The sequence below is a fragment of the Hyaena hyaena genome, unplaced genomic scaffold (genome assembly GCF_003009895.1).
Source record: "Hyaena hyaena isolate Hyena2069 unplaced genomic scaffold, ASM300989v1 scaffold_53, whole genome shotgun sequence".
NCBI lineage: Eukaryota > Metazoa > Chordata > Mammalia > Carnivora > Hyaenidae > Hyaena > Hyaena hyaena.
Window position 1 is genome coordinate 841,627 of NW_024080686.1, and position 226,070 is coordinate 1,067,696.

At 45.3% G+C, this 226,070-nt stretch overlaps 1 protein-coding gene and 1 long non-coding RNA gene across 2 annotated transcripts; one reads left to right on the forward strand and one right to left on the reverse strand.

The window, feature by feature from the left end:
* Positions 1-14,685: 14,685 nt before the first annotated feature.
* MBOAT2 (membrane bound O-acyltransferase domain containing 2) lies at positions 14,686-140,539 on the reverse strand. The gene is made up of 13 exons (XM_039231017.1): positions 140,465-140,539; positions 87,390-87,535; positions 81,350-81,427; positions 50,932-51,027; positions 38,808-38,863; positions 36,952-37,006; positions 31,366-31,546; positions 26,497-26,689; positions 26,042-26,145; positions 22,174-22,238; positions 20,285-20,417; positions 18,073-18,224; positions 14,686-16,401 (listed from the first exon to the last, which is right to left on the reverse strand). The coding sequence occupies exons 1-13, from the start codon at positions 140,537-140,539 to the stop codon at positions 16,176-16,178; spliced, it is 1,560 nt and encodes a 519-aa protein (XP_039086948.1). The 3' UTR covers positions 14,686-16,175.
* A 3,797-nt stretch (positions 140,540-144,336) lies between these two features.
* LOC120231160 lies at positions 144,337-160,892 on the forward strand. Its single transcript, XR_005528274.1, has 2 exons — positions 144,337-144,502; positions 160,600-160,892. It is a non-coding gene; the product is annotated as an uncharacterized LOC120231160 (long non-coding RNA).
* Positions 160,893-226,070: the final 65,178 nt, after the last annotated feature.

Genomic DNA, 226,070 nt, shown 5'->3' on the forward strand with positions numbered 1-226,070 from the left:
TAACTGTTACAAAACAGAACTGAAATGCCTTCTCCTCCGGGTTTTCTTTCAAGCCTCTCTCTCTCTTTCCACTTTCCTTGGTCTTTTTGCGGTTTTTACAGCTTGCCCAAATCTTTCTGGCAACCCATCCAAAGACTTTCCTGCTTCAGCAGAAACACTTCAATCACTCCAAGAGTCTGGCTTCTCTACGTGTCATGTGCTATTATGTGGAAGGAAAACTATGAGGTATCTTTCCATCCCTCCCCACCCTCCCCATCAACACTGTAATTTTAATCACCCTTCCATCTTTTTTAACAGTTTCAGCATATCGGGATGAGGATCCCAGCAGCCCAATCTCTTTACATGGCTTCCATTCCCTTGTAAATCAGACTTTCCACAGAAATCTTAAGGAGTTATATCCACTATGTTGCTTTTAAAACTGCCCTCCTCTGGGGTGCCTGGGTATCTCAGGCAGTTAAGTGTCTGACTCTTGGTTTTAGCTCAGGTCATGATCTCTCAGTTTGTGAGTTCAAGCCCCACGTCTCAGCCCTGCGCTGACAGCTACGGAGCCTGCTTGGGATTCTGTCTCCCTCTCTCTCTCTGCCCCTCCCTCCCCCACCCCCTGTCCTGCTCTCAAAATAAATAAACAAACATTTAAAACTGCTTTTCAAGGGCACCTGTGTGGCTCAGTCGGTTAAGCATCCAACTGCGGCTCAGGTCATGATCTCACAGTCTGTGGGTTCGAGCCCCACATCAGGCTCTGTGCTGACAGCTCAGAGCCTGGAGCCTCCTTTGGATTCTGTGTCTTCCTCTCTCTCTACCCCTCCCTTGCTTGCACTTTATCTCTCTCTCTCAAAAATAAACAAACATTTAAAAAATTAACTGCTTTCCTTTGATTATAAAAGGAGCATGTGTTTGTTATCAAGAATTTGGAAGATACAGGGGTGCCTGGGTGGCTCAGTCGGTTGAGCGTCCGACTTCGGCTCAGGTCAGATCTCGCAGATCGTGGGTTCGAGCCCCGCATCGGGCTCTATGCTGACAGCTCAGAGCCTGGAGCCTGTTTCAGATTCTGTGTCTCCCTCTCTCCCTGCCCCTCCCCCACTCATGCTCTATCTCTATCTGTCTCAAAATAAAAATAAACTATAAAAAAAAATTAAAAAAAAAAAAAGAATTTGGAAGATACAAAAACTGAAGAGGTAGCTTCCCTAATCTCACCACAGAGAATTCTTTAACTTTTTAAATAGATTTGAAACAAAAACTTTATTGACCAAAGTTATTACCTGTTTTTTTTTTATTATTTTGAGAGAGAGAAAGAGAGAGAGAGCACGCATGCAAGCAGGGGAGGGGCAGAGAGAGAGGGAGACAGAGAATCCCAAGCAGGCTCCACGCTGTCAGCGCAGAGCCCAGCATGAGTCTCGACCCCACGAACCATGAAATCATGACCAGAGCCGGAATCAAGAGTTGGATGCTCAACAGACTGAGCCACCCAGGCGCCCCAACCAAAGGCATTCCTTGAAACATCCATGACTGAAAAGGAGAGGGGTGACAGGGATGCTCTTGATGTATCATTGCTTTTTGCCTTAATTAATGATGGTGTTGCCAGCTTCTAGTCTCTTTGCCAGCTTCCTCCCTGACCAGTTTAATTAGTATGTTCCTTCTACATTCACACAGACACACACACACACACAACATACACACACACACACACACACACGACACACAGACACACACACACAGAAGGAGGTCTCCTTCACCAGAGTTCACGCCAGAAGGAAAAGGAATACACTAAGCACAGTATTAAGAAAAGGAACAGGAGGCAGTACTGAGGAGCAAATGTAAAACCCGATGTCTAGATGGAATAGGGAGAGAGGGAGAGACAGACAGACAGGGACAGAGCCGGAGGAAAGAAAGTTATAACAGAGTTAATTATCCGTTCATATGAAAAAGACTTTGAGCTTTAGTTGTTTGCAGTGCAACTAAAGTCAAACGAGAAAATTAACAACTGAAGAAACAGCAGATGTTGGCGAGGATGCAGAGAAAGGGGAATCCTTGTGCACGGCTGGTGGGAATGCAAACTCGTGCAGCCACTCTGGAAAACGGTATGGATGTTCCTCAAACAATTAAAAACAGAGCTACCCTACAGCCCAGCAATTGCACTACTAGATATTTATACAAAGGATGCAAAAATGCTGATTCGAAGGGGCACATGCGCCCCGATGTTTACAGCAGCACGATCAACAATAGCCTAATTATGGAAAGAGTCCAAATCATCGACTGATGCGTGGATTACGAAGATGCGGTATATATATTCGATGGACTATTACTTGGTGGTCAGAAAAATGAGATCTCGCCATTTGCAACAACGTGCATGGAACTAGACTGTATTATGCTAAGCGAAGTGAGTCCGTCTGAGAAAGACAAGTACCTTATGATTTCACTCAGCTGGGCAATTTAAGAAACCAAACAGATGAAAGAGGGGAAGGGAAGGAGAAATAAGATAAAAAGAGAGAGGGAGGCAAGCCATACGAGACTCTTAAATACTGAGAACACACTGAGGGTTTCCGGAGAGGTGTTGGGTAGGGGGTGGGCTGAACGGGCAGTGGCCATTACAGAGGGCTCTTCTGGGATGAGCACTGGGTGTTACCTGTAAGTGACGAAGCACTAAAGTCTACTCCTGAAATCATTATTACACTATACTCTGTGTTAACTAACTTGGATTTAAATAACATTTAAAAATGATAAAAAAAAAATAAAGCCAAACCAGGCTACGAGCAGGGCACATTTTCATGTTACCAATCTAATGAGTTTGCTTAAAGGAACAACAGAAAGAAAAAAAGAGAGGATTCAAGGATGTAGTTAATCTGCAGATCAAATAAGCTACATGTTCACTGAAACCCACTCTAAGCCATGAAAACAGAAAAGAAGTCGTCAAGTTACATTTAAAAATGTACTTGAAGCAGTAAGAGAGCGAATCACCTGTACTTGTATTCTCTACTGGTGCACAGTCTTTTCCTGAAAGTAATTTTCCTCCAGGAGCGCAGGTAGGCCATAAACAGGTACAATTAATCAAAACTTTTATTAACTTTTATCAAGAATAACAGAAAAGTAGACAATAGAATGATTCAAAATACATCCAATATAAGGAAATGGCCCACATGACTATCATCTGACTTCCTGAATCAGTTTGCTTAAAGAGAAACTGACTAATAATAAAGAAATAGAATTCCATTCCAATAATCATGTGCTCCTGACATTTTATTCCATTAGCAATTTTGACCCGTAAATCACAATGTGAGTAGGTATTTTTAGTATACGATGGTGGTGCTTTCTGGTGGAAATTCCTGTACAAATGGCTAAACAATCCAAGCTTCCAGCTCCCACAGCGACTGCACGGAAGTTGCTTTTGTCTAGAAGACAGCATTTCAAGGTGTTTATGTTTGCCAAATCATCTCTGTTTTCATCAGTGTTGAATGAGGAAACCCTGCCGTCCCCGTGCAGCTCTGTGCGGCCTCTCTTCCACGCCCTCGCTGCTCCCCAAACCTGCACTGTCCTGGGATTTACAGCACATTGTTGGCAAAATACTCTCTGTTTCCTCGATTGCTTCCCTCCAACATTTGCTCTAACGAAAACCCCGATCTCTCCTGAGGCCATGCCTCTCCCTGCAGACATCTTAAGTGTTAGCCGGCTTCCCTCTCATCACTGGCCCTGGAGGTGAGGAAGGTGCCCTCCATCCTCCTCATTACCACGTGCAAAAAATGGTTTCTGCTTCCTTCCTAAAACACTAGAGTTTAGACGCCCGTGCCACCCCTCCTTGCCTGGGTCACTCCCGGCCGGAAAAAATTAGAACCTGGTTATTGTCACTCTCTCCAACACATGATCCTTGATGGTTTCAATTTCCTCACGGAAGAGCTTCCCAACGCGCTGGCTTCCCAAGTCCCTGACTGCCTTCCAGCAAAGGCCTGGTCTGCCATTCTAAGTCGGGCCACCAGGGGGCGGGTGTCAGCCCTCGCTATCCACCAGAAGTTTCCATCTCAAACACTGCTCTCCACCACCTCTCAGGCTTCCATCTCACTCCCCCAGGTGGACAGGTCACATCTGTTCTGGCACGACCGGGCACACATTCCATGACCTTAGCCCACGTTCCTTCTTCTTTCCCTTACCTTGCTTACACTCCGGTCTGTCATTGGTACCGGAGTTTCGCTACAGTTAAAGTACTGTCCCCAAAGCACAGGGATTCTGATGACTCCTGTGTTGTGTGAACCAGAAAAAAAAATTATAGCATTGGTAACTCTATGTGCTAAATCACTGAGATACGTATACACACACACACACACACACACACACACACACACACAGATGTGTGTATATATGTGTGTATATATACGTATGTATATATATATGTGTGTGTGTAGATGTATGTATATATATATAAACTTTTTATTTTAGAATAGTTTTTTCAAGTTTTTATTTATTTAAGTAATCTCTACCCCCAACATGGGGCTCAAATTCAGGACCCTGAGATCAAGAGTCTCACAGTCATCCAACTGAGCCAGCCAGGCACCCGTATTTTAGAGCAGGTTTAGATTTACAGAAAACGTCGTGAAGACAGTACAGAGTCCCCACGTGCCCCAGATACTTCCCCAGCTGTTAACATCTTGTGTTAGTATGGGACATGCGGCACAACGATGAACCAGCGGTGACACATTATTATTAACTACAGCCCACACTTGACTCAGATTTCCTCAGCCTTTCTTTCATCCTAAGGTCCTTTTCTGTCCCGGAAGCCCATGCAGGATACATGACATTTTGTTGTCATGTCTCCTTAGGCTGTCTTGACTGGGACAATTTCTTAGACCTTTCTTAGTTTTGATGACCTTGACAGCTTAGAGGAGTAGCGGTCAGGTATTTCTTAGGATGTCTCTCCGCTGTGATGTGCCCGCTGTTTTTCTCTTGAATAAATTTTGACCGGAGAGAACTGCCTCTTTGACCCGGTGTAGATTGTCCACTTACAAGTTTACACGTCTAAGGACGGAAAGAACATTTCTAATCTAGCACGACAAGGCCGGAAGGCTGGCTTCAGGCCGGCCCCGGCTCTTGCCTCGGCCCGCAGAGAAGCAGCTCCTGTTTGAATGCTTAGGACTCATCATTCTGCCTGGCACATAATATCAGCTCAGTGAACATTTCCTGACTAGTGACAGGAAGGCTGTATCCTGATGATGAAACCAGAGTTACCCAGGCAGGACAGGTCGGGGCGATGTGGTAGGAAGGGGAATTCTGGGTAAAGGGAACAGCACGTACAAAGGCTAGGAGGCAGGAGAGAGAGACTGGAGGAAGAATAATTATTCAACATGGCTGGAGCGTAACAGAGGTGAGGGTCTTAGTCCGATGAGGCTTTTAGCGAAGTCCCGTAGACCGGGTGGCTTATGAGCAACAGAAACTTCTCATACTTCTGTAGGTTGGAAGTTTCAGATCAGGATGCCGGTGTGGTCAAGCTCTGGTGAGACGCCCTCCTGCACAGCAGTCTGCGACCTGTCACTGTGTCCTCCAGGACGGAAGGGGCCAAGGAGCTCTCTGTGTCTCTTTAATAAGGGCTCTGACCCCATTTTGAGGGTCCACCCTCATGAGCTAAGCACCTGCCCAAGGCCCCACCTCCTAACACCATCACCTCGGGGGTTAGGATTTCAACATAAATTTTACGGGGGGCACATTGAGTCCATGGCAGATTGTGCGTATCGGGAGGGGCGTCAATCGGGAGAGAGAAGCACAGGGAAGGGCAAGCAGGGGGCGGATGGGAGAATTTACGCCAGACGTGAGAGTTTGCATTTACCATTCAGGGTTTGGGGAACCGTTTCACTTTTGAAGAAAATAAAACACGTGTTGATGTTAGAAAGCCGACCCGAGGCTGCACTTTGGAGACCGGATGGGAGGAAGCCGTGCCTGGAAGGGCAAGACAAGCTTGGCCGCCAACTAGGTGGGAAACTGGGAGTCGGGGGCCCCGGAGAGTCAACTGCGCAAGAGGCAGGACACGCGGGGGCGCCTGGGTGGCTTAGTCGGTTAAGCGCCCGACTTTCGCTCAGGTCATGATCTCGCGGTTCGTGGGTTCGAGCCCCGCGTCGGGCTCTGTGCTGACTGCCAGCTCAGGGCCTGGAGCCTGTTTCAGTCTGTGACTCCCTCTCTCTCTGACTCTCCCCTGCTCACGCTGTCTCTCTCTCTCTCTCTCCCCTAGAAACAAATAAAAAAATATTAAAAAAAAAAAAAAGAGGCAGGACACGCGGAAGCTGCTGGCATGTGGCGGAGGGTAAGGCAGCCCACCGGCTGTGCATGAGTTTCTGACTTGGGTAATCGGGGAAATGTTCATGACGGTTAAGGGGTCCGGTGTTATCAGGGGAATCACAAGTTTGGGGTGATGAAGCCAGATGATGGATCTGGACGTCCTAAATTTGAGGTGCCTGTGATTTTTAGGTGGGAGTTGTGGATATATTGGCCACACGCAGGAGAAGGGGGAAGGGAAAGGAAGTTAGGAGACAGGCCCGCACAGGAGGTGGGACAGGCACTGGGGAGCTGGAGGGAACAAGGGTGTGAAGGGGGGCGGGGTGTAGGGCGTGGGATCTCGGCAGGCGGCGATCATCCAGAGGCGGAAGCAAGAGAGGACAGAAGGTGCAGAAGATCTTGGGGCGCCCGGGGGGCTCACTGGGTTAAGCGTCTGACTCTTGGTCTCGGCTCAGGTCACGATCTCACGGTTCATGAGGTCAAGCCCTGCGCTGGGCTCTGCGCTGACAGTGTGGAGCCTGCTTCGGGCTCTCCTTCTCTCTCTCTTTCACAATAAATAAACTTTAAAAAAAAAACGCAAGAGAAGATCTCAAGAAGAGAGTGGTCAACAGAGCCAAATGCTGCAAAGATCACGTGATCCCAAACTGGAAAACTAACCACCACATTCGGCAACAGAGATCAAAAATGACCCTTGTACCCTGTCCAGCAGAGCGCGGGGAACGAGTAAGGAGACAGGCCCTGTGCTGACCGCTCTTTCAAGCTTCACTGTAAAGGCTGTGGGTTATAGGGTGGTTTTCCAGCACTTGTGGGGTTTTGTCTCGGGGGAGGCGGGGAGCAGCTCCATCCTGAGGCGATGTGTTTGTAACATTCTTCCCGAGTGCGGGTGACTCAGGAATCTAAGAGGTGTGGAGGGACAAACAGGAACTCAGCTTTCTTGAGGGACCGGTGGCCCCACTGGCCAGCTGGTGGGGCCTCGTCTCCTCAGGAGCCCTCCGTCTCCAGGTGGCGGGCAGCGCCTTCCCCACGGATGGTGGGAAGAGCTGGCACTTAAGCTCCCTCTCTCACAGCACTCTCTTACCCACCCCCGCCCCCCACGAAAAGAATGGCAGCCGGTGAATGGCATCCCTCTCCTGGACAGTGCGCCCCCCTCTGGCCTGGCCAGCAGATCGGGCCTGCCCCCTGCTGGTGGGGGACTCCCAGTCCCCGCTAATGGATGCCATCGGAATTGTTCTGGAAGATGTGACCCCCGAAAATAACACAAGCACAAAACAAAGCGTACTTGAAAAAGAAATGTAGTAAGAACACAGGGAAGAGCTCACCAGCGAAGAGAACAGTGTATTTTAACGGCACTCACAGTCCGAGCTGACATCTGGCTGGAGCAGCAAGCCGTGCCAGCCACCACCACCGTCCTGCCGCAGACACCTAGGAAAGCTACACAAAATAGAACACAAGCATTTTTAAAATAGATTTTTTATGTTTATATTATTTTTGAGAGAGACAGAGACAGCGAGAGAGGGGGACGGGAAGAGAGAGAGGGAGAGCCAGAATCCCAAGCTGACTCCACGATGCCAGCACAGAGCCCGATGCGGGGCTCGAACTCACAAGGCCGTGAGACGGTGACCTGAGTGGAAACCAGGAGCCGGACGCCTAACTGACGGAGCCCCCCCGCCTCCAGGCACCCCCAACGTCAAAATGTTAAGGCCACATAGCCAAGTTTACAAGAAATAAGGCTCATAATAAAAAGAGGCTCATACTGATAATAGTTGGTCTTCTGAAGGAGGGAGAAGAGAAAGGTAGGTTGGCCTTATGTGCAATGTGCTTTTTATTTAAAACAAACAAAACAAAAAGGTTGGAGCACCTGGGTGGCTCAGTCATTTAAGCGTCTGACTCTTAATTTCAGCTCAGATCATGATTTCATGGTTCATGAGTTTGAGCCCCACATCAGACTCTGACTCTGCAGCCAAAATCATGGAGCCTGCTTGGGATTTTCTCTCTCTCTGCTCCCAGCCCCACTTGCACTGTCTCTCAAAATAAATACATTTTAAAAAAATCTCTAAAGGAAAATTTTGAACTGAGTGTGGCAAAGCAAAAACATGTGTTCAGTGTGAGCAGTGGGCACACAAGAGTCCATTACTGTGTTCTGCATATGCTTGAAATATTCCATAAAGTCTAATTTTTTTATTTTTACTATTTATTTTTTTTAATGTTTTTTATTTATTTCTGAGAGACAGAGAGACAGCGTGAGCAGGGGAGGGTCAGAGAGAAAGGGAGACACAGAATCCGAAACAGGCTCCAGGCTCTGAGCTGGCAGTCAGCACAGAGTCCAGCGCAGGGCTCGAACCCACGAACGGTGAGATCATGAGCTGAGCCGAAGTCGGATGCTTAACCGACTGAGCCACCCAGGCGCCCCTAATTTTTTTTTAATTGTCTAAACTCCATGTTTTCCTCTTATTCCTTTTTCTAATTGGAGGAAGAGAAGTTAGTGTTGGATAGTTGGCAAATGGTGGATTTAATCAGGTCTGTTGTCGTCTCTGGGTGCGTAATGCTAGAAAATTCCCCACATAACACTTTTTTACTTCCTCTAGTTAACTCCCCTCCCACATCATTCCCCGCCGGTAAAACACTTCCTCCCAAGCCCGTGCCAGCTCCTGTGCACAGCTGTCATACCCTTCCCACACCCCCAACCCCCACGATCCCCAAGAGCCCTTTGCGCATGCCTGTAACAAAGGTCTTACTGTACTATATGGTCATCATTTATTAGCCTCTTGAAGCCCAGGGCCGTGGTCTATTTTCCAGTTGCCCCACATGTAGTAGGAACTCCTTATTCATGGAATGACTAGTTCAAAGAAAAAATATGAAACACGTTCTTACAATATTCATCTATATACAACAGGTGGCCTTCCGCGGGCTTTCCTTCCTGCGAAGCGCGTTAGGTCACCGAGCCGCTGTGTTTGGGAGGATGTGCTGAGCTGGCCGGCAGCTCCAGGTGTGGTGTCCCTACCGCTCACGGTCAAGGCCCAATGTCCGTGCAGCCCTGGGTCTCAAAAGGGCGTCGTTACACCTGCATCACAGTCTCAGGCCTTCCCAGTGAGAAAGTACCAGGACGGGACTTACTTGGGCACGTCCAGCCTGGCATCTCCGTGCGATGGTACAAGCTAACGGAAGATGTTTTCCCCACGGTGGCTCATGACAGCAGCAAGAGCCTCTGGAAGCACATTCCAGTTTCCCAGGGTTTGAATTCAGGTGCTCTACGTCAGACCCCATGTACTCACTTAAGGGGTTCGTTTTGTGTTTTGAAGTAAGCCCCAATGTGCGGCTTGAACTCACAAGCTTGAGGTCAAGAGTCGCATGCTCTACTGAGCCAGGCAGGCGCCCCTAACTTAGGGTTCTTTAATTGCCTTCTGAAGTATTTGTGCAACTAGGTTAAGTATTTTTCTTTAGTTTTTTTAATGCTTTCTATTTATTTTTGAAGGAGAGAGAGAGACAGAGCATAGTGGGGGAAGGGCCGAGAGAGAGAGAGGGAGACACAGAATCAGAAGCAGGATCCAGGCTCTGAGCTGTCAGCACAGAGCCCTATGCGGAGCTTGAACTCATGGACCTTGAACTCAGACTGTGAGATCATGACCTGAGCCGAAGTCAGATGCTTAACCAAGTGAGCCACCAGGTGTCCCAAATATTTTTCTTTTCAAATTTTTATTTAAATTATAGTTAGTTAACATACAAGTGCACTATGGGTTTCAGGAGTAGAATTCAGTGATTCATCACTTACATACAACACCCAGGGCTTACCCCAACAAGCCCCCCCACTTAATGCCCATCACCCATGTAGCCTCCCCCCCACCTCCCTCCAGCAACTGTGCTTGTTCTCTCCATCCCTAAGAATCTCTCATGGTTTGTTTCCCTCTCTCTTTTCTTCTCCCCCCTCCCATATGTTAATCTGTTTTGTTTCTTAAATTCCACATGAGTGAAATCATATGGTATTTGTCTTTCTCTGACTTATTTCACTTAGCATGATGCACTGCAGCTCCATCCGTGTCCTTGCAATGTTTTAAATCATTTTTAAACAGTTAAAAAGTTAATGACTCCTTAGAAGATAATCATCATGTTGAAGAATCTTCCAGTTAAAGAAAGACCATTCTCTCCCCTGAGGTATTCACTTCTATAGATGGAATTTAACGCCTCTGAAATTAGCAAACATGCACACACACATACTTTTAAACTACTGTTTAATCATGTTTTAAAGACACACAAATTAGAAAAAAACATTTATACGTAAGTTAAAAACATCTGTAAAACCCAGCAATAAGCCAGCAGCATAGCGCTGAGGACACAGACTGGAAAGGAGGGGCCATGAAAGTATCATGTCGCAGTGTAACTGACACAGAGGAAGTTCAGGTTGAGAACCGTACAACGAGAACTAATTTAGGGACCTGTTGAAAAATAACCCTTCTTTAAAAAAATATTTTGGAAAAATAAAAACAAAAAAGCACAGAATGCCACATTCTAGTCTCACCCGGGGAAGGCAGACGAGCACTGCAAACACCGGCTGTTGGAGCTGGGCCCCCTCCTCACGTTTGGGCGACAATGTCCGACTACTCGTAGGCACGGGTCAAGACACAACTCTTAAAGGGAGGCAGGAATGAACTCATACGGGCTCCCTCTGCACGTACGAGGCTTTCTCTTCTTCCACCTGAATTATCTTTCCGGTCATTCCTACTGCTTTATGTGGTGCCCCTCTGGTTCGGAGAGATGGTCATGCGTAGGTGACAGCAAGTCAGGAGCAAGGGTACTTTGTTGACAAATCTGCATATACAGAAGCAGAAATACCTAAAATTGGGAAAGAGGCATATTTTGAAGTCCTGTCAAACTCTTCACGTGTCCTTTAGCGGCGAAGGACAAAAACGGGATATCACCAAATTAATCTCTTGGAGAAGTTACTCCAAATAGAGGCGGGTCAGGATACAGATAGTTAGGGCTCGAGTAAAAGGTAGCCAGTCACTCTTTCCACTTCAAACACGTTAGTTAAGAAAATGGTTATCATTCTGTTGATTCTGTTAATGTTGCTCTGTATCTTTTGGGTTTTCGTTTTATTTCCATTTCTTTTTGCAGCAGCAAAATCTGGTAAAACATGAGTGAAGAGATTGCTGTGCGTCACCTGGTAAGCTTTAGACAGTGATTTTGCGCGGATCTTTATATTCTCGTATCTAGAACATCTAGTCTTGGGGTCATTTTGTTTTGGTTTTGCTTTATGAAGAGGTTTTCTAAAAGAAGCCAGGTATAGTTAATTTTAAAGGCAAGACAAATTAGTCGGCATAAAAATGTGTCTTCAGGCTCCATTCCCGAAAATCTTCCCAATCGCTAACCCACAGAGCTTGTCAGTTGCTTACTGGGATTTCCATGTTAAAAATCTACTAAAATAAATATTATTTTAAAACATATAAAAACATTAATAAGCAGCCCACCGATTAAAATGTAACTGGCTGCATCTTTTATACAATGAGAGCCTCAAAAAGCAGCTTAGTCATTGATTGTAAGGGCATTCCTATAAAATACCAACATGGAAAGTTTCATTGTAAATTTTCTTCTGTAATGAGAGTTATTATAAATAGATGTAACTACATGGTGCTGCAGAAACACACTGGAGAGACCCTCTGCACTCAGATCTTTCAAAGCCAAATTTCAGGTGCAATTTAGCCAATCTTTTCCTTTAGCATGAGAAGCATGCACGGATACAAGCCCACTTTTACGAGGACAGCTGCGGAAAGAACTTTCTGCATCTAAGGTACTTGTATAAATGATCAGCCATTCATTAAAGGTACACTTGGTTCAGAGGAAGAGTTTAATAAGGTACTTGAGGGCAGTTGAGATTACATTTCACAGTGTTACATAGAATTCCGCACCTATGTTAAATCTGATGTACTCAATTTCAGCCAAGATCGGCTGCTAGTGGCTGAACGAAACTCCATCAAATGCCAGCTGAGATGTAAAACTCTGGACAAATCCTCCGTTCACAATACCAGGCACCATTCTGAAACAGCTGTTCTCTCAAGTAATTTTTTCTTTCAGTTTTAACAGAGAACCCTTAACACCCATTAACTAATGATTTTGAAGTTTGTAAGGAAACAAAAAAGTATAAGCGTCCAGAGTGGTTTGTGAATATACAACCTAAAATTTTACAAGGTATTAATTTTAAATAGGAAAGATTTTTTTTTTCCCTAAACGTAATCTAGTCCTTGACTAACAGTATAAGTTTTGTCATTATTTTAACGGCCAAGTTTTACCGTAATGTCTTCCGTAGTTTAAAAGATGTACCTAAATTAGGTGTGCTTTAACTCTCTTCGAATGAAATAATATTTGACAAGTTACAGAGTGGTAAACCCTGTCCAGGAAACTCAGTGGTTTGCACTAACATTTTCTAGGATAGATCACCTTCAATTTCACAGGAGCAAACAAGCAGAGAAAGCAAAAGGAAAATCTGTTTCTTTCAAGAGACTATTTCATGACCAAGGATTCATTTGAAGGGCTGTATTCAGTAGAAAGGGTATGCTGCCACGCCTTCTGGTTTAATGGATTGAAAGGTTTTCCTCAGTTGCCAAGAAAACCTTTGGAAAAGTCAGGGCTTTGAGCTCAAGTGATAAAAGTAGATGACCGTGACAATAGTTGAGGCTGTGAATCTGCCTTTGTCTGTGACTCTTACAGATCTTGCTAATGGCTTCCATTCATCACAAACACAGACTGGTCACAAACTTTTAGAACTGATCCTTTAATTTCTAATTAAGGAACTTTCATCAAGAGGACAGGCAACTCGCGCAAATCCTGAGGCTCCTTACGAACACAGCCAGAAGAACATCCCAATCTCCTCCAGGACAATCAGCGGTTCAATGTGTGTTACCTTCACTTTTTAGAACAAAGAACCATTCTTTGTAAGGCAGATCTTCCTGAAAACTGGTATCTGTGGAAATTCTCTATATGAATGTCACACACGGCAAGGGTCAGTAACAAATATCCTTCTTAACCAAAAGCGTGGTGGTGGCGTAAGTGGTGGCTGAACGTTGCTGAAGCCCAACAAACCTTCCTCCACTATGCTGGACGTGCAGAAGCTGCATACATTTCCCCAATTGCCCTGAGTTCCAATAAAAATGCTTATTTTTAAAACTGAGAATAAGCTCCTTGTCAAATGGTGATCGCAGACATACATCAAAATAACTGTTACTATTTCAGGAAAATGAAATTGAGGGAAGAATAGCATTTTTGTTCCCCTTTTTTTTTTTTCCCTGAGTAGTAAGATAATGACGTTCACCGATCAACTCTGGAGTAGTTTCATGACAACTGGAGAGTGGAGGAATAATACAAATACACACTGAATCTTATTGTGTGGATTCAAAAAGAAGCAAGCACACAGTACAATGAATCCCTTTACACTTAGCCATAGTACAGATATACCAGTTTTCACTTCTTCTACCATAAGTAGGAGTATTAATCCTTACAACACTCCAAGTAGCTATAGTCGTTTCACATGGCACAGAGTGTTTCTTCTTGAGAAGAAAAGTCAAGTTGAGAATTATATTTCTTTAGTTCTTCTAGATTACATACTTAGGATAATTGCTACAAAATTAGAGAAAAGCTCTCCTAAAACTATTTCATACAAAAAACCAAAAGCTAGCTGATCCAAAGGGATGAAGACCAGTCAAACTGTGGCGATAAGGGGTCGTCTTCCAAGTGACTGGAAAATTATTTAATCACCTTGTTTCCTGGGTGGCAACACTGTGAGTACATTCACTGAGCAAGAAACAGGTAATAGTGATTTTAGGTTTACAGGCTGAGAAAGGACATAGGTGATAAAAATAAATAGTTATTATTTCGTAATGGCATCTAGATGGGCTGAAAAAAAGCTTTATTAAGCTTTCTTCTTTTCACTTATGACATGCCTAGACTTGCCCTTTAAACTCTGAATTTGTTTACTTTTTAAAAATAGTGATCAGATTCTCTGCAGCATTAATTAGACCGAGGAGACCTTTGGGGGGCAGATATTTTCCATGATTATTCTTTTCCATCATCTCACATTACACAGCTAGCTTAACTTCAATGCATGGGAAAATAGAGAAAATTTATTTAGCTATCAGTCCTTCCCTGGTAAGTAACAGAGCATGGCTAACCTCAGGAGGTGGAAAAATTTTACCTTTAGAAAAATAACCACATTTTCTATAAACAAAGACCAAGATATTTCTAAAGTTCTAGAAAGATACACGGATATTTTTGCTGACTGAGACCTCCACAGTTCCAAGTACATTTGCTGTTCCTCTTTAAATGAAATACTACACAGCTCAAGCCACGGAGTTGTTCTGCTTTAACTTCATTTGCAGATTTACTAATGACAAAAATAAAAGACTCACCATTGTTAGACAATTTGTATTTCATTAAAAATATAAGGCAGAAAGGAAATATACTGTTTGAATAAAGGTGAAGTCAGAGGCTGTGCTCCACCCCCCACCCCATGATCCCATGATTCACTGTCTGTGGCCGAAGCCCTAGGGTGGCCTCACATCCCCAACTCCACTTTCAGCTCACCGCGCCCGTCACCAGACTGTGGGATTAAAGGAGACATCTAGTAACTCAGGGTGAGATTAATTATGGGGAAAATGGCCTAGAATATAAAAGCACACTTTTCTACTTACAGAATCTAAAACTTATTAAAAGGAGTTAAGAGCAATATTTTTTTAACGTAAGAATTTAAGAGTGTGGAAACTAACTTATTTAATTCTCTAAAAATGTAGGCCAGACCCGAGGACTCTAAGCTTTCATCTCCCAATATGAAGTAAGCTGTCAAGGATCAGAAAGTGATAGATGGACAGTAACCCTACTCAGCGATTTCTCTTCCGTGACCCTCACACAATCCACCACTATTATTTTCATCATCCCTCTAAACTCTATATAATTTATGCTCGAGAAATTTCATTTAGAAGTCTACCATATTAAAAAGTTATGACACTTTGATGTCTTACATAATCGCAACGAGCTCAGATAAGTAACGGTGAGAAACTCATCTGTGGGCACGCGGCACCCTCACCGGGCGCACGTGCCTCGTCCCAGCAGGCTCTGCGCCAGGCCTGGTGGGGCTTCCCTCACTCACGCCTTCCTTCGTCATCTTCTCTCGCCTTGTTTTCTGTGTGTGTGTGTGTTTAAGAAAATATGCTTAAAATATCCCATTACCAACCTTTAATTATGTTGAAGAAATTCTTCCTTGACGGGCTCTGACTGACACAAAGTAAGTAAATTCTCCAGGAGAATATGCTACCTATAATTTGGCATCCGGTCCTGTGTGCGGTTTCACTTCGTACTGCAGTCGTTTGAGATACTTTAAGAAAACCCTTCCAATACTGAGATGTTTATTGCATTTTTAAAGTATCCACATCTTCCATATCCTGTTGCAAAATTCCCCCAGAATTCCTTTACAGCACATAACATCAAATATTGAAATGGCGTTCTCACAATATTACACTCGAAAATACCATTTGGGAACAATATTTCAGGAAATAGAGGGTTTAAGGCAAGACATTCATTGGGAAAAGTTAATTTCTCTCCGTCACCCAGATTAACACAATGACCTGCCCACCTCTCCGGTGCCTGGGGATGCGCAACATACATTCAGCAACGGGGCACACACATGGCCGTGTGGACGTATGCCGAGGTCCTGAGAGCCCATTGAAATAATGGAAATATTTTTATATAAGGCGTGGCCCACAGGGACATGGCCTGGGAGGGGTCATTCACTCCATTTCCAATCCGCTATACAGGACACTCCCCACCTAGATCTGTCTGATTTCCCCCCACTTAATCTCTTTTCAAACAAACACGAATCCCTTGAAAAGGTGCTAAGAGTGGTTTTTGTTAACATAGAAAAAATAGCCGTCGGCAGGTTCTCCCCTTCACTGTTTTAATGATGAATGTCTAGAGGCTATTTCTTGATTCTGATTGCAAACATTGTTTGTTGTGGAAAAGCTATTCTGTCCCAAGGCATTTTCTCTTTCATCAGACTTTTTGGATCGCGCCAGCTGAGCATTTTCCTGTGTATTCTTTCCTCTTTGAGTTTTTTTCACCGGCAGCAACAATAATACTAAGATACCAGCAATGTGCAGGCAGTAATACCAGGAGCTAGAAGAGAAAGGACAGAGTTCGCTTTATTAAATTTTGATCACTGACCCTCAGCAACTGCACACTCGCCAAAATGTCCTCTGCCCCACGTAGGATGTGTGCATTCACTACATGGCTCGTGCATGCCTGTCCCGCCCCGGGCCTGCGCCATGAGGTGACGCTCTAAGGCATATGCTGATGGGTATTCAGAAGGCGGCATACGAGCCCAGACCACTCACATTACATTCCTTTCTAAGGGTCATAAGTCCGTGGCTACACAGAACAAAACTAAAAAGGTACTTATTAGCTGCAGTGACCTGAGAATAATCTCGCAAATCCACAGAATCGAATACTGAGTGAGCAGAGAGAAGGCAGAGATAATGAAGACCTTAATGCTCTGGCCTCCTCTGCTGATGACCATCCCGGATGAAGTGCCAAGTACTCCAGAGATGCTTGTATAATAGATAATACTACCTCTTGGTGGCCACTGTCATATCTAACAAAGGAAAGTCACATTATTAAGAATATTATTAGAGGCATCACTCCTGAAATTAAGTATAAATCAAATGTGACTGAGGCCGCTTTTATAGCTGAAGTTCAAGTGATCATGAACAGAGAACCTGGGATAGAAAATCTAACAGCTCAATCACATTGAAGAACGAGTAATCATTTTGTGAAAAGGGGAAATTTTAGTGGAGTTCCTTAATGTCTTTCTGTGTCGCCATATTCCATTCAACAATTTGTGACCACGCACTTTGTGCTGTTTCTAAACAGTGGGGTGACGAGGACTTTATGAAACACAATGTGTCTGATCTCAAGGATCTCGCTACCACGGCGAGACGGAATTTGGTGGGTGAGGGAGAGAATAAAGTGATAAAACCTGGAATTTACGACAAGAATTTCTATAATACAAAGACAAAGCACCCATGAAACAAAGAGTAAGAAGGGAACGATTTCATGAAATACAAGTAATTTATTTCCTTTTGACTAAGGCAATGAAAAGAATGAACAATCCCTTGGAAGGAACAAGCTACATTTTAAAACTGCTCTGTCATATTTTCCATTGTTCATCTTGTGTCAAGTTCTCCCATCCTCTCCTTTTTGGAGTTAACCGTCTGACGGCCCCAACTCTCGGGGCACAGACTCGACCAATACTTACTCATGATTACCAGAAGATCTATTTTGCGTTCACTCCCAGAATATCCCGAGAGACACATAGCCTTGGCTTTAACTTATAAGCTCCTACGCCTTGAGCCCAGAGCAGGGGTGAGCAACTCTAGCCCATGGGCCACATCCAGCCGGATGTTGCTTCTTTTAGTTACTCAAGTACAACTGACCCAGAGCGTTATATTAGCCTCAGGTGTACGACATAACGATTCGATATACATGCACATTGTGAAACAATTCCCACGGGAAGTCCAGATACTACCCAAGGGTAAAAAGAACAGCTACGCTTTCTAGTTAAACCTCTGGGAGATCTAAGGCAGTGGCTGTCCAGCTGATACTTCTCTAAGTCATATTCGTCTGAGGGTTAAGTGGTGTGAATCATTCCATAAAAACCTTGGGGCTGCTTGGTTTAAGATGAAAAAGGTAACCACAGAAAGTCAGGCTACAGCATGATTTTTTTACGCCACCCAATAGCAAAGAGCTTGCTCTTAAAAAGAAAGGTATTCCCACTGGTGTGACACTTACCTGTAAAACATGAATGATGGTTTTACAGATAGAAGTACAAATGGCACAACTGTGTAACTTATTGCTATTTGAGTCACTATCCACGTTATAACATCATACAATAATTTAAGCTGGGGAGGTTTGATGAAATAATGTCTAAAGTTATTTCTCATCTGAAATAAAGAAACAAAAATATTTGCTTTATCTTCAGCGTTGCTTAGAAAATTACACTGACTACATCCACTGCTTCAAGAACGTGGACTGGCTGACATTCTCGCGTGTCGCTGCTGGGAGTCTAAGACGGTGCTGTCATTACGGGACAAGTTGGTTCGGCAAAAACGAATACATGTATCTACGAAAACATGGAGAGAACACAGTGTGGGAACGGGGGTCAGAGGCACAGAGGGGCTCTTTGCCACTCTTCCGTACAGCTGTGGTTGTATTAACACTAAAAATTTCCCCCAAAGTTGAAAGTAACACTGCCTAGAGCTCTTTAAGTCATATTTGGTAAATAGTATATACGTAAAGTTCGGTCTGTCTTCAGTGTTTTCTACTACGACGAAATGAGACATCCTTCCTCTTCCTGAAGCCCTGGGTCTGTGAAACACAGTGGAGATCGACCACTGAGCTCAGGCCAGACATGCTTAGAATAAATGGCAATGACACACATTCCCTAAAGAGCTGTTTCCTAATAATCACCATTTACACTTTTTTTTAGCTTCCAGAAGAGTCAAAACATTTCAGTTTTGAAGTATGCACACTTAAGCAAACATTAGTTCTTCTTTTCTATCATCGTGTTCCCTGCTTTTCTTGTCTAGTATGTTCAGAGGTGAAACACGGCCCTGCCAGGATACCACCGAGTTTCTCAGAAGCCACCTGGCGTGTGGTTGGTGGCTCTCCCCACAGGGAGGCCGTGGTTCGTAGTGGCCAGAACGAATCCCAACACCTTCCACGTGGTGCCTGGCTCCCCGCTGCAGCAGCACCCCCCCACCCGCCCCCCCGCCGTCTCCCCTTCCATCACCAGCAGCAAATCAATTCTCCTGCAGCACGGCCTCCCACATGTCATGCGCCCCCTGGAAGACCTTCCCCGACTCCCGGGGCTGCAGACGGAATGAGGGCTGGGCCCCTCCCACTCTGTTCAGGTTCTTCCACTGCTGCCCTCCTCCCTCTGCCCCTGCACGCCCTTTCCCTTCCGGAACTATCCACTATCTAGGTATGCGTGAAGTCTGTGCTTCAACCAGATTTGCCTTTCATCTCCAAACACACTGGGCACTTCCAAATGTGGTTTTGCTAACGTCATTTCCACGCCTACAATGTCATGTTCACCCCACCACACTTCACTCACTTTTAACATAACCTTCACCTTGCAAAGCCCTAATACAACCACACTTCCCTAACGAGGCCACCGCAGGTCAACCCAGCCAAAGGGATTTCTTTCACCTCTAAACAACTGTGTTCCTTACTACCCGTGATGCCCAGGGACCCATCACATGTGCCTCGTGCTGCACATGCACACATATGTATGTACGTACACCGTAGGCCCTGTTAGACCACGAACGACTAGAAGGTAGAGGCCTTAGTTAACACCTCTCTCAGGTGTCCCTCGTATGCCCCTCCCCGCACGGCACCTGAAAACCGACCAAATCTCTGCTGCTTTGTTACGTGAAGCCTCCTCCCCTGTGGAACAAGCACTGTTCTGGTCACGTCACTTTCGAGGACTCACACTGAACTGTCCTCCTTCTTTGCCCACCCATGTCGCCAACCCGATTTCTCAACTGCATCCCAAAATATGACTCCAGGTTCCAGTCAAGCCCACGCTCTGAAGAACTGTGTCCCGCCTCTCACGCTAGCACCCGCCACCCCAGGATGGCTCACCCGCCCTGTCACCCTCTTCACGCCCACCCCCCACCTAAAGGAAGGCTCATTGGTGAGAGCTTTCAGGGAACCTTCGTGCAATAAACCCGTCTTTATTTAACTTGGGTTTTAACTCTTGTTCAGAAAACCATGTGAAGACAACAAACACTTTGAGGGCTCCCTACCCCGACGTGCAAGTCTCCTCCTCGGGTACAGAGCCCGCAGGAGCGCTCAGCAAACACGCCAGGCGCCCTCCTTGCTTCTAGCCAGAGCTCCGCGCCCACACTAATGAGGCCTTGGGGAGAGGGTGTCCCCGGCCTCCTCCCCCCACTCACATGCCCCCCACTCCCAAGTATGACGTGGAGTCCTAGATACTCACGGCTCGCGCTGCCAGGGTCATCACCACTCCCGTGAGAAATGTCAGGTAATATCCTGGGTACACCCCGTGCCAGATGGCGGACAGAACGAACGTCTGGATAGTCGGACTCACAGTGGCCCGTTCGTAACACACCCTGGAAATGGCGAACACAGCAGCGAGCCAAGACGGGTGAGTGGTTAGGGTTTTCACAGCCCACAGCGACCGTACTTTCCTTACCCAATGGGACTCAGGGCAAGCAGGCAAACAAGCACAACTCAACATCGGCAACAACTTGACCTGGGACCTCAGGGAGGTGAAGGCTATTAAATATGCCTAGTGATCTAGGAACATAAATTTGATCTTCATCTTTTTATGGTACATGTAATAGCTACAATGAACTCTGGTGCCTAAAAATCTATACTGTTTAGCAAAAAATTCAATATTAAACATTTTATTTTACACTATTTCGTGATTTCCTTTACCAGCTTTTATTTAATTAAGGACTTTCAGCTGACCCAATAACACTTCTTTCTGACAAGTCTGGTTGTGCATAGTCTAAAATTTCCCTGTAACAGGTAGAGAACTCAGATGAAAATAAGATTTTCTAAAGGTGTCAAAATTTTTTATGCTTTTCTTTTTTTTAAGTAATCTCTACTCCCGACGTGGGCCTTGAACTCATGACACGAGATCAGGAGTCATATGCTCTACTGACTGAGCTGGCCAGGTGCCCCCAAAAGTTATCAATTTTTAAAATACAACAACAGGGGCACATGGGGGGCTCCGTCGGTTAAACGTCCAACTTCAGCTCAGGTTATGATCTCACAGTTCGTGAGTTCGAGCCCCGCATGGGGCTCTGTGCTGACAGCTCAGAGCCTAGAGCCTGTTTCAGATTCTGTGTCTCCCTCTCTCTCTGCCTCTCCCCTACTTACACTGTCTCTCTCTCTCAAAAATAAATAAACACTTTAAAAAATAATAAAATAAAATACAACAGCATCAATAAAAAATGCATAATAAATTAGCTCAGAAAGCAGGCAGCCACTGGGGAGACTGCAAAGCACCACAGAGTGACAATGTCGTACAGTGGGCGCCTCAAGGCAGGAAGATATGCAACTTGCCTAAAATAAAGGACACTCCCAAAACCGGCTGCTTTTACCCAGAACGGTGCTCAGAGCCACGCTGTCACAGGGGTGACGCTTCATAAACTCGAGACGCAGCAACGCATCCCACTGTGAACAGGGCGACACAGGGGCTGCGAGTTTCTGTGCCACCTCCCAACTTTGACAAACGTCGCTCCACGTGGGCTGCCCATGGCTCCCCCCAACCACATGACAGATTCCTCCTCACGGATCCTGGCGCCGGCACGCCCCCCCACGCCCCTGGTCCCCTCACGGCCCCCGGTCTGCCTCTCCACTCTCCCCACTACAGGGAGCCCCATGCGTAGGTGACGCTGCCGTGTCGGTAACGAGGCCGTGCGCTCCTGGACCACAGACGCTGTGTCTTTCTGTCTCTCTCATCTCTGTATCCTGTGCCTGACACACTGGAAGTCTGTCGAACTGAAATCCTCTTGCCACTGGCACTGTTCTGGACAATCTAGTGGCTGTGTGGTTGGTTACTCTGTCTTATTTACCCAAAGCTCCAGTGAGCAGAGCAGGAGGGCACTGGCGACCCGGACAGGTGCCTGGGAAGGCGGCCGAGCGGCCCCTGACAGAAGCATTCACCGCTGAGGCCACAAACGCTCTCAGATCTGGTAGACTCTTGCTTTGGACGCTGTTAACAGTGTCTCCTGGTTAACACCAAGGTCCGTGTCACTCAACACACCATTATTTAACCAAGAATCTGAACTCAGTGAAGCTCAACCTCAAGTATCAGATGCCACAGCACAGCTAAAGACTGTTCTGGAAGGAACATACCTTTTGAGCCAAAGAGCTGTCTGAATATTCCAATTATCCAGAAACATCTTGAAACTTGTTGACATCTGAAAAACAAAAGAACCTTTTTCTTTGGCCAACAAAATAATGAAGCTTTAAATATGAGCAATAACATTTTATTGTGCTGAAAGTAAATTATTCGACACTGACGGCCGTGTGCTGATTTCTTTCCTTAATATTGCTTTTCCAATACAGTAACATGCTTGTATAAATGAAATGTGCTCCTCAGAGAGGCCGACTACGAGAGAAGTGGATTATCCCCATTTCCTCCTATGTGGTAACATTTACCGGGGTTGTCATGGAATTATCCCCAAGACATTCCTGATACGTAAATGGCCGTTCCGTGATGCATTCCTTGGACCGTTCCGTGATCCTTCTGTGATGCATTCACCAGGGACTGGACGTCCCATCAAGCCACAGCCCCTCCATCCCTTCACCTCCACGCCTCCTCAGCCACCATCTACGTCTGCTCGGAACCTTGGCCTCCCCCGGAACTCCCATCTTCCCACGTTCCCAGCCTCCCCGCTTGAGCCTCTCCCAATCAGAGCTTTCCCCTGACCTCAGAAGGACCCTCTGATCTCCCACCTCTACTTCTTCCCTAAGTAACGGTCTCCTCCTTGAGTCTCCGCTTCCTTCTCACCATTTCTACTGGTCCATTATTTACTACTCTCATCAGAATCCTTGATCCATCTGTTACTTCTTCCTTCTAATTCATCCACTTATCAAAATCCGAATCCCAGATCAACCACACTTTCCATCTTCTCTACTCGTAACCCATGAAGCCAAGTGCAGAATATCACATGACACTCGAGATTTCTGTCCTAAATCCATATTTTTTTTTTAATTTGAGAGAGAGCGCCCACATGCATGTGTACACAAGCCTGCATGTGAGTGGGGAAAGGGGAGACAGAGAGAAAACCCTAAGCAGCCTCCACACCCAGCATGGAGCCTGACGCAGGGCTTGATTCCATGAACCGTAAGATCATGACCTGAGCTGAAACCAAAAGTCAAGTCACTTAACTGACTGAGCCACGCAGGAGCCCCTGAATCTCTCTGTTTTAATGCAAAATTAAACAAAACTCTCTCCTTCAATCACCCGTTCCCCTCAGCTATGGCCTTAGCTCCACTCTCCTTCCCTGTACAGGTAATAAACGCCTAAGAGTTGTATCATCTGGCTTTTGTAGCTATTCCCTCCCGCAAAAGTTACCAAAATATTCTCTCAACTCCCACGTTGTTATAGCTGATGGGGCTTCAGAGTCCCACTCTACTACCCACATCTCAGCGGTCTGCGGCACTGATCGCCCTCCCTCCTTCCGAGAAACTAGCTCCTTCTTGCTTACGTTTTCTTTAAAAATTTTTTTGAATGTTTATTTTTGAGAGGGAGAGAGAGAGAGAGAGAGAGAGAGCGAGCACACAGGCAAGGGAGGGGCAGAGCAAGGGAGAGAGAGGATCTGAGGCAGGCTTGACACCGACAGCCCAGAGTGGGGCTTGAACTCAGGAACCGCAAGATCACGACCTGAGCCGAAGTCAGATGCTTAACAGACTGAGCCACCCAGGCGCCCCTTCTTTACTTTTTCTTATACCATGCATTCTCACCAAGACCGAAATTGCCCCCAAGAAGATGAAAACTGGTTCTCGGGGGCAAAAAAGGCTTACTTGTTTTATGTCTAAGAGCGTATGTGTACATATAGTAGTTCAACAGATACACAGTATACATAGCATTAAAGTTCAGGGGGGGTTGATTAGGAAAAACACGTCTCAAAATCTCCTTAGGGTGCAAATAATGAACAGAAAGTTAGAAACACGGCCATACACTCATTGCTCAATTTCCACAATTATGGTTGTCCTTTCCCCTTCCCCATTTTTATTTCTGACATCGTTAGGAAAATTTCAAAGCAAGTGCCAGACATCTTATTTCACCTGTAAATAGTTCAGAATTTATTGGATTTTTGAAAAAACCAAGATCAGCCCTAACAAAACTACATATTACTCCTTAATATCATCCAATACTCATTTTGTGTTCAAATAGCCCAACTGGGCTGTTTTCCAGCTGGTCTGTTCCATCAGGGAGCAGACAAGGCGCAGCCGGCGTGCCAGGCTCCAGTCTCTTCGAATCTGTAACAGCGCCTCCCTGCCCCCACTGCTCTGCTGTCATTTATTTGTGGGGAAAATAAACCCTACATTTGTCTTGTAGGGTTTCCCACTTCTGGATCTGGTATTTAAATTATTTCTCTAAACTGTACACTCCCTCTAAATTTAGAAAGACCCAGCGACCCGACCAGGTTTAACGGTCTTGACAGAGGACTGAGAGACGGTGCTGTGTCTCCTACGCCATCACCTCCACAGGCGCTTAGTGACCGACGTCCCACCTTCAGTGACACTGAGGCTCAGCGGTGGGTCCAGCCTGACCCTTGACCCGTTCGTTACCAAGTTGTCTGTCACCCTTCCCCCTAGGTTTTCCTAACTTCTACCGCTGGAATAATTCTCTCAGGCTTGCAAAGCAATGTCCGCTCTTGGTTTTCCTCCCCTTTCTCTGGCTCCACCTCCTGACCTGCCTTCCTCCACCCTGCCACCCCGCCTATAGGCTCAGGCCCTCCTTGGGGGTTCGCACCCCTTCTCGGTCTCTCGCTGCTCTCTCATGGCCACTTTCTCCAAACCTGCAATGCTACACGCACCTGGTTCCCCGTTAGGATCTCCCAGCTCAGATGCTGTGGCTCGGGTCTCATCATTTATCTGTCGGCCGGACAACTCAGTTAAGTCTGAAATCTGAGCACACAGTATCTTTCCCTTCAGACCTGTGGCTGTTCTTGGCTCCTTCTCCCAGGGAAAGGCACTGCCTTAAAACTGGTTTAGGCCAGATATCTGGTCCCAGTTTATAACTCATTCTCCCCTGCTGATGCCAACATATCCCTGAGTTCTGCTGACTCTCTGGAACAGCCTTCCAAGGTGTGTGTTTGTTTAATTTTTTTTAACGTTTATTTATTTTTGAGACAGAGACAGAGCATGAGGAGGGGAGGGGCAGAGAGAGAGGGAGACACAGAATCCAAAACAGGCTCCAGGCTCTGAGCTGTCAGCAGAGCCTGACATGGGGCTTGAACTCACAGACCGGGAGATCATGACCTGAGCCAAAGTCAGACGCTTCACCGACTGAGCCACCAGGTGCCCCAAAGGTGTTTAGGTCTCTCCAGCCGCACTGTCCCTACTCTGGTTGAGGCCAGCATCACTCCGGATGAACACAACACCCTCCGAACAGACCATTCTGTCCCACAAGGGCAACGCATTGTGCCCAATGTGGCCAGACCCTTCTAAAGCGCGGCTGTGATCACTTCACCTGCTTGCACAAAAGCCAACCACCATACTCCACTGCTCCTGTAAGAGCTCCACACTCTTAATAATGGCCTCTGAAACTGTCCCAGCCTGACCTCCTTCTCAGCTACTCTTCCTTCTACTTGGGCATACCCGGCAGCCTCCTCCTTTTCATTTAGGACTCAGCTTAAGACAGTCTTTCCTTCAGGAACCCCTCCCTCCCCGAGCTACCTCATCTGAATTGGCTCTTATCTTGTAGCCCACACACACCTTATATCCCTCTGACCACCACCCACCCTTCTGTAGCACCCTTAGATTAAAACCCCAGGATCACAGGGCCCAGATCACACCAATCTTACCTGCTAGATCCCCAGTGGCTGGGGCACATGACTGACAACCAACAAACATTGGCTGAATGGAAAAATAAGTATTATTATTAAAGAGCCTTCAACACCACTCTTGGGACATCACATCATGACCTATAAAAGCAAAGTGTGGTATGTAAAGTATCGTATGGTAACTAATCTGTTAATGGTTTACTAACCTCTATTTGCTGAATTCTCAAATTGGAGATTAAGTCCCAACGAGCTGTTCCATTTTCATCATATCCTCTGAAACCAAAGCCTGCGGCATTATTAATAGCATCCGCTGCAATAAACAAAGTGAAAAAGAAAGTATGAAAAACCTATGTAACAATCTACCATGTTCTCTCAGAAGGTATATGTTATCATAAACTAGTATCTTTTATTCTTAAAGAGTAGAAGTAGATTTATTCTCATTTTTATCTGATATGATAATACACTGGGCCTTGATCCCGTTTTTAGGCTATCCTAACAGTTTGTATTTAGGATACGAGCTGTAAGGTTTCCTTCGACTAGAGGACTAAATTTTCTCCCTGGTCTTTAACTTTATATCCTCAAGAGGGCACTCTGCCGGCTGGCTACAGGGTAAGACGCACGTCAGCACATGAACAGTGAGGTCTCCCTGCATGTCACTTACCTAATGTCCAGGCGAAATAGTACTTGGGTCTGGCAGCCAAAAGAGATATGTAAAGATAGATGACTTTTGTTGGCCATGAAGCTGTAGCTTGAAAATTCTCATCGATGTTATACTCCACAGGTAAGGTGTTAGAGATGGTCAAGTGAAACAGTAAGGAAAGTCCGCAGACTAAGAGCTTCTGAGTAACGGCCACCTGGCAGGACCAGACCAGACTTCATAAACTTAATCCGTAACCCTTTTCGTCTGCTCTACCCACCACTGCCGGACTGGTCTTCCCTGAGGCAACATTAACTCTAGAACTCTCCCAGTGAAAAATCATCAGCTACGCTGTGCTTGGCATTTGACATCTTCACGGACTCCCAGTAGGAACATGTCCAGCCTTCTCTCTAACTAACACCTCCAGACTATGGCTCAAATCACACTGGAAACATCAATTTGTATTTTCAAAGCTTTCGGTTAAAAAAAAAAAATCTGAAAGCAAACACAGGAGCATAGGTGTGAGCACACAAAAATATTCTCATTAAAAACTTTTGGAGGTGGATTCTATATTTTATACATACACACACAGCTTACTACTCCATTGTGCTTTTCCGTCTACCTCCCAAATGCTATGCATTTCATGGACATTATTTTTACAATAAACAACTCATGCATCTCTCTTTTTTTTTTAATTTTTTAACGTTTATTTATCATTGAGAGACAGGGAGAGCAGAACATGATCATGGGAGGGGCAGAGAGAAAGGCGGAGACAGAGACTCCGAAGCAGGTTCCAGGCTCTGAGCTGTCAGCACAGAGTCCGACGTGGGGCTTGAACTCACAAACCGGGAGACCGTGACCTGAGCTGAAGCCGGATGTTCAACTGACTGAGCACTCAGGCACATGCATCTCTTTAAATCTGAAAGTTCTTGGAGGTAATTTTGTTCACAGACAATAAAAGCAAAAGAACCACACACCCAAGAAAACAGAAAAGATCCGCATAGAAGACTCTAATGGGGAAAGAAGAAGCCATTCTTTACTAGATGCCAGGAAGGTGAAATCACCGTGAAAGAACCCAGCTCGTGGTGTCTGTGGTTACTGGCAGGCCGGAACACTTCAATCCGCCTTGTATAGGGAGGTGACGGCCCCTGCCGAGGGGGGGAAGCCGGAGGCGGGAAGGAAGGGCTGTATCCAGGTCACCGGAGGTACCGACATACTTGCACTTTGAGTGTCCTGCGCAGTAACCGAGTAATACTCAAACGAACTAGCCTGCAAACGAACATCCCTATGTGAGCGCGGTCTGGCAGAGCGCCAGAAGAAAGGGCTCAGAGGCAAGAGCCAGAGCACACGCCGGACTCCCTGCACTGCTGAAAAAGCATCACCGGTTCTCGGGCGGCCTTGGGAGGAGGTACTGAGCGTCCAAGGACGCCTCGCGGTAGCTCTTACCCTCCTTTTCCTCCAGGTCTTTGAAAGCTTTCTCTAGGACGCAAAGCTTTCCGTCTCTCTACCTGGTCCTCCCCTCTCCCCAAAATATCTAACCTATACGTCTGAGAAGAGATTTAAAACAGGTAATTAGAGAGAAATTATAATTACAAACGAGGTGAGATGAAACAAATGGCCTGACACGTTAACCTAAAAAGTGGCTGCGTCATCTCAGGGACACAGTGAGAAAGGCTGTGGCCTTCAGACTACATACACCTTCCAGGTCTCAGCGGAAAAACAAAAATTCAAGCAGCGTACATCTGATCGCAACCAGGGGCTGGCACACTCGCCAAGGAGAATCCCCCGGACGGCTGAGGCAAAGCGAGATGAGGGGGCCCGGGGGGCGGGGCGGGGGCCGGGGGCCCGGAGTCCCCCTGCTCAATAAGGTGACCCCTTCCAGCAGGGGGCCGACACCGGCTCCCAGAGAAGCTGAAGCGGACAGGGTCAGGCTTCGGGGCACAGGTCAGGGTGGGCGTCGGGGTAAGTGGCGGGCTGGACATGGGGAGACCACGGAGAGCGCGTCCTGAAGCCCTCGGCCCCCCTGCCCGGGCGGCTCAGCTCCACAAACCAGCGTCAGGTCTGTATCTACCTCGCGAGGCAGCAGAAGGCTGGCGGGGCCCGCGCTGAGAAACAAGCCGCCTCACAGAGAGCCCTAGAGGCCAGGCGGGGGCGGACGGGCGCTCCCCGGGGCCGCCCTCCCCTTCGCACACGTTTACCGGGCGCGCTGCAGTCTCGCTACAGGCCGCCCCTCACGGCCCGCCTCGCAGCTGAGGGGAGCCACGGGGTCCACGTGCCGTGAGCACAAGTAACGTGGACAGCCCCCGGGCCGGCCTGAACCGCGCACACGAGGGCGGCACCCTGAGGGTGGCAGAGCCGGGGGGGAGCTTGGATTCCCCCCCCCGCGGGGCCGCCACGTTATCCACAGACTCCCGACACCAGATGCCCTGTGAGAGAAAGAGGAACTTCTACCTTTTTAAGCTGCTGTTGTTTTGGGCCCTGTTCTAGCACCCGCTCCTGTATCTTGTCTACATAAAGACGGTTGGGAGGTCCCAGCAACAGGGCCACTGGCTACCTGACCGCCCTACTTGGGATCCTAAGAGTCTACACACACCACTGATGCATAAAGAGCTTGCGAACGCCTTTGAGTGATCTGTAAATAACTACCACTTCCAACTGTAAGTTTTATACACATGCCATTTCAATTAAAAATATATTAAGGCAGGGGCGCCTGGGTGGCTTAGTCGGTTAAGCGTCCGACTTTCGCTTAGGTCATGATCTCGCAGTTCGTGGGCTCGAGCCCCGCGTCAGGCTCTGTGCTGACTGCCAGCTCAGAGCCTGGAGCCCGTTTCAGAGTCTGTGTCTCCCTCTCTCTCTGACCCTCTGCTGCTCACGCTGTCTCTCTCTCTCTCTCTCCTAGAAATAAATAAAAATTAAAAAAAAATTAAAAAAATATATATGTATTAAGGCAGTGACATAATACATGAAGAGCATATGCCATTGCCCACGACCTCCGATTTGATATCTATAACCCAAAAGAGGTAAGTGACATTTTGTAAGAGTGAATCCCATAAAAACTCAGAGTAGGGTGACAGAAGTGATACATAAATTTGTATTGTTCTTTGTTGGTTTTGATTTACCACTACTCACATGTCTGAAGCACTTGAAAATTTTCTAATATTTTATAAAATTATGTCCAGCTGTCTTGATTACTAGCTTTTAACATTCTTTCTACAACTCCAGGATAAAGTTCGGGGACATCAGAGCTATCTATAACGGTCCGTACTTTCTCCTATGGCAACGAGACTGCGGAGTGGCCAAGTGGGCAGCCTAGAAACACCACCGAGTCAACGGAAGAGAGCTGAGTCTGCTCAACTTTAATTCTGAAGTTCAGTCCCATCTGATACATTTATCAGTCAATATTTAACCAGTAGTAGAAAGTAGGAAGACAAAAGCACCTTTTTGGTATAAAACACGATGAGTCACATGACAGAAAAGAGATAAAATAAGAGCTTTTGTGAATGGGTGCACATTTCCTCATTCACGCTTCATTCTACAGAAACTTAGAAAGGAGAGTGATGCTTTGCTCCAAGCCCCACATTCAGAAAAAATCATACTGGCTCCCATTTTTGTCTCACAGGATTTTTGACTGGACTATTTCTCATGGGACTTTTAGACTCTACCAGATCAAGGGCGCCTGGGTGGCTCCACTGGTTAAGCGTCTAACTCTGGCTCAGGTCATGATCTCACAGTTCGTGGGTTCGGGCCCTGCGTCATACTCTGTGCTGACAGCTCAGAGCCTGGAGCCTGCTTTGCATTCTGTGTCTCCCTCTCTCTCTGCTCCTCCCTGGTTTGTGCTCTCTGTTCTCAAAATAAATAAATAATAAACAAATAAACAAACATAAATAAATAAATGTTAAAAAAATTAAAGAAAAAAAAAAGATTCTACCGGATCAAATCCAGAAATTCAGCCACACAAAGCCTCAGAGCCTTTCTTGATAAAGGAGCATCCATCCCAGAAGCTCAGAGGAAATAAAGCTTGGGCGGTGCTGTGAGTCAATTTCGCACGGACTTGGTAGTCGGACTGCCTGGGTGTGAACTCCAGCTCTCCTACAGCCAGCGGGGAGTCCTGGTCAGATTGCGTGGGCCTGGTTTCCTCACCCTGTCAGTGGTGAGGGCAGTGGCACGTACCTTGTGCTGTGAGGCCTGAGACAGTAACTGTGAAGCATCCTCGGCAGGGCCTGGTGCATGGGAAATGCTATCAAAGTGTTAGCTACTGTTAACTTTCTTTTTTAAAGTTTCTTTATCTATTTGGCGAAAGAGAGGGACAGAGGGAGGGGGAGAGAGAGAACAGAGAGCCTGACTCGGGGCTCGAACTCATGAGGCGTGAGATCATGATCTGAGCTAAAATCAAGAGTCAGAGGTATAGCCGACTGAACCACCCAGGCGCCCCATTATTAACTTTTTTATTGTGCGGATCAGGAAACGTTTTATGGAAAAGGTGGTATTTGACATAGGCTTTTAAAGAGAAGTATGTTTTCAAGTAGCGATGATCAGGAAGAGGGGAGGGAAGCAGGGGAGGAAGAGGACACCGAGTGAGCTGGAACAAAGCATGCAGGGAAGGGAAAGGCCTGGGTCAGTGCCAGGCAGACGGCTCTGCTGTAAAACATTCCCTAAGCTATAAAGCATCCTTCCCACCAAGGAACTCAGCATGGCTTCTGACCCTCAATCTTGTCCTCTATCATGACTACTAGACATCATTACTGGGCACAGTGTGAAGGGTCATTTACCTTAAAAAAATGTCTTTAAAAAACAGATGGGTAAGTTCCAAACCTGAAAACGTTAGTTATCTGTACACAAACACTACTACTCGATATGTGCTACCAAGGCTCCAGATAAACCTCAGGACCTTACATTTGGAGACGGCTCTGCTCTCTCATACTGCACTTCTTTTCCGTTTTCGCCTGACTGTGCCAGGTGGTGGGATCTGCCTTCGATGAAAGTGATGTAGTCTTTGTAGGAGCAGAGTGGGCCCGCCAGGATGCCCATGAAGTTGCAGTTGTAGCTTAAGTACTCCAGGAGGCTCGGCATGCGTCTGCAAGGAAAGGCACGCGGCTCGTGAGGTGGGACGGGAGCTTTCAGAAAATCTGACAGGAACCATCGCCCTCTTCCGTGCTGCCCTCACCCCTTCCAAAATAAAACAAGCTTTAATTTTCAAATGCATTCCCACAAGGAGACTTTTTTTAATGTTTATTTATTTTTGAGAGAGAGAAAGAGAGAGTGAGCAGAGGGAGAGGCAGAGAGAGAGAGAGAGAGGGGAACAGAGGATCCCAAGTGGGTCCCGTGCTGACAGCAGACAGCCCAAGGCGGGGCTCAAACTCATGAACCGGGAGATCATGACCTGAGCCAAAGTTGACTGACAGAGCCCCCCAGGAGCCCCCAAACAATGAGAATTGAAAAGATCAGGACGCAGTGATGCTCAATGGTATTTCTGGATAAGGGAGTCACTACAACCAGTCTCTACTTAACTCCTTCGTTACAAAACAAACCCAAGACGGACAAGACATGGCGTAAGACATCGTCCCTTGCCAGCTGCCAGCCACACACCAGACCATTCACACACTGACCCTGTGCCCACACGCTCCAGGCTCTAGAGCTACTGCGGTGAGCAAAACAGAGAAACATTCCGCGTTCACCCAGCAGACGCAAAACACAGATAATTTAAAAATAGGTATAAAATATTTTCAGAGATGCTAAGTACTGCAAAGAGAAAGGGTTCTTCTATTATTATTACTATTACTATTACGTAAACAAGTCAAAGAAGGCCTGTCTCACCAGACAACATGTGCGCAGAGGCCGGGAGGAAGTGAGACAGGGAGTCGCGTGAGCCTCTGGGACAAGGATTCCGGGCAGAGGGAACAAGGCGCGCTGAGCCCCTGAGAGGGGGGCGCACCCACAGCGGGGAGGCTGGTGTTGCTGGAAAGGGCAGAGCCAGGGAGAGAGACGGGAGAGAGGCCCGAGAGGCCCGAGGTGGGTCACATAGGGCCTGCCTGATAAGGCGTGGTAGGAACTCTCCGACTTTATTCTGAATGTGATGAAAAACTACAAGGAAGTTTTTAAAAGCCCTATGCTTCCAAAGAACCCCTATAGCCCCTGAGGGTGGGCGGGACAGGGGTGGAGGCCAGAAGACCAGCGACAGAGGCTGGGAGGCAGCATCTCCGTATATTTATGGCAGGACAGCCTCAGGGTTTGCTGATACACTGGAAGCGGGCGCGAGAAAGGAATGAGGGATGCCTTGCCACGTTTCTCCTTCAAGTGCTCTGAGGTCTGTCCAAACGGCACATGGCATCTAAAGTTTACAGAGCATTCTAGTTCTTACTGCAGATAACCAGGTAAAAAATATATGCACTATCATACAGGTGACTCAGCAATCTACATTTTATTGCTTTTGTTTTTTTTTTAAGGTTATTTATTTTGAGAGAAAAAGACAGCACGTGCACACACGTAGGGGAGAGGGAGGGAATTCCAAGCAGTTTCTGAGCCGTCAGCGCAGAGCCTGACGCAGGGCTCGAACTTACGAACCATGAGATCGTGACCTGAGCCAAAACCAAGAGTCGGAGACTCAACCTACTGAGCCACCCAGACATCTCCCTATTGACTTTCTAAAAGCAGCTCCATTTATCAAGTCTGCCGTCCACTGACAATCATAAACTATCATAAATAAAAGAACAGCTGGGGCACGTGGGTAGCTCAGTCACTTAAGCGTCCAACTCTTGATTTCAGCTCAGGTCATGACCTCATGGTTCGTGAGCTCAAGTCCCACATTGGGCTCTGTGCTGGCAGTGCTGAGCCTCCTTGGGATTCTCTCTCTCTGCCTTTCTCCTGATTATGCTTGTTCTTTCTCTCAAAATAAACTGTAAAAAAAAAAAAAAAAGAGATTTTAAAAGAAGAGCTACACCTGGGGACTGGAAGCAGGTTTCTGGAAGACGTTACCATCCTTCCTTCCTCTCTAATGTGAGAAGTGGTTTCCTTAAAAAGCACAAACACTCCTTGTGGCCAAGAGAAGTCGATGGAACCTCTCTCATATGTGTCTTTATAAAAGACAATAAAAAAGAAAACTGTGCTTCCCGCCCATCCGACACTAGCTAGAACACCACGGAGCCAAACTCTCTTTTAGATTTTTCCAGAATTATTTTTCTACACTTAAAATGGTTTTGAGCTTTATGTGTTTTCTGTTGAAGGCTCAAAATTGAAAAGAGAAACATGTTGCTGGCAGATTTCCTCTCGCATCTTTCCTGTGATGCGGAAACAATGCGTTCTCACTGCCTCAAACAAGGGTGCGCGCACTGCGGTCATAAAGTGGTGGACTTCCTGGGCTCCTACAACACGGCTCCATTTCTACACTGAGTGTTTCAAGCCCCAAAACAATATCATGTTATCAAGACACAACTCAGTCCTCCCAAGTCAAACTATGTATCACAACTGGCAAGGACAGGAGATAATCATGCCTGGCTTAATCGTCATAAAAATATGACAAGTCATTTTACGTCCTAAGTAGAGAGTTATAATATTTGCTCTTTCATATGAGAAACAGAACTGTACTACTTCCTTTATGACATGAAATGACGGAATCACATTTCATTCCACAGGGATTTATTTGGGGTCAACCCCAGGTGTCTGAGGTTCGAGCTTCGCAGCCCCAGCGTGACAGCCTTTCCTGGACAGTAGCTCTGTGTGGCAGGGGCTGCCCAGCGCACTGGAGGGTGTTTAGCGGCACCCTGGCCTCCACCTGCCACATGTCAGCAGCATCACCCCTGGGACAACGAAAACTGTCTCCAGACCCTGTCCGATCTCCCCAGGCGGGGCACAGAAGCACCGCCAGTGGTGAGCTGCCATCCAGGCAATGAGATATAATGATAAATGAGCCCAAGTTCTGTCTGCATAGAGCTTTTTCGTTAAGGGGGTAGAAAGAGAAAAGAATCTGTAACAAGAAAAAAAATCTATAACATCAGACAGTGATCTATATTGTGAAGAAAAACAAAGGAGGGCCAAGGGACAGAGAGTGACGGCAGGGACTGGGGGGGGGGGGTTCTCACAAGGAGCTGTGTGCAGAGCTCCTGGCGCCTGACTGTGTTAGCCTCCCCCAGTTAACTCCATGGGAGCCGCTGTGGGGGCTCCTCAGAAGAGGGGATAATTTAACCCAACACACGTTACAAAGACGGCTGGCTGCTGAGTGCAAAGCAGACTGTGGAGGGAAAAGAGAGAGAACTGAGCCCCGCTGGGGAGGCTGCTCCAGTAGCCCGAGGAGAGAGCGAGGTCGGGCTGGGGCGATCTCAGGGGGGCTGGTGAGAAGCCAGTCTGACCGGGGACGGTCAGATGTCATGGTCAGAAGAGAAACAGGTCTCCGAGACAGAGTGAGCTTGCCGGTGCAGTGGATCCGCAGCGAGACGCCGGCTCTGCCTGAGGTCTGCCGTCGGCACCAGTGATTTGGTCCTGCCGCTACCTGACGGCGAGCGGGCTGGGGAGAGGGACGGGGGGCGGAAATCGGGAATTCCGTTTGGACGCGTCCTATCTGAGACGCCTGCTCAGACCCGTGCCAGGAGGCTGAAACGGCAGACGGCGTGAGGCTGGAGCTCAGGGGGAGGCGCCGCCGTGGGAAGGCCGTTACGAGACTTCAAACGGGCGGCACGTGGCCCCCAGAGACGCTGGAGACGCCCCAGGATGGGCCTCGGAGCCCACGAGCCTTCCGTGGTGAGCCTCAGAGGCGGACTCGGCCAAGACGACAGAAGGAAACAGCCAGAGAGGCGGGAGAACACAGGAGGGAGGCCCCTGGGAGGAATGTAGTTCAAGGACTGACGGACGGGCTGGGTCGGATGGCGCTGGCAGGCTGACAGTTACATCCGGCGAGGTTCAGGCCACCTGGAAAAACGCCATCAGCCCAGTGGTGGGGACACGCCTGAGTGTGCTGGGCCGAGGAGAGCACGCGGGGCGGGGAAGGGGAGGCGGCGTGACAACTCTCTCACAGAGGCTTGCTCTACAAGGCCGCAGAGTCGCGCGGCGGCAGCTCGAAGGGAGAGTGCGGTGACGCTGCTTCTGCTCTCAGCCGGTGGGAGAAGACAGGGAGAGACGATGAGTGACCGCGCACGGGCCGGGGTGAGAAACATAATCCCGGAGTCAAAGAGGAGAAGGGAGAAGTTGACCTTGGAATGGATTATGGGCAGCGCTGGGAAGGGACAGAAAGTGGAGCATTCTGTTACACACACGGGTGGTTTGGCAGCTTTAGTGGTTGCAGAATGAAGTGACTGCTACCGCCGTGACCTGGGCGAAGGGCGCGGGCGTCTGAGGAAGGAGAGCGCACAGGCTCGCGGGAGCGGCCGGGAGACACACCCCCGCCACGGGCCGCGCTCAGGTGCTGATGTTAAACGTGGGGCCACACGCTCCACACAAGTCCAGTCACCAAGGATGAATGCTTTCCCCCTCTGCTCTCTTCCACTGTCTGGGCAGGCAGAGAGTCAAATTTAATAGGGTTTGGGGGTTTGCTAGGGAGGTGTGTGGGAGGGCAAGGCGGAAATGGGAGCTGAGAGGTCGTCGGAATGGGCCAAGGGCTCCTAACGATCACAGAGCCCAGATCCAAGTGACCGCTCAGCAACTGTCTATCAAGTGCATGTTTACTGATACGTAAATACTGACTACTGAGATATCAAAATAGAATCATTTTAAAGATGGGGAAAATTTAAGAAGATTCCCAAGACGAGCTGCCAAGAGTGAACCCTCAGGGTAGGGTCTATCCACCATCACAAACTCAACCTCACTCTTGGGACAGCCAGGCATCTGGTAGTCCTCCATCTACAGAAAGCAAGGGGCTTCCTAGGAATTTTTTCTTTAGGTAAAATGAGGATTCTATCTCTAATTATAGTAAGATAGACCCTTTCCAAGAAATTAAGCTATTCCTTAGTCAACAGAGTACTATAAAAAATGAAATAGAAACCTACCCAGAATGAATTCCGCAAATAATATTGAGAATATTTTACTGGTTCTTCGTTATTTCAAAACATGGCGTCTGTGTGCTATAGCAACATATCTTTTTTTTTTTTTTTTATAACAACATATCTTAACCCTGCACCTGCTACTGAGTTATTGGCCTATAAATGGAAGTGGCGATCATCACTCATTACTCTGTGGCAGACACGAAGACTGTATGATCTTCCTGTCTGCAGGCAACTCAGAAAGCCATAGGACAGAAAATCTGGTGACACCTTCATGGTACACAGGAGGCACATACTACATGATGATATATCTCAGGTGCTATGGGAGCCTGAGAAGGGACACGTAGCCTAACTTAGCAAGACTTGGTGGCAGGGAGGTGTGCGGAGGGAGGAAGGTTTGATTTTCACAAAGTCAGTACCTCTAGGAGACGAGTCAGTCTGAGCCACGAGAGTCAAGTATATTCCAGGTAGAGACAGTGTGAACCAGGGCAGGACACCATTAGAGGGCACGTACCTTACAGCTAGACCCCTCTGTGATGACGTCAGTTCTTCATCCTTTCGAAACATCCCTGAGAAATAAAAACAGGTACTTTTGTCAATTATGATTTTCCCTAAGAATGGCACTCCCCCCCCATTCACACTTCTACCATTTTCTCAGTGGAAATTCATGCTATCATCCAATTTGGGTATAATTGGTTCCTTTCTTTCTCACTGTCACATTGGTTCAATCACATCAAAGGACCACCATGTAAGCTGACTCGTCTAGTCTGTATAAAATAAATACCAAGCATCAGGGCACAAATCTCACTCTTCTCTAGAGTAATTATTATTAACTTACCAATTTCAGGGGTGGTATATGTAAGTGCTGAATCGCTGGATTCTACTCCTCAAGGTAAGTCAAGTCTACACTGTATGTTAACTAACTGGAGAATAAAAAAAAATTCCAAAATGCTAGCGTATTTTATAATGAACACTATGACTTTCAAAGGGGGGCATTAAGGGGCACCTAGGTGGCTCAGTCAGTTAAGCGTCCGACTTCAGCTCAGGTCATGATCTTACAATGTGTGGGTTCAAGCCCCACGTCAGGCTCTGTGCTGACAGCTCGGAGCCTGGAGCCTGCTTCTGATTCTACGTCTGTCTCTTTCTCAACTCTGCTTATGCTTTCTGTCTCTCTCTCAAAAATAAATAAATAAACATTAACAAAAAGGGGGGGGCATTCCAATGTTTCTATTATTAGATGATTTAAAAGATTAACATCAGTATTACAAATGAGCAGCTCAACATAAAGCAAGGAATGATTTCCTTCCCTCTCTATGACTCTAACGAATGAAACCATACGCATATACCATCTGTATCCATTTTTTACCTTCTCTCCCCAAAGAGGAGGCTATGACTTATGATTACACATCAACTTAATGGACTCTAAGCCCGATTTAAAGACCAAAGGAGAAATAAATTAAGATGCAAATAATATACTTAAAAAATATCTGTAGGTCTTTTTTTTTTTTTTAATGTTTTATTTATTTCTAGGAGAGAGAGAGAGAGAGAGACAGCGTGAGCAGGGGAGGGTCAGAGAGAGAGTGAGTCACAGACTGAAACAGGCTCCAGGCTCTGAGCTGGCAGTCAGCCCAGAGCCCGACGCGGGGCCCGAACCCACGGACAGCGAGATCATGACCTAAGCGAAAGTCAGACGCTTAACCGACTAAGCCACCCAGGCGCCCCTATCTGTAGGTCTTCCTTAGCAGATGGTACAGGATGGGTAATCCAGGCAGTGGAGCTAAAACCCCACGTAACAAGCTCTGCGGGCCACTATGAATGACCAGTCTGGCTGGGGATGCCCCTCCAGTGCGTGAGGAAACCAAAGTCTAACGCATGACTCACAGCCCAGAGTGTGAGCATTTCCTACGGCAAGGTGTCCATTCACTGAAGGCAGAAAATATGGATACATACATATTTCTGCTAAAAACAGATGTAATTGTGAATGTGTGTATTATGCATATAAGAGATCAGGGACGAGGGGAAAAGCATCCAAATACTAATAAAAATGTAACAGAGATGAAGCAGGGACTGACAAAACTTGATTTAGACCAAATATCTATTTCTTTTATACTGTATGTTGCCACTGATGCTGGTCGTAAGAGGGGACCCCACTCTTACTGTTTTTGTCACTAAATCAAATGTGGAATTAAGATAAAAAAACTGCAAAAAAATAAAATAAATAAATAAACACACTTTAATGAACCTACGCAGAGCTGAATACTCCTCTCTCTTACCTCCTCTAACACAGAAAGTTAGGGTCTTATCTCAGGTGAAGGTATATTTGATTAGGATTTCTTTCGGTGATGAAAAATTAAATTTCTAAATTCTTACCATCATGAATTTCGTAAGCCAAACTAGTGATCTTCTGGGTAATTATCATCATTGGGCTGTAAGAGAATAAAAAATAAGTATTTAAAAGCAGGAACTTAAAATATATACTAATATATATATAAATTATATAAAGCATATAAATTAGTATTAGTATTAGTATATAAAATATATACTAATGATATATGCAAAAACAGTTTATTCTGCTTATACAATGCAAAATCCTGACACTTTTTAACAACAACAACAAAAAGACCCTCAGGGATTTACCAGAGAGAATCCGGGGCTGCTGTGTTTGGGGAAGGCAGAGGGCTAAAGGAGCTAGGGCTTCTCTCTTGCTTTAAAGGCAGGCAGGCAGGGAGGGAGGGAGGCAGGCAGGGAGGGAGGGAAGAAAAGGGAAAGAGGCAGGCAAAGAGAGAGAAAGACAGAGAGAGAAAAGAAAGGAGAAAGGGAGGAAGGAAGGAAGGGAGAGAGGAAGGGAGGAAGGAAGAGAGGGAGGGAGGGAGGAAGGAAGAGAGGGAAGAAAAGGGAAAGAGGCAGGCAGAGAGAGAGAAAGAGAGAGAAAAGAAAGGAGAAAGGGAGGAAGGAAGAAAGGGAGGGAGGGAGGGAGGAAGGAAGAGAGGCAGGGAGGGAGGGAGGGAAGAAAAGAGAAAAACACATGCTCATCGCCAGGAGACCCTGCCTGAGCAGGGGTGAGGAGGGGTGAGCAGCTCCACTCGCCTCCTCCCTCCCGCACCAGGCCGAGGGGCAGAGGGAGGAGCGCGCACGCAGCCGTCAGGCGTGGCCCTGGCTTCCCCGATCTTGACTTTTCAACATACCATGCTGCTGCTTCTGCCTCGGCTGACTTAAAGTGACTTAAAGGTGAAATAGGTGGAAAATTAAAGGCTGGGTGAGAAACGCAGAACAAAACGGGAGAGACGGGGGGGGGGGAGGAAGAAGCAGGACAAGGCCCCCCCACCGGCCTCGGGCCCAGGAGAGCCGCCCCAGACACAGCGCCTGATGCGCACCTTATAGACGGCGTTAAGTCATATTACAACTTAGAAGATGGCAATAGTTTCCTCCCTATTTTGTAATCTCTAGTTGAATGGATAACTTGGAAAGGAAGAACAAATAAATCCACGTTAAGAAAACCACCGGGATCCATCTTTACCGTTTATCACATTCGGTTACCGATACTCGTATCAAAGAACAGTTCATCACAAGGTATTTATTTAGATTTTTGGAATTCCACTAAAGCCAGGACACTGCGTCCTGCCGAGACGCAGAGGGTGAGCTCGGGCTCCGAGTAGGTGCGGCCAAGGCAAGGCCTTCGGGAAGGTCAGCCCCGTAGCCCACACGCCGCAGGAGGCGGCTCGACTCGGCTGCGGGGACACAGTGCCTTCCCCCCTGTCCCCATGTCTCGGAGCAGGAGAGCGGGCAGTGTGGACTCTACCCATGGCCAAACGAGGGCGTCCTTCAACACAGAAAGAAAGGAGGCTGCCGGGAGGGGTGAGGAGATGCAGGGTCAGGCCCTGAGCACTCACAGCGCGTGCTCCTCACTGAACAGCAAGGTTCAGAAAGGAAAGGAAAGGAAAGCCGGTCATGTGGCAGGTGCTCCCAAACTCCAAGTGCAGGAGGGAGGAGATTCCCTCCAAAGGCCGCTCTTCTGTGTGGCCACTCACTCTCCAGAAATGACCCCTCAGCCAACCTCTCCCCTGGGGCAGCTCTGAACACCCAGCTGCCCATTTAGCTTTCGGGATGTTTTACGTGCCTCTAAGGATTGCAAAAATAATGATTTCACTTCCTTGGGGGGAAAAGAATCATTTTTCTCACCCTGTCTGAGTTCTCTTCGTAGTTCAGCTCACCGAAGAATTAAACAAGACTCTTCAGTTCTAAATGCTAATTCCCATGTCACCTCCAGTCATAATGAAAACAACTGATAAAATGATTATTTATCAACTCAGTGATGGGGGGGGGGTGCCTGGATGGTTCAGCTGGCTAAGCATCTGACTCTTGAACTCAGCTCAGGTCTCGATCTCAGGGTCGTGAGTTCAAGCCCCACGTTGGGCTCCATGCTGGGTGTGAAGCTTACTTAAAAAAAAAAAAATCAACTCACTGACAATCTGTTAGGTACGTATATGTAAGATATTTTGAAAATGTACAAGCGTGCTCTGTGAGCACATGCCTACCTTGTGCCCCGGGCCACCAGGCATCCCTGTAAATGCCATCCGCTGTGCAGGCTGCAGGATGGCCCATGCACAGGAGCCAGGCCAGGAGATCGGGCGGCTGGGCCCGAGAATCCTGTCCCTCACAGAGACGGAAAGAGGGCGGGGAGCAGACGTGAATGCTCCAGAATCTTTCCACATGATGCTCCCTCCACTTAGACTGCTCTTCCTGGAACTGGCTTTGCAAGGACAGCTGAGGGGTCACTTAGCCCAAGAGGCCCGGGGACAGCTCCGCCTCGGGCGCCTCTGCCACAATGCCCACACTCGCCCTTCACTTAATCTCCGCTTCTTGTTTTCCTGCTTTGAAACACGTTCACGTTCGTGGCTGTCTCATTGTTTTAAACTCTGTCTTTCCTCTCTGGAAAGTCCACGAGGTGAGGAACCAACAGTCTTTTTCACCACGGAACACACAGTGGCTTGCACATGATGTGTGCTAAGTAAATGTTTTAAAAACACCAAATTGGGGCGCCTGGGTGGCTCAGTCGGTTAAGCATCCGACTTCGGCTCAGGTCATGATCTCACGGTTCGTGGGTTCAAGCCCCACGTCGGGCTCTATGCTGACAGCTCAGAGCCTAGAGCCTGTTTCAGATTCTGTATCTCCCTCTCTCTCTGACTCTCCCCTGCTCACACTCTCTCTCTCTCAGAAATAAATAAAAAATAAAACATATAAACATAAATAAATAAATAAAACATAAAAAAATAAAAAATAAATAAAAACACCAAATAAATGGACTCCTCTAAGCGTCCGGTCAAGATCTCTCACTCCTTCTACAGGTTGATCGGCCTCCCTCCCGCCTGTCCATTCTCATCTGTGCTTGAAAGCTTTTACCATACTGTTTTGTCATATTTCGTTTGCTTTCCTGTCACCACAAAAACCCCAGGCTACTGAACACCAGCAACGCTGCCGTATTTATCCCGGCACCTCTGGCACTAGACTACACACGGGCTCAAAGGACTGACTGGTTTGCAAAAACATCTCAACCTTTTTGTTCCCTTTATTGGTGATCGTTAGCCCTGAATATTCCCTTTGGTTTTAAATCGGTGGCAGTTCCAGTGCCTCTGGTCCAACCTGTCATGGGATGGGGTCAGGGGTGGTGAATGTGAAAGTAAAATGCTAGAAGGCAGAATTACCACAGAGAGACTCAAAGGAGTTAGGTTATAAATGAAAGTAAGCCAGTAGCACAGTGAAAGTTTGGCAAAGCATGAATAGAGCACTGAGAGCGGAGAAAAGTGAACCAGAGGGGGAAATGGACAGACGAGGCCAGCACAGGCCACGTGCCCCATTGGAGGCCGACCAGAGCGGGACCAACCTCACCTCGTTACAGCAGAAGCCAGTGTGCGGAGGAAACACCTGTGCACTGTCCTCACAGCGCACCTGCAGTGGGTCTGCTGCAGAGCGCGCTCTGTTCACAAACAGCTGTTTCACTCACTCACCCGTTATTTCACTTACACCTTTACCGACATTTTAACCAACTTGTTGACTTCGCATCTACTAGAGTCTCCAAAAGCTAATCACTTCCAGGGTTATAGAAATTCTGAGATCACCTGATGAGAATCAGAAAGACCCTCTGAGGGGTGCCTGGGGGGCTCAGGTCACGATCTCATGGTTCGTGGGTTCGAGAACCACATCGGGCTCTGCTGACAGCTCGGAGCCTGGAGCCTGCTTCGGATTCTATCTCTCCCTTTCTATCCCTCCCCCGCTTGTACTCTGTCTCTCAAAAATAATAAACGTTAAAAAATTTTTTAAAATATATAAAAAGATTTCAAAAAAGACCCTCTGGCTCCCCTGTGGCAGTCAGGGATGGAGGAGGGCGGGGGTGTATGGCCTCAGGATCTCCAACTGGTGAGCTCAGGGCCGCGGACAGAGGTACCTGTACCTTCTACGTGACGACATCACTGTATTTAGGTGAAACTACACATATTTACTCCCCCTGCCACTCTGCTAGGAATGCGCAGGAATATGGAATATAACTTTTCAGAGTAAATACTTCCAACTGACGAGGCACTTTCAGGTAATATTAAAAAAAAAAGCCTATCTGCTATAAAGAACTAAAAATTCTACAGGTCTTGAAATTTAAAAAACCAAAAGGATACAAAAATTTAAAAGACATTTACATACACGTTTCTTGTCTCTACAGATAACAACAGGATTTAGTTCTATCAGACAGTACAATTCAACTGTAGTTCAGCATTATTAGAAACTGATGCTGAAAAGAACAATGCTTCCTTAATTGTGCATTATCTCCAGGAGACACTATCTCTAGCGCCATCTGCATACTCGGATGTGACCAAGCAACAGCAAGCACCTGTCAGGTCAAAGGTCAGTTTGCGCTGGGAGCAAATCAGCTGACAGCAGGGCCCACCAGTCACCTCCCCAGGGTAGTCATCTCTTCCCTCCACAAACAGCAAAACCCACTGAGGCCACAATGAACCCCACGTACCGAATGCCAAAGAACATGCAGTGAGTCGTAATGGAGAAGGCCATGGGCTCTGAGCCACGTTCATTCACTCACTTTACTCCCTCATTCAGAAACAGGTATTTAACAAGCACCTGTAAGACACCAGCTGCTGGAGACCCAACCGTGCACAAGGTGAAGTTCTCGGTGCCGCAGACGTCACCGTGTATCGGACAGAGAGAGATACTGAAGGAATCAACAGGTGAACGCATCGTTGCCAAGTGCTGAGCGCAGGTGCCGAGCGGGGCGCAGGGAGGAGGCAGGGCCAGGACTCGGGGAGACCTGGCTTACTCTCAAGGTGACATTTCCAGTGAGAACAAGGCAGAGAGCAGCCTGCAGAGGTCAGAATGTTCAGGAAGGAGGAAAGCAGTTCATCAGCCGTCAGGGAGAAGCGTGGCTAGCACGTGGGGAGACAGGGGGCCACTGGGGGCATGAGAGCGAGTGCAGAGGGAGGAGGGGGACAGGAGGAGCAGCGGTCACGGTCATATCCAGCAGGCTTCTGGAGCTGAGTGACCCATGCATGGGAGGGTTTTCTGCACGGAAGTAACTGGGTGTTAAATGGGTGTTTCTGGCTCCGGGCTGAAAAGACTGAGGAGGGGCGCCTGGGGGCTCAGTCGGATGAGTGTCAAACTCGGTTTAGGTCATGATCTCACAGTTCTTGAGTTCAAGCCCCATGTCAGGCTCTGCACTGACAGCTTGGAGCCTGCCTGGGATTCTCTCTCTCTCTCTCTCTCTCTCTCTCTGCCCTTCCCCTGCTCACGCTCTCTCTCTCTCAAAATAAATAAACTTAAAAAAAAAAAAACACCAGCTTGTTAAAAAAAGACTGAGGAGCCGCAGGGGGATAAGTGGGCGGGAGAAGGTGGTGGCTCAGACCAGGGTGACAGCGTGCATGGCCTGATGTGGAGCCCGGCCATCATCTAACAGTAAAGACGACAGGATCCGCCGATGGTCTGACAATAGCACAACCCAGTGCTGCCAAGGGTTCTGACCGGGGCAGCCACCAGAAGGACGGGGACAAGTGAGACAGGCCACAGGAGGGCCGGCGGGGCTTCCAGAGTCCGTCTGAGGTGCGTCCAGTGTGAAACCAGGTGGAGATGCGGGCAGCGAATGGGCGGCTAGACACGGGTCGGAGAAGTGCGCTTACATCCTGCCCCCACTACAGATCAGCTGTGGGAGACTGGGAAGCTGCTTCCCCCTCCAAGTTATTATCTAAAAAGCAGAGAAAATAGGGACACGGGGTGGATTGCATAAAGCAGCAGCAAGACAAATACCTCGAACAGTATCTGAGACACTGCACATGTTCGATGAAACCCCCTCTAATAAATGCTGGAGTTAACTACTAAAGCACAAGGCACGGGGCGCCTGGGTGGCTCAGTCGGTTAGGCCTCCGACTTCGGCTCAGGTCATGACCTCATGGTTCCTGGGTTCGAGCCCCGCGTCGGGCTCTGTGCTGACAGGTAGCTCGGAGCCTGGAGCCTGCTTCGGATTCTGTGTCTCCCTCTCTCTCTGACCCTCCCCTGTTCACATTGTCTCCCTCTCTCTCTCAGAAATAAAAAAAAAAAAAAAAGAAAAAAAAGAGCACAAGGCACTGAAGGGCACAGTAACTGGCTGTAGATTGCCGCCTCTGAAGAGGCTTTCTCACCAAAACAGGAGACGCACAGGGATGGGAAGAACTATGTTGAAAAGTGTCCTGAGCCCAACAAGACATCTGAAGAAATGTGTGCAGAGATGAGAGAGAATTCAAACCCAGGGGAAAACCTCAAATTGGAGTCCTGTCACCTGGGCTGGTAAGATTGCGGCGGTGGCTGTGCGCCGACGGCCGGCCGGGAAGGGTGTCCTGAGCACAGGGAAGAGACTGGGCAAAAACGCAAACATACAGTCAGAAGAGCAGGGCCCTGGGCATCAGACGACTGAGGAAGAGAGTGGGACGGGGCTGAGGGGCAGCCGGGCACACACCGTGAGGGCTTGGAGCCCCTAGAAAACCAAAGGCTTCTGAAAAATCTCCTTAAAGCACGCTGCTCTGTGAAGGGACGTTAAGAGCAGGGAAGGCCTGGGGAGGCTGCAAACCAGACAAATGAAGCCGTAGCGCTGCCTGTTCACTGTTGGTAACTGGGCCTACGGCAGGAGCAGCTGGACAAGTGTCTCCTCTATACAAATGTAGGTCAAGGTGTGGGAGACGCTGCCGCAGGACGCAACGGGATCAATGGGACACTAAAGTTTAGCGGCTGAATAATTTACGTCCATCCCACTTACAACACAGTTACTGGGCACAGAGTGAAGGAGGGAGATGAGAGCCAGGGGTCTTCTAGAGCTCAGCATGCAGCAGAGAGAGTCTACGATTAGACTCCACTTAATCGAGGCTTTCTAGGAGTACACATGACAATTGTACCCGTAGCTCTTAGACCATACGGTCTGTCCCTTATGCTGGATGGACTGCCACCTACGGAAGTATTTAGCACCTCACAAAATGTATAGCATGTGCTCAGTAAATCACAGCTGAACAAACACATGGGAGTAAGTAGCAGTAAATGTTTGCTGAGCATCTGATGCTATGTGGTTAGCTCTCAAACAGCCTTAATTTGAATGGAAAATTATGTCCTGGACATCTCGTTTGGTGGATGCACCAAGGTACCCTTCAAAAGCGAACACACTCCAAACAGAACTCACTGCCTTCCTGCCAAAGTGTGTTCTTACTTCCATCTACAAGTTCTTTATCTACACAGAAGGGAAGCATTTACCTTTCTCAGTACCACTTACTTCATAATCGAGAAGGGCTTTCCCCACGGATCTATCATCGCACGTCCATTCTGTACCTTTATTTCTCGGATCCATGGGTCTACTCCTCTCCTCTGGCTTCACTGTTGTCTACTCACGCTACAAACAGGAGTGTATTTTACACTGAAATTGCTACACTCAAGCACTTACACTTCTAGAGAAAGTTTTCCATTCATCTAATTTCCCTCAAAGCCTCACCTTGAACTGCATTACACCTACAGACTAACTTAAGAGGAATTGCCATTTTTACAATATTGAATTTTACCATCTGAATAACAAGATATTTCTCCAGTTAGTGTTCTTTTATATCCTACGGTAAAGTGTTATAGTTTTCTACACAGAGGTCCTCTGCATTTCTTCCTATATGTATTCTTATATAGCCACTCTCATGGTTTTTACTGCTTGGGAAACTAGGATCCTTTATTATATTTGCTAACTGGTTATTGCTGATCTAAAAGGAAGCTGTTTAATTATTTTATACTTCTCTTCTATTTTCTGAGGCTCCCATGAAAGCCAAGACTTCAGAAGTTTTCAACCATTCTCCAAAAAGAAACTTCTAGGAAGAAGCGAGTCCCTTTTATTGAATCAACATTTCGAATCGATCTTGAACTCCTGTCCAACCACAACCACACAGGCACTCACATTCACGTACATGTGCCATATCGGTTTCCCATGCCGCGGGCAAGAAGGACAGTCCCGAACAGAAGAGCTCCCACATGTTTCCTCCACAGGAGCCTGGTTTCACTCCCTGTGCTGCCAGCTTCAAGCCAACGGCAGCACTTGGGACAAAGGATGGTCACTTCATTCAACTCTACCTTCTTCAGATGTGCAACATTGTGGATATTTACCCTAATTAGGATCAAGTTAGGATCTTTTCTGCCCCTGTTATATAACACAATGAAGACTTCTAAATGGCTAAATATTCATTAAGGGGAAAGTCTGCCTCTAGATGGCTTCTTTTCTGTCCTGAGTCCAATGCAAAAAGAAAGAGAGTCCTTCAACTTCGTTCTCCCAGATGGCCTCCTTCAGCTCATTTGTCTCTGCCTAATCTTTATCAGTTTACTAATGATGACCGAATGTTTCCTCCTAATGGATAAAAATTACACATTAAACTGGGAGTTTTATTATCAGTTTTATAACCATATTTAAAATGCCATGTTGTTTTTCTTCCACATACTTAAACATTTTTAAATTGTATTTAAGTATTTAAATGAAATTTTAGGGGCGCCTGGGTGGCTCAGTTGGTTAAGCGTCTGACTGCGGGTCAGGTCATGGTCTCACGGTTTCTGAGTTCCAGCCCCGCGTCACTCTGTGCTGACAGCTCAGAGCCTGGAGCTGCTTCGGATTCTGTGTCTCCCTCTCTCTCTCTGCCCCGCCCCTGTCCGTGCTCTGTCTCTCTCTCAAAAATGAATAAACATTAAAAAAAATTCTTTTAAAAATGAAATTTGACATTTCAGCAAAATAAAGCCACGTCATAGAAAGCTATTTTTAAACATGCATTTTGCGCTTACTGCAAACTGCCCTCCCATCTGTGGACCGCACAGGCAGTCTTCCCTGTCTGCGTGAGCAGCAGCGGCAGGATGCTGGCTCTGCCTTTGCTCTCCAACAGCCCCTCCATCAACGTAATCAAGAAAATTCCAGGGGCGCCTGCGTGGCCCAGTCGGTTAAGCTTCCGACTTCGGCTCAGGTCATGATCTCACGGTTTGTGAGTTTGAGCCCCATGTCGGGCTCTGTGCTGACAGCTCAGAGCCTGGAGCCTGTTCGGATTCTCTCTCTCCCTCTCTCTCTGCTCCTCCCCTACTTGTGCTCTGTCTGTCCTGTCTCTCTCAAAAATAAAAATTAAAAAAAAAAGAGGATTCCAGAGATACTGAAGGAGGCGAAGCCCTAAGAAAGAAACTTCCCTAAACGACTGTGTGAAGCAAAGGCTCCTCCTTCTGTGGACTGTCAACGTGACTGAGAAATAAACATCTATTATGTTAAGCCACTGAAATTATGACATTTTAACAGCTGTTAGCCTTTCTCCAGCTAGAGAGCAACACGTTTAGAGTATCAGGTTAGAGAAATAAGAAAGGTGATGACGAGATCAACCAAAGGAGCAGCTGTGAGGGCCCAGGAAACCCTGCGTCATGCAAATCTGCACTCACATGAACCGCATGGATGAACTCAATTTAGCTATGTTAGACCGCTTTTTAAACCTGGCAGCTTATGGGGCACCTGGGGGGCTCAGTCGGTTAAGTGTCCAACTTCTGCTCAGGTCATGATCTCACGGTTCGTGGGTTCGAGCCCCGCGTTGGGCTCTGTGCTGACAGCTCAGAGCCTGGAGCCTGCTTTGGATTCTGTGTCTCCATCTCTCTCTGACCCTCCCCTGCTCACACTGTCTCTCTCTCTCTCTCTCAGAAATAAATAAAACATTTAAAAAAATAAAAAAAAAAGAATAAATCTGGCAGTTTAAAAACATAAGCAGTATTTGTTAAGTGAAGCGTCATGTGGAGTCCTCAAATAGAAACTAGAGTAGAGCAGTTGTGGTTGAAGTGAGACTAGAGGGCACGGCGTCACCTGCTTAGTGTCCCTGGAACGTGGCTGCAGGGTCCTAGCACTCAGGAAGGCCCTTTGAAAATTCATGATTTTACAGTATTAACTTCTAGTGGCTAATGTTAACATTTCTGTTATCTACATGCGTAAACTGAATTAGTCAAGAGTATTCTTTTTGTTTCTATTTCATACTATATGCTTAATTCATTCTTCACTGTACCACAAGCACTGAAGCTCTGAATTTTTTTTTTAATGTTTATTTTCAAGGGGAGGGGCAGAGAGAGAAGGAGACACAGAGAAGGAGATCAGAAGCAGGCTTCAGGCTCCATGCTGTCAGCACAGAGCCCGATGTGGGGCTTGAACCCACAAACCATGAGATCATGACCTGAGCTGAAGCAGGACGCTTAACCAACTGAGCCACCCGGGCGCCCACTAAAGCTCTGAATTAATCTTAGCAAAGCTTTGCCCACATTGCTCAGGTTTTCTACACTGTTTGCAATTTTCCCCCATTTTTCTCATTGTATTTTTTACTTTCCTCTTAACTGAGGTATTATTATTGATCGAGAAAGTATTTATTTAATGTCACTATGTGCTAAACACTACAGATACGCTGACGAATAAGACCAGTAGGGTAACTGTTCCCAGGAAGATTAAACTGTCTAAATGACCATGACTCTTGTAAACATTCACAACTAGTTCCTCCTTTCATTATGCCCAGATGACAACGTGTGACTGGACTTACACCTTCAAGTTCATAGAGATTTTCAGTGCCCCAACAGACTTCCTGATTCTGTCCGTTAGCTCTTTCTATTCAACAGTATCTATTATTTATAAGCTAGACCGTCAGCATCTATTCGTTGCTTCTGAACTCCAGGTATATTTCTCTATTCTACCCAATAGATCGTGAATTTAACTAGTTTGTAAAGTGTGTTTAATCAGTTTGTATTGGCTTTTTGTTCTTTTGCATGCAATCTCCTTTCATCAAAATCTATTTTTTAAAATCTGTTTTAAAAAAGTAAAATCTGGGGTGGCTGGGTGGCTCAGTTGGTTAAGCATCCAACTTCAGCTCAGGCCATGATCTCACAGTTTGTGGGTTCGAGCCCCACGTTGGGCTCTGGGCTCACAGCTCAGGGCCTGGAGCCTGCTTCAGATTCTGTGTCTCCCCTCTCTCTGCCCTTCCCATGCTCATGCTCTGTCTCTCTCTGTATCTCAGTAATAAATGTTAAAAAAAAATTTTTTTTAAAAAAGTACAATCTACTTGAATCCCATTAAGGAGAAAAAGAAAATTTCAGTTTCTAAAATTCTCTTGTTTCATAGCAGTAATTTTTCTCTAAGCTCATACAACTTTGGTCCATTTCTAATGCTGAATAACTTTTGTTCAGAGATGACATGACTTTCTTTATTTTTTCTACTCTGCTCATCCTTAGCAAAGGTCCCTTTATATAAAGGTGGTGAGCAAGACAGCCCTTAAGGACCCAGACTACGCTTACGCTGGAAGAGATACTCTGTGTGTTACAGGATGAAGAGCACCAGGGAGGGACGACATGCCCTCTGAAGGAACAAAAAAGCCAGAAGTTGTTTCCACTACTGGGCTGAATGCTAGACATATGAATGTAGAACATTCCACAAGAGGAAAATGCATACAACTCAAATACATATTCCAATGTCTTCTCTAGAAAAGTCAGAGGACGGGCTCAGCCGAGGAGTGTTGAGAAGCAGAAGTGACCAGATCTTACAGAGAAGTCGGTGAATGACCGTAAGAAAGTGGTTCGCTCAGGAGATCACAGAGAGAGAGAGAGAGAGAGAGTCAAGGATTCAGGCTGAAGGGGGCTGGTTTTCAACAGTTAACAGCTGATTGAAGAAATTTCTGTAAAATTAGAAAATGCCTCCAAGATCAGAATGCCACACGACAAATTCAATTGCTACACATTTAGAAATTTTACGTAAGTCGATTTAAAAGGACCGGTTATTTCTGTGACTTATACAGCACTTACAAAAGACCACTTTACCAAAGGAGAACGTCTCAACTCTTAGACAATTTTTCAACTAAAATATTTGTCGACAGCGTTTCATCAGAACTACTAAATGCAGCCACACGCTGTCCCTCTACCAATGTGACAGCAGATAAAACAGGCTACTGAATCAAAGTTTTACTCTTACCCTGAAAAATCAGCAGAATATTGTCCATAATCAAAGATATAGACTCTAGTAATTTGGCACACTGTGAGGTATCCCAAAGCAAACAGAAAACAATATCTGGAAAACAAAAACAAACCAGATTAGTGAAATTTAAAGATTCATTTTGTTAAAGAATACATTTTAAAATATTTTATTAACCATTGGGTATGGTTCAAAAATTAAATATTTCTAGAACTATTCCACAAACAGCTTTCTTCAATAAGTTGTAAAAATTCTTTACCAGTATCTAGTTACTTGACCTTTGTAACAACTTCAATGGCAAATCCACTTAGTCAATGCTTTCATTAATTTTTTTCCTTCTGGAAGACCTCCATAAACCAAATTATATATTTGAAACTCATGTTCACAAATATAAAACTGTGAGTATTGGTGTTTATTTATTCTTCCTTTTTAGAAAACCACAATTTTGCACTAAAATACTTGGCTAAATCATACATTAAACAAATTCTTGCTTTTAACAGTTTAAAAATCATATGTCCTTAGTGTGGGATAAGGTAGCATTTATTCCCATATTGTAGGCATAAACACTTAGTGATTTTCACATCTCCAGGTACTTGAGACAGTTACAATACTTAAACACATAGTATGGAAAATAATTTACATATCAACAGAAGAGAACAGAAACAGATTCTGGAACACTTAACATTACAGAGGATAAAGGCTGCGGCCTGGGCCGCCTGGACCTCCGCTCAGGTCATGATCTCACAAATTTGTGAGTTCCAGCCCTGCGCTGGGCTCTGTGCTGACAACTCAGACCCTGGAGCCTGTTTCAGATTCTGTGTCTCCTTCTCTCTCTGCCCCTCCCCGACTTGGACTCCTTTTCTCTCTGTCTCTCAAAAATAAATAAATGTAAAAAATAAAAAAGGCTGCAATGCAAATTACCAGGGATGGATTATCGTCTAAATAGTTAACAAGATAATTCCAGATGAACTAAAGAATTACTGTACAGCATTAAGGGGCGCCTGGGTGGCTCAGTCAGTTAAGCATCCAACTTCAGCTCAGGTCATGATCTTGCAGTCCGTGGGATCGAGCCCCAAGTTGGGCTCTGTGTTGACAGCTAGGGGCCCGTAGCCTGTTTCAGAGTCTGTGTCTCCCCACCCCCCCATGCAAACTCTCTCTCGCTCTCAAAAATAAAAATTAAAAAAAAAAAAAAAAGAATTAAAAGAATTGCTGTACAACATTAAAACCAGAACACACAGGAAACGTGGATAAATATTCAAATGTTCTCAATCTGGGGACAGACTTTGTAAAACATTAATAATATAGAAGAAATCAATAGGGTAAAAACCAATATATTCAGCTAATAAGTTTCTTGTGTAGGCAATTTAGGTAGTTTTATGAAAGAGATCTTTTAAGCTTCAGACAAACAGGTAATTTTGACCTATTTGAATTATTCCTGAGGTGGGGGGGGGGGAAGGAGGAGAGCTTCCTGATTGAAATGTTTTACAAAGCTAAGATACTCCCGACAGCTGTTTCTGACAAAATAGCACCCATGCGTACTGACACACAGAGTTCTCAAATCAAACATAAAATAATTTCTAAAACTCATGTGGCTGATTGACATCTGGCTACAGTCTCTCTCATTTCATAGGGTCTCCTACAACCTGACCTTTTGCCGCCCCTCCCCCTCCCCATTAAGAACAAGAGTCTATTTCTCTATCCACTTTGAACCTGTGTTGACCTTCAACTCCTCTGACCAGTGGATTAAGGCAGGAGTAACACGGTGCTAGTTCCAAGGATGTCCATAGTTAGCCTGGTCCTTTCTACCCCCTGCCTTTTGGAAGCTGGCTGTCAGGAAAGAAGGGTGACTATGCAGAGATCACCACATGCAGAAGCTCTGGAGGACGAGACACCACGTTGGGGGGGAGAGACAGACTCCGTGTCGTGAGATATGTGAGCGACGAAGCTGATGCCCTAGCAAAGAGATGATCTATCCCGTTGAGCCTTTCCGGAATTCCTGACCCACAAAACCACTGGCAGAATAATATACTTGCTTGCTCTAGGCCACTGCAGTTTGGTGGGGGGGTGTCAGCGGAAGAGAAACCGGGGTGCCCCCGTAATGAAACCTGGAGCACACAGCACTGGCTTCGGGGCGGGCGGCAGGGCAAGCAGCAAAGGCCTTGGGAGGCTGCAGGTGAGGACGGAGGGCGGGGGGAGCGGTCACGGGAGCCGCAGAAGCCGCGCAGCGCCGCGGCTCACTCTGACGTGGAAGATACAAAACACACCTTCCAGGAGTGCTGACTGCTCCCTTTCCGGGGCAGACGACAAAGTACGGGTACAGAGCAATAACAACGACAAGTGTTCAAGTTTTTAGCAAAATTTAAGAAAAAACAGAACAGAAAGGGCTCAGGACGGTCTCTCCAGTCACAAAATATTCCTCAAGCAATCACAGTGATGACGAGTCAAGAATACTCTTTTACGACGCCTCAGGGAGACGTAAGGGCACATCTTTAGAGAACCTCTCAGAAAAAAAAACAAGTTTCCACAAATCTCAAGGTTATGCCTCTTAGACCCTCCGCTGGGCAAGAACGTTTTGAAGAACCTGAAGGGGGCTGTCCCACAGCATTTCAGACCAAAGAGAGAGGAGACTGTCTGAAAGGGCTCTGTGGGTGTGGCTTCTGTCTAATGCAGGAGATTGATTGATTGATTTTAATGTTTTATTTATTTTTGAGAGAGACAGAGACAGTGCGAGCAGGGGAGGGTCAGAGAGAGGGAGACACAGAATCTGAAACAGGCTCCAGGCTCTGAACTATTGGCACAGAGCCTGACGCCGGGCTCGAACCCACAGACCGTGAGATCATGACCTGAGCCAAAGTCAGACGCTTAACTGACTGAGCCACCCAGGCACCGCTAATGCAGGAGATTTATAACTGGACACCCAGGAAGCCCACATCAGTTTTTAAGACAGTTGTACGAGACTGGACTCAAAGGGAGAAACGGTTCAAAATGAAGAGATCTTTATGTCCCCAGTTATTTACTGGTAGGTAGTGGGCTGAGAAAGCTATTCAACTGCAACAGCTGGCTACTTCTTGTATAAAAAGGAAGGGCAGCTCAGGGTGTGGATAAAGAGCCACAGAGACCAACTCACAGGGACTAGATGGGGGTACCACTCAAGGAAGAGGTGACAGGTGTCCATCTGGATCCCACGGTTACTATGGACCAGAGACTGCTAAGCGACTTGCGTGCCTCTCCTTTTTTTAACAGAAGGATCTACTACAAGTGTCCTACCACTGTTCGCCATCGTGTGCTGGGTGCTGGGTGGAGGGGTGCACAGACTGGCCCCGTTAGTGCACTGGTCCTCACACGCACAAGAGCTGTACTTGAGGAACCACACTGAAGAAGCCTCATCCACAGCAAACCTGGCTCAGATGACAAGATGGGGGTGTCAAGCTTGAGGGCCATAAGGAGGTGATGCCCTGGGGGTCCTGAGAGGAAGTGAGAATACTTTTTATGCAGGATGTGTTGTAAACTGTGCAGACCAGAGTACGGATCGCTGCCCCCAGTAAACACCCTTCAACACATGCAGCTCTGAACAGTACAAGCTGGAATATAATTCTCTTCCCTAGAATCTGGGTAGGACTTACTAACTTGGTTTACCCCAAGGAATATAATGGAAATGACTTCCGGAAACATCGAGGCCCAGTCATGAGAAGTCTTGCAGCGTCCCCCATTTCATTCTTGAAATGCTTGTTCTTAGCACGCGCGGAGCCCAGTCATCATGTGTCAGCAGATGGAGCCCACATGGAGAGGTAACTTGTCAGTCAACAATCCCAGCTGATCTCCTGGCCCACAGCCAACATTGGCTGCCGGCCGTGGAAGGGAACCACTTTGGATGTCAAGTGGTCAAGCTTTCAAATGACGGCAGCTCCAGCCAAAAGTTAGTAGCAACCATGCAAGAATCCAAGCAAAAACTGTTCAGCCGATCCTAGCCAACACAAAGAACCATGAAAAATAATAACAGGGGCGCCCGGGGGGCTCAGTCGGTTAAGTATCCGACTCTTGATCTCATGGTTATGAGATTAAGCCCCACACTGAGCTCTGTGTTGACAGTGGGGAGCCAGCTTGGGATCTCTCTCTCTCTGCCCCTCCCCGACTTGTGCGTGCACGCTCTCTCTCACACTCTCTCTCTCAAAAATAAACAAACATTTTTAAAAAGCCTTTAAAAAAATCTATCAAAAACAAAAAAAATAAGTATTCTGTTGGTCTGAGACACTATGGATTCCTGAGGGAAAGGATATGGAAGTTTCTGAAGTGGGAAGGAACCGTGTATGTGTTACTATAGATTAACTTAATTTTAGACTTATTTTGAAAATCCCAATAACATAATGTCCATTCTTCTCAAACTAATCTCTAAATTTAACATCATAATCCCAACAAATATCCTAACAATATTCGGGTGGGACCCAACCAGCTGACTTTCAAGGTCTTCTGGAAAACTAAGTAAACACACAATGAGGAGGACTTGCCTGATCCCAGCAGATGGTCACAGTGATTTATGATGTAGCATTGTCTCATAAATAGATCAAAAGATTAACCAAACAGAGAAGTTCAAAAACAGACTTATCCAACTAGAAGTTTGTTTATGACTATAAAGCTGGCATCAGAAATGAGTGGGAGAAGGATGAATGAGGTAAAAGAGGTTAGAAAGTTAGCTCTCCTCTCAGAAATAAAAATAGAATAGTTTCCTGGTTCACACTACACACACATACAAAAAGCCAGATTATGAACAGATCTCCATGTAAAAAAACAGGGTAATAAAAAAGTACCAAAATAAAAATATAAAGGAATGTCCCTAAAATCCTGGAATAGGGAAACCTTGATAAGCATAACAAAAATCATAAATGCTATGAAGATAAAATCTGACAAATACTACATAAACACTGGAAATTTCTATAGGACAGACGACAGAAAATTAAATAAGCAACAGAAATTGTTTACTACATACAGCAGGTTAATGTCTTTAATAAATAAAAAAAATTCCACATAGCAACAAGGATTAAGAAATCAAATGAAAATGGATGAGACTGTGAAATTACAGAGTTAAAAATAATTATAAAGCCAGTCCATTGAGAAAAATAAATGGGGGGGCGCCTGGCTGGCTCAGCTGGAGGAGCATGCAACTCTGAATCTCAAGGTCATGGGTTCAAGTCCCATGATAGGTAGAGAGATTACTAAAAAGAAATAAACTTTAAAAAAAAGAAACGTGATTCAAGATAAGGAATGATCAGGAAGTCAGAGGAATAATCCAGAAATGTATATTAGAGTAACTCTTGTCCAACATCACTGCCAAAAGTTTAAAAATAGGCAATATCCAGTTTGGGTGAGGAAACAAGCATCCTTACATGTAGTTGGTGGGAACAAAATTTTAAACAGCCCTTTTTTTCGGCCAGTGATTTTGCAGTATACATCAGAATCTGGGCATGCTCTCTGAACTACCAATTTCACTTTCTGGAGTCTATCCAAAAAATAAAAATACTTACATATATTCACAAGGATATACACATAGGTATTCACTAAAGTACTATCATAAGTAACATAAAATTTATACTGCACGTAAATACAGAAAAATAGAAAACCACTGAAATGTCTCCAATATAATATTAGTTAAAGTAAATGGAAATAATAAAATAGAAAACACTATGGAATTCAGTACTAGTAATTAAAAAGACATCTACACAAATGTGTGTATATAAACACATACTGATAATATGGGAAAAGTTCTAGAACAAAACTCTAGGCTGATTAACTCCATGTGCATTTTCATCTCCACTGTCCCCTGCTCTCCTCTACTAGAAAGGCCAAAAGACTAACTGCCCAGTTCCCGGGCTCTCCGGCAGCTGGAGTGGCAGCACACACAGATCTCATCTGTGCAGAAGTCTGCTGAGGCTGCTGGGAAAGACTGAGGTCTGTGCTGTGCAACATGGTGGCCATGGCAGCTCAGAAAAGCTGTTAGTTCAAGGATTTTCGTAAACTGGTTGTTAAACACAGCCATTATTAAAAATTAAGTGATAGGAACATAAAACTAAATAAACAGGGGCGCCTGGGTGGCTCAGTCAGTTAAGTGTCCGACTTCGGCTCAGGTCACGATCTCACGGTTTGTGGGTTCGAGCCCTGCATCGGGCTCTGTGCTGACAGCTCAGAGCCTGGAGCCTGCTTCAGATTCTGTGTCTCCCTCTCTCTCTGCCCCTCTCCCACTCACGCTCTGTCTCTGTCTCTCAAAAACTGAATAAACATCAAAAAAAAATTTTTAACTAAATAAACAGTATTACAAAGGCATTAAATATTCAAAACGCATCACTTCTCAATTCCTTCTTATCATTTGCTATTTTCTGTGCTCCTGAGGCTACTTACATCTCCTGCATCTGCATGACAAAAATACCATATAATGGTGAGTTACTGAGCACTTCTTCCCAGTCCCACATTCAAAGACTCCAAGTTAGTCACTGTAAAGCTACCATGGTGAAACATTTACACTATAAAAACTGGCAAATGCTATAAACCTTCCTGATCATTTAAACCAAGGATCAACAAGCTAAAAGGCTGTAGACCAAACCTGGCTCACTGCCTGGTGCTGTAAATAAAATTTTGTATTTGGCCACACCCATGCCCACTTGTTTCTGTGTGTCTAGGGCTGCTTTTGCCCTGTAACAGCACAGCTAAACAGCTGTACAGCAACTGTGATGGCCCCTAAAGCCTAAACTACTTACGGTCAAGTTTACTGACCAAATTAGAATTAAAATTCTGAACAAAATGACAGGGTAGGATGAAGGAAATGCACATTACTCTTTTAGGAGGATGCCAGGACTATAGCCATCATATTGTGAATAACAAAGAGACAAATACCCTTCCATTCTGCAAAGCCTATCACTCAAGGCAGCAAAAGAAGTTGGTCACACATGGACAGATGAGTGAAGTTCCAATATACATCTTCACGGTCTTGTTTTCATCTTATTCGTTAATATAAACAGAAGTATCAAGCAACATTCATGTTAGAACTACATTCGTTTGCCCATGAAATAAGCGACTTCTTTACTGAGCTGGTCGGTAACCAAACATTTATAGTCTGGTTATGTCCTATTGTGGTTGAACTGCAGCCCGAGGTGAGCTGTAAGGGTTCGGCGAAAATCAATGAAAGCATTCTATAAGAATCAATTGGCTCTATGGAATTTACAATAAAGAGTACTGCAAATTTTATTGTTATTTGTAAATTAAGAACTACATATCCACTATATTAGTAACATTTATAGTAAACTTATTATTTGTAAATTATGAACTACATATCCATTATATTAGTAACACTTAGTAACACTTATAATAAACTTGTGTGTGTATATTTACGCATCTCGTTTCCCCAGAAAGCCAGCTCGCTGCTAGCATTTCCTAGCGAGCCACTGCCCGGCCACATGTGGTCACGGAGCACTTGAAACGTGGCTGGTCTAAATGCAGATGCTCTGTGGCTGTGCAGAGATATACTCTGCTTTTTGAGGCCTTAAAAAAGGAATTCAGACACATTGTTAATCATTTTTACATGGACTATATTTTGAAACAATGGTATTTTGGATATATAGATTAAAATAAATCACTAAAATTAATACATTTTTTACTTTTTAAACTGTGAGTATTAACGGTCATACCACCCTGAAGGCGCCCGATCTTGTCTAAACTGTATTGGAAAATTTAGAATTACTCCTGTGGCTCACAATGTTTTTTTTTTTTCTTTTTTTTGGTATAAAAATTTTTTAGTGTTTATTTATTTTTTGAGAGAGAAACAGCACAAGTGGGAGACAGGCAGAGAGAGGGAGACACAGAATCCAAAGCAGGCTCCAGGCTCCAAGCCATCAGCACAGAGCCTGACGTGGGGCTCAAGACCACGAACGGTGAGATCATGACCTGAGCCGAAGTCGGTGCTCAACTGACTGAGCCACCCAGGCACCCCGCTATGTATTCCTAACGTACGGTAATAGATACCTTTCCTGAAAACAGAAAAGGGGACAGACACAGCTGGTGTGGCTTTTCACACTTTTGAATTCCCTCTGCCTAGAAAACGGGTGTGATGGAGGTGGCACCAACCTTCCTGTGTCCAGGGAGGTGGCAATCAGGCTAAGACAGGAAAGAACAAAAGAAAGGGGCTTCTTCAAGGGCTCGCGGGGCTGCTGCATTGATTCTGAATAACCTAATATCCTGAAAGAATCCTAGGTGGTGAATTCTTTTTCCGTATTATCTGCAATTGAAATGCATTCCTAACTGATGGAAAAGCACAGTGAACTTCTGTTGTTTTCTTCTGAGTCAGATCACACAGGGCAAAGTATGGGGACAAGCCTTTGGCTTTGCACACTCGCACGGCAGCAGAGGAAAGCAGACACACAGGCCAATACGTGTGTGCACGGTATTGTCCTAAGTGCTATGCTCAAGGTAAGAATTTCACTGAGTGTCTTCAAACAAAAACATACACGCAAATACACACCAGACAGAACCGATCTAGATGTAAATGAGGTACTGCTACCTGTGTGATGGTAAGCGAGTTACATTACTTCTGACCCCTTCTCCTCTCCCTCATAAAAGGCAGACACAGGGACTCTAACTCAATTGACTGCGACCCTGTCTTCCCTGCTGGTTTACGGGTAGGCACAAGACTTAGGTCTGGTCAGTGAAACCTGACATGGAGCTTTTGGGAAAGGCTTTTCTCCTTTATCAAGTATGACACTTGCTACTGTTACATCTGTAAGGGCTGCAGCCACCTTTTACCTATGAAAGCAGCTAGCTGAAGGACAGACAGATCAATACGCCAGGAAGGCAGAATAAAAAAAGTAGAACAAACAGTAGAACTTTCTGATGCCCTCATTAAGGCTGAGTTGCTGAATTAATCAAAAAGAGCTGCCTTGCCTCACGACTTCTTGCCCTGAGCTGTAAATCTTTCTATACACCAGGAGTTGGGATTTCTGCTCTGTGCAGCCCAAAACATCCTGATACAATTATTACTCGTATCAAAATTAAATCAAGCACATTTGGAGACTTCTAGAATATTTTCTTCATTTTAGAAATATAACTGTTAAATTACTGCCTCGTTTCAAAAAGAGAAACCACATCTAAAATATCTCATCATTTAGGTATCAGATACAGAGTGGAGACTGTTCAGGAAAAACACAGAGCTCAGGGACTCTGGGATTAAGGAACCAGAAATGCTGAGGGGAAATGAGAAAGAATTCTTCCGAAACGAGGAAAAGAGGTAACGTCGTCACCAAAAGGCTCAAGATGCTACTTGGAATAAAGACAAAAATCTAACAAATGAGTAACTGTTTTACTGTGCTAAAATCAAATTAAACCGTTCACTTTCCAAGATGCGGGAGCCCAGACGACCTGAAGCTTAGTTTTGGGAAAGGCTCACACATCTGAATACTAATTTACCATCTTCTTATTCTGCCTCCTCCTCTGCTTATACTTAGTCTTGAAAATATACTTTCAGGTGCTTACACCGAGCTGTGAAACCTCGAAACTTTGCTCGTCTCTTTCAAACACACTGTTGGCTAAGCTGTCGCCTTTGAGTTTCTATGTAATTTTGGAGACAGCTTTAAAAACACAGGCAACACTATAAGACAAGAACCATATGAGCAAGCAAGGGCTTGGAAAGTATACACAGAAGGGGAGGGCAGAATAAGGAGAAAGCCCGTATTCTGATGTGCAAGTCTTGCATAAGGTTAGTCACATGGATCAATGAATAGAACAGTCTAGAAATAAAGCCACAGGTACAGGGTGGATTGCAATCCAATACAGAGGAGGTGGTATTCACAGTTAACAATGCTGGGGCAAGTGGATCTACAGACAGAAAAATGTTAATCTCAACTTTCAATTCATAACACACACAAAAATTAACTCAGAATGGATCAGTGATCTAAGCCTAAACAATAAAACTATAAAACTTCTACAAGATAATGTTCATAATCTTAGGGCAGATGAGGATTTCTTAGAAAAGACACAAAGAGCTCTAAACTATGAAACAAAAATTTGACAAACAGATTTCATCGAAATTGCAAAGTTCTGTTCTTTGAAAATCACCACTATGGTAACACTGATCATGACGAGCAGGGAGTAATGTACGGAGGTGTGGAATCACCATATTCTATACCTGAAATGAATGTAACACTGCATGTTAACTGTACTGGAATTAAAACTAAAAGCTTAATAAAAAATATCACTAAGAAAATGAAAAGGCAGGTCACGGGTCAGGAGAAAATACTCCTAATTCATAAAACTGACAGAAGACTTATATCCAAATATAAAAAGAATGAATTACAAAATGATAATAAAGTTCAAGTCCAGAGATCTGAACAGACACATCCCAACAGAAGGTGCACAACTAGCCAGTAAACGTAAGAAAGATGTATCACATCATCAGTCACGAGGAATCCAGATTAAAATCACAGAGACATCACCACACACCCATTAGAATGACTGAAACTTCAAAGAATGACAAAGCCATTGGTGAGGCTTTAAAGCAACAGGTGCAGTTAGCACTGGGGGCAGGTGTGTGTGTGTGTGTGTGTGTGAGAGAGAGAGAGAGAGAGAGAGAGAGAGAGAGAGAGAAACAGAGAGAGAGATACAGAGAGAGAGAGAGAGAGAGAACTCCTATTCCCACTCTGGAAGCATTTGGCAGCTCCTAGATAATTACATACACTTTTACCCTGGGCCCCAGAAATTCCTCCTGCTGCACAACATGCAGGAGAAACGAAAACATACATCCATGAAAAGACTTGTACTAAAATGTTTTAGAAGTTTTAACCGTAACAGCCCCAATTTTGAAACACCCCGAATGTCCATTAATAAACGGGAGAAAGGATACATCAATTGTAGTGCACGGACTCTGTACAATAGAAACCCACTCAGCAATAAAAGGACCAATCTGTTAGGCTGTAATCTGATTTTTTTTTCCTTAAAAAATTATAGTATCTAAGGATCACTTTTGTTTCCATCATGGAATCCTTAATAATTTTTTTCTTTCAATCTGGTGTTCCTTTTTACTTCTAAAAGATAAATTATAATTGTTACACTTTGGGGCGCCTGGGTAGCTCAGTTGGTAAAGCATCCGAGTCTTGATTTCAGCTCATGTCATGATCTCACAATCGTGAGATCAAGCTCCACATCAGGCTCTGCACTGAGCACGGAGCCTATTTGGGACTCTCTCTCCCTCTCTGTCCCTCCCCTACTTGTCCTCTCTCTCTCTCTCAAAATAAATAAACATTGTAAAAATAGTAATTGCTATACTTTGCATCTTTAAATGCAATTAAAAGTCATTAAAACATATATACCATGTAATACTTAATATTGAGTCATATCATAAGATTGTATTTTACTATAGCTTATATAAGAAAATTATACAGTGGGGCCTCAGTGGCTCTGTTGGTTAAGCGTCTGACTGGCTCAGGTCATGATCTCATAGTTCATGAGTTCAAGACCCACATCAGTCTCATGCAGAAAACTCAGAGCCTGGAGCCTGCTTTATATATGTATATACAAAACAAAAACATGTACATACAATTGTATCTGTATACACAAATACATGCATATACATGTACATACCCATATACACACTGATATATTCTAACACAATACTCCCATGATTATAAATACATATTTTAATATATAAATATATTTTAAGTTCACCTTAAATAAAATCCTAATTAAGATATTCACAGAGTCCGACTTTCTATTAAAAAATAAAGTACAGGGGTGCCTGGTTGGCTCAGTCGGTTAACCGTCTGACTCTTGATTTTGGCTCAGGTCATGATCTCATGGGTGAGCCCCGTGTCAGGCTCTGTGCAGACAGCGTGGAGACTACTTGGGATTCTCTCTCTCCTTCTCTCTGCCCCACACGCATGCTTCTCTCTCTCAAAAATAAATACAAATAAACACTTAAAAATTAACAAATAAAGTTACAAAATGAGTTTCCTGCTGGTAAATTTCTGTGGCTTCTTCCATAAATGTCTTACAGTGTGCTTTGTCTCAGATTCTAATTCTTATTAAAATTAAGTAACAAAAGTTTTTTAAAAAGGACAGGGAGGAATTTTACAACATTAAGCGGAGTTTAAAAAGGGGGGGGGGGTGCAGACACAAAAGCTTACTTACTATACAGTTCCATGTATACAGAAGGGTACAGCAGGGAAAATGCATCTCTAGAGCCAGAAAACAGATCACTAGCTGCAGGAACAGAGCCAGACTGATCACACAGGGAGAGGAAGAAACTTTGGGGATGAGTAAAATGCTCTCCAACTTGATTTGGATGGTAGTTACAGTTTATACATTTGTCCAAACTCACTGAACTGGTGGTTTTGTCTTACATAAGTTATATCTAAAGTTGATTGAAAAGTTTTTTGGAAATAAAAACATTTTATACAATCTCCTTTGCATAGTCCGTCTCATCCTGGGGGCACAGGGCTTGGTTCTCTTCTCCGATTACTTATTTCCAAGAGATGTCCGCTGCCCCCTAATTTTATATGCCCTTTGTGTACTGACGGCTCCCAGATTCTCAGTTTCCAGCCTGGATACGCCTCCTTCTCTCCAAACTCCAATAACCAACAAGCTACCTAACATCTCTGGGTGTTACCTAGCAAGTATCTGGAACTCAACACGTCCCAAGTAGAAGTCCTGACCCCACCAACACTACCTTTTCCCTAGTTTTCTTGATCACTCTAACTGACAACATCTCTCAGCTTTGCCCAAAAAACTGAAGTCATTTTTGATATGTCTTTATGAGTCACATCCCACATCCCAAATCTCCAAATCCATCTTCATAGCGAACATCAGGATGACTCATATCCATGCTCAAACCTATCTACAAAATATACAAATTGGGGCACCTGGGTGGCTCAGGTGGTTAAAGCGTCTGACTCTTGATTTTGGCTCTGGTCATGATCTCACAGTTCATGAGATCGAGCCCCATATCAGGCTCTGTGCTGACCTGCTTGGGATTCTCTCTCTCGCCCTCTCTCTCTCTGCATCTCCCCTGTTCTGCTCACTCTCTCTCTCTCTAAATAAAAATAAACAGACACACACACACACACACACACACACACACGACTGAGTAATGCCCACTGGGAGCGGGTCTGTGCCTGGACTGCTAAAATAGCATCCTACCTAGTTTTCTCCCCCACCCCCTCCCTCATCTGTCATAAACACCGCATCCAGAGTGCCCAAGACTCCCCAGTAGCTAACCCATCACGCCTCAAAGAGAGTCCACTTTTCTTCGAGAACTTCCGTTGATCAAGGAGCTAATTTAAAAAAAAAAAAATTTAACCCTCTTTTCTTTGGTTCTACCAGATGGATGACATGAATGACATACATTTACATAGACTTTTATTTTGATTACAACCAAGGGATAAGAATTATTAAAGACTCACAACATTAGCACATGACTGAGCTTCAAGAAGCCTGGCAACATTCAAAGCCCTCGTCACATGTGCCCGGGCGGATCACGGAATCCAGCAATTCAGGGGAAGGACAAGTTAGTTACCATCAGTACCCACCGTCTTAAGTTGGTCATGATTTTCATCGGTGCTATTTTCACATTCATTAATTTGGTGAGCTAGGGCTCAATTTCGCTTTAAAAATAATTCTGTTCTTACATAATCGCGTGTGGCGAGACCACCCTTGGTCCATGTGGCACCTCTCCCTCCGTCTCTCCTCGGCAGAGCTGGCCAGAACACAAAGCTGACAGCAGCGAGCTCAGGGCAAAACTGCTCGTGGGTCACAAAAGCCTTTAAGTCAAGGAGCAAGTTTTCAACAAACAGGTATCTCAAACCTGACCTGTACTCTGCTTGTCGGCTTCTCACCCTGAAGCTCGAGGGACAGCACTGTAATTCTGCAGACAGACTCAGTCTGAACAAACACCTGTAAGTAAATAATTCTCCAAACCTAGGTCTCAAATCCATTTCTCTCAAAATCTATCTGAAAATTCCTATCCACAATTGCATACTTCCATTTCTGGAATACACCATTTCAAATTAAATAATCAAAACTACAATTTGCCCAATCTGGCTAGGCTTTTTATTTCTTCCCTCGTTCGATAGCAATAAACATATAAGCCAAGAACTAAAAATTAAATATTGGGAGGGAGCATTAGATTTAACCCAAAAGATGGCACTGGTAAGAAATATAGACTGAAAAGTACTCAATAAAAAATTTATAGGAGCTTAAAAACTGACTTTGGTAACAGGTAAACAGAAGAATGGTACAGCACATGCAAAATTAACTAACCAGAACACAATTTCCTAAAATACTCAATATGTATACATGTAAAATTTTCCCCTAAAACCACAACAGCCCTGTAAATACACTGTAAATTATTAGGCATAGTAAGAATCTATTCACCGAGGAGTGAATAAAATGAATGAAACAAACTGAATGTTCTATTTCTGAGTATGTTTCAAACAAGATCTTAAGTCAAATAAAATCGGCAGAGACTTGGAAAGATCACTGCTTAAAAATTATTCATATTTCTTATTTTAAAAATGTACCATTAATCAAGTTTTTCCATTTGCATTTAGTGGTTTATAAGCAAAAGGCAGCCTGAAGAATTATTTTTCTGTGCGACGGGATCTGAAAGTGGCCCAGTAACGCACGCTGATAATTCCCAGGGCAACACCCCAAATGGAGCTCGCCCCTTCCTTCGTCCCTATTTATAAGAAAGTCATACACGTGAGGAGCCTCAGCGGCAAGGGTACGACATGGCTCCCGACGACAGAGCCGCGTGCGGCCCCAGGGGCCCCTGGCCAGGGAAGGACAGCGGCCCTCACAGCACCGTCCTCTCCGCAGGTGCCTCAGGCTTCGGTCTCTGGCGCCTCGGGTTCTGCACCTCTGACTACAGCCCTGGCACTTCACTGCCGTTTCAGTGGAGTTGTGGGTAAATGTGTGTGTTTAATCTGCTATGAACAACTGGCAGTCTCGAAATGTGTCTTAAACCCATCAACAAAACGTCAGGTTTCTAAAATCTATTTGAGAATTTCCTGAGTTTTATTCTAAGACTCCAAATGCAAGGGACCCTTAATAAACGTGACACTGCTCTCCTGACTGCGTGTGCAGTAACGCCTGCTAAGGTACACTGTTTCCGCTGAAGTATTACAATTAACAGTTTAATACATCCTCCACTAACCCACAGGTGATAAATCAACTATGGAGCCATGTGGTTTCTCCAAACCAAGTTTAAAAGTTCCTTCCACTATGGGGCGCCTGGGGGGCGCAGTCGGTTAAGCATCTGACTCGATTTCGGCTCAGGTCTTGATCTCACGGTTGGGGAGACTGAGCCCTGCGTGAGGGGCTGTGCTGACGGTGCAGAGCCTCCCTGGGATTCTCTCTCTCTCCTTGCTCTCTGCCCCTTGCCTGCTCTCTCAAAATAAATAAATATTAAAAAAAGAAAAAAGCTCCTTCTGCTATTACACTTATAAGCACACCCTCTTAACGACACACAACAGCCATTCTTCACATTTTAAGATCATGTGTCTTACGTTTTCCTAGAGTTGGTTGTTAAAGACATCATTTGACTCAATACACTTGCCTTTTATTGAGGGACAGGAAGAACAGAAAGCTACAGCTTCCCCAGTTCACAAACCTGCTGTCAAGTCAGGGATGCTGTCACAATGTCTGCCAGCTGACGGTGACAGCACCGGGCTTTGTAGGATTAGCTCTAAATGCCAGGCCTCCCATCTCGGGAGGTCCATGGGGCTCCATTCAGAAGAGCTGTGCCACCCTTTGTAAAACGAGTCTCTCGGATATCCACATCCTTCACTACACCGAGCTCCTTGGGGACCTCGGCATCCAACTCCCTCGGTGCGTAGCACCAAGCGTGACAAAGGGAAGGCGTTCTGTACGGTTCTGACATGTGCGACACGTGCCCTTGAGCGAACGGTACCAAGAAGGTGAATATGGGGCACAAGAGAATTGGTATGAAAAGACCACCACAGGCCGGAGAGGGGACCGAAGGCTCCCAGGGTGACAGTGTGGACACAGGCCCCCAACACAGAACAAGAGTAACACAGAGGCCAAGGCGCTTCCCAGCTAAGCTGAGTGTGCAGAGCCAAGAGTCAGCACACCATGCGGTGGCCCGAACAACACCTACCTAGCAAAACCCGGGGGAAACAGCAGGAAATAAGCTAATAAAGTAACCCTAATAAGGTAACACAGGGTTCGAAGTATTCTGGAGGGCACGAATTTCCTAAATGAATATTTTGGTTATTTTCCTGTGGGGATTCACAGCAGCAACATTGATTTGAGCAACAAATGTAACAGGATGAAACTGTTATTCAGATCATAATTAAGACTGATTGATGTATATGACGGATTATAAGAGAAAGGTCTGGAAGTCACATGAATAGTTCAGCAGCATGAGAAAATAACCCCCCGGCTAAGGTAGAGAATGTGAAAGAAAGTGCTAAGGATTTCCAAGGAAAAGTAAAAAGCAAAACAAATCTCCAACTTTTTATAACATATGATCCATAGAAACTAAGGAGGAAAGGTCAAGTTTTCCAATTAGGGTGTCTCAAGAAAACACAGAAGCTGGTTCTGAAGTAAAAAGGGACACCAGCAGGCTGGATCTCTTACTGGCTGTGACTTGAGACAAGTTTGAAGGAAGCCCCAGTCTTCTCTTATTTATGAACAACGTCCCCCCTGGATGATTTCATTTCATTCTAAGGCTTGAGATCCTTTACCCTGATCAGCAGGCTTGTCCGACTGCTAACCGGACGCTGCATCTCACGCGGCCTCTCCTACGACCCCTGCTTCCCTCCATCTCCTAAATAACACCACCCGGCCAGTGTCTCAAGCCACCAGAAGCCAATTCCTCCCTTTTCTTCATGCCCCACAGCCAATCCTCAATCTGGTCCCTAGTCCTGCCTCTAAACTGCCCCCTACGTGCCTGCCTCTCTCTCCACCGGACCCTCCTGGACCAGCGTGTCTTGTCTGGTGTGGTTTCCCAGTCCCTCTGACCGCTACCCCTGCTACACACGCGTACCCCCTAACCACCCCAGCTACACAGCTTGGGAGCCATGTCCCCGGGATGGGCTCCCACTGCACCCACAACTACAGTCGACCCAGCCTCCCCCTCTGACTTCGTCGCACACCACTCGTGACCTTGCTCACCAGGCCCCAGCCAGACTGGGCCTCTTTCGGGTCTCCAACCACACAGAGCGCTCCTGACAGCCAGGTGCGGGCCGCTCCCCTCTGCTCACGGCTCTCTCCCTGGTTCACACGCAGCATCAGCTCTCAGCTCTCTCCGGTGGCACCCATATTATTTCATTCCTCTCTCTCTCTGCAATAATTTCACTTCCGTATTTGTTTACCTGCCTGTTGTCTGCCTCCTCCTCCCCCATTTGCCATGAACTCCAGGATGGCAGGCACATCCCGGGACTTTGTCTAGAGCAGACTACGCGCAAGCAGGTCCGTGGATGCTGAGTGTACTTGCTGACTGTGGCCCCATACTCCCAATTTTTAAGTTGGGTTGTCTTAGCATTGAGTGGTACAAGCTCTTTATATACTCTGGATGCAATTCCTGAATCACATCTGTGCTTTGCAGATGTCTCCCAGTGGCTTGCCTGTTTATTGTTTTAGAAGTGTCTTTTGAAAAGAAAAAGGTTTTCATTCTGATGAAGGATAATTAGTGAATTTTCTGTGTGGGCCATTCTTTTGGTGTCACATCTAAGAAGTCTTGGCCTAACCCAAAGTCATAAAGAGCTCCCATATTTTCTTCTAAAGTTTTATAGTTTCAGATATCACTCTCAAGTCTCTGATACACTGAGTGACTTTTTATGTGTGGTGGAGGGAAAGGTCCAGGCCTACCTCCTCACACTTCAATTGTCCCAGCACCACGTGTGGCAAAGACCATCTTCTCCCAACTGAATGGCCATGGTGCCTTTGCTGAAAATCAATTGACCATAAGTATAAAAAAGGTGTGTTTCTAGACTCTCAGTTTTGTTTTGTTTTAATTTTTTAATGTTTTTATTTATTTCTGAGAGAGAAAGCATAATCAAGGGAGAGTCAGAGAAAGAAGGAGACACAGAATCCAAACAGGCTCTAGGCTCTGAACTAGCTGTCAGCACAGAGCCCGATGCGGGGCTCGAACCCACAAACCGGGAGATCATGACCTGAGCCAAAGTCAGACGCTTAACTGACTGAGTCACCCAGGTGCCCCTAGACTCTCAATTTTGACTTATATGCCCATTCTTATACCATTTTCACAGCATCTTTATGACTCTACCATAGTGTAGAGTCAATTTTCGTTGTTTTTCCAAAAAAATTTTTTCTTATTCAAGGTCCTTTGTATTTTCATATAAATTTTATGATCATCCTGTCAATTTTTTAAAATAATTTTTAAATGTTTATTTATTTTGTAAGAGACAGAGCATGAGTGGGGGAAGGGCAGACAGAGAGAGAGAGACAGACAGAGACAGAGAGAGAGAGAGAGAGAGAGAAGACACAGAATCTGAAGCAGGCTCCAGGCTCTGAGCTGTCAGCACAGAGCCCAATGTGGAACTCAAACTCAGGAACAGCGAGATCATGACCTGAGCTGAAGTCAGATGCTCAGACTTGTCAGTTTCTATTTAAAAAAGCTTTCTGAAATTTTTGTGAGATTGCATTAAATCTGTCCATCAGTTTGAGAAGAACCACCCTCTTCACAGTGGAAGTCTTCCATCCCATGAATATGAAATACCTTTCCATTTATTATTTATTTGTTTATTTTGAGTAAGCTCTCTGCCCAACATGGGGCTTGAACTCACAACCCCAAGACCAAGAGTCGCAGCCAGGTGCTCCCATTTAATCTCCTTTAATTTCTCTCAGAGATGGTCTATAGTTTTCAAGTGTCATTGCAGCTCTTTTATTAAATTTATTCCAAAATAAAATATTTTATTCTTTTTGACGGTACTGTGAACAGAATTGTTTCTGCATGTTCCTTTTGGACTATTTGGTATACGTGGTGTTGCCCTCCAGGACTCAGAAGTGGTTTGATTTTCTTCAGTATGTTTTATATCGGTGCTACAGACCGCCTAGTACCTACTAATCCACCTCTAAGGTGCCGGATGCTCTGGCCATCGCAAATCACTGTGTGGCACATCTAGTAAGTTTTTCCTTTCAGTTATTAACTTTCCAACTCGGTTCTGTTTGGTTCGGATTAACACTTGCTATCCCGTTAGTGACAGTCCCTATTTGTTGACTCATGGTCATCATATACACCTTCCTTTACGTCTCTGAACACATCCATAATAGCTGCTTTGAAGTCTTTGGTAAATGTAACATCTGGAACTATTTAGAGACAGTTTCATTTCACTGCCTTTCCCCTATTTGTCCTAAGTTTGTGTTTAAAACTGGCCATATTCAATAATACAGTAACTCAATTTTGATTGCCTTTTTTTTCCTTGAGCATTGCTGTCATGCCATTTTTGTTTTTTTCACTAGGCCTTAATCAGCTGAATCTTTCTCGCCCATGGCAGGTAGCGGCTGATGTCTCTGCTCAGTTTTTCACTGGTTTTATTTCTCAGCCTCGCTCTAGGGGCCACCCCTGTGTCCGCACAGCTCAGTGGTCAGCCAGGGCTTACTAGGAACTTGTGCTCAAATACCTTCAGCCAGCAAGGCACTGCCTCTGCCTGCGGATCTCCATGTGGGTTAAAGACCCCGTGCAGCAGTCTATACCTGTGAAGTTGGCCTCAGCTTTACTCCCACACAGGCCCTCCCGGGCCTCCCTTGGATGCAGCCTCCAGGCAGCCAGGGTTGCATGGAAATCTTCTCTTTTTTAATTAAAAAAATTTTTTTAATGTTTTATTTATTTTTGAGAGAGAGATAGAGACAGCATGAGCAGGGGAGGGTGAGAGAGAGAGAGAGGGAGACACAGAATCTGAAGCAGGCTCCAGGCTCTGAGCTGTCAGCACAGAGCCCGACGCGGGGCTCAAACCCACGAACCACGAGATCATGACCTGAGCTGAAGTCGGACACTTAACCGAATGAGCCACCCAGGTGCCCCATGGGAATCTTCTCAAGTCCCCTGACGGCTCTCTCATTTCCAGGATCTCTCCAGTCAATGCACCCCCACAGCCGCAGGAGAGCAGGGCTGGAGGTGTAGCCGCTGCGAGGGGCTTCTGCCCTCCCCTCCAAATCAAGTCCGCTGCCTCTGGCCAGCCTGCCCCAGCGGAACTGCCTTGCCAAGGAGCGAGGAGTGGCGGGAACCTCAGGCAGGAACAGCAGATTCTCCCTATTCTTACTCCAAGGTTAGCAGTTTCTTTCAATGGAGAAATGCTTCTCAACTGTTGTTTGCTTTGGTCAATTTCCAGAGCCCTAAAATGGTTTTGATAAGTTTGTTCCGTTTTCTAACTGTTTGAGGGAGAAAAAAATTTGCCAACCTCTTTGTTCCTCGACAGCTGGAAGCTCTCTCAGGTGGGACGGGTTTGGGGAGGCTCGCACAGAAATGCTGTATGTGCGGGAGGTAAATCAAGTCACAGACCCAGACGAGAAGAAACTTCCCCATAGCTGGCGAAGTCTTCATGCCAAGAGGAGGCGCCAGACCTCCCTAAGGACAGTGACCTGAGCTCCGTGCACAGGAAAGTATCCCGAGGTCTAAGACAAGACAAGAACTGTAAAACTCCAAAAGCCCACCTGCTTTACCCGCAGAGGGCAGCCACGCCCACGCAAGATTCAGAGGCACAGACAGCTAGGATGCTGCTGCCTCCCGAGGGTAGAGTAACCACCTCTTCAGGGTCCCCACTTTACGGACACCAGATGTGGTGTCTACTGAACAGAACACATGCTTGCGTCCTTCCTAGAGACTCGCAGGTACTCTAATGTTCCTTAAGAGAACCCCACTGTCCCTGGGCATCCGGGCTTGCTGGGCCATCTCCCCACTCTTCCGACCAGGTGTTCTCTCTGCCGGAACAAAGAGATCTCACTGCGTTACAAACACAATGCAAGTCGTGAGAGGTTTCGTGTGTTCTTTTACAGAGCCTCATTCATGAGAAATCGGAAAGGAGCTTAGCTGTATTCACCAGACCAGACACAAATAGTGACACTGGTGTAGGAAGGCACTCGGTTCTTTCCTGTTCTCCCTCTGCTGACAGAAGACTGAAATGAACCAAACGACCCGCTATTGTTCAGCTTGTTTTATAAAATCCAACTTTTGCTCCCACACCTGGTTCAGTAACATACTCAAGTCACTTAATTATTCTCAAAGTTGACTCAAATGTACAAGTAAAACTGGGTTTTGGCTGCTGGCATTAAGCAAGATTCTTTCATCTTTCAAAACATAGATTTTTATATTTGGGAGCGCCTGGGTGGTTCAGTCGGTTGAGTGTCTGGCTCTTGATTTTGGCTCAGGTCACGATCTCACGGCTCATGGTGGATCAGGCCCTGAGTCGAGCTCTGTGCTGACAGCGCAGAGCCTGCTTGGGATCCTCTCTCCCACCCTCTCTCTGCCCCCCTCCCTCACTCACACTCTCTCTCTCAAAAATAAATAAATATTTTTTAAAAAGATTTGAGACCTTCGTATTCTAGTTCAAAATGTTATCTGCTTAGCAGTCCCCAACTCAGCTTGTCCTAGTAAGTCGTGATTATGCACAAACTTAAAGCTCTCAATAACATCAAGAACTACCTCTGGCAAACAATGTAATGACAGAATCTTGGGGGCAACTGAGAAAGACAATGATCCACCAAAAAACATCCAGATTTCAGTCTGTTCTCGTTGCTACCACAACCAGGACTCTGCAAAGAAGAATGTTTGGAAAAGGCTTCACATCACCCGCCCCCCCAGTCCCCTTGGGCCTCCACCAAGCAGATCAGAGGCCTGTCACTCTCTGTCCATCGGGGGCTGCATTTTAATATAGGGTCCTGACCTTCCTTCCCCTTCCCACAACACAAAAGACCACTCATCTTTTTTCTATTACACTTTAGGGTGAAACAATTTGTAGAAGGAAAGCAGGAAAAGAAAAAAAAAAAGTGATTCAATTAATTCTTCAAAGCTCTTAAAAGCAAAAGAAGGACTGTGAATTACAGTTCTCCATAATCCATATTTTGGCTCGGAATACCTAAGACCCCAAGTGGGGACCGGAAGAAGGCAGCACGAGAGCCGAGCCAAAGCTGAGCGGGTCAGGGCTTCTCAGAAAAGGGACCCTGGGAGGAGACGTGCACTGAGCCTGCCCTCTGGTTGCAGGGGTGAGGAAACGGTCAGCTCGTGTGCAGAGCCCATTTGGCTGTGCTCAAGTACACATTCCCATCCCTGGTCTCTGGAGAGATTCTGAGGTTACAAAGGCGAATGCGGCTCAGTCCCTGTCCTCCTAGGTTCCAAGTCTCGCATGGGAGGCAGACACTGGCTACCACATGCCCGCCTCCCACCCCGCACCCCTTGCCCAGGGGCTCTGCAAACTGCATCTCCCTGAATCTGATGCTCCTGCATGCTCACATTTCAGCATCTCTAAAGCCAAGGACGCCCTCCCAACCGACAGCATGCCATCTTCTTTAGTGGTGCTTAAAATAATGCTGTAATGGCATCTTACAGTCAGTGAAATACAGTATAGCTCATTTAATCTCTGCCACAGTCCTAGGAGGTAGGAATTACTGTTGCTCCTAATGCACGAATGAGGAAAGTGAGGGTAGAGGGGCTAAGTAACCCCGACAGCGTGACCAAGCTCCTGAGCGGGTGAGGGTGGTGGGGGTGTGGCTCCACAGCCAGGACCTCGACCACAGATCCGCATGGCACGGCACGATATGCGACATCACAGGGGCCATTCAAGATCAAGGGGGACTAATTCTGGCAGGAAGGGGGAAGAGGAAAAGGGGAAAGGGCTTCAGCCCAGAGGTCACACGCCACCAGACCAGCAGGAACGCCTGGGGCGGCGGGGGCTCCCTGCACACGCAAAGGAACCGGGCGAAGTACGGCACAGCATGTGCTTGAGCTACAAACGGCTCATCAAGGCTGGGCCCGTCCGGGTCGGGGAGCGGGAGCTGGAACCGAGAGTGCACAGAAAGGCAGGGCAAAGGCACCGAGGCGCTGCCGGGCGGAAGGGAGCCACAGTCAGGCAGAGGGTTAAGAGGACCGTCGGGACAGCAGAGCACAGGCCAGGGCAGAGGGCGGGGCCGCCAGCCATGACCGTCCAGGTACGAGGCTGCTGCAGAGCGGGACGGACTTGAGCATCGGGAGGGGAGGGAGGGCAGCTAACCAGTGCTTACTACACAGCAGGCGCCGTTTCAAATGCCTCGCAGATATCTCACTCCTACAAGCCAATGGGAACCAAAGCACAAGAGTTCCTAGTGACGGCCATGCGTGGCGGGGCCGAGGAAGCAGCAAGCATCCCCGATCAGCCCGGCTGCTGGGCTACAAGCCGGGGCCAGGGAGAGAGGCTGCGGGGAGGGAGGGGCCTGGTGGTAACATGGACTGGGTGCGGAAAGGCACGGGACAAGGGAAGGGCCGGCACCCTTCTCTATCGGGGGGGTGGGGTGGGGAAGATACCTGCAGACAGCCAGCTCACGCCTCCTCCTCCTCCCTCTTCCCACTTCTAAACACCTCACCCCGCATCGGTGAGGATTATCTCCCAAGAATTATCTTTATGTCCATCTCAGAACTTTTATTTATTAAAGTTTATTTATTTTGAGAGAGAGAGAGAGAGAGAGAGGAGAGAAGGCGAAAGCAGGGAGAGAATCCCAAGCAGGCTCCATGTTGCCAGCACAGAGCCCAACACAGGGCTCGAACCCACAAACAGTGAGACATGACCTGAGCCAAAATCAAGAGTCAGACACTTAACTGACTGAGCCACTCAAGCTCCCCTCAGGACTTTTAATTATGAACTTATGTTATCTGCTAAGTGTGAGAAGGCAGAGATCAGGTGAGTGAACTTAAAGGTCACTAAAATTTAGGCTAATGTGAAAAGAATGGGAAAGGACACTGAAAACATCAATTAAAATTATTTGCAAGAGGGGCGCCTGGGTGGCTTAGTCGGTTAAGCTTCCGACTTTCGCTTAGGTCATGATCTCTCGGTTTGTGGGTTCGAGCCCCGCACCGGGCTCTGTGCTGACAGCCAGCTCAGAGCCTGGAGCCTATTTCAGTCTGTGACTCCCTCTGTCTCTGACCCTCCCCTGCTCACGCTGTCTCTCTCTCTCTCCTAGAAATAAATAAAAAATAAATAAAATAAAATAAAAAAATAAAATAAAATAAAATTATTTGCAAGAAAACTGAAGACTGAAGTGAAATAAGAGCCCCCACGTGGCCCTCTCTCAGAACACACGGCTGCCCAAGTGCAGTGGAGATCGGTGTCACCCCAGCCCGGACGTGTGCCTGGGGGCGTATGCGGTGACACTCAGGTAGTGAGAGTGACAGAGACAATGAACAACAGAAGCGAGGTCAGGAAGACACCAACTGGGAGAACCGGGGACAGTGGAGTGGACACAGCATTGCCTCCAGGATTGTTCTAGACTCTCAGTGCAGGTCTCTGTGGCCCCTCTGCACACCGAGCAGGTGGCCAGGGGTGGACGGATCCAGGGGGAGCACAGAGACAGAAGGCCGTGCTCCCTGAGGGCTCCATCAGCAGCAGGGCAGCTCTGAGAGCAGGTGTAGGCCAGGCGTGAGCCGCACACCTGCGCCGCCTCACGTGCCATGGTAGAGTTCTAGAGCAGCACTCCCCCTCTTGTGGTCTCAGGATCCTTTTTACTCAAAAATTATTGAGGAAACCAAAGAAGCATAACTCACATAAATAGCAGCCACTGATATTTACCATGCTAGGCTAAAACTGAGAATTAAAAAAAAATTTTTTTAATGTTTATTCATTTTTGAGAGAGAGACACAGACTGTGAGTAGGGGAAGGGGTAGAGAGAGAGGGAGGCACAGAATTGGAAGCAGGCTCCAGGCTCTGAGCTGTCAGCACAGAGCCCGATACAGGGCTTGAACTCACAAACTGTGAGATCATGGCCTGAGCCAAAGTTGGAGGCTCAGCCGACTGAGCCACCCAGGCGCCCCAACTAATCACTAGAGTTTTAAAAGGAAACTGTTCCAACAATATGAATTCTATACAAGATTTTCCAAAACTAAGAAAAAGGCAAATAGTGCCTCGCCCATCCCCATATTGTCTTCTTCCCAAGACAAGTCATGCTAAGGGCACATTTTCTGGAATACCCACAATTTCAAGGCTAGCAAAAGATAAGGAAGATCTCATCTCTTTCTGATCTTCATTAAATTTTATTTTTTTAATTTTTAAAAAAATGTTGATTTATTTTCAGAGAGTGAGCGAGCATGAGCAGGGGAGGGTGAGAGAGAGAGAGAGAAAGAGAGAATCCCATATTACAGAGCCCGATGCGGAACTTGAACTCATGAACCATGAGATCATGACTGAGCTGAAATCAAGAGTCAGATGCTTAACTGACTGAGCCATCCAGGTGCCCCTTCATTAAGGTTAAGCAAAAGCTCAACTTTCACTGTGAAAAATAGATGCCCATCACCTTTGATTACCCTCTATCTTTCCATAATTGCTCTAAAATGAATTATTTAATAAGCTAGCAACAAGTAGGAGGTCAGTACTTTTCGCCACACAAATTAATTATCCCAGAGTATTTTAAAATTCTATTTTTTGTCACATTAAAACAGCATTTTAAAATCTGTATTTATTATATACTTTAATAAAGCCATTCACAATACAATGTTTGTTATTCTACCAAAAAACAACTAGGATTTTTATGCTGTCTGCTAAACAGGTGAACGTTTTTTGTCTAAGTTACACACACACACACACACACACACACACACACACACACACAAAACCAAACCCAAAAAACCTTTAGAACTGGCTTTGTGAGTGTGTTCTAGTGTGTTTGCTTTCTGGAACCTCCGTTTCATGGTCTGCACATAAGTAACACACTCTCCCAAACCCTGTTGGGGCACTTAAATGGGATATTTGTAAAAAGCACTCCACAAGTCACTGGCACCTGGTAGCCACTCCGTCATTCGAACACCAAAGTCAGGTTCCAAAGGTTTGATTAAGTCATATTGCTTCTAACACCGTGAGGACAAAACTCACACATGTCAACAGGTGTACTAGAACAGGCCACAGGTAGTTTCCTCACTTAGCAAGCCCTGGTTTTCCGAAACTACTTCCCCATTTCTTACCTAAAAGTTAAAAAACAATCCAGTCACAAAAGCTTTGATTCTCATGGAACTTCAACAAGGACCACACACTTTATGTATGTCGCATGTGTTATGACACATAACTGAATGCATTTGCTCAACATTCAAATAAGACAGTTATGTGAGTTTTTAATGTTTATTTCAACACTCGGGCAAGGGTTAAGATCTTAATGTAAAAGTAGTTTCTGGAAGTACCCAAAACCAGAAGATGGGTCCTTATACTTCGCCAATGAAAAGCACTCTTATTTTTAATTATTATGATTATCTACTTATTTTTTATAATACATGAATTGTTATTTTTAAAACAAGAAGAATATATTCACCTCACTGGATCCAAAACTTTCTTTTGTTTTTGAGCTGATTAATATGGAATAAGATACTAATCTGACATTTTAGACAGATCTGAGGTGGTAGAACCTCACTGAACAAGAAATCTGTGCACATGTGTGTTTACTCTAGCACATTCCGATGAACAGCAGCGCCCCAAGTAACGCCTTTATCTACTAAGGGATGTGTGTTAGTCTCATTAGCATCCCTACATTAACGTAAAACCCTTACTTTGTATAAAAACCCTGTGCAAGCCTAAGACAAAAAAGCTTCCCTTACTGGCTCAAGGATGACTGAATCACCTTAACAGACACATCCAGTTTACGATGAGAAATAAAATTTGGCCTTCAAATACCTCCGAAAGAGACCCTATAATGGGCTGAATGGTATAAAGGAGTCTGAGTCATGCTCTTTCCTGAGTGCAGGATTTTATGGAATGGTGCCTTGTCAAGATTTTTCAGAAATCCGACAGAACCTGGACATCCTGTACCTATCACCAAGAAATAACTTTTCCTCCTTGTGAGAACTGAGAATATTTAAGATCCTCAGACCCTAAGCACAACATGCACAAGGCCACTGCACCTTTCTGGATAAAGTATCTGCATCTTTGCTCTAAGTGAGAGTAACAAACACACAAACCTCTCCCTTTGCTGGGGACCCTGCCTGTTGGCTCTCATTACTTTTTCTCAGTCACTTCAGGGTATTTCTTTTTTAATAATGTGTCCTCATGATCATGCTGCTTAGAAGTAACATAATGCAGAAGTAAAACCTTGGGCCCCAGGTGGAATCAGACACACCTAGTTCTAATCCCAGATCCATCACTTGCTAACCTGTTTCCCTGGGAAATAGGTCACACTCCCTCCAAAGCCTTACGTGCCCATGCGTGTGCTTTGCACAGCGACTGACACACAATAATTAATGAAGCATCACTTACTATAAACATAAGGTAACATAAAGAGTCGATTTTAGAATTACTTACGGTCTTACAACTGAAATTCAACTTCTAGCCCAGCAATACCACAAGAGCCTATATCTTTATCCCAAACCACTACAAGGCTTCCAAACATGGTCCACAGAGAACATAGAAGAAAACATCTAAGAGTCCAGTTTCCTTCCTGCCACATTGTATTCCCTCTCATGGGAGGATAAGATTGTCCTCAGCGAAGTTAATATTTTCCCCAGAGTCCCTGCTGAGCCACGAACCACTGCTAATTAACTTCATGAGGACAAATTTTCAAGTGACTTGAGGCTTCTGCCTGCCAGATGGCGTTTCCGAGATCATCACTCCTTCCTCGCAGAGGTCAGCCAGCCCCTAACGACACTCTTCTCTAGGAATCGGCCCTGCAGGGGTCGGGTCAGTGCTGGCGGGGAACAGGTGGAAAGGACCCTGCACGAGCCGCTCTTCAGGGTCCTCCTGGATTGAGACAAAGGCCAGACCAGCTACACCTGCCTCCTCTCTCCCTAAGCCCAGCCCAACCCCCAGGGCCACTGCTCTGCAAGAGCCTAAGGGGCAGAAGAACACGGAGGAAGGGCAGGAAGCAGGAACGGGGCTGTAAGTCAAGCCACGGAGCGGCCGCTCAGGGCCTACAGCAGGAATGAATATAATCTGTTTGGAAATACGAAACCAAAAACAGATTAAAATTTAAAAAACCTCAAAGCAAGAGTCACAAAATACTTATTCAACTGAACAGAAAAGATAACCTCACCTACCGAGAGCTTCTATCATCTACATGCGCAAAAATGGGATCAAAAAATAAGTGAAAGATCCCTACCGAGTTCACTTTCTGGGAAGACGACGGGATGAATTACAGTGCACGGCACTGGGTGTGATGGCACTGAGCGCTTACAGCAAGCTCTGACATGGTATCAGGAAGAAAAAGCCCCAGCAAAACACCGTAACTAAGAACGACCTCTGAGGGCAGCTCACCCAGAACTGGAGCGCCTCTTCCTCCCGGCCCAGCCCTGTGTGCAAACCAGAGCTGACCGGGGCGCCCAGGGTATGAGGGAGGCAGACTCTTTAGTGAGTCACTGGTTTAATCCCGCTTAGACCCAGAAAGGTTAAGTGACTTGGCCAAGGTCCTAAATCAAAGAGTCTGAATCCAGACCCATATACACACGGCTCCAAACCAGGGCTCATCCAGTCAACCACTAGGGCCCCTCGGGGGAAGAGTTTGAATTTGATCCCTGCTCATGACCCAGCCTGCCGTTCAATGTCACCATCCATCAAGGAGGCATCTGAGGAAACTCTCTGTCAATGCTTCTCCAGTCCTAAAAATGCACTTTAGCACAATTTCTACTTAGCACCAAATATCTGTACTGTTTCCGACTGCTTTATTCTACTGAACATACAGTAAATGGGTGACGCACCCACAGTCTGGGTGTGACTAGTTTCCAGCCGCTCCCTCCTTCGTGCTTCCCCACGCCTGAGTACGTTCTTCTTTTCTAACGCTCAGCGCGGGGGGGACTGGGGGTGGGGCGGCAAGCGTCTGGCTGCGACAGAGCGCGTCCGCGTACGCAGCACCGGATCCCAGCACCAGCCACCACGTGTCCGCTGCGTGACTCACTGCCTTAACGTCTCCAACCCAACAGTGCGTTTCAGAGGGGAAGGGCCGCATCTCCGTGATCCGAAAGTTTCTGGAAACACTGAGGCAAACGACAAATGTTGGTTCACATTGGTGGGGGAGGGGCGGGGCGATAAAATGGTAAACTTAAAACTACTTTCCTACATCTCTTACGATATAACCCCGTCCACACCCTGGCAACCCACCAGACAGGTACGATTTCATTGTATATGTCTACACTTTCTACATTTTTTTCTCTAGGTCACTTGTTCTGTTGAAAGTTCCTTGCCAAGTTACAATGAAAATACTGCAGCTTAACTTCTCGAGGTTGACGGCTTCTCTCCTCTTCCTGTTGTCACCATCCCACGTTTCTGCTGTTTGTATTTAAATAACGGCAGTCCCTTTGTGCTGTGTTCCAGAAGTCTGAGAATTTTCAGAACTCAAAACAAGTTTTCCCATAGAAAAGTTAGAAAACAAAAACCGAACATGAAGGGCGCTGAGGTTCCCACGCCCGTCCACAAAGGCTCATTTAGCACATCAGGGCCGCACAGAGCCCGGCCACACGGCCGCCTGCTCCGGGAAAATGCCTTCCAGGCTCCAGGCGGGTCTGCCCGAAACACATTTCTACTCCCTTTCCTCTTCCATGGCTTACACCCACTCCCCCATTCCCATCTACTGGGCTTCCCTCCTCCCATGCCGTGCCCCCTGGGAGCAGAGGTGGAAGGGAAGTCCAGCACCCATGTCCAGGTTCAAGAATGAGGTCTGGGACTTTGCGGCAAGCAGGACGGGAGACAGAGCCACTACGCTGGCAGCCCCGAGGTGGAGCGCAGAGCTCTGCAGGAGGCAGAGGCTGTGGCCTAAGAGCAAGAGCTCAGGGGAGACTAGCGGGAAAGGGCTTGCTGTCACACAGAAGTCATGGGATCACTCACTCACTCATTCATTTTTTCATTCATTCATTCATTCAATAAATGCTTCCTGAGAACCTACAACCTCCTAGGTGCCACGCTGTATTCAGAAAACAAAACAGACACCACGCGTCTGCTGTTTTGCCTCCCGAGGGACATCTGAAAATATCTGGGAACATTCACAGTTGCCCCACCTCGAGGGGGGAGGTGCTACCAGCACCTAGTGGGTGGGGCCTGGGGTGCCGTGCACGGCCCCCACGTCAGGACGGCCCCCATGTCAGCTCTATCCAGCCCGAGATGGCGGCAGTGCCAGGGCTGCCTGCTTTAAGTAATTCAGGACAGCTCTCCTGGAGAAAATTATCACCATTTAGAAGGATTCTTAATAGAACAGAACAGAATTGTGATCTCTTCTCTTACAGCGAAAGACGCATTGATATGTATAAAGAGGTGACACTTACTTGTGCATGTTCTCCACTCCTATTATGATCATGATACAGTAGGAAATTCCACTTTGTACGAGAAAGTGTAAGGCATACCTATAAAAATAAGAGCACTGTTAGAAGAAGGACTCCCATTCGCAAGCATCAAGCTAAACCCATTTAGGCTACAAAGTGCTTCTGTTTAACACAGAACATCTGCAGATAAAAAATAAGGAGTGTGGGGCGCCTGTGTGGCTCAGTTGGTTAAGTGTCCAACTTCGGCTCAGGTCATGATCTCACGGTTTGTGGGTTCGAGCCCCACGTCGGGCTCTGTACTGACAGCCGGCTCTGAGCCTGGAGCCTGTTTCAGATCATCCTGTATGTCCCTCTCTCTCTGACCCTCCCCTGCTCACACTGTCTCTCTCTCTCTCTCTTTCAGAAATAAATTTTTAAAAAATAAATAAAAAGTAAAAAAAAAATAAGGAGTGTAACTTCCATGGCCTAAAATTCTGTGAACAGCTTAGAAGGGAGTCCCATATCCCAAGGCCCAGGAGAGCTGGGACAATTAAACGAAACCCCATAACGGCGCACTCAGTGCCCTGGCATTCGCTTCTCCTAGCTACATGAAAGCACTGAGGGTTATGTGGCTCAAGGATTACTGCTTTTTCCATAACTCAAGGCACAATGACGAAAAGGTAATAAATCTGGATTTCAGAACAGCCCTGACAGAACATTAGTTATTTGTTTCCCAAATACCTAAAACTCCTTCTCACAAAGCAACAAAAACTACCAAATGGTGGCATTTACTAAAAACCAGGGACACCCAAAACTATTTATTCTGAAAACACGATGGCTCCAATCAAATAATCTTCTAATCCTTAATCTGCAGTCATCTATCCGTAAGAACATTCTGGCTAACAGGACACTGAATTTCCTAGTGTTCTAATGTAGAAATCCACCCCTGAATGAGAAAACTAACTTATCCACTCATTTCACAAAATTCAGGCACAACAGGATGAAGATCTCTGGTTTTAAACTCAATCTAAGCCATCCCTGAGATGACACATCTGTGGGCACACACACGAACTTACCATTTTCTTTCCCCATCGATGGTGTGAATAATATATGAAAATTTTTTTCATATTCTTGTACACTATAAATTGTACAATATAAATAAGATCTTAACCTGTGATTAAAATTATTTTTTAACCTAATCATTATGGAGTAACAGGCATCTCCAATGTGGAAAAGTTACTTAAATTTTTGAATAAATCTTTCCATAGGTATATTATAAGAAGTAGGCTCCAAGGCAGGGGCACGGAAGAAACTTATTTTACCCACTGTACAGAGTATACTTGTCTGTCTGTCTCCATCTAAAACACACACACACACACACACACCCCTACACACACACAAGAAAATGGCACTGGCCTGGAATACTACTCTAACTAGGAAGTCGTAAGAAAGCAGAACACATGAACATAAACTGAAAGAGAAGGAAGCTTAAAACACGATTAAAACACACACTTTTCTGATTAGTTACCCATGGATTAATGACTCGCTAACAGATCTAATGTGGAAATGCTGAAGGGGACGGCCAGGTATGTTAAGGGCTTTATTAACTGAAATTAGAACTCAGCAAAGGCATTCATCTTGGGGCGCCTGGGAGGTTCTGTCGGTTGAGCGTCTGACTCCTTCAGCTCGGGTTATGATCTTAGGGCTCATGGGTTCGGGCCCCACATCAGGCTCTGTGCTGACAGTGTAAGCCTGCTTGGGATTCTCTCTCTTCTCTCTCTGTCCTCCCCTGCTCTCTCAAAATACATAAACGTAAAAAAAAAAAAAAAAAAGACACTTGTCTTAAAAAATTTTTTTTGAGGACTCTTGGGGATATATTTTTTTTCTATTTCTATGAGTAAGTTTCCTTGGAACGTGAGGAATATACAATAACTTTAGAAGCTAAGGGTTTTATTTCTCAAACAGCGCCAGTCCTTATATCGCCTTCGGATGCCCCTCCCCTGGCATCACTGTTCAGATAACGTGCTTGGCAATCTTTGGGGGTGCAACAAACCCTCTGCCAGCCTCCCGCTGTACAGGCTTTTATTACTGTGACAGTTCAGGTTTATCCGTATGAAGCAGATCTGCCATTCACCTCTGTTCCACCTACTTCCAGACCTCCACCACAAGCATCGAGTTGCTTTTCTACTCGTGTATACAGCACTGGGGAGGGAGTTTCTTCATACGCCCCCACGTGTTCTCCTTAGTAGACTGAGCATAATAAATACCAAGTAGCCACTTAGTATTTTTCAGGCTTAAGAGACAGTCCATGAAAGGTATTGACTGGGGAATCTGGCACACGATATGCACTCAACTATGAAGTATTAGTAGTAAAGCAGAAATTTAAGACAGGAGGTATCTTAAAAGTCTATTATAATCCAACCTTCATCATTCTAGAGCTGAGGAAACTATGTCCTAAAGTCACATACCTAGCTAGCACCCTAACTGATGTTAAAACTCAAGTTGTTTCTTCCTGGGCAACTCTCCCACGGGCTGGCTCTTCAAGGGGCGGGGAGGGAGGGAACCCAAAGACTGGGCTTCGCAGCCTCTCAAGCAGCCCGAGGACTTAGAAAACAAAGGGATCCTTTATCTCAAGCCTTCAGTTTGTTTTTATTTATTTTTTTCAGTTTGTTTTTAGATTTCACATCTTACTCATTTTGAATTTCAAATCACACACTGGTATAAATTTTATTTTTAGCAAAGAAGAACACAATTTTAAAAAAGGTTGAGAAACACCTTTCCCTATTGTTCAACTGATCTGTACGTAGCGTGTGTACTACTATCTGACAGGCACTAGGGCACTAGGAACACAGCCAGGAATTCCTGGGCACTAAGAATACAGACTCAATGGGACACCGCCTCTGTCTGCAGAGAGCTTCCAGTATAGAGAGGAAGACAGAAAAACAACAGACTATGTTGTTGAAAAAAAAACAAAACAAAACATGCTATGTGATAAATACTGAAAAAAGAGATTAGATAAACCTAAACTTTCCAATATGGATGATGGTAATGACAGATGACAACAATGATAATGCCCTTGGACCCTGGGTGATTCTCCAGGTTCACAATGAGCCGGCTACTGTGCTGATTAGCTCCTCTCTGTAGTTATTACACCTTTGGGGTCTCATGATAATCATGGATCCCCTTTCACAAATAAGGAAAGGAAGCCAAAAGGGTTTGAATAACATGTCCAAAGTAACAGGGCTCCCAGGCAGAATCCGGGTGTGACTTGGGAGTCTAAGCTTTATTCCACTGCCCTCTGCGGTTATCAGAGATGGCTAAATAAAGTATAAGCAAATTCTCAGTTAAAAGAAATTTGTAGTTGATGGTTTAAAAAAAAAAAAGCTGAGACAAAGCAGAAATAGGTAAAATGATCAATAATATTTACAAAGGACTAACATATGACTTCCAAAAGGTAAGTTGTCAAAATCAATAGCAGCTATGAGACTGCTGAGCCTAAAAACACAGAGTGTTGAACTGCGAATTGAAAGGATACTCTACTCCTCTCACATTCCAATTAGCAAATAGTTATTTGAACCAGTTGCAGAGATGTACCAAAAAATTCTCTTGGGGCGCCAGGGTGGCTCAGTCGGTTAGGCATCCAACTCTTGATATTGGTTCAGGTCATGATCTCATGGTTCTGAGATCGAGCCCTACATCAGGCTCTGCACTGACTGCATGGACCCTGCTTGGGATTCTCTCTCTCCCTCTCTCTCTCTGCCCCTCCCCTTTTCACTCTCTCTCTCTCAAAATAAATAAAAAAGCTAAAAACATTTTTCCCATAGAAAGAAATATAAAACATTTCTCCTTCAAGAAAAAAAGAGACAGTATTTCATGTGTAACTTGAAATACTGAAGAGTATAAATAAAGTCAGGCTCCTCGCGGCCCAGTATGTGAAGCATGTGAGAAGGGCTCGCGACAAGAAAGTACCTGCTCAGCGCAGGCCTCTAATGGAAGACAGCATACTTCCCTCTGCAACGCTGTGTCTTGTGCCCCAAAACATACTACTTACGTGCCAATTTTCTACTCTGTTCACACTGACCACAACATGAATGGTGTCCTTGGACCTGACCGCTCCAAACTACAAGCCTTCCCCAACCCCTCTCTAAAATGCATCACACAAGTACTGAAGCATCTACGGGTGAAATACGTAGGCTGGGATATAATTTTAATTAATCCAAAAAAACAAGTTGGGGAATAAATGAGAATAGAGGAATTTTAAAAAACTGCCGAAGCCGGGTAAGGGGTATACAAGGGCTCATTATTCTCTGTGCATCTGCATTTGAAAAGGTTGACAATATAAGTTTAAAATAAAATATATGTATATACTACCCCCACGGCATGATGTAAGAGAGGTTTAAATCAACCCCCCTGAGAACCTAGAGAAATGGTGAGGATACACATTTGATGGCATCGAGGAAGTGGAAAGGGCCGCAGGTGGGACCACAGAGACCACTCTATACCTCCGCACTAGGTACCCCTGGCAGTGCCCGGCGGAGGACTGGCCACACGGCCAGATGGCAGAGACTGACAAACGATCCCTGCCCGATTTTTCATTAGTTTCTAGGAAACATTTGCAATTGCCAGAGGCAAAAATCAGATTAAGAGATGCCAGCGTATTCGAACCCTCACAAGAATGAGACTCGGCATCCCAGCACAAACCCAGGGGCGTTATCAGAGCGCCACAGATTCTGCCCCCGGCCACGGAGAGCGCAGAGCACACCGCCAGTGAGTGCGGCGTGGCCTCGAAGGGAACCTCCGTTCCCCAAAAAGAGCCTGCGGAAGAGAGAGCCTGCGAGGCCTCAGCTGTGAGCGCGTTAACTGGACGGCAAGCGAGCGAGCAGCGTAAAGCTCTCACTTAAAAAAGAAGATTCGGGGGGCGCCTGGGTGGCTTAGTTGGTTGAGCGTCCGACTTTCGCTTAGGTCATGATCTCGCGGTTCGTGGGTTCGAGCCCCGCGTCGGGCTCTGTGATGACTGCCAGCTCAGAGCCTGGAGCCTGTTTCAGTCTGTGACTCCCTCCCTCTCTGACCCTCCCCTGCTCACGCTGTCTCTCTCTCTCTCTCCTAGAAATAAATAAAAATATTTAAAAAAAAAAAAAAGATTTGGAAGAAACCACAAAGAAGCCCTTCCACGGAGAGTCTCTGCAACCTCGCCAACACTGTGTCTCTTCTCCCGATCTCCTCCATCACACGACCAGTCACCTGCGACCCACAGGAAGCCTGGTGTTTCTGTATTTAAGGCTCTCGGGGGAGCCCTGAGAGCTCGGAAGGGAGCCCACGGAAGGGAACACACACACCTGAAAGTGCAGAAGTCACAGCTTTCCATCAGAAAGAACTCTTCTCACCAAACACAAACACAAAGCCTCTTTTTACTAAGGGCAGAATCTAAAATATGGTAATAGAGTTCTATCGTTGGGCTTTACCGGACTCTTCAAAGCCACTTGTGCAGAAAGAAAAAACTAGTTTAAATGGTTTATTTGTCTTGGCATAAAAGATGTGCAGAATAGGTGAAAAGAACTACTCATGGTAGAAAAATGTGTCTGTATGTCTTCCTTCGTCTGTCCGATGTCATACATTATGAATAGTAAACTGCCCTCCGAGCCCAAACTGCAGAGACAGAGCCCCTTCTTTACTCTGATTTTAATTTCTATTAAACTGAAAAATATAAAACCTGACCTGCACAATGTAAGAACAAAACCCCGCATAATGGATCTTTGTACACACTCAATTCGCAAAGCTGTCCAAAGTCTTCATTTAAATATAATCAAAATAGGGGCACCTGGGTGGCTTAGTCGGTTAAGCGTCCGACTTTCGCTTAGGTCATGATCTCGCGGTTCGTGGGTTTGAGCCCCGCGTCGGGCTCTGTGCTGACTGCCAGCTCAGAGCCTGGAGCCTGTTTCAGAGTCTGTCACTCCCATTCTCTGACCCTCCCCTGCTCATGCTGTCTCTCTCTCCTAGAAATAAATAAAAACATTTAAAAAAATAAATAAAATAAATAAATAAATATAATAAAATAATGACTTACCATCCAAAGCAAAAAAGTGCAAGATAAAGGCCCAAAAGGGTAGCAACGACATGTCTTATAAAACAGCTAGTTTTGCTTGAACGGAGGTAAGTTCGAAACCAAATGGCGGCTAGCAAGGCGAAGAGCTGGCACACGACAAAGTTGACCTGAAAGGAAAAATTAAAATTTCACATTAGCAAAACAGACGTGAATCCTTCCTCTGACATCACATTTAAAGTGTCAGGCCCCAAACAGCAAGGCTATATAAAATTCAGATCTTCGAAAGTTTACAAAAGAAATGAAACCAAAAACAAGAACCGGGGCCTTCTGAGAAAGGACAGCCTCAAGTGCAAAGAGATGGGCTGGTGCGCGTGGCCTGTGCTACAGGGCCAGGTGGCATCTGGTGTGGAAAGGCCTGGGGTTGGGCAGTGGGAGGCACCTGAAGAATCTGGAAGATGTGGGGGTGCAGACACAGAAATAGCACAGGGTGCACCCTGTGGTTTAAGGGAAAGAGAATCTTGGCTTTGACACAGGCAAGTTTGTCTACATATCCACTGGGTCAAGACTGGGTCAAGGTCCCTGAGGGTCTGGTGGAGCCCTGCAGTCCAGAGCCAGCACTGAGAATGCTAGGGACTAAGTACCTCTGCCCTGGGGGAACTCAGGGATGGGTTAAGAAGGCGAATGGATGGATGGGAACAGAGAAAGGGGCCTTCAGGAAGCAACGAGACAAACACTGACTCTCAAGTCCACCAATGTCAGTTTTTCATTTGCTTCGTAACTCACAGTGACGCGGCTCTTGACAGTGAGAATGAAGCCCAGGTGGCAACAGCATCTCGTCACACTCCGGCCCTGGCAAAACGGGGCCGAAAGGCTAAGAAGAAGAATCTCTTACGGTTATTTAAAGACTCAAGAAAAAAAAATCTCCGTTTTTTTCAAAGGAAAGATATTCTCAGAGACTTAGTTAAGGAAAATAGGTCTTAAAACCCAAACAAAAGAAAAAAACCCATTTGACATTAGGAACTTGCAAAAAACATGAAACAACAAGGAAATCACTGTTCCGGGGCCCTCGACCAGGAACAAATCACACTGTCTACATGTAGACACTGCCGTAGATCCACAGAGATGTCTCTGCCTAAAGACACAGACAACTATGTGCTCTTTCTTGCACTACAAGGAGAGAAACAGTTGAACATTGTTGTACTTTGTCTAAGAGACCATTGTTCTTTGAAACAGTTAAACTCGATACAAGCCAGCAGTCATTGCAACAGGTTCTAAGCATCTTTTCCCTCCTAAAAGGTTCTAAGCATAATTTCTTAATTAACCAAAAAGTAAATACATCAGAAAAATGAATATTTTTGTGGGTGCCTGGGTGGCTCATTTCCTTCCAACTTCAGGTCAGGTCATGATCTCATGGTTCGTGAGTTCGAGCCCTGCATCAGGATCACTGCTGTCAGTTCAAAGCCTGCTTTGGACCCTCTGCCTCCCTCTCTTCTCTCTCAAAAATAAACATTGGGGTGCCTCGGTGGCTCAGTCAGTTGGGTGTCCAACTTTGGCTCAGGTCATGATCTTGTAGTTTCTGAGTTCAAGCTCTGCATCAGGCTCTGTGCTGACAGCTCAGAGCCTGGAGTCTGCTTCCGATTCTGCGTCTCCCTCTCTCTCTGCCTCTCCCCTGCTCACTCTCTGTCTCTCTTGCTCTCAAAAATAAATAAACCTTAAAAATAAATAAATAAACATAAAAAAAGAAAATATTTTTGATATAAATAACTAGTCATATCTGCAAAGCTTCTCACAGTTTAAAATTTTTCTTTCAAACATCCTTTAATTCAGCAAAAATTTATAGAGCATCTACTATGGGCAAAGCATAGGAAAATCAAGAAGTGTGCAACTCCCAGTGCTAGCCCTGGATAAGTGTAGAATGTAATGACAAAAGCAAACAGGTATACAAGGAACTTCAACTCGATCATTAAAGCATCTTTTTAAAAGCTATATATAAAGTGCTTTAAGAACACCCCACCAACCAACGGAAGGCACAGGAAGGGATGAATGTCACCAGGCAGGTGACATGCGTTCTTAATCACAGCTGATATGCACAGCCACGTGAGCCACTGGTCCCTGTGGCCCTACCTCCTCCTCGCTCCCCTCCCTTTCTCTTCTCATTTGTGTCTAATGTAAAAGAAAGAATCATAATTATCACAGAAGCATCCAAGAGCCACTGGCATACAGTGTTTGTAAATATCTTTTGTATCTTTGTAAATATCCATTTCAACACTGTCTTCTTACAGATGAAGAAAATGAGAGCAGATCTCACTCCAGACACTGAATCAAAATCTATGGGGGTAAACCCAAAAGTTGATATAAAAAACAAAACAAAACAAAACAAAACAAGAAAACAACCCACAGGTCCTGACAATCCTCAAGGTGTAAGAACCAATTGTGTTGGGAAATAGGAAAAGGGCATTTTAAACAAACAAACAAAAACAATGTGAAGAAACCAGTGAGAAATGAAAAGGGAAATGGGCACGATGTGGAATGCTCAGAGAGGGGGTCGGAATGGGGGTGGGTTTGGGAAGCGAGGGCTTTGCGTGTCATGCTGAGGCATTTATGGGTGAGCCCATGAGTACTAAAAAAAAAAAAAAAAACAGTGAAAATTTTTAAAATAAAAAAGTGCTGTGGTCCATCCTCTGCTCCTGCAAAGGCAGAACAGAATCCGGATAGGAGGCTGCTGCTGGAGTCTCCTGAGAGAGGAGCCCTGCACAGGCGGGGACATGGAGGGGAGAGGACCGACTCAAAGGACGCTCAGGCCAGAGGTGTGTCAGGTCTGGTCACTAGATGAAGGGATGAGAGAATGCGAAGGGCCACGGGTCATTAATAAAGTATAACATGGGTAAGACAGGACAATGGGGGGGGCAGAGCAGAAAGCCACACTGTACAGATACGGAGACTAAGTCTCAGTGCTTAGGTGACCTGTCTGAAATAATACAGCTTAAGAATAATTCATAAATCAGGGGCGCCTGGGTGGCTTAGTTGGTTAAGCTTCCGACTTTCGCTTAGGTCATGATCTCGCGGTTCGTGGGTTCGAGCCCCGCGTCGGGCTCTGTGCTGACTGCCAGCTCAGAGCCTGGAGCCTGTTTCAGAGTCTGTGACTCCCTCTCTCTCTGACCCTCCCCTACTCATGCTGTCTCTCTCCTAGAAATAAATAAAACATTAAAAAAAAAAAATTTAAAAAAAAAGAATAATTCATAAATCATCCACTAATGGCCAGGATAACTGCGCAGGAGACGAAAGGATGCAAGAAATGTGTCCTGCTCCAGAAGAACCAAAAGAGTGAGTCCCAGACAGAACCAGAGTACAGTTTCAGCGCGAAGGCTCAGACCCGGGAGAAGCTAGAGCCAGAGCACTCCCCCCTGGACCTCGGGGAAGCTTCCCCGGACCAAGGCACAGCCAGTGCTTGAGGCTGGTAACTGGGCCGGGAAGGGTAAGGAACTGGATGGCCAGACAACGGCCGGAAGTCTGGGAGGAGGGAATAGCATAATGCAGATGAAGACAAGACACTGTAGGACATTGAGACTAAGTACTTTACATAGAAAATCCTAGATTACATACATACCCAGGCGTTCAAATAACTGTCTTGAAAGGTCTTAAAGGTAAAACTTTCCCAAACTGAAACCATATCTTAGTCATCCCTTCATGGGTGGGAGAGGGCTGGGGAAGCCAATGGTAACTAGAAAGGGAGAGACAGCAAGACAGAAGGACACAGCTACAATGTCTGAAGATCCACCATGCACTGGGCACTTGAACCTGATTATGTCATTTAATCCCTAGAGCAGGGTGCCGTTTTCCATTTTACTCTACCAACTCAAGGTCATTTATATTATATAACAGGTGGTACCCCACACTCAAAATCCAAGTCTGAGGGGTTCTAGGATGTACAATGGCTGCCTCTCTACTTCCAGAGAAAGTCTGAAGGTCAAGCTTGATTGCCACAGGCAAGACTTTTAGACACAATGCTATCTGCCAAATACTGCCATCCTATTTAATAAAACATCAACGTCACTTCCCATAGCTAATAAACACAATGAAAAAGATGCCATGTGGAGTTCGCAACCATCTGTGTTGACTTGTTACAGATCAACCCTTTACACAAGCCTTCTTCTAGATGGAAAGAGAGCTAGACCAAAAAGACTTCATGTTCTGTTTTCAAAACTATTTTGTTGAAAATATATACACATGACCTGATGTGGCCTCAAAGAAACCGCCCCTAGTAATTTGGGAGTGGGGGGAGGGAGGGTAGGCAGGAGACAGGAAGGGAAAAGGAAGCAAAGATGGGTAATCTTAGCTGATTTAAGACTTACTGGTAACATACCTCCCTGCATACAAAAGAAGCCTTCTTTGAAAAGTTGCATAAAAACAGTCCTTATAAAAGCAATAGCTGTAGACCTATCCAAGGATGCTCTTTAAGGACTGTGTTTTACACGAGCTGGTGACAGAAATATTTTCTTTAACGCCAAATGGCGTGGCTTGATCTCACAATGAAGTTAGTGTCTAGGTGTTCAAGTTGAAAGTCTACTGCTCAATTGTGCCACTCCAATGTAACAGCAACATGATTAACTTATTTCTTAAGGACATTCAAAGCAATGCTTAATATCTCAAAATAAATGTGGGAACACACTCAGGGAGAAGGGTCTGAGACGGTGACACAGGAGGCTCCTGAACATGCCTCTTCCGGACACACCACCACTGAGAATCTACAGCTACACCCAGAGTGATGTACAACTGTGTGAGGTACTGGATGGTAACTAATTTACAATGGTCATCATTTCACAGTATGTCTACATACCAAATCATTATGTTGTACACCTTAAACTCCTACAATCTCCTATGTGCTCATATCTCAATAAAACTGGGGAGAAAAGCATTTAGGTAATTTAAAAGCTGTTTCAAAGATACAGGCGTTATGATTATACCATATAAAGATTTTTAAACTATATATGGCAAAATGGAAAAAAAAATCAAAAGATTAAAGGAAAAGTGGGAAAATATTTGCAGAACACAGGATGGAAAAAGAAGAATCACTTACTTAATATACAAAGGACTTTTACATATCCACAAGAAAACTGAACTACTCAACAGAAAAATTAAGCAAAAAGCATCAACATTTACAAATGTCCATGTCCAGTAAAGATCTGAAAACTTTTCTCAACCGCAGGGAAAGCCAGGCCAGTGAAGGCAGCCAGGGAGGCACGGAGCCCTGGGCACAGTGGAGGGACCCGGCAAGCGGGCACTCGTCACCGCTGGCACGTCATAAGCGGCTGTGGCTCCTGAAAGGAGGTTCGAAAGCTGTCACCAAAACTGAAAATGTACTGCTCTTTCCTCGGAAACCCACAGCGTGATCCCTGGTGAAGAGGCACAGACACACCACGGGCTGCAGAGATAGGAGGGTCCCCAGAGCATTGTTCAAACACACGTGAACCGTGTCCATCTACACGGGCTGCTTGGTGAACACATGGTGTGTCCCCATCTATAGAAAGGAAGCATTTCCCATCTAGAGAAAGCAAGCTGCATCATTCAGTTAACATAACTGGGGGAAAGGACTCCTCTTGGGGAAAAACTGAAGCCACACCCATTTCATTCACTCCGTTGGGAACATGGGACTGCATTCCCAGTGCGGGCCAGGGGTGCACCTGCCCCACCGTCCTAGGCCCCCGCCAAGGCCACAGACTGCTCCCGGTGGGGGGTGGGGGGAGCAGGTAGCAGGAAAATGAAGGCAGGCTTTCGTTTTAGGACACGGGGACGGGCCTGCAGAGCCCGCCACACACTCAGACCGGAAGGCTCTCCCACCTTCTCCCAGGCGCCTGGGCTTTCTGTCCCAATACTTGCCCAGGGAGGTCTCCTCTAGCTGCTCGCTGGCAGCTGCTCCTCGGGGACCCAAAGTGACACAGCCATTCTAAGCCACTTCCAATTCTCTACTTCATCCTCACACAAACCCCCTAAGATGGGCTCTACGGTCTGTCTCAGGGAGGAAGAAACCAAGAAACCCATGTACTGCCCTCTACGTTTAAAAACAAATTCGCAGGCTCCTGGGTGGCTCCGTGGGATGTATGTGTCTGACTCTTGGTTTCCACCCAGGTCATGATCTTGCGGGTTCCTGAGTTGGAGCCCTGCGCCAGGCCCTGCATCGCCAGGGCGGAGCCTGCTTGGGGGTCTCTCTCTCTCCCTCTCCTCTCTGCCTCTCCCCTGCTCACTCGCTCTCTCCAAATAAATGAATAAACGTTAAAAAAAAATTCCTGAATGAATTAATGCTCAACTGCGTCGATCATCAATGCTTTTCACCTACGTCTGCTCTCCTCTGCTTGTGAGCACAGAAGAGTGCATTTCCCGACCCCCTGCCATGACTAACTAGCCACGGCCAGTGAGTTGTGAGCACAGTGATGAGTGTCACTTCTTAATTACCACAACAAAAACCCTCAGAGTTGTCTTTCCGTCTACAATGTTCCAGAAATGATGAGCAAAGCCACCCTGCCAACTCTTAATTAGACAAGTAGTGAGACAGACCTTTGTTGTTCTAAGCCTGTGCAATTTAGAGATGGTTTGTCACCACATCTACTTTATCCTGACTGCTAGGGTTACTAAAACTGTGTACGTCCTAGACAAGAATTTAAGAGATTATATAAGCTTATTATGCAACATAAATAACATAATTTTACATAATAAACAGATTTACTACACAAAAATTAGAAACTTCTACATAACAAAAGAATACTAAAATAAGTGTCATCAGTAACAACCAGGAAGAAAAAAAAACACGCACATGAGATACATAACAATGGGTTTTAATGCTCAAAATATAGAGGCGCCTGGGTGGCTCAGTCTGTTAAGCATCTGACTTTGGCTCAGGTCATGGTTTCATGGTCTATGGGTTCAAGGCTTGCATCTGCTCTGTGCTGACAGCTTGGAGCCTGGAGCCTGCTTCGAATTCTGTCTCCCTCTTTCTGCCCCCTCCCTGGCTCATACTCTGTCTCTCTCTCTCTCAAAAATAAATATTAAAAAAATTTTTTTTAAAGTTCAAAATGTACAAAGAACTAAAAGTCAATAGGAAAATAAACATAATTAAAAATTAGAAAAAGAAATAAACCATTCTCAGAAAGAAACTAAAAGTTAAGTTGGATTTTTTAAATGTGGTTAAAAGAACTGCATAGATCTCTTTTTGATCTCAGTTCTGATGTGGAAGGTCACCACAATATCCTAGTAAGTGAGAAGCACAGGCTGCAGAACAGGAGAAAACTCCAAACTATGTATGTATGCATTCATTCATTATATATATATTTACTGTATGTTTACTATATATATATTTATTGACATTAGCTATATGTATTTATTTACTGTACTAATTATGCACCCACGATGTGCCAGACATCAGCATGGTGTCCACGTAATCTACTAATGAACATCACACTTAACTAACTGTAGGTGCTCAACAAACACCAGCGGTGCTCTGGGCACTGGCCACGTGACTCACAGGCCCCCTTAACATAGCATGGGGACCACCTGGCGGAAGCAGGCACTTGACCTCCAGAGCCAGTGCTCCTCACCGCACGCTGCTCCGCTTCCCTGTGCAAGTGCACAGAACTCGACCCAAACTGTTAGACGAGTTAGCGCGGAGAAGGCGGTAACGGAGAAGAACTGGTCGTGAAACACGCAGGCTGCCGATGCTGCACGCACGATGAGGCTGCCTGTGCCAACCCCTCTCTCTGATCCTATTCCCCCCACGTCCCCCGGGCAAGAATACGCTACTGGCCTTAAGTGGTAGCGCTCTCGGGAGTATTTTCCTACTTTTACCATCTGTGTAATTTACATATTATATTGCTTTGGACGTTTTAAGTTTTATAAAATGGTGAAAGACTCAGAGGAGCTGCATTTTTCTTGCACTTATGATCACACTACAGATGGGGCGCCTGGGTGGCTCAGTCAGTTGGGCATCCGACTTCCTGTTTTCAGCTCAGGTCATGATCTCACAGTTTGTGGGTTCAAGCCCCATGCTGGGCTCTGTGCTGACGGTATGGAGCCTGCTTGGGATTCTCTCTCCCTCTCTCTCTCTCTGTCCCTTCCTGCTCGAGCTCTCCTTCTCTCTCAAAATAAATAAACTTAAAAAAAAAGATTACGCTATCGACATTCTGGTTCCACTGCCCCATATTCTTCATGATAGCGTTACTGTCAGCCTTGTAACTTTTGCCGAGCTAATAGATGTAAAATGTTATCTCACTGTCTCATTTGGCTTTCCCCAGATTACTAGTAATCAGTAAAAACAAAATAGCATTTTTCATGGTTACTGGACATTCATTCCTTCTTTATATCCTTTGCTCATTTTTAAAATTGGGCTGTCTTCTCATTGATTGTTTTAAAGAATCATATATTTCAAGCTGATCCTTGCACCTAACTTTTCTTGGCCTATGGCTTCCCTTTTATCTTTGTTTACGGTGTCTTTTTCAATAGAAATTTTCTTTATGATTTGTGTGATCTTCAGTTTTGGGTTTTGTTTTTTTTTTTTTTTTAGTATGGCTGACACACAATGTTCTGTTAGTTTTAGGTGTACAAACGGATTCCACAATTTTATATGTTACGCTATATTCACATGTGCAGATACCATCTGTCACCATATACTGTTACTACAATTTCACTATTACATTCCCTAAGCTGTGCCCTTCATTCCTGTCACTTATTCATTCCATAACTGGAAGCCTGTATCCCCTACTCCCCTTCACCCACTTTGCCCACCCTCCCCCCATCTTTAGTTTTCTCTGCTACACACACAACTGTATTTGTTATATGAATACACGCATCTATCCCCTTGTGGAGTCAATATTTTTAAAAAACAGAAAATAAGTTCAAGTGTGATTGTATCACTGAATTAGATCAAACCCAGAATTCTGAATTTTCTACTGAAAAGCATTGAAACATTTATCTCTGTCTACCTCCTACAAATATCTTTGTGCTCCCAGCACTAACATTTTCTGATTCTATATAATAAATGTGATCACATTTCACAAAACTTAAGGTATCCTTACAATGTTAATGTGAGATAAATGTTCTCTACTTCAAAGAAAACAGCATGGAAGATTAGGAATCTGGATTAGGAATCCAGACCTCTTGGCTCTGTTTTATGCTTTTTCATTTAGTTCCAAAGTTGAACCTGATCATACCCTTTCCCCAGTTTTACAAAGGGTTTCTACACTTTAACTAATGTGTAGCTAAGGAAGTGGTAGGCTTTAAATTTCCTCCCTTTCCTAGAACATAAGGAAGGAATTTCAGAGGTATTTAAAATGCATGTCAAGGGGCACCTGGGTGGCTCAGTTGGTTAAGCATCCTACTCTCTTGATTCTGGCTTAGGTTATGATCTCACAGTTGGTGAGTTCGAGCCTCGCATCGGGTTCTGCACTGACAGTGAGAAGCCTGCTTGGGATTCTCTTTCTCTCTCTCTCTCTCTCTGCACCACCCCCCCACTTGTGTGCTCACTTGGCACGCGCTCTCTCTCTCAAAATAAACTTTAAAAAATATTTTTAAAAAGTAAAATGATATGTATGTCAAGTTACACTTATCATCATTAAATTTTCTGAACAGATCTGTGCTGTCCAAGAGATCACCAGATCTGTGCCTATGAGCACTTACACTGTCTACTGAAACTCGAGATCTCAAATACTCAGCAGACTTCAATGACATAGTATAAAAAAAGGGTGTAAAACACCTCATTACTAATTTTGTCTGTTTTTGAGAGAGAGAGAGAGAGAGAGAGAGAGAATTTTAAGCAGGCTCCACACAGCATGGAGCCCAACGCGGGCCTCAATCCCACAACCCTGGAATCATGACCTGAGCTGAAATCGAGGGTCAGATGCTCAACTGACTGAGCCACCCAGGTGCCCCTCAGTAATAATTTTTATATTGACTGCATATTGAAATATTTTTTAACACATTGATTAAATATGTTATGAGCGTTAATTTCACCTGTTCCTTTTTACTTTTTTAAAGTGTCTACTAGAAATTTTTAAATTATCCGTACGGTTGGCATTTGTGGTTTTGTGTATTTAAATGCACAGCCTCTGGCAAATCTGCTTCACTGCACTTTTTTATTTTAATTCCAGTAGTTAGCATACAGCGTGATACCCGTTTCAGGTGTGCAACACAGTGATTCAATGATTCTATACATTGCTCAGTACCCATCCCGATAAGGGTTCTCTCAGTCGCCTTCACCTATTTCACCCGCCCCTCCCTCCCCACCTCCCCTCTAGTGACCACCAGTGTGCTCTCTGTAGTCAAGGGTCTGTTTTTCGGTTTGTACTTTGTTCATTTGTTTTGTTTCTTCAATTCCACATATGAGTAAAATCATATGGTATCTTTCTCTAACTTTGAAATAAATAATAAAAAACCTTAAGTTTAGACTGAAAAAACCTAAACCTCAAGGCAATTTGAGAGGCATACAGTCCTCACCATATTAACAGAAGTGGCCCAAAATACCAACCACTACCTCCGTATCTCTTGCCAGCGGAATACAAAATATGTTTTGATGTTACTTTTCTATAGTCTAAGTGGCTTCCGGTAGCACCTTTACATCCTCAGCCGGTGGCTTACGCAGTGAGCAGCCGGCCTCAGGAGGCCCGCACGGCGGGGAGGGAGGCTCACGGCTGGGGCCTGGCACCAAGGCCCTCGAGGCCCCGCAGACAGAACTGCCTTTAGCACCTTCAGCACTGTGCTCACACCCACCCATGTGAGAGCGGATGTGTCAGCCCCACCCAGATGGCCACTTGGAAATGGATTCTTGGATAATGGCCCTGGAATTTGTACTCCCCTAATCTAAAACCAGGGCCTTGAATTTTTTTTTTTTTTTAATTTGTCCCCAGGCCAAACTTGTGCACAGCTATGTTAGGGAAACGTGTCCTCATCTGACAATCTCAAATTCAAGTAGATATGATGGGCCCCAAAGGCAAGGCAAAAAAACCTACTTTTTAAATCTTTAGGAAATAATACAAATTAAACCCATATAAAATACCATCTAGGGGCGCCTGGGTGGCTCAGTTGGGAAAGCATCCGACTCTGGCTCAGGTCGTGATCTCATGGTTCATGGGTTTGAGCCCCGCATCAGGCTCTGTGCTGACAGCTCAGAGCCTGGAGCCTGTTTCAGATTCTGTGTCTCCCTCTCTCTCTGCCCCTCCCCCACTAGTGCTCTGTCTCTCTCTCAAAAATAAACATTAAAAAAAATTTTTTTAATACAACTAGACGCCCACTAGATTGCCAAAATTTTAAGAATGACAATACCAAGCATGGACTACAATGCAGACAATGGGACCTCACACACATTAACTACTGCCATCACACAACTCAGCTGGAAAACAGCCTGGCATTTTGTAACGGGACTAGAAATATTCCCATCCTATAACTCAGCCACTTTGCTACTCAGTGGCATAATATGGGGACCAGGAGACATGTACAAGAATATTCAAAACATGGGGCGCCTGGGTGGCTTAGTCGGTTAAGCGTCCGACTTTCGCTTGGGTCATGATCTCGCGGTTCGTGGGTTCGAGCCCCGCGTCGGGCTCTGTGCTGACTGCCAGCTCAGAGCCTGGAGCCTGTTTCAGCCTGTGACTCCCTCTCTCTCTGACCCTCCCCTGCTCACGCTGTCTGTCTCTCTCTCTCCCCTAAAAATAAATAAAACATTAAAAAAAAAAAATTAAAAAAAAAAAAAAAGAATATTCAAAACACCATTGTTCATAATAGCCAGATACTAAAAACCCAATGCCCATTAACAGGAAAATGGCTACATATACTGTGGTATATTCATACAATAGGAGGCTACACAGAACAATGAAAATGAAAGAATTATAGATTTTTTTCACAACATATGGATTAAACTCAACACGCGATTTTGTTTGAAAGAAGCCACACATCTTTTGAACTCATTCAGAGGAATACAGACAACATAAAACACATATTCGCAGAAAGTTCTCCCAAACAAGCAATGAACCGTATTGTTCTGGGGAAGCCTGCGTGAGTGCTAACACTATGAAGAGAATGAAACGATTATCACTGAAGCCATGAAAGTGATCACTACTGAGGAAGAGGAAGGGATCTGGATACCATGAGGGAGGAACGGGAAGGTAATATTCTATTTCTTGCCCACGGTGGTTACAAAGGTAACAATTTTTAATTTTTTTGTGAAATTTTACCCATTAGCTATGGTAGCATCAGGAGCTATAACAAGCAGACACACAAAAACGAGGTTCACGGAACAGTCCACAGTGGACGTTCCTGGCTGGTGGACAGGGTGACGCGGGGGTCCCTGCCCCCTGCATTCTGGGCTGCCATCCTCCAGAACCTCACTGGTGCTTCGTCCAGCCATGGGAAAGGAAATAAGAGAGGACGGAAAAGGCACCCTTGTTTCTTCAGAGCCCCAGCCTGAAAATGGGACACAGATCGCTGAGGGCAGAGCGGGTACCGGAGCCCCACGGCAGCACAGGGCCGCCTGGGCCCCGGGGCCGGGCTGTGTGCCAGGACAGGGCCACCCACCTCTGCTGGAGCCGGCAGTCTCCACCACCCTGTCGTCACGTCTCATCTACTCTCCTACGTGGACAGGACATTTCACAATTAAAAAAGTAAAATGCTGTATCTGCCCAAGTAGTCGTGAGTCTGCCCCAAGAAATAAACTCAAATTGTCATTTTACATACTGATTTCATTAGGAGGCCAAGGCATGAAACTGACAGTCAGCATTAAAATGTTATGCATATGTCTCTGCCCTACGTTTATTATGAATGTTTACACCTATAAAAGTCTTAATATTAGAAGTGTCCTTGGGGCACCTGGGTGGCTCAATCGGTTAAGCGCCCGACTTCGGCTCAGGTCATGATCTCATGGTTCATGGGTTCGAGCCCCGTGTCGGGCTCTGTGCTGACAGCTCAGAGCCTGGAGCCTGCTTCTGATTCTGATTCTGTGTTATCCTCTCTCTCTGCCCCTCCCTTGCTCGCATTCTGTCTCTCTCTCTGTCTCAAAAATAAATAAACATTTTAAAAAATTAAAAAAAAAAAAAAAAAAAAGAAGTGTCCTAACAGACCAGTCAGTCCAGCCCTCAGTCCACACAGCGTTTCCCTCAGAAGCTGCCTGTGGAGGGTCAGTCATCCACCTCCTGCTTCCAGAGACATGACGCTTGCTACTTCACAGGCCAAGCGGCTCCACTGTGGGAAACCACTAAATTTTCCAAAATTCTTCCTGACAGAGACCTGAACTCTTCCCCTGAGAAGTCCTCCTTGCCGTCTATCCACCTGGCCTCTGTCCCCACCCAGGCCAAGTCAAGTGGCCCTCTGTGGCCCCGCAACACCTACACACACTCAGCGTGCGCGTCTATGGTGAGCACTTCCCCACGCACACCTCTGCACTTCTCAGAGGGGCACGGAATCTGGTCCACGGCACACGAGCTTTTTTTTTTTTTTTTTTTTTTTTTTTTACAAAATAAGCCTAGCTCTCTTTCCGAAAGGATAACTCCTTTGATGATGTGCAAACTTCTTTCCACAGCAAGCCACGGCAGCTCACCAAATGCTATTTACAGAACAGCATTCCACATTTTTGACCAACTTTGTCCAGTTCATGTATTGACTACTCAAATAAAGACAGGTATTTCTCTGCCTTTGATACAACAACTTCTGAATCCTACAACACCAATATACAGCTTTCTTAACACAATTACACACTTTGTTAACTATATTTTAGATGACAAAAAAGTTTTTAGGAATTTATTACTTGCTCTGACTCCCACCAGGAACGTTATAAATCATAAAAAAGAATTCCAAATAAAAAGTTCTAAGGAAATATAAGTGGGAAAAAGAAAAAGACTGAAAAGCATAAAGTTTAACTCAGTTAAATATTTTCTTTGGAAAACAAGTTAAGAAGAGAGTTCAGTGCTCATTTCTAATGTATCCATGCTCAGGGAGTGGGGAAACAGAACTTCCTATACACTCTGAACACTAAAGGCTTCTTTTTAAGTTTATCTATTTTGAGAGAGAGAGCACAGAGAGGGAGAGAGAGAGGGAGAGGGAGAGGGAGAGGGAGAGAGAGAGAGGGAGAGAGGGGGAGAGGGAGAGAGGGAGAGGGAGGGGAAAGGGGGAGAGGGGAAAAGAGGGGAGGGGAAAGGGGGAGAGGGAGGGAGAGAGAGTATCTCAAGCAGGCTCTGTGCTGTCAGTACCAAGCCCCATATGGGGCTTGAACCCACAAACCATGAGATCATGACCTAAGCCAAAATCAAAAGCCACACACTTAACCAACTAAGCCACCCAGGCACCCAACACTAATGGCTTTTTTAAATGATTTATTGATTTTTGAGAGACTGAGAGAGACAGCATGAGTGGGGGAGGGGAGCAGCAGAGAGAGAGAGAGAGAGAGACACACAGAATCTGAAGAAGGCTCCAGGCTCCGAGCTGTCAGCAGAGAGCCTGACACAGGGCTCAAACTCACGAACCATGAGATCATGACCTGAGCCAAAGTCAGATGCTTAACCAATTGAGCCACCCAGGCATCCAACACTACTGTCTTTTAAATATTCAAATTAAAGTCAAGAACTACATAATATCTCTATAGTAAAGACATATACAACACCTCAAAATAAACTTTATATATATATATATATGTACATATATATAGTTAATGTTTTTTAAACTTATTTTTGATAGAGTACAAGTGGGGGGGGGTGGCAGAGACAGAGGGAGAGAGGACCTGAAGCAGACACTGACAGTGTCAGCGAGCTTGATGTGGCGCTTACACAGACAAACCATGCGATCATAACCCGAGTCAAAGTCAGACACTCATCCAAATGAGACACCCAGGTGGTCCTCAAAACAAACTTTAATAGATTGTTCTTTTTCTCTGTAAACCTTAGTTAATAATCTTATTAATCCTAAATATTAAACACCATTCCTGCTCACAAATCTTTGTTCTCAGGTTGAAAACCATCACATAAACCCAATTTCCCAAAAGTCTATTAGAAAACATAAAAACAAAACGTGATGGCTTTTTGTGTAGCATCAGGTAAGCAAGCATCAGGTCCAATGTCACTTGGCAGAATATATCCCTGTACAAATAAATTAAGAGGAGAGAAGAATTCAATACAGGCCCGGGGGCAAAGACCATCACCCTCCCTATCTCATAACACCTACGGGTTTCTAACGACTAGGGGAACAGGAGCAGAAAAACAACCGCCCAACAGAAGTCGCAGCTTGAGATTTAAATGTCACCCTGAGCACACCAATACAGTTCCCATTCGTAGCATGGGTGGTCTTAATGCTCTGGGAGTTCTGAAAGCTCAGCAGAGCATCAGAACCCAAGGAGAGCAAGGGTAGGAAGATGATAAAGCAAAAGAGAGTCAAGTACTCAACAGGCTGGAGTCCAAGGGCTGCTAACTAGCAGCAGGCTCTGGGACGATGTGCTTAATCACTCTCAACTTCAGCTTCAAGACCCCCTTCATACAGACAAATAGCAACCAGCTAGAAAGATCTAATGGAAGAAAAAAACCCACATACATCCAGAAACATTAAGTCACTAAAAATAACCTTAAAAAGAAATGGACAATATCTACATGAAGCAAATTTTAAAACGCCATATATAGGAAGAGATCCAAAAACCCCTTGACTAGAAAGGGCAGCCATTCCCAGAGAGAAAGAACCCAGGATCATAAAAAATGTTCATCGCTCCCCACGTCAATCAGTAAATTTAAGTCCCACACAATATAAATGTCAACAGACTTTTTGGAAGAGAAAAAGTTGATCTTAAAATTAATACAGAAATACAAACAAGTGAAATAGCCAGGAAATTTATAATGAGAGTGGACTCCCCCTATCAGAAACGAAAGCAAATTTAAAAGCTAGAATGAAGACCAGGTAAAGAGGCAGATCAATGAAACAGAAACGGAAGTCTAGACACAGATTCAGACACATCACGGGCACGCAGAACATGATAAAGGTACATTTTAAAGTGTTTGAAGCAAAACCAATAAAAAAATAGATGCAATTCCCGTACATAAATATAAAAATTTCCCTAACTGCCAAAATCTATCAGTAAAATAAAAAGATAAACAACAAACTCTAAAGGAATACTTACAAATCATACCATAAAGAGCTACTTTCCTCAATATATATAAAGCTCCTATAAATCGATAATAAAAAAAGAACGAAATAGAAACACACACACACACACACACACACACAGTCAGTTCTCATTCATATGAAAAGATGCCCAAACTCTAAAAGAAGATAAATGGAAATTAAAATCAGAATAAAGTAACATGTCACCTACCTATCTAACTGGGTAAAATAAACTTCTAGAGCACTCTGTACTGTCACACGTATAAGGAAACGTTGCCGGTGGCAGCGTATGCTAACGGAACGCTGATGGAGAACAATTTGGCAATGTGGAAGAGGATATATTTAATATTATGTATGTGTATGCAGCATTCTATAATAGGAAAAGTTGGAAAAGACAGAGACTGGTTAAAAGCATGGTACATTAAGTCAATAAAATGCTAACCAGCCATCAAAAAGAATGAGGCAGCCCCGTAAGTACTGAGATGAAATGATCTAGATTTCCTACAGCAGCAGACCTTTTTCCCTGCCAAGAAAACCCTGATTTGGTTCAGTTGCCAGACAGTCGCTCGCTTCCAGAAAAGCTAGACCCCTTCCTAGTGCCATGGGCGGGGGTGGGGGACAGGGGCTGGTCTCAGGCAACCACCGCCAACAACGAACGCGGGCATGTACATGCGCTGCAGTTCTGGCCCACGAGAAGTGAAGCTGAGGAGTGTTGGGAAAGTCTTCCTCACACGGAAAAACGGACACGACAGAGATATACGGGCCTTGCCCAGGGCCTCTGCAATATACACGAGGCCCACTGAACGGGACCGGCGCCTGGAAGTTAGCCGGGACACTGCCCGAGAGAAAGAAATGGGACAGCGGAAGAGAAAGACCAAAGAAGCAGGCTTTGATACCATCATTAAGCTGCTGAATTAATGGCTCCTGGAAACCTGCGCTCCCAGGGCTTTCACAAGGTCACAGATGTCCCCAGGGGATACTTCCGGAAGGTAACAGTGCTTGCCCTCCAGGGTAGAAGACAGGGGTAAAGGGAGGCTGTTCTCATCCTGTATCCCTGTCTACCTTCTTATTTTGCACCATGGGCACTTATTATCTACCCCCAAATAATTACATTTTTAAAAAGTGATACATGCTTGTTTTCAAATTTCCAAACAAAAAAACTGAGCGCCAAGATTCAAGATCGTAATGATCTCTCCCAATATCGCCTCGGCGTCGCTCGTTTTGTCCCACAAATATCACATCATGGCAGCCAGGTCTTAAAGGATATAAGCGTTTTCAAACAGGATTAGGTCACTGCTACAGGCAAACAACCCTTCATCAAGCATAAAGTAAAGTAAACTTCACCTCTGTCAGAACCAACTTTGGCAAGGTAATAGAAAACTCTTTAGCTGGAGAACTACAACCTCCTCATAAAGAGTAAAAATGAATTCAACCCCAAAATTTGGAAAATTGGTTTTCAGAAACCACCATAAAAATCTACGGGTTACCCGATAATAACATTCTTGGGGCACCTGTGGGGCTCAGTCGGTTGAGCGTCTGACTTCAGCTCAGGCCATGATCTCAGGGGTCACTGAGTTTGGGCCCCACATCGGGCTCTATGCTAACAGCTCAGAGCCTGGAGCTGCTTCAGATCCTGTGTCTCCATCTTTCTATGTCCCTCCCCTATTCACACTATGTCTCTCTCTCTCTCAAAAATAAACGTTAAAAAAAATTTTTTTTTAAAAAGAACAATATTCTTCACAAAACTCAAATTGGACATGTGAAGTGAACTCTTTACTGTACCCTCTTGTGTCTCATCATTTTGCCAAACCTACCCCTTCCCTCTCGGGGCCTCGTCTTAATAGGATCACTTCCACCCAGCTCCTCAACTAGAACCATGGAACATTTACTCATACTCTGGAGCTCCCAAAACACTTTTTAAATCATGTCTACACAGGGGCAGCTGGGTGGCTCAGTGGTTTAAGCGTCCGACTTGGGCTCAGGTCATGATCTCGCAGTTCTTAAGTTCGAGCTCTGCATCGGGCCCTGTGCTGACAGCTCGGAGCCTGGAACCTGCTTCAGATTCTGTGTCTCTCTCTCTCTGCTCCTCCCCTGCTCACGCTCTGTCTCTCTCTCTCTCTCTCTCTCTCTCTCTCCCTCAAAAATAAGCACTAAATCAATCCTATACAGCACTTGTCACTTGTCTGACTTTCCTGGAGACTGTGAGCTTCTTAAGGCTTGAGAATAAATTCTGTTCATCTCTGCAATGCCCCCGTCCCTGAGTGGAGTGTCTGGATCCATTTGTGCTTCTAATTCACTGAAAGAAAAAGTCGGGGGTGGGGGGGAGTCATGCCTTAGAGTTTGCTTAAAATCGAGGAGAGAAGACTATTAAGAACGTAACAGCTCATATTTACCTTCCATCCTTCTAGGGGCTTAAAGCTCTTAATAGTAAATGCTACCATGAGAAACTTAAAACCAGAAATTTAAAAACAAATCCAGAAGCATAAAGATGAATTCTACTCCACATCCAACAAACACTGTTCGGGTACAATGAACAGCACAGACGTGGTACTTCCTGCACTCACAAAATCTATAGGCATCACGAAGACAGACAGATGAACAACAGTGACGGTTGAAGACTGATGTCAAGAGAACACAAAGTCGAGGGACTTCCGTGGCGTGCCTCTCAGGACTCTAGCCTGTCTCCTGAATTACAGGGCAACCGCCTGAATTATCCGGCGTCTCCCACGTAACACACCCAGCGGGCTTGGCCAGCAGAGCGCCCTGCTCTACGGGGACAGGCACACACCCAGGTACCACATTCTCTCCTCCTCCTGCCCGGACAAGGGCACACAGAACTGTAAGGCAAGAGCCAGACCTCCCACACCCTCCTGCTCCACAGTGAAATCCAACATCATTAAAAACAGCCAGACTCCCAGGGGGTTATTAACTGACAGGTCCCGGAGCGTATTCTCAGATCAGCCACAGAAACCGAAAAGCAGTAAGCCTTTGCGAATGTACAGAAGCAGGAAGCAAGTGACTGAATCAAGACCTCGCAGAGGTTAAAAGTACTTGTCTCCTACTGACCAGGTTAATGTGAGCTTAGGTCCTTTAAGTTCACTCTTAACCATTGATGTAAAACTCCCGGTAACTAATTAAAAGGAATTTATTTATATTTGCCTCTGAAATTAAAAGGTGCTGGATTAATGCATCCACAGCTGCTAAATTACAAAGCTCAAGTAAAGGCAATCTGCTGAAACAAACTTAATCCAGATAAAAATAAATAAACTCCCCCCCCACACACACATCCCAAAATATCACATGAGCACAGACACAAAGCAAGGGTTAGTCTGCTTAACATCCACAGCACTTGTCAAACCTATTCTGACAAATGACTAACAAGCTGCTCATCCCTGAATAGGAGAAAGGCAGATAAATACAAGAACAAGGAACTATTGCCCCTTTTAGGAAGAGAGTTTAGAGAGTGTGTATCTGTGTATCTGTGTGTGTGTGTACCTTAGTATCTGGCTCTGCTATGGTCACAAGGAATACCAGCAAATCAGAATACTTACAACAGGAAAGAGTAAGAGGAGTCTAAATTCACAACAACCAGATAAACAAATCATACTGTAGCCTACAATAGGATATTACTTAGCAAAATAAAAGAATAAACTGTTATGATAAAACATGGATAAATCTCAAAATAATTGAGTGAGAAAAGTAAAAAAAAAAAAAAAAAAAGACAACTTTGTCCGGTACAATTCTACTTATATAAATTTGTGGAACAGGCAAACCATTCTATGATGACTAAAAGCAGATCAGTGGGTGCCTGGGGCTGCAGGGCAGGGGGAAGCAACAGACAGGTGTCACTTTGGGGCACTTCAGGGGGGATGGACACGTGCATTATTCTTTATTGTGGTGACTCGTTATGGATGGGTACTTATGTCAAAACATCCAATTTTACATGTTAAATATGTATAGTTTACTGTGTGTCAATTATACCTCTAAAAGGCTGTTTGAAAAATTTTGAATAGGGGTGCCTTGGTGGCTCAGCTGGTTAACCGTCTGACTCTCGGTTTCAGCTCAGGTCATGGTCTCCTGGGTTCAAGCCCCACATCGGGCTCTGCGCTGGGATTTTCTCTCTCTTCCTTTCTCTCTGACCCTCCTGTACACTCTCTCTCACTCCATCTTTCAAAATAAATAAACTTAAAAAAAATAAAAATTTTTAAATAAAAATCAATTCACATTGGCCATCTTGTGGGTTTAAGTGAGAACGTGACGGTGCAACTGAGATTACCTTTCCTTCCGGAAGGCTCTTTCACTTCACTCATATATCATGCTTGTGGACTAGCGGCTGACAGCAACTGCGGAACAAATACAGACAGGGAACACCTACAGGCTTGTATTTCCTCCCTGTTCATCACCGTCACGGCTTAAAAATCTAGACACATTTTTGTGAAAATTCTTCCAGTTTCTCTCAGAGAGTCTCTGTGACTCACTAAATGTCTGGTCTTCAGAAAGAATGCAGCTTAAAGCTCATCCAGTCCAACCTCCTCAGTTTATAAAGAAGTAAACTGAAGATTCTGGCCTCCCTTAGGGAGTTCACCTCCATGTCGCTGTCACTTTAGTTTGAACCTCCCCACTAGGATTCTGCCTCATTTAATCAACTGCCCACTACACCACCTCACCTCGATATCTAATAACTATCTAAAACCTACTGTGGTCCAATTGGGAACTCTTGACTCCCCCCAACCACCAACTTATCCCCAAATTGACACATCTCAGTCAATGCACCATCACAAAATCAGATGCTCAACCAGAAGCCTAGCAACAAACCCCTGGCGACTACTTACTTCTTCCCTTTCACACTGAATCCATTCCTAAATCCTTCCAGCTCTCTCTCCAAGTTATACCAGCCAGGCATGCCCTAGCCTCCATCTCCGCTGCCATCCACGCCGCTCGCCTGGACACCTACAAGGTCCCCTTATTTCCTCTCTTGCCTCTACAGGTCAGCCCCCACCCGCAGCCAGTCATGTGACCACATCCATCCCCAGCTTCAAAATAAATTAGGAGACTGCCCACCATAGTTCAGATACGCCTTTACTCTGCCCTCAAGGAACCAGGCCGCTTTCTCTAGCCCCATCTACCACTATTTCTCTCACTGACTATCTCTAAGCCATGCTGATCTCCAACACAGCAAACTCATTTCCACCTCAAGGCCAAAGTCCCCGACCCAAACCCTATACCTGGAACGCACAAAACACAGATACTTCACCATTGACATCACCTTCCAAAGCTTCGTGGACTTCACAAGCTAAAGTAGCATCCCCAGTTAGTTATGATCATAGATCTCATTTTATTCGCTTTAGAGTACTTTATCACTAAAATTATCTCCTAAATTTGTTGGCTTATATATATCTGCTAATAAAATTTACTTATTAATGTATTCATTCCTGCTATCAGAAGCATTAGCCCAACTAAGAATAGTGATCCTTTCCCAATTTAACCTGAAAGTACTCATATCCAGGGACCTACATACCACTGGGTAAAAAGCACCCACCCTTAAAAAAAAAAAGTCAATTTCAATGCTCCTATTAATTTTACACGGCTTCAAGAAATTATGCAAAAAAACTCCCTAGTTCTCTTGGGCTGCCTCATTAGCATCAGATTTCACCTCAATACAGTATCAGCTTACACATATGTTGATTTGATTTTCAAATTATACTGCCAACCACCAAAATCAGTATACTTTTCAGTACGGGTCATGTCAATATTAAAAGTATTAACTTTTAAGGATTAGCTTGAGCTCTCACACACTGCCCTTGGAATACTTAGCCATTAAGCACTTATATAATGCGTTATCCAAATGAGCCAATATAAGCATTTTTAATTTCTCACTTTTTTTTTAGAACTTTTAAAGGTTTCAGACATTGTAATAAAATAAAAATCACAAGTGATCATTATGTCTCCCAACATCATACACTGTAAATTATTCTATAGTAAATCTTAAAAATAATCACCAGAAAGGGGCACCTGCATGGCTCAGTCACTTGAACGTCCAACTTCGGCTCAGGTAATGATCTTGTGGTTCATGGGTTAGAGCCCCGCTTAGGGCTCTGCTGACAGCTCAGAGCCTGGAGCCTGCTTCAGATTCTGTCTCCCTCTCTCTCTGCCCGCCACCCCCCCCCCCATGCTCTCACTCTTGCTCTCTCTCTCAAAAATAAACATCGAAAAATTTTAAAAATAATCCCCAGAATGTATATTTCATGAGAATAGGGATTTTGTCTATTTTGTTGACTGTATCCCTTAGCATCTAATCCTGGTATATGACCAGCACTGAACAAATACATGTTGTTAAATACTTGCACACTACTCACATTTGGTTTTATCATATTCAGATCACCAAATCATACCAAATGTATGTATAAACTTATTCCTATTGCTTGATACAATTTTAATATTAAGCATGCACTGAAAAGTAACCCTTGATGTAATCACAACAAAAATTGACTTCTGAATTATGTGGTGACGTCTGGCGAACTGATCACAAAGACTGACATCTATCCTCATCACACAGGGTACGCAGAGGAGGCAAGACTCCACACAGTAGTGGTACTCTGACTCCGGCACCAAACTCCTCACACGAGTTTCCACTCGGGGTAGGGAGGAAACACAGCTGGAAGACCATCTGTACATCCCAAATTATCAAATATTTACACCAGCTCCGAGGTGAACGTTAAGCAGCTCCACACAGCTGATAAGGAAAGTCAACATAATTAAGCAGTCAAAGGCAGCAATTATGAATCATAGAAAAGTTGCTCAGTTTCGAGGTGTGTCACTAGTAATTTATTATTAATGAAAGTTAAAATAGTCCATCGAGGTTGCGAACAATTTACTTTAATAAAGGTTTTCCCCAAAACATTGCTCTTGCCCTCACATTTCTAAGAAAACAGCATCAGAGATGTGATGAGTTTGCTGGGAACTGTACATGGCACACTGTACGGAAATGGGAACGTGTCTCATATGAATGTCACTAGCATATCACGGCAGGCTGACAACTGTGGATCTAAAGAAAGCAGCACATCACTACCTAATAAACTATAAATACAAACCCTTGCTCCATCCATAGCCAAGTAACCTCTGGCATTTCTAGCCTCTTTATGTCATGTTTTTTAAAAGGAAAATCAGAATAACCTCCATCTATATTTGTGCATTGCGAAATTTACAAAGAAAGACATACAGGCAGTACACACACTTCCGATCCTTTACCGGACGTGGTCGGCCTGCCTGGCCAGCTGAACCAAGGCACAGCAGGTTCAGACCCTGCTAGGGGAGCTCCACTTATGGGAAGCGTCTGGAATAGGCAAATTCACAGAAACAGAAAGTAGAATCGTAGTCAGCAGGGGCTGGGGGGGTGGGGTGGGGGAGATGGACAGTTGTTAATAGGTATACAGTTCCCATCTCACGAGATGAGGACATTCTGGAGATCTGCTGCACAACGATGTGAATATACTTCTCACTACTGAACCACGCAGTTAAACGTGATTAAGGTCATGTATTTTATATGTTTACACAGGCTATATGTCATAATTTTTAAATTTTTAAAGTTATTTTAAGAAACAATCAAGAGCTTCATTAAAAGACAACATAAAGAAAACGAAAAATCACACTACAAACTGGAAGAAGATACTTTACAACACATATGATGGATAAAGAATTCAAATCCAAAACAGAGACAGAACCTCTAAAAACATCTGGAAAAAGACTACGCAGTTTTTAAAAAGTCAAAAGCATGAGAATTTCACAAAAGAGAAATACAAGTGGTCAGAAGCTAAAAATACTAATTTTATTATGTTCAGAAAAAAATAAAAATAAAATCACAAAATATATTTTTATACCCAAAAGAATAGCCAAAATGTATCAATCTGCTAATACTATGCACTAGGTCCTGGTGAGGATGTGGAACAGGAGAATTTTAATACACTGTTGGTGGGAGGATTATATTGGTATAACCACTTTGGAAAACAGTCTGGCATCATTTAATAAAGTTGAAGATACATTCCCTGTGACCATTAATTCTACCTTAGGAAGATAAACCTCAGAGAAACTCTTGCATGTGGGACAAGCAGACACCAACAGGAACTTCCCTACAGCCTTATTTATAAATAGTAAACAACTGGACACTGCCCAAATGGCCCTGGTCAGAAGAACACAAGTAAGTTATAGCAGATTCACACTGGACAGAAGTAGAAACAGTTGCAGCTACAGTTATCAAAAGAAATATATCTGACAAACACACCTGGATTTTAAAGCAAGACTCAGAAGAAAACACACAGTATGAATCATTTAAATAAAGATCAAAAGTCAAAACTGAGCAAAACCAAACCCCAGGCTGTTTAAAGATACATACACTTATGATTAATGCTATGAAAAGGAAATGATAAACCCCAAATTCGAGGAGGCACTCCTCCCTTGAATGAGCTCTGAGGGGGCACCAGGGAGCTTGAAAAGGTCTCCCTAAAACCTGAAGTGTGGGCAAGGATTTCAAAATCAACTCCCCAGGAAAAGGGAGGATACGCTCGGACAAAAGGCTCTAAAAAGAAGTGAAGAACTTTGGGGGATGGAAGGGAGGAGAGAAGTAGAAATCCCCCAATATTATTAACTTTATTTTCTAAGTAATAACAAACCAACTTCTATATAGCAACTTAAACTTGACATCATCTGTAGCAGTAGTCAAATTTCCTGTAATTTTAACATGTTTACCGACAAATGTCAGTTTTAACTTTTAAAATTCCGATTACGGCACCGAACAGTATGAATCCTGCAGCCTCCCGGGAGTCAGGCTTACAGAGAGACACATGGGGGCAGCGAGCCCGTCCCCGCCCCTGCGGTCACCGGCGGCAGGCAGAGCCGAGCAGGGAAAGCAGGAGAGGCTCCCGCAGGCGGACACGCTGGCGAGGAGCTGGGCGGCCGGCAGCTACGCGAGGGCGCAGTTGCTCAGGGCCCCCCGCTCCTGACCCGCATCCCTCTTTAAAGAAGAAATGTAACACGCTGGCCGACTGTCTTTGAGGTTCCAAACAGAGGGACACAGTTCCTCAGGGAGAAAACTAAAATTTCCAATTTCTTTTCCTGATAGCGTCTAACATCCAAATCAAACTGTGAGCCCTCCACTGCTCAACCAGCTGTATGAGCGGGGACCGGAGCCGCTGATGCCGACCGGGAGGTCACCTGCTTCCTTCTTTCTGTTCACAGTGCCCTCAGAAAGGATGTACTTGTTTGATTTTAATTTTTCTCATCATTCTAATCAAATTACCACAGGCTGTTTATTCTGTCAAGCCAAATTCTCAGTCTGAACGCACAATGGAATTCTTTAACTGAATCCTGAGCCCTCCACGTATTCTGAGCTCCAGACTCACAGCCAAGGGTCTACTCCACATTTCTCCTTCAAAGTCTTAGCAGGCCTCTCACACTCCACACGGCCAAAGGAGAACCCTTCATGCCCGTCCCTCCCACGCTCCAAAGCCGCTCTCTCCCCTCCTCCCATCATTTGCCCGGACGCTCAGGCCACAAACCGAGGAGCAGGCGTTCTCCCCACTCTCCTCTGCAGTCAGGGCCTTCGGGATCCCTGAGCACGCAGGCACCGCCGGCCACGCCCCCAGCATGCCGAGGGCCCGCCCCCAGTTCAATACAGGCCCCGCCCCCCCAGCCCACCACCAGCCCCACCGCCCCGCACAGGCCGGCCCACCGCCAGCACACAGCACCCCTGCAGCCCACCCTCATGACGCATGGGCTGCTCAGAATGACTTCTTCCGATGAATATAATGGGATCAGAGGGGTAAAAAAGAAAATTCAGCGAAGAACCCGGACAAACACTGACTGCTCTGGTGATCAAAATTACACCAAAGGTGGTAAGTCAAGTTGAAAGTAGGCACTCTTGGTAAGAAGTGATGAAAACGACACTGCACCTCCATGCTCTTCCAAACACCCACAAGCCCAGACTGACCAATCATGAGGAAGACATCAGACAAGCGCCACATGAGCATGCTACAAAATTTCCAACACTCCTCAAAGCTGTCAGGTCATCCAAACCACAGAAACTGTCCCCGTCTAGAGGGATGTAAGGAAACATGACAACTAAATGTAACACGGGAAACCCTACATAGGATCCTGGATCACAAAAGGAACTCCTTATGAACTGAGTATCTGTATCCCACCCCCCCCCCAAACTAATACCTTGAAACTCTGTCCCCTAATGTGATGGAATCTGGAGATGGAGCCTTTGGAGGTAGTGAGGTATAGAAGAGGCCCTCATGATGGGATTGGTGCCTTTATCAGAAGAGATCTCAGAGAGAGAGAGAAAGAGAGAGAGTTCTTTCACCTCCCATTCTGTACCCCTCCCCTCACAAAACACACATGCACCAGGAAAGGCCATGTAAACACACAGCAAAATGGCAGCCATCTGCCAGCCAGGAAGAGAGGCCTCAACCAGAACCCCACGAGGCTGGCACTCTGACCTCAAACTTTTGACTCCAGAAGAGTTAAAACGTTGTTTAAAACATTCAGTCTATGGTATTTTGTTATGGCAGCCCAAGGTAATACAGACCTTAAGTAAAAACGAAGGAAATCCAAATAAAGCATGGAATTTACTTAATAATAATGTACCAATATTGGTTCATTAGTTGTGATAAAGGTTCATACTAATATATTACCAGCAGGAAAAAGTAGATGTGAGTTATATGGGAACTTTCTGTACTATCTTCACAACTCTCTATAAATTTAAAACTGTCCTAAAATAAAAAGTTTATTTAAGAAAAAAAAATTCAAATAGCTTCCTATCCTATTTAGATTATAGCCATATTCCTGCCAATCTCTTTCAACTTGTCACCTACCACTCTGGTCTAACAAGTTCACTTTCATGAGGGTTAGTTACCTGGGATATGGGTTACATAGTGTATATGCATTTGTGAAAACAGATCAAACTATACACTTGGATCTGTGCATTTCACTGTATGTAAGTTATATTCAATAAACTTTTTTTAAAAACACATGATTGACAAAATGAGAAATTTGATAACATAAAACTACCCCTGAACTTGGCAGGTTAAAGCAGTAATAACATTTCTTTTGCTCTTGAATCTGCAATTTGAGCAGAGCTGGACAGGGAGAGCTCATCCCTGCTCTGCCTGGCATCAGCCAAGGACTGTGATTATCTAAAGGTTCACTCACGCCAGATCCTTGGTGTCTGTCTCTGAGACCTCAGCTGGGGCCGTGGGTTAACACACCTACACCTGGCTTCTCTCTGTGCTCTTGGCTTCCTCACAACATGGTAGCTCAGTTCCGTGGACAAGCACTCTGAGCACAAGAGAAACAAAGACAGAAACAGAACCACACATCCTGAAGGAAGCTGCAGCCTTTTAGTGACCTAATCCTGGAAGTCACATAGCAACACTTTAGTATATTGTTAGCTGGAGCAGTAATAAACCTGTCCGGGTTCAAGGGGAAAGGAACTAAATTCCATCCTTGACAGGAAGTGATAAGTGCTGGAAACAGTGCTGTGACCATTTTTGGAAACTAAAAATTACCACAGATTGAAATATAAAGTTAAAGGAAGGCTCCAAAAGACAAAGATAGTAAGAGAGAATATCTAGATTTGAATCATCCAAGATGTCAATATTTAACCAATAAGAGTTCCAGAAAGGAAAACAAAAAACAAAGAGAGAGGGAAGAAGTTATCTACAAAACAATTTCAGAGAATTTTCCCAGAGTAAAAGAATACGAGTCCTTGGGGCACCTGCGTGGTTCAGTCGGCTGAGCAACTGACTTTGGTTCAGGTCATCATGATCTGTGGTCTATGAGTTCAAGCCCTGTGTCAGGCTCTATGCTGACAGCTCAGAGCCTGGAGCCTGCTTCAGATTCTGTGTCTCCCTTTCTCTCTGCCCCTCCCCTGCTCATGGCCTATCTGTCTTGTTCTCTCTCAAAAAGAAATAAACACTAAAAAAATATTTTTAAAAAAGAATATGAGTCTTCAAACTGAAAGAACTTATCAAGAATCCACACTGAGATCATGTGACATTTAAGAACATCAAGAAAAGCAGAAAACCCTACAAATCTCCAAGGGAAAAAAAATCAGGTCAACTACACAGTTAAGAGAACCAGACTAGGGGCGCCTGGGTGGCTTAGTCGGTTAAGCGTCCGACTTTCGCTTAGGTCATGATCTCACAGTTCGTGGGTTCGAGCCCCGCATCGGGCTCTGTGCTGACTGCCAGCTCAGAGCCTGGAGCCAGTTTCAGAGTCCGTGACTCCCTCTCTCTCTGACCCTCCCCTGCTCACGCTGCCTCTCTCTCTCTCCTAGAAATAAATTTAAAAAAAAAAAAAAACATTAAAAAAAATTTTTTTTAAATTAAGAAAAAAAGAAGAGAGAACCAGACTAGCATCAGACTTCTCATCGGCAATATTGTGTGCTGCAAAATACCAGCACAATTCCTTAAGAGTTAGAAGGGAAAGTTATTTTCAGCCTAAAGTCCTATGAAGATATATTTAAACATGTAAAGCCTCAGAAAGCTGCCCTTCCATGTGCTCTCTCTTAGGAAGTCAGTTGGAAATGTGCTTCAGGGAAATAAAAGTCTAAACCAAGAAAGATGCCATAAGATTAAAGAAATAATGACTGTGGCTCATCTACGTGGTCAAAAGAAGCTTCGGAATAACAACTGTGCAGCAGGCCAATAGAGCCATCAACCCAGATTGCAGGCAGCAGGCAGAAGTTTCCAGAAGACAATTCTCCAAGGAAAGTAAAATAAATTCTCAAAGTGCAGGTGTTACTCCTAAGGATCTGGAATTCAAAATTTAAGTTAGCAACATACTTTGCAAATGTCTACAATGGGCAGGTATTATTAATTTCAATTTAAAAAGTATATAAAAATGTTTTTAAATCATCAATTTAAAGGACAGAAAGCTATTAAGAAAAAAAGGTTTTTAATTTTAAATTTTAAATTGACTTTCTCTGCCTAAAATTAAGTCTTTGAAAGTTTTTTTCCTCCTAAAAGTGAAATAATGACCATTAATATCTTACACTCCCCAACTGACAAAACAAAGGAATCTTCCATTTAGCTGCCAATGAAAATGTCCAGTTTTTAATGGTCCCATCCTGTGTCCTAGAAGAAGTAATTTACAAAACATACACGATTCTAAAAAAGTGAAGTTTTATTGCTTTCTAGCTGGTATATCCACACAAAAGCCATTTCCATCATATACTTTGGCTCATCTCAGAAGTAACCACCTGTCAAAAGGAGAACCACTCAGTACAACTGCCCCCGGATCCAGGTTCTCCGCCCCACAGCGCCAGCTGGGGGGGGCGGAGGGGGCAGACAGTGCACCGACACCTCCCAACACACGTGAGCTTGGAGCTTGGAGCAAGGGAGCGACCAGAGACTTGAGAAGGGACCAGCAGCTGCGCTCGGCACGGAGGGGCACTCACTAAGGGGACAGAAGCTATTTCACACAACTGGCCTGTATTCTGAAAGGATCATCAGGAATAATCATTTGGTGAGCATCTACAATGCACGAAGGTGTCTTAATAGCCTCCACGAGACGGGAATAATAACCTCAGTGACCTGGAAAATACTTACAAATAGCCCCATTCTAAAAATGAGGAAATGGAAGCTCAGAAACTTCAAGTCATCTGCCAAAGTCAGAGCCTCAGGGTCAGATTCGAACCTGGGGCCAAAACCAAAGATCACACTCAGTCCACTCCCTCCCCCAATTTGCATATGACTCATTTACCACAGTTTGGGGAAAGAATGATGAAAAAAATCAACATTTTCCAATATACAAAGGCTAATTCTGGACTATGAGATTTAAGCTGCCAGTAGGTTCTTGGCCTCGTGACCCAGGGGCCAGGGCTCAGGTGAAACCCCCTCCCCCGGTAAAAGCAGGAGGTATCCCTGCCCAGGGCCATCAGGATCTCAAAGCCACAGCTGGTTTTGAGACTCCGGCTTGACTGCCAGATGACATTTTAGGTGCAAGTGACATCAGGACTGGAAATGAGCAGGGGAGCTCCCGGGGGACAAGGATCGCCTCTGCCCAAGTTATCATGGGTAACAGTCCCCACACCGGGGGGGGGGGGGGGGCCAGCATCAGTACAGCTTTTGCCTTGTCCCCACACACATTCAGTACAGTATGTGACAAGGTTGACGGGCTGCAGAAACTTCCAATAGAAGCAACACTGAGGACAACAAGGAGCTGAGAGACTCAAGGATGCCAACGGAGCAGGCAGACGGGATTAACGACCATCTATTAATGACGTCTACGCTGACCAGAACTTCCTGTCTTGTGAAGTTTTATCACCATATGTACATTTTTCCACACAGTGTTTACTGACTGTTCATGTTAATGAGATGTATCCATAAAAGACTTCACTGTAATTTTTCACTGTTGATTTCTCCTACTTTGTCTTTACTTTTTATCTAGAAAACGTATTCTATGGGTACCTGGGTGGCTCAGTCGGTTAAGCATCCAACTTTGGCTCAGGTCATGATCTCACGGTTTGTGGGTTCGAGCCCGGCGTCGGGCTCTGTGCTGACAGCCAGCTCAGAGCCTAAAGCCTGCTTCAGACTGTGTTTCCCTTTCTCTCTGACCCTCCCCTGCTCACGCTGTCTCTCTCTCTCTCAAAAATAAATAAAACATTAAAAATTTAAAAAAAAAGAAAGAAAACATATTCTAACATAAATATTTGTAATTATCCATCACTCTGCAGGAACTTAACTTCTTTACCACTATCTATTAATGAGAAGAAAGGAAACACAATAAAGTCTAGGTAAGATGAAAAATTCAGGGCCTGTGTTATTTTGCTTAGCTGGGCTCTTTGATGAAATGGAAATTGTTTTAACTACTATTGTTAAAACCCATATATATACGTATATATACATATATATGTATGTGTGTCCACTTTCTTGGTGTTTTCTTTTTCCTCTCTCCTCCCTAGTTTAAAAAGAAATTAAAGCAGATTCCTTTTTTTTTTTTCCAGACTCCAAAACCAGGTGCTCTCACTATGCCACTGTTCTGAAATGAATATCCAGTCACTGCCGGCCACAAACTAGCACGGACCTGTCTAGCACTAGAGATTCAAGAGCTAATGAACAGTTCTTCCACCAGGAGCTAGTCTAGTAAATAAACAGAAGAAAAGAGAAAGGGAGAAGAGAAGAGAAGAGAAGAGAAGAGAAGAGAAGAGAAGAGAAGAGAAGAGAAGAGAAGAGAGGAGAGGAGAGGAGAGGAGAGGAGAGGAGAGGAGAGGAGAGGAGAAAAGAAGGTTCCAGGCCAGTATGACAACAGCTGTAGGTAATGATATACGTGCATATACACACTATATACACATGGGTGTGAGGACAGTAATAACGGCTAATAGTTACTCAGCACTTACTATGTTCCAAACTCTACACAGAGAAAAGATCGGATGAAAGTCCTCACCACAATATACCCTCCTTGTTAGGGGGACCCTCAGTTCCCTGGGTGTCCTCTGTTTCTCCTAGTAATGCCCGGCCTGCCCCCCTCCTTCCCAGCTGGGGGGGAGCGATTTCACTCAAGCTTCTGGGCTGAAAGCCAGCCTACAACCTGCTTCACTCTGTGGGAAGTTTACTGGGGAAGCAGTGCTTCTGCTGAAGGGAACCTGCAGACACCTGGCTCTGCCTGCGTGGGGGGAGCCGAGTGGACCCCGAGCAGCAGAGCCCTGGGGGCCTCCACGCGGCAGCACATCTAGGTCACGGCCTCCAATCCAGCTTCCGCAGCAGGGCTGACAGTCTAACCCCCTTCCATCTGACTCTTACATCTCTCTCAATCCCTCTCTCTCAAAATCTCTTCCTTTCTCTCTCTCTCTCCCCTGCCCTCCCTCAATATCTATCTGTCTTTCTCTCTCTCTCGGCCAGGTCTAAATTTGACAGGATTTGACTAAATCCTCAAACTCCAACAATACCATCGTCTCTTTCACATACAAGGGCTTGTCCCATTTAGAGGCTAAAGGACTAGTTGCAGGTTTCCAACCTAAAAAGCAGCACTATGGCCATTTTACACCACTGCCTCTTAGCAAGGAAAATATATGTTTCTGAACTGGTAACGCAGTAACCTTAAAGTAGAATGACAAAAAGGAAACAGAAGGCTAAGAAAGGTCATCTGTTCTATTGTTTGCTGCTGATAAATTATATTCAGTTAGCTTTAGGAAACGAAATCTTAAAAATACATATAATTATCAGGTTCATAGTTCATTAGCACAATAGACAAATATTTACCGAGCACCTGCTACGTATGTGCCAGGCCCTGCCCCAGGTACTAGTGAAAAAAAAAAACAAAAAACCCTGCTGTCATGGGGATTACATAGTGAGAAAAACACACAATAAACAAATGAATATATAATGTCAAAACGTGTAAAATAATGTAAGGTCAGTATTTTTACAAATACGACAGAACGAAGGAAATGTCAGGAGGTTTTATTTTCAGATGGGGAGATCGGAGAAGGCCCCCTTTAGAAGGCCTTGAGCAGAAAGCTACTTTAAACGAGGGGGTAAGCCATACAGACATTTGAGCAGGAATATCAAGTGCAAAGGCCCAGAGGTGGGAACATGTTTCAAATATTCAAATTCAAAGAACAGTGAGAAGGCCAGTGTAGATGAAACCAAAAGGCGGAAAAATCCATAGGAAACGAGGTTAGAGAGGCTGGCGGGGCCCAACCACGGCAGGACTGGGGATTCTAGTCTGAGGCAGAAGAGAGGTCCCCACCGGGCTCCGAGCAGGGACGGGGCCTAGGACTCGCACTAACTGTCCATCTCCACCTGCTTTGCGTTCTCTCCAGCGCGGTCACAGCGTCTGCCGCTTCTCCGTGTACAGGCAGAGGCGCAGGGCGGAGTGGAGTCTCCTACTACTCTCAGAAACATGAGGAAGGACTCACTAAAAGGACGAGGGAAAAATGCAGTGTCTGCTCCATTAACCGTGACTCCTGAGTAGAGGGGGCTCAGGGTGACACTGAGCACAAGGCAGGAAACTACCCTTACCCAGCGTCCCTCACCCATGCCACCCAGGCCACACGTGGTGCGGTGCTTTCTCGTGTTAACTCAACACCACACAAGCCGGAAGGAGAAACCAGCCTGGAAGGAGAACGTGTAAGCAAATGCCATGGATACGGTCAGCCTAACACCGAAATTCTAGACATGCTTTTGAGTAGCTGATTCAAGAACAAAGAAACAAAAGAACCACTGGTAGACTTCCAAATAGTTTGGAGCCTTAAAAGATTGGGGCGCCTGGGTGCCTTAGTCGGTTAAGCGTCCGACTTTCGCTTGGGTCATGATCTCGCGGTTCGTGGGTTCGAGCCCCGCGTCGGGCTCTGGGCTGACTGCCGGCTCAGAGCCTGGAGCCTGTTTCAGTCTGTGACTCCCTCTCTCTCTGACCCTCCCCTGCTCATGCTGTCTCTCTCTCTCCTAGAAGTAAATTAAAAAAAAAAAAAAAAAAAAAAGATAATTTAGTACTGTTTCCCTAAAATTTTAAACAGTACCATCCTAAACTTATATGCACTGCTATGTGACATGTGACAAAGGCCTACAGAGGTAAGCACACATGCGCCTCAGAGGGATGCAAGAGATCTAGTCCCCACACCAAAGAGCTGGGTCTAGGCGGGGAAAGAACCCCTAACACACAGTGCGCAGAAGTCCACCTCAGTGACAGCCAGCGGCAAGGGCTACAAGGAGGCCACATGCCACGTGTGGTAAGGCGCATTCTCAGTCCCTTGAACCAAGTGATAAAGGCCAGGGGGGCGGGGCACACGTCCGCGGTTGTGAGCACTCACCCAAGCAGGGGAGCACTGACCGGACGTACGACATTCACCTCCAGAAGAACAAGACAAGGCAGCTTCTAAACGGTGTAAGTATGAAGACATATTAAAAAGTGAACACATGATTAAAAATATTAAAGAACAGGGGCGCCCGGGTGGCACAGTCGGCTGAGCATCTGACTTTGGCTCAGATCATGATCCCACAGTCCGTGAGTTCAAGCCCCGCTTCGGGTTCTGTGCTGACAGCTCGGAGCCTGGAGCCTGCTTAGGATTCTGTGTCTCCCTCTGTCTGCTCTGTTTGTCTCTCCCTCAAAATAATAAATAAACATTAAAAAAAATATATATATATATATTAAAGGAGAGGAGGGCCTGGGTGGCTCAGTTGGTTGAGCCTCCCCAACCAGACTCTCGATTTTGGCTCAGGTCATGATCTCACAGCTCCTGCCAAGTCGGCCCCTGCGCTGACAGTGTGGGACCTGCTTGGGATTCTTTCTCCCTCTCTCTGCCCCACCCCCACTCACGCTCTGTCTCTCTCAAAATAAATAAATAAAGTTTAAAAAAAATTAAAGGAGAAAATAAGCTGTGATAATTAAGAGAAAGGAAAAGTTCTCATAATTGTTTTCAAGAAAAAGAGTAATTTTGCCTATTATCTCAGACCCAAGACACCTCTTATTCTAAGGAGATAAGTATCTGTACCAAATGTACAACACGTAAGGAAATTTACTGCAAAAGAATAACAAAAAATTATCTACAACCTGAAGAAAAATTAAACTATATACATACAAATGTTGGAACACTATTTAGGTTCCAGAAAGCAATTTAATAAAATTGGAAATGACTCTCAAAATGCTAAGAATAAAAGGTTACAAAAATATAAGTCTAGTATGCACCAAATTTTATTAAAATACATGTGTACACACACACACACAAGTTAGCAAAACTGTTTCTGAATTGAAGAATAATGGGTGATATTTCAATTTTCATCTTTATAGTCTATATTTTATAAATTTTACATAATGAATTATGTATTACATTTATTTTTTTTTTAATGTTTTTATTTATTTCTAGGAGAGAGAGAGAGAGAGACAGCGTGAGCAGGGGAGGGTCAGAGAGAGAGGGAATCACAGACTCTGAAACAGGCTCCAGGTTCTGAGCTGGCAGTCAGCACAGAGCCCGACGCGGGGCTCGAACCCACGAACCGCGAGATCATGACCCAAGCAAAAGTCGGACGCTTAACCGACTAAGCCACCCAGGCGCCCCTATGTATTACATTTTAAATCAGATAAACAACAAATACACAAACTAAATTCAGTTCCCTAGTAGAGTACATAATACGTCATTGGTAAAAACACAAAGGAACTTAAAAATGCACACATTATCAAACATATTTATAGGTAATATAAGAAGCATCAGCTCCCAAAGAGCTAAAAAAAAAAAAAAAAAAAAAATTAAATACCTATTTCCACCCACTTCTCAAGTTACAGATGAACTGAAGTGTGGTTCTGTCCTGTAACCCAGCCCAGGGACACTGGTCCACTTTGGTTTGGGTCTTGGCCTGTTAAAGGTCAAAAGACCTGATGCCTATTTCCTGGTCATTTCTAGCATCCTTCAATTTCCCATTTACCTCAATTTCACCTCATGAGAGAGCCTGATCTATCATTATTTCTGATCAGCAAAGTAACACCGATTATACAAACAGTGCATGGCGTTCACGTTTATTCTTCACGATGACTGTTAACTTGCAAATATACATAGGCAAGCACTGTACATTTAACATGGAATAAATTCACCTTACAGGATTTATATATTACTATGTATCAGGTAAAACAGAAGTACATGTTTCTTATCACAAGAGTAAAATGTTGTTATAATGAATGAGTATGAAAACTATTAGCTATCTAGTTCCATTTAAGTCATGAAAAATGACCTTTTCTTAATAAAAATGCTCTACTTGGGAATTCTACACGTCTTGTGAGGATGAATTAAATACAGAATTATCAACTTTGCCATCTCAATTTCACAAGCAGGAAAAACTCAAAGCTCACACACAGTAATAACCATAATGAATCATACCTACACAATAAAACTATATCAGGACTATGAAAAAAAGGAAGGTGTGAAAAAGAACTGGGGTATCCAAAACATGTTTTGTTCTAATTAAACCTGAAGTCAACAGTCTTCATAAGAATGTATAAGAAAAGAATTCCTATTGTTTTGAATCTGCAGAGGGAAACAAATGTTTGCAGAAATAATTAGAAGACATTGTCAATCATTTTCAGGAGTTGAAGACAAATTCTTGAGATTTGCCTGGATAATATTCAGCATTAACTCAATGTTGATCTTAACCATTCAGCCATGAGACATTTGACCAAAAATGTGATTTGACTGCCCCCCATTTAAACGCAATCTTAGATGACACATCTCCAGCATTTCATCCACCTTCTTCAGGTATGCTCTTTTTTTTCACACCTAAACACACAATCGGCCAGCTGTGTACAATGAGTCCACTGAGTCTAAACAAGTGACATTCAGGGCATGCCCAGTGGTGTCTATCATTAGCTCAAATGAATCATTTATGAGAACATGCTCCATTACTCAATCATAATTTTTTAAATTTTTAATAATATTTTATCCATTTTTAAGAGAGAGAGAGAGAAAGAGAGAGAGGGAGAGAGAGAGAGAGAGAGCAAAGACAGTGCGTGAGCGGGAGAGGAGCAGAGAGGGAGGGAGACAAAGAATCAGAAGCAGGCTCCAGGCTCTGAGCTGTCAGCACAAAGCCAAACATGGGGCTCGAACTCACAAACTGCGAGACCATGACCTGAGCCAAAGTAGGATGCTTAACCAACTGAACCACCCAAGCACCCCAATCAGTAATTTTTTTAGTATATTTTAGTAAATAATAGAGGCAAAAAGCAATACACCTTCAAACAAGTATGCCAACAATGCAATACTCTAAAAAGGGCAACACAGGAAAATGTGGAACTTCCCAGAGAGCTAGAAGGGTTCACACGTGAACCCATGAATTCCATAGAAAAGTCAGGGCTATTGATACCTAATTTACTAGGATGCGGGTGTTCATAAGTCAGCCACGTAAAGAACGAATGGAATGCCTCCAATGACCTAAAAGGTGACCCTGAAGAAATGGGCTTCTTCAGACCATTTCTGGACTACTTCAGAAAGTTGGTGGGCCCCAGGATGACAAAGTTTCTCACAACTACAGCTATCCAGCAATGGAACTCACTGCCCAAATGAAGGGAGCAAGCTTCCACCACGGAAGCGTTCTACCAGAAGCCAGACGGCCCCCCCACCAGAGACCAGCGAAGATCCGATTTCACACAAGCAGCGCTCCCCAAAGGCGCAAGGGAGCCGATTATTCTTGGGGTGCTTGCTAGAGCGAGGCTCAAGCAACTCACAAGGCTTCATGGCAGAGGCCCAGCTGGACCCTGGGCTGACTCCTAGACCTATGATCCTAACCACCAGAATCTTGATGCCTGAGGCATGTTTGCTTTTCTTTTTTTTTTTTTTTTAATTTTTTTTAACGTTTTTACTTTATTATTGAGAGACGGAGCATGAGCATGGGAGGGGCAGAGAGAGGGAGACACAGACTCTGAAGCAGGCTCCAGGCTCCGAGCTGTCAGCACAGAGCCCAACATGGGGCTTGAACCCACGACCTGTGAGATCATGACCTGAGCCGAAGTTAGACACTCAACCCACAGAGTCACCCAGGCGCCCCTGCACGTTTGCTTTTCAAATAGCCCTGCCATCAGACCCCGCCCACCTGCGCTCTGATCTCCGCCCTCCAAGGCCTTGCACAAAGCCTGGCCAGCAACCGAAGAGCTCGGTCTGCCCTGCTTTCCTCTGCGAAGTGTCCTCACCCGCAGGCCGCACAGTCTCTCTGGGATGCCAGGAAAATTCATCCTTCAAGATTCGGTCTCAAACGTTACCTCACATGACCAATCCAACCCCGAGTTATGGTTGTTTTTCCCTGGACGATTCCAGAGTGTGATGGAGCCCGTCCCACTCTCCCACAGCAACCGAAGCACAGCAGGACAGGGCTGCCCACGTAGGGGCTACTTACCAGCCCCCCACAGCTCCTTGCTGTGACCTGCGGCCACGTGACAAAGCTCTAGCAGAAGGAAGGTGAGTCACAGTGACGTGTATGAGCCACTCAGGGCCGACAACTGCCACCACGTGGGGTTCTCTCCCCTTCTTTCCTGCTGGAAAGGTTGGAGGACTGGAACGTTCTGAGTTCTCAAAGTATGGTCACCGGGGCGGTGGCAGGAGCAGCGCCTGTGAACCCACCACACGTGTCAAGTATTAGGCCCCAACCCAGCGCCCCCGGATGAGGCGCCCTGGTCGCGGGGCCCAGCCATCTATGTCTGTGGCAGGGGAGTCCCGGGCCATGTCAAGCCGAAGGACCACTGTCCTGGGCAAAGAAGCCTCAAACAGGCTACTAACAGAGCACCAGGAGAAGAACGAGTTAGAAGAAACATAGGTTTTTGTAGGACCAGGCAGCGCACAACTCCCCACCATCAGGACCTTCTGCATCACACTGCTTCATTAGAAAAATAAACCACGATCTTTACATCACTGACCTACCGCTGGGACTCCCTGCTGTAGCGGCCTTATCCAAGCTAATCCCAACATCTCTCCTCTGACATGCACTTGCGTGCTGGAAAGATCCTTCCGTTTTTCCATCCAGATGGCCAACAGACACATGAAATGATGCTCAGCGTCACTCATCATCAGGGAAATACAAATCAAAACCACACTGAGATACCACCTCACGCCGGTCAGCGTGGCTAAAATGAGCAAATCAGGAGACTCTAGATGCTGGCGAGGATGTGGAGAAGCGAGCACCCTCCTACACTGCTGGTGGGAATGTAAACTGGCGCAGCCGCTCTGGAAAACAGCGTGGAGGTTCCTCAGGAAATGAACAATAGAATCCCCCTATGACCCAGTAATAGCACTGCTAGGGATTTACCCGAGGGACACAGGAGTGCTGATGCATAGGGGCACATGCACCCCAATGTTCACAGCAGCACTCTCAACAATAGCCAAAACATGGAAAGAGCCTCAGTGTCCATCAACGGACGGACAGATCAAGAAGATGTGGTTTATCTATACGATGGAATACCACGTGGCAATGAGAAAGAATGAAATCATGTCATTTGCAGCAACGTGGATGGAACTGGAGAGTATTATGCTGAGTGAAATAAGTCAGGCAGAGAAGGACAGATACCATGTTTTCACTCATCTGTGGATCTTGAGAAACTTAACAGAGGACCATGGGGAAGGGGAAGGGGTAAAAAAAAAAAGTTACAGAGAGGGAGGGAGGCAAACCATAGGAGACTCTTAAATACTGAGAACAAACTGAGGGTTGATGGGGGTGGAGGAGAGGGGAAAATGGGTGATGGGCATGGAGGAGGGCACTTGTGGGGATGAGCACTGGGTGTTATATGAAAACCAACTTGACAATAAACTATAATAAAAATTATATTTAAAAAAGTATTTGTCCGTCTTCTCTCCCTGCTACACGAGAAGCTCAAGAGCCAGAACCAGCTCTGACCATCTTCACATCGGGGACCGAATAAACCCCCTCCTATATGTACTACATATTCAGCAAACCATGCTATGTACTCACCCCTGACTCTCTTTACTACCAAAATGGTAATTCCTAACATCTCAAGTGATACCATAACCCAGTAACTTTCCTTTTATAAAAATGTTCTAGAGGCTCCTGGGTGGTGGCTCAGTCAGTTGGGCACCCAACTCTCGATTTCGGCTGGGGTCATGGTCTCACGATTTGGGAGTCTGAGCGCCGCGTCAAGCACACACTGACAGTGCGGAACCTGCTTGGGATTCTCTCTTTCTCCCCTCCCACTCTGTTCTCTCTCTCGAAATAAATCAAATAAACTTAAAAAATTCTTTATTACAAAAAATGTTCTAAAAGTACCACCATTCATTGCAGACAACAACCCTGCAACTATTTCCAAATTTCCACGATCATTCTCAGAATGATGCCAATTTGTCAAAGGTCTGTCTTCTACAAGATTACTGCCTAGTTTACTTCATTCCCAGTTCCCGAGACGGCTCTGGAGTTTGCCCACGGTCCACCCTCTCGGGACATGACTTATGTGACTTTCGCCTCACCCTGCTGCACGCTGCTGTCCAACACAGAGATGGCCAATTTACCTCCTAACCCATGTCACCAACCTGGCCAAGGCACACTGACCTATGGGGCCTTTCTTCAATTTACAAGAGCTTAGACTTCAATATCATACATTTACCAAATCTAGAATTAGGGACAAAATAGGGAAATGCAGTTTACTAGTTTCACTATTTTCCCAGAGGTCCTTGCTTTCCATCAAATCAATACAGAAAGGAAAATAATCCAAGACCAGCCTTGGGCACTATTCCAATGTATTTTGTCTTTGCCAAAATGGTCCCAACACCCTCTTGTCTTTAATATTCTGAGGATTTTTTTTTAAATAGACTGAAGTGTTGGCTACCAAAGTTACTTGATAAATCACATCCTATGTGGTAAACTCTGAGTCTGTGCCAAACACCTTCTTGGAACAGCATATTTCTCCATTAATCTCCATTTCCTATACTTTACAAAAGAAACCTCTTTAGAATGGAATCCTTCCAATCCATAGCGAAAATTGTAACAGATACGCAGTTTGACAACAGCCACAATTCTCTTCACTTCTGACTGGCTTATTAGAGTTTCCATTCAAATCTAATGGAAGCCTGAAGCTCACTGTCATGATGCCAAATATACCAAGACTTTCCCTTACTATGTGACTTTAAAAATACTTTACAAGAACAAAAGGAAATGGCACTCTGGTCTGACACTGAGGGAGAGGCCCAGGAGCCAGCTCAGGCAGGGGTATCGTCTTGGACTAAGGACCCCTGACCCATCTGCAAAGATACAAAGTGCTAGTAAGGGTAGCTTCCCCTTGCCCTCTACCTTCATCCACTCGGCTCTCCTCAGACACCAAAAGTCTTCGTCATTTCTATTCTTGGTAAGCAGCTAACATGAGCAGCTGCGCCAGTCCTGGTATTAGAAACGGCACGCTGACACTCACAGCGAAGCGTACTGTAGATTACACTCCAACTCCACAGCCTAAATAGCTATCACAAGACAAAATATTCTGGTCAAAATTCAATGTACGCTCCAAAAACACTGAAAACCTGATAGGGGCTTATAAAGCAACCAAGACCTTTCCAAGTATTACTTTATTCTCTACTAGCTAGATATTTTTTTGAAATGTCACACCCCATAAAACAGCCTTGACAACTTAGATCAAGTAATAGTGATAATGCTGGATCTTTAACAGGAATAAAATGACAGTAGTGTGAGATCCCAACGTTCCCACCGTAAAGTGATATGAACTTTCAAGATCACTTCCAAGATGTGACCCACTCCAAACGAAAGGAACTAGCCACGTAAAATTTAATTTGAAATTCTGTTGGCCAATTTAAGGATGAAATTAACAAGTGATGAAATGTAAGAATTACATCTTCAACTACTGCCTGGCCGAGTTTGCAAGCCTTCTCTAGTCCTGACTGCCTGCCAACAGTTATTATCTGGTCTGTTATAGTTATTACACTATCCTAGGGCAATATACTTCAGAGTGGACTGACCACCATCAACTATAATAGAAACTGCTACCTACTTCTGAATGGCCAATAAGCTAAATCTATCCTACACATGCTGCTTGAGCTCAAAAAAAGAAAACTTCAGAGAATTTTAGCCAAAATTTTAAAAAAATCATATCTTCACAAAAGAATCTAGCATTCCAGCTTCCCTTGAAAAAATAAATCAGCTTTGGTGGGGCGCCTGGATGGCTCAGTCAGTTAAGCATCCGACTTTAGCTCAGGTCATGATCTCACGGTTCGTGAGTCTGAGCCCCGCGTCGGGCTCTGTGCTGACAGCTCAGAGCCTGGAGCTTGTTTGGGATTCTGTGTCTCCCTCTGCCCCTCCCCTGCTCACGCTTGCTCACTCGCGCGCTCTCTCTCACTCTCTCTCAAAAGATAAATAAACATTAAAAAAATTTTAAAAAGGAAAAAAAAATTACTGACTGCCTGCAAGACGAGTGGTTTTGAAACTAGTGGTTTTGCAAAACAGGCAGCGTTCCTCTCCATTTGGTTTTAACAAAGTAAGTATCACCTAAATGCCTTTTGTGTGCGTAGATCTACCTCAGATTTAGAGTCAAAAAGAAAAGGATTCAGAATTTTTTGTTTGTATGAGCAAGGTACTCTTTAATACACGTGTAACCAAGTAACTAAATAGATCTAAAACCAGACACTATCTGGAAGTCTGACTTTCCACAGACACCTAGTTTGGCACAGAAATCCTCTAGAAACTAAGAAAGTTGCTAAGGTATGACGGATGAACACAGAAAGCACGCTGCATTTCGGTGCCCTGTCTAGGCAGGAGAAGGCACCTGGCTGGCAGCTGGGGGTCCCCCACACTTCCCCTCTCCAAAAGGACACTGGCTGCCCAGGGAGGATCCAGTGAGAACACCTGCTGCTGATGGAAAGCCAGGCTTCCCGGAATTGGCTGCAGGGCGGGTGGGGGTGGGAAAGGGAGCCAAAGGAGCCTTCTGGAAGGCCCAAGAGAAAGGGGAGAGGGCGTGGCACCACAGGCAGCAGCCCTTTGTTCTTTATGAATGACGACAATTATGCACTCTTTCTTTCTTTCGAATCTCTTGATCACAGTGCTGATAAAGCTTCTCTCTTCAATCACCCCTCATCCCCCTCATCACCAGGCACTGCAGTCACTTAGCTGAGAACACTGGCACCTCTCCTGGTTGTCTTCATTTCCCTCTGAATCCTCATCCCAGTCCCCCAAACTTCTTGGGTGCTTTACAAGTCTCCTTTTAAGTCCCCACTAGAAGACAATAAAGTGGCCCAAAGGTTGACGTAGCCTCCTTGGGACTGGCCATCTGCTGTGCCGTCCCGGTCCCGGTCAGCCTCCCGACCCAGGCCTGTGACGCTCAAGGCCGCGCACCTGCTAAGAGGCACCACAGGCCCGCAGGAGGAGACCAAGTCCCAGGGGGACCTGAACCCCCTCCGGGGAGCTAAGCCCGCTGGGCTGCAGACACAAGGAAGCGCCTTGTCCGTGGAGAGGCCACCACTGACCTCTGGTCTCACGATCGGCCCCGGAGCCAGGGAGGGTGTGAGTGGTAAGGACAGTGGTGAAAAGGTGAAAAAGTGAAGCGGTGGCAGGAAAAAGAGCCCTGAGAGCCGGGGCGCAACTGCACAGGCCCCACCGCCCCCTCACTCAGCATCCGGCCCGGGTGACCCCCTCGGCCAGGGCCCTGCGCCCCTGCCTGCTCAGCTGCTCGTGCCAGCGGAGGCCGTGAGCCAGTGCTAAAATCACAGCAGCAGCCCGCAGCCGCTCTCTCCGGGGCGCCCCGCGCGTCTTGCGCACCGTCGGGCGCTGGACACTCAGGGCAAAGTGCGCGGCTGAAAACACACGGACAGACAGACTGACCAGCCTCAGGGAAGGGCGGAACTCTCCTGCAGCACCCTGTCCTCTGAGCCCTGGAAAAGTATGTCAGTAGTTATTCACACCCAACCCTGAGCTTCCCTTCCTCAATGCCAACCACACCCCCGGGGGCAGGGCCCCCCAGCTGCCCCGTCTGACCGCCCAGGGCACTGCTGCTTACAACAGATCAGTGAATGTTAAGACCACGCAGCTAGTAAGTGACCATCACTGGTGCCAGTCTGTGCTTTTCACCACACCAGTTCCCCTTCCTCCAGGCACTGCCTAAGCCGACGCTGGTCCTCAGCATGAAGGATACAAGCATGAGTAAGAGGAGGCCCCTATTCTTTTTTTTTTTTTTTTAAATATTTTTATTTATTTCTAGGAGAGAGAGAGAGAGACAGCATGAGCAGGAGAGGGTCAGAGAAAGAGGGAGATACAGACTCTGAAATAGGCTCCAGGCCCTGAGCTGGCAGTCAGCACAGAGCCCGACGCGGGGCTCGAACCCATGAACCGTGAGATCATGACCTAAGCGAAAGTCGGACGCTTAACCGACTAAGCCACCCAGGCGCCCCACCCCCTATTCTTTTTTTAATTTTAATTTTTTTAATGTTTATTTTTGAGAGAGTAAGAGCGTGAGCGGAGGAGGGGCAGAGAGAGAGAGGGAGACACAGAATCCAAAGAAGCCCCCAGGCTCCGAGCTCTCAGCACAGAGTCTGATGGGGGGCTCAAACCCAGGAACCACCAGATCATGATCTGAGCCAAAGCTGGATGTTTAACCAACTGAGGCGCCCAGGTGCCCTGGGGTGGCTTCTGTTCTAAGGCAATTGACAGCCCAGCAGGGAGAAGTGTAAAATTAGCAGATAAAATAATTTTTTATCTACAGGTGCTATCAGAGCAAGTTAAAGCAGGAGGGGGCATGAGGCAGTGGCTTGGGAGGCCTCATCAACAAGCGGGGGCGGGCTATCCTACCACTGCTTTCCACAGTTGGAACTCACATTTGAGAAGCAGCCAGTGGCGGGGGAAAGACCCAAAGACGCGCTCATCAACGCCTTCCTAAGAAAGAAAGATCTGGATGAGAATGGGCTTTTGCTCTGCAGACAGGAGAGGCGGGTGGGAGTCCAGAGCCAAGGAGGGAGGTTGAGCGGGGTGACTTCAGGCAGAGGGAACAGCTCAGTCAAAGGCAGGGAGTTAAAAGCCAGGAGAAAGCACAGAGGGAGCGGGGCAGTGTTAGTAACTGAGTACACAGGCACTTGGAGCAGCAGGAGACCAGGATTCAAATTCCAGATCTAAAGTCTACATGCACGGCCTTTGGCAACATACCACTCTGGCCTGGGGGGGTGGGCGGGGAGGTTCCAAATAATAAAAAGGGGTCGGCACCACACTGCAGAGGTGCTAAGCCTATCCTTCAGGGGCCAACGGTTGGCAAAGGCAAGCAGGTGGTAGGAACCGGGAGGAGCACCGCCTCTTACAGGGAGGCCTCCCATTGAGGCAAGGGCCCGAGCTCAGACTCCTGACACCGTACGCGGGAAGTTATACACAGTCACTGGGGATAAATGACAGAACTGAAAGGACACGCGTACATCACTCAACAAAAAACCTGTCCCATTTCAGGGCCACGCCGCCTAGAGCACATTATGAAATTTATTTCTCCAAATCTTGTGATCATATTGCCAGCAGCACCATAAACTGCTTTCTATTTAGAGCTTACATGTTAAGTGATTAAATACAAACACTCGAAAAAGTACATCACAGGGCACCTGGGTGGCTCAGTCGGTTAAGCACCTAAACTCCTGGTTTCGGCTGAGGTCAGGATCTCACAGTTTTGTGGAGTCAAGCCCCACGTCCGACTCGGCACTGGCAGTGTAGAGCCTGCTTGGGATTCTCTCTCTCTTCCTCTCTCTCTGCCCTTCCCCAACTTGTGCTGTCTCTGTCTCTCTCAAAATAAACGCACAAACTTTAAAAGTAAAAAATATGGCACATTTTTTTATAACCCTTTAGTAAAATGGAGAGCCTTACAAAGCTCTTTAACTGAGGGTGGTGAGGGTCGGGGGTAAGGAGGAGCCTGGTCACAAACACAGGTTCCCTGGCCCTCCTTCGGGAGGTCTGGGGAGACGCTGAACACAGATTTGCGACAACAATCTCACATGACTTCTGATACAAGTGGTCTCAAAGCCACACCTTACAAAGTGCTGCGGCAGGCAAGTGTGGACACTGTGGGGAGTCAGGCAGGGGACTCACCGATGGGGAGAGCATTTCTCAAAGTTTGCTGCCAGTTGTGGCTATAAGCATGGGAGGCAGAAGCCTGATGACGGTGGCTGTTAAGAGTGAATAGGAATTGGGCAAACAGAAACACCAAGAATCAACTATTCTTTCAAAACGCTGGACTGAGAAGGGAGAGAATGAGGATGTGCACTTAGGGGTGCGACCAACAGTTTTTACCTGTAAGGAAACTGAGTAATACTTTACAACACTTACTAGTTTTCGTGTTGTTCTGGATATTTCAATCCCCTCAAGGTCCTCCTGCGTCTCCAACACATCAACTCGCCCTCAGAAGGGGATCCCGGCTGGAGACAGAGGATGGGAAGGACGAGGGGGTGTTCCTCCCTTCCATCCCCCTCCTTCAAGCTCCCCGCAGCAGGGAGCGGCCCTGAGGGCTCCCCCATGGGGTTCTCTGCTTCCTTCCGCTTGCCTCTCCAGGCCTAGCTTGCCTCTCCAGGCCTAGCGGGGCTGGTACTGGGGGACTGTGCTATCCCTTGCTGATTTCCCTAAACCTGCGCTGATCTTAGTAAATAAATAGTTCTTAAGGTCTCGCTGGGTACCTAGTTCGGTCTGGCTCCCACCAGACCCCGAACGATACATACATCACCGAGGAGGATAAATGCCAGAACAGCACCAAATCCAAAACACTTCTGTGGTTCAAGTAAGAAATCAGTCACAGTGAGATGGGATTCAGAAACAGACTTACAGACACGGTGTCTTGGACGCAGAACTGGAAGAAGGGTCAGGATTTTGACAGCAGAGGAATTAGAAGGGGCATGTCATGGGCACCCCGTCATGTCTCCTGAATCCTGACCCTCCCTTTTCACACATCACCTGTCCCTCCCTCTTCTCCATGCCCTACGTACTGACCAAAGCATGACTTCAGTCTTCACCCATGTCATTCGTAAAAATCTTTCAGCCATCTTCTGAGGACTGTGTTTATTTTATTTTAAAATGAAATAAAACTGTGTGTGTTTTATTTTGAAGAAATCTTGTCAGTTTCTATTGTGTGGACTCCCGCCTGGTAGCTGACTGCAGGCAAAGGCTGCGTGTGATTGTTTTGATTATTTCCCTGGAAAGTCAGCCCTGACGGACCACAATACGCAGAGACGAGGGTCATGTGTACCTACCAAGGTAGCACCAAACACAGGAAGTCTTAAAGCAGGGGACAAAGAACTCCTGGAGCAGTAAGAAGCAGAAAAACCACTTCTGATTCCAGATTCAAAACTAGATTTTAATCCTAATTTAATCACTGTGTGGGCATATGACTGAACCTGAACCTCCTATTTCCCTTCCTGAAAAGAAAGGCCTAAAGATTACAAACGGAATACATGTGAACGGATGTTAGCTTACACAGGCATCATAATTCGTGGAGGAAAGGTGTGGCAAACGTGTAGCAGGAGCCAGGCACCTGACACACATAATGCGTGTTCGGTATTGTTACTTATTTTACATCTTACAGATGAAGAAACTGGGGCTTGAAGAAAAACATGGTAATTTGCCAACAGCACGGGGCTGGCAGGGGCTGGCTGTCCCTGGTCATGCCTTTCTCACCGCTCCACCACACGAGCGCTTCCCATAGAGAAAGGGACAGAAAACCGGGAAACCAAGGTGAACTGCAATCTGCAACACGTGCGGCACTTTGCTTGGCTGCTTCAGATGAAACAGAAAGGCGATTTCGATGCTTACTGGTGAAAACTTCTTCAAAATGTATTAGTCCATCCTCCTCCCTTGAGTTCTCATTTACATTCCCTCCAACTCCGTCCAAAAAGCATTTGGGGCGGCTTCCTCAGTTAATGAAACAAACGCAGAATCATGGAATTTTAAAACTAAGCACAACACACGTTTCACACAGAAGGAAACTCGTTTATGTTAAGTGACATATCTAAAATTAGTTAACTGACAGGGCCTAAAATACAGATTCAAGATTCCTAGTCCCATATGCCTTCCTTATTAAAAGGAATCTTCCACAGCAGATTGTCTCAGTATTTTCTGGGTTCTCGTGATGAAGACTGATGCTCATTACGGGTGTAAAAGTAGACAGGACAGACAAATTAGTTAAATATTTATGTCCTAAACCTAAAGCATTCAAATGGCGGCTTTAAAATAAAATTAGCCCCTGATGTGCTTGTTTCACTGCCATTCACCTTCTTCCTCTGAAAACTCATATTCTTAAAAAGGCTCAATACTGAAAACTCCACTGATTTCTTCACCTATAAAATGGGGCTCACCACAGCGCAGAACCCTAGGAGGATTAAATAAGTTAATGTTTTAAACTACTCTTTCCCTGAACTTATTCCTTCATTTCATTGGTTGCCTACATCGTACAGGGTGGAGAATATACAGAAAAGGTCAATCATCAAACAGACCCAGGGGCACCTGGGGGGGCTCAGTCAGTTGAGAATCTGACTTCAGCTCCGGTCATGATCTCGCAATTTGTGAGTCTGAGCCCTGCATCGGGCTCTGTGTTGACAGCTCGGAACCTGGAGCCTGCTTCGGATTCTGCATCTCCTTCTCTCTGTCTCTCCCCTCTTGCACTCTGTCTCTCTCTCAAAAATAAAAACGTTTTTAAAAAAGTAAAAGAAAATATTAAAAAACAAAACAGACCGACCAAAAAGGAAACAGGATTTTATAAACCTCCACACTTCTTTCTCTTATACACACACACACACACACACACACACACACACGGTTTTCCCCTATTCCAACCACTACCACCAGCACTTCAGTGTTTGGGAAGTTCTTTATCTCCATTCTCTCCTCTGAAAACCTACTGGCAACCCACATCTACAACAGTGATGTTAAGGCTTTAAATTAAAATTGACCTTTTACTCAAATGCTTAATACCATATATGTATATGACACACATATAATATAAATACACATAACACATATATAACGTATATATATACATACAGCTAAAATACATCAGATCTTGAATCTCATCTGACTTCACAGGGTACTGAGAGGCTCAATTAAATAATACAACAGCTGTGGAAAGAGGCCTGTAAGCTGTAAGGCATTACCCACCGCGCTTACTGCCTAACTTTGCGGATTAGCCGCCATTAGGTCATCCCCCGCCCATGCTTTTCTCTCTCCTCCAAACCTTTCAAAATATCTTGCGCCTCCTTCTCGCCTTCTCCCCGCCCAAACAGTTCAGTCCATCATCTCTGAAAGAGTAATCCTGTCCCCAAACAGGACTGTCTTGATGAGGCCCACTGGCTGCCAGGGAGCCCAACCCGGATACCACTGTCGCTAGGGAAATTTACTCAAATTTCACGGTGTTACAGCCTCATGGGAAATAAGGACAGAAGATGGTCAACGGGGAAAGGAGTAAAGAGAGAGAGGAGAGAGAGGGCAGGAGAGCAGTCTCAGTCTGGTAACTCAGAGAGGTAAATCAGACGTAACAGAATATATATATGAGGAGATTAACACACACACACACACTCTAAAACACAGGTTGATTTGGGACATGTAATTATTCTCTCTTGCTTGTTACTCCTCGCTTTGGGGTCTTTTAAAAATTCACCACACCAGCAACTAATCCAGAACATAATTATATTCAATGACATCTGGCGCCTTCCCCACATCCTATGTGCAGACCCTTGAAACCCCCTCTCCCTGTCTATCCCCTTCATGGTACCCACCCAGTAAAGTCCCCTGCAACGCAAGGCCTAGAAAGGTGAGACCGCACAGGCTTACAGCATCATTTACCCTCACTTCCTGGCGGAATGAGTATTTTCAGTTAAATTTAAGGCACACTTGGGGCACCTGGGGGGCTCAGGCAGTTGAGCGTCCAACTTCAGCTCAGGTCATGATCTCACGGTTTGGGAGGTCAAGCCCCGCGTCGGGCTCTGTGCTGCTCTTTTCCCTGCTTTGGATTCTGTGTCTCCCTCTCTCTCTGCTCCTCCCTACTAGTTCTCTCTCACGCATGCACTCTCAAAAATAAATAAACATTAAAAAAAATTTTTTTAATTTAAGGCACACTAAACAACTACTATGGTTACCTCAAGGTCACTGCAATTCTCAGGAAAGATTAAACAGCCCAAGAGTCTAAGACAAGATCTGCTCCTTTTCCTTGTCTGCCTTTTCCTTGTCTTACTACAAAATAGTTCTCTTTTCTTTCTTAACTTACCTTGCAATGTACATTTGCATATTCCATACAGGCCAGTATTTTCTATCATTTCATAAATTCTACACTCACTCTAGTACAACAGCTAGACTAGTTCTCTGGCCCTAAGGTTCTTTTTTTCCTCTGACACTAAACAACTGCTTTTATAATTTCCTAAATTTTCAAAACATTGTTAATTAGCACATACCAAATTAACATACTAACAAGTTATATTTTTACACTTTTCATTTCCTGATTTGTCTTTTTCCGGTTGAATCACACTATTTGATTACAAGTAGTTCTTAGGCTTCTTCTCAACTTGGACTCAATTATTTACATGTTACAAATATTAACTATTTCAAAATAATGATTAAATGACTCTTTATTCATTCAATTTACAATAAGAGTTTGTAGTTATATCAAGAGTTTTATCGGCAAAAAAGTCAATTCTTCACTGCCCCAAAGAAAGAGTTTATCATCATCATGAAAGTTAAGACATGTGTGGTTAGTAATCCAATCTTAAGATTTGGGAAACAATTCAAAATACAATGGCTGCAAAAATTCAGAGCAGTCCCAAGAGAATGAAGGTTGTCCAAGATACCAAATCAAGACCTACACAGATAATAAAGAAGGAAAGTCGAAATCTCAAGCCTTGTCATCTTTCCTTGAGTCTCCTGTTAATTTCAGTACCGAAAAGAACTTGCTCTGGATTGCTGAAATGTTTAAATGAGTTCATTAATATCAAATCACTTTAAAAAGTTATATGCATTATAAAAATTAAAAGAGGGGTGCCTGGGTGGCTCAATCGGTTTGGGCATCTGACTGTTGACTTCAGCTCAGGTCACGATCTCACAGTTTGTGGGTTCGAGCCCCACATCAGGCTCCATGCTGGCAGTGAGTAGACTGCTTGGGATTCTCTCTCTCTCTCTGCCCCTACCCTGCTCATGTGCTCTGTCTTCCTCTTTCTCTCAAAAATAAATAAACTTAGGGGCGCCTGGGTGGCTCAGTCAGTTAAGCGTCCGACTTCGGCTCAGGTCATGATCTCACGGTTCGTGGGTTCGAGCCCCGCATCGGGCTCTGTGCTGACAGCTAGCTCAGAGCCTGGAGCCTGTTTCAAATTCTGTATCTCCCTCTCTCTCTGACCCTCCCCTGTTCGCACTCTCTCTCAGAAATAAAATATTTTTAAAAAATTTTTTAAATTAATTAATTAATTAAACTAAAAAAAAGATATTAGCATAGGGGCGCCTGATTGGCTCAGTTGGTTAAGTTTCCAACTCCTGATTTCAGCTCAGGTCATGATCTCACAGTTAGTGGGATCAAGCCCCACACGTTACGCACTGACAGCTGCTTAAGGCTGCTTGAAATTCTCTCTCCCTCTCTCTCTGCCCCTCCCCTGCTCGCACAAATGCACAAGGGCTCGCTCGGTCTCTAAAAACTAAACATTTTTTTAAAAAATAAAAGGTGTTAGCATAGCAAAAAATATATATATTTCATCATGGTAAGCAGAGAAAGAAAGAACACACCTGTTCCCTAAAATTAATGAAAGGCTACACGGTGACAGATGCTAAGGACACTTATCTGGTGAGCACTGTGTAATGTACAGAACTGTCCAATCACTATGCTGTATACCTAAAACTGATATAATACTATAAATCAACTACACTAATTTAAAAACAAAGTTCGAGGCCTATCTCCCTTGCTCCTCCTCATCAAAACAAATGTTAAACAGATACCTACCCCGCATTCACTGATACCCTGGCAACAACCTACTTAAGTCACGGGTGTAAAAACGCTAAAAGGTCATACAGTGTAGTTCAGTTTGGAAAAGTGAGAATCCTCCACAGGGCTGAGAAGATTAAAAAAAAAAAAAACAACAACCCTAAGTTCTGATAAGTGTAGATAAGTGTATTAATAAACAGAGAAAACTACTTTTTTACAGCACATGATTAATTTCACCGCTGGTAACTTTTATTAACATGACCTATACAACTGCTGCTCAAGATTTGTGGGCGATGCGGATTTTACCATGAACCAAAAATTACAACTAAAACAGAAGTAAGGGATTCAGATGTGAATGGAGGTAGAATTTTTTCATATACTTGGACACACTTCAGCCTTAAAAAAAAGAAAAAACAAAACAGTAAAGCACAAAGTAAGTTAATGTTCTAAGGTCAGGCACAGGGATGGTGTCCCATCTGGCTGCTATGAAACCTAGTCTGGACACAGAGGAATCCTGCCTTGTCAATGAAATCCCTGATGACACCGAATGACAGCAACACACTCAAGAAAACGAAGTGAACCAGGATCCTTGTAAAGCCCAAACGCTTCTAGATCCAGTGCACCTGAAATAATTGTAAGCGCCAAGTGTCAGTTAATCTAGCCGGGAGCTAGAGCAATTATGTGTCTCCCCCCCCCCCACTTCCCCAACAACGACCCTAAATGTCACAATCCTAAATGTCACTGCGAGAAAATACTTCCAAACTTTTTCTGAATAAAAATGGCGCTGCTTCCCCATCACACTACTGTTTATTTCTCAACAACCCTTGGGCCTTCCACACAAACTCAACTGGCCTCGTTGAAATACCTCCCTTCCCCAAACAGTGTCATGTGGGTTTTTTCTTTTTTTTGAGGAGTGTGGGAGAGACGGGTAGGGTGGCTTCTTCCAACCACAAGGTTGCAACTTTCTCAGCTAGAAATCCTGGGATTATCACCTGACTTTGACTTTGCTTCATAACCCCTGCCTTCCCCGCAAACTGTTGCCTCTCGGTGAAATAAGCCACACTCCAATGCAAACTGTCCCAAGGCGCGGGTCGCTGGCCTCCCCCACGCCACGCTCGCGCGTCTAGTGCGCTCTCCGCCGAGGTCCATCCATCCTGCTTCCCCGTGGGGCATTCGGTGCCACGCGCGCCGGGCACAGACACCGAAGCACAGCCTTTCTACACCGTCTACACCCGTGCCCACACGCACTGCAAGCGGCTTCGGGACTCCGGATCGCCGAGCGCCCGGCGCACACACGACCCGGCTCGGGGCGCTGCTGTGGCGGGCAGCAGGGCCAAGCATGCACGCGCGCACGTCGGTGCCCGGAGCCCCCCCACCCCCACCCCCGCCCCGGGCTGCACGGGCACGGCCGGGATGGGGGCTGGGTGGGCACGCCGGGGAGGGGCTGCTGGCGCGAGATGGCGTGCGGACAACAACAGGCGGGCCGCCCCCTCCCCTCAAGGGGCGGCCCCCGCCGCAGCCCGTGCCAGGGGTCCCGGCTCCCGCGCCGAGGGCACACGGCCGGGGAGGGGGCGGCGAGGGCGCGACGCCAGCGGGGCCGCCTCGGGTACCTGGTCGATGGGCAGCTGCACGGCGTTGCTGAGGGGCTGCAGCAGGGTGGAGCCCGTGGTGCTGGTGGTGGCCATGGCCGGCCTGGCGCTCCGCCCGCCGCGCTCCGGCCGCCCGCGCCGCTCGCCCGCGCGCCGTGCCGGGCGACGCCGAGGATGGGGATGCAGCCGGCGCGCCTGCCCCCTGGCCGCCCGCGGTGTGAGCGGCGCGGGGCGGGGCCAGGGAGGGGCCGGGGGCGGCGACCGGCTCGGCCCTCCCCCGATGCCCCCGCCCGCGCCCGCGTGCCCGCGCGCCCGCCCGCCCGCGCCCCCGGCCGCCCGCCCGCGCCCGCTCCCGCGCCCGCCCCGCCCCCTGACTTCCAGCAGCTTCCAGCGCCCCCTCCCCACCTCGCGCGCCCTCGCGCCAGACAGCCCCGCCGCCCAATCGCGGTGCGGCGCCTCGACGCCCGCAGCCAATCAGAGGGCGCTGGCCGCGCCGCGCCCCGCCCCTACCTCAGGCCTCCGCGAGGGGCCGAGGGGCGGCGGCGGCCGACGGCCGCTCGCAGGCCGCCCAACGCGGGGCGGACGTGGCGGGGTTTCGCCCTGTCACCTTTCCTTCGTCCTTCCCGACAGTCGGCGGACAGCCACCCTTCTCTTGGAGGAACCGTGGAAACAAAGGGGAACGGGGTGGCCGCCAGACAAAGGGAACGACGTGAGGGTCGTCGTTGAGCCCGGGCTGGGGGGCGTTGGGGACCAAACCAGGAGGCTCGGAAGAGGGGGGCAACAAACCAAGAAAGTGACCTGGATAAGATGTCCCTTTGTCTTCAGGATTGCGGTGGACAAGCCCGAACTTGAAGCCATTTCCAGTTGTGTGTGCCCCTCTGGCACCCCCACCCCCACCCCGAGCCCGGGGGGGGGGGGTCCCTCGGGGGCGAGAGACCCCGGTGCAGGTGGACGCGGCCGCGCCCCAACCCGGGCCGGAGACCGTCTCCCCTGAACTGCTCGCTGTTGGTGGCCAGCTCGCTGTCCGAGCATCTCTGCACCCCTCGGTCACCTTCTCCCGCGTCTCCACGGGTGTGCTGTTGCCACCCGGTGTGTGTGGTGGTTTGTGCGGGCTGTGTGTATATCGAGTCTGTTTGCCCAGACTTAATTTTTTTTTTTAATTTTTTAAGAACCATTTGAGTTCCTTGGAAATGCAAGTGTCCACTTCTGTTTAAAAGACTTTTTCCCAAAGGACTGATGGTGAATATCAGGAAAACTCAAAATGCAACGGTCTGAAATTTTTGGTAGAAACAGCTCAACCGCAGGTTAAACGCTGCTGTGAATGCTTTAAAGGCCCCAACAAACCACGTGATAAAAGTACGATTACCTCCCCTCCCCCCCAAAGAAGGAGTCACAGAGAAGTCTGGTAAATGACCAGAAGCGCACAGCTAATAGGTAGCAGAGAAAGGGTTGAGAGCCAAGTATTAGACCTTTACAGTTTATCTCTTAAACACTAGGCCCTCTTCTTCCCCGCACTTGAACCCAGTCCGGAAAGTCTCCTCGGCTATCAGGTGTCCCCTTTACTAGATTCCTGCTGGGGAGCCTTGGGTGCTCAGACAGCACAGATACAAACACCCTGAGTCTGTAAATTCCCTGGACCTCGGTGTCTGGAAAGGAGGCAGCCGAGTTGCTAGGTCCAATCTCTTGCTGCCTGTCTTTGGTTGTTGGATTAATTTAATCGTAACCAAACTGATTAAAGGACAGAAGGAAATGCCAGGGCCTTCATTCTGCCTGGGGTAGTGGTGTTCCCAGTGGGAGTTGTAATCGGTTAGAGAACAAACCTGATCAATGGGCTGCTCATTAAAACATATTACACCAATAATCTGGAGCTCTCTATTAATCTCATGTTAGGAAAGTTATTCTTTCCCTTCTCTCCACTGTGGGGAATCGTAGAGAAAGCGCACAGGTGTCTGAGCATAAAACTGAAGGCAAAATTGAAATACCATTTAAAAACCTTAAAAGGTGGGTGTTGGTAACATATTGCAACCTATATAAAGTAGCATAAAGATACAGTCTCAGGTCTAGAACAAATAATGTCTACAAAAAAAAAAAAGTTTCCTTAGACTGACTTTTTTATCTCAGTAGAACATGAATGATAACACCTCTACTTGGGGGTCAAATATCTGAAATAGGCAGGATTTTAGCCATCTGAAAATTTGACTGTGTCAGAGTTGTAAAGCTATAGGTAAAATATAGTGTAATGTTAATACTTAGGTGGAAGTCAGCCCTAGGTTTTCAGTGTCTCTGCCTTTGATTTGCTGCAAACATCTTGAGCTACTCAACCTTTCTAAGCCTCAGTTTCCTCTTGTATAAAAATGACCATTATAATAGCACCAAAACCATGGGTTATAAGGTTAGAAAGCTTATGTAAATGATGAGCTCAGAGCTGTGCTTGGTATATGGTAAAACTTTAAAAAATATATTAATTACCATCCAAGAAATGTAATTCTGAAAATGGTAACTACCTTTCTTATATTAAAAATACTACATCTTCATGTTTTTAGTGAAGAAATTGAGGCCTGTGTTTTGAGCTAATAATTCAGTGGTGATCGCAGAAGTTTGATTGATGCAGGCCTCCTGTCCAGTATCTGCTAATTAGACTAAAAGCTATTAAACTCTGATGAAAGGGGAAAGAATTGAACTAATAATATATAATGCCTCACTCTCCTACCTCAGATAGCATCCATCCTATAAAAGTAAGCCTCACTATCTTAATTCTTTTTTTTTAATATTTTTATTTATTTCTAGGAGAGAGAGAGAGAGAGAGCGTGAGCAGGGAGGGTCAGAGAGAGTGGGAGTCACAGACTGAAACAGGCTCCAGGCTCTGAGCCGGCAGTCAGCACAGAGCCCGAAGCGGGGCCCGAACCCACGAACCGCGAGATCATGACCTAAGCGAAAGTCGGACACTTAACCGACTAAGCCACCCAGGCGCCCCAGAAACTAAATAATTTCATGGGCGCCTTCTTCCTCTAAGATTATACGATTCCCAAGAATGTCTAGATTTTTTTCTGTCTTCCTGAGCCTACATCCAGTCTAGGTTTATTTGACTAAGAGATGTAAACAAAACTATTACTCATCAACTTGAGAATTGCATTTGCTTTCCACTTGCCCTGCTGGTTTTGGAATGAAGTCTCATTTATTTTATCTGTAGTCAAGTTTCTTCTTCAAAAGGTCCGTGATTGTCAGGGGCCTGTGATGACTTCTGTGTCATATCTCTGCACCTAGGGGAAGTGTTCTATTTCCCTCATGGGGTAATGGCTTTTTCACCTTTAGATGAATGAGTCAAACCTCAATAAAAAGAAGACACCCTTACAGTTTATTTACCGTAAGAACGCCATCTGAAACTCTTTGGTGTCAGTGTGCAAACTCTCAGGCTTCCTCATGTTTGTGTAATGGCATTTGTGTCCGAATGATGAAACGTGTTAAATGTAAGTCACAATACCCCACCCGAGATTTTATCATAATTACCATTACCACTAGTAACATTTACTGCGTCTACTTCATACGCCGTGTAAGAAGGCCTCATTTTCTCAGTTCTGCCTAATATTTCAGGTTATTTCTGTTTCCCTATAATTACAAAAAGAGTTCCCTTCCTTGGAAATGGTGATATCTCACCGCTCTTCTAAAGAGTCTAGTCTGACTCGTGGAGAGGAGTTATACCCCCTCTTCTGTTGCCAGCTAGGCAACAAAGAGAAAGCCTTCACTCCAGCCCACCACGTTCTGTGTGGTCCCCCAGAGGCCTAACACTTTGAGCAAATTTCCCTCTTCGTGGGTAAATGTGTCAAAGAACATATTGTGTTGTAGGTATTTTCTGCTCCAACCCTTCCTCCATTACTGTCATTTTTCAGATGCTGGGTTTTGCTTCACAGATTATAATTCTGATGCAAGAGCCCTTAGCAGTAAAGAACTAGGAATGAGCATCATCTCTACTATGAAGTCAATGGTTGTTACCACATCTAACCTAGTTCCCTTGCCAAAGAACTTGCCCTCCCGTACAGATGACTTCCGGTTAAACATGAGGTACGTGGTAAGGAATGCCTTGTAATCAGATAATGGTCTGGTTTCGATTTCATCAAATTATCTTTTAATTTATTTTCCACTTGAAAGCTGAGAGTTATTCTCTCTTATTTGCGTTTTTATATGTAAATTCTGATCTGGGTTTTAAATCCTGTATGCCACAAGACAATTCCTATTAAAATCACAACACATTAAAATTAAGCTGGAAATCTGGGGCACCTGGCTGGCTCAGCTGGTAGGGCATGTGACTCTTGATCTCGGGGTTGTGAGTTTGAGCCCCACCTTGGACACAGAGCTGACCTAAAAAATAATTGAGTTATAATTGGCAAGCTATTTTTTAAAAATCAAGTGGAAATCTATAACGAGATACCAAGTATTTCCAAGGTAGCTTAAACCGATTGTACTATTAGATTTATAAATAATGAGTTGACACTTCCAAAATGAGAATGCAGAGCAGGTGAAAATACCACCATTGGAAGCTCCTTTCTTAGAGTCTTCATCTGAAATATTATCCCTAATTTGGGGAAGACATCAGGAGGGTAGAGTTATCGAATGTACTGGGGAAAGAAGTTGGTCACTAGAACCAAATTTCCTGAGTTTGAAGCCTACTTGCTACGTGTTTGATTTGGGTAGGTAATTGACCTCCTGGGGCCTCAGTCTTCCCATCTATAAACTGGGAATTATATATATATATATATTTTTTAAAGGGGAGGGCACCTGGGTGGCTCAGTCAGTTAAGCGTCTGACTTCAACTCAGGTCATGATCTCACAGTCCGTGAGTTTGAGCCCCGCATCAGGCTCTGGGCTGACAGCTCAGAGCCTGGAGCCTGTTTCAGATTCTGTCTCTCTCTCTCTCTCTCTCTCTCTCTCTTCTCCTCCTCCTCCTCCCCCCCTGCTCATGCTCTGTCTCTCTCTCAAAAATTAAATAAGTAAATAAATAAATAAAAATAAAAATATTTTAAAAATAAATAAAATGGGAATAATAATGATTTGTGCTATTCAAACCACCTGACACTTGTCACACTGTAAGCTCTCAGTAAACATTAGCCATCATCGCCTCCATCATCATTATCACCACTGTTATTATAGGAGTCGCAGGTCTCTAAGTAAATGGTCAGATTTACCATGGGAACCATAGACCAAGTAGAGGAAGTGTATATTAGCACAAAAAGTTAATTTAGTCGCTTATCTCTCCAAATTGACAGGGAAAACCAAACCACCAAGGACTAAAATTCGAAGTATAAAGAGAACATAAATTTGAGAACATTAATTTTTTTTGTTTTTTTTTTAAGTTTTTATTTAAATGACAGTTCGTTAAGGGACACCTGGGTGGCTCGGTTGGCTGAGTGTCTGACTCTTGATTTCAACCTCAAGTCAAGATCCCAGGGTCATGGGATTGAGTCCTACATCAGGCTCCACACTCAGTGTGGCTTTGGGATTCTGTCTCTGTCTCTCTTCCTCTGCCCTTCCCCTGCTTCAGTGCGTGCATCTGAGTTCTATCTAAAAAAAATTCCAGTATAGTTAACATACAGTCATGTTGGAACTAATATGAACTCATATTAGTGTACTCATCACAAGTGCACTTCTCAATCCCCATCACTTATTTAACCCATTCCCATACTCACTTTCTCTCTGGCAATCATCAGTTTGTTGTCTATATGCAAGAGTTTTTCTTGGCTTGCTTCTCTCTGTTTCTTTTTCCCCTTTGCTTATTTGTTTTGTGTGTCTTAAATTCCACATATGAGTAAAATCATATGGTATTTGTCTTTCTCTTTCTCTGACTAACTTATTTTGCTTAGCATAATACTCCGTAGCTCCATCCATGTCATTGTAAGTGGCAAGATTTCATTCTTTTTTATGGCTGAGTATTATTCCATTTTTTATGGCTGTGTATGATTCCATTATTCCTTTTCTTTATCCATTCATCAACTGACAGATACTTGGGCTGTTCCATATTTGGTTATTGTAGATAACGCTACTATAAATAGCAGGGTGCATGTATCCCTTCTAATCAGTGTTTTCATATTCTTTGGATAAATATCCAGTAGGGCAATTACTGCAAGGTAGGGTAGTTCTATTTTTAACTTTTTGAGGAAACTCCATACTGTTTTCCACAGTGGCTGGCTGCACCAGTTTGCATTCTCACTAATAGTTCGAGAGAGTTCCCCTTTCTCCACATCCTTACCAATGCCTGTTGTTTCTTGTGTTGTTGATTTTAGCCATTCTGACAGGTGTGAGGTGATCCTCATTGCAGTTTTGATGCATTTTCCTGATAATCAGTGATGTTGAACATCTTTTTATGAGTCTGTTGGCCATCTGTATGTCTTCTTCAGAAAAATATCTGTTCATGTCTTCTGCCCATGTTTTTAATTGGATTACTCATCTTTTGCGTGTTGAGCTTTATAAGTTCTTTATGTATTTTGGATATTAACACCTTATCAGAAATATCATTTGCAAATATCTTCTCCATTCCATAGGTTGTCTTTTAGTTTTGTTGATTATTTCCATTGCTGTGCAGAAGCTTTTTATTTTGATGTAGTCCCAATAGTTTATTTTTGCTTTTGTTTCCCTTGCCTCAGGAGACGTATCTAGAAAGAAATTGCTATGGCTGATGTCAAAGAAGTTACTGCCTGTGTTCTCTAGGATTTTTATGGTTTTAGGTCTCACATTTGGGTCTTTATCCATTTTGAATTTATTTTTGTGTATGATGTAAGAAAGTGGTCCAGTTTCATTCTTTTGCATATTGCTGTCTAGTTTTCCCAACACCATTTGTTGAAGACACAGTCTTTGTTTCATTGGATAGTCTTTCCTACTTTGGTGAAGATTAATTGACCACGTAATTGTAGGTTCATTCCTGGAGTCTCTATTTTGTTCCATTGATCTCTTTGTCTATTTTTGTGCCAGTACCATATTGTTTTGATCACTACAGCTTTGTAATATAACTTGAATTGTGATGCCCCCTACTTCTTTTTATTCTTTTTCAAGGTTGCTTTAACTATTGGGGGTCTTTTATGGTCCCATACAAATTTTAGGATTGTTGAGAACATTAAATGACTAATCACAGTCCTGGCCTACCTCACCTGAAAGCATTTATAGAGGTTTATATTCACAGAAATTGATAAGAGGACCAGTGTTAAACCTTATCTTCTTCACAAATGTTGTAATATACTGTTGAAAATTAGATCATTTTGTTTTTTAACCATCAGTATCTATTCCAAGCCTTTACAACCTACACAGTAGAAAATATGAAGACAAAGACAAACAGTAATTAATACAAGGATTTCATGGAAAACTAAGCAGATGAATGTATAATTTATAGTTTGGAGTATTATTTTGCAAGACATTTAAAAATTATTACCCTGAGTGATTATTTTGAAAATTCCAGGTACCAGTAGACTTCATCCTTCTGTACAGTATTTTTTAAAATACCATCTCTCTGAATCCACAAATACTTATCTCTTTTTTTTTTTTTTTTTTTGGTCCCCATCCAACTGGTAACCAATGAAATGATCTTATATTATTCTAGGACAGGAGCCAGGAACTTGATCTTATTGCATAAAGCTACTCTGTTCCTCTTCATGCAAAATATATTCAGCCTCTGGTCCCTAGATACTTATCTGAGAGAGCACTTAAAATTGTTCCCTATGGAGTTGCTTGAGTGTCACTAGGAAATGAATTAAAAGAAAAAGAAAACCAACTCAGATATATCTGATACAACCCAACAAGTCAGTGTGTTTCAGTGGCTTAACTAGAATCACTCAGGACTCTCGTTTAAAATCCAGGTTTCTGGACAATATGAAACACATGAAGAATCAGAATTTGAAGAAGAAACAGGAGAAGTAGAAAGAGAGAGGGGGCAAAGGGGGGTGGATTTAAAAGCTAGGGCCCTTGTATCTGTATTTTCCCAGTGTCCATGGGTGATTCCTAGGACACTGAAGTTTAAGAATCGTTGCACTAGGGTCTTATTTTGTTGACAACCTCATTTTAATTAAGCAAATACAGAAACAAGACACAGATGTTGACTCTTATACCAAAACGAGTAACTTAGGTTTTATTATCTTTCAGATCTACAAATAATCAACCCATAACCGTTTTTTCTATGTCAAAATAACTAGATCCACTAGTTATCTAGTTAATTAGTTATAATACTAAATTAGTAATGATAACTATGAAAACTAACATTATTAGATTCCTTCTGTTGTTTAAATGAAATCAAAATGAAGTACTCTCGAACCCCAGGGTGGCTCAGTCGGTTAAGTGTTGGACCCCTGATTTGGGGTCAGGTCATGATGTCACAGTTTGTGAGTTTGAGCCTCACATCAGGCTCTGTGTTGACAGCATGGGGCCTGCTTGGGATTTTCTCTCCCTCTCTCTTGGCCCTTCCCCTTCTCGCATGCTTGTGAGCACGTGCGCGCTCTCTCTCTCTCTCTCAAAATAAATAAATAAACATAAAAAAGTGAAATGCTCTGAGTAAATCCTTGATTATATACGTATAATCTTTTATGTTTCTGATAACTGTGGTTTCCTACGAATATCAGAAATCTGCCAATTTTGAGACCTGCATTTGAAAGCCAATACTGGCCAATATACCATTCAAATGATAGAATCTTTGGACCAGGAAGGGAATTAGGGAGGAAAGGGAATACATTTACCACAGTGTTCAGTTTTAAGAGGCTCATTTAGATCAAGACCTGTAAATAATATTCATATCTAAAGTCTTTGCCAAGGTATGGTATATCTGAGGACTTCTATGGAGAGAAAGCAATTATAGAAAAATATTAACAAGATCATCCAGGGAGAAAATGAAAAAAGAACCAGTTAAGAGGTCTTAGAACAATGCAGGCTTTTTTTTTTTTTTTTGAATTTCACTTCACGTATGTGTACATAAATGGCACTAGATGAACAAGTTAAAAATCAAACAGTAATATAAGACTTTAAGGAGAAAGGAAGGTCCCATCCTGCTTATTCCCACTCTTGACTTTTGCTTCCCATAGTCAACATTTGCAATTCTTTAAACTCTTCTAGGGGTGCCTGAGTGGCTCAGTTAAGCATCTGACTTTGACTCAGGTTCGTGGGTTGGAGCCCCACATCGGGTTCTGCACTGACAGCTCAGAGGCGGGAGCCTGCTTCAGATTCTGTGTCTTCCTTGCTCTCTGCCCCTCCTCTGCTCACGCTCTGTCTCTGTCTTTCAAAACTGAATAAATGTTAAAAAAAAATTTTTTTAATATTTTTATTTATTTCTAGGAGAGAGAGAGAGAGAGACAGCGTGAGCAGGGGAGGGTCAGAGAGAGAGGGAGTCACAGACTGAAACAGGCTCCAGGCTCTGAGCCGGCAGTCAGCACAGAGCCCGACGCGGGGCCCGAACCCACGAACCGCGAGATCATGACCTAAGCGAAAGTCGGACACTTAACCGACTAAGCCACCCAGGCGCCCCAAAAAATTTTTTAAACTATTCTATTGTCCTCTGAATTTATTTTTTTTAGGCTTATTTATTTATTTTGAGAAAGAGAGAGAGGCAGAGAGAGAGAGAGAGAGAATCCCAAGCGGGTTCTGTGCTGATAGCACAGACCTTGATGCGGGGCTCGATCTCATGAACCATGAAATCATGACCTGAGCTGTAATCAAGAGTTAGATGCTTAACCAACTGAGCCACCCCAGGCGCCCCAGAAATTACTTTTTTAAAAAAAGGTTTACACTGCTATCTCAAGTCTTTCTCATTTTAAACATTGTACGTTGGCCACTTTATTATGGATGATGAGAGTACAGCTCTTCTCCCACCCTTCCTTCAACCCTATCCTCCCAAAATAATTATATCACTACTGTGGGTTAAATAAATATTCAGACTTTCTGTTATTATAACTTCCCTCATAAATACTGTTCAAAGATGAGTCACATAGTATACTACAATTATGTTTCCATTTCACTACTACTTTGTATTTATCCTGGAGCTAACATTCACTTTCTTTTTCTTCATTCAGTTTTCTGTGTAACCGTCACTAATTCCTCTCCAAATCTTAGCACACGGCTCTAAAACACCCATCAACATGGCTGAAAGCATGGGGGAAGCTATCAGTTTTATGCTTCCCCAGATGTTCTGGAATCTACATTATCCTGCTCCATTCTGGACTGGCTGCTTTCTGAACTCTAAAGCAAGCCTTCAGCATAGGGTTTTCCTCTGGTGTCATGGAAAGACTTCTCTCACTCTTCTTCCATATTGGAACACCCGGAAGTACCCACCCAGGAACACCACTCAGTCAAACCACTGGGCCATACCATTGGCAATAATCCAACTGCCACTGACACATGCTATTTGATACTTACGATTCTAGGGACCGTATAGTACATGCCTTCTCAGCGAGGGCAATATTGCCCCAAAAGGGGCAAAAGTTGTTTGGGGAGGGAATGGGTAGGACAAAAACACCTATTCTTTTAAAATACAAATAGGCATATACATATATATACAGCACATAAATGGATATACAATATATCTGTAGTGTTAAAATTTCATAGGTGGTTGTGATGTGGGGGAAATGTCTCAAAAGGCCCCTCAGGGGAGCAATCATAAAAAAGACAAAAGGTTGAGGGACACTGAGACACTACGGCCACAGATACCACAGCACGTCTGGTACCCCGTGTAGCAGCTACGTCGGCCGTCTCCGCCTTCCAAGCCCCTCACTGGTGGGTGTGCTTGTTGGGACCATTTTAAAACACAGCACTGTTGCTGCAAGGGAACCTGGGAAATGCGGCTTTAGCTTTGGAGTATTTAAAGCAGAGGAAGGTGCTTAGGAAGCGTGCACCCATCTGTAACATCTGCCAAAGCTGGGTCTGCAGTTTTAGGTTGAAGCCTTTTTGCACTTAGAATTTCAAAGGCATTGCTCCATTTTATTATTGTATTATAAGCTCCAATGATGCTGATTCTTTGTACGTGACCTGTTTTTTTTTTTTTTTTTCCATTCTTTTTCTTTATCTGGAAGCTTTGGGGATATTCCTTTTTTTTTTTTTTTAAGTTTATTTATTTGGAGAGAGAGAGAAAGCACACATAGGGGAGGGGCGAGAGGGGGGGTGGTATCTCAAGCAGCCTCGGTGCTGACACCATGGAGCCCAGTGTGGAGCTCAGTCTCACAAGAGATCATGACCTGAGCCAAACTCAAGAGTAGAGCGCTTAACCAACTGAGCCATGCAGGAGCCCCTGGATATTCTTTTTAACACTCTGAAGTTGTAGCGCTGTGTCTTGGGGATCTTTTCTATTTCTCATCCTGGGTATTTTGGGGGCCCATTCATTTCTAGAAACACATGACCTTGAATTCAGGGAAATTCTCTAACACCGTTGATAATTTCTCTGCTTCATTATCTCTGTTCTCTCCTTATGGAAGTCTTACTTGTAAGCTATTGGACTTCCTGAATTGATCCTCTCCTTGAATGTTCTTCTATTTTCCAGCTCTTTGTCTTATATAACACTTTCTCAACTTTATCTTCCTAATTCACTCGTTTCATTCCTTCAAATATTCTTCATTAAATCGGTGACAAAAGTTATATGCATTTACCTCACTGAAAATTCTTGCAATGAATGAAAGTAACAAAATGAGGTAATAATGAAATCTATTTTACACAAGAGAAATTTCATGTTGCAAGAAAAGGAATTTGTACAACAAAAGAAAATAGTCCCTCCCAAACACATGGGCAAAGATGACACGCCCCACAACTAGTTCCTTGTGTTCCACAGTTTACATAATCGTGAATCAACCACTTATGAAATGTAAGTGAGAACATTAAGAAATAAGAGACCCACCTCATGTTCCTGATTTTCACAGTATCAGCACTCAACTCATAATGGCATCTTTATTGACCCTAAAGATTCAATGTTTCCAAAGTAAAAAGCAAACTTAATTCTTAAAGCCTGCTGAGTAGGTGTTACTGAAAGAGTGGATTTCATGAAATGTACAAGGAGAATCTGACTCAACATAGGAAAAGAGTATGACTAAGAACATCAAATAAATATCACTAAGAGTAATGCTTACACATATTAAAGTATTGGTATGAACTGTGTTTTAATTGAATTTAGTGTCCATGAAATTAGCCAGTTTGACATATCATAGGACATGGCACCATATCAAAACACATGAATTCACCCATCAGCAGTTTCCACACCTACTTCCAAACCTAGCACACCTAATCCCAAATTAATATTTGTACAGTTGGAATAGTTGTTAAGAATTATAGTTTATTTAGAAAAAGAAAACAGAAACAAACATACACTCATCTTTGTAATTTAAAATACTTCAAATTATGCATGAACGGGGGCGTCTGGTTGGCTCAGTCAGTTAAGTGTCCGACTTCAGCTCAGGTCATGATCTCACGGTTTGTGGGCTCGAGCCCCGTGTCGGGCTCTGTGCTGACAGCTCAGAGCCTGAATCCTGTTTCAGATTCTGTGTCTTCCTCTCTCTCTGACCCTCCCCTGCTCATGCTATCTCTCTCTCTCTCTCTCAGAAATAAATAAAAAACATTAAAATTAAAAAAAAACAAATTACACATGAACAATGTTCAGATTTACGTTCTGAGAAAGTTTACTTTTTCCTAAGTTATATTTATGAGTCAAGGCTTTCTTACAAAGATAATTCTTAAGTATATGAATTAGACAAACTTACAGTAGCATTTCCAAAGCTTGATTTGTTCCTACGGATATGTGAAAGTATAAACCTATTCTGAATTCAGATATTTGTCAAGATTTGAGGTGTCGACATTTTGTCAGGCAAACAATTTAGTGGAAAAAAAATTGATCTTCCTCTTAAAATGGATGGCCTATAATAGTAAGGCCCTAGACTTTGGGGTTGAAATACATCTTAGAGGTCTAGAGAAGACACATGCTTTATTCAAAAGGACAAGGGTAAGTTATAAACTCATCAGTGTGTTGAAAATCCATTACTTTTAGAGAAACCAATACTGCTCTGCAGATGCGGGCACTGGGTTATAACATGGACATGAATTTCACACAATATTACTTCTTCCCCTTCAATCGTATTCCTGTAGAAGGGGAAATACATCTTTGACCTTAGGCAGTGGTCTCATTTGATGATTTGTGTAATATATTTGAATATATATATGTGGTATATATATTATATACCAAGCATTTCTTCCCCAAAGTATCATATTCACAAAGTAAATAATTATATTTAAAGAAGTAACAATGATAGAGTGAAATGAACCATCACTCTTTACTGCCGGCAAGGTAGAAGTTCTGCACAATATTTTCACCGCTAGCCATTTTGGCATCTGTAAGAGCTGTGGCATGAGATAAAATTCCTGTCAACCTTCAAAAAGTACAATGGTAGTGGGCGCCTAGGTGGCTCAGTCGGTTGCGTATCTGACTCTTAATTTGGGCTCAGGTCATGATCCCAGGGTCGTGGGATCACAACCACCCAGTGTGGAGCCTGCTTGAGATTCTCTTTCTCTATCTCTCTGCCCGTCTCCCATACTTGTGTCCATGCATGCCCTCTCTCTCTCTCTCTCTCTCTAACAAAGAAATAAATACATTAAATAGAATTTTTAAATGTACAATGAAAACAGCAGGTCATTTGTAGAAAGTTTGTTCCCTGTTCCCAATATAAGGTCGATTAACCAATATAAAGCACAAACACAGTAATATAGGGGAAGAAAACAAAGTCTCGGGGTGATACAGAATATTCAGGACAATATTTCCTCTGAGATCATAACTACTCTCATTTAGTACAATACACCCAACTGGAGAATTAAATAAATCTGGTTCAACCTGAATGGATAAGCAAAACTAGCATGAATGGCCCCAGTATTAGACGTTTTAAGAACCCCACTTTTGCCTTTAAAACTTCCACAGATGACAAAATCAAGATGAAACCAATTCATGGATACAACTGGGCACTAACTGAGGGTTTTTTGAATATTTAAAACTTCGTATGAAGCACGGGAAATAAATACATATTAGTTATTATAGTTATACATTCTTCAGTATCAGCCACTATTTATTTATTCATTTATTCACAAAATCTTTGTGTTCACTGAAGAGATAATAGAGGCACGTCTAACAGTGTTTCCATGGACTGCAAACCTTCTTTACTATGTGTCTGACCTCAGTGCACACACGCCTTCCACGCACTTGTCATACCCACTATGGGAGCTTTAACAATTGGAAAGCATGACACTCAACATAAATTTGCATCAGATGCAATTTTGTTTCTGCATATAAATAAAACCTAAAGTATACTTTGATACTGTGTCGATGGATGGAAATATTTTCAAAACCAGCTGATACCTTTTGAAATTCTAATATCATGGGAGATTGGTTAGATATGAAACAGGCAAAGATCAGATTAACAGAGAGAACTTACTTCAATCAATAAAAGAGAAGGACTCTTTTTTAGGCCCATTATTTTAATCTTTCAGTAACAAAAGTGTATTTGAATGAGACTTCTTAGAGCTTCAGTCTGAAACCTGAGCAAATTTTGGCCCTGAGTGAGAGAAAGAAGACAGAATTTCTAGGGGCTTTTGCTCAAGATCATTCGCATCAGTAATAAAGTAAGAAATGCAAAATTATTAAATCAACGTCAAACTGCTGAGGGCATCAGACGCGCTTAATCACCTCCACTATCGTACAAGTGTGTTTTATTAACCATGGGGAAGCTGGGTAGAATGTGGAAACGTATAAAACCAACTGCGGAGAAAGATCATTCAGGGAAATCCACTTTCTTAGTGCTTCAGTCCACAATCATTGCAGTGTTCATGGTAAAGAAAAAAAGTCATCAAAATGAAACAAGTAGAAGGATCTATAGATGGTCAACAAAAGTGTCCAAAATGTCGCTTTGAAGATTTTGAACTCCCCAAATTATTACATTTTTAAAAGTTTATTTATTTATCCTGAGAGAGACAGAGCCAGTGTGAGTGGGGAAGGGATGGGAGAGAGAAGGAGAGAAAGAATCCCAAGCAGGCACCACACTGCCAGCACAGAGCCCCACTTGGGGTTCAAACTTACAAACCATGACATCATACCTGAGCCAAACCAAGAGTTGGGTGCTTAACTGACTGAGCCATCCAGGTGCCCCATTGCATTGCTTTTAACAGCTGCAGCTTGATACGCTATAAAGCACTTTTTTAATACATAGAGACTCATATTTTTAAACAGTTTTTTAATGTTTATTTATTTTTGAGAGAGAGAATGAGAGCACAGTCACGGAGGAGCAGAGAAAGGGGGAGAGAGAGAATCCCAGGCAGGCCCTGGACCTGTCAGCACAGAGCCCTATGTGGGGCTCAAACTCACGAACTGTGAGACCATGCATGACTTGAACCAAAATCAAGTTTTTTTGTGTGTGTGTTGAAAATTTTATTAACATTCAGTTTAAAATCTTTACACCTGTGGCATGCCAAGATCTAGAAGCTTCTTAAAGAAGTTACCCATTAGGGTGTGGTCCTTGGTTTAGAAGTCATGGGGCCTTGGTAATCTTTTGTTAATTGGTTTAAGAATTCACAATCTTCCGCCAGGGCTGGTAATACTGTACCGCTTTCTTCTCCCTCACAAAAATGATTCTCGATAATGTTCAAAGCAGTTAGGGCAACCTGTGGGTTCTCATGAAGTTGCAAAGCCTCAATTTTATCAACGCCACCAATTTCTTCTATCAGGAGACACATGTTTTCCTTCTCTGAAAGTTTCTCTGCTGCCTTGAGGATAAGAGAGATAACATCAAGGATTATGATAACAATTTTGGGATCTTGGATGGTAAGCAGATTCACCAGACTGAGCCACCCAGGTGCCTCTAGAAACTCGTATTTTAACTCTTTATTTTTTTTACATGCTACTCCTAGAATATAAAGTTGTTCCAACATAAAGCAAAAAATTTTAACCAGTAGCTTTGAAACAGCAAAAGCCACCTATAGTCCTCCAACTAAACAAATGGGAAAATGGAGACACAGAGATGTACATTAATTTGCCCAAGTTCACACAGCAATTGAGTGGCAGAGCAGGGGTGTGAAGCCGAATCCTCCCAGCCAGAGCCCTTTCCAGACGACACAGGGCATCTACACTGTGCCAATGTTCTGTCGAGGACATGGGGCTTTCAAAGAGCGTGCTGAGGACTTCACATGTACTTGAGAACACGAAATACAGTCTTCCACACCCAAATCAGCCTGAAGCAACTGAGGAATAATACCAGGCCCTACGTGAGGATTAAAAAAACAATAACAAAAAGGGCACCTGGGTGGCTCAGTTGGTTAAGTGTCTGCCTCTTGATTTCAACTCAGGTCATGATCTCATGATTCCTAAGATCAAGCCCCACAGTGGGCTCTGTGTTGACAGTGTGGAGCCTGCTTGGGGTTCTCTTCTCTCTCTCTCTCTCTCTCTCTCTCTCTCACTATCTCTCTTTGTGTCCCTCCCCTGCTTGCACTTTATCAAAATAAATAAATAAACTTTAAAAACCCAATAACAAAACAGTAAAGTGCTATAGGTGTTCAGAGATGGGAAGGGATAGTTTAGGTTTGAAGATGGAGAAATAGTTTCATGGATTCTGTCTCAGAACAGAACTATTTATTAACTTTTTATTTGGATATAATTTCAACTTGAAAATAATTACAAATATAAAAATTGCATCAGGCACACTTGTGTACCCTTTTCTCAGACTCAGATTCACCTGTTGCTAATTTTTTTTATCCCATTTGCTCTATCATTTGTGCTGTTTTTATTTCTTCCTTCCTTCCACAATGAACATTCCATTGATCAAAATAAGTTACAAGGTCAGCCCTGTTTCACTCCACCCCTTGATGGAAGGAGCAGCCAGGAATGGGAAGAAGTATTGGTAGCTATCTTTTCCATCAACCTTCTTTTTCCTTTTCAGTTTCTAGAAGTAAATTCATTGTTTCTGAAACCCAATATGGAAAGAAAGAAATGAAGGGTTTCGGGTAGCTGACTAGGAAAGGCTTATGTGACTGGTACTTGAACAATGTCCTAAATGAGTGATCAGAGCTTCTTTTCCCATGCATCGAATCAGAGTTTTGTTTATGACCGGTGAGGGGGGAATATATTCAGAAGTTTTGGGAACACTTTGTACAAGTATCTTGATTTAAAGAATTTCAGCTTAAGTAAGATTGGAAATCTGGAAAAGTTCCAAGCCAGATACATAATAATGATTTGCTAAAGTGATTCTTCAGAAGGAAAGCTTAGAAATCAAAGGTTGGTGGGCAGAAAGTGGGGAGCCATAGAAGAGGATTGGATTACTCTTTTCTGATTCTTTTTAACACTGTTTTCCATTTTCATTAAGGGCACAATGATGTCACCACCACCAAAGACAGATTTGCACGTCAACATAAATAAAACTGTGATTACGGTGGCAAATGACAAAAATGCTTCTCCTGACCATCCAGTTCTTTATTGGGCACACATCAAACACTGTTCTATGGACCAGGGAGAGGAAGATAATCGTCTCTGCCCATCAGGAGCTTCACAGGGAGGGACATAGAGGCTGAAGGATTGTTATGACACAAAGTGCAGAATAGACACCTGCCAGAGATACGACCCATCCAGCAATGTTTGGATGCTGTTCAGTAAAGATGTAGGACTATCACTTTAAATAGAAACATCACAGACTAAATGATCCTTTTGATCCTACAAAAAAAAAAATGGCAGCAGAATGTATGTGTACAGTCTATCATACGTATTATGTTTATCTTGGTTTCATTTTAATTTTCACCTTTTTAACAAAGACTTTCAAACATTCACAGAAGTAGAGAGAAGAGTGTGATGCATATCTGTCACTCGGCTTCAACAATTACCAACATGGATCAAATCCTCTTTCATCTATACAGCCCATGCCCCAGTCCCTGGGTAGAGAACTTCAAAGCAAATCCCAGACATTATGTTATTTAATCTGTAAATACTTCTGCTTGTATCTCTAAAAGATACACACATAAAAGTAGTAAGAATAGAAATTTGATATCATCTAACACCAGCCAGTGTTCAAATTTCCTTGATTGTCCTATAAAAGTCTTTTGTCATTTTCGTTTGTTTGAATCAAGAGATAGTCAAGGTGCAGGTTACATTTGATTAAGATCTCTTACGTTTCTTTTAATGTATAAAAATCCTCCCTCTCTCTTTTCTGATTTCTTTCTCTATTCTTCTTATTATTTTGTTGTTGTTGAGGAAACTGGGTCATCCATTCTGTAGAATTTTTCAGTCTGGATTTGGCCAGTTGTGTCCCTGTGGTGAGTTTAATACACTCTTCTATCCTCTGTCTTTCCCTCCAACCGGTATCTACATCTAGAGCCTCAATCAGATTCTGGCTGGATTCTTCCGACAAGAATTTTCTATAGGCGGTAATGTGTATCTCCTACTGCATGGCATCAGGAAACGTCCAATATGGGGGTATTTCTTTCTTGGTGACGTTAAAACTGCTCAGTGGATTCAGGTGTTAATGGCCTGACCCTTTCTTTACGATGCTTCCCCGCTGGCCCTTGAGTTAATAGTTTAAACAGCTGTGATTTATTTTTAGTGCTATGCTTTGATAATTTGATGACATCAGATCTTTCATATTCTGTAACCACAAGCTAAATTCTAGCCCCAAAATACACACATGTAACACAGCACAGAAGGAAAAGCAGAGAATCTTCATCTCCGTTTTTTTGGTATCTAGCCAACTACTCTCTAATAAATACACCACTCTTGGGTTTCGTTTGCCTCCTCTGTAAAATGAGGGAGCGGCTGGGCGATTAAGTTATGTTCTAACTGAAATTCTGTGGTTGCGACTTCCCCAGATTCTCACAGGAATGATACTGGTTCTAGAAGCATTTGGCCTCTGCGCATGTGTGTACAGGTCCCACCCACCGCCCTGTCTAAATAGCTTCAAGGGTAAGAAGTCTACAGTCAGAAGTTTTATTGTCCCTGTTGACCCATGACTAAAATTTTGGTCCGCAAGCCGCTGAGGCTGCAGTAATAGTTCTGCAAGTTCTGAGTGGTAAGACCAGTATTACTACTCTTCAGGCAGAGGGTAAAAACAACGCTACCAGTGAATCAAGCTTTATGGGGCTTTTCTGAAGGATATTTGACTTTTTTTTTTATTATTGTTTCTAGGAGAGAGAGAGAGAGAGAGACAACGTGAGCAGGGGAGGGTCAGAGAGAGAGAGAGACACAGACTCTGAAACAGGCTCCAGGCTCTGAGCTGGCAGTCAGCACAGAGCCCGACGCGGGGCTCGAACCCACGAACCGTGAGATCATGACCTAAGCGAAAGTAGGACACTTAACCGATTAAGCCACCCAGGCGCCCCAAGAATATTTGACATTTAAGTCAACTATGTGTTTCAGAGATTTTACAAGAAAACAGTCTTGGGTTGTGCTTGGTCACCGAGAAACCTATCAGCTGACTCTGAGTTTTGCGTGGCAGTAACTGCAATATTATTAACCTCTTTAGATGCCTGAATTTTTCACTCGTGACAGTTACCTTACTTCAAAGACTATTGCTGTACGGCCTGTATTTGGTGAGATATAAACAGAAGGATGCATTTTATTTACCTTATACACATATGACTTGCTGTACAAGTGTATTTACAATATATACCAGATAACCTGCACTACCCTCAAGTAGTGATTCAACACATTGAGACAAGAGAAACTGTAAATCAGGGCTTTCAGTTAAAATTAAAACCAAGGGCCCTTGGTTGGCTCAGTCGGTTAACCATCCGACCTCAGCTCAGGTCATGATCTCGCGGTTCATGAGTTGGGCTCTGTGCTGACAGCTCAGAGCCTGGAGCCTTATTCGGATTCTGTGTTTCCCTCTCTCTCTGCTCCTCCCCCGCTCACATTCTCTGTGTGTGTGCCTCTCTCTCTCAAAAATAAATAAACATTTAAACAAATTTTTTAAAAAGACAAAAAAAAACCCAAACGTTTTTTGGAAAGGCAGCTAGATTTCTACTATCTAAGGAATGCCTGGGTTTAGAAACTGAGTCTCAAAATACCCACCCCTGTCCCATAAGATGTGTCTGCATTAAGCCAGATGAACAGTTGCTCACCTTTTATGAACCAGGACGCCCCTTGGAATCAGTCGAGTGTCCCAGTGACAGCCAGCAACACATCCCTTTGTTTCATTTTGCAGATCCAGACTTCCTGAGAAGATGTGAATTTACAAAATCTCGGGCTGAGAACTTTCTTTTTGTCATCTAGAAAGCAGATTATATTTCATGTTTCGCTCTGATCATCAGAAGCAGAACGAGAAAGATGTTCATGCAGAGGCGTGAGGTTCAGGGAAAAGTCTGGATCCTTTTGGTGAACTGCCCCAGATGTAAACATGTTTTGGCGAATGCTTTATCGCTTAATATGTAAGTTGTTCTTTTGAAACATTTGTAGTTAATTGCATGTTAAAGAAAATAAACCAGTCTGAAGTGAGAATTTACCTTCCACTCAATCTAGCAAAACATGCCTTCAGCCAACGTGAATTTCTTTCTTTCTTTTTTTTCCTGACGTTTGCTCACAAGGAAGAATACCTACTGGAAACGACACTCTTGATTAAGGCTTTTGGTTGAGCAGGATTTTAGCTGATACTGTGATGGAAGACAGAATTCTTGAAAGGCTGAGCCACAGAGTCCTCATTTGGCTGAAAGGGGTCCAAGGCTATTTCCTAAAATGGGATATCATGTGAGATGACGCTTGACACGTTGGTGTAGAGTAGTCCGTCACCCACCCAGTGACACTGTGATGGGGGGTGGGCCGGGCCGAGGTTTGCAGAGCACCGTGAAAGAGAAGGCGCATACTTATTGCACTCTTAGCATTGAACCCAGAGTTTAAGAATAAGGACTCTTAGGCACCTGGGTGGTTCAATCAGCTGAGAGTCCGACTCTTGATTTCGGCTCAGGGTGGGATCCCAGGGTCGTGGGATTGGGCCCCAAGTCAGGCTCTGCGCTGAGTGTGGAGTCTGCTTGAGATTCTCCCTCTCTCTCTCTCTCCCTCTGCCCCTCTTCTGCCCGCTCTCTCTCTCTCTAAAATAAAATTAGGAAAGAATAAGAAGAAACTCTTAAGAAGGTGTTCTGATGTTTTGGGGAAGCAAAGGAAGGAAGACAAATCTGTATATATGAATTTATACTTATATTCTGTCTTCTGTTCACGAAAAACCAGAGCTGGATAGTAGTTAAAGCAGTAAAAACTTTTTCTTCAGGACTCTCAAAGTAAAAGAAAGATCTCAGTACAGAACCGGGGTCAGTTCTGAATACAGCAGAGGCGAGTGGGAATTTCTGGTGAAGTGGAAGGGTAAGGGTCAGCGGGTGGAAATTCACTGACCCCCAGGGAGGGGACAGGATTACAGCGACACTGACCTAGCAGGGCTCTTGCCAAGATAGGAGGACACAGAGACAAACACAGAAGCCAGATATTCGAGGCCTCTTCGAAAAGTTTAGGGGAACCCAGTAGAGTTTGGTCAAGGAAGAACATCCTTGTCACCCCTTCCAAAATGGACGTGGTGCAGACTGCCTTAAAAATTACCACCATAGTAAAATGATTCACGTAACAAAAATAAGATGACCAAGTATAAACAAGGGAAGATAAGGAAGAATTAGAATAGAAATCTTGGACTGAGGGGATGACCACAGACAAGCAAGAAAATAGCCCTGAGTTTCTCGGGGATGAAGAGGGAGACAAAACGTATTTTTCACAGCCTTAGAAGATGAAACATTCCAGTTCATCATGCAGCCAGCACTTTTCGGCTCTGGAATCTGAGAGAAATTTCTCCAGTGGGTGGGGTCATGAGTGGCACACGGACAATGAGCTCCCAGTACTTCACAAAGAACGCACAGAAGTTCTATTTATGGCTGTTTCTTATGTGGCCTTTCGATAAAGGCTGAGACATAACACAGTTTTCTTCAGTGACAGAGGTGCCGAGGAGACAGGGCTGAGTCCGTGCTTTCTAGAGGCCGGATCTGACACAGGGAGAAGACGTGGAGAATCTTGAGGAACAAGGCCCTTCCAAATAACCTTTGTCTCTGCTTTTGTCTGGATAATTCTTAACCCGGGTCTCTCACTGTTAGGCAAGGAACGGACAACCATGACTGTAACCTGAGGGGAGATCTAAATGCCCCAGGGACTAGGCGTGAGGTGGCTTTTGTGACCACCAAGGAGCCTGTGTCATAGTCTTACCAAACCGGAGGCGGTGTGGAGATGGACCACAGGACACAGGCAGGTATTGTAGTCCTACAGATGTTTTATTTTCCAGTTTTGGCTTTTTCTACTGGAACAGTTGAAGGTTGATTTTACATCCGAGTTGATCCAAACTGAATATCCCTGGAGGTTATTTCCAATTTTTCCATCATTATGTAAAGCGTGTCTTTCCAAACCTTCCTTTCTGTCTCTGATGCTAGTCTTTCCACAAAGCGGTTTCGTGGGCTACGCTTAAATTGTGCTTTTCCTCCATAACACACCCCAAACTATCTGTTTTGTTGTTATTAAGAATCGCACAAAAAGCTCATCGGAAAAAATATTCAACATGATGTATTTTGAAGAGATGTTTGGTGATCAACAAAGTTTTATGCGCGGTGGGAGCCCTTGGGGCTTTACCTCGTTGACGTGACTTCCTTCCTCTTACGTCCTTCCATACAAGACCCACTTAGACTGTGCTGTCCCATGTGACAGCCATTATCCATGGGTGGCCACGTAAATGTAAGTTAGCTAAACCCAAGTAGGCCGCCTGGGTGGCTCAGTCAGTTGAGCATCTTACTCTTGATTTCGGCTCAGGTCGAGATCCCAGGGTCGTGGGATCGAGCCCCGGGTCAGGCTCCATGTTGGCAGTGCAGAACATGCTTGGGACTCTCTTTCCCTGTCCCTCCCCAATGTAGCACATGCTCTCTCTCCCTCTCTCTCTCCCTCTGACCCCTCCTCCACTCACATACTCTCTCTCCCTAAAATTAAAAAAAAAAAAAAAAATAGGGGCTCCTGGGTGGCTCAGTCAGTTAAGCGTCTGACTTCAGCTCAGGTCATGATCTCATAGTCCATGAGTTCAAGTCCCACATCGAGCTCTGTGCTGACAGCTCGGAGCCTGGAGCTTGCTTCAGATTCTGTGTCTCCCTCTCTCTTTGCCCCTCTCCTAGTCATGATCTGTCTCAAAAACAAATAAAAACAAATAAATTTTAAAAATTTTTAATAGAAATAATAATAACTAAAACTAAATAAAGTTAAAAATTCAGCTCCACTAAAAATTCAGTGGCACTATCTACACATTCAAAGTGCTCAGTAGCCATGTGTGGCTAGTGGCTGGAGTGTGGGACCTAGCAGAGAGAGAGAGAAAAAGAGCATTTTCCTCATCACAAAAAATTCCACTGGACTGTACTGCTCCAAGAAATAAAATGTATGGGCTGTTGGTACAAGAAATCCTATCTGTAAAGTCATAGCTAAGTGGATTAATGGAATTAGTGATCACCAGAATGTGCCTGAGACCCAAAGAGAAAGGAGCTTGGTCTAACAAATAAAAACATGATTAAAACAGTAGTTATTTGGGGCTAGAGGTGGAAGTCATGTGTATTAATTATAAGGATTGTAACCCTAAAGATCAAGGTCTGGGAGAAGGACAACCATCTGACCAGAATGGAGTGTGACAGGAAATGCCCAGAAGGGGAAAATTGGTGGAACTTTCTATTTATTGCTCACACACAAAAAAATTGTTTTGCAGTCCAATCATTCCAGAAAGTGTGGGTTACACGAAGTCAGAAGGATTCATTTTCAGGACTTTTCTGAGTCTTCGGCATCCTAATAGCTCTAAGGTTTGTGCAGCGTTCCCCAGTTTTATTTGAATTTGGGATCTTTTTCTAAAGTGAGTCACGTTCTGGGGAAACTCTCTGCTTTTGCACATGGCTGAGGACAGGCTCCTGTTTTGGTTCTCTATCCCGCCCGGGCCCTGCTCACCCCCAAACATCTTTATACTAAAAATACTCAGCACCATCTCGACGGCACTCTGTCGGTCGACAACGTCTCCTGGTTTGAGGGTACTTACCCATCTGTGTCTTACTCTGGCATGATCTCTTTGGACGTAAGTCCATGTTCTGTGAACAGAGGTGCCTATAAATGGTGTCCTACACACATAATAGTGCCGCAGACAGTGCCAAAGTGTCACACAAGCATCTCAAACTGGCTGTCAACAGCAAGTTTGGAACCAAGGAGGGGAAAAAATGGGGGAGAAAACAGAAGTTCATGATCAGCAGCCATTAAGGAGGAGCAGAAGTCCTGTATCACCTTGAAGTGTATGATAAAGTCACTGTGGCCTGGGAGGACGGGCCAAGGACATGAATAGTGGCCAGAAGTACCAATGGCCTGGTCGTGCAGCGGCTTCTAAGAGTTTAAGAGAATAAAAGAGCAGTTGCCAATGTGCGGTGGCCGAACTCCTCTTCATGAAGGATATACAACACTTACTGTGCTGACTTGCTTATAGCTCCCACTTCTAGGCTTCATCTCCTGGGCTCGGTATGGGTCAAGTAAAACTCTTGTCATATAGTCGCTCCCATGTACGGAGAACTTTCTATGTGCTGGGAACAAAGCTAAGCACTTTTCATGACCTATCTTGTTTAATCCTCTCAACGCTAGAAGATTATTATATTATTATTATACCCATTTTACAGAGAAGAAAACGGAGGCGTGGTGAGAATAAGTAACTTGGCAATGCTCACACTTCTCGTAAACGACCACGGTCATGCCTCCACTACATTGTAGAGCTGGGACTCAGAGTTTGCCTTCAGAGTCTGAGCTCTTACTTAGTATGATATCATAGTGGCTGGTGTGTTATATATGGGTTTTTTAAGTCGTGCCCTCTAACTTCCTTCATGCTGTGGAGAACTTTAACATAATCCTGAGCTGGATCATGGTGGGCAGAGTGAGAAGGAAGGGGAGCCTGAGAAGAGATCGTTGGGAAAAGAAAAAGCATTGAGTCTTTGATTATACTTTATCTTCCTTGCAAATTTGTGGGCGGCTCACAGCAGCACAATGACCCTGGTGAGATAGAGATAATCCTGAGCTGAATCATGGTGGGCAGAGTGAGAAGGAACAGGAGCCTGAGAAGAGGTCGTTGGGAAAAGAAAAGGCGTTGAGTCTTTGATTATCCTTTATCTTCCTTGCAAATTTGTGGGCAACTCCCAGCAGTACAACGACCCTGGTGAGATAGGGAATGGCCAGAGCCAGATGTTACCATGTCCCAGGCTTCTTCCAGAACATCTCTATGTGAACGCTTCTCTGACACCTGAAACTTAACATTTCAAAACCAGGCTCATCATCTTCCCCTTCAAACAGTAACAGGAAATTCTCTGTCCTTCCCTTTTATGCCAGTTTGGCTTTTTGACACCTTCCAAATTCTCCAACCAACTTGTCATTTTTTTGGTCAATTCTTTTGTTGTTAATATCTCTGAAACAGTCTTCTTACCGTCTGCACGTCATCAATTTAACCCAGTCTAATCAGAGGTATGTCAGTCTATCTTGCACATAACACGGGAAGGCGAACCCCATTTTACACGTTGACTGCAAGACCTGGTATCTCAGAACTAGCTTCTAGAACTGCGTCAGCCTTACTTCCTAGAACATCTTATGATCAATTACATCAAAGTCCTATTCATCTCACTAGCATTCAGATAGCGAATGCCGAGCAATTCTCCACAGCAGATTACCTTGCTCGGAAGATCTGGAGTTTGCTTCCTGAAAACTTTCCCAGGACCCTTCCAATAGCAGCCTGGCTCACATATATATATTATATTACAGACGTGCTGTATTAAATTGAAAGTTGGTGTTTGATAATCAATTTCTCTCCTAAAAATCTCTTGGGCCTTTCCTGCTTTAAAGGGAGATACCTGGACTTCAATTTAGTGATAGTTTGAACCTTTGAAGAGATTCAGAACAGCAGCAAGTTGTAAGTAAACCACAGGGGAAACACTAGTTAAGTACAGTGACTTATTTCTAATATTTATTGCTGTAGACACTTGGGGACTCATCAGGAAATAAAGTCCCTGATCTTATAAAGCTTACATTTCAAGGAAAAACTAAAGATCACAAATTGAAAAGGAACATTTTAAATACCAGAGCCAAACATGAAAAAAAATTCTAGGAGTTTTACATCCAGTGATGTGCTTGGGAGTGTTGAACAGTGCGTTCTGGAAAGATTAAAGAGAACTGACTCGTAGTGTTTGCTGATTTCCATGGTGTAAATGCACCCACTATGGCCAATTTCAACTATCAGCAAGATGTCACTGAGTGTAGAATTAGGAACACATGTGCAAACACAGCTCTCAGGAACCGGGGTGAGCTAACGCCAGCACACCATTGGATCTGAATCAACTCTGTTATAATTTAGATTTTCAGTGGCTCGATGAAGGAAGTTAGGTTTAAAAAAATGAAATTGGAAAAAAGCAAAAAAAAAAAAAAACCACTAAAATATACAAAAGTTTTATATATCAAATAATGTATTAAAACAGAAAAATTCCCTTATTCTTTTATCATCTGATATAATAAGGAATAATAAAATCCAAGTAGCAGGTAATAAGTTCTATAAAGCCTTTATCAGTTTACTATTTAAACCTTTAAAATGAGAAAAACTTTGTCAAATATCTTGTTATCATTCTGAAGCCCTTCAGACTCATTCCCATCTAGGTTGTGTAGTCACGACATTTTATTTTTTTATTATTATTTTTTTTAATGTTTTATTTATTTCTAGGAGAGAGAGAGAGAGAGAGAGACAGCGTGAGCAGGGGAGGGTCAGAGAGAGAGGGAGTCACAGACTGAAACAGGCTCCAGGCTCAGAGCTGGCAGTCAGCACAGAGCCCGACGCGGGGCTCGAACCCACAAACCGCGAGATCATGACCCAAGCGAAAGTCGGACGCTCAACCGACTAAGCCACCCAGGCGCCCCATGACATTTTAGAAATATGTTTTCATCATGAGTAACAATGGCCATTTATTGAGTCCCTAACATAGGTCAGGTATTTTCATGCATTTTTTGTATAGTATCTGCAAAGTAGCTATTATCCCATTTTAGAGATGAGTAAACTGAGGCCCAGCGATTAATTAAGAGAACCAATGTCTCCTAATAACTCTGGGATTCAAATCAACGTCCATCTGATTCAAAAACCTATGTTTTTTCATGTTGAATGCGTTTGGTTGATGAACAGTTTCAAAATACAATCGGATTTACCGAAATACTTGATATACTCATTAATTTCCTGAGAATTTAGGGCTTAAGAATCTCCTGTGAGACAGGAGGTAATTTTAAAACAATGGAATCAGGTGCCTGGTGTAGGTTTATACTTCAGCTGCTCCCGGAGCACCAGGAGGGACCACCAGTGTTTATTCATTTCTTTATGGCTCCTGGATTGTTGAATATTCTACTTGGTGGGCACCCGGCTGTGCCGGGCCAGCTCTGGGCAGTAAAACAAAAATCTTCTCCTTCACCCTGTCTTGCAGCAGCTCAGGGCCTCTGTGCAATTGCACGATGGCCCCTCGTGTTATGTGTGACACAGAGACTGCGAATCGGTCTAGCGAACCCTCAGAAGGAATTGATATTCTAAACAAATACAAAGTAATAGAATTGTATGACCGGGTAGGACTTTAAATGTTATCTGGTCCAACCCCTCACGTCAGAGACGAAGTCTGGGTCAGAGACTTCCTGCGAGTCTTACGATTGGTTAGCAATCCAACCAAGGTGCCACCTGAGGTCTGATCCCAAGTCAGGCGCTCTTTCCACGGAGCCACGTGGTGTCCCCTGATGAGGAAAGCAGCAGAGTCCCCGGGCCCCAGCGCACCTTTGACAGAGTTTAATACTTGGGGCGAAGCTGGGGCACCTGGGTGGCTCATTCAGTTAAGCAGCGGACTTCAGCTAAGGTCATGATCTTTCTTTTTTTTTTTTTTTTAATTTTTAATGTTTATTTTTGAGAGAGAGACACAGAGTATGAGCAGGGGAGAGGCAGAGAGAGAGAGGGAGACACAGAATCTGAAGCAGCTCCAGGCTCTGAGCTGTCAGCACAGAGCCCGACGCGGGGCTTGAACTCACAAACCGCGAGATCATGACCTGAGCCGAAGTCGGACCTTCAACCAACTGAGCCCCCCAGGTGCCCCACCTCAGGTCATGATCTTGCTGTTTGTGTGTTTGAATCCCGTGTCGGGCTCTGTGCTGACAGCTCAGAGCCTGGACCCTGTTTTGGATTCTGTGTCTCCCTCTCTCTCTGTCCCCTCCCCACTCATGCTCTGTCTCTCTCTCTAAATAAATAAATATTTTAAAAAATAAAATAAAATGCTTTGGGTGAAGCAGATGGAATAATACAAAAAGCTCTCTGGAACCCCAAGTTTTGATAGCATAACTCGGAAAGGGCACAATAATGGTACTTACAGAACATTGATAATTCCCTTATAGGCATTGTGTTTACGACTGATAACACCTTATGTGTTTATAACATTTTATAATTTGTGGAATACCTTCTCACATATCATCTTATGATTATAAAACCTATTAGGAGCCAGGGATTCATATCCCTGCTTTATAGACAAAGAAACTGAAGTTCAGAGGAGTTCAGATGTCTTGCCTAAGTGACAAAAATAGGACAAGAGCCATGTCTGACTCCTAACCCAGTGCTCTTTTCTCGTGATACCTGAGAAGAGGCATCAGAGTAGCAAACTTGTATATATTCGCGTTAAAGAAACCTGAGGCACAGACCTCTCCTTTGGGGACTTTATCCAAGATGATATATACAATCTGCAGCAGAGTTGGTCCAAGACCTAAGTATTTCACGAGATATTCTTACACCTGCAGCAGAGGTCTCCCCTCACCTTTGCGGTGAACCCGCAAACAGGGCACTAGCGATATATACCAAAAACAAGCAAACCTCTCCAAATTTGGCAAATTTCATTCCGTTCGGCAACGCAACTGGAGAATCTAATATCTCAAATGCCTCTGTGCTCCTGCCAAATTTAAATCACGTGCCTGTGTGGCTTTTTCCATCCTTCGTGTAATGAGTTTGAATCTTTTGGAAGGTGCATCCTCCCAAGCAGAGGTAATAGAGATTCTAGCTCTCCTGAGCCTCGTGATGAAATAATTACTTGGCCGTTAACAAGCAAAATTTTTCCTGCCGGTTTGGAATTGTACCAAGAAGGGAGCCAGGGGAAATTCCAATGCGTAGATCAGAAGTTGACCCTCAAAATATAAATTAGATGAGATTATGGTTTGAAGGAAGACATTCTATTTTCATGAGGGTGCGGCAGAATTTCAGTGTATCTGCTAGGAACTATGCTTATTTTTCTGTCTTGTGTCTGGAGAGATAAGATTTTTTTTCTTTTTTAAGTTTATTTATTTATTTTGAGAGAGAGAGGAAAGAGTGAGGGAGGGGAAGAGAGAGAGGGAGAGAGGGGGAGAGAGAGAGAATCCCAAGCAGGCTCCAAGAGGCTAAAACTCATGAACCACAAGATTATGACCTGAGCAGAAATCGAGAGTCAGACATTTAACCGGCCAAGCCACCCAGGTGCCTCAAGAGATAAGATTTGTTATATTTATTTTCAGGAGAGCATCACATAGTGGGGCTGGAATGAGTGAGGTTTAAATGTCAGAAGAACTTGTTGCTTTTACCTAACTAGATGGTAATAACCTGTTTTACTATCTGTGAGCGTATCGGAAATATTGACTATCATAAATTCCCATAAATTAATTTCTACCTTTTGGATTGTCAAAGTTTCAAAGTAGAATTCATTAATCCTGATGCAACTATTAAAGAAATACATAAAAGGAAACAATCCATAAAACTAATAGGCAACTGACGGAATGGGAAAAGATAGTTGCAAATGACATATCAGATAAAGGGTTAATGTCAAAAATCTATAAGGAACTCACCAAACTCCACCCCTGAAAAACAAACAATCCAGTGAAGAACTGGGCAGAAGATATGAACACACTCTTCTCCAAAGAGGACATCCAGATGGCCAACAGACACACAAAATGATGCTCAGCATCCCTCCTCATCAGGGAAATATGAATCAAAACCACACTGAGATACCACCTCACGCTGGTCAGAGTAGCTAAAATGAACAAATCAGAGAATTCTAGATGCTGGCGAGGATGTGGAGAAACGGGCACCCTCCTACACTGATGGTGGGAATGTAAACAGGTGCAGCCCCTCTGGAAAACAGTGTGGAGGTTCCTCAAAAAATTAACAATAGAACTCCCCTATGACCCAGCAATAGCACTGCTAGGAATTTACCCAAGGGACACAGGAGTGCTGATGCATAGGGGCACATGCACCCCAATGTTCATAGCAGCACTCTCAACAACAGCCAAATCATGGAAAGAGCCTAAGTGTCCATCAATGGATGAATGGATCAAGAAGATGTGGTTTATCTATACGATGGAATACCACATGGCAATGAGAAAGAATGAAATCTGGCCACGTGTAGCAACATGGATGAAACTCGAGGGTGTTAATGCTGAGCGAAATAAGTCAGACAGAGAAGGACAGATACCATATGTTTGCACGTATGGGAGGAACATAACAGAGGACCGTGGGGGAGAAGAAGGGGGAAATAATGGGGGAGAGGGAGGGAGGCAAACCATGAGAGACTCTTGAATGCTGAGAACAAACTGACGACTGATGGGTGTGGGGGGAAGGGAGGAGATGGGCATGGAGGAGGGGACTTGTGGGGATGAGCACTGGGTGTTATATGGAAACCAACTTCACAATAAAGTATTTGTAAAGAAAAAAACTATTTGTAAAATAAAATAAAGTTACTTTGATTATGGAAAAAAAATAAAGAAATGCGTAGACCTACCACATAGACTACACGAAATACAGAAGACCGTAAGAAAGAAAAACATTACCCAAAGGCATTTGGTATATGCTGAAGGGTGCAATTGAATCAGTTGGATACACGATCTTTCATTATGATTCTAGTCTTTTGGGAGAAACCACCTTGCCAGAGGCCAGCAATACAATAAAAGTGATTCTCATTTACTTCCAATCCAAGCTGAGTGGTCTCTGCCAAATCGCGTCTCAGCACATCCCAGAGCCCTGGTGGCGTCTCACAGACAGGATTTATCTCATGGCTCAACTGATTGTAATGGCCCCCCCAACGTAACATTTAGTTTTTAGATTATGTAATGTGGGGATTTTCCTAAGTGTGATATTGCTTTTGGAAATTCTCCCCACAGAGAACATAGGATCTCTGGAGACATCCTGAACAACTTAGGAAAAGCCATCATGGATCTGCTCTGGCGGCTTGGGACAAAGCTGCAGAAGTCACTTTCACCAGTACGAGTCTGAAGCTCTAAAACATTTCTTACTAACACTCTGTAAGCAGGCACGGAGCACAGATTTGCTAAGGACGTGAGATTATCTCCATGGAGCCGGCGGATATTAGGTATGGAATGAATATAGAGGGACGGCCAGTAGTTGAAATAAGTAATTGGATACATTTAATCCATGGTTTTCAGTTGATGATATATGAAGACACATCACACGACTTCTCAGAATCCTTTGAGGAAAGCTATTATGCCAAGCAAAATAATTTAACAACCTGTATAGAAAGCTGGCATTTGCGTTGTCTCCGCGTGCCAGGAGGCAGCCAAAGAAGTCTGCTCGTCTAAATGCTCCTTGTGGAATCACACAGCCTCTTCCTTTTGGCCAAATTGTTTGCCAAGCGTGGTGGATTCCTTGAGACGGCTCTTTGCATCTCTAGCTTTTGAGGTTTTGGTGTTGGTACATCCCACCTGCCTTTCCAAGAACTTCTTCACCTAACGTTTCAGGAGTGTCATCAAGCTATCGAGGTTTGCTGGAGATTTGAAAAGACCCGGAAGGATACGTCTCTTTTTGCTATGACGTGGCACGCCTCACAAGATCATTGAAAAGCCAGTGGCGTTTCACCTGCAGGAAAGAGTGATTTCTGACTCAAAAAGGTTGGTGGAATGCGGTAGACTGTTCTCCCCAGAGGATGAAGCCCTTATACTGGTTGTGTGACTGTCACTTATGGTGACACAGTCTTGAAAATAAACACCCCCCCCCCAAAAAAATTCACAGCTTTTTGTGTGCCGACTTTCTTCCACTGGACCTCTTTCTTTCCTGCCGGTCTCCCTGCTTTGGGAAACACTACAAAATAACAAGGGACTTCCTGTTTTAAGATGGCTGAAGGATGTTCCCGCCTCCTTCTCCTCTTGAAAATCATCCAAAACCCAAAAAGGGAAATAAAAATTAGAAACACAAATTCCGTCTTTGATAAAGTCAGGAGACTTTTGAAACCCCAAACCCAAACCCTCCCCTCCCCCACAAAGTAACTGGCTCACCACCTGATCACGTGACAGTGGGGCCCACTCTTCTCCCCAGTCCTACCACACCCCAGTGCGCACACACACCCACAAGCGCACACACACCACGTGTACACACCACACATACGAATACACACACCACACGCTCACACATACACAGACACACACACACTGCACGTACACACACCACACACCCTCACATAGACTCACACACACAAATACACCGCACGCTCACACATGTAAACACACACCACACAGACATGCACCACACACCTGCACATAACACACACACACTCAGCTTCCAATCAGCTTTTTTGCGTCCCGCACTTAAACATGAGAATTAAGGACTGCTAGACATTTGAGGAAAGGTTTCAACAAACAAGGGGCTAAAACTAACCAGGAGAAAAAAAGAATTCAGAGGAAATGAGTCAATGTTAATATGAGTTACTGTTAATATCCCGAGAGAGATAAGAAAAGATAACGCATCCACAAAACAAGAACAGAACTGTATTTATTTTTAAAAAGGTTTCAGAATACAAGAGAGATATCAGCTCCTGGAAATTAAAAGTAGATAGCCAAAAAGATTCTTTAAGTTACTGGAAGGATTGAAAGCCAAAGTTGAAGAAACCCCTCCAAAGTAAAATAGACAGAAGTGGAAAAGAAAAAAGGTAAAACATTTTAAAGATTATCTGAGAAGTCTAACATCTGAGTCATGGGAATTCTATGGAGAAAAAAATTAGAAAGAAATGATCAGAGAAGCAGTGTGAGGAAACTTCTTCAAACTGAACTACACGAGTTCCCAGAATGAAAATACTCAAGTACCCAGCACAACGCATGAGGAGAAGACCCAGAATAAGACATATTACAATGAAAGTTCAGAGCAACCAGTAAAAAAGATCATAAAAGCTTCTGGAGAGACAAAAAAGGGCAGATATTAAGGATTCAGATGCCTTCTCAGAATGGAATAGACAATCCTCTTTACTTTCTTAATGGTGTCTCTTGAAGCACAAAAGTTTTAAATTTTGATAGAGTCCAAGCTAATTTTCTTTTTCATTGCTTGTGTTTTTGGAATCATGTCTAAGAAACCATTGCTTAATCTGAGACGACAAAGATTTACTCACAAATTTTCTTATGACAATTTCATAGTTTTTTTTTTTTAATTTTTAATGTTTATTTATTGAGAGAAAGAGCACAAGCAGGGGAGGACAGAGAGAGGGAGAGACACAGAATCCAAAGCAGGCTCCAGGCTCTGAGCTGTCAGCACAGAGCCCGATACGGGATTCAATACATCATAAGTAAGTAAGATCATGAACTGAACCAAAGTCGAACTGAGCCACCCATGCACCCCGAGAGTTTTATAGTTTTAGCCCTTATATTTAGGTCTCTGAGCCATTTGGGCTTCATCTTTTTTTTAATATGGTGTGAGGTAGGTGTCTACCTTCATTCTTTTTGTGTGCATATCCAATTGTCCTGACACTGTTTTAGTCAATAGACCTCTTGTTCTTGAGGTCGTAAGTTTAAGCCCTACAATGAGCATAGAGCCTACTTAAAAAAAAGAAGAAAGTAAAAAGACAGTTCATAGAATGGGAGAAAATACTTGCAAATAATGTATCTGCTAGGGGACTTATATCCAGCATATAAAAAGAACCCTTACAATTCATACAACTCATCACAATAAAAAAAAAGCTAACTCAATTTAAAAATGGGCAAATGATTTGAATAGACATTTCTCCAAAAAAGATACACAAATGGACAATAAGCACATGAAAAAGTGCTCAACATTATTAATCATTAGGGAGATGCAAATCAAAACCACAATGAGATACCACTTCACACCCACTAGAATTTCTAAAACGAAAAAGACAGACAAGTATTGGCAAAGACGTGGAGAAACTGGGACCTTCATATATTGCTAGTGGGAATATAAAATGGTGCAATTACTTTGGAAGACAGTTTGGCAATTCTTCAAAAAGTTAAAAATAGAGTTACACTATGTCACACAATTCCACTGCCTGTGTATACCCCAAAGAACTCAACTGTTCACGCAAAAACTTGTTCATGAATGTCAATAATTACTTATTATAGCCCCAAAGTGGAAACAACGCAAACTTCTATCAACTGCTCAATACACAGAATTGTGCAACGCAAAGCTTTCTTGTTTGAGTCAAGAAGACGCAGGCCACCCCGGGCAATCTCCCTGGGCTCTGATTTGCTCATCTGTAAATATGAAGTAACGTATTATTATTCCAAGGGCTATGTATTAGGTACCTTGTTGGTTTGTTTTGGGGATTAAACCAGATAGTGTGTAAGATAGTGACAACTACCTATGAACCAATCAATAAATATCAGTTTCCCTCTTCTGACTTTTTTACAGTGCACCTCAACAGGTCTTAACTCTCAAAGAACCTAAAAGATCTTCCTTGGGATGTTTTGCGTTATCTCAAGCTCTCTTTTCCCACTTTGAGGGATGTTTGATCACAGATAAATGACCTCTTATAATTAACTGGATGGCCTTCATTCCATCCTTCCCTCCCTTTCTGTATTACAAATATACAGAAAGGAAGTGTTTTAATGTAACCATTTCCTTGGTACCACCTACAAAAATCTCAATATTTACATCAGATACATTTTTTTAAAGTCCTATGATAGAGTTGAAACCTTTTATTTTGAAATTGGAATACATTATTCCTAGCCATGTTTTTTTTTTTTTTTTTTTTTTCCAATATTTTTATTTACCTCTAGGAGAGAGAGAGACAGCGTGAGCAGGGGAGGGTCAGAGAGAGAGGGAGTCACAGACCGAAACAGGCTCCAGGCTCTGAGCTTCCTAGCCATGTTTTTAACCTCGCGCTACCCTTCCACGTGTGTGTCTCCAATGCGTGACATGGTTTTGCCAATTTTTAAAGTTAAGAAAAATGTGTCATGCTTTTTGCAGCATTCTGTGACTTGTCTTTCTTCACTCGGCATTGTTTTTGAGATTTACCCCAAGCTGATCCATTTTAGTTCCCATATAAAATTCCATAGTGTGAATATATAACAACATATTGTCTCTGCTCCCGTGATGGGCATTTACAGTGCGTCCACATTTTTACTGTCACCAAAAATCTTACAGTGAATGTGTGTGAATAGCTCTCCTTGTCCGTGTGTTCCAGAATTTCCCTGGAGCGGTGGTTGTCAGACACTGTTTGTCTCAGGACTCCTTTACAATCTTGAAGTTTTGTTTATACGTATTAGAGCTACTGGTATTTGTCACATTAGAGAAGAAAACTGAGACAATTTACTTATATTTATTAAATCATATGTTTATTTTTGTAATCTTTTTAAATATTTATTTGTTTTTGAGACAGGAAGAGACAGAGAGCGAGCAGGGGAGGGGCTGAGAGAGAGGGAGACACACAGAATCTGAAACAGGCTCCAGGCTCTGAGCTGTCAGCACAGAACCCGATGTGAGGCTTAAACCCACAAACCACAAGATCACGACCTGAGCCAAAGTCGGACACTTAACCGACTGAGCCACCCAGGTGCTCCTAAATCCTATGTTTAAAATAGCAATAATAAACCCATTACATGTTGTTACATTAAAACTATACATAGCTTTACATTTACCAGGCATTGTCAGATTCTTCTGCAAAGTGACCAAATGCATACTTTCATCAAAGTATGGAAGGTTCGTTTTTCTTTACATCTTCTCCAACCCTTGATCTGATAGCGCTTGTCAATTTCTGGCAATCTGATGATTAGGAAAAGTTATCTCATTATTGTTGGACCAACAGCAACAAGATCCTTTAAGTCTCGTCAACTTACCAAGTTTGAGTGTGCCAGGGTCCTGATACATGCTGCTTTACAAAATTTTATAATTCCCTTTACAAAATTTTTTATATAAAATTTACCCATCATCATCATCATCATCATCATTAAACCTAAAGATATGTTATAAACAATGGTCAATGTTCCAGAATAGCCCGCAACATCTGAGTTCCCCATAACATGGAGGATTAAGAGATCTAAAGACTCTCACAGCACCGTGTAGTAGAGGAGGGTCACACTCAAGCTCTGAGGGCCGTCCCCAGACCCCCGTGTTACCTCTCAGAATCTCTATTTTGTCAGATATAAAATGGGGATAATAACACACTTTTTGTCTACCTCATCATGTTATCACAAGGCTCAAATGAGACACGTGAAAGTGCATTGAAACTCTGAGCGATGGCATGTCTGCACAATGGAGTAAAATGCAGCTACAAAAGAGAAAAATGGAAGATAGCTAAAACTGACATGGGGTCATTTCTAGGATGTACGCAGGAAAAAAATCAAAGGGCTAAAGAGTATATTTGCTATCTTTCGTGTATAGAAGACAGATGGACAGATAGATTCATCAGCTTATTTTTGTAAAAGAGAGAGAGGGAGAGAGAGAGACCACAGATGAAGTAGAAATTAATGCAATTAATTATCTATAGGGATAGAAGGGAGTTGAGTGGAAGGAAGGAGGAAAGGAATGCCATATCTCTGAGTGTAGCTTTTCTGTACAGATGGGCTTCTATAGCCATGCTGATGTTTATATACTCCTAAATTAAATTAAGTGTAAGGTCAATATGACGGAAGAGGAAGAAAACCTACAGCGGAATGCAAACAAATGGACTTCGTTGTGTTTAAAGTGGAGAACACACCCACACTGAAGGGGAGGGAAACTAACCCAAGCAACTTTGTAAAAAACATTTTTGTGGAGATGCAATTCGATACCACGAAATGCACCCCCCCGCCCCCCAAGAACTGTTTGAACACAGTGCTTTGACTACGACAAAAGTGGTTGCAGACAAATCTCAAGCCTGATTAGGAGGGTTTGTTTCAGCAGGGATGTGGGTTAGCAATTCTGAAACAGCCCTCAGCACGCTGTGGGACTGAACAAATGAGCACATGTTTCGGTAATAGCTGAGAAGAGACACACAAACACGGGACGCGGGAGGCTGAGAAGAGGCTACAGCGCTGGGCTGGACGAAGTGTGGTCTTTACATCTACAGCATTTCCTTCCATTTATGAGTGTGTGCGTGTTCTCCAGTTCTGTCTGCTGAAGGAGCCCAATACCCAAGAGCCGTGAACGCACCTAGTGCCCAGATGTCAGGGTCCAAATTCTGCTTTCCACTGGAAAGAACCTAAGCTTCTGGAAAAAAATGGCCGATTGCCACGCTGAGGAAAGAAGAGTACAAGATGAACCTGAGACACTACATTAGGCCATAAAATAGTGTCACAAGTATGACGGAGGCGTATTGCGGGAACATGATGAAGGGCACAGGCACCAACCTAGAGGAGCTCCCGCTGGCCAAGAGGTGGGAAATGTGGAGCATCAAGATCAATGATGATAACAATGGATTATAACCCCCTGAGTAAAACAAGAAGCCATTAGTCCACACTGATTAAATAGCAGAGAAGAAATGAGGGAAAGGCTTCCTAATGGAACTAATAGAGAGAATGGTGTCTTTGTGGGTTTTTTAAATTTTTTTAATGTTCATTTATTTTTAAGAGACAGAGAGAGAGAGAGAGAGAACATGAATTGGGGAGGGGCAGAAAGAGGGAGACACAGAATCTGAAACAGGCTCCAGGCTCTGCGCTGTCAGCACAGAGCCTGGCGTGGGGCTTGAATCCACAAACCATGAAATCATGACCTGAGCCAAAGTCAGACGCTTAACCTACTGAGCCACCCAGGTGCCTCGTGGATTATCTTTTAATGTTTGTTTATTTATTTATTTTGAAAGGGGAGGGGAGGGGAGAGAGAACGTGACCGGAGAAGGGGCAGAGGGAGAGGAAAGGGAGATAAAGAATCCCAAGCAGGCTCCGCATTAAGTGGAGACTAGAGTGACATGGGGCTCGATCTCACGACTTCAAGATCATGACCTGAGCCGATATCAAGAGTCAGATACTTAACCCACTGAGCCTCCAAGGTGCCCTATCAGGGAATGGCGGTCTTTGAAAATTACCATTGTGCAACTACCGTACAAATAATCGATTTGGCAAGACATGTCGATGACACTAGCTGTGGAATGTCACCACAGATTTGAGAGAACACCTCCCATGAGATAGGCACTTGATGTTTAATCAGCTCAGCTCAGTGAGGTGGCTACAGTGGTGGTGGTCCCCATTTTACAGATGGGGAAACTGAAATGTACCAGAGCAGAAGGGAGATCCAGACAGAGCGGTCCCTGCTCCCCCAGGCCCTGCAGCTTCCTACTGGAGTGGCTCCGGCCACAGGGTGGCCTGGTCTCTGGTGTCCTGAGCTCCGGTGGGAAGAGATGGGAGGGTGAGGGTCCCATCTGTGGGGCGGACACAGAGTGGTATGGAAGCCCCACCGCAGGGTGTCAGGGTGACCGCGGTCTGTGCGGGCCCGTATTTAGTTGTCTCTCATTCCTCTAATTCAGGCTCGAGTCTCTTGCTTTGCCTTTAAAAGCAAAGTTAGGGAAGATGTGGCCTGAATTAGCCAGATATTCATCTCATCTTTCCATTTATCAAGGCCTGTGTAAACATGGACTCAGAGCACCCCAGTCAGCAGGAATCTTGTGTGTTTCTCTTCCGGAAGTGGCCACTAAGACCAGGGTGATCTTGTGTTATCTGTTTACATCAGGGCGTATTTATACTTGGCCTCAGATTCAGCTGCTCCGTGTTATCTCCAATAGGCTTATAAATAGCTACAGAGATACGGCACCGGAAGAAAAGAAAATTTCCATCATGCCACTTCAATGGTTAAATGCAAACATCAAAAATGTATTACACTTTTCATAATCCTGTTTTGAGAGTGCCTCTTATGATTTTTTTAATTTTAAGTGCATTATAAAAATAGAAGGGCCCCTGTCTCTCTGGATAGTCCCGATTTGTCTGCTTTCTGCTTGAGAGTGTAAATTCTTTGCCATTATCTGAGACCACATGATGGTCAGTGGAGTTTTTTGAGTAAATAAAGATCTTACGCTCTCAATTCTTCAATCAACAGGTTGCCAATTTTAGAGGCTCTGAAAAAAATAAGGAGACAAACTCTTACAGAAGTATAGTAAGTGGAAACTGTGGCAAGAGCCAAGATGACTGGCTTACTTTTGGCCAATTTGATTATTTTTGCTAAAATGTCATTTTTTTTCCAGGCTTTCAAATCATCTTTCCTTTATTTATTGAATTTCTTTTTTTTTTTAAGTTTATTTATTTTGAGAGAGAGAGAGAGATTGAGAGAGAGCTCACACGCGCGCGCGTGCGCACACACACACACACACACACACACACACACACGAGTGGGGGAGGGGCAAAGAGAGAGAATCCCAAGAGGTTCCTTGCTGAAAGCACAGATGTCAGGGCTCAATCCCACAAACCGTGGGGTCATGACCTGAGCCAAAATCCAGAGTCAGACACTTAACCAACTGAGCCACCCAGGTATCCCTATTTCTTGCTTTTCATGCTGCTTTATTTACCTGGAGTTTTTTAAGTAAATTTTTTAAGTTCATTTATTTATTATTTGTTTGTTTGTTTGTTTATGTGATCTCTACACCCAGTGTGGGGCTTGAACTCACAACCCTAAGATCAAGAGTGGCAGTCTCTTCTGACTGAGCCCTTCAGGTGCCCCTATCTAGATTTAAAGTGGCATGTTTAGGGGCACCTGGGTGGCTCAGCTGGTTGAGTGTCCAACCTCAGCTTAGGGCATGATCTCATGGTTCATGGGTTCAAACCCTGCAACAGACTCTATGCTGTCAGCATGGAGCCTGGAGCCTGCTTCAGGTTCTGTGTCTTCCTCTCTCTCTGCCTCTCCCCCACTTGTGCTCTGTCTCTGTCTCTGTCTCTCTCTCAAAAATAAATAAATATTTAAAAAACTATAACCACTAAAATAAAATAAAATGGCTTGTTTAGTTAGAGATTATTTATTTAAACGGTATTGTGAGTGTCTAATTGAATATCAAAAATATATAAGTTCTCTTTACAACATATTCCTTGTTCTTAATAGGCAGTTTCATGCTTTCCTGTTGGAATAAAATTTTTAAATTTTTTTAATGCTTTATTTATTTTTGAGAGAGAGATAGAGACAGCATGAGCAGGGGAAGGTCAGAGAGAGAGGGAGACACAGAATCCGAAGCAGGCTCCAGGCTCTGAGCTGTCAGCACAGAGCTCAACACGGGGCTCGAACCCACGAACCGTGAGATCATGGCCTGAGCCAAAGTCAAATGCTTAACCAACTGAGCCACCCAGGTGCCCCGTGTCAGCTCAGTTTTCTTGTGATCAGGGTCTTGTGGTAGTCCGTGTCGCCTATAATTTGGGCTCTGGGTTTGGCTCCCTGTGGCCCATTTGTGTCATGACTGTGGGGTCTGTGTTGTGTATCTCATCAATACCCAGCATATAGAATGCCCTGGATAAATGAGTGAATAGCTTAGTAAATGGTTATAAGGGTTATACTTGATTCCCTTGGGCAAAAGGATACTGTTTCTATATGAGTGTAAGTTTTAGGAATGGCCCGAAATCAGCAGTGAATCAGAAAATGTTTGTTTCTGCTTCTCCTTCAGAACACAAACAAGCAAAAATGTGGTTTCCGACCCCAAAGATCTTACAGTTTATTCATATACGTACAAAACCCATTTAAATTAATAATGATTCAGGGGTGCCTGGGTGGCTCAGTCCGTCAAGCACCAGACTCTTGATCAAGTCTGTTGAGATCAAGCCCCGTGTCTGATTTCACACTGACAGTGCAGAGCCTATTTGGGATTCTCTCTCTCTCTCTCTCTCTCTCTCTCCTCCTCTTTCTGACCCTCTTCAGCCCAAACTCTCTCTCTCTCTTTCTCTCTCTACCTCTCCCTTGCATGCACACTCTCTAAACAAACAAACAAACAAACAAACATTAAAGAAGGAGTAAGAAAAGGGGAAGAAAGTTATAAGAACATCTGTTACATGACCCTGAGCTCAATAAAAGAAGAGTTGAGGTCATTCTAGTTCAATCATGTTTGCCTCGCTCCTCATTCCTCAGGGTCCCTTGATCATTCCCAAAAGGCATCTTTACGATGGAGAAAAGAACTGAATCTTCCTGGCTGTTTTCTCCCTGCCCCTCTTCAACCAGAGACTGAGAGCCTCCTGTCAAAGAAAAACATTAAACATTATCTTAGAAGGAGCTTTTTCTTTCCTCCCCACTTGGTGCCGTCACCAGGCACACGCAATACTTGGTCATGTTTCGTTCTGCACAAAGTCAGGTAATGTCAGTTCTTAAAAAAAAAAAAAAAGGCAGGAGAAAGAACAATAGTCATAATTTTAGAGCGCATTTTCCTTTATTGTAACATCTCAATCTTGTTTTATTTTGAAAATTAATTTGAAGGCCAGCTCCCCTCAGCCTGTTAATATTAGAATAAACAGCTGTGAAAGCATGAGCTGTTTAAAAAGCTGCGAGTCTAGGTCAGACAAGACCAAAAGGGCTTCATTTGTTCAAAGATGATAAAAAAACAAATTCAAAGGCACGTTGAGATCAGAGAGGACAGCAGCCTGGGAAATGTGAACGAGCAAATCTTCTCACATCCGTTTCTTTCCATTAAAGAGATAGTTACGAACTTAGGCAACATTTTAGGAAGAAAACCTTAATGTAATGCTGAACTGCAGTGACTATCATCCCAATTTTATTTACATTATTCCGGTTTTATTTCAAATCCTTTTGTGTACAATTATAAGATTTACATTATAAATAAGGTTTACCTAATATGTTGTGTCCTTTTTACAATTGCCCATAAAAACCTCTCGGGCACATCTGTCACCGACTATACCCACAGCATTCTATCATGTTGGCGTGACCACCTGACTACTTGGGAGATGGAGAGGGGGGTTAGAGGATTTCTTTTTAATGTTTATTTATTTTTGAGAGAGAGAGAGAGAGAGCACAAGCTGGGGAGGGGCAGAGAGAGAGACACACAGAATCCAAAGCAAGGTCCAGGCTCTGAGCTGTCAGCACAGAGCCCGACGCGGGGCTCAAACCCACGGACCATGAGGTCATGACCTGAGCCAGGGTTGAATGCTTCACCGACTGAGCCACCCAGGCGCCCTGAGTTAAAAGATTTTAATAGAGTTGGGAGGCCTTTTTCCAACTACAATTTGATCTGGTGTGTGTGGAAGAATAGCAAAGTGGCATGTTATAAGGGGAGAGCAAAGGATTGCGTGAAGGATTTTGTTCCAATTGTTATTTGCAGGAGTAAGGTCTTAGTAACCTCTGCTTCTGAGTTTTTCTTTACCATAAAAACTCACCTGGGCAAGATAATAATTCATTTCAGAGTGCTGGAAGAACACACTGAAGAGCCCCCTGTGCCAAAGTGACTGTCTATTAGCTCTGCATTCACCTTTAATACGTTGCTTTGTGATCCGAGGCGGGACTCTGCAGACTACGTTTCCCTTTGGCCAGCAGCTCCGTGTTTGGCTCTGTCAGTAGTGGTACTCGGGAGTCTACAGGACTGGAGGGAAGAAGGGATTTTTTTTCTTCCCAAGTGCTTCCTGGGTGACTTCTGTTTTCTCTGTGTGACTTCCTGTCTACTTCCTGGGTGACTTCTGTCTATTGTGTGTGACTTCCTGTTTACTTCCAGTGTGACTTCTGTCTACTATGCAATTTCCTGTCTACTTCCTGTGTGGTTTCTGTCTACTGTGTGTGACTTCCTATCTATTTCCTGGGTGACTTCTACTCTGCGGCTTCCTGTCTACTTCCTATGTGACTTCTGTCTATTGTGTGTGACTTCCTGTCTGCTTGCTATCCCTGTGAATGTTACCTCACAATCCTTCTCACCCTTGGGGCAGCAGTTCCTTCCTCAAGAATCTAAATCCAGGGGCGCCTGAGCAGCTCAGTCTGTTAAGCGTCTGACTTCGGCTCAGGTCATGATCTCACAGTTCGTGAGTTTAAGCCCCATGTGGGGTTCTGTGCTGACAGCAAGGAGCCTGCTTGAGATTCCCTCTCTCACTTCCTCTCTCTCACTCTCTCTCTGCCCCTCCCATCTCTACTCTCTCTCTCAAAATAAATACTCAACTTAAAAATAAAATGTCTTTTTAGAAATCAACAGAGGCTGGCAGAAAGGGGAAGTAAGGATGTGCTGGTCAAAGGGCACACAGTTCCATTTTTTAAAAAGTGAGGCAAACTATTACATAAACCTCACTTTTTCTTGTGGGCTGAATTGTGTCCCTCAAAAATTCATACAAAGAAGTCCCAACTCCCAGGCCCTCAGAGTATGATCATACTTGGAGGCAAGGTCTTTAAAGAGGTAATGAATTTAAATGAAATTATTAGGTTGGGCCCTAATCAAAATGATTGATGTTCTTATAAGAAGAGGAGACTGGGAAAAAAAAAAAAAAAAAGAAGAGGAGACTGGGACACAGATATGGCCGAGGGCAGACCAAGTGAGGACACACGGAGAAGACAGCCATCTACAAACCAAGGAGAGAGGACTCTCAGAAGAAACTAATCCCACTGACACCTTGATCTCAGACTTCCAGGCTCCAGAATTGTGAGAAGATCATTTGTGTGGTTTGCCCAGTCTGTGGTATGTTGTTATGGAAGCCCTAGCTAACTAATATACTGAGCACTAATAAAGAAATAATTTGACATATCACTAAATTAGATTTAGATGCATCAAACGAGATGAACTTGAACATCTTAAAATCATATTGGGCTTTGAAAATGAGTATGTACAACTTCTGGCTTTTCTTGGAGTCCACCACAGAAGAAGAAAAACAGGATGACACAGTAAATACCTGTCCAGAAAAGAGTGGGATGGTGACGGAGAAAAGGGTCTTCAGCAATGCTCTGGCCCTTGGTTGGGGCCAGAAAATTCCCGAGGCCTCCATTCGTTGAGCTTCCCTTCCCAAGCAGTGGAGGAGTTTCTTGACTGAGTTTTGACCACTGGAAGGATTTGCTTTTTCTAGTTTACTTAAGCGCCACTTCTGAAAGGAACATTATAAAGAACTGGGGCGCCGGGGTGGCTCAGTCGGGTATGCATCTGACTTCAGCTTGGGTCACGATCTCACGGCTTGTGGGTTCGAGCCCCGTGTTGGGCTCTGTGCAGACAGCTCGGAGCCTGGAGCCTGCTTTGGACTCTGTGTCCAAAGGACTCTGTGTCTCCCTCTCTCTCTGCCCCTTCCCCACTCATGCTCTGGCTCTCTCTCTCAAAAAGAAACATTTAAAAAAATGTAAAGTAAAGAACTACCCCTTGGCTGGGAAAATGTGAGTCAATGAGTGTGAGTGTGCGTGTGCCGTATCCATAGCAGACCTCTTCCACTTATTATCTTCACTCCTTGTAGCTGGCTCTGGGGAATGGCTAAAGAAGTTGAGATTCTCTATGAAGACGGCCGGGCTCTCTTTTCACCAGGATCGGATTGCAAACTGCTGGAGAACCGGGGGGTGGTAGGGGGGCATCGGTTTCATGTGGGGGACACTGGGCGGGAAGCAGAGTAATCTCACCGATCTCAGACTCTCCCGCAAGGCCGAGGGGCCCCCGCCGTGTGACAGCAAAGGAAGGGCCCGAGCTTTCAAGTCACATTGACCTGTATTGGAATCCCGCCTTTCCCTGACTGTGCGCTCTTGCACATGTTTGAGCTGATTCTGCTTCCACGGCTATAAATGGTAATAATAAGAGCCCTTGCAGAAAGTCATTTGTGACTAGAGCCCATAAACCCCTCAGGCAGGGCAGATACAAAAACCCCAACAAGTATTATTGATGATGGTTATTGTGATGTTTATTAGGCTTCTCAGCAGCCACACCAGTAAGGCTTGTTTTCCTGGCTCCTCTTACTTGTAACAATCCTGGCCGGGGATGGGTTCGGTTCACGCCGTTGGCCAAAGCACACAGATGGAGACCAGCAGGTTATGCTAGTCTAGGACTTGGCCTTTGTACATGTAGCCTCATGCTGCGTTCCCGGCTCCAACTGGAAAAAACCCATGGGGGGCTGGGGGGATCAGAGATCCATACTTCACCACCTCACACAGATAGCTCCGGTCCGACTGCCAGAATGCCCACTCCTGTCCAATCCAGGCATTACCTGCGGACCACAGGACATTAGCAGACACAATCCCAAAAGGCACAAAGTTCATTTCTAGGTCTGGCCCTCGGGCCTCTGAGAACAAGGCCCCTGCTTTCCTCTGTCCCCTTCAGAAAGACACCTCTCAATATCCATAAATAAACTGCCTTTCACGTCAGGAATGTCTTCTTTAATAATCGCTTAATTGCACTGTCTGATTTCTTTGGTGCGAATATTATTACTGGGTGGAACCTTATCCAATTAACTGGGGTGGTTCTTTTCACTGGGATCCTTACCACGTGTTCACGCGAGTCAGCTGTAATTTGGGTTTTCTCTGCTGGCAGATTGTCAGCCTCACCGTGCCTTTGCTGCAACAGCTCTGCTCCCGACAACTCCCACCGCTGTCTTGGGTTTCTCGAGAACATTTATAGTTTCTCCAAGGTACAGAGCATTCTCCTTGTTCGCAGTCTCCCTTTTCTCTTTTATAAAAGTAGTTGGTATCAATTCAGTCAAGGCTCCTTGACAATTCGGTTGCTTCTGCAATGGTACGTGCGTTGTCGGGGTTAATTTTCATTGTTTTGAATACTTCTATTGAGGCTTTCTTTGATATGGTTGGCTTGGATGACGTTACTTTTATCTTTCTGGCAAATGCTCTATCATGTATTAGAGTTAAAGGAGTATATTTATATAACTTGTCTATCTCATTATGCTGTGTGTGGCTGATCATAACTTTCTCCAGTCTGTTGAAACATAATTTTCTCTGGTCTATTGAAACATGATATATCTGGCTTCCTTATCCAGGCAGCAAAGCACTAATTCCATTATAAATCTATTTTGTCTAATTTAATCTTAACATGACGACATATCCTAAATATTACACTTGCTCAATTTTCTGGGGCTACGAGAAAAGGAGTCTCAATAGGATTATTACAACATTAACAACGTTAGGGAGGGGACAATCGTCATTACCATCACTGGAAATTCTTTACCACAAAGAAATCTGAAAGCAAAGACTGGGTGACAGTAGACTTGGGATACTGACAAGAGACCCCATGTTTTCTTTATTTATTTTGGTTTTCTAAATGTTTATTTTTGAGAGAGAGAGAGAGACAGATCACAAGCAGGGGAGGGGTAGAGAGAGAGAGAGGGAGATACAGAATCAGGCTCCAGGCTCTGAGCTGTCAGTTCAGAGCCCGACGCGGGGCTCAAACTCACAAACCGTGAGATCATGATCTGAGCCAAAGTCAGATGCTTAACTGACTGAGCCACCCAGGCGCCCCAAGAGAACCCATGTTTTAACCAGATGCCACAACTGGATGGGTCTGTGGGTGCCCTCCAACGTGGAGTCCGTGCTCTCTGAGGAACACAGAATCGCTCAACTTCCATGCAATGCTAGAGTATACTCGCTTCTGCTCTCTGGCTTCTCCGTGATCGTTTCAGTGTGATTTCTAAGCAAATACCTGAGAGGCAGCGTGACCAAGCAAACACCGGTCATTAAATCATGGCATCTCTGGACCCAACCAAAACTGACTCTAAGATTTTTACTACTGAAAAAAAACAAGCAAACAGAAAACCGTGTGTGTGCCAGGTGCCTCTCTCGCTCTGCTTCAAGCCACCTGACTCCAGCCACGGCTGCTAGACCAGCTCTGCTCCAGTTTGGGCCAGCTCTGCACAGACACAGCCCTACAGACCTAGTCAAAGGCCGCACACCTCGCCTCTCCCTTCCTGCCCAGGGGGACCCGTGAAACCCTGCATTCAGGCATGCACGCTCCCCAGGTGTGGGGGCTCAACACCCCACTTGACCAGGGGGTGCAGGGGCCTATGAACAAACACTCCTCTCCCCGAACCCCATCCAGAGTTCTGGGGTGCATTTCCTCAAGGCTCCCATGATCGCAGTCGACTGAGAGAGGTTCGCCTCCCATGGCCAGGGAAATAGAATTAGAAACAAAATCTCCCAACCCAGAAATACTCTCCACAGAGGATATAGAGAAAGAAAACCCTTTTATTATTATTTAAAAAAAAAAAAAGTTAAACTAGAACGTGAGGCCCATCACACGTGATCTGCTGAGAGATTGCCGAGACAGAAAGGAATCTCACCCCCTCGTACAGCGGCAGATGCAGCCCGTCCCGACCTGTCCCCAAGGCAAACAGTAGCCAGTCCTCAAGTGCGACGACTCGACAGTACCGTGTGTTACGTATAGTCCGTCCTAACTTCACCTGGTAATTGGGGGGGCCATCTGTGTTGGCTTCTTGACTTTATCCAGCGGAAAGACCGGCTCCCCCTAGCTCTGTGACAGGAAGTAGTTCTGCAGGTCACCCACACAGTCAGGCTCCCCCTCCCCACAGAAATGGGGAGGTAAGGAACTAGTTCACTTCATGTTTGTGTTTCAAACAGATGGCTCTCAAGATGTTTGCCTTAAAATGTTTTTTTAATGCTTATTTATTTTTGAGAGAGAGAGAGAAAGAAAGAGAGCATGAGCAGGGGAGGGTCAGAGAGAGAGGGAGACACCCAATCCGAAGCAGGCTCCAGGCTCTGACTGGACAGCACAGAGCCCCATGCAGGTCTCGAACTCACAAACACAAGATCGTGGCCTGATCAGAGGCTTACCCAACTGAGCCACCCAGGCGCCCCTTGATGTTTGCCTTTTATTTTTTTTAAATTTTTTTTTAATGTTTTTATTTATTTCTAGGAGAGAGAGAGAGACAGTGTGAGCAGGGGAGGGTCAGAGAGAGAGGGAGTCACAGACTGAAACAGGCTCCAGGCTCCGAGCTGGCAGTCAGCACAGAGCCCGACGCGGGGCCCGAACCCACGAACCGCGAGATCATGACCTAAGCGAAAGTCGGACGCCCAACCGACTAAGCCACCCAGGCGCCCCGATGTTTGCCTTTTAAAGAGACCACTCCCCAGGGGCGCCTGGGTGGCTCAGTCGGTTAAGCGTCCGACTTCGGCTCAGGTCATGATCTCACAGTTTGTGAGTTGGAGCCCCATGTCCGGCGCTGTGCTGACAGCTCAGAGCCTGGAACCTGCTTCGGATTCTGTATCTCCCTCTCTCTCTCTGACCCTCTGCTGCTCGTGCTCTGTCTCTCTCTGTCTCTCTGTCTCGCTCTCAAAAATAAATAAACAGTAAAACAAAAAAAAAATTTAAAGGGATAGAGAGAGACGGCCCTCAGGCTCATGAGAGAGACATTCCTAGGTCATAAACCTAAAAAAAAAAAAAAAAAAAGAAAGAAAGAGAGAAAAAAGAAAAACAGCAACAACGAGTTCTGCTGGCAAAATAGCTGTCTAGTCTTCGAAGGAATACCTTTTAAAGAGATGAGAAAGTGCCTATATATGTTTTAAGATAAGTGCTCTGAAAAGAGGGAGAGGAGAGAAATCTTTTTTCCTGTTTTCAACGGGGAGACTTAAGCCACTTAGTTTCAGTTTGCACCTGTCTTCACATCGCCCACACAGTGATCCCTCCGGCGTGGCCTTCTCTCCTTCCTTCTCACTGTCCTTCCCTGTCTCTGCTCCCCGGATCGGATCCTCCATGAAAATCCACTCCCTCAGCAGCTACTCCTTAGGGGGCCCCAAGTAAGAGACTCATAACAAAGGCATGTTATAACAAAAAGTTGTCTCGAGCAAAACATCAGAATCAGAGTTTAAAGGTAAAGAAATTGGGGGAAGTATTTGTTACAGGTGAGGAACAAGAAATCAATATTCCCAAAATATTTTAAAAGTGTACAAATTAATAAAAGTACTAACCCTCTCCCCAAAATTGCAAATTTAAGTTAGAAATATTTTTCCTATCCGTTAGTACACATTTTTAAAAGGCACTGTTGTATTTAGTCGAATCTAAGGTATGTTGATTATATACTGCACTATTGTCTTACAAACCATTAAGAACCCGTTTATTCAACCATATCCCATAACCCACTTTTTTCACTTGATGTATAATTTTATTTAACATAAAGTAAAATGAAGGCATCAAGCCTCATGTGGGCTTCCACAATGTGAATTTCTGATTTTTGTGAGTCAGAGATGGAATTCGAACTTAGAGTCTTTCTTCTAGAATTTTAATTACTGCAAGGTTTGCCATGGCTTGAATGACAACTCATATTACTTTTCACCTAAATGAGCACTAAATGAAGGAAAAGAAAACCAAACATAAATTAAACACCAGCCACTACATTGCTTTAATGGGTTGAGTACTAGCAACAGACAAGTTTTGTCTTTGTTTTGTTTCCTAATAAACTTATTTTTTTAAGTTTATTTATTTATTTTGAGAGAGGGAGAGAGAACATAAGCAGGGGAGGGGCAGAGAGAGAGGGCGAGTGAGAATCCCAAGCAGGCTCCAAGCTGAAGCACAGACCTAGACACGGCGGGGCTTGATCTCATGAACCGTGACCTCATGACCTTCGCTGAAATCAGGAGTCAGATGCTTAAAGTGACTGAACCCCCCAGGCACCCCTAATAAACTTATTTCAGAAGAGTTTCCTATTCATGGGAAAATTGCAAAGATAGTAGAGAGTTCCCATATACCCCATATCCAGTTTCCCCCATTATTAACATCATACATTAGTAACGTACATTTGTCACAGTTAATGAGCCAATACTGATATATCCATACCGTATTCATATTTTCTTAGCTTTTACCTAATGTCCTGTTCTGCTCCAGGATGTCCCATTGCATTTAGGTGTCATGTCTCCAAAGGCTCCTATGAACATATCCTATGTTTGAAGACCTTGTGTTTGAAGACCTTGACGGTTTTAAGGAGTGCCGGTCAGGCATCAGGTGGAAGTCATCAGATGTTTTTCCCATGATCAGACTGAGGTTTTAGGTTCTGGGGAGGAAGACCATATAGCATATGGCATATCGTTAAAGGGATATAGGATAAATATAACTTATCTTGGTTGATGTTGACCTTGCCCACCTGGCTGAGGTGTGTTTATTGAGCTCCTCTACTATAAAGTTACTCATCCCGTCCCCCATCCATACTGTCCTCTTTGAAAGGAAGTCACTCTGTGTGACCCACACCTAAGGTATGGGGGGGATCATGCTCTACCTCCTCAATATCTACATAAACCATTTGGAATTCTTTTGCACAAGGGATTTGTCTCGTCTCCCCCCCCCCTTTATTTATTCAATCCTTTATTTGTATCAGTATGGACCTGTGAATATTTATTTTATGCTCTGGGTTATAATCCAATACCATTTTGGTTTTTTGCCCAAACTCTTCCAGCTTTGGACACTGGACACTCTTTCACTGGGTCCTATGTCCCTCCGACATGCCCCAGCCTTGTGGGGAATGTATAGCTTTTGCTTCTGTTTTAGTTTTTAGCATTTCCTTATTTTCTGGCCCTACAAGTTGTTCCAGCCCTTGTCAGCTGACAGAGAAAAGACATACAGACCCATGTAGACACACACATCTGTAAATAGTTCTACACGTAACCATCTGGCTCTATATGACGCTAAACATGAGCTCGTACGGATGACTCCAGCTCTAACCCCAGACCACCTGGATGGTTCCAGCCTTCTCCCCTTGCTCATCGAGAGACTAGTGCTCCAGTAGCGAGAAACCTGGCTCCCACCGGGTATTCACCTACTGAATTGTGCAATTCTAGTGTACGAATGCTGCAATATCAAGTTGTCACTCAAATCCCCATGGGAAACAAGTCTATCAACTAGAGTTCGGTATTTATGTACAGTCCATTTTGCCTCATTCCTATAGATTCCAATCATTTCTGAAGTTATGTATATATTCCGATGATTGTATTCTTCTTGTCACATTCTGCTTTCCATCCTGGGATCCCATGGCCTTCTAGACTTTTGGCTGCGTACCTTCAGACTCGCGCTCTGTGTTGTGCAGCATCTCGGGCTTTGACAAACACGTAGTAGTACGTATGCGTCACTGTGCTTCCATACAGAAGTTCCAGCGCCCTAAAACAAATCTCCTGTGCTTCATCTATTTAACTCTTCCCTCCCCTCAAATCCCTGGAAACCGCTGATCTGTCTAGTTTCTGTACATTTTGCCTTTTCCAGAACATAATATAGATGGAATCATACAGTATGTCACGTTTAAGACTGGCTTCTTTCACCTCACAGTGCACCTTTAAGATTCATCATGTGACTTTGCATGACCTGACAGTCCATTCCTCTTCATCACCAAGTCAAGTCCCGTAGTCTGGATGTACCCCAGTGTATAAATCCATTTACTTGTTGAAGGACATTGGTTGTTTCCAGTTTGTAACAAAGCTGCTGTAAATATTCATTTGCATGTCTTAGTGTGAATATACATTTTTATTTTATTTTATTTTTTAAATGTTTATTAATTTTTGAGAGAAAGAGTACGCAAGGCATACAGAGGCAGAGAGAGAGGAAAGCAGAGAATCCTAAGCAGGCTCCATGCTGCCAGGACAAAGCCTGACCTGAGGCTCGAACTCATGAACTGTGAGATCATGACCCAAGCCAAAGTCAGACATTCAACCCACTGAGCCACCACAGCGCCCCTGAACATACGTTTTTAAGTGAGTGGGTAAATACTTAAAGGCACAGTCCTGGATCCTAAGGTAATACTATGTTAAGCTTTAGAAGAAATGACAAGCTGTTGTCCAAAGTAGCTGTACCATTTTGTATTCACACTCCCCTAAAATTCGCTCTTGACTGGTTAAGTCAAACTCGATTTTTGTACAGGATGGTAGAACACTCAGAGAGCTCATCCCCAGGCGCGCCCGACTCTGGGGTCTGCGCCTCCCTGCTCCAAACAATATCTACTTGTGCCACCGAAGCTGCTCTCGTGGAAACCTGATGGCCACCACTGCTCAGTGTGGGGTGCCCTCCACCAAAGCCCTTGAAATCCACATGCCGCCACCACCCTCGCCAGGCAATCAACACCTCTGTGTGCGGCAGCCTCACAGCGTCTCCCACCCACCGTGGCTTAAGTGTCACTGTGTGTGTCTGGGTCTGTGCCCCAGCACAACCGCAGCCCACCGGGGTCTGTGAAAGGGAACCTTCTGGCTTCTGCTGCCCAGAAAGTGGGAAATTACCACATTTCCCAGTTGTAAGGGTGGCCCTGTTCATTATAGACCATCACTGCAATGTGTAATGGCAAAGACAGTGAGAAACAACCTAAGTGTCCTATAAAAAAGCAAATGATCAAATAAAATACAAACATCATGCAACCATGAAAAATTCCTGTTTTCAAGAAGCTCTCCTGATCTTAGACTTTGTATATCCGTGCTATGATGCTATAAGAAAAAAAAAAAAAAAAGAGGGACGTAATTCTGCCTACACTGTTGATCCCAACTTCCACAATAAAGCTGGAAAAACGTAACGCAAAATATTGACAGTGGATTCTTCAGAGTTGATTTCACTTTTCTTCTTCATCAGTTTTTAATTTGCAAGTTTTCTATAAAGCATTATATTTTTCTTTGACAAAGCATAATGTGTTCTTTGTATCAGTATAAAGTGTTCTCCTCGCTCTGCCAAAAAGGTTTCACATTCTAGTCCAAAGAAAAATTCCCATCTCTCATTGAAATATAATCTACTTAAAGGTTCTCACAGGCCTAAGAACAAAATCATTTATAAGTGATATTTTTTAAAAGAGGAAGCAGTTTCAGCCTGCGTTGTCAGCATATATAATTGGTTTGAATCTCTCCATGGGATAAAGTCTGACTGAAGTTCTCACTTGCTAGATCTAAGATGAGTATAAGTTATGCTGCTACAACAGAAAATTTCCAAAACACTGTGGCTTTAGAAAGTTAAGTTTATTTCTTCCTCAAGTAACAGCTTAGGGGTGAGCAGTCCGGGATTAGTAAGACGGCTCTCCCCACAGGGTGTTCCATTCCTCTGCTGTCTGTGCTTCCTGCCTGGGCGCCATGTGCATCGTGCAGTCAACGCTGACTTACCTCCATCCACTTCCACGTTCCCACCCTCGCCAATGAGGAAAGGGAAACCCCAGGTCCCACGCCTCGCATCTAGCAGTAAGGAGGCTGGGAACTGCCGTATCTACTTGGGTGGCTCTGTGCCCTTCTGACATTCTGAGAGGATCCATCCCTAAATGAGAGAAGGGGAGGATGGGAGTTGAGGAACAATTAGCCACCTCAGTCATGCTGCATCAAAGCCGCTGGTGTTCAGTCCTTCAGGACACATGGGCCACTGTCCCACCCGAGGGCCCCTTTAACACAGTCCTGCTTCTTACCTGCCCTTCCCAGTCTCAGAGAATCTGAACTTGTCTGCGGAGACCCTTCCCTTCTTAGATCCTCAAATCTCAGACTGGGGGTGAGGGGGTGCGGGATGGTGGGGGGAGATTCTTCTCTTTCTTGAACAATACAGCTATTTCCCTGTAGGGCATAGACCTTCCTAATATGAAAGTCTGTGATGAATGGTCTCCAGGGTATCCCAGTCAGGCCTGGAATCTTCTATTCTTTCAAACATCAAAAACAAACAAGTGGTTCTCCCTCTGAGGGGAAGGCGAGCTGGGGCTTCCAGAGGATGGGAGAAATATTTTGCTCTAATATTTTCCAGATGGGTCTACCGCAACAAAAACAAATTGTGTAACACTGTATGTAAACTATACTGGAATTTAAAAAAAACTTAATTAAAAAAAAACCCAAATTGTAGGGTGAATCAACAGATCTCCATCCTGCAGCAGATTGCAAGTAAATCTCTAAGCTATGCAGGTGTTATGGGTTGAATTATTTCCTCCTTGACCTTCCATGAACATTGGGTCTTTAAGGAGCTAATTATGTTACAACGAGGCCATTAGGGTGGCCCTCATGCAATATGACTGGTTTCTTTACAGGAAGAGGTTAGGACACGCACGAGTGCACGCGCACACATACGAGCTCATGGGAAGGGAAGGCGGCTGTCCACAAGCAAAGGGGACAGGCCCCGGGAAAGGGACAGGCCCCGGGAAGAACCAGGCCTCCAGACACATTGTCTAGGAGTTCCAGCCTCCAAATCTTTGAAAGAGAGTGCATTTCTGATATTTAAGCCATTTGGTCTGTGGTGCATTATTGTGGCCGCTCGGGGAAGTGTGACCTGATTCTGAGCATAAGGCAGGTACTGTCGCAGGAGATCTGTCAGTATTTGCGGATTTATAACCATAGATTAATAGCAGTAGGATTTAGCTTAAGGACTGTGGACTGCAAGTTCAGACGTCTGAATTTTTTAAAAAAATTTTTTAATGTTTATTTTTCTTAATTTGTTTAACATTTATTTATTGTTGAGAGACCTGGGGAGACAGAGCATGAGCAGGGGAGGGGCAGAGAGAGAGGGAGACACAGAATCTGAAGCAGCTCCAGGCTCTGAGCTGTCAGCACAGAGCCCGATGCGGGGCTTGAACCCACGAACTGCGAGATTAGGACCTGAGCCGAAGTCGGATGCTTAACCAACTGAGCCACCCAGGTGCCTTAGGACTTCTAAATTTTAATTCCAGACAGGCCTTCACCCTCTGCCCCATCTGCAGCTAACAGTGTAACTTCTCTAGACCATGGGTTCCCCCCATTGAGTAACCCCTTTGTCAGCTTTTACAACGTGTGCTTCATGCAACTCGGGAACTCAAAGATATCCGGCGCCCCACTCAAAAGGACAAATAAATCTGACATCTGTGTACTCTGTATCCCACTTTCAGAAAGCCCTAAGGCCCCTTAGCATCTCGAAGGATCTAAAAAATCCCACAGGAAAGAAAACGAGTGGTTCGTTCTGTATTTCCTAAGCCCACAGGAGTGCAGGACCCTTTCCCCACGCCCTGCCGCATTTAGAAACTTCCTAAGGTGCTAACGCCTCACAGATCTGGCTTGAACAACGCAGGCTGTCACTTTGCAGCCTTAAGGAAACATTCTGATGCTTGTTAAAGAGGGAGGAGACTTCCTTCAGGACCACAGCCAGGGAGGTCGACTCCGTTACAACAGCGTGAGTGATGGGGCTCAACTCTGAACACAGCGAGCAGGAGTGGGGTGATGGCCAGCGTGCCGACTGAGGGTCCATGGGTGGAAAATTCCTGAGAGGAGAGATCAAGACTTGAGGGATTCTTGCTCACCCGACCCAGGAGGACCATCACGGAAGGCCGGCTGGCATGAGCAGATATTAAGAGTAGGGAGGGGCGCCTGGGTGGCTTAGTCGGTTAAGCGTCCGACTTTCGCTTAGGTCATGATCTCACGGTTTGTGGGTTCGGGCCCCGTGTTGGGCTCTGTGCTGACTGCCAGCTAAGAGCCTGGAGCCTGTTTCAGTCTGTGACTCCCTCTCTCTCTGACCTTCCCCTGCTCACGCTGTCTCTCTCTCTCTCCTAGAAATAAATAAAACATTAAAAAAAAAAAAAAAGAGTAGGGGATGAGGAGGGTGTCTGGGTGGCCAGGTCAGCTAAGCTCCTGACTCTTGATTTTAGCTCAAGTCATAGCCTGAGGGTTCGTGGGATCGAGCCCCATGTCGGACTCTGCACTGATGGCACAGATCCTGCTTGAGATTCTCTCTCTCTCTGCCCCCCCCCTCCAAAATAAATAAATAAACTAAATAAAAATAGTAAGGGATGTGGAACCTGACTGACGGTAGTCAGATATCCAGAGTGGGGGGCTTGTTGCTAAAACTGGGTGGAGCAGGCTGAGGACAAGGCCCAAGGACAAGGCCTCCTCAGAGAGGCTCAGAGGAGGCTGACTCAGGCGGAACTGTCACCACGTCCGTCTGTCACCAGTCATCACAACAAGAAGCTGCCACAAAGCCTTTATCACTTCATCTGCTTCTAACTCTTCGGTAAATAATTTCAAAATAGTCTCACTTTCCGAGAGGAAAGAAGGTTGGGGCTCCGACAGTAGAATGTCAGCCATGTTGGTTTCAGCCTAATTCTTTTCTCGGCCTAATTATTATACACAATCCACAGGGAAAGAGAAAACATGTCGTACCTGCCCAGCATCCCTGGTCTTGGACCTGACCTTGCCCAGCACTCTTGCTACCCAGAAGCCTTCCAGGCACTTTCCAGCCACACAGAGGAGTCACACCACAGGAGAGCCCCGGCCGGCCGTGGCCAAGAAGAGTCCGAAGACTATTTCCATTCACAGTGTGAGCACATCCGCTGCTTTCACTGTCTGTCACCTCATTGTAGTCACAGCAGCTGTAGGACAGCTCTACGGTAAGGTGGCAGCATCGTGTTTCACTGGAGCATGGATTTGTGTGAAGTGAGAATTCTGTGTTCACAAAAAATGTGGCAAAAAAACTGATGGTGTGTTTTCCCCCAAAATTTCATTATTAATCAGAGAGCTATTTATGACAAAGACTTAGTTAACTGAAGTGAGATTGGTTCATATAAACGCTTCCTTTGCACCGATACTCACCCCTAGGACTAAAACTAAACTCCAACAAAATTGAATAATGGTAAAAGGGGGATGAACATGAATCTGGGTTAGAATCACCTGGAAGCTTGAACACCTACGCTTGCCGGGGTCCAACCCCCTGAGATTCACTCAAACTAAGGGCGTGGAGAAGGAGGGGTACTCTGAGCTTTTAAAAGAAAACATACTAAAAATCTTCCCAGGTAACTTTGATGTCTGACCAAGGTTGAGACCATTGATCTACTTCAGCTTCCTCACTTTACGGATGAGGAAACTCAGGCCCAGAGAAGGAGAGGAACTTGTAGATGGTCACACAGCGAATTAATGGCAAAGTCAAAAATAAAAACTGGCATTATGCAGTGCTGCAGGGTGTAAAAGCTTTACTTACCTTCACGAGTAACCCGCACACACATTCACTTACAGTCTTAGAAAACAAGAAAACAAAACCAAGAATCTATTGACTAGTGCTCATCTGAATTTGCTCAGAACTTGCATGTGCCGATACAAGAGTGTGAAATTGATTAAGAGTAATTGAGGGAAAACGTTATATTTCAATGCTTGTAAGTACAAGCTTCTGATTATTTATCATTATGTGTACCATGTATTCCATGCATCACATCAAATACATATCACTGTAATCTCAGTATCTCAAGATAATGGACACCAAGAAGAGTCACGATAAAATAAAATAGGGACCCAATTTTTACAGAAAACCATGAAGGGAAGGTTGACTGGGACTCTGTCCTGAGAAATGGAAACATACCTTCTCTCTATCATATCTATCACCTCTCAGAGTGAACACAAGAAGAACTAAATCTTGATTGTTTTTATTGGCATTATTTCCCCAAACAACCAAACACATCCTTCACTTCCCATTGACTTTCAAAAAGTGATCTTTAAGAGAGACACGTCTGCAAAAACATTCCAGAGCTTGGGGAAAACTTTCCCAAGGGTTTCTCTTAACCCTTCATTATTCACATCCTTATCCTCAAACAGCATCCTTGTGTTCTACTTAGTTGTTCACTGGGCTTCACCGGGACTAGCCACTCTCTGACCTCACTTCACCAACTTCTTGAAAATCCTACATCTTTTGAAGACATTACAATATCCCTCCACAAGCAATTTGCATGGGTTTGCATTACCTTTCCGTATACAATTACAATCTGTGAGAGGTTGATGGAGAAGTAGGTAGAGTTACCAGGGACAGGTATTAATATTGAGTGGGAAAGATATTTGAATGGGGACTGATTTCTCAAGGGGTCAGTTCTTCAGCATATCTTCTGACATAACACGTCTTCTCCATACAGATATTTATAACTGTGGAGACTTGGCTCATGATTGCTCGGATAATGAGCATACCCTATGGTAGGTGGTAAGCCCAGTGGATTAATGGTGTATTTGGAGATGGCACCTGCCATTGTTGTATACAAGAAGAGCAAGGTTCACGTCTCGTCCATCCATGGTAGCTATTGTTTGCCTGAAACACCTCTTAGCTTCTTGTGACAACAGACCAGCCCCCTGATTACAGCAGGAGACACATGCCCATGCTGGGTCAATTACTGCCCAGGCTCTGAGGTGGTAACAGAACTTTCCTTCCTCCATAAGTGAAAATTTCATTTTTACACCCCTAGCTCCTCAGCTAGCCTCGTGTCCACCAGCGGTCTGTACAGCCCAGGGCAGCCTGAGATGCCTAGAATCAGAGTTTGTGATTGCAGCTCTGAAGATGATGATGCCGGCACTGTCTTCTCCACCTTAAGCACTTGGTATCCGCAGATGTCATTATCTCACTTGGCTTTATCCACCGGTTGGCACATACCTGTCTAACGTCTCGATGGCTCCCCTCGTCCTGTGCTGTTGCTGCAGAGGTTGGGAGCGGCCTTCCTGAGGGAAAGGAGATAGGATGGTGTCTTGAGGATAAAAATGAGAGGCTCAAATACTCAAGCTTCCTGACTCTATGTTGAAGGGACAAGGCATAGACATGTTGGCCCCGACCCCTCAGGTCAGAATGATCTGAGGTTACAACTGCTTTGCTGCCCAGAAAGGGGTTTCAGAGGAAAACAAACTTTCGACTGAAGAGCAGGAATGGACCCGAGGCAGGGCTGACTCCTGGGTCTGCTTAGCCACATGATGAGCTTGGAGCTGACAGCCAATCAATCTGGAGTCATAGTCAACGTTCTGTGTGTGCTGGGGGCATGGAGGGAAGGTGCCACTTGCTTACATGGGGTGAGGACGTAGGCATATAGGCAGTCTCCAAAGTCAGGTGCAGTGGTGCAGGGGACAGGAGTTTAAGCCACACCCACCCACGAGAATGGCAAAGCAAGCACCTTTCCCTGGTGGGGCCCTCATGCCAGGCAATAGTACTATCAGCTGGTTACCGCCTGAGGTTCTGGGAAACCACATTTATGTCCATGTGGTCCTCTGCCTTCTATTATGATCTCCAAAGAGTTTTTTACCAATCACCATTAAGTTCTCCTTACAACCTTATCTTACCATGTGTCTTTCACCCATCACATTGGCATCCCTTTGTGACATCCATGTAGCAAGATGAAGACCACAGCTGGGAAAACACTTAACTGTTGCAGTGTATCTGACCTGAGCTCAGGGGTCCTTGGGGAGAACCTCGGCATTCTGGCTCAGTTAGGCCACAAGGCTGTAAATGATTGCCTGCAGGGAGCCCATTCGAGAGTCAAGGTTACCACAAACACACAAGGAATGGGCCCTTTTACTCTTCTCCTTTCAGAAAGGCAGGTACTTACTGAGGAAGCCAGCAGGCTCCACCAGCCTCTGTTAACCTTGGTGGCACCATCAAGTGAAATTCGCAGTGTAAGCCAGTCCACGTGACCAGCAAGTTCAGGAGCCGGCTGGGAGGCAGTAAATGCCGTAATACAGTTACCTCATACAAGAGCTGCTTTCAATAGTTATAGCTCAGCCTGGAGACATTCCAAAGGTGGCAAGTCCAATTTTCCACTTTGACATGTTAAAAGTCATCGCGGGTAAATGGCTCCACGGATGGTATTGGGTCTTACGCCAATGCAATTTCCTGTGAATTGAACAAAATTGCTCCTACGGCACTGAAAGGCTTATATTTTATCGGTGGAAATAAAGACTTAGAAATTATTCCTTCAACTTGGGTTGTTTGGAACCTGTGCCATTGGCAATGTGACCCCAGTTACCTCGATCCATAAAAATAGTACCCAATTCATTTCTACCGTATTTCTGCAAATGGTTCTGTGCAATAGATTTCTGCATGCATGGTGCCTCCAAAGCCCTGGGAGAAATTCAAAAGCTACTCGCCTCCCTTGAAGCCGCATCAGATAACGACTCTAAAGACTCTCACACTGACATTGCATTATAAGCTGTGAGGCATTAACAGCATAAATGGCCATCCCGGGAGGACACAAGCTCTAATAGACTAGAAGTGGTGTGTAAGTGTCCCAGAGAATTCAGTCATTATTAATTAGGACACAAAAAGATTGAAGATGAAATGGCCAGCCTTCTAAAGACTCATGCCGTGAGACAGACTTATTGTGTGCTTTGACTGTTCGTTGGGGGTTTGAGAAGTACATGAAGGTAGGTGCTGCTTTTATGTTACTGAGCCTCTAGAGTTTTACTTCCTTCCCTCACCTCCTTAAAAAGGACACAAGATTTAGCTTGCTGAGAATTAAAGGAGGGTGTACTAACATATATCTGGAAATAGATTCCAGAAGTGAGCTGGAGGGGAGCGTGGGTGGCTCAGTTAGTTGAGTGTTGGGCTCTTGATTTCAGCTCAGGTCATGATCTCATGGTTTGTGGGTTTGAGCGCTGATGTGGGCTCTGCTTGGAATTCTCTCTCTCTCCCTCTCTCTCTGTCCCTCTCCCACTTGTTTGCTTGCAAGCTCTCTAAGTAAACAAATAAGCTAAAAGAAAAAAAAAGAAATGAGCTGGAAAAAAAGAAATGATGAAACTCCAGCAAACTCAAAGACAGAGGGGTATGAAGTCAGAAGCAAGTGCATGACCACTGGACCAACTAAAAGCAGGCAACTGCTATTGAAAACGAATCCTTGGAAGAATTGAAAAATAACTTAGCACGAAAAGCACTTCTGCAGATTCAGTTAGACCATAAGAAGGATTGCTGGGAATGAAAATGAAAAATTTTTCAAATTTAAAAATTCAACAAACAGAAAGTGTTCACTGTGGCCTGGATTGTGGTCTGCTTGATAGAGACAAAGACTGGGTTCTGTCAAAACTGAGCAAAAACAGAGTTGGAAATCATTATGAAAAAAAAATAAGGTGCATGGAGGAGATAGGAAACTTAACACAGAAAACAGGAATCCTTGGGGCGCCTGGGTGGCTTAGTCGGTTGGGCGTCCGACTTTCGCTTGGGTCATGATCTCGCGGTTCGTGGGTTCGAGCCCCGCGTCGGGCTCTGTGCTGGCTGCCAGCTCAGAGCCTGGAGCCAATTTCAGAGTCTGTGTCTCCCTCTCACTCTGACCCTCCCCTGCTCACGCTGTCTCTCTCTCTCCTAGAAATAAATTAAAAATTAAAAAAAAAAAAAAAAAAAAAAGAAAACAGGAATCCTGGAACATAAAAAAATGTAGGAGATGAAGAAGAGGGATAATGAAATAATTTTTAAAAATCTCATCTGAAGAGAGACAAGTCTATAGATTGAGTCTCCCAGATCGGGCAAGACTGGATAAGAGACACACACCTGAGCATATTCTCATAAAATTCATGTATTTCAAAGAGCAGGAAACTTTCCAAGAGATGGTGTAAACTCCAGGATGCCCAGAGACCTGATTTTTGACTCAAAGCATCACACACTGAACACTCAAGAATGTGCTGCTGGAGTTTGTCCCTGTCATTTTCCCTTAGAGCACAGGGGTAGAATTCCAGAAGGGTCAGAAGGGGCCAGCAGGTACATGGAAAGCCCAAGAAAGCAAAAGTGGGCTTCTCATGCCTGTAGACTGCCGCTCTTGAAGATCTTTGGCAATGAACTGTCCATGAGGACTCAAGGGGCCTGAGTGCTACCTGTTCAGCTGGGACAACACCGGTCATTTCTTCCCTGTTTAGCCAGCTCCGCAGAAAAGAGAGGGAGACACACAAACCATCCCAGGGCATCCCAGGCCTGGACCCAGAACTATGTGGCCCAGCCCCCATTCAGTTCTGTGAAGGTGCTTTCCCACCCTCTGGCCTGCATGTGGGGTTGACCAGATGCCCTGTGGAATGCCAAGACTCTGTGGTGTCATCCCCCAGGACCCGGGTTCTAGGACAATGGCCTGGCAAACAGCTTGCTCCACCGGCCAGCACTGTATTCCTCTCCTGGGACCCCGAGACTGGGCCACCAGAATGGTGCTGACATGCTGGCTTGGGCTGATTCTCCTTCACGTTGGATTCAAGACGACTTCGGGGCTCTAGGCTAAGGAGAATCCATGACTGGCCCTTGACCTTGAGCCCACATCTGTGCCCCCATCGGTTGGTTTTACACTTCCATGCCACAACTACAGTGCTGCCTCCGATCTACAGCACTAAGGGTGGCAGGAAGGTGCCAACATCCTTTACCTGTGCGCCCTATGCCGCTGGCACCCAGGGGGGCTGCCCCACCTTCTGCAGGATGCTCGCCACATTTCCAGCAGTCCTGTAGGGGAGCAGATGTCTTCTGAGACCTTTGCTTCTCAATGTCAACACCAGCATGCCCCTGTCTTCTTCCGTCTCTTCTTTCAGAACGATGTCCTTTCCTGCCTCCAACCATGTGGTGACATTTTATATTCACAGCTCATTTATATAAGGCACAGTCTTAAGTTGTGCCAGATGGGACAAGGCCTAAGGAGATCAACAGAAGACATGGCTGGAAAATGTACTATATTGAGGGAGTCCGCGGGAGACAGTATTCACGGGGTCTAGAGTGGAGAGGGCAGCATCATGAGTAATGCGGTAAACAGCACTAAACAAACAACATCAGGGAACTTCAAAAGAAAGTTAATTTTTTTTTTAAAATGTTTATTTTTGAGAGACAGAGAGAGATAGAGCGTGAGCCGGGGAGGGGCAGAGAGAGAGGGAGACACAGAATCTGAAGCAGGCTCCCAGCTCTGCACTGTCAGCACAGAGCCTGATGCAGGGCTCGAACTCACATATCACGAGATCATGACCTGAGCCAAATGAAGTCAGATGCTTAACTGACTGAGCCACCTAGGTGCCCCGGAAAGTTCATTCTAATATCAGAAGAGCCATGGCATTGCAAGCAAGAACAGTATTGCTACTTTTTCCTCATATGAAACTAGCCAGCGAAGAAAGACAAGCGTAGAAAGAACATGAAGACGTGGCTTCTGGGCTTGATGGGGAAGGTAAGGTGCCCGACTCTACAGTGGCCCTTCGCATGCCCTACCTGGAGGATTAACAAAAACACAAGCCCCTTCTCTCTACCGGTGTTTCTAGATCTTTACTGATAAATTGCTAATGGTTGTATGATCCATGAATTTGCAATACATCTCTAATCAAATTGTGTGCATAAGCAGGGCCCTGCAAAAACATACTTCCCCATAACACCTGGGGCAGCCGTGGCCATGGTAGCAGTAGTGTGGGAAGAAGGGGAAGCCAGACTGACCAAGGAAAGGGCAGTGGGGATGGAGCAGAGGAATCAGCACTGGAAAATATGTAGGGTGTCAAACCAAACAGAGCTGCTACCTGGGGAAGGGAGCTGAAGGTGAGGGTAGACGGTGGTTGTTACCAAGCGACGTGCCAAACACAGAAAAGGGGCAAGCTTGAGATTTAGGTGGGTCCAGGGTCATATGAATGAGGTTTAAGGTGTCTGTGAGGTTTCTAGGAGATGCCCAGCTAAAAAACTGGCTGTGTGATGTGAAGCCTGAGCGTGGAGAGAGAGAGAAAGGCCGTGGGGGCACTGGTGGTGGTGAAAATTAGTCGGGACTGTGGGCCACGTGGGTGGCTCAGTCCGTTAAGCCTCTGACTTCGGCTCAGGTCACGATCATACAGTTTGTGGATTCGAGCCCCACGTCGGGCTCTGTGCTGACAGCTCAGAGTCTGAAGCCTGTTTCAGACTCTGTGTCTCCCTCTCTCTCTGACCCTCCCCTGCTCAAGCTCTCTCTCTCTCTCTCTCTCTCTCCCTCAGAAATAAATAAAACATTTAAAAAATAAAATAAAATTAGGAGGGACTGTGACAGGTTCTTTGGAAGAGTGCACAGCAAAGACAGCAGTGGCCGGGACAAAGTACCCCACAATTTACCAACCACAGAAGACTGTGTTCTCTTCCTCCTGGCGACCAGCACAAGCTCCCAGGCTAATTAATAAGTGGGGAATGATTATGAAACTATAACCATTGTATTATGTAATCCAAATCCCTGGGATTTGTTTGCAAAGGGAGCACATTTACTCCTTTTATTTATTTATTTTTGAGAGAGAGAGAGACAGAGCACAAGCAGCATAGGGGCAGAGAGAGAGGGAGACACAGAATCTGAAGCAGCTCCAGGCTCTGAGCTGACAGCATGGAGCCCAACGCGGGGCTCAGACTCACAGACTGTGGGATCATGACCTGAGCCGAGGTCGGACACTTAACCAACTGACACCCAGGTGCCCCGGGAGTGAATGTACTTCTCGTAGGTAAGAGCTAACCCGACTTACATATTTCACTAAATATGTTGAGGGTAAAATCTCAGAACTAAATCAAACTAGGATATGAAAAGACCAATAAAATTAATCTCGGTGTTATGTTATTGTGTTCAAGTGTTTTGACCCTGGGGATGTCAAGTGGAGTTAAAATCTCCTTCCTCTGAATAATGATGCTTTTGAAAGGTGCAGTATGCCTTTTTCTTTTCTTTTCTTTTCTTTTCTTTTCTTTTCTTTTCTTTTCTTTTCTTTTCTTTTCTTTTCTTTTCTTTTCTTTCTTTCCTTTCCTTTCCTTTCCCTTTCTTTCTTTCTTTCTTTCTTTCTTTCTTTCTTTCTTTCTTTCTTTCTTTCTTTCTTCTTAACAATTGGGTTGTCTAGCAAGGGAATCTCATTTCACTTCTACTTTTAGCTATGTTACAGTATATCCATGTTAAAGGCTTCAGGTCCTTTAGATAAAAATAAAAGCCCAAGATTAAATACAGCTGACTTCACAACCACAGATAGACTCAAAGTCAAGAACACACAAGTTACCTTTCGTGTTGAGTTAATGCCCATGCCAGTACCTTCCACAGCCCTTAGCTCCCCATAGGATGGAGGAGGAGTACAAATAAACGTAAATTCAAGTGTGAACAATTAATTTAGAAGGTTTTGTTTCCAACCCACTGACTTAGATGTTAGCTGTAGTGTGTGCATAAATGTTGGCTGCGGTAGCTAATAAGCTCGTCATGAGGAGTGGCAGAAGTGATCCTTCACTGACCTTGACTCTCATTATGATCCAGTAAGATAGTAAGATGCACATCAAAGAAAGATGAACAGGAAATCAGATTTCCCAGGGCTGTTTTCTCTAAAAACCAACATGGTAACATGAAAGTAAATTCCCGAAGAAACAGTCATAATCTCACCATCCTAATACATACATTATTTTCACTTTTACATATGCCTGCCATTCTTCGGCCATCTATGAACATTGCCATATTTCTGCAATTGTTTTACACATACACTTTTATGTGATATATATTTATAGCATACATATAGCTTTTAAAAACGGTCAGTTTTTAAAAGCCTGCTTGTTCATAAACTACAATTTTTCATTCTCTTGGGTGTGGATATTTCAGTTACACATGACTTTTGCTTTACTAGAGAACATGGAAGTGAACAAACCTCAATATTCTTTCTAATGAAGTTGCACAACAATGAGTTAAAAGTGCCAGTTTCGGGGCGCCTGGGTGGCTCAGTCAGCTAAGCATCTGACTCTTGATTTTAGCTGAGGTCATAATCTCATGATTCGTGAGATTGAGTGCAGAGCCCATTTGAGATTCTCTGTCTCTCTCTCTCTCTGCCCCTCCCACGCTTGAGCTCTCTCTCTTTTTTTTTTATTTTATTTTTTTACAAATAGTTTATTGTCAAATTAGTTTCCACATAACTCTCAGTGCTCATCCCCACAAGTGCCCTCCTCCATGCCCACCCCCCTCCCCCCCACATCCATCAGTCCTCAGTTTTTGTCAGCATTCAAGAGTCTCTCATGGTTTGCCTCTCTCCCTTTCCCCCACCATTTCCCCCCTTCTTCTCCCCCTTGTTCCTCCGTCAAGTTCCTCCTAATCCTCCTATACGTGCAAACATATATTTGTCCTTCTCTGCCTGACTTATTTCGCTCAGCATAACACCCTCAAGGTCCATCCACGTTGCTACACGTGGCCAGATTTCATTGTTTCTCATTGCCATGGAGTATTCCATCGTACAGATAAACCACATCTTCTTGATCCATTCATCTGTTGATGGACACTTAGGCTCTTTCCATGTTTTAGCTATTGTGGAGAGTGCTGTTATGAACACTGGGGTACATGTGCTCCTATGCCTCAGCATTTCTGTATCCCTTGGGTAAATTCCTAGCAGTGCTATTGCTGGGTCATAGGGGAGTTCTATCGCTCTCTCTCAAAATAAACTTTTTTTTTTAAGTGCCAGTTTCATCACATCTTCACCAGCATGGAACATTATCACTTTTTGTGTTTTGATAATTTGGTGTAAAAAGTTCTCTTGGGTTTACTTTAATTTGCACTCCTTTGGTTGCTAGAGGGAAGGAATATTTTTGTACACATTTGCTTACTATTATTAGAGTGCTTAACATAGAAGTGAAAAGAAATAAAATAATGGAGTAATTCTAATAAACTCTGTGGCTTCTCCCTACTGACTAAAGGAGCTTTGATTTTTTTCCTTCACTTGTCATCATCATTACTTACCAAGCAATTAGAAGTCTCTATGTCAAGGGTGCCTGGGTGGTTCCATGAGTTAAGCATCTGACTCCTGACTTCAGCTCAAGCCATGATCTCACAGTTTTGTGTATTGAGCCCCATGTTTTGTGTATTTGAGCTCTGCACTGGCTGCACAGAGCCTGCTTAGAATTCTCTCTCTCTCTTCCCCTCCCCCTCCCCCACTTGCACTCTGTCTCTCTCAAAATAAATAAATAAATTTCAAAACAAAAGACTCAAGGATCACTGATTATGTCCAAAGTGCACTCACCATGATAACACCTACTGGACAGAAATCTGTAGATGTGCTAACTAATGAGACATATGCCTCTTTCTTTAGCTACTTCATCTTTGAGTACATTTCTAAGCATTCCCTTCAGAAGCCATTATGTCTTTTAATTTTTTTCCCTTTATGCCACTTAATGAAATCTCGGTTACTACGCGATTCAAGGGAACCGGTCTCAACAATGCTGTTCTGTTTAACACACATCCGGCCATTTGATAGGCTACTGGGGGCTGAAGAATCACATCACAGGTGCCAGCAGGAAGCCCCTCTCCTTTTTGGGTGTTGGATGGATGAAGCCAAGAATTGTAACCAGTTTTCTAACTCGGTGACGGGAATATTTGAGGCTTACCTTTGTCTTTCGGAGGGCAAGAGGTAGGTACACTAAAATACTTAAGCTTCTAAAGTATGCTCATAGCAATTGTGAACTGGGGAGAAGTTAAGCTGCTGGATCTCTTGAGAAAGTAAAATTAGGAGTGAAGGCTATCTATAATAACTCACAATAAATGCCATTTAAATCAACTATTCCTTTAAAGTCCAGCTAACAAGCAGCCATGTGATATAGGAAATGTGGTAGAAAAGTATCTTGTTTGGACTGATGTTAATCCCTGTTCTACTACAAAGTAATAGCTCAGTGACCTGAGCACCTAATACTATTGCATATTTCTGGAACATTGAGTATGGGCTGGTCGCTGAACGAAGTGCTTATTTAAGAAACATTCTTCGGGAGGGGGCAAAAAGAAACATTTTGGGCCCTTGGGTGGCTCAGTCGGTTGAGCGTCCAACTTTGGCTCAGGTCATGATCTCACAGTTTGTGGGTTGGAGCCCCGTGTCGGGTTCTGTGCTGACAGCTCAGAGCCTGGAGCCTGCTTTGGATTCTGTGTGTGTCTCTCTCTCTACTCCTCCCCTGCTCACACTTTTATTTATTCAAAAATAAATAAAACATTAGTAGATTTTTTTTAACAAGTAGATACTTTGGGAATTGTGTGAACAGGAAAAGTTTTGTTTCTTCTCTTCCAATCTGTGTGTCCTTTATTTCTGCCTTACTGCTCCGGCTAATCCCTCCAACATGACATTGACCCCAAGTGGTAAAAGCACACATCTTCCTTTTTTTTTTTTTAATTTTTACAGAAAAGCACTGAGTCGAGTGTGATGTTCGCTGTAGGTTGTTGCAGAAGTACCTTTATCAGGTTGAGGAAGTTCCCTTCAGTTTCTAGTTTTGCTGAGAGTCTTTGTCATAAATGAATGCTGAATTTTGTCATATGTCCTTCCTGAATATATTGAGGTGATCATGGACTTCCTCCTCTTTTATCTGTGGATACGGTAAATTACGTTGATTGATTTTCAAGGTATGGAACATCCTGTTCAATCATTTGCTTGACGAATATTTGTGGGCAGTTATTTTGCCCAAGCCCTGTGCTGGGTGATGGAGATGAGCTCTGACCATAGGGATGGTCCCTGCTCCCAGGGAGTCCTCGAGCACAGATGTCCCTTGGACTCCGAGGTGGTGCGTCCAGTGCTCACAGCTTTGAAGGTTCCACTTCGTACTATTTCAGCTTCAAGGAGTATGCTGCTGGGGTCCCAGGTGGCCAGAATGGTGAGGGTCTCTTGAGCTTCCGAGGAAGGATGGGGACCACTCGGCTGGCCCCAAGGCCAAGGTGAATCAGGAGATCTTGGCTGGGGGCATAGAGGGCTGGTCCCACGACTACTGCAGGATGAGACGGAAAGCCTTCCCTGCCCAGCCCCTGCCCACCTCTCCCGCTTCCTCTCCATCCTCCATTCTTTCTACCCCAGCTTGAGTCCATGTGCTTCTTGCCTTTGCCTCCGTGCCCCCCATCCCCGTCATGCATCTGCCAGCCCCGCTCCACTGCCTGACTTTCCAGCGACCACAAGCAGGGTAGTCATTCAAAGATAACCATCTTTCCCCCCAACCTAGCAGCCTAGGAGGACCACGTGACCACTGGGTCAGAGTCAGGTTTACCACAATGTGAAGCTTCACACGCACCTTGTCAACGGCTCTCCATCCTTGGCTGCATCTCAAGAGACAAAGCAGAGTTCTTAAAAATAGAACTGCTCAATGGGGCGCCTGGGGGGCTCAGTTGGTTAAACGTCCAACTTTAGCTCAGGTCATGATCTCATGGTTTGTGAGTTCGAGCCCCGCCTTGGGCTCTGTGCTGACAGCTCAGAGCCTGGAGCCTGTTTTGGATTCTGTATCTCCCCCTCTCTCTGCCACTCCCTCACTCGTGCTCTGTCTCTCTGTCTCTCAAAAATAAACATTAAAAAAAGAAAAGAAAATAGTATGTTCTTCCCTTGCTTCTCAAACTGGGAGACGTATGTTCCCTGTGGGTTTGTGGAGCCAGCCCAGGGAACAGACATGCTCATCTTCCTGATGTGTAACATTTACTCAAAGATTTGGGGTGAAATCAGTAAATTAAATGGTCATTCAGTGATTTAAAATATCACTTTTACATAAAAGCACACATGGCTACATTAAGGAGTAGGATGTCAGGGCGCCTGGGTGGCTCAGTCAGTTAAGTGTCCAGCTTCAGCTCAGGTCATGATCTCACGGCTCCTGAGTTTGAGCCCAAAGTAAGGCTCTGTGCTGACAGCTCGGAGCCTGGAGCCTCCTTCGGATTCTGTGTCTCCCTCTCGGTCTGCACCTCCCCGGCTTGTGCTCTGTCTCTCTCTCTCTCAAAAATAAATATTAGGGACGCATGGTCGGTTAAGAGTCTGAGTTCAGCTCAGGTCCTGATCTCAAAGTTCGTGAGTTCAAGCCTCTTCCTCCCTCTCTCTCTCTCTCTCTCTGCCCCTCCCCTCACTCCTGCACTCTCGCTCTCAAAAATAAACAAACATTTAAAAAATAAATAAACATTTTTAAAAACCATTTTTTTAAAAAAAGCAGTAGGACATCGACTTTGCATAAGTTCTGAAACTAAGAGGAGAAACTTGGCGGAAACGCGGTCGATTTGGGACTGAGGATGCTCTTCTGGAGCAGACCTTGGCCCTCCTCCGAAGTTAGGGCAGGGGCGGTGGTGGCCTCGCTCACAAGGACGACGTGCCCCGAAGCGCGAAGCTGTGCCGCGGAAACTCCTTCACGAGAGGCGGGGCCCACGGAATGAATGCGCTGCCATCGTGATTCGTGTCACCCCCGCCTGCTGAGCCCACCGCGGCCCCAAGGCTGCGCTGCGGTGGTTGGGGTCCCCGGGAAGGGCAGGCGCTCGCCCCCTCCCCCTGCACACACCACCCCCGGCGGAGGCGGCCGCTAGGGCGGCGGGCAGGCCTACTTGGTATTCTGGGGAGAGCGCGGCCGCGCCGGGATCCTTAGCTGAACCTGGCGGGCTGTGCCGCAGGCTGGGGGACGCTTGGCAAGAAGCAGGAAGGGAACCAAGAAACAGTCCCCGAGAAGCCCGCACTGAAAGGGAGCCCGGGAAGCGCACTGGCCCTGCGCTGCCTCCCCGCCCCCCTTCCCTGGCCCGGGACTCCCTCGGAAAGTAGGCCAGTGCGGAGCAGGGCGGGAAGGCTTCCCTACAGGGGCCTGGACGCCCTGGGGGCCCACTGCCCGGCCGCCCCATCCCCCCGCAGACCCCAGGGGGGCGTCGGGGGATCTCGGGTGAGGGAAGGGGCGTGAGCAGGGGAGTGCAGAGTTGTGGCCGGTGTGCCGGACAGGTGGACAGACGGCCGCTTCCACGGATCGCCTGGGACCCCAGAGTTACCGGCGCAGCTTAAGGCACGGGAACATCACAAAGCGACGGAAGGGTTTCCCTGGCGGCCAAAGAGGGCGCCCTCTCAGCCCCTGGCGGTCTCCGCCCGCAGAGCTCCGCCCGGCGGGGCCCTAGGGGCCTGGCACACCCGCCCAGCGGGCCCGCGGCCTCAGAGAAGGGCGCGGACCCAGGGCGCCATCAGACGCCATCAGAGGTCCCACCAAACGGCACAGTCCCTTCAGACGGCGCCAGAGTCCCTGACTCTGTCCCAGGAGGCCTGAACATGTGAGGCGGCTCTGGCCTGCACAGAAAGTGCCAGAACGGGCAAAAGGCAAGCACGGGCACATGAAGGGGCTCTTCGGGTCTGGGGCAGGAGGGCGTGTGTGGGCAGCTCCCCAGGGGCTGCAGGGGCGGGGCTCTGAAAGCTGGAACACACCGCACCAGAGGGACCGGAAGCAGAACCAGAGGACCGGAAGCAGAACCAGAGCACCGGAAGCAGAACCAGAGCACCGGAAGCAGGCGCTGCAGCAGGCCGGGACCTGAGGAGCGGGCTGGAGGGAGGGCGGGAGGCGCTGCTGTGGGGGGAGGCTGTTGGGGCGGGCGCGGGGGTGCTTAGCGGAGTCCAAATGCCAGGGGCAACGCCACACGCGCCCTCTTCGTTTAGGCCAGGAGGGACAGCGACAGTGACCTCAGACGCCTCTATTCCTCCATTACGCCCAGGTGGAGTCCTTCGGTTCTACCTTTGCGGCTGTTTGAGATACAGACACAGAAGATGCCCGTGGGGACGTCACCCTGTGCCCAGTGAGCAGGAAAGAAAAGGCCCACCAGAGCTGTGGGTGTTGGGGCCACAGGGGCCCTGGGGAGCCCACAGGGACCCCCGTCCAGCCCTCAGGGCACTTCCTGCAACAGGAAGTCAGCCGCCTGGCCGCCAGCCCAGCCTCCCCAGGACTGTGGTCGCCATGCTTGGTGGATGCTGAAATGTCAGGAATGTCAAGCTCAAGGCTTCCTGTTCCACAGGCGTCCTCCCCCCGCCCCCCCCCACCCCCCGGGCTGGGGGTGGGGAGGTGCTGTGACCTACTATTTAGAGAATATTTTCCTGCACTCAGGCTTGGGTGCCTTTGCACCTACCCAGTATCTGAGTTCCAGCCAGTTCTGTCCAGCTCGCCGTGCGGCCTCAGGCAAGTGGGCTCATTTAACTCTCCCTGGGCCTCTCTCTCATCTTTAAAGAGGACTCCAACCCTTCAGAGGTTGTTCGAAAATCGAGGAAAATAGTAGATGCGAGAGGAAGCTGCCTAACATTGCTTTTAGAAGAAAGCGGTGTGTACACATTTATTTTTTATTTACTTTTATTCATTCAACAAGCATTCCTTGCGCCGTGTGCTAAGAGATCAGCGATGAGGGAGAGGATTTGGTGTAATGCTCACTCTCAGAAAATTGCCAGTTGAGTAGGAAAGACAGACATGGATGACAAACACCCAAACGTGCAGATTTGTTCAAAGTCACTGAGGGCCAGAACTTCAAGTTCCATGAGCAGGAATAAAGCCCAGACACTGGATGGGGATGGGGGTGGGGAGGACCCTAAGCCCAGGACAGCCCTGGATGTGGGCTCGGGAGGATCTGAAGCCTGGAAATCTGCCCACAGGGGACGGGACTTATTCCCCAGGACAAGCCCAGGAGCCTGGCAATCTGCCCACGCAGGGACAGGATGCAGGGCAGCAGATGGGGGCCCCGGGCAGGCAGACCAGTCAGCAAAGGCTCAGGGAAAGAGGACTCAGGCAGGGTGTGCAGTCCGTCAGGGGGGAGGTTCCTGAAGAAGTAGGTGCCCCGGCCCCAGGGGGGTGGCAGTGAACTACGACACCTGCCCTCGTGCTGAACGAGCGTCAGCAAGTGCTAACCAGCGTGACTGATTGGGGACAGGAGGCTGCAAAACACTCACGCACTCATGTTTCACCGTGTCATTAACGTTGCTGAAAGACGACAGGACTGTGTCATAAGTCCCTTTGATGCAGTGCTAATTTGGGGAAGTTCAGGAAGTCACTGGCATGTCCGGTTGGAAACGGGTGCTGAATCCAGTGGTCCCAGGTGGGATTCTGCCCACACCGCCTTCTTCAGAGAGAGAGAGCAGACCGGAAATGAAGGCTTGTGAAGGAGAGGGATGTCGTCCCTGAGAAGCCAGAGCTGGGCAGAGAGCTGGGGGGAAAGCAGCAGGTCTGAGCCTGTTGGCTCTGGAAGGACTTGCCAGGACAGAACAGGCTGCTGGGCTGGGCGGGGAGCCCCCCCCCCCCCCAGGGTAGCTCCGAGGCTGTGGGGCCAGGTGGAGGCGGGGCCTGGGGAGCACTCCTGTGCGACAGGGCAGAAAGGGGAGCCTTCAGGAGAGGTCGGGTGAGTCGTGCAGAAACGGAGGGGACTCGCATAGTGTGGGTGTTGGGAGGGGCTCGGGGGCTGATGGGACCAAGCTGGGTTCAGGGGGGCTCACATCTGTCCTGGAGCTGGGGGTCTGAGAGCCCCCCAGGAGTCCCTTGGGGGAATCAGAAGGATTGGTCTGAGGTTTTGAGAATTGTTTCTTTTGGCTTTTTCTTCCTGAGAGATTGGAATCTGAAGGAGCCCCTCAGCTTACTGTTGAGAATCATCTTGACTAGGAAGCTAGAAGCCAAGACAGATTTGTACAAACCCAAACGGGAGCAGGTGGCAGGAGTTACTGCAGACAGATCCGCTAACTCAGAATATAGGGAATGTGAGGGCGCCTGGGGGCTCAGCTGGTTAAGCATCCGACTCTTGATTTCAGCTCGGGTCGTGATCTCATGGTGTGTGGGATCGTGCCCCGCATCAGGCTCTGCGCTGACAACGTGGAGCCTGCTTGGGATTCTCTGTCTCTGTCTCTCTCTCTCTCTCTCTCCCCCTTTGCCCCTCCCCGACTCTCTCTCTTAAAATAAATAAATAAACGTTTTAAACAATTATTAAAAAAAGAAAAGAGGGAATGGAGAGACAAGCCTTGAAGAGACTCAGTGGCCGTCTTTCCCTGTGGTCACACCGATCTCATAACCTCCGAAGTCTTCATTCCCTGAAAGGCCAGGACCATGAGGCCTCGGGGGCACTCAGCAAACACTTGATAACGGAATGAACTCACGGCGGGTCACGGACACCTACATGCACAAGTGAAGGTCACAGGACACTTAGCGCTACATGGATAGCAATTTTCTAAAGCATTTTCTGCATAGCAGCATAATTTCATTTTTTTCCCTTCCTTTCGCTTTGGGTAGCTGTTTGATGGTCATCAAGCATCATGCAATTCCATGCATTCGTAGCCCAAAGAATTGGGAAGCAGGAGGGTGATAATGAGAGCTGAGATCTGTGTGACACGCTACAGTTTACAAAGGGCTTTTTCTGCGATTTCAGTGTCGACGGCTTTGGGGGAGACAGAGGTGAGGCGCGTAGGAAAGAAAGCCGTTGTCTCCAACACCCAGAAATGACTGCGAGAGGTGTATCTGGAAGTGGAGCCCCGGAGCCGCACCCGAGTCTGTGACTTCGCCAAACCCACCCTGTGAGGTCTCCCACCCAGGTCAGCGGGTGGTGTGAATTCTCCACGACGACTACAGAAAGAGAAAATAGGACCTTTGGGGGAGAGGGTCAGCCCTGCACATTTGGCTCCAGTGACTCTCTAAGAAGAGGTGAGCTGGCACTCAATGTCTGCCAGTTTGGAGGATGTGGACCAGCCAGATGGGCGCCAAGCAAAGATCTGGTGATCTTTCCGGGAGAGAGGCCGCTGCCTGATCCATCACCTGAGCCTGCAGTCGATGCGTTTAGAAACTAGTCTCTCTTCACAGGGTGGGGAGAAGTCATTCGTGTTTGCAAAGATCCTTGTCCAAAGGTGCTCTGCCGGCTCTAATTACCCAGAGGGTCAGCTGTCCCTTGCTTCCCTCTGCCTCCCCCTCTCTGCCTCTGTCTCTCTTCTCTGGTCTCTGCAGGACATCTCTGCAGTAGAAATGGCTGCTTTGCCCCGTCAGGGTTGGCAGCCGGCACCGGGCATCCGGACAACGTGGTCTCCGATCTACTGCCCAGATGCCAAACTTCTGCAGGGAGATGCTCATTCGGGGACATTGAGACGCTGGCCCTGCCCCCCACCCCTGCCCCTCCCCCCACGAGGAGGCAGCTGCCTGTGGGGTGTAACTTGACAAGCTAGCCCCTGAAAGGCCTCTGCCCACAGCCAAAGACAACTCCCCCATCGCTTCTCACGGGGGCTGGAAATCCGTCCATTTGAAAATCCACCCCTTCTGGTCTTGGATGCTTTCCCCCCCTGAGAATGCAGCGGGACGTGGTGGTGGAAAGAAAGAGGAGACAGTCGCACATCATAGCACCTGCTTCTGGTCCCCCCCGCCCCCCGCCCCGCCTTAGTCTGGTGCTGGCTCTGCTCCTTCTAGACTGACCTGGGATAAACCCACTCTCTTCCTTTCTCATTTTCTTTATTTCCTTTAAATGGTGTCACTAATGCCTGTCTCGCAGGGCTGGGGTACGGATCAGGCGACATAATGGATGTGAAAGCCAACCACTGCAGAAACGTAAGAAGCATTATTATTACTAAAACGCTAGTTGCTGGTCCCGGAGGCTGGCTAATCCCCAGTAGGGATTAGCTGGCGGGCGCTCCAGGCCCAGGGAGCAGCCCGGGGTGGGCAGATCAGAGCAAACCAGGGCACCGCGGTGGGAAGAAAGACTCAGAAGAGGAAAAAGATGGGACACCACCACTAGAGTTGTAGGGCGAGGAGGGACTCAAGACCTTCCCTGGCTCCCCACACAATGGAGAGCATCAGGGAGGGCTCCGGGCTGCCCACCCCCAGCTCAGCCTCGGTTTCTGCTCGCCTGTGGTCCAAGGATGTGAAGGGGGACTCCCATTCAGCCGGCGAAAGAAGCCTTGAGAAAATTAACCAACTGTCTGGGTCTACACGGACCCATCACTCAGGTAACTCAGGCAAAAAAGCCCCAGTGTGGGTCTGAGTAGCCCACATTCATCAGACCAGAGTAATTGCTTTCTTTGTCAGGATTTCCTAAATAATATCCTCCCATTGGTTTGGCCAAGAGAACGAGCCTCGCGTCTGGGAGCCTGCTTGCCAAACAGTGCTGGGTCCTTAGAGATGAAAGGCACAGCGTGAGCAATTTTCCGTAAACATGTTGGCACACGTATTAATTATTACAAGGGGGAAATGCGTGCTTATGCTCCATCTGGGAGGGCGACGGAGCGGCTTTGACGTGGGGAGAGGGGACACGCTTTGGCGAGACCGTGATAGCTCTGTCTCAGCAGCCATCGGTGTCCAGCCTCCGGTCTGGGCATTTTGCATGAAAACCCGCACCTAATCCTCTCCATAGCTCCAGAGGCAGCATCGGGGAATGGAAAGAACTGGGTTTAGAAGCCAAACATTAACGGATTTTATTCCCGACCCCGCCATGTGCTGCGTGAACGAGGCAGGTTGGCCACCTGTCTTGCCAGAGCTTGACTTTCCCGTCCGCTGCATGGCAGTGAGCGGGGCGGCCTCACAGCGCCCGGGGAGCACCTGCGTGGTCATGACTCGGAGGCGCCTGCCGGGGATGCCACGGGCGCGTGATAAATGGCGGCTCTGGGGTCACATTTTACACAGGAGGCTGTGAAGAGGAGGGAGGAGAGGACCGACAGCAAAGCCAGATATGTCTCTCTCCAAAGGAGGCAGGCGTTTTGCTTAGAGGCAATTTCAGGAAAGATTTTTTTTAAGTTTATTTCTTTATTGAGAGAGAGCAGGGGAGAGGCAGAGAGAGAATCCCGAGCAGGCTGTGGATTTGTCAGCACAGAACCTGACTTGGGGCTCGATCTCACAAACCGTGAGATCGTGGCCTGGACCTGAGCTGAAATCAGAGGTCGGAGGCTTCAGCAACCGAGCCACCCAGGCGCCCCTGCTTGGAGTCACTTGTGCTCATCCCTTCGCAGCATCTACGGCAACGGCTCCCTGAACGCCTTGCCTCCAGGATTTGTCCCAGCAGCGGAGGACGCGATCGAGCATCACATTTCTGTATCCTCGGTGTCTCTCATCCAGCACCTGGCCTGCGTAGTTGCCCAGAAATGTTTGTTAAATGGTAAGGATTAAGAAGAGCCTAGAACAGGGGTGCCTGGGTGGCTTAGTCGGTTAAGCGTCCGACTTTCGCTTAGGTCATGATCTCGCGGTTCGTGGGTTCGAGCCCCGCGTCGGGCTCTGTGCTGACTGCCAGCTCAGAGCCTGGAGCCTGTTTCAGACTCTGTGACTCCCTCTCTCTCTGACCCTCCCCTGCTCACGCTGTCTCTCTCTCTCTCTCTCTCTCTCTCCTAGAAGTAAATAAAAAAAAAAAAAAAGAAGAGCCTAGAACAGATTGAGCTGAGTCAAGGTAACCGTGTTAAGGGGTATCCAGCATGTGCCCAGTGACTTGGAGCTGGGACACCAGGGTCCCTCACAGCACAGTGGAAGTTCTTCGAACCCCTTCTGATGCCCACTTTTGTGGCAGGAAGAGGGACAGTCTCAGGAGAAGAAGCCCTCAGACCTCACCTCAAACAGAAATGGCACAAACTAGGGGCCCATAGAGAAACTTGTGATAAAAAGAAAACATTGAAAAGCTTGGGGTGCCTGGGTGGCTCAGTTGGTCAGTTTTCCAACTCTTGAGTTCTGCTCAGGTCATAATCTCACGGTCGGTGAGTTCGAGCCTCATGTGGGGCTCTGCGCTGACAATGCAGAGCCCGCTTGGGACTCTCTCTCTCTTTCTCTCTCTGCCCCTCCCCTGCTCATGCACACACTCTATCTCTCTGCCTGTCTCTTCCTCTCTCTCTCTCTCTCTAAAAAATAAATAAACTTAAAAAACAAAACACTGAAAAGATCAAATGGGATAATGGACAGAAGCACGCTTTGAAAATGCTAAAGCCCGTGAAAGAGAAAGGGATTGTTGTTTATAAGCAGAACAGCTGTTTCTATGCCTGACAGAACCCGGGCACCACAGTCGGGAGGTTCTTGTTTGGGCTCCTCCGGGTTGTAGTGAGGAGAAGGTAAAAACAGAGGCCAGGACTGAAGGCCACTTAATGTTATACACATAAGGTTGTGGGTTTAGAAGAACAAAACCCAGCACAGTGTTGCCGCCCCACCCCCTGCTATTTTCTGTGCACAGCCTTGGATTTTTTGAGGCCACGGAAGCAGTTCCCTTGACCCCAGAGGAATGTAGACACACCAGAAAGAAAACGCTCCAGTTAGCTACAGACGGGCAGGTGTGGTGGGGGTTCTGGCTCCTGGCCTCCTCCATGCCTCCTATAAGCCGCCATCTTTCTTCTGAAGGACAAAGTCCTCACCAGGCAGGCTTTGCGAACCTGGGGTGCCCCTCCACTCCCACCCCTGCTCGGCAGCTCACCTGAGCCCAGCCTGTCTGTCCTGGCCCGTGGTGCAGTACAGGCCATGTGCCTATAATTGTAGCCTGGAATGAATCGGAATCTCCACCTTGCCCCTGGCTGAGAGCTTCCGATGGGCAGGGGCTGAGGCTAGTGGTTCCTTGCTGCCTCCAAAGAGAGTACCAAGACCAGAGCAGGCCTGATAATGAGCTACTGATTTGATCTCCTCCAGACGGAAGGCAAACTCTGCCTCTGGGCAAAACATCAGCTCCTGCCCCGTGACATGGCTCAGCCCTCGGAGGCCTTGGCCCCAGCCTGCTGGGAGAAGTCACACTGCTCCCAACAGTCATCGCATGGCCCTCCGAGAGTGGCTAATTAGGGTCTTACCTTGCCAGCTGCAACCTGTGATCATGAGCTCTCAGCTGGCTTGCGAGCCCCAGTCCTTCTGGGGCCTCCTCCCTCATAAATGGCATTTGATTTCCTTGATCCGCATAAACAGTAATTCTGTTTTACTCAAACACCAAAATTAATTGAGGGAGGTACTCTGTACAATGCGCTGTGCTCGCCCCTGATGGTGGAGTCAGACAAGACATGTATGTCCCCTGATGTCAAAGCCAAGGACATAGTGGGGAAGTGGGAGAAGACAGTTGAGTGGCAGCCAGAATACTGACTTGAACACACACGCTGGTCAGAGAGGTCTTCCTGGGTGAGTCCCTTCATGAACTGGGCCTGGAAGGGCAGGCGAACAGAAAGCGGAACAAGACACAGTGAGGCCGTTTTACCCACTGTGATGGTTAATCTTACGTGTCAATTTGATTTGGCGAAGTCATATCTAGATGGCTGATTAAGCATCATTTCTGGGTGAGTCTCTGAGGGTATTTTCTGGAAGGGACTTGTATCTGAATCAACAGACTCCGTAAAGATCACCCTCACCAATGTGAGTGGGCATCATCCAATCCATCGAGAGCCTGAATAGAACAAAAAGGTGGAGCAAGGGAAAACGTACTCTTCATTTGAGTCGGGACATCCATCTTCTACCCTTTGACATTGGCGTTCTTGGGCCTTCAGACCTGGGCTGGGATTTACATCATCGTAAGGCCCAGGTTCTTAGGTTTTGGACTCATACTTACACCATCATCTCCCCAGGTTCTCAGGCCTTCAGCCTTGGACGGAATTATACTGTCAGTTTTCCTGGCCCTTTAGTTTAAAGATGGCGGCTGTCAGGACTTCTCATGGAAGCCAATTGCTAGAATAAATGTTCTCTTTATATATCTATATCTGTCTCTCTGCCTGCCTATCTATCTGTCTACCTATCCATCTATTATCTATCTACCCATCCATCATCTATCTATCCATTCATCTATTATCTATCCATCCATCTATTATCTATTGTCTATCATTTAACTATCCATCCATTTCTCTATTATCTATCCATCTATCCATTCCTTATCTATCATTTATCCGTCCATCTATTAATCTATTATCTATCTATCCATTGTCTATCGTCTATCATTTATCTATCCACCCATCTACTTATCTATCATCTATCTATCATCTATCTATCTATCTATCTATCTATCTATCTATCTATCTATCTATCAGTTCTGTTTCTCTGGAGAATCCTGACCGAGGCTCCCATTCGGCTGGCACAGTACTGAGAGGTAGCACGCTGCCAAGCACTGGAGTAGATGTGGCCTGTAGGTCCCCTGCATCTAGAGGTGATGTTTTCCCAAGTCAACCACTTGGGAAAACAGCAGAGCAGCCCCCAGAGGGAGGTTCACGTGTTCTGTGATCCAGCAGTTCCACTTGTACGCATATACTCAAGTAAGACTTCTGTGTATGTTCAGATGCTGGTGGTGTGTGCACCCCACGGAGTATCATGCAGCAGTGCAGATAAACAAGCTATGGTGACACGTAGCAATGTGGATGAGGCTTATCAGCTTAGTACTAAGTGAGGAAACAAAGTCCTAAAAGATTACACACAGCCTGGTACCTTTTTTTTTCTTTAATTTTTGTAATGTTTATTTATTTTTACGAGAGAGAGAGTGAGAGAGAAAGCATAGGGAAGGGGCGGAGAGAGGGAGACACAGAGAATCTGAAGCAGGCTCCAGTCTCTAAGCTGTCAGTGCAGAGGCAGACACAGGGTTTGAACTCGTGAACCCGGAGATCATGACCTGAGCTGAAGTCGGACACTTAACCAATTGAGCCCCCCAGGTGCCCCATGCCTGACACCTTCTTAAAGAAGGTAAAGACAATAAAATTTAATAGATACATTTTGGGAATGCAGATAGAGGAGAGGCATGCATATAGACTGTGAAATGATCTAAAGGAAAACAAGAGAATGCACACGGGACTCAGGGGGGTGGTCATTATTGGAGAAGAGAAGGGGGGGGCACAGAGCGGTGGGTCAAGGTGTAAGCCGTTGTCAAGGCCCTAGGTCTCAGGTTGGGTGGTGATTTCACAGGTGTTAATTCCATCCCTTTAAAATGGTCAGCAGGTGGGGCACCTGGGTGACTCAGTCGGTTAAGCATCTGACTTCAGCTCAGGTCACGATTTCGCGGTTCATGGGTTCGAGCCCCGCATAAGGCTCTGAGCTGACAGCTCAGAGCTTGGAGGCTGCTTCGGATTCTGTGTCTTGCTCTCTCTCTGCCCCTGCCCCACTCACACTCTGTCTCTCTCTGTCTCTCAAAAGCAAATAAACATTAAAAAAATAACAAAATAAAATGGTCAGAGCAGGTCAGGTGTGGGTGCTCAGAACCACGGAACCATGCCCAGGGCACCAACGGCCCAGACCTTGCCCTTGCCTTCCAGAACCATGGCGCTCCATGGCTTCATCTCCCGAAGGAGAACAGAGCAGGGTGTGAGCTGGAGGGCGGGTGGCTACAATCCAGCTGTCGTCGTATGTAGGGCACAAGAAGGGGACTGCTCCCGTTGCACCAGTCTGCCTGTCCCTAATTGGTACCTCGGAGCTGACATACCTTTCCCTAGAACAGGGTAATTATCTGGGACTGGAGCAGGTCTTACAGCTCGCAGACCCCACCTAGCTTCTAGAACCCTGACCCGGTGTGAAGGTGAGGCCCCCTTCCCCCGATGGCCTCCCGGATCCACTCCATGTCTGCAGAGATCACGACCTGATCTCCCAGCTCAGGTCGCCTCTAGGGGCCTCTAATTAACCCCCTAGTCCTCTGGCCCCCCAGGCTTCTGGCAAGTTCTGCAGCTTGGGCTACACTCCTCAGACAGCGCGGCCTTGGGGTGTGCGGGAACCACAGGACGCCCCACGCCACTCCTGCCCCTACAAACCGGTGTCCCACCCAGCCTCACCTCCTCCCTCACCGCCAGCAGGGTGGGTCCCTGCTCAGCCCCAAGCAAGCCCTCTGCCAGGGCCTGGCCCCGCCAGCCTTCCCCTCAGCCCTCAGCCCTGAATCTTCCATCTCTCTCTCTCAACAGACCCTGTCCGCTCGCTCAGCCTTTTCTCGTCCTCAGGCCCTGACCCACCTGACCAGGAAAACTTCCCTTCACACTCATAGTGATCATCCAGGTCCCTCCCCTTTCCTTCCAAACCTCTCGGAAGAAAAGCCCACACTGCCGGTGTCCACCTGGGTTCTCCCTTCTCCGGAAATCAGTTACTTGTGATCTGCGTTGTTCTCCACCCACCCACTCCGCACTCAGTCCTGCAAGGCCCTTTTAAACGTTTATTTCTTTATCTGGAGGAGGGTGGAGGGGTGGAGAGAGGAGAGGGAATCCAAAGCAGATGCCACTCTCAGCGCAGAGCCGGACGCAGGGCTCAAACCCATGAACTGTGAGATCATGATCCGGGCTGAAATCAAGAGTCGATGCTCAACTGTCCGAGCCACCCAGGCGCTCCCCGCAAGGCCCTTCTAATGGCTTAATACAGAAGGACGTCTTCAGTCCTCACCTCTCCTTCTGTGCCCTTCTCGCTCGCTCTCCTCGAAACGCACTGCTGCACCAGCCTCCACAGGCTCTCAGGGCCTTCCTCCTCCCTCGTGGACTGTCTTGGGCGTCTTCTTTCATTTGCCCCTAAATGTTGAAGGGTCTGTCTTTGGTCCCCTCTTTCCCCCCTCTGCTCGCCCTCTTTGGGTAATTCACCGGTCAGTTGATTCAACACCCTTCGCTGGTGAGTCTCAGGCCCCGACCCACAGGTGCGATGCTCCTTCCAATATGCCTCTTCCCTTTGGGCAGAGCCGTCTGGACGACTTACATCATCTTAAGCTCACATGTCAAAAATGGAATACGCCATCGTCCCCGAAAACTGTGTGTCCTATTTCACGTCCTTCCTCGGTGGGCACCACACCATCCCATCCATCCCAATTTCTGCCTCCCGCTTCTCTCCCCCAGTGCTGAATCAGACACCAAGTCCTACTGATTTTACTGCCCACCTACCTCTTCTCTCCATCCGCCCCCCATCACCCTAACTGGGGCCATAGTATCTCCAGCTAGTCTGCTGACGTGGCCTCCTTATCCCCGCACCCTCTCCGCACCCTCCCCAGTTTCACCCCCTCTGTAGCCTGAGTGCCTTTCTGTGCCCAGGCTCCGGCCACACTACTCTCCCGCCCCACCCCCTCCTCGGGAAGTTGGAGCTTCTGCACACGGTGTCAAGGTCACCAGGGCGCCTTCCCTTGTCTCCCACGGCTCCCTTACCCCCGTCCGCCTCACTCCACGCCATGTCCTGCTGGCCCCGGGTCCCTGCGGGGCCCCCCTGCCCATCCAGACAACTGTCCAACTTCAGGAAACAGGTTTTAATCACTTTGGCTTCTATTTCACATGTATGAAATAGAAGTAGCATTTCTATTTTAGATTTCTTTATTGAGCAGGCATTTCACATACTTACATGGTTCCGTATCTCATGCCATGTCTGCCAACACGTTTCCAATATGTCAGAAGGCAAAACACAAAAAGCATAAAAAAAAGAATGCAGAACGCATATTTCTTCTAGCAGTGGAGCAAAGATAAATTTCTGGCTCTTGAAAAATCGAGCCTGTCATCAGGCAAGATAGACGGGCCTGAATAAATACATCTTTGTGCAACAAAAGTCTACGAAATATGTAGCAAGGAGAAAACAACAGAACGTAGAAAATATGTCACTGATGTAACTGCAAAGACCTTATTAACAAAATTATTAACATTGGTAGAGCTGCGCCCTGTTCAGATCCAGATGTCGCTCTGAGAAGTGAACACAGTGTCCTAGGGGTTTTCTCAGGAGTCATCGTCACAGCCGCAGGGGACCCGGAGGGGTCTGGAGGGAGCCTCAGACGAGCAATGACTCAGGCTCTACACATTTGACTTACTTAATGAGCCCACATCTGTCCCTTCCTGTGTAAAGTAGATGTAATTATACCTGGTTTGCAGGATTCTTATGAGGATAAATTAGAGGGCCCATCACTATAGCAAGCATTCAAGAAATGAGATTATTATTATTATCAGAGGGCAAAACTTTTTACACAGCCTCACTGGAAACTAAAGATATGGCAATTATGACAATTTAAAGGTAGCAGGTGTGCCTATTAGAATAGCAAAGAGACCCCCAAATTCACGGAAAGGCTGGAACAAGAATATTCACGGCAGCTTAATCCCTATTTCCAAATCCTGGAAAGAGCCCAGTTGTCCGTAAGTGGATAAACAAGTCGTGGTATATTCCTGCAAAGGAATATTTCTCAGCAATGAAAAGAATGACTCACTAATATATGCAAGAACGTGGGTGAATCACAAAATCATAATGCTGAGTGAAAGAAAGCTTATACACATGATTTCATACCATATGATGCCATCTATATGAGATTCCGGAACTCTAGGAAAAAACTAATCTACGGTGGAACAAATCGAAATAGGGATTGCTTTGGGAAGCTGGAGCAGGGAGTGACGGGGAAGGGGCCTGAGGGAATTTTCAGGAGGGACGGGATAGGAGTTCACAGGCGTCTTGTCAAAACTCAGCAAAGGCACACCTGTGCCTTTCGATCTGTGCGTTTCATTATATGTAAGATTCACCCCCAAAGGGGAAAACGATACACAAATATTGAATTCTGCTTAATGACATGCAGCAGACTGAAGAAGTTGAAAGGAGTGTACAGGTGTCTGCAGTTTACTTTAAAATACATCAAAAGTAAGAATTCTTGGGTGGCTGGATGGGTGGATGTGTGGTAAAGCCAGCGCAGAAGAATATTAAAGGTAAGATCTGAGTGGTGAGTGTTCACTGTAAAATTATTTCAAATTCTCTGCATGTTTGAAATTTTTCATATGAAACTACTAGCACAAAAAAATTAATATTAGGGGCACCTGGGTGGCTCAGTCGGTTGAATGTCCGACTTCGGCTCAGGTCATGAACTTAGGCCTCCTGAGTTCAAGCCCCACATCTGTGCTAACAGCTCAGAGCCTAGAACCTGCTTCTGATTCTATGTCTCCCTCTCTCTCTGCCCCTCCCCCCACTTATGCATGCTCGCTCTCTCTCTCTCTCTCTCTAAAAAATAAATAAACATTAAAAAAAGAAAAGAAGCTCCTTGTGGACAGGTGCAGGGGCCATTCCAGGTGTCTGTTGGAAGGCAGTCCTGCTGGCTGACTCATGGATGGCGTGATTCCACATTCACTTTCCAGTTCATGAGGCCTGAGCCCAAAGTGCCTGAAATTCCCTTCACCTGCACCTCTGGCCGGCGCAGCAGAGGGGAACCCGGAGAGAAGAAGGGGCTGGTGACCGATCACTCCTGTTCTCCAGGGATGTCCTTCTGGGGGTGTGCCTCCAGCTCGAGTCCTCACCTGCTTCCTGCTTAGCACCCCTCCCTCCACCCTCACTCCAGCCCAACGCAGGAAGACACACACGTGTGCACACACACTCACACGCGCAAACCATGCCACTCTTCCCACATCTGTTTTATGCCCAGGAAGCCTGAGCCCTGGCAGAATTACAGAGAACACATTTGGCTCCTAGGAAAGAATGACATGAAATGAAGGACAAATGAGGGCACGTTGCACACACAAAAATCCATGCACAAGTGGCTGGACAGCATTGGGGTGCCCGGGGGGGTCAGTAGGTTAAGCGTCCGACTCCGGCTCAGGTCGTGATCTCGCAGTTTGTGAGTTCAAGCTCCGCATCGGGCTCTGTGCTGACGGCTCGGAGCCTGGAGCCTGTTTTAGATTCGGTGTCCCCCTCTCTCTCTGACCCTCCCCCACTCACACTCTGTCTCTCTCTGTCTCTCAAAAATAAATAAACTTAAAAAAAAAACCAAAACAAGTGACCGACAGCATTGTTCACCACGCCCACAACAGTGGCAGCAACCCAAGTGTCCATCGGCTGATGGATGGAAAAACAACGTGGCGTCCATACAGCGCAGTGTTACTCGGCCAGAATAAGGAGTCAAGTGCCAACACCTGCTACAGCCTGGGAAACACGATGCTCAGTGGAAGAAGCTGGACACAAGAGGTCCCCACGCTGCATGGTCCCATCTATACAAAATGTCCAGAATAGGCCCGTCCACAGAGACGGGGAGCGAACGGTGGTGCCCAGCGAGGCAGGCTGTGGGGCTTCTTCTAGCGGGGGGTGAGCATGGCCTAAAATGAATGTGGTGGGCGCCTGGGAGGCTCAGCCTGTTGGGTGACCGACACTTGATTTCAGCTCAGGTCATGACCACAGGGTTGTGGGATTGAGCCCCACTTCAGGCTTCACACTGGGCATGGAGCCTGCTTAAGATTCTCTCTGTCTCGGGGCGCCTGGGTGGCTTAGTCGGTTAAGCGTCCGACTTTCGCTTAGGTCATGATCTCACGGTTCATGGGTTCGAGCCCCGCGTCGGGCTCTGTGCTGATTGCCAGCTCAGAGCCTGGAGCCTATTTCGGAGTCTGTG

Coding starts and splice junctions, on each gene's coding strand:
- MBOAT2 (XM_039231017.1), bottom strand. CDS start 140,539: ATGGCCACCACCAGCACCACGGGCTCCACCCTGCTGCAGCCCCTCAGC. Junction 22,239..26,041: donor TGAGAATTCAGCAAATAGAG/GTTAGTAAACCA, acceptor TTTGTTTTTCAG/ATGTCAACAAGTTTCAAGAT. Junction 18,225..20,284: donor TGACCCTGGCAGCGCGAGCC/GTGAGTATCTAG, acceptor TCTTTATTTCAG/ATGAGAAATAACTTTAGACA.